At 45.8% G+C, this 269,549-nt stretch overlaps 1 protein-coding gene and 1 long non-coding RNA gene across 10 annotated transcripts; one reads left to right on the forward strand and one right to left on the reverse strand.

Annotated features, from left to right (window-relative positions):
• Positions 1-3,997: 3,997 nt before the first annotated feature.
• On the reverse strand, positions 3,998-242,629 carry LOC139245640 (zinc finger protein 462-like). 9 transcript variants are annotated; one of them, XM_070871221.1, is made up of 14 exons: positions 241,952-242,629; positions 236,487-236,715; positions 220,467-222,759; positions 213,856-214,061; positions 207,970-208,021; positions 167,498-167,755; positions 148,772-148,908; positions 148,482-148,643; positions 146,026-146,137; positions 137,514-137,632; positions 82,345-82,489; positions 78,797-78,893; positions 4,291-4,357; positions 3,998-4,187 (listed from the first exon to the last, which is right to left on the reverse strand). In XM_070871221.1, the coding sequence occupies exons 6-11, from the start codon at positions 167,751-167,753 to the stop codon at positions 82,373-82,375; spliced, it is 903 nt and encodes a 300-aa protein (XP_070727322.1). In that variant the 5' UTR covers positions 167,754-167,755; positions 207,970-208,021; positions 213,856-214,061; positions 220,467-222,759; positions 236,487-236,715; positions 241,952-242,629; the 3' UTR covers positions 3,998-4,187; positions 4,291-4,357; positions 78,797-78,893; positions 82,345-82,372. The 9 variants fall into 8 exon arrangements, with proteins under 9 accessions (XP_070727322.1, XP_070727320.1, XP_070727318.1 ...); XM_070871225.1 differs by lacking the exons at positions 3,998-4,187; positions 4,291-4,357; positions 78,797-78,893 and adding exons at positions 87,215-87,272; positions 89,802-89,901; positions 94,767-94,955 and having other exon boundaries at positions 82,405-82,489; XM_070871222.1 differs by lacking the exons at positions 3,998-4,187; positions 4,291-4,357 and adding an exon at positions 60,465-60,561 and having other exon boundaries at positions 242,495-242,629.
• On the forward strand, positions 47,271-47,546 carry LOC139245637 (uncharacterized). Its single transcript, XR_011590032.1, has 2 exons — positions 47,271-47,339; positions 47,462-47,546. It is a non-coding gene; the product is annotated as an uncharacterized lncRNA (long non-coding RNA).
• Positions 242,630-269,549: the final 26,920 nt, after the last annotated feature.

Genomic DNA, 269,549 nt, shown 5'->3' on the forward strand with positions numbered 1-269,549 from the left:
GAATACACTTCCTCCTCGGGTATCTTGGGTTGCATATCCGGGCCAAAACTAGACTGGTCATCATCATCAATGTGATGAGCAGCAGTACGCTTGCTCAGTTGTGGGCACATTTGCTGAAGATGTCCCACTTTTGAACAGTCTTTACAGATGTACTGTTTAAACCAACACTGATGAGGCCGATGATAGCCCCCACAATGCCAACAGGGTGAAATCGGATTCGTACCAGTTGACAGACTTTGAGCAGCTACAGGTTTCACATAAGCAGTCGAGTAGGCCCTGCCATAAGCAGCTCTGCCAGATGACGACACAATCTTGTTTACAGTACTTGCCGTGGAACTCTGACTCTTCGATGATATCTGCCTTAAATTATCATCAGTCACCATGCATGCCTGGGCATTCGCGATGGCCTTGCTCAAATCCAGCGTATCTGCAGCCAATAATTTCTGAAGGATCACATCATGGTTGATGCCTATCATGAAAAAATCTCGCAGCATGTCTTCCAATGCGTTTCCAAACTTACACGGCTCAACCAGACGTGTTAGGTCGGCGATGAATCCCGACACATCCTGGCCCTCAGCACGAACATGTGTGTAGAAGTGATAGCGTAAGATGATCCCCTCTTTTGAGATGTTCACGCACCAAAGTGCACATATCCCCATACTCTTTGTCCTTTGGACGTGCAGGTGAGAGAAGATTCTTTAAGAGGCCATAAATTTTTGGACCACAAACGGTGAGCTGTACTGCGCCTAACTGCATCACCAGCTTCCTCCATTTTGTTGGCCACGAAATACTGATCCAGGCGGTCAATAAAATCCACCCAATCCTTGCCATCCACGAATCTCTCCAGAATTCCAATGGTGCCCATTGTGCATGCGAAGGTTCTTAAGTTACCTCGTCACCAAATGTAATGTATATAATGACTCGCAAGACTTGTTACTGTAAACTCATTCAGGTGCAAACCTGGTTCAACTTTATTCGTGCCCGAAGTGCCCACATGACATGGTGCTCACTCTTATATACCAGGACCCGCACACACACGTGTACAGCCCGAGGACCTCTGACAGTGGTGCCCCCCCCCCGCCCTGGTGTCTAGTGACCCCAAGCATCAATACATACCAAAAAGAATTAATAAAACTCCTTTCAAACAAAAGTCATACAATGACCAACCTTCTTGGCAAAGGCAGAAATCTTTTGCTACAAGCCCCTACTATAGCAGAACTCTGTGATCACTGCGCCTGCTTTTCTGAAGCAGGACTTTGTTGCTGATATTCCTCCCGGAAAAAATCTAGAGCCAAAATTACCCTCTGCCCCAAATGGGGTGTACATTCCGATTTAATTGATAATTTACCGCTGCATTTGATGGGGCAGTGATTAAGAGTGATTTTGCCCTCTTTTTGTGTTGGGGCAGTGTTTCGGGCAGCAGCGGGGCTGGAAGTAGGTTGGGAGCGGGGTGGAAGGCGAGCAGTGTCATCAGTTAAAGGGCGGGGGGTGGGGGGGCACTGCAAGTTCTGCAACCTCTTTAGTGGCACCACTGGGCCACCAGGGAGGGCTTTGGCAAGGCCAGCGGTCTGGCACCCAAGAGCGAGTGACGGGCTGCATGTTGGCGGCCTGGCCGCACCTGTGGTCGCCATTATCAGGCCGACTTCAGAGTCAGCCGACAATTAAAATTAAATGGCGGCAGTGGCAGAATGCCCTCCCCTTTAAGCGTGTACGCGCTGCCCAGCAACTTCCTGATGGGGAAATCTGTTAGGGGCACTGACTGGTGCCTGCTCTGCTCCCGTAGGGCAATTTCCCTCACAGAGTGATAAGGGGTCACCGCCGGGCGGTAAGGGGTTGCTGACAGGAACACAGGCAGGGCGGTCACCTTCTCCGCCTGAAAAAGTGACGAGGGCAATGTCCCAATTGTCGGCCACTCCCCCTTGACTGAGCAGTAACTCCTTTCCACACCGTTGGCTCTTAAAAAAGGGGCCATCTTGGCCCCCTATTCTCCTATTCTTCATGCTGCACAAACTACACCACCGATGCACCGTGAATGAAAGTTAAGCTCCATGAAACTGAATTAAACTCCCACTTGCCTCATCCACTCTCTCCTCACCTTACATCCTTACCCCTCCCTCTCCTCTTTCCTCTCCCAACTCATCCCCACCCCCTTACCCTCTCCTCTATCTAATTCTTCTCCTCCTTTCTTTCCCATTTCTCTCCTCTTTGCATAACCCTGTAGCAGCTAGCTGCACTGTCGTCACTCTACCTTCCTTTCCTTCTCGTTACCCTCCCCATCCCCTACCATCCCCAGTGTCTATTCTCCTCTCCTCTTATCCTCTTTCCCCTCCCTTCTTCGCTCCCCTCTTGTCAACCCCTTCCTTTCCTCGTCTCCTGACCCACTCCTCTCCTTTTCCCTTCCTTGTCTTCGCCATCATTTCCTCTCACTCTCTCCTCAACCCCATCCAACTTTTTCTTCACTCCCTCCTCTTTTTCTCCCCTCCTCTCTCCATCTCCCTACTGCTCACCTCACCTTCTATGCTCTCCTCTCATTCTTCCCCTCACCTCTTCACTCCCCTTTACCTGACTTGCTTTTTTCCTCCCCGCTCACTCTCCTCCCTCACCTCTGTCTCTCCTTAGTCACCTTCCAACTGCCTCTATTCTCCTCATCTGCCTTCAATATCTTCCCATCCGCTAACTCTGCTTAGTCTGAAGTGGTCTCGACTCCCCATGTGCAACACCACGGGAGATTAATTAGTTACAGAAAAAAATGGATGTGTCCTTTAAATGATGACATTAAAAAAAATGTTTTTTAATTGCTTCTAACAATGTCCAAGTATAGCTCTTTATCTCCTTTGGCCCTGAATTTGAAACTGACCACAACTTTTGGATGTGGTGCACATGCAGAAACCCGACGCTGGGGTCTGTCAATGACAGCTCCACAACTGGCTGTGCCGTGCCCACCTCCACTTGACCCCCACAGAAATCAGTGAAATCGCATAAATCACTGAAACAGACGGAAACTTCGGCTCTACCGCAGTAAGTACACTGTTAAATTAAAAGTTCCATCCAAAGTGATTAGATATAATTGGGGCTTTAACAGCGTAATAATTTTAATTTTGTGCAGTGTGAGATTTGTTCATTTTAAGAAATGATTTAAAAACATTTTTAAGTTTGTGCATCTTTATTTTAGGTTTGCTTTTTCCCCATGTGAGAGCTCCAACCTTTGTTTTGCTCTCTCTAACTATTTAAAAAAGTTGGGGGTCGAAATTGCCCATTTTGCACCGCCCGCCACTGGGGAGCAGCTGTGTAGAGCTGACCAACTCGCTCCAGTAGTGCCCTGGAACCCGCCCCTACAGGAAGTGGAGCGCATCCTTCCTGTGATGGGTGGTAACTGCAATTTTGCGGTCGGAGCAGAACTTCTGTGCCGGGTGAAGGTAGTCCAGCCCCGAGTCGGTTACTGCCCCCAATCGAGGCGCTGGGGAATTTCTCCCCTTTAGAATATTAAGGGCTTACCCACTTCCTTGTTTGCTGTCTGTGAGAATTCTGCCTTTTGATTAGCTGCTTAGACAGCCTGTTGATGTCACAACAATTCACAAAATGGAATCCCTATTAACTTCCGTTGAATTGAATTCAAGGTCAGAAAACTCAAAGCTCTCGACACGGATTGCGAGATCCCTGTGTGGAGTGTCTTCGCTTTGCTGCTGGCTGCAAATTCCGGGCCAATATTCAGCTGTGCATCTGGCAAGCCTGGAAACTTTGTAATATGAATATGAATCGGTGATATGCAGGCAGGAATATCAGGAAATTATACACAAGTTTAAATTACCTCTTGGGTTCTCCTTCACGTATTAAAATACACTGGTTGAATCCACAGCTGGAAATCCGTGTCATATATTAAATGAGTGAAGGCCTACTTACTGATTGCATTTATCCTATTTAGTGTCTCAACTTGTGATCAACACCATGTGAAATTTGTTAGTATGTAGGCCTCCAAGATTCCTACTCATAACCTATTTCCAAATTATGTTTGCATTTAACTAAAAGGCTATCCATGTATTATTCACTTTGCCATAATGATGTTTATTTAAGCAAGTGAAATGCTACATGTGATGTAACTGTATCAGATCAGCAGGCAACAATGATTCATTTGCTTCATCGATGTCATGTCTTGTGGCTGTAAGTTTTAAGAAATCCTGATGATGAAACTGCAATTCAAGAAAACAATTTTTTCATGTTATTAGTTTTTCAGTGTGGCAAGTAATAAATGGTTGTTAAAGCTGAATTCTTAACATACATTACTCATAGTACCTTCTCTTGTTTAATTTGTCCTAGTGTACTGGATGTGATAATAATGGACTCTCAGATTGGTAATAGACTAAAAAATAGAAAAATATATCATTAAGTTTTTGTCATGCAATTAGTATATGTTACCAAATTCTGCACAATTCAAAATAATGCACAGTATGCTTGACTTAGATAAAATATACTAACAGCATTTTTCCAAAAAATGCCACAGTTATTAATGCTATTAGAATTCTATTCTACATTACATGAAATTGTTCAAAGAAAGGTTTCGACACTTGTGCTGCATGATATGGTACAAGTAATTACTAAACCGTCTTTTGGATTAGACGTAAAACTGAGATGTTCCCAGGGATTTTATCTGAGATCTTTCTTATCTGTAATGCTCAAAAATACATTATTGGTTCATACTGGGGGTATTCTTATCGTGAAAGTACCCTACAGGATAAGAAAGAAATTTAGAGCGGATGCTTTAGAAACTGAAAAAAAATATATAGAATTGATGTACTAATGAAACATCAAGTCGATAGTTTAGATTGTGCAGCGCCCCGTTCGAAGCGATAACTTTCACAGGAGTTCAAAAATATCGCCGGGCGCTGTGCAAGTGAAGCCGATGCGAACTTTGGGTTTAATGCTCCGGGAAGGAAGTGGAGCGCTAAATCAAGCGCTACCACTTCCCTTGGAGCGCTAAACCAGGCAAGAGGGGTGGTAGCGGCAGAGCGTTGCACAATGTCCAGTGCAGCGCTGCCGGGATCCGAGGTTCCTTCCCTCCCTCAAAGGGAAGGACCATTGCTGGAGGCTCGACAATAAATCAACACCCCTGCTCATCGAGGGGGAGTTCGACAGAGACAATGGCAAGTTGAACGGCGATTCACACCATTGCAAGAGACAATGCGGCCAGTAATGGGGCCATCAACACCTGTTAATGGCGCATTCAAGTAAAGTCACAGGGGCAGACAGGGACGATCGACTGGCAAGGGAACTTTTGTTTCCAACAGCAGCTCATGTTGGAGGCGTGGAGGCACACACTCAGCCGGAGTTTGCAGAGATGAGCAAAATACCTGCAGAAATTGCAGAAATGAACGCTGGGGGAAATCGCTGGAAGTTGAAGTTCAGCGAGTTCATGTGGAGCACGTATATAGTTCATACACCAGGAAACCACCGATAATGATGAAAGTGCTCCTCAATGGCATCCCAATATCAATGGAGCTAGACACAGGTGCCAGCCAGTCCCTGATGGGTATCAAACAGTTCGAAAAGTTGTGGGCGTCCAAGGCCAGGAGACCAAAATTATTGCCGATTGACGCACAGCTACGGACTTACACAAAGCAGATCATTCCGGTGCTAGGCAGTGCCACGGTAGTCGTGACCCACAAAGATTCGGAGAACAGGTTGCCACTCTGGGTTGTCCCGGGGGACGGTCCCGCACTACTGGGGAGGAGTTGGCTTGCTGTCATGGACTGGAAATGGGGCGATGTCAATGCAATTTCTTCTGTGGAGCTAGTATCATGCTCACAGATCCTGGACAAATTTGACTCATTATTTCAAAATGGCATCGGCACTTTCATGGGGGCCAAGGTAGTGATTCACATAAACGCCGACGCCAGGCCAGTACACCACAAGACCAGAGCGGTGCCGTACGTGATACGGGAAAAGATAGAAGGCGAATTGGACCGCCTGCTGAGGGAAGGCATCATCTCGCCAGTTGAATTCAGTGACTGGGCGAGCCGGATCATGCCGGTGCTCAAGGCGGATGGGTTAGTCAGGATATGTGGTGATTACAAGGCCACCATCAATCGGGTGTCACTCCAAGACCAGTACCCGCTACCGAGAGCGGAGGACCTCTTTGCGATGCTATCTGATGGCAAACTTTTTTCAAAATTGGACCTGACCTCAGCTTACATGACCCAGGAGCTGGTGAGTGATTGAAGAAGCTGACCACCATCACAACACACAAGGGGTTGTTTGAGTACAACAGATGTCCGTTCAGGATTCGCTCGATCGCCGCGATCTTCCAATGAAAGATGGAAAGCCTCCTCAAGTCGATTCCAGGGACGGTGGTTTTTCAGGACAACATCCTCATCACGGGTTACGATATTGAAGAACACCTCCACAACCTGGGGGAGATGCTACGCAGACTGGACCGGGTAGGGCTGCGACTGAAAAAGGCGAAGTGCGTCCTCCTAGCTCCAGAGGTACAATTCCTGGGGATGAGGGTAGCAGCGGACAGAATCAGTCCTTCTGCATCCAAGACGGAAGCGATCCAGAGAGCACGCAGACCCCGTAACACGACGGAGCTGCGTTCGTTCCTGGGGCTCCTGAACTATTTTGGTAACTTTCTTCCCAAATTGAGCACGCTGCTAGAGCTGCTACACGTGCTCCTACGCAAAGGTCGCGCATGGATCTGGCGGGATAGCCAGGAAAGGGCTATTAATAGAGCATGTAATTTGTTATGTTCTAACACTGTTAACACTATACGACCCATGTAAGAAACTTGTGTTAACGTGTGATGCGTCGTCCTATGGTGTCGGGTGGATGTGTATATGCGGTAAAGAAAATGCACCAGTACCTGTTTGGCTGGAAATTTGAGCTGGAGACAGATCACAATCCCTAACGTCCATTTTGGCCGACAACGCCATAAATGCAAACGCATCGGCCTGCATACAGAGGTGGGCACTCACGTTAGCAGCCTACGACTATACAATTCGGCACAGACCGGTCACCGTAAACTGCGCCGATGCACTCAGCAGGCTCCCACTAGCCACCAGTGAGGGGGCGACCGAGCATGGTGCTGAGATGGTCATGGATGTTGAAGCTTTTGGAAGCGAAGGCTCACCTGTGACAGCCCGTCAGATTAAATTCTGGGCAAATAGAAACCCGCTATTGTCTCTAGTCAAGAAATGTATCCTGAATGGGGACTGGGCAGCCACGTACAGGGCATGCCCTGAGGAATTTAAACCATTTCACAGGCGAAGGGATGAACTCTCGATTCAAGCCGATTGTCTACTGTGGGGAAACCGAGTAGTCATGCCCCAGATGGGCAGAGAGGTGTTCATCAGAGAACTCCACAATGAGCACCCGGGCATTGTCACGATGAAGGCAATTGCCAGGTCACATGTTTGGTGGCCAGGGATAGACGCAGATCTGGAACTTTGTGTTCGCAGGTGCAACATGTGTGCTCTGCTGGGCAATGCGCCCAGGGAAGCCCCCCCATAGCCCCTGGCCATGGCCTGCCCAGCCATAGTCACGCATCCATGTGGACTACGCAGGTCCTTTCATGGGAAAATTTTTTTTGGTTGTCGTAGACGCCTACTCCAAATGGATTGAGTGTGACATTTTAAATTCAAGCACATCCTCTGCCACGGTAGAAAGGCTACGGGCAATGTTCGCCACCCACGGTCTACCGGACGTCTTGGTCAGCGACAATAGCCCATGCTTCACAAGCACTGAATTCCAGGACTTCATGGCAGGCAATGGAATTAACCATGTCAGAATGGCACCATTCAAGCCGGCCTCAAACGGCCAGGCGGAACGAGCAGTGCAGATAATCAAACAGTGGAAGCTCAGAATCCAAGGGGGTTCCCTTCAAAGACGCTTATCACGCCTCCAATTGGCCTATAGATCCCGACCACACTCGGTCACAGGGGTTCCACCCGCAGAGCTGCTAATGAAAAGGACGCTCAAAACCCGGTTATCCCTTATACACCCCACCACGAAAGAAATTGTCGAGAGCAGGCGCCAGCCACAATATGACTACCATGACAGGAATGCGAGGGAGCGATGTACTGATGTAAATGTTCCTGGTTTTGTCCTCAACTATGCTGCAGGGCCCAAATGGTTCGCAGGCACTGTGATTGCCAAAGAGGGAAATAGGATTTTGGTCGTTAAACTTACCAATGGAAAATCTGCCACAAACACGTGGATCAAACAAAAAGGAGGTTCAGCAATCCCATTGAAGAAGCAGAGGAAGAACACGACGTTGAGTTCACTCCACCACAGGTGACCGAACACTGGAACCAAAGGGAGGAGAGCCCAATCACTGTAGGCAGTCCGGACTGGCCTGAGGCACCGCAAACAGCAGGCACTCAGGCCAGCACCCAACAACCGGAGCCCCAACTCAGGTGCTCTACAAGAGAGCGTAAACCACCAGAGAGACTCAATCTGTGATCCCAATAAGACTTTGTGGGGGAGGTGATGTCATGTATTCAACCAGCATTGTAACCCATGTATAATCTGACCTAAGTTGTACACTGTAAGAACAATGATCACTAAGTGGGAGACACTCCTAACCTGGACCTTCAGATACAAAAGGGGAAGCTCCACCCACCTTCATCACTTGAGTGCTAAGGAATAAAGGATAGGTCACAGACTGACTTTCTCTCAAGCATGGGCCTCGTGTGCATTTATACTGTATCGTAAGGACCTATCACTCTTCTCCCCGGGTTCTGCCACTGAAGCTGGAAAGTCGCCTTTGGATCCGATTTTCTTCCTCTGGAGTCCTGCCACCGGAGCCTGAAAGGTGCATTCGGGTCGTCCCAGCTGGATTTCCACGCAGTAGTGCTGAGCGTTCTGTGCCTCGGGTGCTGTGCTGGTCTGCTTTCTGGTGCCGGGTCCCCCCTCAAGTGAGGGCTTGCTGTGGCTCCAAATGCGGAGGACGTCGATCGCTGGAGGGGTGAAGTCTTCCCACTTCCAATGGATCTTCTCCATCCACCTTCTTTGGAGTAGCGTTGGTCCATCACCTGCAACAATCCACAGAGGTAACCTGTGCACCGTGCCATCATGGAGTACCTTTACATTCGAACTACAAAAGACTGGGATAAGTTCATCGGTGTAGGTGCGCAGCTTTGCCTGAAACGGGGCCAACTTGGTCGTTCAGCTTGATTGTCCCATAGTCTCTCAAAGGCTTCTTATTCATTACTGACTGGCTCGCCCCCGTGTCCACTTCCATGAAAATTGGAACACCATCTATCTCGACTTCCATCCTCAACGGGGAACACTCGGTGGTGCAGGTAAACATGCTATATACCTCATCGTGGGGCTGAGCTGCCTCTCTGCTTATCGTTTCATAATCCGCGCAGGATTCATGGCCATTTGCAGACTCTTCATCGACAGTGAGTCATATTTTTCTTACACATTTACTGGAAGTGGCCCTTTGTGCAGCAGCCCTTGCATACATAGTCTTTAAAGTGGCACTGGTGAGCCCTGTGATTCCCTCCACAATGCCAGCATGGAGCTACTCGATTAGCCCCCACCAGCGGACTCTGAGTTAAGGGACTGGGAGGCTGAGATGGTTCACGTTCTACAGTCCACACTGTGCACAAAACCTGCCGGGTTTGAGTCCTGAGAGTGAGTCATTTGGCTAGAACCGCAGGTCGAGGTCATGAATGCCTGGCTCACAGAGATGGCCTTCTGCAGTGCGACTGTGGTATCCACCGACAGTAGCTTATGAAGAAGGCCCTCATGGCCGATTCCAATGACAAAAATGCCCCGTAGCGCTTCGTTGAGGTGGTCGCCGAAATCACACGGTGCCGCCAGCCTCCTGAGGTCTGCGACGTATTTCGCGATTTCCTGGCCTTCAGGCCGTTGGTGGGTGTAGAACCGGTGTCCGGCTGTGAGGATGCTCTCCTTGGGCTTGAGTTGCTCATGGATCAGTGTTACGAGCTCCTCATACGTCCTGGTGCCAGCAAGTCCCTGATGAGGCCATAGACGGTGGGCCTACAACTGGTTAGCAGGATAGCTCTGCGCTTATCAACCAGTGTGGCCGGATCGTCTCCTGCCAGGTCGTTTGCTGTGAAGAAATGTTCGAGCCTCTCCACGAAGGCGTCCCAATCATCACCATCGGCGAACTGCTGCAACGTACCAAGGGTAGTCATTTTCGCGTGAAAGTCTGTAATCTTGTCGGCAATTGTTGTGTCTTGGATGGTCTAATAATGACTCCATGAGGCAATGTGCTGCACTTGAACTATCGTGACCTTAGTCCTTTATTTGTTAACTCCAGAGTGAGGATCACACCTGGTGGCCTGCTTCTTATACTAGGCCAGGCACACCTGTACAGGCAACCTACAAGTCTCCCACTGCTGTGCCCTCAGTTGGCACACCTTGTGATAGTACAAACAGTAGGCATGTAGAGTAAATGACAGCCCCCTTGTGCATATGCGCAAAAAAAAGGGACGTTTTTGACATGACCGCTATGGGCACGCATGCCTAGTACAGCTCCCGGTCTACACTTATCCACTTTTAAAGAGCCAGTTGTGTGTGAGAACTTTAATTCTTAGTGGAAAAATCGGAGCTGCAATGCAATATGCAATGTGGCTCGAGAACCAAGAATTCCTTACAGGGTGAAGTGGAGGCACTGATTACTGTAATTGAGGCCAGATGGCACGAGCTGGACAACAGCAGAGGTCACATAAAGAAATTATTAAATTGAAGAGAGTGAAACAAAGGGTCAGAGAGAAACACACGGATTGTTAAAAAAAAGGTCAGGTAACTATTACAGGATATCCTTGTGCATCTTCGAGGAGCATACATGAAAGGTGGCTGTAATACTATCACAGGCAAGCCAAGAAGACCTATGTCTACTTGTATGGAAGATGATGGGTAACAAATAAATGTTGTTCAAGGCACTGGGAGAATTTGCTGCTCTTCTTCAAATAAGAATCTTTTTGTTCGCCTCAGAGAAAAGATCAGATCTCAGTTTAACATCTCATTTGAATGACAGCACCTCCAACAGTACATGAAATGGATGAACTTCAACAATTGTACATCCCTGTCTGGAGTAAAAATAAAACAGGGAAGGTGGCTCAACTGTGGCTAACAAGGGAAATTAGAGATAGTGTTAAATCCAAGGAAGAGGCATACAAATTGGGAAGAAAAAGCAGCAAACCTGAGGACTGGGAGAAATTTAGAATCCAGCAGAGGAGGACAAAGGGTTTAATTAGGAGGGGGAAAATAGAGTATGATAGGAAGCTTGCTGGGAACATAAAAACTGACTGCAAAAGCGTCTATAGATTTGTGAAAAGAAAAAGATTAGTGAAGACAAACGTAGGTCCTTTGCAGTCAGATTCAGGTGAATTTATAATGGGGAACAAAGATATGGCAGACCAGTTGAACAAATACTTTGGTTCTGTCTTCACGAAGGAAGATATAAATAAGCTTCCGGAAATACTAGGGGACCAAGGGTCTAGTGAGAAGGAGGAACTGAAGGAAATCCTTATTAGGCAGGAAATTGTGTTGGGGAAATTGATGGGATTGAAGGCCGATAAATCCCCGGGGCCTGATTGTCTGCATCCCACAGTACTTAAGGAAGTGGCCCTAGAAATATTGGATGCATTGGTTATCAGTTTCCAACAGTCTATCGACTCAGGATCAGTTCCTATGGACTGGAGGGTAGCTAATGTAACATCACTTTTTAAAAAAGGAGAGCGAAAACAGGTAATTATAGATCGGTTAGCCTGACATCAGTAGTGGGGAAAATGTTGGATTCCATTATTAAAGATTAAATAGCAGCGCATTTGGAAAGCAGTGACATGATCGGATCGGTCCAAGTCAGCATGGATTTATGAAAGGGAAATCATGCTTGACAAATCTTTTAGAATTTTTTGAGGATGTAACTAGTAGAGTGGACAAGGGAGAACCAGTGGATGTGGTATATTTGGACTTTGAAAAGGCTTTTGACAAGGTCCCACACAAGAGATTGGTGTGCAAAATCAAAGCACATGGTATTGGGGGTAATGTACTGACGTGGATAGAGAACTGGTTGGCAGTCAGGAAGCAGAGAGTCGGGATTAACAGGTCCTTTTCAGAATGGCAGGCAGTGACTAGTGGGGTGCCGTAGGGCTCAGTGCTGGGAACCCAGCTATTTACAATATGCATCAATGATTTGGATGAAGGAATTGGGTGTAATATCTCCAAGTTTGCAGATGACAGTAAGCTGGGTGGCGGTGTGAGCTGTAAGGAGGATGCTAAGAGGCTGCAGGCTGCATTGCACAGGTTAGGTGAGTGAGCAAATGCATGGTAGATGCAGTATAATATAGATAAATGTGAGGTTATCCACTTTGGGGGCAAAAACACGAAGGCAGAATATTATCTGAATGGCAGCAGATTAGGAAAAGGGGAGGTGCAACAAGACCTGGGTGTCATGGTACATCAGTCATTGAAAGTTGGCATGCAGGTGCAGCAGGCGGTGAAAAAGGCAAATGGCATGTTGACCTTCATAGCTAGGGGATTTGAGTATAAGAGCAGGGAGGTCTTACTGCAGTTTTACAGGGCCCTGGTGAGGCCTCGCCTGAAATATTGTGTTCAGTTTTGGTCTCCTAATCTGAGGAAGGACACTCTTGCTATTGAGGGAGTGCAGCGAAGGTTCACCAGACTGATTCCCGGGATGGCAGGACTGACATATGAGGAGAGACTGGATCGACTGGGCCTGTATTCACTGGAGTTTAAAAGGATGAGAGGGGATCTCATAGACACATATAAAATTCAGGACTGGACAGTTTAGATGCAGGAAGAATGTTCCCGATGTTGGGGAAGTCCAGAACCAGGGGACACAGTCTTAGGATAAGGGGTAAGCCATTTAGGACTGAGATGAGGAGAAACTTCTTCACTCAGAGAGTTGTTAACCTGTGGAATTCTCTACCGCAGAGAGTTGTTGATGCCAGTTCATTGGATATATTCAGGAGGGAGTTAGATATGGCCCTTACGGCTAAAGGGATCAAGGGGTATGGAGAGAAAGCAGGAAAGGGGTACTGAGGTGAATGATTAGCCAGATCTTATTGAATGGTGGTGCAGGCTCGAAGGCTGAATGGACTACTCCTGCACCTATTTTCTATGTTTCTACTCAGCTAAACTGTCAGCATAGATTATGTGCTCAAGACCTGATGTGGCACTTAAATATGTGACATTCTGAATCAGTCGGGAGTGCTATCACTGACTGAAGCGTAACACCTTCTCCTCAGTACTTCTGGTCAGACCTCTGTGTATGTAACAAATGCAGAATTATAAAGAAAGTAAGAACTATTGTGGCATTATTTTTATTCTTGAAATGAAGCACTCCTTAAATGACTACCTGTCCATCCAGCTGTTTGGGGATCCGGGCAGCATTCCTGATCTGGAGCCTCTGATGGGGCCCCATTGTGGAGGTTTGTAGTTCTCATCTTAATGGGCATACTGTATGGCCTCCAAATTTATATGGGGTCCTACTGAGATTGGAAGAATTGGAATTCCCAATGTAGAGTCCCTACCACGCACCCTCATTTGGGGCAGTTGAAGGTTCCGTCGCAGAAAAGGCCTTCCAGAAATTCCCAGCAAAGATCTAGCTACAGAGTTACAGTAGAAATGTACCAGAAGGCTGTGCAAATTTGGGACCAGTTGTCAACTATTAGTAATAAAATGATTTTATTTAAATTAGAATTTACTATACTCTTTTTGAGAGGATATGCATCTGACATTTTTCTGCTGACAGGTAGTGGCCACGGGTTGGATGGTTTATGCTTACAATGTGAAACAGACTATCCACATCATACATCCAAATTAACACAGCAAATAGAAGATATACCAATTTTGGTTAATTAGTTATGCTTATCTTTAATTACATTTTTACATATAGAAACTTTTAAGGCAAAATAAATATGGTTTTGGTGGCAATTATACTTATTTACAAAATGTTACCATCTGACAAAAACATCAGACTATACAGTACCTTCATAGTCTTCATTTGTTGTAAACGGAGAATCCTCTTGTGAAAAATCTTGCTGACATCCAGGACTATGGGGCGTGGAGCATCGTGAGGATCTTTCATCATGTCTACGACTGTGAGAAGTTTTTCTTGATGACCTTGTGCTTTCTGGTCTGTCACAATGTGAGTAAGGGTAAGATTTCTCTTTTTGGTCTGTATCTGAACCGCAGATCATTATAACTGTGTTCTGCAGCTCTTCAGTTGGGCTAACAAAAAGAATGCTTTGGCTGCATAACTCAGAATTTTCATCTTCTTCTTTATGTTTAAATGTTCTTGGTCTCTGACAATCTTGCTTGGAAAATTTAGCCTTTGACTTTCGCAAAGTATTATCTGGTTTTGTTTGATTTGAATACTGACTTTGAAAAGTTTTCCTGCATTCTTTCTTCACAACATGAGTTCTGGAAATATATGATTCATTGAGGGTTTCATAATAAGCACAATGGAGTTCCTCAGCAGAAACGCTCAAGTAATTTCCATCATAAGGATCTTGAGATGCAATAATTATTCTTTCTTGCAAGGCATCACAAAGTTCTGTAGGTGAAGGCTGTGCACAAATTATTTCTGATAGATCAACCTGCACTTGTTCTTCCTCATTCTGGGTTTTAACAATAGCACCTGCAATTATTTTAACATATCCATGTTCTTCATCTTGCTGAATATGATTGTTTGTTTCCTCAGTCAATTGTTCTGAACAGGATACATTATTCCCAAAGTCTCTTGCATTTTTTGATAAGATTTCTTCACAATCTGCATAACGAACAGGACGTGGCATCAAAACAGAACCTATATTTTGTTTCAGATAAATGTTGAACTCCTCTTGCACAGTCATGGGGGATGAAGGCAGGTTTGCTCCTATTATTACTGGACCGAAAGACAGTCCCACAATAGTCACTGGTTTATCTGCCAAATCAGCCAATTTCTGATCTGATGTCCAAGTTGAAGAACTCACGATTTTCATAGATTTTGGCCTATAACTGGGTGATGCTATGGAACAATCTACCTCAAGACAATCGTCACTCCATTTGCTCTTTAAGTTTTGTTTTTTATAAGGGGTATTCAGTTTCAGCAAACTTTTACTTGTGGCTGAAAATTTATCCACTGATTGCATTTGTATAGATTGCTTTGCCACATCTACTTCAACTTTATCTTTAAATTCCAGTTTTGGACTGACAGAAAGTTCTTCCATACTATTTACACTGTTGCTTTCCTTACCATCTTTACCGTTTGTTGTGCTTGCCAATAACTTCTGTTCAGCAGGAAAAACTGTATTAATTTTGCTCAGTTCAGATCTATTCAATCCTGTTGTACTTCCTTCTCCAGTCTCTAACAGTTGCATGCATACTGGTGGAGTAGGAGGTATAAAACTACTCAAAGAGTTCTGAATAATATTGGGAAGACCCTGTCTGTGATTTATGATCCGGTTGTTTGTATTTATTTCCAATGCTTCCTTATATTTCTCACTTAGCAATATTAGCTCTTTAAAGAATCAGTAATATCAACATCGGGACACCGGCTAAAATGGGATAGAACCAGTTTTGGAGGAGATGGAATGAATGCGTCCACTGATCTTCGGATATGCAATGGTATGCCCCACTGGTGCTGAAATCTTTTCATTGTAATGTGCCATTCTAGAATGTCAACTGTTTCATTATACTGGAAGGCTAATTCCATACCGATATGCTCTATTTTAGCTCCACTTGCTTTAATTGCTGGAAGTAAAGGTGCTTTAGGAATCATTTCTATTGACTTGGCAAATGTAGGTGCAATACCCCAAAGATGATTAATCTGTTTGTGCTTTAAATTCATATCCAAGCGATCAATACTATTTTGTTCAGCAAACAGAATATATGGTAATCTTGGTCTCTTAAATCCTTTGCCAGGTGTTATGAGTTTTGGTAATGGTCTCTTCAATACTGGAGGATAAGTTTGTTTGTACAACTGTGTTACCATTTCAGGTAGAAGTTTACTAGATAAACTTTGTTTTATTAAACACATATCTAACCTAATGTTACATTCTGGTTTAAATTTGACAACAGTAGACATCCTCTTTTCTCTCTTTTTCATTTTGACACTTTTCTTAAAACTTCCAAAATCCGAAGTATTTTTCTCTCCTTTGTTCAGAAGAGATGTGCACTGGGAATAAACCATTTTATAATACTTTGTTATGTCTTTGGTTCTGGACCTTACTCTTTTCTTTTTCTTAATTTTAAATTGTTTTATGAAATCCTTTATTGGTGGAGGAAATTCATTTAAAGATGACTCAATAAGCCTGGGGAGGCCCCATATATGATTTACAGTCCTTTTCTTTGTATTCATTTCTAGTGTCTTCTTGTGCTCATCATTTATGAATGCTAACTCAACTGGAGCAATAACTATTTCAAAATCAGGCTGTGGACTTAGCTGGCTTATAATCAGTTTCGGAGCAAGTGGGATAAATGCTTCTGCTGACTTCTGAAAATGTGATGGTAAGCCCCAAGTACGTTGAAGTTTTTTCTGCAAAATATGCCATTCTAGAAACTTCTTGACTTCTTCACAAACATATGTTGTTGGCCCACCTATAGGCTTTATTTGAACTTGACTAGTCTTAATTGGTGGAGGTACAGGTGGTCCTTTGGGAATCATCATTGGTGGTCCTTTGGGAATCATCATTACCAATGTCTTTTCATACAGCGTTTCAAGTCCCCAGAGATATAAAAGTTGTCTGTGTTTCAAGTTCATCTCTGTCCGATCAATATCATCTTGTTCAGTAAAAGGAATATATCGTATTCTTGGTTTTTTAAATCCCCTGCCAGGTGCAATTAACTTTGGTAAAGGTTTCTTTGATATTGGAGGATAAGTATTTTTGTAGAATTCCTTTATCAATTTAGGCAAACAATCCATTTTAATTTCCAGACACTGGTTGGTCAAGCTCACAGCCAGATTATTTTTACACTCTGGTCTGAGGTTAACATTGGCAGACATTTCTTTTACTTTATGTATGTTTACCTCATCTCTTTCACGTTGTGAAAATAATTTTCCTCCTTTGAGTCGGAAGTTTGTACCCTGAGCGAACACTTTATAACTCTTATCTAAATTGTTACTGTTAGACATTGTGTTGTTTTCTTTCAGATTTTTTGATGGTGGTATGAAGCCTTTATTATCTGGAGTAGGAGCCATAAATTGCATTAATGAAAAGTCAATAACTTTGGGAAGACCCCATTTGCGATTTATAAATCTTTTCTTTATATTTCGCTCAAGGGTTTGCCTAAGTTCGTCACTAAGAAATGCCAGTTCAGAAGGAACAACAACTATTGCAAAATCAGACTTGGGATTTAGCTGGGATAGAATCAGTTTTGGAGCAGGTGGAATGAATACTTCTGGTGATCTTTGAAACGGTAAGCCCCAATTGCACTGAGGTTTTTTCTGTGTGATGTGCCATTCTAGTCTGCCTCCAGCTTCATCTTTAATGAAACTTGTTTCCATACTCACAGAGAATATTTGAGCTACATTTCCCTTGATTGTTGGAGGCACAGGTGGTCCTTTAGAAATCATTCTTTCTATTGATTCTTCGTACAGATTTGACATTTTCCAGAGATGGGTCATCAGTTTATGCTTTAAATTCAACTCCAAGTGATCAACGGCATTTTGCTCAATAAATGGTAAATAACGTGGTCTTGGTTTTTTAAATCCTTTACCAAGTACAATAAGCTATGGCAAAGGTTTCTTTGATTTTGAAGGATAGGTGCTTTTGTAGAATTCCTTTACCATTTCAGGTAAGCACCCTGTCTTAATTTCTAGACACAGCTTTGTTAAACAGGTCTCTAGTTTTGTATTTCCATTCTGGTTTGAAGCTAGCAAGAAAAAAATCCTCATCAATTTTCTTTGTTTCTTGCTTCTGCCACCCTTTTCATATTGTAACATGGATAATTTCCCGCTTTTGATTGTTGGGACTGTGTGTTGAGGAACCATTTTATTTTCTTTATTGCCCACATTAGTATTGCTGGAAACATCTGGAGAAGTACTCATAAACTTATTCAAAGATGATTGGATAAGCTTGGGAAGACCCCACTTGCAATTTATAAACTTTTTCTTTGTTTTCATCTCCAATATTTTCTTATGCTCATCACGAAGAAATGCTAGCTCAGTTGGAACAATGACTACTGAAAAAGCAGGCTGTGGTTATAGCTGGGATGGAATTAGTTTTGGAGCAAATGGAATAAATGCATCTTCTGATCTCTGAATATGTAATGGTAAGCCCCAATTGTACTGAAGTTTTTTCTGGGTTATGTGCCATTCTAGCCTGTCTCTTGTATTATTTTTAATGAAAGTTGTTTCCATATCCACAAGCTCTATTTGAGCTCCACCAGCTTTTATTACTGGAGGCACAGGTGGCCCTTTAGGAATCATCATTTCCAATGATTTTTCATAGAGAGTTGGAAATCCCCAGAGATGGGTAATCTCTTTGTGCTTTAAGTTCAACTCCAAACAATCAACTGCTTCTTGTTCAGTAAAACACATATATGATGATCTTTGCTTTTTAAATCCTTTGCCAGGTAAAATAGCCTTTGGTAAAATTATCTTTGGCGCTTGAGCATAGATAGCACTATAGGCATCCATTACCAGTTTAGGTAGATACTCCATTTTAATTTCTAAACATTGCTTTATAAAGCAGAAATCTACAACAGCTCCACATGCAACTCTGAGGTTATCATATACCTCACTATTCTTTTTTGCTTTTATGCTTTTTTGATACTTTAGTGCAGGCAACTTTCCGCTTTTCATCTGGAGAATATTGCTTGCAGAAGGAGGCACTGCTCGTTTTTGTGGCTGTAGTAGGAAATGGTTCATTTGTGGGGCAACAGGTATAAAACTCCTTAGCGATAACTGAATTAACTTTGGAAGACCCCATTTGTTATTTATAATTCTCTTTTTCATATTCAGTTCCAGTATTTTCCAGTGTCCATCACTAAGGAAGGTCAGCTCAACGGGCGCAACAACTATCACAAAACTAAGCTGTGGTTTTAGCTGGGATGGAATTAGTTTTGGAGCAAGTGGAATGAATGTTTCTTGTGATCTTTGAATACATAGTGGAAAGCCCCAGTTGTGCTGAAGTTTCTTCTGTACAATATGCCATTTTAGTCTGTCTTTAGTTTCATTGTCAATGAAAGTTGTTTCCATACCCACAGGCTCTATTCGAGCTCCACTTGCTCTGATCCCTGGAGGCACAGGTGGTTCTTTCGGAATCATTTGTGCTGTTGATTCGTCATATAGGGTTGCAAGTCCCCAGAGATGGGAAATCTGTTTGTGCTTTAAGTTCAGCTCTAAGCGATCAACAGCATCCTGTTCAATAAAAGGTATGTACAACAATCTTGGTTTTTTAAATCCTTTACCAGGTTCAATTGGCTTTGGAAATGGCTTTTTTGGCATTGGACGATAGGCAGCTTTATACATCTCATTCACTATTTGTGGGAAACAACAGATTTTAATTTCAAGACACAGTTTTATCAAACATATATCCAGCCTGTCCTTACATTCTGGCTTGAGTTTAGCAGAAAGACACATCTCTCCGACATTGTTAAGTTTCAGCTTTCTGCTAACTTTTCGATTTTGTTTAGAAGACATTATTTTTTTAGTCTGTAAAAATGTATTCATTGGAGTAACTATTTTTCTTTTTCTCACTTGAATATTACTAGAAGATATCTTGTTTCTTTCCATCACATCAGATTGCAGCACAAGAGAAGCCATAAAATTATTTAAAGAATACTGAACAGCCTTGGGGAGGCCCCATTTGTAATTTATGATTCTCTTCCTTGTATTCAGTTCAAGTCTTTTTCTATGTTCTGAGCTTAGGAAGGTCAGTTCAAGTGAAACAAAAAACAAAACAAAATCAGGCTGTGGTTTTAGCTGTGATGAAATTAGCTTTGGAGCAGGCAGAATAAATGCTTCTTGTGATCTCTGAATAAGTAATGGTAATCCCCAATTATGTTGAAGTTTTTTCTGTGTGATGTGCCTTTCTAGTCTGATTCTAGCTTCATCTTTAATGAAACTTGTTTCCATACTCACAGAGAATACTTGAGCTACATTTCCCTTGATTGTTGGAGGCACAGGTGGTCCTTTAGAAATCATTATTTCCATTGATTCTTCGTACAGATTTGAAATTTTCCAGAGATGGGTCATCTATTTATGCTTTAAATTCAACCCCAAGTGATCAACAGCATTTTGTTCAATGAATGGTAAATAACGTGGTCTTGGTATTTTAAATCCTTTACCAAGTACAATAAGCTTTGGCAAAGGTTTCTTTGATTTTGAAGGATAGGTGCTTTTGTAGAATTCCTTTACCATTTCAGGTAAGCACCCTGTCTTAATTTCTAGACACAACTTTGTTAAACAGATCTCTAGTTTGTATTTCCATTCTGGTTTGAAGCTAGCAAGATAAAAATCCTCATCAATTTTCTTAATTTTCTTGCTTCTGCCACCCTTTTCATATTGTAACATGGATAATTTCCTCCTTTTGATTGTTGGGACTGTGTGTTGAGGAACCATTTTATTTTCTTTATTGCCCACATTAGTATTGCTGGAAACATCTGGAGAAGTACGCATACACTTATTCAAAGATGATTGGATCAGCTCGGGAAGACCCCACATGCAATTTATGATCTTTTTCTTTGTTTTCATCTCCAATATTTTCTTATGCTCATCACGAAGAAATGCTAGCTCAGTTGGAACACTGACTACTGAAAAAGCAGGCTGTGGTTTTAGTTGGGATGGAATTAGTTTTGGAGCAAATGGAATAAATGCTTCTTCTGATCTCTGAATATCTGATGGCAAGCCCCAGGTTTTCTGAAGGTTTTTCTGTATAACATACCTTTCGAGGTTCTCTCTTACTTTATCAATGAAAGTTGTTTCCATACCCACAGGCTCTATTTTAGCTACACTTGACTTCATTGCTGGAGGCACAGGTGGCCCTTTGGGAATCATCATTTCCATTGATTTTTCATAAAGAGTTGGAAGCCCCCAGAGACAGAAAATCATTTTATGCTTTAGGTTCAGCTCCAAGCGCTCAACTGAATCCTGTTCAGTAAAAGCGATATATAATGAACGTGGCTTTTTGCATCCTTCACTAGGTGCGATAATCTTTCCTAATGGCTTCTTTGACTTGGAAGGATAATTTTCTTTATAAAATTCTTTTACCATTTCTGGCAAACAATGCATTTTAATTTCTAGATGCAATTTTCTTAAGCACACATCTAGCTTATCGGTATATTCTTGTTTGAAGTTGGCAAGAACAGCCACTTCTGCTGTTTTGCTTGGCTTTGTGTTTTTGCTACCTTTTTTATGTTGTAAAGACAATTTCTCTCTTTTGTTCATCTGTAAAGGAATTCTAATCTTATTTCTTATATCAATATTGCTGGGCCCCATCTTATTGGTTCTCTTTACTTCTGGCTGCAGCACAAGATATTTCCTTGATAAGAAACTTCATGGCTCTTTCTCTAACGAAGACCGAATAAGTGTTGGGAGACCCCATTTGTGATTTATTATCTTCTTCTTCGTATTGAGTTCCAATAATTTCCTATGCTCTTTACTTGGAAATGCTAGTTCAGTTGGAGCAACAAGTACCCCAAAGCTCAACTGTGGATTTAGTTGGGATGGAATCAGTTTTGGAGCAAGCGGAATAAATGTTTCTGCTGATATTTGAATCTGCAGTGGTAAACCCCAGTTCTGTTGCAGTTTTTTCTGTGTAAGGTGCCATTCTAGTCTGTCCCTAATATCACATTCAATGAATGTTCTTTCCATACCCACGGGCTCTATTTTAGCTCCACTTGCTTTGATTGCTGGAGGCACAGGTGGTCCTATAGCAATCATCATTTCCACAGATTCATCATACAGAGTTTCAAGTCCCCAAAGATGGATAATTCGTCTGTGCTTTAAGTTCAGCTCTAAGTGATCAATGGCATCTTGTTCAACAAATAGTAAGCACCATGGTCTTTGTTTTTTATATCCTTCACTAGCAACAGTAAGTTTTGGTCATGTTTTTCTTGATGCTGCAGGGTAAGCATTTTTTAAATATTCCTGCACAACATCAGGTAAGTAATGTACTTTAATATCGAGAGCTTGCTTTAACAAGCACATATTTAGTTTATCTTTACATTCTGGTTTGAGGTTGGCAAACTCTGGAAATGTACTTATCTTAAAGTTTGCTTTTTTATAAACTTTCTGGTAATGTAGTGAAGGTAACTTTCTTTTTTTGTGTTTCATAATCATTTTGGAAATAAGATCGATGTCAATGTTGGTACATGTTTTGCTATCTTTCATGATTTCTGACTGGAGCAAGCGATCTTGCAGCAATGGAGGTGGAGTCATGAAGTCCCTCAGGGATGACTGAATAAGATTTGGGAGCCCCCATTTCTGATTTATGATATTTTTCTTTGTATTCACTTCCAATCTTTTTCTATGTTCAGCACTTATGAAAGCTAGATCGGCTGATGTAACAACTATAACATAAATACAATGTGGTTTTAGCTGGGAGGGAACCAGTTTTGGAGCAGATGGAATGAATGTATCAATTGATTTCTGAATATGTAATGGTAAACCCCAGTTGTTCTCGAATTTTTTCTTTGTAATGTGCCAATCCCATTTGTCTCTAGCCTCATCTTCAATGAAAGCTGTTTCCATATCCACAGGTTCTATTTGAACTCCACTTGATTTAATTACTGGGGACATATTTGGTCCTTTAGGAATCATCATTTCGGCTGACATTTCACACAGTGTGTCAAGTATCCAGAGATGCATAATCTGTTCGTGCTTTAAGTTCAACTCTAAACGATCAACAGCATTCTGTTCAATAAAAGGTATATACAACAATCTTGGCTTTTTGAATCCTTCACCAGGTGTAATTAGCCTTGGAAGAAGTTTCTTTAATGGTGATGGATAGGTATTTTTGTATAACAATGTTACCAGTTCCGGCAAATGGTGCATTTTAATTTCTAGATTTTGCTTTATTAAACACACTTCTAATTTATTCTTCTGTTCTGGTTTGAGACCAGCAAAGACAGCTACTTTGTTTGATATTTTGCTGTTGCTCCCTCTTCCATATTGTGGCAACAAAAATCTCTTAAAGATGACTGAATAGAGTTAGGAAGACCCCATCTATGATTGATGATCTTTTTCCTTGTATTCAACTCTAATGTTTTATTAATTTCAACATCTACAAATGGCAGCTCACATGGAGTAATGACCACAATGAAATCAGCTTGTGTGTTGAGCTGTGATGGAACCAACTTTGGAGGAACTGGAATGAATGCTTCTACTGACTTCTGATAAAACAATGGTAAACCCCAATTGTGCTGAAGTTTTTTTTGAGTAATATGCCATTCTAATTTACCTCTGGCTTTCTTACCAATGAAAACGGTTTCCATGGGTACAGGCTCTATTTGACCTGTATTTGCTTTGATTGCTGGAAGCACAGGTGGAGCTTTGGAAATCGTTATTTCCATTGATTCTTCATGCAGAGTTTGAAATCCTCAGAGATGGGAAATGTGTTTGTTCATTTCCAAGTAATCAATAGTAGCCTGTTCAAAAAATGGTATATATCCTGGCCTTGTTTTTTTAAAACCTTCACCACGTGCAAAAAGTTTTGATAATGTTTTTTTTGGTGCTGGGGGATATATACTTTGGTAGAATTCTTGTACAATTGCTGGCAAATTATCCAGTTTTATTTCTAGACTTTGTTTTGTTAAACACATATTTAACTGATCTTTATGTTCTGATTTTAGGCGAGCAATCACAGGCAACATTCCTTTTCTGTTTTCTTTCTTGATTTTGATAGCTTCTTCACACTGTGGTGCAGAAAATGTTCCTGCCTTGAATTGTACAAACATGTTTTGTAAACAAACTGTTTTAAACTTACTATTTAGCAATGCCTCATTTTCTGCTGATATTTCTAATTGTGGCTTGATACTTTTTACTGATGGAGCATGAGGCATAAAACTCTCTAATGACAAATAAACAACGTGGGGGGACCCCACCGATGATTTATGATCCGTTTCTTTACATTCAGCTCTAATTTTTTTTTGACTCTCAGCAGCTAGAAATGCAGGCTCAATTGGAACAATATTTGTATCAAAATCAGGCTGTGGGTTGAGCTGTGAGGCAATTAGCTTTGGAGCAAAAGGAATGAATGCCTCTTGTGATCTTTGAATATGTAATGGTAAACTCCAGTTGTGTTGAAGTTTTTTCTCTGTAATGTGCCATTCTAAAATCATCCTGGCTTCATTAGAAATGAAATATGTTTTTACAGCTATAGGCACTATTTTAGCATCAGTTGCCTTGATTGCTGGAGGAACAGGTAGTCCCTTAGAAATCATCATCTCTAATGACTTGTCATAGTCTACTGTGAACATAAATACATTGCAAGAAGGCCTGCATTATAATACTGACAACAGAATGAAATCTTGTGGGTAGTTAGAGAAACAAATAAGCTCTCAGCATAATATGGTAGGGGTAGGGAAAGCACATGACTAATATCAATATGTCGCCAGACACTTTAAAAAGATGTGGTAAATTTTCACATTCACCATGAGCTGTAATCTAATTGAAGAGATTGAACGCACCCAATTTTCATTCCTTTGATTTCACACTGCCCATACTACGAAGATGCTAATTTATTCCAGTATCTTTGTGGATTCCCTCATTTTGGATATGACCTATTTAGTCATATCTGGAAGTTGAACGACATTGAAAGAATGAGGAACATGTTTCGTAGGCAGGTAATTTAATACTGCTTATTGAAGAGTCTTTAGTATTTGAATGGAAGCCTTCTTCACCAGCCACATCCATGTTATTTGGCCTCATTCTATCCCTTTTGGATACATATGTTTGGACAACATTTTTGTTAACATTATTCTTGAATACAGTATGTGTGAGTTTCTTTCTTCTGCAAAATGAGTTGATGAGTATAGGAAGGATTAAAGGATTTATGTGTTATATGGAATTTGTAGCAAAGAGTTTCAATGAGCAGCATTATCATATCGCTGATTTTAAATTGTCTCAATGATTGGGTCACATGAAGAATGTGATGTCCGGAATTTGCAGTGTGTAATAACGGCGAGCTAACTCCTCTCTCTCCCCCCCGCCGCCAACCCCCACCCCTCCTCCCTTCCCCCACCCCATCGCACCCACCCCACCCCTCCTCCCTTCCCCCACCTCACCCACCCCTCCTCCTCCTCCCTACCCCCACCCCTTCTCCCTCTCACCCCTCCTCCTCCTCCTCCCCTCTCCCCCCCCTCCTCCTCCCTCCCACCCCTCCTCCTCCCCTCTCCCACTCCTCCTCCACCTCACCTCTCCCTCCTCCTCCACCCTCTCCTCCTCCCCCACCTCACCCGCTCTCTCCTCCTCCCCCACCTCACCCGCTCTCTCCTCCTCCCCCGCCCTCTCCTCCTCCCCCACCTCACCTCACCCGCTCTCTTCTCCTCTCTCTCCTCCTCCCCCACCTCACCTCTCTCTCCTCCTCCCCACCTCACCTCTCTCTCTCTCTCTCTCTCCTCCTCCTCCCCACCTCTCTCTCTCTCTCTCTCCTCCTCCTCCCCACCTCACCTCTCTCTCTCTCCTCCTCCCCACCTCACCTCTCTCTCCTCCTCCCCCCCCCTCACCTCTCTCTTCTCCTCGTCCCCCACCTCACCTCTCTCTCCTCATCCTCCACCTCACCTCTCTCTCCTCCTCCGCCACACGCGGCTCTCACGCACACATCCCTCCCTCCCTCCCACACACGCATTCACCTTCCTCCCCCCCCCACACTCATGCCCCCCCATGCCCCTTCCCACCCCTTCCCACACTCATTTCCCCCCCTTCCCACACTCATTTCATTTCCCCACCCCCCCACTGAGAATGTGAACAGCAGGATTGCAAATGTAGCAGAGGGTAGAGAATCATGGGAAATAGCTAAAGAAATGTCAAGATGCAGATTATTGCACTGTCGACACAAAAAGGGGTTACTCAGAGTTGTGGTCAAACGCGAGTTATGTGAAAAGCAAAGTCAGGCATGAGTCAGACGAAAAGACTGCTATAACAAGCCATAAAATAGGGAAGTACAATGTAGAGCGAAACTGTAAACAAGGACCCTGGAGCCCGCCCTAATTAGGAGACATTTTGGCCTGCCATTGGATGTATTCTGGGGGAAGTAGAAAGGGATTGGATGGACCAAGTGCTCATCAAATGTGTTCTGTTCTGAAAATGTATAACTGTTGAGCTTTTGCATTGTATAGGGGCTTGTCCTGAGGGAGTTGAACAAGCTCTAATATAGTGTGTTCCTTTATCTTGACAAGTCCCGGCCAAGAATCTCCAATAAAGGTCTTTTACTGAAAAGGCAACAAAGGTGTTCGTGTATCAGTGTATTCGCTGAAGCAGATTGAGGGAAAAAGAATCCGTATTATCATTTGGTGTCAGAAGTGGGATCTCAACAGACGACTGCCGAAAACTTGCGAACTAAGAGCCGAACTAGCCTCAGACGAGACGGGAGGAAAGTGGCCAGTGGAGTGAGTATACTTTAAATAACACTTTGGTTTCCTCTGGTCCAAAAGTCTGAGGACAAGTTTTGCCACTCGCTGGTTCTCAGGTAGTGTCTGAACGAGATCCAGGTCAATCTGGCGAATACCTTTTAAATTTAGGAAATAAGTATCCAAGTCAGGTTCAACATCAACCTTGTGTATATCACTTGGCCCGTCTAGGCGCTGATTGGACTTAAACGAATTGCGCGGCGACGCAAGGGGAATTGTACCGCGCGGTGACACGGAGGATTAAGTAAGGATTATCACGGGGCGACACGAATAGGAAAACTGCGCGGCGACGCGGAGGATAGGGAATTAGGTAAAACTAAGTCGCGGGGCGACGTGGGACTGTGCAAATTTGAAATTGTACTTATGCCAAGTACGGCGTCGATCTTGTATATCACTTGGTCCGCCTAGGCTCTGGATAAGGTAACCTAATCCACCACGGGGTGACGCGGAGGCAATCGGGACTGAATTAGGACATTGATCATTCGCGGGGCGACGCGAGGATGGGTAATCAGTTAGATAAAACTACGGATGCGGGTAGTCCGCTACAGAAGTTATGTTAAGAGTTCCCTGAAAGAGCTGGACAATTTAGACTGTTATCTGGAGCCTTGAACAAATTATTAGATGACCAATGGCCCCTAGGGGGCACCAGAAGCGTAGAGGTGGCCAAAAGGGCCCAAGAATTGATTTGGAAAAAGGGACGAGGGAAGAAGGATAAGGATCTAATAGCCACATGGAGGCATTACTGTCAAAAGCTAAAAGATGCATCACTTCTGTCAAGTTGGCAGGAGAACGCCACTAAATTAGGATTCTCCTTGACAGAAGGAGGACATGTTAAAACTGTAGATGTCTTTAAAAAAAGAGTGCACGCATGAGAAACGTACTAAGAGTTCCACTGGGACCTCTGAGAAAGATATCGACAGACTACGTAGTCAAATGGTTGGCTTTGCGTTGACCGAGGCTGAGGATGAATTTGATGAATGGTCACTGACTCAGCACCCAACGGTGCCTTCCGTAGCCCTTGGCCCCTTACCACGGCCCCCTTCCCGTCAACCTCCACCCTACACTCTAGCGGTAGGAGGTGATGATAACCGTAACCCCACACCAATGAACCGACAAGCCCAGACGGACCCTTCCTCTTCTGATAGCGACTCAAGCCCCCAGTTCACAGGCCATTTAGCCAAGAGGACCAGATCTCACCGGAAGGGCAGATCTACATCTCGAAGGAACAGGCAGTCCCGTGAATCCGCTAGTCAGAATACCAGTCGCGAAAGGCAAAACAGACACTCCCGTCGATCGGGACGCGGAGGTGCTGCGTGGTCAGATGGCTCCGAGCCACCTTCCGATCCAGAAACATCTTCCGAGGTTGACGCTCCCATCCCCAAGCCCCGGCGGCAGTTCCCGGTCCGACCAATGCCAAACCCTGATGCACAACAAGCTGCAAACCACCTCACCATAGATGTCTATGTGCCTTGGAAACCGAACGAAATTATGGCCATTCTGGCCACCATGCCCGATCGAACCTGTCAAGTTTATAGATCACCTCCGAACTACCATTGCCGTCTACAATGCGGAATCGAGAGACTTGTGGTCCCTAGTGCAGCAAACCCTGAGCCCAACTGAGCACGCCCGGTTCCTAACCCATGTGAGGCGAGCTGACCATGGCGCACTGGCAGCTGCACATCCTAATGTCCAGGATCGCCTAAACGCTGTTTTTACTGCTCTCGGCACGACCCTCCAAAAACCCATCAGTATGGCCACCGTATTAGAAACCAAACCCAAACGAGATGAAAACGCTGATGAATTCATGGAAAGGTTCATCGAGTTATACTGAGGCCAATCAGGAGATAATGCCTTCAGGGCGGGAGATAATTCACCTCAATTCTGCGCTATTCTACTTCAGTGCCTACCCCATTCGATTGCTCATGCTATCCGGACCAATAATATGAATTGGGCAGATAACAGTAAGGCCCAGATGGAAAGAGCAGTGAAATATTATTGGCAGGAAAAGAAAGGAGAGGGAGGGTGTGCGCCCCCAACCCGGGTCAAGACCGAATACGTGACTAGAAAGGAAGAGCCTCCTCGAGGGGAAAGACCGAAACCCGACCCAAGGGAATATCAAATGGAGCCACAGTACTGTGTACGGGGCTGGGTGGATAACCAGGGATATGGGTATACCCAACACCCCAACGGTCCCGGCCCCGCAAACTATGGACCACCTTATGGTCCCCGATCGGGTATGGGAGACGGCCAGGGCTGGGGAAGGAGTGGATGATGCTTTAATTGTGGACAAGAAGGACATTGGAGCAGGGAGTGCCCCTCCCATCGGCACGAAAAAGGAAGAGGAGGAAAAGGAGGGGGACAAGGGGGGGCGAGGATGAGGATCTTGTACTAACTTCTCGCAGAACAACCCCTTTGCCCAACTGTCACCTGAATATCAATACTGACCACGCAGCTTGACTGTACGAGGACCTTCCTCGGATGAGGAGCCGATGATATCGCTAAAAATTCAAAATGAGTGGCAACCCTTCTTAATAGATACAGGAGCTTCCATGTCCTCTGTGCAGTCGAAGCTTAAACTCCCTGCCTCTACTGAAACACAGGGATTGTCAGGGTTCCTGGGACATGTCTCAACATTCCCAGTGTCGGAACCAGTTAAAGTAAATTACAAGGAAGAATCTGTGGAACATCGGTTTGTTATTACCACCAATTTGAACTGTAACTTGATGGCTAGGGATCTCCTCTGTAAATTTCAGTTGCATCTGGAATGCGGGAATGATGGGATCGTTGTAAAGCAAGGATCCTTTAAACGGCAGTGCTACACTACCCGGACCCCTCAATGGTGGTCCCTGGATTTGCCCCAAGCGCCCTATCATGTGACCCTAGCCTATGATCCTAGTGGTAAGAATTAGGATCTCCAGAATCTCTACCAGGATCACGTGGGGGAGGAGTGGGAAATCCTCCTAAGAGCCAGAGTGTCTGGACCGGAGGGGAAAGCAGATTTCGTGGAAATGAATAGAAAGTTGTGGCAGCAGCCCCCGACGGTGGCACCCCATGTCACTCGCGAAGTATTACCTCCCCACCACGCTAAAGATTTCGGAATTATGGTGCGCCAAGCTATAGACGAGGCTGACCCTACCAGCCCGGATTTGCAGATTGTGGGACATGGCCGGACGGTCCAATTTCACAGAGACCCCGAGAAGGTCCTGACGGTACTACGCCACCATACCGGTACCAATACACCCGATCACGTGGATCCTTACATATGGGCAGAGGACCCCTCCCAAGTGGGTTATACTCCAATCGATCCCATTGAAATCCTGGTACAGGACAATGTGGACTGGCCCTCCATCCGTCAGTACCCACTGAAACCACAAGCAATACCAAGTATCCACCGATTGATCAAGGGATTAGTAGAACAGGAGATTTTGGTTCAATGTCAGTCCCCGTGTAATACCCCAATACTGGCAGTCCCTAAGCCAGGCAAAACAAATCAGTTCCGTTTGGTCCAAGACCTTCGAGCCATCAATGCTATCATCCAGCCCCTACCCAGCACAGATACTGTCGTTAATCCCAGCCAACGCCAAGATCTTCACAATAATAGACCTCCAACATGCCTTCTTCGCTTTGCCGCTGGCCCAGATGAGTCAGTACCTGTTCGCCTTCACTTACCAGGGACAGCAATATACATGGACTAGACTTCCCCAAGGGTTCATCCACTCCCCGACATTGTTCTCGAGATGCCTGCAGGAACAGTTACAGTCCCTCACGCTGACTAAGGGATCCACTTTAATCCAATATGTGGACGATTTGCTGGTAGCCAGCGCAGATGAACCAAGTAATCAGGAGGATGCGAATCAGTTACTGAATTACTTGTCCTCCCTGGGATACATAGTTTCACCATCAAAGGTCAAGATTGGCCAGTCTCAAGTTAAATTTCTTGGGATCATTTTATCAGGCACCCACCGAGCCCTGGAGGCTAGCCGGGTCGAACTCATCTGCCAGTTTCCAGTTCCTAGCACGGCTAAACAAATGCAGCAGTGGTTGGGGATGATCAATTACTGTAGATCCTGGATCCCTAATGTTGCCCTGATGACTAAGCACCTCACACCGTATACAACCAAGGAAGGCAGCTTTGAAATAGAAGCCGCAGACATCCAAGCCTTTAAGGAACGAAAGACAGCCCTGCTGCAAGCTCTGGCTTTGGGCCGGCCCCTCTATGACCAGCCCTTTCAACTGTATTGTACGATCCTGAAAGATTGTGCTACCGCTGTCTTAACTCAGAAACACGGGGATAAGCATAGGCCTGTTGCCTACTACTCTTCCAAAATAGACCCCGTTACCTTGGGACACCCTGTATGTACTCAAATATTAACTGCCATCTATAACAGTCTTCAATCCGCCGCCAACCTTACCCTCCAGCAGGATATTGTTGTATATACCTCTCACTCCGTCGCTGCCCTCCTGGGTCAGCTGCAGACTCAACATCTTACCATGGCCAGGCAAAGCAGATATGAGATCTACCTACTAAATAATCCTAAGCAGACCTTTCGGCGCTGTGCTGCCATTAATCCAGCCTGTTTTCTTACCGAGCCACCCCAAGATGAGGAAGAACCAAGTCACGAATGTTTATCTTTAATTCAAGAGGCCACCTCGGTTAGGGCGGATTTAGTTGATGTACCAATGGAGGACCCTGACTGTATTATGTACGTTGACGGAAGCTCTTCCATTGACCCAGAAGGCGGACGAATTTCGGGATACGCCATAGTAAAACAGGAGAATCAGGTCCTGGAACCTGCCGCCTTTGAGACCGCCTATTCCGCCCAACAAGCTGAACTATTCGCCCTCACTTGAGCCTGTATCTTAGCTAAAGACCTCAAGGTCAATATCAATACCGACTCTAGGTATGCCTTTGGGGTGGCCCATGATTTTGGACAATTATGGAAAAACAGGTGATTCTTAACCTCAAATGGAAATGAGATATCCCATAGGCAACTAGTATCGGACTTGTTGCAGGCCCTCATGTTCCCCAAACGTATTGCCATTGTCAAGTGTACCGCCCACACTACCGGAAAATCTCCGGTTGACATAGGAAACCGCTGTGCTGACAGAGAAGCCAAACAGGCCTCTCGTGGACAACAAATGGTGGTGCCCAGAATGATGAGTCAAACTAAAAATCCTGCAAAGGATAAGTTAGCTCGGAAAAACCAATGCCAACCATTCAAGATGTCATTAAAGCACAGGAGGACGCTCCTGAAAAAGATAAACTGTTGTGGAAAGATTATGGATGTACTTATGACAATGTTTCTAAACTCTGGACCACTCCCACGGAACAGACTTGCATGTCTGACGAGTTGGCCCTATGGGTTATTGAATGTATGCACTTTGCTACTCATTGTGGAGCAAGGACAAGTGACACACTTTTGGCCACATGGTGGCACCCTAGACTCCAGGCGCTGGCCCAGAACATCAGTAGTCGCTGCCTTGTTTGCCAACAGCATAATCCAGGGAAGGGAGTCCCCTGTGATTGGGGTAAGACGCCCCTACCAGAAGGTCCCTTTGAGACCTTGCAGTTGGACTATATTGAGTTGCAAAGAGTTCAGTGTTACAAATATGTGTTAGTAATAGTAGGTGTGTTTAGCAAATGGATCGAAGCTTACCCTACCCTGGACAATAAGGCTCAAACTGTTGTTAAGGTGTTAATGAGTGAAATTGTTCCTAGATATAGTATCCCAGCTCGACTGAGTTCTGATTAAGGCCCTCACTTTATAGGACAAGTTAACAAAGATTCTGTTCCCAGATGCGCATTAACCAGCAGCTGCATTGTGCATACAGACCCCAAGCTGCGGGACTAGTTGGACGTGCTAATCAAACCCTTAAAACCAAGCTTGCAAAACTGGTAACATCAACTGGGCTCAATTGGCTCAAACTCCTTCCCATCACCCTATTCCAGATCCGAACTACTCCCACCGGTAAGGCTAGACTGACCCCCGCTGAGGTAATTTATGGTAGGCCCCTTATGACCCCATGGAATCAGAATGTCCCCTCTACTGTCCAATTCCACCACATGACTGAGGAAATGACCACCTATGTTCTTTCCCAGACTCAGGCTCTGCGAATAGCCCACAACCAGGTTCGAGATGCTCACCTCGACCTCCCAGTTTTGCCCGAATCGTCCCTCGTGGCACCAGGGAAGTATGTCCTGATTAAGAAATGGATTCGAAAGGGATTATAGCCATGATGGGAGGGGCCTTTTCAGGTGTTACTTACTACCCCCACTGCAGCTAAGGTTGAGGGGAGAAGTGCCTGGGTTCACCTGCACCACTGCAAGCTCATCACCCTCTAATGAACCTATTTTACTGGTTGTCCTAACCCCTGTTTCTGTTCCAGACTTCCTCTTCTCCATAGCTGAATAAGGTCCTTCCTAGGAGCGTCCCGACTAACTGAGCGGGTCCCGAGGAGAACAGTTTGAACCCCTGCCCGTAGTGATAGACAACCAGCTACATCGACGGTGACCTGAGAGGCGAGAAAACCGAACTCTTTGAATCAGTAAAATATTCGGACTATTTATCCTTGTCCATAGAGACGCTACAAGAAACATTTTGTTCTCGAATAATTGTTAACCAAGAGTGATAAGATGAAACTGTGTCTGTGTGCCACAGTCTGTATAGTAGCGTTGGTGTACGTCAAGTGCGGCGCGTGGGAAGCGAGACTGAAGCGAGAGCTCCATGTAAACACCTTTTTGGATATGTCTTATGTTTATGCGCGAAATGGGAACTTTTCTAGTTGCTGGGTGTGCTCACATATCCCTGTACATTCCAAAGGGGAAATTCCTTTGCTCCCCGTTCCACTGACCCTAACTGAGACTGTCAAGTGGCTTCTGAGCCAGACTAGCATGAGAGGAGGGGGGCCAGTGCAAAAATGAAAGATGAAAGGCGGGTTAAGAGAGGGATCACGGAGGGCAGGAGGAGCATCATATCGTTACCGTGTGGACAACCACGGGGACGTTACCGAGTGGGAGAGTGTTGGGTACTCCATTAGTCAAACGTTCCAGGAATGGTACCAACCACCGTATGACCATAAAAAGGAACCCCCATTCTTAGTCCTGACCAATACCTCGGGGATCGGGAGGCCAACCGGGACCATATGTTTAACCCAAAATGACACCAGCAGAAAGGGACATATCATAGGGTACAGCGATTGCCCACACAACCTCAACATCACAACACGTGCATGAGTCACTATCCTTTCTCACCTTCCGAATAGAACAGGTGGAGGTCTGTGGGCCCAGTGTTGGGACTCCAACACAATATATAAAAAGGCAGCGTATAACGGCATGTATTTTGTGTGCGGGCATCGGGCGTATCCCTGTTTACCTAGGCGATGGACAGGGTCCTGCTATTTGGGATATGTGGTGCCATTTGTGCGGCAAACACGTACCCTGGCAGAAGCACATGCCTCCAGCCGACACAGGTGAGCCCTCACCCCCGCCGACAGGTTCTTTGGGGTCATGATGTTTCCAATCGGGATAGGACGCACCATGGATGAAGTACAGAACCTAGAGAGGGTATTGGAACAGATAGCTAACTATACTGCTGAAGCTCTGGAGGACATCACGGCTGAAATGGTAGCGATACGGACCGTAGCATTACAAAACCGAATGGCCCTTGATTACCTGTTAGCTGAGAAAGGGGGAACGTGTGCCCTGATCGGATCTGAATGTTGCACTTACATTCCCGATAGTTCAGAAAACATAACCAATCTCGCTGATCACATAAGAAGGGAGGTGAAGAAGTTATCCACACCAGCAGGAGGATCTAGCTGGTTTGATTGGCTATTAGGTGGATCTTGGAGATCCTATCTAATGCATGGGGCAATTATTCTCATCGTAGTAATAATTACCTGTTGCTTGATTGTTGGTTGCTTTAACCTTTGTTGTAAAGTAATGATGGCAAGGTTAGCAAACCCTCTTGTGGCCATGGGCTCCCGGGTTATGATCTAGCAAACTAAAGACCGACTCGACAAGGAGGATCAGGGAAGAGAGTGCGAACGGCTGAAAGCGATACTCCTGGAATAATCCTAAAGATTATCATGGAATGATAAAAGCGGGGAATGAGAATGTGCGAAAATGTATAGCAATGGAGACAGTGAAGTGAACAAAGGAATCATGGAAGGATAACCAAAAGAATGTTACAACATTGGCACAAATAGCAGACTTGCTCAAGGTCTTGGTTGCTAGTCACGCCAGTAAAATTGTAGCAATAACAAGCAATGGGTGAAAAGCTCTTTGTGCAAAAACAGTTGCTATTACACATAACCACTTGCCCGTACCTAATTAGGCAAGGAAGGCCAGGTGTCGGCTCATGAGTGGACAAAGGGAAGGAGGGATCACAAAAGGATAGGGTGAACTGAATGTCCCTCAATTGTATTACGTACCGAAAGTATATAACTGTTGCGCCCCTACATTGTAACGGGACTTGTCCAAGGGAAGTGAGCGCACTCTGAGGGAGAGCGTTACTTTGTTCTGATAAGTCCCGGCCGGTGAAACAATTAATAAAGTCTGCTTTGTTAGAAGCTGCTACAGTGTTCGCATGTCAGTGTATTCGCTGAAACAGATTGAGGGAAAAAGAAACCGTATCAACACAGGCAGCAGAAAGAGCGTGCGGCAAATCTGTCCCAACCACCCTTCCCTCAACAACTATTTGTCCCACCTGTGACAGAGACTGTGGTTCTCGTATTGGACTGTACAGCCACCTAAGAACTCATGCTAAAAGTGGAAGCAAGTTTTCCTCGATTCCAAGGGACTACCTATGATGATGAGAGAGGGATGGGTGGAGGTGAGTAAGGATGTGAAAGAATAGGGTAAGGAAGCTAGAGTGATGGGGATGTGATGAGTCGCGTACAGCAGGATGAGATTGAGTGCGGCTTTGTTCAAACATTTCATGATCGACTGAGATCATTGAAACATTTGTGGTGCTGCACCCAGGTTCTCCTGATCACATCCCTGCTTGTGCCTCCTCTGCAATGTGCAACCAGGCTGTGTTGATCTCCCGGGAAGGTCTCTTCCACTCATGAGAAGGGAAGAGGATCTCCGTGTGTACTGTGACTCCCTCCATAAGCCAAGTTTTGTAAAATCGCGGCCATTGGGTGCCCTGGTAGTCAACCTTATGAAAAAAAATTTAAAAATATCATCTCAGAATCAACACCAAAGAAAAAAATATACTTGCTTTAAAAGGTGCAAGCACGCTTTAAATATATGTTAGAGCACCAGCTATCCTGCCCTCCCAATCGGCGAGCTGCTCATCAACACTGGAAACCCGTGGGCAGCTTGCCAATTCAAATGAATCTCAACCATGAAAATGGTTAAGTCGTCTCTGGAGACATCAAGCAGGCATCCTGATCACTTCACCCACCCAAAGTCTGCCAAATATGAAAATCATCCCCTGTATTTTCTGTCTTTTCGGTTATCAAATACAGATCTGAAAATGTAACTCCTAGACAGTGAATCATGATTGACAAAATGCTAAATGGTATCATTGTACTTTTAAAATGTATATTTATGAAAAAGAATTGCCTGTATGACAATGTTTTGTTCTTAATATATATTGATAGAGTACAATTAATTTTTGTGCATTGACTTGTATGTGTTATAAATAAACAGAAAACAACGTAATGTAACAGAAGCGTTTGTCAAGTCAGAGTTGGAAGAATCCAAAGGTCTGAATGAAAAAGCAGTAAATGAAAATTCCTTTGAGATACCTTTTTGTGATCATCCCGGTTGTGATTGCTTCAAGAACACATCTATTCATTCATTTGGTTCAATTGCAAATGAAAAATTAAGTTACAAAAAGTCCAGATCAGTTTCCAATAACTCTTCTCAGTATAGTGCTTTAAAAGGTGCGGGAAAAGACTGGCTAGCCTTATCAGACTCTAAGGAAAAATGCTTGAAACAAAATTTGTTCAGAAAGCACACTTCGGTTGGAACAAACACATCTGACCAGTTTTCTTCAGAAGAAATATGGAGAATAACTCCTCGTGTTACATGGACAAGTACTGATGGACAGTGTACTGTTACTAGTAAATCATTGGACAAGCAAATTTCAGGATCATCACGAAGTAACACCGCACTGAAAGAAACTGAATACAGTAGTTATGAGTATGAAAGATATTCTGCATCACCATCGGGATTTAGAAAGGATGAAATAATTATGTCAAAGGTAACACTTGGCGAGAATGCCAAAATGGCAGGCCCACGATTATCAATTCCTGAGTCATCTCTCAGTTACAGTACACAAACCACAAAAAGTTCATACAGTACTGAAACATTGAGAAAAATACCATATGTTAATGTAGTGAAATTGGCGCCTTACTCCACATTAAAAACCCAGGTTTGTAATCCACTTACTCCAGTGTCTACACCCGGTTTTGAAACCATTTCATCCTGCAGTAGCGATGGTTGTTCCTCTTTTGCTCATTATTCAGACACTCAATGGTCATCTGAAACATCTTGGTCTACAAGTACTTGCTTGAATACTTTAACGGGAAACCACATTTCTCTCTATTTGAGACCATTGCTGAAATAGAAACATCAGGTTGTATGTCATCCGCTTGTCCATCATCTCCAACAGGCCAGACCTTGCTTGCCTCAAGAGCGATAATTGACAAAATCAAAAGAGTGCCAGTACAGAATGATTTTATAAACAACAGGTACTGCAATGGTCTTCAAGGAACAGTCTTGCCAGATTCAAACCAGCTTTCTTTGTCTGATATCTACCATTTGGAAGAACATGAAAAGTATGCAATGGTGAACAATACCAATTTTCACGTTTACCCATGCATTTAGAAAGTTGCTTTTATGACAAAAGAAAATGTTGAAAAATTTGAGTTACTTCAGCTCAGAAAAAATCTTCATTTTGTTTTACCACCAGTTACTGAAGAGTTGGAAATTGTTAAAAGGAATCAGGGAATGATTGGAAAAGTTCGGCAAATGGAAAATGTGCTTTATCAAATGATACCTACTGTTGTTCCAAAATTACCTGAGAACCAGGTTAGAACCCTTGAGCTGAATGCTGCTCAGATGGCATTAGAAAGTCTGTGGGGATTGCCACACATTCAAAGGAAGTCACTTTCAATGATGATGCCTCGACTATCACCTTTACCTCAAAATTCATCCATTGAACTTAAAATGAAGGAAATAAAAACATTCAGCCTCACTGAAAATGATGTTTTTGACTTGGAATTCAGTCTGCAAAGGAGGATTGGAATGCAACAGTGGAGACCAATATCAGTCAAGGAAGTTAACTCCGCAGATTCTGCTAATGCGACCATAATGAAGTTGGAAGTCTCAACATTCAATGAAAGGCAGACCACTCGCCTAAAATTAAATTTGGAAAGAAAGATAACTCAAGGCTGCAGAAGTACCCCTCTCATTCAACAATCTGTTGGAATACAGAAATCGCCAGTCTATGCCCTCAAAGAAGATTCAGTTGAAATTAAAACTGAAGAGGTTGAAACACCACTGCTGTATTATGTACACAAAGAGTAGGAGTAAATGGGGACCTTTCAGAATGGCAGGCAGTGACTAGTGGGGTACCGCAAGGTTCTGTGCTGGGGCCCCAGCTGTTTACACTGTACATTAATGATTTAGACGAGGGGATTAAATGTAGTATCTCCAAATTTGCGGTTGACACTAAGTTGGGTGGCAGTGTGAGCTGCGAGAGGATGCAATGAGGCTGCAGAGCGACTTGGATAGGTTAGGTGAGTGGGCAAATGTATGGCAGATGAAGTATAATGTGGATAAATGTGAGGTTATCCACTTTGGTGGTAAAAACAGAGAGACAGACTATTATCTGAATGGTGACAGTTTAGGAAAAGGGGAGGTGCAACGAGACCTGGGTGTCATGGTACATCAGTCATTGAAGGTTGGCATGCAGGTACAGTAGGCGGTTAAGAAAGCAAATGGCATGTTGGCCTTCATAGCGAGGGGATTTGAGTACAGGGGCAGGGAGGTGTTGCTACAGTTGTACAGGGCCTTGGTGAGGCCACACCTGGAATATTGTGTACAGTTTTGGTCTCCTAACCTGAGGAAGGACATTCTTGCTATTGAGGGAGTGCAGCGAAGGTTCACCAGACTGATTCCCGGGATGGCGGGACTGACCTATCAAGAAAGACTGGATCAACTGGGCTTGTATTCACTGGAGTTCAGAAGAATGAGAGGGGACCGCATAGAAACATTTAAAATTCTGACGGGGTTAGACAGGTTAGATGCAGGAAGAATGTTCCCAATGTTGGGGAAGTCCAGAACCAGGGGACACAGTCTAAGGATAAGTGGTAAGCCATTTAGGACCGAGATGAGGAGAAACTTCTTCACCCAGAGAGTGGTGAACCTGTGGAATTCTCTGCCACAGAAAGTTGTTGAGGCCAATTCACTAAATATATTCAAAAAGAAGTTAGATGCAGTCCTTACTACTAGGGGGATCAAGGGGTATGGCGAGAAAGCAGGAATGGGGTACTGAAGTTGCATGTTCAGCCATGAACTCATTGAATGGCGGTGCAGGCTAGAAGGGCCGAATGGCATACTCCTGCACCTATTTTCTATGTCTCTATGTTTCTATTATGATCAGGTAGCTCATCTTGAAATGAAACCAACAACTACTGCAACTGAAGACAAAATAAAATCCATTGAAGTTATTATTAAAAAATTGATACTCCCCAAATTAGTAAATGCAGCATTGAGTATCTGGATTCTCATCTGGACAGAAAAATTCCTCAGCGCAGATCTAACTGTTATGTGAACAAAGAACAGCCACTTGAAGAGATGTCAAGTTACCATCTACTGCAGAGCATTAATAAACCTGATGTACCTCAACAACATCCAACTTCAACACACCAACCATCAGAAACAGAGGTTTAGCATGCGCCATCACTTCCTTCAGTGAATGAATCCTTTTTGAAAAATATTGACATTACATATGGGAATATGACATTTGTAAATAAAGATCAAGTTGAAATTATTCCGTTGAATAAGACTGAAAATATGCAACAGCTGAACTCGAAAGAATTGGAAATGAAAATGGGCACATCTACAAAAGGAAATGATGTCCCTGAGAACATAGCCCCTTAGGACCCCATGGAATCAGAATGTCCCCTCTACCACATGACTGAGGAAATGACCACCTAAGTTCTTGCCCTGACTCAGGCTCTGCGAATAGCCCACAACCAGGCTCGAGATGCTCACCTCGACCTCCCAGTTTTGCCCGAATCGTCCCTCGTGGCACCAGGGAAGTATGTCCTGATTAAGAAATGGATTCGAAAGGGATTAGAGCCACGATGGGAGGGGCCTTTTCAGGTGTTACTTACTACCCCCACTGCAGCTAAGGTTGAGGAGAGAAGTGCCTGGGTTCACCTGCACCACTGCAAGCTCATCACCCTCTAACGAACCTATTTTACTGGTTGTCCTAACCCCCGTTTCTGTTCCAGGCTTCCTCTTCTCCATAGCTGAATAAGGTCCTTCCTAGGAGCGTCCCGACTAACTGAGCGGGTCCCGAGGAGAACAGTTTGAACCCCTGCCCCCAGTGATAGACAACCAGCTACACCGACGGTGACCTGAGAGGCGAGAAAACCGAACTCTTTGAATCAGCAAAATATTCGGACTATTTATCCTTGTCCACAGAGACGCTACAAGAAACATTTTGTTCTCAAATAATTGTTAACCAAGAGTGATAAGATGAAACTGTGTCTGTGTGCCACAGTCTGTATAGTAGCGTTGGTGTACGTCAAGTGCGGCGCGTGGGAAGCGAGACTGAAGCGAGAGCTCCATGTGAACACCTTTTTGGATATGTCTTATGTTTATGCGCGAAATGGGAACTTTTCTAGTTGCTGGATGTGTTCACATATCCCTGTACATTCCAAAGTGGGAATTCCTTTGTGCCCCGTTCCACTGACCCTAACTGAGACTGTCAGGTGGATTCAGAGCCAGACTATCATGAGAGGAGGGGGGGCCAATGCAAATACGAGAGATGAAAGGCGGGTCAAAAGAGGAAGCACGGAGGGCAGGAGGCGTATCATACCGTTACCACGTGAACGACCACGGGGACGTCACCGAGTGGGAGAGTGCTGGAGACCCCATTAGTCAAACATTCCAGGGATGGTACCAATCAACCTACGACCGTGAAAAGGAACCCCCATTCTTAGCCTGACCAATACCTCGGGGGTTGGGAGGCCAACCGGGGCATATGTATAACCCGAATTGACACCAGTAACAAGGGACATATCATAGGGTACAGCAATTGCCCACACAGTCTCAACATCACCACAGGTGCACGAGTCACCATCCTCTCTCACCTTCCGAATAAAACAGGTGGAGGTCTGTGGGCCCAGTCTTGGGACCTGGAAGCAATATATCAGAAAGCAGCTTTTAACGGCACGTATTTCGTGTGCGGTCATAAGGCATATCCCTGGTTGCCGAGGCGATGGACAGGGTCCTGCTATCTGGGATATGTGGTGCCATTTGTGTGGCAAGTACGTACCCTGGCGAAAGCACATGCATCCAGCCGATACAAGCGAGCCCTCACCCCCGCCGACAGGTTCTTTGGGGTCATGATGTTCCCAATCGGGATAAGACGTCTCATGGATGAAGTACAGAACCTAGAGACGATACTGCTAAAGCTCTGGAGGGCATCACGGCCGAAATGGTAGCAATATGGACCGTAGCATTACAAAACCGAATAGCCCTCGATTACCTGTTAGCTGAGAAAGGGGGAACGTGTGCCCTGATCAGATCTGAATGTTGCACTTACATTCCCGATAGTTCAGAAAACATAACCAATCTCGCTGATCACATAAGAATAGAGGTGAAGAAGTTATCCACACCAGCAGGAGGATCTAGCTGGTTTGATTGGCTATTAGGTGGATCTTGGAGATCCTATCTAATGCATGGGGCAATTATTCTCATCGTAGTAATAATTACCTGTTGCTTGATTGTTGGTTGCTTTAACCTTTGTTGTAAAGTAATGATGGCAAGGTTAGCAAACCCTCTTGTGGTCAAGGGCTCCCGGGTTATGATCCAGCGAAATAAAGATCTACTCGACAATAAGATTCAGGAAATAGAGTGTGAACGGATGAATGCGATACTCCTAGAATAATCCTAAGGGTTATCATGGAATGATAAAAGGGGGGAATGACAATGCATACTGAAACTGGATATTGAATGTGTACAGACATTGAAGTTGAGAACGTTGGAAATGTATAGGGACAGTAAAAAGTTAACAAAGGATTCATGGAGGAATAGCCATGGAGATCTCAGACTGGAGACTGCAAGTGTTGCAGTATTGACACAGCTTACAAAATAACTTCAAGGTCTTATTAGATCATACCACTAACATGAAACATTAACAGAAGAATAATGGCTCTGTGTAAAAACAGACCATACTGAAGTCGGCTCATGAGTGGACAAAGGGAAGGAGGGATCAAAGGGGATAGGCTGAACTAGGATGTCACTCTAATTGTATCTTGTAATCTTTTACCGAAAATGTATAACCGTCGTGCCTTTACAATGTAACGTCACTTTGTCCGTAGGAAGTGGGTGCGCTCTATCGAGAGAGCATTCCTTCTGTCTGATTAAGTCCCGGCCGGTGATTAACAATAAAGTCTTCTTTGTTATAAGCAGTAACAGTGTTCGACTCAATGAATTCGCTGAACCAGATTGAGGGAAAAGAATCCACATTTAACAAAGACTGTCTAGCCTTATCAGACTCTAAGGAAAAATGCTTGAAACAAAATTTGTTCAGAAAGCACACTTCGGTTGGAACAAACATATCTGACCAGTTTTCTTCAGAAGAAATATGGAGAATAACTCCTAGTGTTACATGGACAAGTACTGATGAACAGTGTACTGTTACTAGTAAATCATTGGACAAGCAAATTTCAGGATCATCATGAAGTAACACCGCACTGAAAGAAACTGAATACAGTAGCTATGAATATGAAAGATATTCTACATCACCATCGGGATTTAGAAAGGATGAAATAATTATCTCAAAGGTAACACTTGGCGAGAATGCCCACGATTATCAATTCCTGAGTCATCTCTCAGTTACAGTACACAAACCACAAAAAGTTCATACAGTACTGAAACATTGAGAAAAATACCATATGTTAATGTAGTGAAACTGGCGCCTTACTATACATTAAAAACCCAGGTTTGTAATCCACTTACTCCAGTGTCTACACCCGGTTTTGAAACCATTTCATCCTGCAGTAGCGATGGTTGTTCCTCTTTTGCTCATTATTCAGACACTCAATGGTCATCTGAAACATCTTGGTCTACAAGTACTAGCTTGAATACTTTAACGGGAAACACACATTTCTCTCTATTTGAGACCATTGCTGAAATAGAAACATCAGGTTGTATGTCATCCGCTTGTCCATCATCTCCAACAGGCCAGACCTTGCTTGCCTCAAGAGCAATAATTGACAAAATCAAAAGAGTGCCAGTACAGAATGATTTTATAAACAACAGGTACTGCAATGGTCTTCAAGGAACAGTCTTGCCAGATTCAAACCAGCTTCCTTTGTCTGATATCTACCATTTGGAAGAACATGAAAAGTATGCAATGGTGAACAATACCAATTTTCACGTTTACCCATGCATTTAGAAAGTTGCTTTTATGACAAAAGAAAATGTTGAAAAATTTGAGTTACTTCAGCTCAGAAAAAATCTTCATTTTGTTTTACCACCAGTTACTGAAGAGTTGGAAATTGTTAAAAGGAATCAGGGAATGATTGGAAAAGTTCGGCAAATGGAAAATGTGCTTTATCAAATGATGCCTACTGTTGTTCCAAAATTACCTGAGAACCAGGTTAGAACCCTTGAGCTGAATGCTGCTCAGATGGCATTAGAAAGTCTGTGGGGATTGCCACACATTCAAAGGAAGTCACTTTCAATGATGATGCCTCTACTATCACCTTAACCTCAAAATTCATCTATTGAACTTAAAATGAAGGAAATAAAAACATTCAGCCTCACTGAAAATGATGTTTATGACTTGGAATTCAATCTGCAAAGGAGGATTGGAATGCAACAGTGGAGACCAATATCAGTCAAGGAAGTTAACTCCGCAGATTCTGCTAATGCGACCATAATGAAATTGGAAGTCTCAACATTCAATGAAAGGCAGGCCACTCGCCTAAAATTAAATTTGGAAAGAAAGATAAATCAAGGCTGCAGAAGTACCCCTCGTGTTCAACAATCTGTTGGAATACAAAAATCGCCAGTCTATGCCCTCAAAGAAGATTCAGTTGAAATTAAAACTGAAGAGGTTGAAACACCACTGCTGCATGATCAGGTAGCTCACCTTGAAATGAGACCAACAACTACTGCAACTGAAGGCAAAGTAAAATCCTTTGACGTTATTATCAAAGAAATTGATACGCCCCAAATTAGTAAATGCAGCATTGAGTATCTGGATTCTCATCTGGACAGAAAAATTCCTCAGCACAGATCTAACTGTTATGTGAACAAAGAACAGCCACTTCAAGAGATGTCAAGTTACCATCTGCTGCAGAGCATTAATAAACCTGATGTACCCCAACAACATCCAACTTCAACACACCAACCATCAAAAACAGAGGCTGAGCATGCGCCATCACTTCCTTCAGTGAATGAATCCTTTTTGAAAAATATTGACATTACATATGGGAATATGCCATTTGTAAATAAAGATCAAGTTGAAATTATTCCGTTGAATGAGACTGAAAATATGCAACAGCTGAACTCCAAAGAATTGGAAATGAAAATGGACACATCTACAAAAGGAAATGATGTCCCTGAGAACATAGAAAGTAAAGATAGATTTGCTGTACAGGCTAGTGTACCATCCAAAATATATGCCAAGAAACAAATGTATCACACTATATCAAGACAAGGAGCCATGACTGTTTCACCAGTTTCCATTTTTAGCACAAATACAGTTACATTAGCTAATCTACAACCTCTTGGTGAGAAGCAGACTCCAGCATCTAAAAACCACGCAATAGAATCTAAGCAAATTAATTATTTTGATGAGATCAAAACAAGGAGAGCTCAATTTACAACACAACAAAAAATAAATAACAGTCATTCATCAATTATGTTTACTAGACCATGCACCACTGGCATAACCATGCCTATAGAGAAGATTCAGAATATTATTAATGAACCTGAAATATGTATTTCTAAGAAATGGGTTGAAATTCCATCTAATGTTCACGAATCAGTCAGCAGTGTTCACAACCCATACAAAATACCTTCAATTAAGTTTATTCCTCCTAACAGAAGAGGTCCAAGACCAAGGCCACGGTGAGAATGTGTGAAAATGTATAGCAATGGAGACAGTGAAGTGAACAAAGGAATCATGGAAGGATAACCAAAAGAATGTCAGACTGCAAATGTTACAACATTGGCACAAATAGCAGACTTGCTCAAGGTCTTGGTTACTAGTCATGCCAGTAAAATTGTAGCAATAACAAGCAATGGGTGAAAAAGCTCTTTGTGCAAAACAGTTGCTATTACACATAACCAATTACCCGTATCTAATTGGGCAAGGAAGGCCAGATGTCGGCTCATGAGTGGACAAAGGGAAGGAGGGATCACAAAAGGATAGGGTGAACGGAATGTCCCTCAATTGTATTACGTACCGAAAGTGTATAACCGTTGCACCCCTATATTGTAACGGGGCTTGTCCGAGGGAAGTGAGTGCACTCTGAGGGAGAGTGTTCCTTTATTCTGATAAATCCCGGCCGTTGAAACATTTAATAAAGACTGCTTTGTTAAAAGCTGCTAAGGTGTTCGCGTGTCAGTATATTCGCTGAAACAGACTGATGGAAAACGAATCCGTATCAACAACGGTGTATACCATTTATTGAACAGGATGCTGTTGACTGCTTGGAAATGAATTTAAAGCAAAGACTTATTTCCCATCTCTGGGAATGCCCAACTTCCTTTGAAAATTCAATGAGAATGATGTCTCCTCAAGCAACCCTCATAACCAAGGTGAGAGATGCCCAAATAGAGCCAGTCAACGTGGACTCAACTTTCATTGATAACAAAACGAGAAACCGTCTTGAATTGCACATTACACAGAAAAACCTCCAACACAACAGGGATTTATCCTCAAATTTTCAGAGATCAACAGAAATATTCACTTCATCCTCGCCTAAATTGATTCCTTCACAGCTAAATCTAATTGATACAGTTGTTGTCACCACCGAATTGCCATTCATAACTGTAAAACATAAAAACATTATAGAAAGAAATGAAAAGAGTAGAATAATAATCAATAAGTGGGGCCTCCCCAGGCTTGTCCAGCAATCTTTAGCTGATTTCATGGTTGCGGCACGACTGCAGTCAGAAAACATTGATCGAAATTATTCAGTGTCCAATAAAACTAATATGCCATATCCTTTTAAAATCATTCCCCGTCAGAAAGAATTGCCTCAGAATGGAAGAGAAAACATGTTTCCATCACAACCTGAAAGAGGTAGTAGGAAGGGAAAAGCAAACAATTTAAGAGAGGTATCTGTTGTTATCAACTTCAAGCCAGAAGACAAAAATAAATTAATTATGTGCTTAACGAAACAATATGTTGAAATTAACGTAGATTGTTTACCAAATCTCGTAATGGAATCGTATAAACATTCCTATTCTCTAGCATCAAATAAACATTTACCAAAGTCAATTAGAGTTGGGAAAGGATATAAAAAAACCAAGACCATTGTATATACCTTTTATGGAACATGATGCTGTTGATCGTTTGGAGTTAAACTTAAAACAAAAGCTTATTTCAAGTTTGTGGGGATTTCCAACTTCATATGAAAAGTCATTGGAAATTATTCCTAAAGCACCACCAGTACCTCCACCAATCAAGACATGTACAGCTGAAATAGAGCCTATTGGTATAGAAACAGTTTTCCTTGAAGATAATGTCAGGATCAATCTGGAATGACACATTACACAGAAAAAACTTCAGCTTAACTGGGGCATACCAACAGAAATTCAGAGATCAAGAAATGCATTCATTCCACCTGCTCCAACATTGATTTATTCCCAGCTAAATCCACAGCCTTATTTGCATGTATAGTTGTTCTAACTGAACTGGCATTCAGAAGCGATAAACATAAGAAAATGTTGGAGATCAATATGAAGAAGAAAATCATCAATCATAAAAGGGGTCTCCTTTCCAGTGTTGTTCAGAAATCTTAAATTAATTTTATCGATTCTAGTTTAATAAAAGATCCGATTGCACATTCAGACATTCGAAAAGGAAGCAAAACATTGTCCAGTAACACTGATTCTCATAAGGATATATTACAACACACCCAAAAATTGCTATTACGAAAACATAATAGTGTGGAAAACACTGAACTGAACAAGATAGAATCTCAAGATAAACTAGACATATGCATAACAAAACAATGCTTGGAAATTAAAATGGATTATCTCCCTGATATAGTAAAGGAGATGTACAAAGTCACATATCCTTTAGAATCAAAGAAAAGCTTACCAAAATTAATTGCCCTTGGTAGACGTTATAAGAAGTTGCGACCATGTTATATACCTTTTATTGAACAGGATGCAGTAGATCGTTTGGAGCTGAATTTAAAACACAAACAGATTTCCCAATCTGCTGCTGAATTATTAGTTGATTTTCTAGTCTGTCTGAATAAAAATGAAATGTTTGTTTATTTTTAGTGCCATTTTTGTAAAGAGCTGAAGAATCCGAAGATGGCTCAAACCAATTGGAAACATGCAATTCCTGGTAATTTTAGAATGAATGAAAATTTGACAAGCAAGCTTTATAACCAATTTCAGTGATTAAAATGCATTTTTGATGCAATTATTGATTATTCTGACATTTCTCTATTTCACTCTTTGTTTAAGAGTCAACTGACACCGAGCAAGAGGTGGATAAGGACAACCATATGCCCATACAGAAATGGAGACATGGTTTTTATTGCATGAAAAAGTTTTAAATTTCAAAAGATATTCTTGAAAAAAAATTGGCCAAAGTATATGTTATAAATTTCTATTCACATGCTAAAATCAGCCATCCCACTGGAGCCATTTTATAATATTGTTGGTGACTTCAATCAACCAACAATCACTTTCAGGTAGTCCAAGTAATAATGGAGCTTCACAATGCAATCACGAATAACACCGTGAACCATAAGTAACAGTCAAGTTGTGAAAGTAGTGTGTGGGCATCATTAAAATTATTTCCCATATTGCAGATTCTCGAAGGAATACTGTCTTGACAAATGATCATAAAATGAATATTTTGGGTAATTTTCCTGTTGCTGGCAGGAGGCAGCTTTTTGTCCAAATTAGCAATATGCAAATGAGACAGAGCAAGGACTTTGATATTTCATCCTTCCAGAATCCATAATTCAAGATAAAATTAGTGAGTGTTTAGAATCGTATTGACTAATTAAGAAGTCAGCATGGATTTATTAAGTTATTCAGATTTGACAATTTTTTTTAAAAGTAAAGTGGATGAAGTGTACATGGATTTCCAGAGGCTTTTAATAGCGTGTCTCACAAGAGGGTTGTTAGAACAATAAAAACATTTTGCATAGAAGGAAAAGTAGTCATATGGAAAGAAAGTTAGTTGAAACAAGAAACAAAACTTTCAGGTAAATTTGTGTTCCTTGGATTAGAGCAGATTTGTAAGTGGTGTATTCCAGGGGCCAGTGCTGGATCCACTTTCGTTTTTTGTATGGATAGATGATTTCGACTTTGGCATAGAGAGCATAATCTTGAAATTTGTTGATCTAAAAGTAAGGGGGTATGACAAATAACAAGAGTTATATAGATTTCAGAAAGTCACAGGTTAGCAGAATGGCACACAGGTGACAGATGCAACTTAATGTGGTTAAGTGTGAGGTAATATCTTTTGAAAGCAAATACAGGGAATCGGAGTATATATTCTCTGGCCCAGATTTTATGGTCAGTGGTGAACAAATGACACTCGCTGTCCGTTACTCTCACAGCTGCCCACAGACTTTTAGTGGGCTTTTGCGCGGTGACTTATACAGACTTTTAGTGGGCTTCTGCGCGATGACTTATACAGACTTTTAGTGGGCTTTTGCGCGATGACTTATGGTAATTAGAGAACAATTTCAGAGGGGCGCACTCTACATGGGATCTGAAGAGGACAAGCAACAGCATGTGTCTTCAACCAGTCAGATACTTAGCCATGCAGAGTCTAAACCAGGAAGTGTAAGTTAGAATATTTAATTCAATGTCAATTCATGTACAGAAAGCAAAATTAAGACAGGGAAAGAAAGATGGGATTAAGAGAAAGAAAAAGTTTTAAAAAAAACTGGAGTAGAAATTCAGACATCCCTGGGCCCGTACAAAGTTTCTACGAGCCCGGGAAGGCATTGGAAAAGCCGGTTTTTAGCACGCAATGCGCATGTGCTGTAAACCGGCTTTTCCGATCCGTCAAGCTGGAGCGAGGACATTTGTACGTGCAAGATTGCGATATTTACGCATATCTTGTCCAGCAAATGTCCTCACAAATCTTGCGCCTGAAAAAACAGGTGCATAGCCTACTTTTGCTGGAGCAAGTGTTTTAAAACACACAAAAACATATTAAAATAAAGTTATGAAAACAGGTTTTATTGTTTAAAACCCTCCTCACTACGGTATGTTTATTTTAAGGCATAATCAAAAAAACATTTTTAAAAATTGGGAAACTATTTTTTTTATGAGACAATAATTTTAATTTAAATGAATCTTAAATATGTAGTGTACATTTTCTATTTTTTATTAGTATTTTGGGGGGTTTCTCATTCATAATAATAGGAGTTGTAGACTTGCGCGCGCAGGGAGAGGAGGCCCGCGGATCGGGAACTCGAGCGGGCGCAGCAGCTTCAGGTAGGTGCACATTTTTTCTCTAAAATCCTGTCGAATGCCCTCGGGAAGGAGAAAGCAGAATTTCTGCGCCATTAAAATTGTTTTCCAAATCTCTAACAATAATTAAAGGATGCGCATATTTGCAATACAACATGCTCTGATTGGCTCTCCATGATCACATGACCTGATTGTTGATTGGTCCCCTTGGAGGCTAAGACACACCGAGCAGTTTCTCTGGAATGTGTAATTAGAACCACCCCGCCCAAGTTCTCAGTGGCTTTGTAGTGTAATTTGAGCCATTCCGACTGTCATCTCTCGACAAGATAGAGCAGCCCAAGCTCCTGCCCCATCCCAGCCCAAGCTCCTGACCCATCCCAGCCCAAGCTCCTGACCTCATCCTGCCCCCGCCCGCCGCCCCATAGATGGGACATTGGGTGTGGGTTAGATTGTTAATAGGTTGATTGGGTGTGAAGTGAATAGTGACACATGCACCGAGCTTTCTGAGAAAATGGTTGTGGCTGTAAAGGGGTGGGGTTGGAAGAACGTGATGCCTCTTCCCCGAGTCCCCCGGTCTCTCGCCCTCGCCTTGGCCCCCTCGCCCCGCACCCAGTCCTTCGCCCTCCTCTTCTCCCTCCCCTCAGTCTCTCTCTCTCTCTCTTTCCCTTCTCCCTCACCTCAGTCTCTCTCTCTCCTCTCCTTAGCCCCAGTCTCTCTCTCTCTTCGCCCCCCCGTCCCCCAACCCCAGTCTCTCTCTCTCTCTCTCGCTCCTCTCCTCTCCTTAGCCCCAGTCTCTCTCTCTCTTCGCCCCCCCCGTCCCCCAACCCCAGTCTCTCTCTCTCTCCCCTCTCTCTCCCCCAGTCTCTCTCCCCTCTCAGTCTCTCTCTCGCTCTCCCACCTTCTACCACAGAAGGTCGCGAAGATGTTCGTGTTGATAATTGCAGTGATATTCTGGACAAAAGTCCTGGAGATAATCCATAGCTAGACACACGCGGCGCAGCTCCACACGGCACAGCTCCAGTATATGTGCCTGACTTCCAATGTTGGGTTCGAGGAGTCTGCACGTGCGCGGGAGGATGGGGTGGTGTCCAGTGGGCGGTGGCGCATAAGCGTCGGAGGCGGAGTCCAGGGCGCACAGGCACAGTAGGATGCTCAAAAAAAACTAGTGCAAATAATCACTCCGATAATTAAAATCTGAAGAAATTAGTTACCACACCTATAAAAGTTCATTTTCAGTGTCAGAGAGGTTGTCTGGTCATAATCAAGACTTGCATGTCGTTAAATATTTACTTAAACTTGAATGGACTAGCCATAACCTTTCTGGCGAGTTCAGTGTGTATATATTGCCGAAGTACAGCAACTTCATGACATTCCATGTATTTCAATGCTGAATCTCTTGGCGAGATACACCGACAGGGAAGCTTGTGGAGGAGCAGGGCAGCTCTGACAGCAACTTCCTGATTTCCGCATTTTAACTGCAGGTGCAGATGCTGGAAGTTGCTGCCCGATTTACTCCATAGTAATGGTGGCCTCTGATATAACTGATAGCCTCACTGTTAGTTTTACTGAAAAATCTGAGCCAATATAGTTATGAGGACAAACCTAAGATACTTAAAACTATATCTGCTAGAGAAGAGAAAGCTAAGGAGATTTAATGAGTTTTTTAAAATTATGAGTGGATTTAAGAGAGATTTTTAAAATTATTTCTTTGGATGTGGGCATCGCTGACAAGGCCAGCAATTTTTGCCGATCCCTAACTGACCTGAGAAAGTGGTGGTGGGCCGCCTTCTGGGTTGGATATAACTAAGTGGCTTGGTAGGATACTTCAAAGGCCAGTTGATTCAAACACAATGATGTGTCCTATAAAGACCAGACTGTATAAGACGACAGATTTCCTTCCCTGAAGGATATCAGTGAGGCAGTTGGGTTTTGTTGACAATCTGACAAATTCATGGTCACTCTTACTGATAACCACTTTTTATTTCCAGATTTTTAAACTGACTTCAAATAGTCAAATGGCCATGCTGTGAATTAAACTTGCAGTTTATTAAATATTAGTCCAGGCCTCTGGAATATTAGTCTAGTGGCATAACAACTACTCTACTGTAACCCAATAATTAGTGATATTGGAAAGACTTTTCTCTGATTGGTGGGTGACTGACCAGAGCTCATCAGTTTAAATTTGTCACCGAGACTGAGGATAGAGGTTTGGAGAAATCTTTTCATGTGGGAAGTTGCCAGAGCATGGAACGTTTTGCCCTGGTGAATGGCAGAGACTGTTGGGTCTTTTAAGTGAAAATCAGATTATAGAAATTTGAAGTAGAGGATGATGCATTGTTATAGGGGAAAGTAGGACAATGGGTTTGTGGAATTACCTAGCCAAGAACTGGCAGACATGGACCGAATGGCCTTTTGTGGTATAAACTTCTGTCGGTCTGTAGAGGCAGGTCCAGTCCCAGAGCTTGTGTGGCATTTACAAAAATCATCCAAAGGCTGTGTGTACTTTAAATCCTGAGCCAGCTTAGCCTCGAAGGGTTAAGCTAGTATAAATTTTCTATTTTAGGGCCTATGTTTAGAGGAAAAGTATGTTGCACCTTTTATTCTTTTCTTGAGTCTGTAGGTATAGGGAAATACATATTTTCAGTGTGAAACTACATTCCGTTCACATCTCTTAGACAGATGTACCACTTGTTTTTAAACTTGTCTTTTCTTGGTATTGTTTATTCAGTCCACCTTCTGTAAAGAAACACGTATTATATTCTTGTTGCCAGTGTATGGAGTAAGGGTTCCTTTTATGATCCTGGGTCAAACAATCATTTAGCTAGATAGTGGACAGGAAAAGGTACACTCCAGGTTGTAGGGAATGTGAGGTCCACTTACAGAAATGACTGCTAACACTGAGCCCATGAAAATACCTAGCATAAAAATCCAAAAACTGTGACAGTTGTGGCAGCTTTGGTTGGAAAAGCAAATAACACTCATTGGCCAAATATTGATTTAAATGCTTAAAATTTAAGGTGTATTGAACAGTGATAGTCCAAAATATAGACAAGAGGCCCGAATGATTTCGACAAGGAATTTGATCGAGTACCTTCAGATTGATAAGCGTGGTGCTCAATGCGCGGCATGGTCACTGAGGACCGGAGAACATCCCCTTCACTCTCACCTCTCTCTATCACCCCGCCATCACACCAGTGGCCACTCTCTCCCCATTAGACTGCCGCACTGAGCGGCGCTCCGGGGAGAATAACGCCGTCGCTTGTTTCCCCTCCCTCCTCCCTCGTGCCCCGCTCGCCATTGGCCGAAATGCACTGTACTTCACAATTCCCCCGCCTTGCTATTGGCTGCCGCCCTGTCAATCAGTCTGGATGGAGTGCGCCCGCCCGCTCCCTGCTCTCAACGGTTGGGGGAGGGAGCGCGAGGACATGATTAGCATAATTAGCATAACCTGCGCGGGTTAGGAGAGGGGCTGGGCCGCGCTGAGTGACGTGGCTGGCTCCGCCAATAAGAAGCCTGTTGCTAGGGGCGGTGATGTCTTTTGCAAAGATGCCCACCTCACCCACCCAGGCCCAAAAGTCCACAATCCCCACCCCATACTCAAACCTTATTTCTTTCTAAATGTTCATCCTCCATCAGCTCCAACTTGCCCAAAACCCCGCCATCTGCATCTTCTTCCCCCTTGCCCATTACTCCTGGCCTCACTGGCCTACACTGTCTCCCTGGGCACCAACGTTAATATTGATATCCTCCTCTACACATCCCTCCATGTCTTCACCTGGGCATCCCTCGCCTCCCTCTGCCAGCCCCGCCCTCGCACTCTTGCCTGTTGAGGGTTTTGTCCCTCTGGCAGGAGATCGGCAGGATTTCGGGTGGGGTGGAGAGTGCCTATGTTGCGATGCACAATATCGTGGGACGGCATGGACTGCCTAGTCTCCACCCGTCCCTCAATGTCCGTATGAGGATAGAAGGAATAGGAGCAGGAGTCGGCCACTTGGCGTCTCGACCCTGCTCCGACATTCAATAAGATCACGGCCCATCGGAAACCCTCACCACATTTAAAAAGTGCTTGGATGTGCACTTGAAGTGCCGTCACCTGCAGGGCTACGGACCGAGAGCTGGAAAGGGGGATTAGGCTGGAGAGCCCCTTGTTGGCCGGCACAGACATGATGGGCTGAAATGGCCCCCTTCCGTGCTGTAAACTGCTATGATTCTATGATTCTATACAGAAGAAAAAGCAAAAGAGCAAGATTTCATCTAAGTGTGAATATTTCAAATAAAAGAGTGAGACCTTCACTTGAAGTTTCAGCTGCGTTTCAGAAGGGTGGAGAATTAGTTGAGAGTTATTAAGGGCCCCAAGTTTCGGCTTGAGTTGCTCCTGTTTTTTTGGAACAACTGGTTTAGAATGGAGTATCTTAGAAATTTCAATTCTCGGCATTTAGTTTGCTCCAGTTCTAGTCAGTTAGAACAGTTTCACTTTGCAACAGAATTTTTTTTTCAAAAGGGGGCGTGTCCGGCCACTTACGCCTTTTTTGAAAGTTTAGGCAGTGAAAACTTACTCCAAACGAACAGAATGGAGTAAGTGAAGATTTTTGTACGCTCAGAAAAACTTTGCATACACTTTACAGATCAGGCGTAGGTTACAAATTAGGCGTAGGGAACGGGGCGGGGGGGGGTGAAGAGAAGTAATTAAATTCGACAATCATTCAACAGTCATACTTATACAAATAAAGATCCAACCTGAATAAAAATTTATAAACAAAGCAAAGATGAAATATTCCATGTTCCTACCTGTGTGAAACAGCATCAGGCTTCGAGCTGCGGTGCTTCAGGCAGGCCTTACTTCCATCAGTGTCTGGACGGCAGCCGAAGAAACAGCAAGCAGCTTTCGAGCTGCGAAGGGGACGGAGGCCATTCGGCCAGGGGATAGGGTTGGCGTTAAGCCACAGCGGCGGCAGCAGAAGCCTCCGAGCTGTGAAGACTGAGGCCGTTCGGTCAGGGGTCCATGAGACAAATCTTCACTTTTCCTCTAGTCCCTTTAAAAATGGCCGAGTGCCATTGTTTATATGCCACTGCGCGTGCGCGCGCGCTCCAACGCGCACGCGCAGGGTTGCCGGCACGACGTTGCCTTATTTAAATTAGCCCCGCCCCCCACTACTTGTAGAATCGCCGTGAATCTCTTGCTCTGCCCCCCCCCCCCCACTGTTCTGTGCACACCGCGGCAAGCTGCTGAAGACCTGCAGGGAGCCGGAGAATATGCAAGTATTTTTTCGGTGCACTTTCGAGCGCGAAAAACGGGCGTCCAGGTCGGGGCTGCGCCGTTCTCGGCGCGGCCCGAAACTTGGGCCCTTAGAGAGTTAAATTGAAGATAATTGTACTCAGAATATTGGGACAGGGAATATAAATAGGTATTATCACGTTATTTCTGGTAAATAGTTTTTATATAATTGAAATTATTTTGTAAATAGTTTTTACATAGTGAAGTTATTTACTGATATTGTTGGGGCCTATCAAACCGACTGGTATACAGCGTAGAGAGTACAGAGAATGCAGAGTACAGCGATGAGAGTATAGAGTAGAGAGATTATTAAAATTAGTGAAAGTAATTAATCGATAATGATGGGGCCCATGCTTTCCCTGCCTTTAACTGCAATTGCTCACACATTGGTTACTGAAAGGATGTGTAAAGTCCTTACGCAATACCACAAATCCACACGAGGCACATTCTGTGGACAAGGTCACTCCATGACCTGAACCTTTATTCAAGGGACCAGGAAGTGATGACCCTGTGTGGGACCTCCTTTTATTATATACCTGGATGACCAGGTGAGAAGTGTCTCCCACAAGTTCATCCCCTGTGGTCAAGGTGTGCATTTCTTATGTATATACAGTGTTGTTACATAAAGGTTACATACATGACATCACCTCTCCTCAACATCTTATTGGGATGATAGGTTAAGTCTCTTGGGTGGTCTGCACTCTCGCATGGAGCGCTGCAATTGAGGCTCTGGTTGTTGAGCCTTGGTATGCGTGGTTCCGGGCTGACCACCGGGACTGTGCATGCTGCTGAATGTTCTTGTTGCTCGTTCACTGGTGGTGGTGTGAATACCATCTCATGATCTTCCTCAGGTTCCTAAGTGTCCATGCTGAACCTTTTTTTCACTTGGTCCAGATGCTTGCGGCATATCTGCCCATTGTTAAGTTTAACCACTATGACCCTATTCCCCTCTTTGTCTATTACAGTACCCTCGAGCCATTTGGGCCCCAAAGCGTGATTGAGAACAAATACCGGGTCATCAATTTCTATACATCTCCCCCTTGAATTTCGGTCATGGTACTCGTTTTGGGACTGGCGCTTGCCCTCAACAATGTCGGACGGGACTGGATGAATGAGGGACAACCGAGTTTTGAGTGTTCGTTTCATGAGTAGCTCCGCAGGTGGGACCCCCGTGAGCGAGTGCGGTGGAGACCTATAGGCCAGCAGGAGGCGCGATAGGCGGCATTGAAGGGAGGGTCCTTGAATCCGGAGCATGCCTTGCTTTATGATTTGGACCTCACGTTCCGCCTGGCCATTGGAGGCCAGCTTGAACGGTGCTGTCCTGACATGGTTAATGCTAGTACCCGGCATGAACTCCCGGAATTTGTAGCTTGTGAAACATGGGCCATTATCGCTAACAAGGAAGTCTGGCAAGCCGTGGGTCGCAAAGACCGCACGCAGACTCTCCACGATGGTGGATATCGTGCACAAATTCAAAATGATGCGTACTCGAAATGAATCGAGTGCATCAACCACAATGAGAATCATTTTTCTCATGAACGGGCACGCGTAGTCTACGTGAATACGTGACCATGGCCTGGTGGGCCAGGGCCACGGGCTGAGCGGGGCCTCCCTGAGGGCATTACCTAGCTGGGCACATGTCGTGCACCTGCGAATACAGTGTTCTAGGTCTGAATCAATTCCCGGCCACCACACATGTGACCGGGCAATGGCCTTCATCAGCATGATGCCCGGGTGCTCGCTGTGGAGTTCCCTGACGAATGCTTCCCTGCCCCTCTGGGGCATGACTACCCGGTTGCTCCATAATAGGCAGTCGGCTTGGATGGAGAGCTCATCCATCCGTCTGTGAAGCGGCCCAACCTCCTCAGGGCAGGCTCCGTGTGCGGGTGCCCAATCACCGGTCAAGAAACATTTCTTAATCAAGGATAGGAGGGGATCTCTGTTGGTCCAGATTTTGATCTGGCGGGCTGTGATGGGGGAGCCTGCGCTGTCAAAGGCATCGGCAGCCATGACGATCTCAGCGCTTTGCTCCGCTGCCCCCGTGGTGGTGGCCAGTGTAAGCCTGCTGAGCGCGTCAGCGCAATTTTCCGTGCCAGGCTGGTGCAGTCATATGCAGCAAGTGTGAGAACCCATCGCTGTATGCGAGCTGATGCGTTGGCATTGATAACATCCCTGCTGTCAGACAGCAAGGCTAACGGCTTGTGGTCCGTTTCTAATTCGAACCTCCTGTCAAAAAGGTACTGATGCATCTTTCTCACCCCATAGACACATGCGAGTGCTTCCTTCTCAACCATCCCATAACCCCGTTCAGCTTGAGCGCGCGACCTGGAGGCATAAGCTACAGGTTATAGTGGGCCCTCAGTGTTACCCTGCTGCAACACGCATCCAACCCCATAGGACGATGCATCACATGTCAGAACCAATTTCTTATGGGGGTCGTACAGGGTCAACAACTTATTTGAGCAAAGTAGGTTCCGCCTACTTTGAAAGCCCGTTCCTGACAGTCACCCCAAAACCAATCACAACCCTTACGCAGGAGCACGTGTAGCGGCTCCAACAATGTGCTTAAGTTCGGCAGAAAGTTCCCGAAATAGTTCAAGAGTCCCAGAAATGAACGCAACTCCGATGTGTTGCAGGGCCTGCGCGCTCGTTGAATCGCCTCAGTTTTGGATTCGGTAGGCCGAATCCCATCTGCAGCAACCCTTCTGCCCAGAAACTCGACCTCGGGAGCCAAAAACGCAACCTTAGACTTCTTGAGTCGCAGGCCTACCCGATCCAGTCGGCGTAGCACCTCCTCCAGGTTGTGGAGGTGTTCCTCGGTGTCACGACCGGTGATAAGGGTGTCGTCCTGAAATACGATTGTTCCAGGGATGGATTTGAGCAGGCTTTCCATGTTTCTTTCAAAAATCGCGGCCGCTGATCGAATGCCAAACAGACACTTGTAAACAAACAGGCCCTTGTGCGTGGTGATGGTGGTCAGTAGTTTCGATTTGTCGGCCAGTTCTTGGGTCATGTAGGTTAAGGTGAGGTCCAACTTGGTGAACAGTTGGCCGCCAGCCAGCGTGACAAAAATTCCTCGGTTCCCGGGTGCGGGTATTGGTCTTATAGGAACACCCGGTTGATAGTGACCTTGTAGTCGCCACAGATCCTGACTGAGCCATCTGCTTTTAGGGCGGGAACGATGGGGCTTGCCCAGTTGCTGAATTAAACAGGCGAGATGATGCCCTCTCTCAGCAACCGGTCCAACTCGCTCTCAATTTTCTCCCGCATCACATATGGCACAGCTGTGGCTTTGTGGTGCACTGGTCTGGCGTCCGGGGTGATGCGCATCACCACTTTGGTCGCTTTGAATGTCCCGACGCCAGGCTGAAATAGTGACTCAAATTGCTGGAGGACCTGTGAGCATGGACTTCGCTCCACAGATGACATGGCGTGCACATCCCCCCATTTCCAGTTAATTTCAGCTAACCAGCTCCTCCCCAACAGTGCGGGACCATTGCCCGGGACAATCCAGAGCAGCAGGCGGTTCACCGATCCATTGTGTGTGACCGCCAACATTGCACTGCCTAGCTCGAATGATTTCTTTGGTGTACATCCGTAATTGCGTCTCAATGCGTTCTAGTTTGGGTCTGCTGGCTTTGAGTGGCCACAGCTTTTCAAATTGTTGAACACTCATGAGTGACTGGCTGGCCCCGTGTCCAGCTCCATGCGTACCGGGATGCCGTTTAATCGGACTTTCATCATCATAGGTGGCGTTTTGGTATATGAGCTGTGAATGTTTGCCACATGAACCTGCTGAACTTCAGCGTCCATTGATTTATCCCAAGCGTCATCCTACCTTGCAGACCCCTCATCTGGTTCATCCGCCTCGTATATTAGCCTGGTTACAGGCTTTCTGCACATTCTGGCTAAATGGCCACTGAGGTTACAATTTCGGCAGATGAACTGTTGAAACCTGCAAGTCCTGGCAGCATGTCTTCCCCCACACCTCCAGCATGAACTGAGATTCCCATTGTTGTGAACAAAAGAGCTGTTGCCAGGCATTCCTCACTGATTGTTCCTTTGACTGTTCTTGAGCACCCTGTTAGTAGGTGTCAATGGCCCCATCCCAGGCCGCATTGTCCACTGGAGCGGGGGGCGGGGGCGTAAATGTCCATTCAGCCTGCCATTGTCTCTGTTGGAGACTTACTCTTGGGTCTATTGTTGCCTGGGGTGTCTCAAACTGCCCTTGCCTGCCTGCGGGGCTCTGTGTCGCGTTTATGATACTGACTCCCTGATCCATTGGAGGTAGAATTGCGCGCGTATATTATCTTGGTTTCCTCCTTCCCCACCATAAAAGTCTGAGCGATCAACGTCGCCGCTTCCAAGGACAAGTCCTTGGTCTCAATTAGCTTTCTGAAAATCCCAGCATGACCGATGCCCTCAATAAAGAAATCCCTTAGCATCTCCCCACTGCAGGCATTCGTGAACTTACAGGCTGGCCAAGCACCGGAGGTCCGTAACGAAATCCGGTATGCTCTGTCCTTCCCGAGTTGGTGTGTATAGAATCTGTGTCGGGCCATGTGTACGCTGCTCGCCGGTTTGAGGTGCTCACCGATTAGTTTGCTGAGCTCTTCGAAGGTTTTGTCCGCCGGCTTCTCGCGTGCGAGCAGGTCTTTCATGAACGCGTAAGTCTTAGGTCCACAGCTGGTCAGCAGATGAGTCCTTCGCTTGTCGGCCGCTGCGTCTCCCAGCCAGTCCTTTGTGACAAAACTCTGCTGGAGCCTTTCAATGAAATCGTCTCCGTTCTCACCAACACAGTACTGTTCATCTGTGCTGCCGGTGGCCATTCTTGTGGGTCGATGATTCCCGCTTCTCGTCGCCAATGTAAAGTCCTTCCACAATACCACAAATCCACACGAGAAACATTCTGTGGACAAGGTCACTCTATGACCTGAACCTTTATTCACAGGACCAAGAAGTGATGACCCTGCATGGGACCTCCCTTTTTATATACCTGGGTGACCAGGTGAGGAGTGTCTCCCACAAGTTCACTCCCTGTGGGCAAGGTGTGCATTTCTTACGTATATACAGTATTGCAGTGTTGTTACACAAAGGTTACATACATGACGGGATCAATCGAAGAGGTGGCAGAGAAATGCGTAGACTGAGACGAAGACAGAGGAGGAGACCGGACAGCCAACGAAGGTACTTGGAAAAGCAATCTTACCTGAACTTGTCTGAAAATGCTTGTCTTAGGAGGCTGCGATTCCGGAAGGAGGTCATCGATGAGATATTTCAACTCGTCAAGGATGATCTGCAGCCTTGCAGCACCATCAGAACCACACTGTCCGTTGAGGTGAAGGTTACTGCTGCCCTAATCTTTTACGCATCGGGATCTTTTCAGGCTTCAGCTGGCGACATCTGCTATATCAGCACGCTACACACTGCTGCATTCGACAGGTGACTGAAACCTTTCACGCTCGCAGGATGCACTTCATAAGCTTCCCAACAACCAGGGAGGCACAGACCGAGAGGGCTTTGGGTTTCTCGAGAATAGCAGACTTCCCCAAGGTGCAGGGAGCAATAGACTGCACACACATTGCCCTGAAAGCACCCTTAAAGAACACAGAGGTGTTTCATAACAGAAAGGGGTTCCACTCACTAAATGTGCAGCTTGTTGTCGACTACAACCAAACAATTTTAACAGTGAATGCTACATTTCCTGGCAGCACCCATGATGCGCACATCTTACGTGAAAGTGTTATTCCTAACCTGTTTGTTAATCAGCCAGAAGGTCACGGTTGGATGCTGGGGGATAAAGGATATGGCCTTGCCAGTTGGCTGATGACCCCTCTGTGTAATCCTGTCACTGAAGCACAGAAACGGTATAATGAAAGTCACATAGCGATTCGCAACATCATTGAAAAGACAATTGGGGTCCTAAAGCAGCGCTTCAGATGTCTGGATCATTCTGGAGGCAGCCTGCAGTACCACCCTGATCAGGTAGCAGAGTTTATTGTGGTGTGTTGCATGCTGCATAACCTAGCTATAAAGAGAGGACAAATAATGCCAGATTATGCTGCAGGTCCACCTCCAGAAGGAGATGAGACAGAAGAGGCAGCCGGCGAGGATGAAGAGGCGGGAGAGGACGTGGGCGAGGACATAGGGGAGCTTAATCAGCATGGCAATCTAGCACCGGTACCACCACACCTTTCCCGAACACCAGTAGCCACGGCCGCTAAGCTTTTGCGTCAGCAGCTCATTAATGAACACTTTGCATGAACTATTAATTGTGGATATTCAAATGTTCAATTACAGTTAGGGTTAATCAAAAGTTTCATTTGCGTGGGGTTTCCTTGTTGTCTTTCCTGCACTGGCCTATCATCTGAATTAGTTTAAGTAAAGTTTAAAGTACTGGCAAAGTAAAAGTACTGGTAGAATGACAGAATAAACAAACAAACATGCATGAAAAACTGTACGTTTGAAAACTAATGTAACTAAGAGAGAAGGCACAAAAGTTGTTGAATAAATGTTTTTTTATTGACAAAGATAGAATTTTTTTTATTAACTAATGAGGGGAGGGGGAGAGAGAGAGTGAGAGAGAGAAAGAAAAGAGAGATAGAGAAGAGAGAGAGAGAGAGAGAGAGAAAAGAGAGAGAGAAAAAAAAGGAGAGAAAAAAAGAGAGGGAGAGAGAAAAAAGAGAGAGAGAGACATGTATGTAACCAGCATACTACTGTAACTCTTATACAATTGTAACCCTCATGTAACCACTACATACTGTACATACTTACTAGAAATGCACATCTTGACAACAGTGGGTGTACTTGTGGGAGACACTCCTTACCTGGAGATTCAGGTATATAAGGGGAGGTCCCTTGTAGGGCCAGTACTCCTTGGTCCCGGTAATAAAGGTGAAGGTCACAGAGTGACTGTGTCTGCTGTATGTGCCATGTGTGATTATGTTTAAGAGTTAAGGACTCAACACCTGGCGATGGGAATCACTGAACCCAGAGGATGGCCACCGGTAGCTCAGAGGAACGTTACTTTGTGGGTGAAGACTGGGACGATTTTGTGGAGAGACTCCAGCAGACCTTTGTCATGAAGGACTGGCTGGGAGAGGATGTGGCTGACAAGCAGAGGGCGCATCTACTAACAAGCTGTGGGACAAACATGTATGCGCTGATGAAGGACCTGCTCGCACCCCACAAAGTGGCCGACAAGTCTTTTGAAGAGCTCAGCCAGCTGATCAGCGAACACTTAAAACCGGCGAGCAGCATACACATGGCCCGGCACCGGTTCTGCACACACCAATGTCAGGAAGGGCAAAACATCTCGGACTTCGTTGCAGACTTGCGGCGCTTGGCCAGCCTCTAAGTTCTCAGACGCCTGCAGGGGGGAGATGTTAAGAGATTTTTTCATTCAGGGCATTAGCCATACCGGGATCTTCAGGAAGCTCATAGAACTCTAGAAGGGGCAGCATTGATAGCTCAAACTTTCATAGCTGGGGGAGAAGAGACCAAGCTAATTTACGCGAATAGTCCTGGGTCCAACGTGGCAACGGACCAAAGAATTAACGTGATAAATGCGGTTCAAGATCTCGCAGTCAGGCAAAGGCATTTTGAAACTGCAGCAGTCAGATAAAGGCATTTTGTAACTGCCCAAGCTGAAACCGACTGTAAGGTAGGCCCCCGACAGGGACAATGGAGAGGGGAGCGGCAATTCACGCCATTTAGGGGACCATTAACACCCACCATCAGAGTGTTTAGAAACAAACAAGGGAACAATCAGAGAGGAATGCCTGCTAACAGTCCTTTTGTGAACAACAATCTCAGCCAATGCTGGAGATGCGGGGGCAGACATTATGCGAAAAGCTGCAAATTCCAGCAGTTCGTCTGAAGGAATTGTAATGCCAGAGGACATTTGGCTAGGGTTTGCAAACAGCCGGTAGCGAGGCTAATCTATGAAACAGAGGAATCAGGCGAGGGGCTTGCAGTGCAGGACAATGCCTGGGGTAAAGCCATGGATGCTGAAGTTCAGCGGGTTCATGTGGTTGACGTCTACAGCTCATACACCAAAACGCCACCCATGATGATGAAAGTTTTATTGAATGGCATCCCGATGCGCATGGAGCTGGACATGGGAACAAGCCAGTCCCTCATGAGTGCACAACAATTTGAGAAACTCTGGCCACACAGAGCTAGCAGGCCCAAACTGGAACGAATTAATACGCAGCTTCGGACGTACACCCAAAAGATCATTCCAGTGCTAGGCAGTGCAAACGTGGTGGTAACACACAATGGGTCACAGAACCAGCTGCCACTCTGGATTGTTCCGGGAAATGGCCCCGTGCTTTTGGGAAGGAGCTGGCTAGCTGAGATGAACTGGAAATGGGGGGGGATGTGCACACCATTTCATCTGTGGAGCGAAACTCATGCTCACAGGTACTACAAAAATTTGGGTCACCGTTTCAACCCAGTGTCGGAACGTTGAAGGGCACAAAAGTAGCGGTGCCGTACGTGATGCGTGAGAAAATAGAGAGTGAACTGGACAGGCTGCTCAGAGAGGGCATAATTTTGCCCGTTGAATTCAGCGACTGGGCAAGTCCCATTGTTCCTGTCCTTAAAGCGGACGGCTCGGTTAAGATCGGTGGTGACTACAAAGCCACTATCAACCGGGTTTCCCTGCAGGACCAATACCCGTTCCCGAGGGTGGAGGACCTTTTTGCCACTTTGGCAGGTGGCAAGCTGTTCACTAAATTGGTCCTCACTTCGGCCTACATGACTCAGGAACTGGCTGAAGAATCCAAGCTTCTGACCACCATCACGGCGCACAAGGGTTTATTCATCTACAACAGGTGTCCTTTTGGCATCCTTTCGGCGGCTGCCAGCTTTCAGAGAAACATGGAAAGCTTGCTGAAACCCATTCCCGACACAATCGTATTCCAGGATGACATCCTTATAACGGGTCGAGACACCAAGGAACACTTCCACAACCTGAAGGAGGTGCTACACCGACTGGACTGGGTAGGCCTGCAGCTGAAGAAGGCCAAGTGTGTGTTTTTGGCCATTCAGGTCGAGTTTTTGGGCAAAAGGGTTGCCGCAGATGGGATCCGGCCTACAGAATCCAAAACGGAGGCGATCCGTCGTGCGCCCTGGTCCGGTAACACATCGGAGTTGCGCTCACCCCTGGGAATTTTGAACTATTTCGGGAACTTCCTGCCAAACTTAAGCACATTGTTGGAGCCGTTACACGTGCTCCTGCGTAAGGGTTGCGAATGGTTTTGGTGGGACTGTCAAGAACGGGCTTTCAACAGGGCGTGGAGCCTGCTTTGTTCGAACAAACTGTTAATGTTGTATGACCCCTGTAAAAAAAATAGTTTTAACATGCGATGCATCATCATACGGGGTTGGGTGTGTGTTACAGCAGGGTAATGGAGACGGCCAACTCCAACCGGTGGCTTATGCCTCCAGGTCGCTCTCCCAGGCAGAGCATGGGTACGGCATGGTCGAAAAGGAAGCACTCACTTGCGTTTATGGTGTGAAAAAAAATGCACCAATACCTTTTCAGCAGACCGTTCGAGTTAGAAACGGACCATAAGCCATTAACTTCTCTGTTGTCCGACAGCAAGGCGGTCAATGCAAATGCGTCAGCTCGCATACAGCGATGGGCTCTCATGCTGGCTGCGTATGACTACATCATACGGCACTGGCCAGGCACAGAAAACTGCGCTGACATGCTCAGCAGGCTTCCCCTGGCCACCACCGAGGGGGCGGCGGAGCAAAGCGCTGAGATGGTCATTGCCATTGAGACTTTTGACACCGCAGGCTCCCTTATCACAGCCTGCCAGATCAAACTCTGGACCAACAGGGACCCCCTCCTATCCATGATAATAAATGTGTCCTGAAGGGGGATTGGGCGCCCATACACGGGGCATGCCCCGAGGAGGTCAGATCATTTCAGAGACGGATGGATGAGCTCTCCATCCAAGCCGACTGCCTGCTATGGGGCAGCCGAGTGGTCATGCCCCAGAAGGGGAGGGAAGCATTCATCAGGGAACTCCACAGCGAGCACCCTGGCATCGTGTTAATGAAGGCCATTGCCCGGTCACATGTATGGTGGCCGGGGATTGAATCAGACCTGGAACACTGGGTTCGCAGGTGCACGACGTGTGCCCAGCTGGGCAACGCCCCCAGGGAGGACCCGCTCAGCCCGTGGCCCTGGCCCACCAAGCCTTAGTCACGCATTCACGTGGACTATGCGGGCCCGTTCATGGGAACAATGTTCTTGATAATTGTCGATGCATACTCGAAATGGATCGAGTGCATCATATTAAACTCGTGCACGACATCCATCACCGCGGGGAGCCTGCGCACGGTTTTCGCGACCCACAGCTTACCGGACATTCTGGTCAGCGAAAATGGCCCGTGTTTCACCAGCCATGAATTCCAGGAGTTTGTCGGGTAATGGCATCAAACATGTCCAGACGGCACCGTTCAAGTCGGCTTCCAACGGCCAGCCGGAATGTGCGGTCCAAGTCATAAAGCAAGGCATGCTCCCCATCCACGGACCCTCTCTGCAGTACTACCTTTCGCGCCTCCTGCTGGCCTATAGGTCCCGGCCGCACTCGCTCACGGGAGTTCCGCCAGTGGAACTCTTCATGAAACGTACACTCAAAACGTGGCTATCCCTCATCCACCCAACCCTGGCAGACATTGTTGAGTGCAATCGCCAGTCCCAAACCAAGTGCCACGATTGTAACTCAAGGGAGAGGTGTATAGAAATGGATGATCCGGTATTTGTACTTAACCATGCATTGGGACCCAAGTGGCTGGAGGGCACCGTAATTGGTAAAGAGAGAAACAGCGTCATAGTGGTCAGACTCAATAATGGGCAGATGTGCCGCAAACACTTGGACCAAGTAAAGAAAAGGTTCAGCCTAGACACCGATGAACATGAAGAAGAGCATGAGATGTCAACCACACCACTGCCAGTGGATGAGCAACAAGGACAATCACCAGCATGCACAGTCCCTTCGGCCAGCCCAGACAGGCCGGAATCACCTCAGTTGACAGAAACGCATGCCAAAGCTCAGCCACCAGAGCCTCAACTGCGGCTCTCCACGAGAGAGCGTCGACCGCCTGATAGACTTAACCTTTGAGTCAAAAAGACCTGAGGGGGGTGGTGATGTCATGTATGTAACCAGCATACAACTGTAACCCTTATACAATTGTAACCCTCATGTCACCACTGTACACTGCACATACTTACTAGAAATGCACACCTTGACCACAGGGGGTGTACTTGTGGGAGACACTCCTTACCTGGAGATTCAGGTATATAAGGGGAGGTCCCTCGCAGGGCCAGCACTCCTTGGTCCCGGTAATAAAGGTGACGGTCACAGAGTGACTGTGTCTGCAGTATGTGCCATGTGTGAGTATGTTGAAGAGTTAGGGACGAGAGAGAGGGAGAGGGAGCGAGAGCGAGAGCGAGAGCGAGAGCGAGAGCGAGAGCGAGAGCGAGAGCGAGAGCGAGAGCGAGAGCGAGAGAGAGAGAGAGCGAGCGATGGGAGGAGGGGGGAGAGAGAGGGTGGGAGGAGGGGGGGGGAGAGAGGTGGGGGGGGGAGAGAGGTGGGGGGAGGAGGGGGGGGGAGAGAGAGAGGGTGGGAGGGGGGGGAGAGAGAGAGGGTGGGAGGGGGGGAGAGAGAGAGGGTGGGAGGGGGGGAGAGAGAGAGGGTGGGAGGGGGGGGAGAGAGAGAGGGTGGGAGGGGGGGGAGAGAGAGAGGGTGGGAGGGGGGGGAGAGAGAGAGGGTGGGAGGGGGGGGAGAGAGAGAGGGTGGGAGGGGGGGGAGAGAGAGAGGGTGGGAGGGGGGGAGAGAGAGAGAGGGTGGGAGGGGGGGAGAGAGAGAGAGAGGGTGGGAGGGGGGGAGAGAGGGAGAGGGTGGGAGAGAGAGAGGGTGGGAGGGGGGGGAGAGAGAGAGGGTGGGAGGGGGAGAGAGAGAGAGAGGGTGGGAGGGGGGGGGAGAGAGAGAGGGTGGGAGGAGAGAGAGGGTGGGAGGGGGGGGAGAGAGAGAGAGGGTGGGAGGAGGGGGCAGAGAGAGAAAGGGTGGGAGGAGGGGGGAGAGAGAGAGAGAGAGAGAGTAGGAGGAGGGGGAGAGAGAGAGAGAGGGTGGGAGGAGGGGGGAGAGAGAGAGAGGGTGGGAGGAGGGGGGAGAGAGAGAGAGAGGGTGGGAGGAGGGGGGAGAGAGAGAGAGAGAGAGAGAGAGGGTGGGAGGAGGGGGGAGAGAGGGTGGGAGGAGGGGGGAGAGAGAGAGAGAGGGTGGGAGGAGGGAGGAGAGAGAGAGAGAGAGGGTGGGAGGAGGGGGGAGAGAGAGAGGGTGGGAGGAGGGGAGAGAGAGAGAGAGAGAGAGAGAGAGGGTGGGAGGAGGAGGGGGGAGAGAGAGAGAGGGTGGGAGGAGGGGAGAGAGAGAGAGGGAGGGTGGGAGGAGGAGGGTGGAGAGAGAGAGAGGGTGGGAGGAGGGGGGAGAGAGAGAGAGAGAGAGAGGGTGGGAGGAGGGGGGGAGAGAGAGAGAGAGAGAGAGAGAGAGAGAGAGAGAGAGGGAGGAGGGGGAGAGAGAGAGAGAGAGAGAGAGAGAGAGAGAGAGAGGGTGGGAGGAGGGGGGAGAGAGAGAGAGAGGGTGGGAGGAGGGGGGAGAGAGAGAGAGGGTGGGAGGAGGGGGGAAGAGAGAGAGAGGGTGGGAGGAGCAGGGAGAGAGAGGGTGGGGTGGGTTGTGGTGGGGAGGGGAGCCGGCAGAGGAGATTGCAGAGATACGGAGGACCAATGGCCATGGAGGGATTTGTAAACCAGAATGAGAATTTTAAAATCGAGGCATTGCTTAACCGGGACCCAATGTAGGTCAGCGAGCACAGGGGTGATGGGTGAGCGGGACTTGGTGTGAGTTAGGACCCGGGCTGCCGAGCTTTAGATGACCTCAAGCTTACGTAGGGTACATTGTGGGAGACCAGCCCAGGAGTGTGTTGGAGTCGTCAAGTCTAGAGGTAAGAAAGACATAGCTCAGGGTTTCAGCAGCAGGTGAGCTGAAGCAGGGGCGGAGACGGGCAATGTTACAGAGATGGAAATAGGTGGTTTTGGTTATGCTGTGGATATGTGGCCGGAAGCTCATTTCAGGGTTAAATATGACACCTAGATTGCGAACAGTCTAGTTCAGCCTCATACAGATGCTAGGGAGAGGGGTGGAGTCGGTGACTAGGGAACGCAGATTGTGGCGGGGACCAAAGAAAATGGCTTCGGTCTTCCCAATATTTAATTGGAGAAAATTTCTGCTCATCTCGTACTGGATGTCGGACAAGCTGTCTGACAATTTAGAGACCATGGAGGGATCGATAGAAATGTGTTGAGGTATAGAATCATAGAAAGTTACGGCACAGGAGGAGGCCATTTGACCCATTGTGTCTGCCGGCCGAAAAAGATCAATCCAGCCTAATCCCACTTTCCAGCTCTTGGTCTGTAGCCTTGCAGTTTACAGCACTTTAAGTGCATACCCAAGTACATTTTAAATGTGAAGAGTGTTTCTGCCTCTACCACCCTTTCAGGCAGTGAATTCCAGACCCTCACCACCCTCTGGGTGAAAAATGTTCTCCTCAGCTCTTCTCTAATCCTTCTAACAATTACTTTAAATCTATGCCCCTTGGTTATTGACCTCTCTGCTAGGGGAAATAGGTTCATCCTATCTATTCTATCTAGACCCCTCATAATTTTAGACACATCAATCAAGTCTCCCCTCAGCCTCCTCTGTACCAAAGAAAACAGCTTATCCAATCTTCTCTAATAGCTAAAATGCCACTGATTGAGGTGCCTTCAAGTAGAGCCGAGTGTCATAGTACATGTGGAAACTGATGCCGTGTTTTCGGATGATGTCGCCAACCGGCAACATAGAGATGAGAAATAGAAGGGGGCCAAGGATAAATCCTTGGGGGACACCATAGGTAACGATGCGGGAGTGGGAAGAGAAGCAATTGCAGGTGATTTTCTGGCTACGATTACATAGATAAGAATGGAACCAGGCAAGTGCAGTCCCACCCAGCTGGATGATGGTGAAGAGGCGTTGGAGGAGGATGGAGTAGTCAACTGTGTCAAAGGCTGCTGATAGGTCGAGAAGGACAAAGAGGAATAGTTTACCTTTGTCATAATCACAAAGGATTTGTAACTTTGATGAGAGCCGTTTCAATACTGTGGCAGGGGCGGAAACCAGATTGAAGGGAATCAAACATGAAGTTCCAGGAAAGGTGGGCATGGATTTTAGAGACCATAAATATAAGATTGTCACTAATAAATCCAATAGGGAACTCAGGAGAAACTTCTTTATCCAGAGAGTGGTTGGAATGTGGAACTCGTTCCACAAGCCATAGTTGAAAGCCGTGATTGAGTCTGCCTCCACCACCCTTCAGGCAGTGCACTCTAGATCTTAACTACTCGCTGCGTTAAAAAGCTTTTTCTTATGTAGCATTTGGTTCTTTTGCCAGTCACTTTAAATCTGTGTCCTTTGATTTTCGGCCTTTCTGCCATTGGGAACAGTTTCTCTTTATCTACTCTGTCCAGACTCCTCATGATTTTGAACACCTCTATCAAATCTCCTTTCACTCTTTTCTGGTCTAAGGAGAACAACCCCAGCTTCTCCAGATTATCCATGTAACTGAATTCCCTCATCCCTGGAATCATTCTCGTCAAATCTTTTCTGCACCCACTCGAAAGCCTTCACATGCATCCTAAAATGCGGTGCCCAGAATTAGGCCAAACCAGTGTTTTGTACAGATTCATCATAATTTCCACATTTTTGTACTTTATACCTCTTCATGAACCCCAGGATCTCGTAAGCATTTTTAACTGCTTTCTCAACCTGCCCTGCCACCTTCAACGATTTGAGTACCTATACCCCTAGGTCTCTCTGTTCAAGCACCCCTTTTAGGATTGTACTCTTTAGTTTATATTTCCTCCTCATTCTACCAAAATATATTACTTCACATTTTTGTGTTAAATTTAATCTGCCTGTTTATGTCCTCTTGAAATCTATCACTATCCTCCTCACTGTTCACTATGCTTTGAACTTTTGTGTCATCTACAAATTTTGAGATGATGCCCTGTACACCCACATCCAAGTCATTTATATCAAGAAAAGTAGTGCTCGTAGAACCGACCCCTGGGGAACAGCAATGTGTACCTTCCTCCAGTCTGAAAAACAACCGTTCACCACTACTCTCTCTTTCCTGTCACTTTGCCAATTTTGTATTCCTTCCTGCCACTGTTATTTTTATTCCATGGGCTTCAACTTTGCTGGCAAGCCTATTATGTGGCACTTTGTCCTTTTGGAAATCCGTGTGCACCACTCAACCGAATTGCCCTCATCAACCCCCTCTATTACCTCATCAAAAAACTTGATTAAATTGGTTAAACGTGATTTGGCATTAACAAATCCGTGCTGGCTTTCCTTAATTAATCCACGCTTGTCCAAGTGACTGTTAATTTTGTCTCTGATTATTGTTTTAAAAGCTTCCCCACTACCAAGGTTAAACTGACTCGCTTGTAATTGCTGGGTTTGTCTTGACATCTTTTTTGAACAAGGGTGTAACATTTGCAATTCTCCAGTCCTCCAGCACCACCCCCATTTCTAAGGAGGATTGGAAGATTATTCCAACACCTCCGCAATTTCTTCCTTCACGTCCCTCAGTGTCCGAGGATGCATCCCATCTGTTCCTGGTGACTTATCTACTTTAAGTACAGAGAGCCTTTCTAATACCATTTTATAAATTTTTATCCCATCCAGTATCTCCTCTACCTCCTCCTCCATTATGTCTATAGTAGCATCTTCTTCCTTGATGAAGACAGATACTCATTTTGCACCTCAGCCATACCTCTGCCCCCATGCAAAGGTCTCCTTTTTGGTCCCTAATTGACCCCACCCCCCATCTTACTGACCGTTTACTATTTATATGCCTACAGAAGACTTTTGGATGACCTTTTATGTTGGCTGCCATTCTATTCTCATACCCTCTCTTCACCCCCTTACTTTCTTTTTCACTTCTCTGAACTTTCGATATTTAGAATCTTTGAATCCAAGTCCTGGGGTGATGCTGGTGGCACTGATCGTATCAGCCATCTCTGTCCAGGTCTTTCACCTCAAGTGACTCTGAACACATCATAATTATAAAATCATTGAATTTTACAACACGGAAGGGTACTGACCGTTAGACCCATTGTATCTATGCTGACCAGAGCAAAATTTGGTAGATACTACTTGCAGCACAGAAACAGGTCATTCAGGCCAACAGGTCTTTAAAGAGGGAATAGTTCAGGTACATTCCCATTAGGGGGAAAGATAGAGCAACTAAAGTCAGAGTTCCCTGGATGATGAAAGAGATAGACAATAAGATGAAGTAGAAAAAGAGCACGTATGACAGTTGTCAGGTCGAGAATACATCTAAGAATCAGGCTAAATCCTTATATCTTTGAGAAGCTGGGGCTGTTTTCCTTAGGCCAGAAAATAGTGAAAGGAGATTTGATGGAGGTGTTCAAAATCATGAGGAGTCTGGACAGAGTAGATAGAGTAGCTTGGGAGGAGTGAAGTGTTTGATGCTACATCCTCAGAGATCGTCCTCCAAGATCCACTGTTCTTCTGCAGAAGCCTCTTACTATTAAGAAGGAAGAGAAAAGGGAGAAGAGTTACAGCTCAACTGTAATGAGATGGATCTCTGTGGAGGTCAAGGAGTGTTCCATATAAGATATGTCAAACAAGCAAAACAAACAGCAGTTCAAGAAGGCGGCTAACTACCACCTTCTCTGGGGCATCTAGGGATGGGACATAGATGTTGGCCTTGCAACAGTGCCCATTATCCAAGAATGAATCTAAAATACAACTCTATTACAAATCTATAGAATTGAAAACTTTATTGTATTGGTTTCAGAAGTAAATTAAAGTATTGGTGCAAATTAAGTACTGCAGGTCTGAAATTCTATGGCCATGGAAACACAAAAGGTGGGCAAGCAGGGATGGAATTTGGAGCGGAACTTAGTTACACCAAGTCCCTGCCCCTTTTTCCATCCATGAGAAATTGTTGCAATAGTGTAGGTCGCTTTATTATCATGCCATGCAAATGTGACATCATATGACACATTTCCACTATTGCTGTCTGAGCAACTCTGGGCACAAGGGATGCCTGAAACACTACTACTGTTCACTGCACACTTTAAATTGGATGCTTTGGCTAATGTGGATTGTTTTTCACCGATAGAAACTAGTCTACTCTGAACATAAATACATTGTAAGAAGGCCTGCATTGTAATACTGACGACAGAATGAAATCTTGTGGGTAGTCAGAGAAACAAATAAGCTCTCAGCATAATATGGTCGGGGTAGGGAAAGCACATGACTAATATCAATATGTCACCAGACACTTTAAAAAGATGTGGTAAATTTTCACATTCACCATGAGTTGTAATCTAGTTGAAGAGATTGAACGCACCCAATTTGATTTCACACTGCCCATACTATGAAGATGCTAATTTATTCCAGTATCTTTGTGGATTTCCTCATTTGGGATATGACCTATTTAGTCATATATGGAAGTTGAACGACATTGAAAGAATGAGGAACATGTTTCGTAGGCAGGTAATTTAATACTGCTTATTGAAGAGTCTTTAGTATTTGAATGGAAGCCTTCTTCACTAGCCACAGCCATGTTATTTGGCCTCATTCTATCCCTTTTGGATACATATGTTTGGACAACATTTTTGTTAACATTATTCTTGAATACAGCATGTGTGAGTTTCTTTTTTCTGCGAAATGAGTTCTTGAGTATAGGAAGGATTAAGGGATTTATGTGTTATATGGAATTTGTAGCAAAGGGTTTCAATGAGCAGCATTATCATATCGCTGATTTTAAATTGTCTCAATGATTGGGTCACATGAAGAATGTGATGTCCGGAATTTGCGGTGTGTAATAACGGCGAGCTAACTCCTCTCTCTCTCTCCCCCCCGCCGCCACCCCCCACCCCCACCCCACTTCACCCACCCCACCCCTCCCCTTCTCCCTTTCCCCACCCCACCCCTCCTCGCAACTCACCCACCGCACCCCTCCTCCCCCACCCCACCTCATCCACCCTACCCCTCCTCCCCCCTCTCCCACCTCACCCACCCCACACCTCCTCACCCACCCCACCCCTCCTCCTCCCCTCTCCCACCTCACCCATCCCACCTCCTCCTCCCCTCTCCCACCTCACCCCACCCCATCTCCTCCCTTCTCCCACCTCACCCCACCCCTTCTCCTCCCCTCTCCCACCTCACCTCCATCTCCTCCTCTTCCACCTCACCTCCATCTCCTCCTCTTCCACCTCACCTCCATCTCCTCCTCTTCCACCTCACCTCCATCTCCTCCTCCTCCTCCACCTCACCTCTCTCTCTCTCCTCCTCCACCTCACCTCTCTCTCCTCCTCCTCCACCTCACCTCTCTCTCCTCCTCCCCCACCTCACCTCTCTCTCCTCCTCCCCCACCGCACACACCTCCCCCACACTTAGCCCCCCCTCCCCCAACACTCATCCCTCCCTCCCCCCACCGTAAACAGATGTGGGGATTGCGGAATGTGCCTGTTCATTGACTGCACGCATCAATAGGGGGCCCGATATCGCGAATGGCTAGGGCTACGTTATGGCAGCCTGCACCTCTTAAAGGGGAGGTGCATTGTAGCTGCAAGAAGTGGTGGAAGTTTTTTTCGAAAGTCATTCTGGACTGTGATACTTTGAGGAATGGCTGAACATTCGAAAGAGCGAACACTAAGGTTTTCGGTCGATTCCCTGGATATCTTGGTGCCAGATATGGAAAGGAGATACAAACTATATCCGCAGGGTAGGGGGTGAGAGAGGGGAAGGAGACCCTCCAGACATGTTCAGGAGGCAGTGGGATCAAATAGCGATGGAGGTCAATGTCGGGAGTGTTGCTCCAAGAACATGGATACAGTGCAGGAAGAAGTTTAAAGGTCTGAATTGAGTTGTCAAGGTGAGTGAGTTCATCTTCAAATGCCGCATCCTACCAACTGCACAATTAGCCTCACCCACTGCTTAATTCTCTACACCCCCATCACCCAACTACAAGCAATCTCCATCAATCAGTATTCAACCCTTTAGTTCTTAACCTCACCCTCACACACTTAGCATTGTAGCAAGCCTTGTACCCACAACTCACAGACACTGGCAGCTATTCAACCATGACAGCCATAGCACCCAAACATATTGGAGGACACTCACTGACACACACCTTTTTTCTTGCAGGAAAGGATCTTCATGCACTGCATCTATGTTCTTGGAACAACACTCCTGACATTGAAGAACTGGGAGGATGTATCTGCATGTTTTAACCCACCTGGAGGAAACAGTGCTGGCCATCGTGGAAGAGGCATCACTGAGCGGGGCTGAAGCAATCTATTATGAGGATATCAGCATATCTAATCCTCCTTCCCCCTCATCTCAAAGTCTTCTGGCTTACAAGCTGCAGATGGTGTAAGCACATAGTTCTTACTTTGTCTTCTCCCCTCACCACAACACAACCTTTGTCCCTTTTTCATTTCAGATACCCAAGAACTGGAGCCTTCTCAGGCTGTGTAGAAAGAGATACACTCACATACGATTAATGAGACAGGTAAAGATCCTCTGGTCCTTCGAGCCTGCCCCACACAACTGTGATACCTTGTATATCACAATATATATACTTCATTCGATCTTACATTCGCAGCCATCAGCTCAGACACCGATACCGTGCGCCTTTTAGAGGCTAAGATTGAGGAGGGATCTGCATGTGGCGAGACGCTAGACACAATTATGCAGGAGCAAGGGCTGGGGCGGGTGGAGGGGAGGGGAGGGGAGGGGGGGAAAGTATAGCACAGGTGGGGGGCAAGGTCACACACTCGATCTGCTACAGAAGTTCAAGCCATCCACGACTCCGAGGGACTGCCTATGATGATGACAGAAGAAGTCAGATGAGGACATCAATCAGATGGTTGTACATAACCAAATGCTAAATGCACTGCCTGCGCTAAATGTCAAAAAGCATGGAGCAGTCCTGCATCAACCTGGCACAGGGCTTTGCACAGAGCTTGGAGCCTATCTTTTCAAACATGAAATAGGTGGTTATCTCCATCAGCACACCTTTGCAACCAACGATGCCACAGCTTCCATTGTGGCACATATAGCTTGCATCAAAGGTCGGAGTGCTCCAATGGAAGCTCAGACTACTGCTCTACAAACTCAGACTGCTGGCATCATGGCTCTGGATACCACTGTTCAAAGGGGCTTCCAGGGCACCACAGCAGTCCATCAATCAGTAGCATTGCTGAGGCGCCGCCCGGGAGAGTGGCAGTGGCTCCATGGAGCAGGAACCTGCTGCCCTCTCTCAGGATGACAGTATTTCTGCTCTCACCCCTGCCACTCCACCAGTGCCCTTGATGTAGCCTGTCAGCAAGTAAGCTCAGACTGCTGCAGCCCTGGGTGAGATGATGCAGTTCGAAGCTGAGTCTTCTCGGCCCAGAGCTGCTTGAGGTCGCCCTCCAAGGCCATCTGCAGTCTCTTCAATTGGAGGTCAGCAGCCTTCCACCACCCATGTTGCAGCCACTGGGGAAGCAGCTTGTAGGAGCACTAGGAGAGGCAGAGACAGGCACAAAGAGAATGCACAAGGGTGATTAGTTTATTTTTGTATGTATTGTGTCATGTATAAATTTATAAAACTGAATTGGAATGTGCATTTTTTGGTGGTTTTGCTTTGTGTGGTGTTGGAAAGAGAACAATTTGATGGTCAGTGATAGAGGAAAGGATAGGGCGAATAGGCTGGCTGAGATTACTGGTATCGCTCATTAATTAATTGATCGCGTAGAGCCCAGACAGAAAGGGGCGGTCTATGTTATATTCTTCCTTCCTCTTCCTGTTCCTCCACTTTCTGTTGCACTTCCTCCTCCTCTTCAGCTTCTAGTCTGATAGGTGGTGCGAAAGGCTGTTCTCATAATGGTGAGGTTGTGCAGCGTACTATCACAAATCTTGATACCGCTCAGGTGAGTACTGCAGGGCTTCTCCAGAGCCATCCAGGCAGCGGAAGCATTGCTTGAAGATGCCGATTGTGTGCTCCATAATGTTCCTTGTGGTTGCGTGTCTTTTATTGTAGGCCTGCTGTGCAGGTGGCATAGCGGACTGCTGCAGAATGAAGGAATTGTGACTACTGCCAGGATTTCAGGCATTACCTGAATGGTCACACACTAGCTGCACATTGAGGGACTGGAATCCCTTTCGGTTCATGTCAATGGCCAAGTTGACATTAAGCGCATGCAAGGCAATGTGCATCCAGTCAATGGCACCCTGCGCCATGGGGAACCTTGCAAGCTGAGCAAACCCTCGTGTTCGTCTCTGGCCAGAGGGAATGAGATGAAGCTGTCTTTCTGTGTATAGAGAGCCTCAGTCACCTCCATTATGCAGCTGTGCACTGCAAACTGCGGGATGTTACTTCTATCTCCAGCAGCAGCTTGAAAGGAGCCAGACACATAAAAGTGAAGAGCCGCAGTTACCTTGACAACGTAGTCCTTGCCCTACTTTGAAGGCTGCAGAAGTTGACAATTTTTTACCCTGTGCCTTCAGATAATGCGCTCCTTGTGTGTTACATGAGTGAAATTTTTAAATGTCATCATGAAGTAGTGAGTAGATTAGGAAAAAAAAGGTGGTTAAGGATAGATCCTCAGGTGACTCCAGAGGAGACTAAGCATAGGTTATATGGCTTAGAGTGACATTAGAGAGTGCCTTTACTCACTAACATTGAGGAAAGCTAAATTTTGTACAATATTGTATGTAAATTGAGAACATAAATAGTGCGGGAGACCGAGATAGTGGACCTGGAAGGAGTCAGCAGCAGAGGCGACAGCAGAAGATAAAGAGCGGAGGAGGCCGAGACAAAGGACTGAGAAGGAGTTAGCAGCACCGGAAGCAGCAATACAAATACGGAAAATTCCAAAAGCACAGCAAAATCAAGGAGTGACATCACAGATCAGCAGTTAGGTGACTAGTGCATGAGTAGTAGCACATCTCTCTAACTTAATTAGACAAACTAATTAATATAACTATAAATAATCATTCGAATACTTTAACTAAGAGAGCGAGACAAGCGGCTGGAGATAAAGGTAAGCCCGACTTTTAAGATTCTTGGGGGGAACCAGGGCGCGGTAACAACCGGGAGGCGAGACATTTGCGCTCGGCACGGAAGTCCCGCCCTGCTCACTAAACCCGGGTTACCGCCCCCAAAAGGAAGTGGAGCGCAAAATAACAGACTCCACTTCCTTTCTGGAGCGATAGTGGGGCGGATGGGTCGTGAGCGGGGCACAGCGCTACGCACTGCAGGAGGTCCTACCTGGACCACCAATGAGTGGGGGTGCCATGCCGATTGCGGCACGGACCCCGTATTCAAAGCACCAACTGATCAGCGCTCGGCAAAACTGGCAGAATTTTTTTTTAAATGGCTCACACCTCCCCTTTAAGTTAACGCGAGTGGCTGGCCATCCTGTACACAACCCCTGATGCGGTCGCTGGCATCGCCTAGCGCAGCTTCAGGGATCGATAGCTAATTTAAGGTCCGGGATGTTACGCACTGATGTTGTCGTCATCGCAGGTGCAGTGGAGTGGGACGCTATGAGGTACTCCCGCGGAATTTAGCGGGTGTCGTTAGCGGTGCCGCGCCCGGGCGAAAAGTAGTTTGCGCCCCTGGGGCGCTAACGGGAGGCGCAAACGAATTTCTAGGCCTTAGTCTTAAGTTTATTTCTGCAAGTTAGTTAACTTCGAATAAATAGAGGCATGGCAGGGTACCTCAGTCCTGTGGAATGCACATCCTGTGCCATGTGGGAACTCCAGGACGCTTAACCACGTGTGCAGGAAGTGTCGTCTGCTGGAGAGCAGTAGTTGGCATCACTGCAGTGCATCCTGAGTGAGGCTGAGAGCTACGTGAATAGCATGTTTCAGGAGATGGTAACCCCACAGCGCAAGAATGTGCAGGCAGAGAGGGAATGGATGACCGGCGGACAGAAAAGGGGGACTAGGCAGGAGTCCCCCTCATGCATCCCACTCTCTAACCAATAGTGAGGGCGATGGTTCCTCTGCACAGTACAGCCAGAGCCAAGTCCATAGCACCACCGGTAGCTCAGCTGTACGGCGGGTGATGGGTGAGGATGAAGATCGGGAAAGCAACAGTGATAGGGGATTCGATAGTTAGGGGAACAGACAGGCATTTCTGCAGCTGCAGATGAGAGGCAACATAAACTGAAGGGTACAAGCCTAAAGGGGGTGCATGAACAGAGAAACCGAGGGGTATAGGTGCACAAATCATTGAAGGTGGCAGGGCAGGCTAAGAAAGCAGATAAAAAAGCATATGGGATCCTGGGTTTCATAAATAGAGGCATAGAATACAAAAGCAAGGAGGTCATGAAGAACCTTTATAAAACACTAGTCCAGCCTCAACTGGAGTATTGTGTTTAATTCTGGGCACAGCACTTTAGACAGGATGTGAAGGCCTTAGAGAGGGTGCAGAAAAGATTTACGAGAATGCTTCCAGGGATGAGGAACTTCAGTTACGTGGATAGACTAGAGAAGCTGGGGTTGTTCTCCTTAGAGCAGAGACGGTTGAGAGGAGATTTGATAGAGGTGTTCAAAATCATGATGGGTCTAGAGAGAGTAGAGGGAAACTGTTCCCATTGGCAGAAAGGTCGAGAACCAAAGGACACAGATTTAAGGAGATTGGCAAAAGAACCAAAAGCGACATGAGGAAAAAAATGTTTACATAGCGAGTGTTCAAGTTCTGGAATGCACTGCCTGAAAGGGTGCTGAAGGCAGATTCAATCGTCGTTCTCAAAAGGGAATTGGATAAGTACCTGAAGGAAAAGAATTGCAGGGCTACAGGGAAAGGACAGGGGAATGGAACTAGCTGAAGTGCTCTTGCAGTGAGCCGGCATGGGCTCAATGGGCCGAATGGCCTCCCACTTTGCTGTAACCATTCTATGATCCTACATGTACATTGATAAACTTTCAGAGGAATCTTACCTTTTTAATGTCCAATTGATGCAGTCGTGCAACATACAGAGGAAGATGGGTTGGATAAGACTCTTTCAATTCTTCATAGAATGCATTCATGTCCAACCTGCAGAAAAAGAAAATGCTTCTGATATGGATTTACTGAAGACAAATTTCGAAGATTATTCCATGCAATCTTATTGCAGTAACAAGACTACATAAATTAATAGACTTCTAGAAACTATCAGTGCAGTTCATTGAAGAATTACAATCTTCACACAATAGCTTCGTTAGACATGCACTGGAAGTGGCACTGAGTAGATATAGAATGATTCTCTACAAGGAAGGAAAACAGATTGTGACATCAAGTTATTCACAGACATTTCCTCATGATCAAGGAATTGATGGAGACTATGATACACCTGAGGGGGAAGGGCTGTCATGGAGTTAACATGCATGATTTAAAGGAGGAAAAAGTCCTTTGTGCTTGTTGCCTCAACATTGAAAATAGACCTGAATTCTCTACTTTGTTTAAGCAGTCATAATTGTATTGTGCAGTTCTGATTATTAATATAATAAAACACAAATTAAAAGCAACTGAACTCAAGACAAATACTCTTAATGGAACAGTTTTAAAAGATGTCTCATGGCACTTGAAACTATGGACACTGATGATATTTGACTAGTGTGAGCAAGTCATTTGAGAATCAGATGCATCTCTTTTGGGTTGGAAGCAGTAGTGTTAAATCTAGCCACGTTAAACAATTCAATGGATGGTTAACATTACAACCAGGGAATATGAAGAGGGCATCCCACCACATTATATCGGTCTTGACATGTACAAACATGCACAACTAGGCCATGAATGTGCCTCCTGCAAATCATGAGTTGACAACATACACAACTACTGTATATAAATAAGAAAACCAGTGTGCTATTTTCTTCTGCAAAAAATGTGTTTATACATTAACTATTATAGGTTTTACCCATTTTACGGTTGTACTTTGTAATCTATTTATTTCTAATAATTGGCCTCTTGTATTAAAATTATATCCATCTATTTAAACCTTTTTTTTCAATTTTAGCATCATCATTTTTCTGCCAGTAGATGTTAACCTTTTGGCAGGTATTATAAAATACTGAGTGTAAAATATGTTGACATTTTTCTTCATCTTGACTGTTATATCCAATATTAGTTACCAGGAAAATCAAACAGGAGAACCTCAAAGGATTTCTAGTTTCAGACTCCGAGATCTAATCATGTAAACACGTGAGTTACAGGGTCAGCAGTTCCATTGGAAATGTTTATTTCACAAGGAGTGCAGGCAAGCTGGCTATAAAAGTGTTTTATAAGAGAACATTAAACTGGATGTACTGTTTCCTGAATGAGTGCCACATTATCTACCTTTTAAAGCCATTAACATAAATATAAAAAAATATAACAGGACTCTCCACAGCAATTTAGCAAAATTCAGTCAATGAGGACAGTCCTTTACATTTTTCCTAACGTCCCATGGGTTTCCCCATCTTGCTTTACCATCAGATATCATAGGTCTAAATATGAAGATAATTAATTGGAACCAGCATAAAAACATAGAAAATAGGTGCAGGTAGACCATTCGGCCCTTCGAACCTGCACCACCATTCAATATGATCATGCAACTTCAGTACCCGGTTCCTGCTTTCTCTCCATACCCCTTCATCCCTTTAGCCACATCTAACTCCCTTTTGAATATATCTAACAAACTTGCCTCAACAACTTTCTATGGGAGAGAATTTCACAGATTCACAATTCTCTGAGTGAAGAAGTTTCTCCTCATCTCGGTCTGAAATGGCTTACCCCTTATCCTTAGACTGTGACCCCTGGTTCTGAACTTCCCCAACATCGGGAACACTCTTCCTGCATCTAACCTGTCCAATCCCTTCAGAATTTTATATGTTTCTATGAGATCCCCTCTCATTCTTCTAAATTCCAGTGAATATAAGTCGAGTCGATCCAGCCTTTCTTCATATGTCAGTCCTGCCATCCCGGGAATCAGTCTGGTGAACTTTCGCTGTACTCCCTCAATAGCAAGAACGTCCTTCCGCAGATTAGGAGACTGAAACTGTACACAATATTCAAGGTGTGGCCTCACCAAGCCCTGTACAACTGCAGTAAGGCCTCCCTGCTCTGAAACTCAAATCCTCTCGCGATGAAGGCCAACATGCCATTTGCCTTCTTCACCACCTGATGTACCTGCATGCCAACCTTCAATGATTGATGTACCATGACACCCAGGGGTCTTGTTGCACCTCCCCTTTTCCTAATTTGTCAGCATTCAGATAATATTCTGCCTTCCTGTTTGTGGATAACCTCACATTTATCTACATTATACTGCATCTGCCATTCATTTGCCCACTCATCTAACCTTTCCAAGTCACCCTGCAGTCTCTTAGCATCCTCCTCACAGCTCACACTGCCACCCAGCATAGTGTCATCTGCAAACTTGGAGATATTACATTCAATTCCTTCATCTAAATCATTAATGTATATTGTAAATAGCTGGGGTCCCAGCACTGAACCTTACGGTACCCCACTCGTCACTGCCTGCCATTCTGAAAAGGTCCCGTTTATTCCAACAGCATAAAAAAGATAAGCAAGCCAAGGAAATATACAAGCATTTGGATAAACACATAGTATATATGATGTTCCAGTGAAAGAAAGAAAATTGATGAGCAATGAAAACAAGCATTGGCTGATATCTCCCATAACTTTAAAAGCAGATTACTAGTTACTAGATTGGCAGATCTTCCTGCAGGGAAAGACACTTTACAAAATGAAATGCCTTTCAGAATATACTGGTGCAGGGTTGGGCAACACGATAGTTGGGCAGGATTTCAACTGTGCCTTCATGTGGAGACACAGAATAAAGCCCAGACATTTTCTCCACAAATAGGAAGAGTAAATCGGAGGGAAAAATCAAAACTAGGCCACTTATGTGCATCTACTGCTAGAATCCCACTGGCAAAGGCCCGAGAGAGGGTTGACAACTTTCCTACTACTCATCCAATTGAAGATGGTGTGAGGCACAGAAACCCAGGGAGGCAGAGAGAGGTGAGAAAAGGAGAAATATATTCATGGGTCCATATTAAATATGTAGATGAGCTGTTCAATAAAAAGGTTAAAAATAATAAAATGTTTTTAAAAGATGTATGGAAATTAGGAAAGGAACAAATTTAGAAATATATGTGAAAGTAAAATCAACTAAGGTCCAGGATATAAAGAATAAATTGGAAAATCAAATTACAACGGACATTAGGGAAACAGATATATTTTGGAACAATATTCATAAATCATACAAATTGTTAAAAACATGCATTTCATAATTTCAAAACACCTGAAATGATTTAAGAGACTAATATTATTTCTTCAAAACAGCTTTCACCATGAAAAATGACTTATTTTAATGGCTTGAATTTTAAATGGAGTATAAATGTTAAGAATAGTGAATGCTCTCTTGGCATTAAAATTTATGGAGGTTTAATCTCTCAGTCGGCTTCACTGGCCTACCCACATCTTGGAATGAACAAATACATACTTGGCCATTCACTGTATCTTCAGGTCTCTTACAGCATCAGCAAATTCATCTTCACATCCTTCTCTTTATCCACATCTTTCTCTTTGTTTCCATTCTTTTGCTTATTTGGAGATGGTATAAGATGATATTGCACAGATACCATATCCTGTTATAAAACAAGAGAGAAAAAAAATAACAAAAATCTGGATTATATTATTCCATTGATGTGAAGAAACAGAAAGGAATGTTCATCCTCAGTATTCACACTTCTTATGGCTTAATAACATTTACAAGCCTAGCACTGTATTTTTAAAACCGGATTTAAAAAAAAAATTTCAATATTTTTATTTAATCCAATCACACAGCTTGCAGTAATTTAAATGTGATGCCTGAGTGTTTTTGCTTCCAAAGTTATGAAGTGGATACTACTTTTTAAAATGAAACCAAAGTCATTAAATAAGATACTATAAAGAAAAAAACTAGAAGCTAAAAGACAGGATTAGAGAAAGAAAAATCCTAATTGAAGGAGCCATATCCTTCCCTGTTTGCCTTTTAGTTTACTCCAATTTAGTTTATGGAATCTCTTTGCCCGATTATGCCTCAAATTTAAAATTCTCATCATTGTGTTTAAATCTCTCTGTGACCTTGCTCTTTCTTATTTCCTTCAGCTCTACAACACTCCCAAAACTCTCCTTTCCTGAGATTCCGGACTTATGCATTCTTCTGACTGCGGCTTTTGGTGCATTCTCCTCCCTTCGCCCCACCACAGGTGGTTGTTTGTTCATCAACTTAAGTCCCACTCTCTGGAATTCCCTTCTTAAACCTCTCCATCTCCCCTCTCTTTCCTTGAGCCTATCCCTAAAACTTACCCCATTTGACCATGCTTTTGGACATCTCTCCTAACACCTACTTCTCTGGCTCGGGATCTGTGAAGCTCTGTGGGATGTTTTTCCACGTTAAAGACACTATATAACTGCAACTTATTGTCCTTGATTAGGTTTGCATGGTTGGGGCTCCAATTATTATCTCCACTGCCCTTCTCCACCACCTGTCTTTGCTTCTCGCTCTTTTCTCTATTTTCCCTCTCTGCTGTGCCTTCCAAACCATGGCATTGCACACGGAGAGTCAGTACCAAAAGGTAGTTTTAAGGTCAAATTAGTTTATAGTCAATAATTGGAGATGGGGGGATTGAGTAGAGGAGCTGGAAGAGGAATGGAGGAAAGAGGGAGGGGAGGAGACGAGGAAGCAGGAGGAAGAACATTTACATTACAACAGTGACTTTGTGTCAAAATTACTTCATTAGCTGTGAAGCACTTTGGGATGTCCCAACATGAAAGGCAGTACTTAAATTTCTTTTAGTATGAATTTGTAAAGGTTAGGTCATACCTGACGAACCTGATTTAATTTCTTTGAAGAGGTGACTAAAGTGGTGGATGGGTGAATGTCTATGGCACTATTCCAAAGAACTGCAGGGGAATTACCCCCGATGTCCTGGCCCAATATTTATCCCCCAATCAACATCACTAAAACAGATTATCTGATCATTATCACATTGCTGTTTGTGGGAGCTTGCTGTGCGCAAGTTGGCTGCCGCACTTCCTACATTACAACAGTGACTACACTTCAAATAGTACTTCACTGACTGTAAAGCACTTTGAAAGGTCTGGTGGTTGTGAAAGGCACTATATAAATACAAGTCTTTCATTTTTTATTTTTACATTAGATTAGCTGACATATCAGCCATGATCTCATTGAATCATTATCAGTGTGGCGGGGTGTGGGGGGGGCGGTGTTGAATGTGTGTTAGGAACTCTCTTCAGTGGAGGAGAAGCTCAAAAATCTGCTCAGCATGGAGGGTGATAATCAATGTTCTCGTTAAGCTGCATTGGAAGTTCTGTGCAGGCCAGTTGCAGGCTTCAAAATGGGAAAAAACGCACAATCGCTGTATTTTGAATGGGCCGCGCACCCAAAAAAAATTAAAGTGAACATTGGTGGTAATGGGTTATTTTAGGAGGAGCAAATTAACTTCCAGCAGGAGAGGGCTTCTCATCAAGATTGGGGGTGGAGGGTGGGCAGGGGAAAAGAGATCGGCCATTAAATCATTGAAATAGGGTGAGTTTTGCAGTCGGAATGTAATAATTCATTCATTCATTCATTCTGTGAAGACCAATCAGCGAAGAAGTGAAATTACAGAAATAAATCCATGCTATTATGTGATTCTCATTGGGGCCTTTTAAATGTGGGGCTAGTATTGACAGCTATGTGCTTCCGTTTTCCACATTGGTGCCACTATATTTCAAATTGTGAGAGAAAAATGGCGACCAACTATCCTGTCTAAACAAATTTATAAATAGTAACTGACCATATTAAACAGCTTGTCAAGTGCTTTGATAAGCAGGCTGGTATGGTTAGCTATCACACTTCCACTTTCAACTAATGCTCATAATATGTGCCAGTTCTTAATACCTTGAGAGGGTAGAGACATCACTTCAATCTATCAAGTGACATTATGGGGGTATCTTAGTTAATGGGTCACATAGTGTGACACTCACAATACTACTACCATTTTGAACATATAACAAATAATCTTTACGATCTCGATAGGTCTTCGATTTATCAGATTTTAATTACATAGTTAGTTATTGTGCCCATGTGGTTACTGTTCCTCAGCAGTAATCCTATTTTGTTACCCATAGCACTTCTACATAATTCCTACTAGGTTTTATATCAGTGCAACTCTTGTGCAAAATGTTAAAAAATAAAGTTTAAAAATGAAGAGGCAGCGAAGACCAGTAGAAAGAGCACTAATTGTAATTGTGTTATAAATGATGTCCCAAATTCTGTTCAATTAAATAAATACTCTTGTTCAGGCAGTTGATTTTGGTCACTATTGGCCATGACGCAGTCATATATCATTTACATAACTGTAGCCAAGTTGCACTTTATACTTGAACTTTAGAGTGATCAAATAATAATGCATGAGCACAGCATGAAACGTAGAATGATTTAGGAAACATGGGCTAGATTTTGGGTCTTCTGCCACCCCTGTTAACGCCCCAGAGGGGTGGCAGTAAGCATTTCCAGGCGGGCGGCCAGCTTACAGCACCCTGCCAGGACATTCCGCGCCAGTTTGGAGGGGGCGTGGAGCATTACCGCCCGGAAGTGGCGAGCTGGTGTGCAACGCCTCTGGTTGCGGCACCAGCTCGATTTTTTTGCTACCGTACGACTCGTGGCGCTCCATGGCGCGTTCTGCTCGGAACGCCTGTGGCGGCTGCAGTCAGGTAAGTAACATCAATTTCAAGTAAGTGAAATTGTTTTTTTTTGCGATTTATATTGTGATAGCTTGGAGTATGTATTAAGAATGTATTTTGTGGTTTTTTTCCAGGCCCCGCCCCCCAGCCATCTCTTCGTGCGCTCTGAGGCTGACTGTTTAGCTTGGGATTTTCACTTGTTCAGCCGGCCTAGTGCCCTAAAAGAGGTGTGCAACGCCTCCCTTAGCGCTCTGCTCCAAACTCCGGGCCCAGCTGATGAATTTTGCTGACTGAGGTGCAAACTTTACTGCCCTGCCGCCATTACCGCTCCGAAAATCCAGCCCCATGTATATTAAACTTAAGTAGCCACTGCATTTTTGAAAGCTGTTGGGACAAATCTGCAAATTAGTATCCAACACCAAAAATACACGATGTTAGAAAATAAAGTGGCAAATCCTAGAAATTACATCTATTCAGATTAACAGAAATAAATCTAACACAGGAATAGATTTCCACATAAATCTAGCATAGAAAATCTAAAACCTTACAAAATATTGAACAAAATACACAATATAAATGTTTACATTTATCTGGATCCATGTGCACTAAAGTTACTGCGTAGTATCTGTACAGCACTCTACAAAACTGTATTTCCGCTGTGGATTTTTCTCAATTTTGCAAAAATTCTGCTTGAGGATGATCACTGTCCTGTCCTTTCAGCCTCATCCTATTATCTTTTTCGTCCCTTTTCTCTCCCCCACCACGCCCCCCCGCCTTCCTCCTCCCCCTTTCTCTCTCCCCTCCCCCATCTCCCTTTGAAAAGTTCAGATTACGTGTTTTGGCTCAGTTTTAAACATCCTGGTCATATCGCTTCTCCTCTAAAGTAGTAGTTTTGCTTTGGACTTTTTCTTGCTCTCAGATCAGCCTCTATAACACAAGTCTCTATCTGTTGTTCACTGAACCTCTTTGGGCTGGAGAATATATGGAATAAAACCAGTACTTGGAACAATAAGTACTGATTTTATTTCACTCAACATTAAAGTTAACAGTGTTACATTCAACTCGTTTGCATAGAATCACAAAACTGAAATATACACACTAGCTCCATGACTTGCAAGTGAAAATTCATTTTGGGGACTGAGATTTGTTGGTTGGTTATGAAGCTGAAGGGTTCCCAAAAATTCCCATGAGTCCCTCTCCCTGAAAATTAAAGAAAAGCTCCTCTTGGACTGTTAAAAATGAGCTTTGGATTTGAGTTAAGATCTAAGTTTTAAAAGGAAAAAGGCAAAAGGGGGTCAACCTCATAGAACCACCCCCACCCCCACCCCCACCCCCTCACCAGTGTTTGGATTTTTTGAAAAGAGAATTCAAAATGGACCTAAATTACAGAAGCCTGAGATCCCCTAAACATCTTTGGGAAGGAGCATATCAATTTTAAGATTCTACAACATTTTGGCTGCGAAAAAGAGTTACCGAATACAGGAGGTGGGGCTAACCTCTGTGAAGCAAATTCATGTATTAAGGATCCCAGACTGTCTGGGGGAACTATGCAGCACCAATTCAGCCCTGAAGAGATAATTAAATTACCAGCCATTATCTAAACTACAGAACTCATCCAAAATATGCAAGAAGCCAATTACCCAATCAACCACGATGGAAATCATGGGTCCAACTCGATGGCCAGGAAACTGGGCAATCCTAAAACAATGCAAAACCAATGATAGCACATTATCACACCCTAATCGAGTTACAGCTGACTAGCCCACCAAAAACACTGACAAAGGAGACATTTGAAAATCAATGGATAGAACAGTTTAAACAAAGCCCAAGAACTGATTTGGCGTGAAGATAGGGAAGCCTGTTTTAGTATAATTGAAGGCCTGTTCTGGCAGTTAGGGGTGCTTCTAGAGACACCACTAAGGTAGCAGTCTCGTTGCATAAGTTTAACACCAGCCTCGAAAAGTGGGACCCCAAAACATCGGCGAAAGGAATCTCTAAAACCCAGAAGGACAGCACCACGACAGCAAATAGGCTTTCAAAACGACTTTCGGAAAGTTTCGGACTATCGCGACCAATCAAACGGTCAACCGGAACCAACCCAACAAAACCGAAGAAAAACCGAAGATTTTTCCACTCTACAAGCTGGTCCTACGCTAGCAAGGGGTAAAACATTACCTAACAGAACTTTTAAGACCACCCTGACCAAGGAAAAGTGAATACTCACCCCACAGGTCCAATACGCACCTCACCGCATCAGCAGGCTCAGCCCAACTGAAGAAGTAACGCAAGTTGAAGTCTCCAACGAGGTCTAGGGTAAAGACTACAGAACCCGGACAACTAAGGCGAACCCCAGAGTTTGGAACAGGACCAGGACAACTAAGGCGAACCCCGGAGTTGGAACTGTCAAAAGGGAATTGGTGAGCATGGTCCCTGAAAGCTCAGAGTTCGAACATAGCTAGATAGTGGGTCTGGGAGGTTGGGTTTTTCTTACTGTTCCTACCTCTGTTGATGTTCTTTGTGTGTTTTCCCCTTCCAAGTTTAGTGCATAAGTATTTTGGGAGGCGGGAGGACTGTGTTCTTTTAATATGCTATATGTGTTATGTGTTCTTCCCAAATATCGAACATTAGAGTTGTCATTTCTCCCTATTTGTACCTGATTACTGTGATTATTAAAAACGTGCCCTTTTACTCTGTTTGAACACAATAAAACCAGTTTTGCATCCTACCCAACTGACTCTGCCTCAGTTTCTCACAACCCCCAAATCAGTCCTCAGTCTAGAATCCAGGGTGTGGGGTGCCTCGAAAACACCAAGGAGTCAGAGAAACCTGACCAAAACACTACCCCCTACAAAGCTGGGACAAAGAAAGGATAGAGGCAACTCACATTCCTTAATGGAGAACATTAAAATGATTCATCTTTATAATAGTGCTAACAAACTGAAACCTACGATAAATAGAATAAGTCAAATTATGTAATAAGATGCTTTCCTCATGAGCACAATACAGAATTTGGCTAAAGTATAGATACATTGCTTTTACTTGATCAAAAAATGAATTGCTACTATTATATGCGAAGAAGAAATGAGTGCCAATTCGCAGCATGTCCATTGCTCCTGCCAGCAAGATTGGTAAGCACTGCATAGTTAGTCTGTGTCAGCTGTCAACTTCATCATCACCTGACCACAACTCCAGCTACTGGACATGCCACAGACTCCAGATGGGATTTTTACCTTTTTTTATATATGAGATGTTATATTTTAATTGAACAGAGTACCACAGTCAACCAGCTGTAGAGGTGAGTGCCAAGGTAATATATGCTCGCCACCAATGATTTTGTTGACATCTCCACGGAGGCAAGTAGTTTGTTTCCGCCAGCCAATATAGTTGAATGGTATTATGGCACTGTAGGTACAGTGAATTGAGTAGCAGCACTTGTAAAAAAAAGACTGTTGCCTCATCTACCCAAATGTATTCTGACATAATCTTGCTGTTATAGGTAGCGTTTTGGCTTTTGTTAGTAAGTGTGCCAGTTCCATAGCTGTTTACACCTTTCATCGTGTATAACTTTAATACTGCAATTCCAAGAATGTTACAAATTAAGAAATGACTCTGGGTCTACATATTTCTGGAATTATGTTTTAGAATTTTGAATTAAAATTTTGCAGGAATTTGTTACTGATATGCGCTGGAAGAAATGCATGTTGTTGATACTGTGGTGTGGATTAAGCAATGGATAACTTCGTATATGTAAACTTCTCACATAATAACTACTCAGAAATTGTAAGTGCACGTGCACATTTCACATATTCTAGTTTGTGCAAAATTTGGTTTGAGACTTTTCCAGTCTAGCCAGATCTTCCCTGAAAGGGGATGGTCCCAGGTTGGACTCCAATTTACAGTTCTAACCTTAGCACTGCCTGTGGTTACTGCTCCTATTTGAAAATGGCTTCTCTAGGGAATTTTACTGCTATCAATTTTACTGGCATCATTTTGCTTAATTGGAACCCTCCCTGTAAACTATTTGTGATAAAAGTGATCAGGCCCAAGTTCACAACGGTGAATTCCCAGATGGTAATTTCAGATTGCAGGCTGCCAATGGAAGGTGCTGAGCAAAGATGTGCTTTGAAGTGGGGCAGGGGGGGGGGGGGGGGAAAGAGAAGAGGGAGAAAGGAGGGGGAAAAAAAATACAAAATCAAGCCAAAAACAAAAAAAGCAGCATGTCACTACCTGCACTTCCTAGCAGTAGTTACAGAGCAGCATAGAAGAGGCTTGGGAGCAGGTCACTTTCCCACCATCTCAGCTAGGCAATATTACATGCATGGGCAACCTAAAAGAGGGGTAAAAATAACTTTTAAAACAGGGATAGAAATGAATATAAATAAAATTACTCAGTACTGCTTTGCCATCCAAGTTTGAACATAAAGAGGAAGAAGAGAGGAGATAACCAGGTGTATCTCATGCAACTAGTAATTTGTTTGTCATCTATTGGTAACAAATTTAAGATTTTTTTAATAAAGTAAATGCATTCTAGGTATATAGAAATTACCACAAGGAAACAGGATGTTCGGCCCAACTAGTTTGTGGTGATATTCGACACATGAGCAGCAGTCCTAATCCCATGTACCTTTATCCCTTTATTCCTCTTTCGTTCAACCACTTATCTATCCTATTCTTAAATGTTGACATGTTCTCTGCTTCTATCACCAACTCTGGTGGTACATCCACAGCCTCATAATCCTCTGTGTAAAAACGTTTCACCTGCTCTCTGTGCCAAATCTTTTACATTTAATCTTGTATCTCTGTCCCATCCTTCTAGACCCCTTGATCACTGGAAACAGTTTGCTTCTATCCATTCTGTTCCATCTGTTCATAATTTTAAACATCTCTTATCAAATCACGTCATAATCTCTCTGTTTTCACAAAAACAATCTCAGTTTATTCAAGTCTTTATATTTCCCGTATCAGGCATCACCCTGGTGATTGTGTGCTTTACTCTCTATTGTCTCAACATCCTTCCTATGTCGCAGAGCCGAAACTGTACTCAGCACTCCAACTGTGGTATTACTACGGTTTTACATCAAAACTTTTTTCCCTATACCTCTTGCCATAAAACCCCTGTAATCCATTGTTTTTTAAAGCCTTATCCACATATGGTGATGTTTTTTGAACACCTTGTAAACCTGAATCCTCAAATAATTTTGCTAGTTCACATTACCCAGATTTCCCCATTTAAAGCACAATAATTTAAAAAAAATATACCAGTCACAGTTATGAACATGGAATTCCATCTGTCATGCTATTGCTCATTCCACCAAATACTCCAAATTGCTGACTTATCCAGGATCATCGAGGAATGCAGATTAACCCTAGGCTTCTCTTCTCCACGACAAACCGTCTTCTTAACCTCGCAACAACATGCATTTATATAGCACCTTTAATGTAGTAAAACCGTCCCAAGGTGCTTCACGGGCAAGTTATCACATAAAATTTGACACCAAGCCACATAAGGAGATATTAGGTCAGGTGACCAAAGGCTTGGTCAGAAACATTTAAGGAGCATCCTGAAGGAGGAGAGAGGTGTAAAGAGGCAGAGGGACTTAGGAAGCAAATTCGAGAAGTCAGGGCCGAGACAGCTGTCAATGGTGGAGTGATGAAAAGCGGGGGATATACAAGATGTCAAAATTGGAGGAACACGGAGATCTCGAAAAGTTGACATCATCCCTTTCCTTGACCCATCTGTCCTTGCAAACTACCGCCCCATCTCCAAGCTCCCTTTCCTCTCCAGTCTTTTGAATGCGTTGTCGCCTCCCAAATCTGTGCCCAACTTTCCCGCAATTCCATGTTTGAACCTCCTATCAGGTTTCCGCCCCTGCCACAGCACTTATATACTATCACTCCTCATCCTTGCCACCGCACTGAAACAATCCTATCAAAGTCACAAATTACATCCTATGTGACTGTGATGATGGTAAATCATCACTCCTCATCCTTCTCGTCCTGTCTGCAGACTTTGACACAGTTGACAACACTATCCTCCTCTAATGCCTCTCCTCCATTGCCCAGCTGGGTGGGACTGCCTTTATCTGGTTCCATTCCTATCCTGTCCATCAGAAAATCACCTGCAATGGCTTCACTTCACGTTCTCTCATGGTTACCTTGAGTTCATAGAATCATACAGCACAGAAGGAACCCATCATGCCTGTGCTTTTGTATTCTATGCATTGATTAATAAAACAAAGGATCCTATATGCTTTTTAAAAAAACGTCTTCTCAACTTGTCCTGCCACCTTCAAAGATTTGTGTATGTGCACCTTATTCTTCCGAACAAAATCCATGACTTCATACTTCGGTGTTAAATTTCATCTTCCATGTGTCTGCCCATTTCATCAATCTGTCTGCATCCTCCTGAAGTCTCCTCATTGTTTACTACATTTCTGAATTGTGTGACATCTGCAAACTTTGAAATGATGCCCAGGTCAGGTCATTAATATAAGAATATAAGAAATAGGAGCAAGTGTTGGCCATTCGGTTCTCAAACCTGCTCCACCATTCAGTAAGATCATGGCTGATCATCTACCTCAATTTCACCTTTCTGCACTATCCCCATATTCCTTGGTTCCCTTAGTATCGAAAACTCTATTGATTTATGTCTTGAATATACTCAACAACTGAGCATCCACAGCCATCTGGGATAGAGAATTCCAAAGATTCACAACCCTTTGAGTCAAGAAATATCAAAAAGAGCAGTGGTCCTAATACTGACCCCTGGGAAACATCGCTGTACACTTCCCTCTAGTCTGAAAAACAATCATCCATTTACCACTACTCTCTGCATTCTGTCCTTTAGTCAATTTTGTACCAATGCCACCACTGTTCCTTTTAAACCCATGGGCTGTAATTTTGTTTACCAGTCTATTATGTGCAGCTTTGTCAAACGCCTTTTGAAAGTCCTTAGACACATCAACCACATTACCTTAATCAATATGCTCCTCTTTATCTATGTTTATCATTCAATATTGCTACTACTTCCTTCTTTACTGCTACATTGGCAGCATCTGCCACTTAGCCCCCTCCTATATCTCATCTTTTTCCTGCCCCTTGTTGACATCATCCATAAACACAGTATCAGATTCTACATGTATGCTGAAAACAGCGAGCTCTACTTCACCATCACCTCTCTCGACCCTCCCACTGCCTTGGATTTCTTGCGCTGCTTGTCCAACATCCAGTATTGAGTGAGCAGAAATTTCTTCCAATGAAATATTAGGAAGACTGAAGCCATTGTCTTCAGTCCCCATCACAACTTCATTCCCTAGCCACGACTCCATTGCCTGGCCATTGTCTGAGGCTGAAACACAGCTCGGCAGACACGATGGCATCCACCTGTGCCATAAACATCAATGCGTCTGTGCACACAGAGGCCGAACTCCAAGCCATCATCAACATCTTCACCGAGGCGTACGAGAGCATGGGCCTTACACTAAACATCCGTAAGACAAAGGCCCTCCGCCAACCTGACCTCGCCTCACAGCACTGCCTCCCAGTCATCAAAATCCACGGCGCGGCCTGGGACAATGTGGACCATTTTCCATACCTCAGGAGTCTACTATCAGCAAGGGCAGACATCGACGACGAGGTCCAACACCGTCTCCAGTGAGCCAGCTCAACCTTCGGTCGCCTGAGAAAGAGAGTGTTTGAGGACCAGGACCTCAAATCTGGCACCAAGCTTATGGTCTACAGGGCAGTAGTGATATCCGCCCTTCAAATGGCTCAGAGATGTGGACCATATATAATAGACACCTCAAAGCGCTGGAGAAGTACCACCAGCGCTGCCTCCGCAAGATCCTGCAAATCCACTGGGAGGATAGAAGCACCGTCAATGTTGTCGATCAGGCCAACATCCCCAGCATCGAAGCACTGAACACACTTGACCAGCTCCATTGGGCGGGTCACATTGTCCGCATGCCCGACACGAGACTCCCAAAATAAGCGCTCTACTCGGAACTCCTACACGGCAAGCGAGCCCCAGGTAGGCAGAGGAAACATTTCAAAGACCCCTTCAAAGCCACCTTGATAAAGTGCAACACCCCCACCGTCACCAGGGAATTCCTGGCCCAAGACCACCCTAAGTGGAGGAAGAGCATCCGGGAGGGTGCTGAGCACCTCGAGTCCCGTCGCCGAAAGCATACAGAAAACAAACGCAGACAGTGGAAGGAGTTTATGGAAAACCAGACTACCCACCCACCCTTTTGTTCAACCACTGTCTGCCCCACCTGTGACAGAGACTGTAATTCCGTATTGGACTGTCAAGACACCTGAGAAGTCACTTTTAGAGTGCAAGCAAGTCTTCATCATAGGCAGTTCCTCGAAATTGAGGATGGAACATCTATGATTCTATGAACCCGACTGTTCACAATCGTGGGGTCTTATTTGACCTAACCTGAGCTTCTGACCCGACATCCTCTCCATCACCGAGACTGTCTATTTGCAGTCCATAATGTCACCAGTCTCCACCCCGCCATAGATCTGCTGCTGCTGAAATCCTCAATCATGCTTTTGCTATCTCTGGACTCTAACTATTCCAATGCACCCCTGGCTGGTCTCCCACCTTGCATCCTCCGTAAATCCAAAAATTGGTTGCCTGCATTCTATCCTCTTGCACTCCCCGATTTTCATTCCTCAACCATTGACAGCGGTACCTTCAGCTGCCGAAATCCAAAGCTCTGGAATTACCTTCCTAAAATCTCCACCTTTCTTTCCTCCTTTAAGATGTTCCTTAAAACCTACATCTTTGATGAAGCTTTTAGTGATCTTTCCTAATAGCTCTTTACGTGGCTCAGTGTCAAGTTTTCTTTGATAATGTTCCTGTAAAGTGCCTTGGGACAAAGGCGCTATGTAAATACATGTTGTTGTTTTTAATATCCCCGACAGCTTCCTTTGGTCCTCAGAATCATTTACTATGCCTCCTATTTTAGAATTGTCATACGAATATACAAAAGTATCAGACAGAAAAAAAACAACTGTCTATCCTGCCATTCCCTACCCACCCTGGAGCCATGTAATTTCCTGGGAAATTAAATACCTGGACGAATTAAGGAAAAAAAATCTGGAAAATTCCTCTCCTACTTTTTAGGTGATCAAAACTAGCCCAGGAGACCACATTGATCCAGACTTGTATTACAGGGTACCTACCTCTTGTGGTTTAACTGAGATCTTCACTTTTTTATTCTATTCCTTTATTGATTTGGTTTGTCAAGACACCATTTAACCCTGTTCTGCTTTTATATGTTCAAATAGGACTGCATAGACCATTCTCATCCATTTCGATCTTCTCAAAGGTCAGATATCATACCCCACCAGACACTGGTTGGAGCTGTGATCCTAGACAAAAAAAGTGAATAATAGTGCTGTAGATTAACATCTGGACTCAGGCTTAGACATGATTAGGCTGTACTTGTATCTACCTTGTTACTAGTTATCACAGCAGCACTGGATTGGACAGACATCGGTACTTTTTACATTTTTTTTTAACATTTTTGTTTATTATTTATAAAAATATTGGCGATGGGGAAAAAAGGCCGTTTGACTGGTGGACATAAAAGATCCCATGGCACGACTTCAAGAAGAGCATGGAGTTCTCCTAGTGTCTTGGCCATTCTTCCTCTTTCAAAAGACCAGGAGGAACAGATTATCTGAACATTCATTCATTTGCTGATTGTGGGACTCGTTGTGTGAAAATTGTCTGCCACAGTTGCATGAGTAACAACAGTGACTGCACTTCAAAAGTAATTCACTGCTTCTAAAGGACTTGGTTGTCCCAAGGATGTGAAAGGCACTATACAAATGTTCTTTCTTTCGTTTTCATACAGATTAACTGTGTAATGTGATAATACAGAGATTACACCTTAAATAATGCTCATAGCTCAATAGAAACGCCCTCATAAGAACCTAAGAATTAGGAACAGGAGTAGGCCATCTAGCCCCTCGAGCCTGCTCCGCCACTCAACAAGATCATGGCTGATCTGGCCATGGACTCAGCTCCGGCCATGGACTCAGCTCCACTTACCCGCCCGCTCCCCATAACCCTTAATTACCTTATTGGTTAAAAATCTATCTATCTGTGATTTGAACACATTCAATGAGCTAGCCTCAACTGCTTCCCTGGGCAGAGAATTCCACAGATTCACAACCCTCTGGGAGAAGAAATTCCTTCTCAACTCGGTTTTAAATTGGCTCCCCCGTATTTTGAGGCTGTGCCCCCTCGTTCTAGTCTCCCCGACCAGTGGAAACAACCTCTCTGCCTCTATCTTGTCTATCCCTTTCATTATTTTAAATGTTTCTATAAGATCACCCCTCATCCTTCTGAACTCCAAGGAGTAAAGACCCAGTCTACTCAATCTATCATCATCTCCGGAATCAGCCTAGTGAATCGTCTCTGTACCCGCTCCATAGCTAGTATATCCTTCCTTAAGTAAGGTGACCAAAACTGCACGCAGTACTCCAGGTGCGGCCTCACCAATACCCTGTACAGTTGCAGCAGGACCTCCCTGCTTTTGTACTCAATCCCTCTCGCAATGAAGGCCAACATTCCATTCGCCTTCCTGATTACCTGCTGTACCTGCAAACTAACTTTTTTTTGGGATTCATGCACAAGGAGTCCAGGCAGCGGGCGGTCGAGGGGGCCGTTCAACCTGACTGCCTGCCTCTCTTCCGCTCTTACATCCGGTCCAGGGTGTCCTTGGAGATGGAGCACGCGGTGTCCACCGGTACGCTCGCGGCCTTCCGCGAGAGGTGGGCACCGGAGGGACTGGAGTGCATCATCACGCCCGGCAACCAAATTTTAATTTGATTTTACGTTTTAAAGTTTAATTTGTTTTAATTGCCGGTGCTTTTAGTGTCCCCCTCCCCTTTTATAGGGGGCACTGGAAAAAAAAAATGTGATTTTAGTGCCCAAAAAAAACCACAAAAAAAAAACACAAAAAAGAAAAAAAGGGCCTTGTAAATGTCTGGTGTGTCATCCAGGTCGGGTGGCACGGATTAATGTTTTATGTTTTTCAGATAAACTCCAAAAAGAGTTTCATGCACAAGGACCAATTATGGAGCAGTGGGGGCGTGGCCTATTCAGTTGGAGCTCTGCTGCTGAGAGAGAAGGAGCTACCTGCTTTACTCCTGCCGAGGAAGGCCCGGAGTGAGCCCTGAGACCAGCCCAGGAAGAGGAGGAAAGGGCTGGTTTGCTACCCATTCAACATCCGGAGGGAGAGGAGGAGCGCAGAAACATTTATTATTTACCACAACTACAGAGAGTTGGAGAGAGGGGGAGAAAACAACAACCTGTGTGGAAGGAGGGAGATTCTACAACATTCTACAGGTGGGTGTTGGTGCATTTCCCCGAAAGACATTGTTGTATCGGTGGGGGGAAGAAAGAAGACTTTGAGGGCCGGAACATCGCGGGGGGTGTGTGTGTGTGGAAGTGTGTGGGGGCCTTGCTTACAACTAGGCCCCACACACCATTGAAACACCCCTCCCCCATTGCCTAGCCTGGGATAGCTGGAGCTACCAGGCTGATAACTATTGATTACCCTGGTTAACATCGTTGGGAGTGTGTGCCTGTGTGGCTCCAGCTGCCCCAGGTGAAGACATCTTCTCCCCCCACCCGAAGACCACCCCAAAGACTGTGTTTTTGTTTTTGTTTTTGCCATCTGGGGAGTGCACCCACCCATTGCTGTGAGGGGAGACCTGCCCTCGCAGCCTCCCTCTTTCCCACACGCCCTCGCAGCCTCCCTCTTTCCCACACCCCCTCGCTCTATCTCTCTCTCTCTGTCTCTCCCCTCTCTCTCTGAGAGCCCTTCCTCCTAATTTTTTAATTAAAAAAAAACAACTAAAACAACTGAGCAGAGGGAGCAAGGCCCCTCCCCAATTGCCAACTAGGGGAGAGGTGTGCCTCATTAAGAGCTCCTCTGCTCATACATTGAAACGAGGGCAATTAAGGCCATTAAGGCCTGTGACTTTGGGATGGGTGTAGCCCTTAAAGGGACCCCGTGATGGCGACCCCATCCACGCCGGTGGCAGGGCCAGCAAGGACATATGCGCAGGTGGTGACCACATCCACGGCACCTCCTGCGCCACCTGCTGCCCTGCCACCTTTCAGACTTATCACCAAGAAACACGGGGTCAAGAGCTACACTCACCCCACAATGAGCATCGAGGAGTGCGTGCGGGCGATGGCTGGGGTAGTCGGCCCCTCGGCCATTGTCGCAGCCTCAAAGATGTCTGGGAAGGCTGTGTTCTTCCTGGGGTCGGAGTGGGCGGTGTCCCTGGCCCTTGAAAAGGGGCTCACGGTGGGCGGGACGTTTCTGCCGGTGGACCCTCTCGAGGCCACCGCGCAGAGGGTCATCATTTCAAATGTCCCGCCCTTTGTTCCCGCTGAGCTCCTCCTCCCTCACCTACACCAACTGGGGGAGGTAAGGACGGGGATCAACCCCATACCGCTCGGCCTCAGGGAGAACAGCCTGCGCCACGTGTTCTCCTTCCGCCGCCAGCTTTTTGTCCGGCTGGCGCGGGAGGAGACGACGGAAGGTCATTTTAATGTGGTGCACGAGGGGACTGCCTACCGCGTCTTCTAGACGTCGGACGGCGTGCGGTGCCATGCGTGAAGGGAGGTGGGGCACGTCTGCAAGAACTGGTTGTGGAGGTGTTCTTCAGTCTCGTAACCCGTGATGAGGATGTTGTCCTGAAAAACCACCGTCCCTGGAATCGACTTGAGGAGGCTTTCCATATTTCGTTGGAAGTTCACGGCGGCCGAGCGAATCCCGAATGGACATCTGTTGTACTCAAACAACCCCTTGTGTGTCGTGATGGTAGTCAGCTTCTTTGACTCACTCGCCAGCTCCTGGGTCATGTAAGCTGAGGTCAGGTCCAATTTTGAAAAAAGTTTGCCACCGGATAGCGTCGCAAAGAGGTCCTCCGCTCTCGGTAGCGGGTACTGGTCCTGGAGTGACACCCGATTGATGGTGGCCTTGTAATCATCACATATCCTGACCGACCCATCCGCCTTGAGCACCGGCACAATCGGGCTCGCCCAGTCACTGAATTCGACTGGCGAGATGATGCCTTCCCTCAGCAGGTGTTCCAATTCACCTTCTATCTTTTCCTGCATCATGTACGGCACCGCTCTGGCCTTATGGTGTACTGGCCTGGCGTCCGGGTTTATGTGAATCATTACCTTGGCCCCCATGAAAGTGCCAATGCCGGGTTGAAATAATGAGTCAAATTTGTCCAGGACCTGTGAGCATTATACTCGCTCTACAGAGGAAATTGCATTGACATCGCCCCATTTCCAGTCCATGACAGCAAGCCAACTCCTCCCCAGTAATGCGGGACCGTCCCCCGGGACAACCCAGAGTGGCAACCTGTTCTCCGAATCGTTGTGGGTCACGACTACCGTGGCACTGCCTAGCACTGGAATGATCTTCTTTTATATGTCCGTAGCTGTGCATCAATCGGCGATAATTTTGGCCTCCTGGCCTTGGACGGCCACAACTTTTCGAACTGTTTGATACCCATCAGGGACTGGCTGGCCCCTGTGTCTAGCTCCATTGATATTGGGATGCCACTGAGGAGCACTTTCATCATTATCGGTGGCGTCCTGGTGTATGAACTATATACGTGCTCCACATGAACTCGCTGAACTTCAGCTTCCAGCGATTTCCCCCAGCGTTCATTTCTGCAATTCTGCAGATATTTTGCTCATCTCTGCAAACTCCGGCTGAGTGTGTGCCTCCACGCCTCCAACATGAGCTGCTGTTGGAAACAAAAGGTCCCTTTGCCAATCGATCGTCCCTGACTGCCCCTGTGATTGTCCTTGAGTGCGCCATTACTGTCCCTTGCAATGGCGTGAATCGCCGTTCAACTTGCCATTGTCTCTGTCGAACTCCCTCTCTGGGTTCGACTGCATGTTGGGGCATGCCCGACTGCCCTTGTCTGCCTGGAGAACTGTGTGCTGCTTTAACAATGTTGAATCTCTGTCCCAACCATTCCTTAACACAGTACCTCTCGTCTGATCTGCTAGTGGCCATGCTCACGTGGTTTAAATCCCAGTTTCTCGTCGCCATTGATATGTCCTTACTACACAGTATAAATGCGCACGAGGCCCATGCTTGAGAGAAGGTCAGTCTGTGACTTGTCCTTTATTCCTTGGCACCCAAGTGATGGAAGTGGATGGAGCTTCCCCTTTTATATCTGAAGGTCCAGGTTAGGAGTGTCTCCCACAAGTTCACCACGTAGTGGTCATTGTTCACAGTGTACAACTTGGGTCAGATTATATATGGGTTACAATGCTGGTTGAATACATGACATCGGGCTATGTTTTAGCCTCTCTCCTCCGCCCCCAGCAATGGTATTCTTACCTCTGTATGGAATGTTGTGGGTCTGGGCCCCATTCCAGAGAGACTTGAGCGAGTGGTCCTGGTGGTGGAGGGGCAGGGTGCTACACTGTCGTTTCTCAGATCAGCCATGATCTTATTAAATGGTGGAGCAGGCTCGAAGGGTCAAATGGCCAAATCCTGCTCCTATTTCTTGTGTTCTCTTGTGGGCGTTAGGCCGGAACCCTGTTCATCCTCTCAAGTGGATGAGGAGGGTCCCGTGGCACGGTTCAAGGAAGAGCGTCACAAGTTCTCCTGCTGCCCTGGCCAATATTTTATTTAAAATTTCTTCTTGCCAACTTTGCCTAATCTCACTCACTATACGTTTCTGCAATTCTCAATCCGTTGCCTGGATGTTGAACAGGAAGAGTGTAGGTGGACTGTTCTGTTGATGCATTTTGATTAAAAAAAAACGCCAAGTAATTATATTCTAAATGGAAATAGATTTGGTGCTGTGGGAGAGCAGAGGGAATTATGGGCACAGATTCATGGGACATTAAAGGCTTTAGGTTCATAAGGCTGTGAAAAAAGCTAATGGAATTCTGGGTTTTATCACGAGGTGTAGAATATAAAAGCCAAGAGGTAATGATGAGCATATATAAAGCCTTTGTAAGACCCTCAGTTTGGGCACGGTATGCTATATTAGGTTCCACGCTACAGGAAGGATATTAAGGCTTTTTAATTGGCTACAATGTAGATTCACTAGGTACTGCCTGGTGTGAAGAAATACAATGAAAGGCTTGAAATATTGGGTCTCTGTTCGATAGGACAATGCAAATACAGATGTTTAAAATGATGAAATGATGGGCCTGCGGAGATTGAAGCAAACTTGTTCCAGAGGTTGAGAGAGTCAAGCACGAGGGGCCATAGATACACGATTGAATGTAAGAGATGTAGCACAGAGGACTGGAGAAAGGTCTTCACACATGTGCACAACTTGCATTTACACACTGTCTTTGCCACAGTAAAACGTTCCAAGGTGCTACACGGTATCGCAATCAGTCAGAAATTGACACTAAACCACGTAAAGAGATATTCGGACACATGATCAAAAGCTTGGTCAGAGGCAGGTTTAAGGAGCGTCTTAAAGGAGGACTGAGAGGTAAGAAGGCTGAGAGATTAAAGGGATTGCAGAGCTTGGGGTCTCAGCAGCTGAAGGCACAGCCACCAATGGTGGCACGATTAAAATCGGGGAGGTGCAAGAGGCCAGAACTGGGTGAGTGCAGATATCTCAGAGGGTTGTAGGGCTGGAGGAGGTTACAGAGCTAGGGAGGGGTGAGGCCAGGGAGGGAATTAGAAGACAAGAATTAGAATTTTAAAATCGAGGTGATGCCGGACCGGGACTCAGTGCGAGTTATAATATCAGTAGAAGAGTTTTGGATGGGCCCCAAGTTTATGTAGGGTGAAAGATGGGAGGCTAACCAGGAGAGCGTTGGAATAGACAAGTGAAGAGGTAACAAAGGCATGGATGAGGGTTCCAGCATCATCTGAGCTGAGGCAAGTGCGGAGACAGGTGATGTTATGGAGGTGTAAATAATTGGTCTTGGTGATGGATATGTGGTTGAAGCTCATCTCCGGGTCAAATATGACACCAAGGGTGTGAACAGTCTGGTTTAGCATGAGACAGTGGTCAGGGATTGTGATGGAGTCAGTGTCTAGGGAATGGAGTTTGTGGCGGGGACAAAAGACATTAGCGCCTAAGAATCCCTCTAGCCCAATGTCGGGCGGGCGCTAAACTTAGCGACAGAAAACGTTTAGCGCCGGGCACAGCAAAATTCAGTTTTTGCGCCCTGAGAGGGGAGTGGAGCACTAAGGGAAGTGTTCCACACTTCTCTTAGGGCGCTAGGCCGGGTGCACTGAATATCCCATGCGAAAAAAACAGCTTCATAGCGACCTAAGAGAGACGTCCCTGCAAAAAAAATAATTAGAACAAAAAACATTCTCCATACATTACTCATCCGAAATAAAGATAAATCACAAAAAAACTAAAATATCAATCTTACCTCATGCAGTCATTCCTTCCCTAGTAGTATAGAAACATAGAAAATAGGTGCAGGAGTAGGCCATTCGGCCCTTCGAGCCTGCACCACCATTCAATATGATCATGGCTGATCATGCAACTTCTGTACCCCATTCCTGCTTTCTCTCCATACCCCTTGATCCCTTTAGTCATAAGGGCCACATCCAACTCCCTTTTGAATATATCTAATGAATGGCCTCAACAACTTTCTGTGGTAGAGAATTCCACAGGTTCACAATTCTCTGAGTGAAGAAGTTTCTCCTCATCTCGGTCCTAAATAGCTTACCCCTTATCCTTAGACTGTGGACTTCCCCAACATCGGGAACATTCTTTCTGCATCTAACCTGTCCAATCCCTTCAGAATTTTATATGTTTCTATGAGATCCCCTCTCGTTCTTCTAAATTCCAGTGAATATAAGCCTAGTCAATCCAGTCTCTCCTCATATGACAGTCCTGCCATCCCGGGAATCAGTCTAGTGAACCTTTGCTGCACTCTCTCAATAGCAAGAATGTCCTTCCTCAGATTAGGAGACCAAAACTGAACACAATATTCAAGGTGTGGCCTCACCAAGGCCCTGTACAACTGCAGTAGGACCTCCCTGCTCCTATACTCAAATCCTCTCGCTATGAAGGCCAACATGCCATATCGCCGGGGGGCAGCATGTAGATGAGAAATAAGAGGGGGCCAAGGATAGATCCTTGAGGGACACCAGAGGTAATGGTGCAGAAGCAGAAAGAGAAGCCATTACTACGACTGGATAGTTAGGAATGGAACCAAGTGAGGGCAGTCCCACCCTCTCAGAGGGTTGTAAATCTGTGGAATTCTCTGCCCCAGGGAACTGTGGAGGCTGGGTCATTGAATATATTTAAGGCGGAGATAAAAACATTTTGAGCGATAAGTGAATAAAGGGTTATGGGGAGCTGCAGGGAAGTGGAGCTGAGTCCATGACCAGATCAGCCATGATCATATCAAATGGCGGAGCTGGCTCGAGGGGCCAGGTGGCCTACTCCTGCTCCTATTTCTTATGCTCTTATGTTCACCCAGCATGACGGCAGAGAAGGAGTGTTGAAGGAGGATGGGTTGGTCAACCACGTCAAAGGCTGCAGGCAGGTCAAGAAGAATGGAGAGGGATAGATTACCATGGTTAGAGATGGAGGAGTTAGTTTGCAAGGATGAAGGGGTCAAGGGTGGATCTTTTGAGGAGAGAGGTGATGACAGAAAATTTGAAGAGGAGAAGGAACTGTTAACAATATCGCTAACATGGGGCCAGTAAGGGAAGTTGGGTGGTCAGCGGTTTGGTGTGAATAGGTCGAGGGAGCAGGAGGTGGGCCTCATGGACAGGATGAGCTTGGAGAGGGCATGACGGGAGATCGGAAACTGGAGAAAGTTGGGAGATCAGGGCCACGGCAGGGGGGAACCTTAGGGGAAGTTTGGCCCGGTGGGCTAGGGGAAGGGAGGGAAGCGGCATAGGCAGCTGAACGGATGGTCTCAATCTCGGAGACAAAGTCTTCCCTGAGCTCCTTGCACATTGTTGGAGGTAAGGGTGGAGGAGGCAGGGAAGAGGGGTTTAAGAAAATGGTTTGTAATGGGGAAGTGAAGCCGAGGGTTATCTTTGCATTCCAGGATAATCCAGGAATAGTAAGTAGTTAGGGCCGAGTAGCGCTTTATGTGGTCCAGCCAGATCTGGTGATGAATGGCTAAACCAGTCCACCATAAACCATCGAGTTTGCGTCCCTTGAACTTAAGGGAGCAGAGATGTGTGCCATACCAGGAGGAACGATCAAGGTGGGAGACAATAATAGTTATTATTGGGGACAGGGGTATCAAAGGTGGTGGTGAGAGTATGATTGAACAGATCAGGAGCTGCAGAAATTTCACAGTGAATGGAGGGCCAAAGGCTGGAGAGTTGGGAATTTGAAAGGGCAATTGCCTTCTTCACCGCCTGCTGTACCTGCATGCCAACTTTCAATGACTGATGTACCATGACACCCAGGTCTCATTGCACCTCCCCTTTTCCTAATCTGTCACCATTCAGATAATATTCTGTCTTTGCGTTTTTGCCACCAAAGTGGATAACCTCACATTTATCCACATTATACTGCATCTGCCATGCATTTGCCCACTCACCTAACCTGTCCAAGTCACCCTGCAGCCTCTTAGCATCCTCCTCACAGCTCACACTGCCATCCAGCTTAGTGTCATCTGTAAACTTGGAGATATTACATTAAATTCCTTTGTCTAAATCATTAGTGTATATTGTAAATAGCTGGAGTCCCAGCACTGAACCTTGCGGTACCCCACTAGTCACTGCCTGCCATTCTGAAAAGGACCCGTTTATTCCTATACTTTACTTCCTGTCTGCCAACCAATTCTCTATCCACATCAATACATTACCCTCAATACCATGTGCTTTAATTTTGCGTACTAATCTCTTGTGTGGGACCTTGTCAAAAGCCTTTTGAAAGTCCAAATATACCACATCCACTGGTTCTCCCTTGTCCACTCTACTAGTTACATCCTCACAAAATTCTAGAAGATTTATCAAGCATGATTTCCCTTTCATAAATCCATGCTGACTTGGACCGATTCTGTCACTGCTTTCCAAATGTGCTGCTATTACATCTTTAATAATTGATTCCAACATTTTCCCCACCACCGATGTCCGGCTAACCGGTCTATAATTCCCTGTTTTCTCTCTCCTTTTTTAAAAAGTGGGGTTACATTAGCTACCATCCAATCCATAGGAACTGATCCAGAGTCTGACCACCAATGCATCCACTATTTCTAGGGCCACTTCCTTAAATACTCTGGGATGCAGACTATCAGGCCCTAGGGATTTATCAGCCTTCAATCCCATCAATTTCCGTAACACAATTTACTGACAAATAAGGATTTCCTTCAGTTCCTCCATCTCGCTAAACCCTCCATCCCCTATTATTTTCGGGAGGTTATTCGTGTCTTCCTTAGTGAAGACAGAACCAAAGTATTTGTTCAATTGGTCTGCAATTTCCTTGTTCCCCATTATGAATTCACCTGATTCTGACTGCAAGGGACCTACATTAGTCTTCACTAATCTTTTACTCTTTACATATCTATAGAAGCTTTTGCAGTCAGTTTTTATGTTCCCTGCAAGCTTACTCTTGTACTCTATTTCCCTCCTTCTAATTAAACCCTTAGTCTTCCTCTGCTGGATTCTAAATTTCTCCCAGTCCTCAGGTTTGCCGCTTTTTCTGGCCAATTTATATGCCTCTTCCTTGAGACAATAGATGGGAGTCCAAAGTTAAAGTCAGAGGTCCCGTGGTGGAAAAAGATCAACGTAGTTGTGGTGGAGTTAGCTTAGAACATCGACAAAGATTCGGGGAGAGGTGTGGAGGGAGTCAAGAAGCTATTTGAGGGGTGGAGTACCAGAGGGCGCACTGCTGGAGGTATTTCCATTAGGATGAACATCCAGAAGGTGTGCAGAAACGATTACAGGGCAGGAAAACGGCGGCAAAGTTGGAAACCACCTCAAGATACAGAAGCAGCAGAGAAAGCTGATGGCCGAGAAGAATGAATTTCTGGGCCACACTGTAGCAAAATAAAGATGAAAACCCAGTAAGACCAATAGGACAGTCATAAACCCAGCAGCGAACAGCAGCTGTGGGGGATCGGCTGTAGCTAGACAACATTACCTTGAAACTTAAGCAACTGAATCGCAGCTTAGAGACAGCTGCTGAGTCTTACAGTGTAGTCCAGTGGAGAAGGATAGGCTTGGCGTCCAGAGAATCTAGGAATTTGGAAGCCAAATTTGAGCAAAGATCCAGGGATCACGGAGTAAAACAAAGAGTAGCCAAGGTTGGGGGATGGGCCGTGGGCCCAGGTAACTTTAAACTATCAGCTTGAACTTGTAGTTAGGGCTAGAATGCACCCACTGTTAGAGCCAGGGGGACTTAAACAGTGGAATAGAGGAGATTGGGGGAGAAAAGGCAAAGGGTGGCCAAGGCTAGAGTTACACAGCAAAGGAGCTCCCTATGGAGCTGCCAGCCCAGGAGCCATCTTGAATCCTCAACCTCACAGAGCTGTGATGGTGTGGAATTCACTTCCGTGGTTAGTGGGCGAGGCCAAAACTATGTAGATTTTCAAGATTAGATTGGATAGGTGATAGATTGGTTTGTTTGTGTTTTGCAACTTGTATGTATTTCCATCTGTTGATCTCATCATCATTAACAGTCCCTCGAATCGAGGATGACTTGCTTTAATGAAGAACCTAATATTCCAGATCCCAAACTACATCCTGAAGGATGCCTGTGCGTGGATTTTTTTAATGTGGGGTGACCGTTGCACACCAGCCACCACACGGGCTTGACAGAGCTAGGTCTTGGTCCAGTGGCAAGGATTAACCAAGACAACTGGAGACCAGCTCTGCTGCACGGACCTAGTGCGCACACATATTCGCAGTGTGGGCTGGTCCGTGCTGCCCCTGGGCCCTGAACTCGCGCCTCTCCTGGGCCCCGATCACGTCCCCCTATATTCTCTCGCCGCTCCTTCCTCCCGACCTCGCCGCTCCTATACCTGCCTACACTCCAATCAGTGACCCAGATCTTGGTGACATCCCTCTTCACTGCTGTTGCTCTCCTGCTCCAGCACGTGCTGCTCCCTGGAGTGGTATGCTGCCATGCTGCTCCATCGCTCCCCGGCCTGCTCCGATGGTGCTCACAGGCCGGGGGTCGATCTATGGTGCACAGAAAGCATGAGTAATTGGGAGAGTAGTCACATTTACCACCTACAGATCTTGGATCATAGATGTCAGCCTCAGCTCACTCTTGTCTTTAAGTCACAAAGTTGTGGGTTCATGTCTCACTGTAAGAATTAAGCCCATAATCCAGGCTGACACTCTAGTTAAATCCTGAGGAAGTGCCACAGTGCAGAGCTGCTGAGAGGTTAAACTGGGAATGAGGGGGTTGACTTATGAGGAAAGGTTGAGGAGATTGGGCCTCTACTCATTGGAATTCAAAAGAATGAGAGGTGATCGTATCGAAATGTATAAGATTATGAGGGGGCTTGACAAGGTGGATGCAGAGAGGATATTTCCACTGATAGGGGAGACTAGAACTAGGGGGCATAATCTTGGAATAAGGGGCCGCCCATTTAAAACTGAGATGAGGAGGAATTTCTTCTCTCAGAGGGTTGGAAATCTGTGGAATTCACTGCCTCAGAGAGCTGTGGAAGCTGGGACATTGAATAAATTTAAGACAGAGATAGACAGTTTCTTAACCGATAAGGGATTAAGGGGTTATGGGGAGCGGGCAGGGAAGTGGAGTTGAGTCCATGGTCGGATCAGCCATGATCGTATTAAATGGCGGAGCAGACTCGAGGGGCCGTATGGCCTACTCCTGCTCCTATTTCTTATGTTCTAGGCCCTGTCTTCTCCCTCAGATGGACAGGCAAGGTCCCATTTGAGCTGGTGCTATGTGTGCCTACAAAACAACAGTGAATACACTTCAAAACCAATTAACTGGCTGTGAAGTGCTGAGGGTGTGAAAAGTGCTGTATAAATTTACGGATTTGTTTCCTTCTATTCTTTAATTCACAGATGGACAGAAACCAACTCTGAATGAAGACACAGCATATCCGATCTTGTGTGCAGTCCCACATCCGTGTCAGGATCTGGCCAGCAGTTCTTGTGCCTAGACAATCCAGAGAGGTTTGAGTATTATGAGCAGGTCCTCTGTACTGAGGGACTGACCGGCGGGCGTTCATATTGGGAGGTGAAGATCACAGAATATGCCACGTGGTGGGGAATTGGAGTTAGCTACAGGAGCATAGTCCGCAAAGGCCAGGGCAAAGAACGTGAATTGGGAATGAACAATCAGTCTTTGTGTCTCTACTCAGTTGAGGATGAACTTTCTGCTCTCTACAAGGCCAAAGTGACCTATCTAACCACTGGACACCCCACCAGAGTGGGAGTGTACATGGATTTTGAGGCTGGAACGGTCTCGTTTTACAGTGTGTCCGACAGGAAATTCACCCTGCTACACACCTTACTGCAGCAAGCATTCATCGAGCCCCTCTACCCAGCTCTGGGGGTTGATGTCGAAACATCACTGTCTTTGTCTTTTTAAAAGACGAGCGAATCTCCTGTGTCAAAATACTGCGGATGCTGGAAATCGGAAGTAAAAACAGAACTTGCCAGAAACACTCAGCAGGTCAACGGGGCAAGGAGTAATTATAGAGGAGAGTATAGCTTGTAAACCAGGCAAGGATAATTGTAGAGGGTCTGGGGATAAATTCGGGGCATTTGCACCTCCCGTTAGCGCTAATGGGGCATAAGCGACTTTTCTCCTGTTAACGTCTCCCGCAAAATTCCGCAGGAGATTAGTGGTGGCGATAACTGGTCGTGCCCTGTTCTGTTGCGTCGGCGATGACGACATCATCATCGTGTGCAGTGCCCCATTTTCACTCCGCAGCAAAAATTCGGTAGCGCCCCCTGAAACTGCGACGGGCGATACCAACAGCAGCTTCAGGGGTCGCATATGGCGCTCCGGGGGGGGGGGGGGGGCTGAAAATTAAAGGGGAGGGGGGGATTTGTAAAAAGAAATGTCCAACTTAATGGCCTCGTTGATGGATCGCGGGGTCCGTGCTGCGATCTTGCAGCCCGGCACTCCGCTTGTGTGTGGGCTGCAGCCATGGCATCCCGCTCCCTGATGGTCCAGGTAGGGACCTATTTCCCCTCCCCCCCCGCAGAGTCGGCAGAGCTTGGCCCTCCCCTTTAATGAAGTGCTTCTGACACAAAGTGAATTTGGATTTTTCCTGCCCACGCTCCAAACGGCGACCTGGGTCCTGATGACATTACCCATTCGCCCACCTCGAAGCGGTCGCACACTTGTGTCAGCTCGCGCTGGAATCTGCAGTGGCTGCTCCGGCTCTTTTTGAAGCCCCGACCTGCGGAGATGTTCTCTCGCAGGTCAGGGTAGCCCACAATGTCCTACGGCTCGGTGCTCCAGCTCTTTTTGAAGCCCTGACCTGCGGAGATGTTCGGGGTAGCCCATGATAGCATTAAGCAAATACCTGGATTACACTATTGTATAAGTAGATATTGGACTGTCTGAGTCATCTTTGGCATGTAAGGGATGTGGGATTGCCTTAAAAAAGAAACTGATCCCACTGAACCTGAGATGGTATCTAAGGCAAGACCCTAAGAGATATTAACCTCAAGGGTCAGTTTCCAAATGTATGCTGATGACACCTGTCACTTGGGAGCGAAAGTCCATATTTCTGAAATGCTTCGCTTTTGGTGCAGTCTGGAGATGACACATGCTGGCTGGGTTAAATATTGAAGCAGCTTTCTGACTGAAGTTTGGATCAAAGCAGGATGTCTCACAAAAACAGGATGCTAGACGACATGCAGCCATTCAAATGTGTCAATCTGATCACCTGTGTGTTTACAGTTATTCATGGCAAGGGTTGATTGCGGCAATGAGACCCGATTTCAGGACAATGGGTAGCTGGTCATTTAGTCTACATCATCTCTATGTTAATTTAGTCTACATCATCTGTATGGTAACTATTTGTAGGTACCATTGATACTCTACATGGAATCGAAAACTTGATTTTGTATAAACTCCTGCTGATCACCTGGCTTGTGTACTGTAATTCATGAAGCAGTTAGACGTGATTTCAGGACAATGGTCATTTAGTCTACATTGTCTGTATGTTAATACTATGATTTTGTATAAGAGTGATTGATACTATGATTTTGTATAAGAGTGAGGAGAGACATCAGTTTGTCGGCACTCGAGATTGGAAGGTGTTTGTCTCACAAGTAGAGAGCGTATGCTGTCTTTATGAAGTGAATCTCTCAGTAACTTTCATACTGGTTTTGTGTAGTATGAATGTTTAAAATAAACGACCTAATCCTGCTATTTCTACAACGGAGTGTGTGTGTAATTCCGACATTTAAAGCAACTAAGCAAAAAGAGTAAGACAGCTGCCCAACAACACCCAGCGTTACCTATCCAGCATTAACCTCGATTCCATGACTACTTCAGTGTCTGACATCAAGTTGTCGATGATGGTTGGTAAAACACACCTCTTATTCAGCTTCTGCCAAAAACTCTGTACCTTGCCCTTGAGTTGCCATCCCTCTCTGCATCAGATTTAACCAGAAGGTACTCAACCAAGCTGGATTCAGAACTGGCTGGCAGGATGTAGACAATAAGTAGTTATAGATGGATTTGCATCTGTTTGGACACCTATCACCAGTGGTGTCCCACAGGGATTGGTGTTGGGACTGTTGCTCTTTATTATATTTATTAATGATCTGGATTGTTGGGGGCCACACTCTGCAAATTTGCAGATGATACCAAGCACTGTGCAAGTGTTAGAACTGTAGATGATGCTCGTCTGCTTCTGGCAGATCTTAATGTGTTGGGAGATTGGGCTCAAGACTGGAAAATGATGTATAACTTACATAAGTGTAGTGTTATGCATGTGGGCAGGGCAAATGCTCAACATTCATACACCCTTCAGGCGAGAGTTGGATTTGATTCTGGCTGGGTCGGAGATCACCTCTTATAGAAATTAGGATCTCCTGGACTAGTTTCGATCACCTAGATGAGTCGGAGAGGAAATTCCCAGATCTTTTTTCCCAAATTGGCCTGTTTTTTTGGTCTCTGCCAGGAGATCACATGGTTTCAGGTAGGGTGGAGTGTATCGCAAACCTCAGGAGTCTATTATCAGCAAGGGCAGACATTGACGACGAGGTTCAACACCGCCTCGAGTGCGCCAGCGCAGCCTTCAGCTGCCTGAGGAAAAGTGTTCGAAGATCAGGCCCTCAAATCTGCCACCAAGCTCATGGTCTACCGGTAGTGATACTCGCCCTCCTGTATGGCTCAGAGACGTGAACCATGTACAGTAGACACCTCAAATCGCTGGAGAAATACCACCAACGATGTCTCCTCAAGATCCTGCAAATCCTCTGGGAGGACAGAAGCACCAACGTTAGTGTCCTCCATCAGGCCAACATCCCCAGCATCGAAGCACTGACCACACTCGACCAGCTCTGTTGGGCGGGCCACATTTTTCACATGCCTGACATAAGACTCCCAAAGCAAACGCTCTACTCAGAACTCCTACACGGCAAGCCAAGGTGGGCAGAGGAAACATTTCAAGGACACCCTCAAAGCCTCCTTGATAACATACAACATCCCCACCGACACCTGGGAGTCCCTGACCAAAGACCGCCCTAAGTGGAGGAAATGCATCCGGGAGAGCGAGTCGCATTGCCGAGAGCATGCAGAAAACAAGCGCAGGCAGCGGAAGTGCGTGCGGCAAACCAGTCCCACCCACCCTTTCAACGACTGTCTGACCCATCTGTGACAGAGACTGTAATTCCCATGTTGGACTGTTCAGTCATCCCGTATTGGACTGTTCAGAACACCAGTGGCAGATCGAGGCCATAAAAGGAGTGGAGGTGCGGTGGCCTGGGAGCATCGTGGAGACCATTTCAGGGAGTAGCGCCAGCTGGTGCAGGAGGGCCACGGCAGCGAAGAATGACGTCAGCAAGGTCCAGGTCGGTGATTGGAACGTGGGCAGACACAGCGAGAGACTGTGGAGGGATGTGATCGGGGCCCAGGAGAGGCATGAGTTCGGTGCCAGGAGCAGCACGGGCCAGCCCACAGTGCGATGTGTGTGTGCACTAGGTCCGTGTAGCAGAGCAAGTCTCCAGTCGTCTTGGATAACCCTTGCTACTGGACCAAAACCTAGCTCTGTCAAGCCCTTGTGGTGGCTAGTGTGTAACACACACCACACGTTAAAAAATCCACGCACAGGCATCTTCCACCCTTCAGAATGTAGTTCGGGATCTGGAATATTAGGACCTTCATTGAAACACCTGTGAACTCATCCCTTTTTGGTGTGGAAGCAAGTCATCCTCGTTTCGAGGGACTACCTATGATGATGATCGCAATTGTGTGGGACAGGCTCGATGGACCAGATGGTCTTCACCTGTTTGTATGTTTGTAAGTATTTCTATGCAAGTCTAAGGACAGATCTAGCAGCCCTAAAATGGGCATCCCTGAGACATTGGGATTTCAGCAGCAGAAATATATGCCACCAGAATCTAACTTCATGGTTTGACAAACTCCTAACTCCTTGATTATCATCAAGCAAGGAGACCAACCCTGGGTCAATGGCAGTTGTTGAAGGGCAATCATAGGCAGTCCCTCAGATTCGAGGAAGATTTGCTTCCACTCTTAAAATGAGTCCTTAGGTGGCTGAACAGTCCAATACGAGAACCACAGTCTCTGTCACAGGTGGGACAGATAGTCGTTGAGGGAAGGGGTGGGTGGGACAGATTTGGCGCAGGCTCTTTCCGCTTCCTGCGCTTGATTTCTGCATGCTCTCGACGATGAGACTCGAGGTGCTCAGCGCCCTCCTGGATGCACTTCCTCCACTTAGGGTGGTTTTTGGCCAGGGACTCCCAGGTGTCAGTGGGGATGTTGCATTTTATCAGGGAGGATTTGAGGGTGTACTTGTAACTTTTCCTCTGCCCACCTTTGGCTCGTTTGCCGTGAAGGAGTTCCGAGTAGAGCACTTGTGTTGGGAGTCCCGTGTCTGGCATGCAGACAATGTGGCCTGGTCGAGGATGCTAATGTTGGTGCGTCTGTCCTCCCAGGGGATTTGTAGGCTCTTGCAGAGACATCATTGGTGATATTTCTCCAGCAACTTGAGGTGTCTACTGTACGTGGTCCATGTCTCTGAGCCATACAGGAGGGGGGTATTACTACAGCCCTGTAGACCATGAGCTTGGTGGCAGATTTGAGGGCCTGGTCTTCAAACACTCTTTCCCTCAGGCGGCTGAAGGCTGCACTGGTGGCGGTGTTGAATCTCGTCGTCAATATCTGCTTCTGTTGATAAGAGGCTCCCGAGGTATGAGAAATGGTCCACGTTGTCCAAGGCCGCACCGTGGATCTTGATGACTGGGGGGCAGTGCTGGCAGCGAGGACAGGCTGGTGGAGGACCTTTGTGTTGTGTATCTGTAAAGCATGCACTCCCATGTTCTGCCACCAGGGAGCTCATCCCCTGAAGTCCCAAGGGGTCCCAGCATCCATTGGGAGCACTGTATATAAGCCTGCCCCTAAGGCCTGTTCCTGACTTTGGAATGCCTCATTAAAGACTGAGGTCACTGTTACTTTAACCTCCCTGTGTGCAGCATCATCTGTGTTAGGAACACAATAACTGGCGACTAGAATACGAATCAACGCAAAGATGCAGCAAACTGTGGGCATCCTGGAGAAGTTCTTGGAGGGTGAGGACAGGGAAGCTGATGTTGAACGGCTAGACAAGTACTTTATAGCCAACGAGCTGAACGGAGAAGGAAGCGCTGCAAAAAGGAGAGCGGTCCTCCTCATAGTCAGCGGGGCACTTATCTACAGCCTCATGAAGAATCTTCTGGCTCCGGTGAAACGTATGAGGAGCTGTGTACACTGGTTCAGGAACATCTTAACCCGAGGGAGAGCATGCTGATGGCGAGGTATCGGTTCCACACGTGCCAGCGATCTGAAGGTCAGGAAGTAGTGAGCTACGTCGCCGAGCTAAGGCGACTTGCAGGACAATGTGAATTTGATGGCTACCTGGAGCAAATGCTCAGACTTTTTTGTACTGGGCATTGGCCACGAGACCACCCTGTGAAAACTTTTGACTGTAGAGACACCGACCCTCAGTAAGGCCATTGCGATAGCACAGGCGTTTATGTCCACCAGTGATAACACCAAACAAATCTCTCAGCACACAAGTGCTAGCAATGTTCATAAATTAACTGGAACTGTGTTTGCGAGCAGAAATGTACAGTGCAGAAACCATGAGTCTGCAACTGCCAGCAGGCCTCAGGTGACCCAGATGACTCAGAGTCCCCAACAAAGGATGAATGCAAAGCAATTCACACCTTGTTGGCGTTGTGGAGGCTTCCATTCAGCCTATTCATGCCGCTTCAAAAGGTATGTTTGCAACAATGGGGCACTTCTAACGAGCTTGCAAACGAGCTACAAGCTCTGCAAAACCTGCTAACCACCACGTGGCAGAGGAAGATCGGTCCATGGTGGATCAAAGCAATTTCGAGCCGAGAGAGAGGAGGCAGATGCTGAAGTACATGGGGTGCACACATTTTCGACGAAATGTCCACCTATAATGCTAAACGTAAAATTGAATGGCTTACCCGTAGCCATGGAACTGAACACTATCGCTAGCCAATCCATCATGAGTAAAAAGATGTTTGAGAGGCTGTGGTGCAACAAGGCAGTCAGACCAGCCCTGAGCCCCATCCACACGAAACTGAGAAAGTACACCAAAGAGCTTATCACTGTCCTGGGCAGCGCCATGGTCAAGGTCACCCACGAGGGCACGGTGCATGAACTACCACTCTGGATTGTCCCGGGCGATGGCCCCACACTGCTTGGAAGGAACTGGCTGGGCAAAATCTGCTGGAACTGGGATGACATCCGAGCGCTATCACATGTCGATGAGGCCTCATGTTCCCCAGGTTCTTAACAAATTTCCTTCCCTTTTTGAGCCAGGCATTGGAAACTTTTCAAAGGCGAAGGTGCGGATCCACTTGGTAGCAGAGGCACGACCCATTCACCACAAGGCGCGAGTGGTACCTCACATGATGAGGGAGAGAGTGGAAATTGAGCTGGACAGGCTGCCACGCGAGGGCATCATCTCCCCAGTGGAATTCAGCGAGTGGGCCAGCCCGATTTTTCCAGTACTCAAAAGTGATGGCACGATCAGGATTTGCGGCGATTATAAAGTAACTGTTATTCGTTTTTCACGACAGGACCAATACCCGCTACCTAAGGCAGACGACCATTTGCGACACTGGCAGGAGGCAAGACGTTCACCAAGCTTGACCTGACTTCGGCCTACATGACACAGGAGCTGGAGGGATCTTCGAAGGGCCTCACCTGCATCAACACTCACAAGGGACTGTTCATCTACAATAGATGCTCGTTTGGAATTCGGTCGGCTGCAGCAATCTTCCAGAGAAACACGGAGCGCCTACTCAAGTCGGTACCACACACGGTGGTTTTCAGGACGACGTATTGGTCACGGGTCGGGACACCACCGAGCACCGACAAAACCTGGAGGAGGTCCTCCAGCGACTGGATCGCGTAGGGCTGCAGCTGAAGAGGTCGAAATGCGTCTTCATGGCAACAGAAGTGTAGTTTTTGGGGAGAAAGATTGCGGCGGACAGCATTCGGCCCACAGACACCAAGACAGAGGCTATCAGGAATGCGCCCAGGCCACAGAACGTCACGGAGCTGCGGTCGTTCCTGGGACTCAACTATTTTGGTAACTTCCTACCGGGGTTAAGTAACCTCTTAGAGCCCCTACATGTGTTATTGCGCAAAGGTGAGAACTGGGTATGGGGAAGAAAAAAAACAAGTAATTGCTTTTGAGAAAACCAGAAACATTTTATGCTCCAACAAGCTGGTTGTATTGGAAAACCCGTGTAAAAGTCTTGTGCTAGCATGTGATGCATCGTTGTACGGAGTCAGGTGTGTATTACAACAAGCTAACGTTGCGGGGATGTTGCAACCTATCGCCTATGCCTCCCGGAGCTTGTCTAAGGCCGAGAGGGCCTAAAGCATGATTGAGAAAGAGGCATTAGTGTCTGTGTTCGGGGTAAAGAAAATGCATCAGTATCATTTTGGACTCAAATTTGAGCTGGAAACCGATCACAAGCCCCTCACATCCCTGTTCGCTGAAAACAAGGGGATAAATACTAATGCCTCAGCCCGCATACAAAGGTGGGCACTCGCGCTATCAGCGTATAACTAGACATCCACCACAGGCCAGGCACCGAGACCTGTGCAGATGCTCTCAGTCGGCTATCATTGCCCACCGCGGGGGTGGAAATGGCACAGCCTGCAAACTTGTTGATGGTCATGGAAGCGTTTGAAAATGATAAATCACCTGTCATGGCCTGCCAGATTAGGACTTGGACCAGTTAAGATCCTCTGCTGTGCCTCGTAAAAAACTGTACTGCATGGGAGCTGGGCCAGAATCCCCATTGAAATGCAAGAGCCAATCAAGCCGTTCCAGCGGTGAAAGGACTGCCTGTTGTGGGGTAACCGCGCAGTGCTACCAAAAAAGGGCAGGGGGACGTTCATCTCGGATCGCCACAGCACACACCCGGGTATAGTAATGATGAAAGCGATAGCCAGATCCCACGTGTGGTGGCCCGGTATCGACTCTGACTTAGAGTCCTGTGTACGGCAATGCTGCGTATGTGCTCAGTTGAGCAACGCGCCCAGAGAGACACCACTAAGTTTGTGGTCCTGGCCCTCCAGACCATGGTCGAGGATCCATGTCGACTTTGCAGGCCCGTTTCTCGGTAAAATGTTCCTGGTGGTGGTGGATGCTTTTTCAAAATGGATTGAATGTGAAATAATGTCGGGAAGCACCGCCACCACCACCATTGAAAGACTGAGGGCCATGTTTGCCAACCACGGCCTGCCTGACATACTGGTCAGTGACAATGGGCCATGTTTCACCAGTGCCGAATTTAAAGAATTCATGACCCGCAACGGGATCAAACATGTCACCTCGGCCCCGTTTAAATCAGCCTCCAATGGGCAGGCAGAGCGGGCAGTACAAACCATCAAACAGAGCCTGAAACGAGTCACAGAAGGCTCACTCCGAACCTGCCTGTCCCGAGTACTGCTCAGCTACCGTACGAGACCCCACTCGCTCACAGGAGTGCCCCCGGCTGAGCTACTCATGAAAAGGACATTTAATACCAGACTCTCTCGCTGGTTCACCCCAACCTGCATGATCAGGTAGAGAGCAGGCGGCAGCAACAAAATGTAAACGATGGTCGCGCCACTCTGTCATGGGAAATTGATCTGAATCACCCTGTGTATGTGCTAAACTATGGGCATGGTCCCAAGTGGATCGTGGGCACGGTGATAGCTAAAAAAGGAAATAGGATGTTTGTAGTCAAACTAGACAATGGACAAATTTGCAGAAAGCACCTGGACCAAACGAGGCTGCAGTTCACAGACTGCCCTGAACAACCCACAGCAGACACCACCTTTTTCGAGCCCACAACACACACCCAAAGGATCAACGACACCACGCCGGACCAGGAAATCGAACCCATCAAGCCCAACAGCCCAGCAAGGCTGGGCTCACCTAGCAGCCCTGCAGGGCCAACAAGACGCCAGCCCAGCGAGGGCACAACCAACACACCAGAACAGACATTTGTACCGAGGCGGTCCACCAGGGAAAGAAAGGCTCCCGAACGCCTCACATTGTAAATAGTTTTCACTTTGACTTTGGTGGGTGAGTGATGTGTATTTGTAAAGCGTGCACTCCCATGTCCCGCCACCAGGGAGCTCATCCCTTGAAGTCCCAAGGGATCCCAGCATCCCTTGGGAGCACTGTATATAAGCCGGCCCCTAAGGCTTGTTCCTGACTCTGGAGTGTCTTATTAAAGACTGAGGTCACTGTTACTTTAACCTCACTGTGTGCAGTCTCATCTGTGTTAGGAACAGAATACTTTATCTTACGGATGTTTAGCGTAAGGCCTATGCTTTCGTACACCTCAGTAAGTACATCGACTATGTCCTGGAGGTCATCCTCTGAATATGCACAGATGCAGGCGTCATCTGCATACTGTAGCTCGACGACAGAGGTTGGGGTGGTCTTGGACCTGGCGTGGAGACGACGAAGGTTGAACAGGTTCCCACTGGTTCTGTAGTTCAGTTCCACTCCGGCGGGGAGGTTATTGACTGTGAGGTGGAGCATGGCAGCAAGGAAGATTGAGAAGAGGGTTGGGACAATGACACAACCCTGTTTGACCGCAGTCCGGATGTGGATTGGGTCTGTAATGGATCTGTTGGTAAGGATCACGGCCTGCATGTCGTCGTGGAGCAGGCGGAAGATGGTGACGAACTTTTGCGGCCATCCGAAACGGAGGAGGATGCTTCATAGACCCTCGCAGTTGACAGTGTCAAAGGCCTTTGTAAGGTCGAAGGAGGCTATGTATCAGGCTGCTCTCTGCATTTTTCCTGTAACTGTCGCGCTGCAAAAATCATGCCCGTTGTGCCCCGTAGGGGACGAAATCCGCACTGCGACTCCGGGAGGAGCTCCTCAGCCACAGGGAGAATACGGTTGAGGAGGTTGAAGGGCATGCCAGGAGCAACACCAGCATACCTTGGATTGAGGCATGAATCTAATCAGTTGCTGCATGGCGTTACCTACATGTTAAACACTAAAAGCAGCAGCCTATGGACAGAAGTATGTGGGACCACAACCAAGGGACCAGAACAAAGAGCTCTTTACCTTCCCACACCCAGTTTAGAATGGTGATGGAAAACTAGGCAACGAACAGAGGAGTAGGTACCATGAACATTCCCATCCTCAAAGCATGGTGGAGCCCAGCAAGTACAAGTGATATGGCTGATGTGTTGGTAAGCATCTTTTGTCAAATGTATGCTACTACTCAGCGTCCTCTGTTGATCCTCACCATCATAGATACCAGTGTCCAGCCAATTTGTTTCATTTAATGTGATAGCAAGAAATGACTGAGTGCACTTGTCACAGCAAAGGCTGCCACTTTCTCCAAAGATTGAAGCACCCCCATCATGCGACTGTTTAGCTCCTAATCAGACCCTGGAGCACGCCATTGAGCACTGCCCTCAGAGGGAATTCACAGGTAGCCTACAAGATATCCACGCTGTTACACCGGAAGCTTTGGCCTACATATCCAACTTGGATATTGACGTTTGATTTATTTTGCTACTGCCATATGAAAGAAGAAGAAGGAGACAGCAAAGGCTAGGGGCCCTGACAACATCCTGGCTGAAGACCTATGCTCCAGAGCTAGCTGCTCCACTAGCCAAGCTGTTCCAGTACAGCTATGACACTGGATTCTATCTGACAATGTGGAAGATTGTCCAGGTACGACCAATTCACAAAAAACAGGATAAATTCAACCCAGCCAATTACTGCTTAATCAGCCTCCTCCCAATCATCAGTGAAGTGATTAAAGGCGGGTGGACGAGGCAAGTAAAAGAACAAAATTACCTTTGTTGTTGCCGTTTTCTTTGCGGGTTCCTTCCGCAATCGATCAGCCTGGCATTCTGCTCGAGTGCCGGGCTGATCGCGCGGGATCGCCACGGCCTTGGTGGTCCAGGTAGGTCTGTTGTAAAATGCACAGCCTGCAGCGATGGCCTTTCCCGTTAAGGGAGGAAAGGGCGCTCTGTATGCGGCAGCGCTGCACGGCCCAGTGTGCTGCTCTGCTGAGGCCTGCGTCCTTTAAGCGCTCCATTTCCTATCTGGACGCTAAAGCCAATTTTTTGAAAACTGGGAGCTCTTTGTTCTGGTCCCACATAAAACTGCGCCTGGTGCTAAGTTTCCCGGCTTTCAAAAGTTACCGCCCCCAAATGGGGCAATAATGAATTTCTCCTCCATAGAATCATAGCATGGTTACAACACAGCAGGAGGCCATTCGGCCCGTCGAGCCTGTGCCGGCTCTCTGCAAGAGCACTTCAGCTAGTCCCACTCCCCCGCCCTTTCCCCATAGCCCTGCAAATTTTTATCCAATAGGATAACATACAATAGGAATGAATTACATATATGACAACACAGATAGAAATGTATTACATATTGTAACAGACAGCACAAAAAAGATTGTTATTTACCATTAAAAAGATTTTACAAGATAACTTTTGTAAACTGCACTCAGAGGCGATGATAAATTAATGAAAAAGCTTGAAAAGAAATACCTTCTCAAATACTTTATTGTATAAAATATCACGATTTGTTTTACTTTTACCACTTTTCCTGTCAATGTTAACATATTAGCAGATCTCCTGTGGCATTGCTTTGTTATACCAAGTAATGGGCAATGTATTATTCTGCTACTAAGGTGTCGCTAAATGTAATCGAGCATGTCCACAGGATGTAATTGCCAGAAAAAGGCACAGTCTAAGATCAATTAAAGGTTAATTATTACTACGAACCATGATTTTTATTGATTTAATATTTTAAAAAATTAATACATGGGACATCAAAATCTACGTGTGTGACAGACATGACTTTATTTATATTAGTGTGTCTCCAGCAGAATTGTTATTTGATAAGTCAGAGGATCTCGGGCGACTCTCTCTTAACTCTTATTTTAATGGCTATCTGTCCAATGTTATTTTTGCTGTAGTCTCTTTGCCTTTTTCTTCTTTCCTTTCACGTTGGAAGTGGTGTTGAATGGCATGGAAAGGAGCTGTCAGGACCAGAAATCCTTATTTTCTACTGGTGGGTTTGAGGACAATGCAGCCTATAGTCCTTTGCAGCTATTTACCATCACCACATAATGCCCCTATAATATTTTTAAGGACCTTAACCTACACGAAAGGTCAGCGACCTGAAACGCTAACTCTGTTTCTCTCTCCACAGATGCTGCCTGACCTGCTGAGTATTTCCAGCATGTTTTTTTTATTTAAGATTTCCTGTATCTGCAGTATTTTGCTTTTGACCTGGAATGCATTTTGTTTTAAATCATATTATGATATTGCAATTAAGGTTAAATTCAGTTCACAAAGGGTTAACTCTCCAGTAGTACATTTTTTGACTTGGAATTTAGAATGTTAATTAGAATAGTTTCTGGATGGAACCTCAGATGCAACAGCCATCGGAATATGTACTTTTACACGGTATGTTAATTTTGTCCTCAAACTCACCAGTAGAAAATAAGGATTTCTGTTCCTGACAGCTTCTTTCTACGCCATTCAACACCACTTCCAACGTGAAAAGAAAGAAAAAGGCAAAGAGACTACAGCAAAAATAAAGTTTATTTGGTCTGGTCTTAAATATTTCTCACCCTTATGACAGAATAGTTTTCATCCAAGCACCTGGCCCAAGGCAGCTTAGCTGAACAGACGAAGGTGCCACAAGTGGGTAGCAATGTGGTGGGCCAAACTTTGGTGCACAGGTAAGGGAGGGGTCAGAGGGCAGTACAGATACAGCGAAGAAAATCCAGAAACTTTGGGATGGAGGCCGCTCCAGACTCTGGGTGTTTCTGGATTTCGGAATGTTTTTGCCTGGGCTGAGGTAGGTGGAGGGGGGGTGGTCGATCGGCTGAGGTAAGGGGGGCACGCAAATCGGGCCGAGACCGGGGTGGGAGGTCGGGCTGGGGCCGGAGGAGTTCGGGCTGGGACTAGGGGAGGTTGGGCCAAGGCCGAGTGCGAATTTCGGAACATTTTCCGGACCACCACGCCACGGATCAGCCCAGTGTCTGGATTTTGGAACATTCTGAATTTCAGAACTCTGGATTTTCGACGCTGTACCTGTATTTGTTTCTCTATCTCTGAGGAGAATCCGTACGATTTGGTTAGAGAGGCTCCACTACAAAGTATGAATGTAATTAACATACAAGACAGGACATAATGAGCAAGCTTAGGAACAGCAAGCTTGAAAGTGGGTTTTGACTCTTGGTGGCAGAGTTGCATATTTTATATTATTATGGTATGAGGTGTGGTAGGAAATTGATGAATCTTGCTGTGAAAAAGTATTCTACTTATTCATGAAGTTCAGGTAATATAAACCAGTTTGTTGCATTAAAATCATTTTTGTCTCACTAGAGTGCTTTTCACTCCCCTTCCATAAACACAAGAAAATGCACATGGTGGGACGTGCATCATCACAGTATCCAGCACATACAGGGTTCAATGCTGTGATCCCTTGGTCACACTATTGTTTTAACTAGATACTGAACACTAAAGGTACCCTCCAGATCTGCTTACAGAACACAAGAGCAGGAGGAGGCCACTTGACCCCTTGCGCCTGCTCCACCATTTAATATCATGGCTGATCTGATCATGGACTCAGCTACACTGCCCTGCCTGCTCCCCATAATCCTTCACTCCCTTATCGTTCAAAAATCTGTCTAACTCCACCTTAAATATATTCAATGCCCCAGTCTCCACAGCTCTCTGGGGTAGAGAATTCCACAGATTTACGACCCTCAGAAGAAATTCCTCCTCGTCTCAGTTCTAAATGGGCGACCCCTTATTCTTAAACTATGCCCCCTAGGTCTAGATTCCCCCACGAGTGGAAACATCTTCTCTGCATCTACCTTGTCGAACCCCCTCAGTATCTTATATGTTTCAATAAGATCACCGCTCATTCGTCTAAACTGCAATGAGTATAGGCCCAACCTTTCTTCATAAGTCAATCTCTTCATCTCAAGAATCAACCTAATCAATCTCAGAACTGCCTCCAATGAAAGTATATCCTTCCTTAAATAAGGAGACCAAAACTGTGCGCAGTATTCTAGGTGTAGTCTCACCAATATCCTGTACAGTTGTAGCATGATTCCCTGCTTTAATACTCCATCCCCCTTGCAATAAAGACCAACATCCATTTGCCTTCCTGATTACTTGCTATACCTGCATACTAACTTTTTGTGTTTCACGCACAAGGTACTGCAGCATTTTGTAATCTCTCTCCATTTAAATAATAATTTCCTTTTTATTTTTCCTGCCAAAGTGTATAACCTCACACTTTCCCAGTGACCAGTGATGTTGAAATTAACAGAATATCTAGTGCGGATCCATGACTATCCCTCCTATAACATTTCTTACACCTTCAACTTTGCAAATCCCTCGCACTTTCCTACCAGCCATTGTTGCCATTGCTTCCTGTACCCCATTGAAGGAGCCAATGAACCATTGGGTTTTTCTTTACTGTTGTCTTCTGTATGTCTTATTCCTCCAACAACCCTATCAAATATTCTATTCAAATTCTTGTACTTTGTTTCGCGAGGATGGATTGGCAGATGCCACATCATGTTCACTCCCCTAATGCCGCTCAGCCTCCTCATTTGTTCTACTGAACCCCTGGTTGACCTTATCTATTCTCCTTCCCCTAGTATTCCATCATCCTGCACACTCTTATCTGCTGTCTGTAACTTTGTATATCCCTTTTCCTATGCAGATCACATTATCTGCATCACTTGCGCCATAACAGGAGCCGACGACTGCTGGACGGACCACCACCTAATCCGATCTGTCATCACCATTAACGTAGCCCAAAAAACAGCGATGGCAACAGAAACAATGTCGCAGGAAAATCAACGCTGGAGCACTATTCAACCAGCGCCTCACTGCCAACCTGGCGACTCCCAGTGACCCAGAGATGCAGAATGTCCACAGCACTGGGTCTGCCCTCAAGACCTCCATAATTAGCATTTGTGAAAGGACGCTTGGTCACTCGACCAGGAAACACCAAGACTGGTTCGACGAGAGCGACCAAGAGATCCAGGAGCTAATAAGCCGCAAGCACAAGGCATTCTTGGACTGGAAACAACAGCACAACTCGAGAGCAGGAAAACAGCTCTACAGACGTCTGAAGGCCGAGGTCCAACAAAAAGCTTGCGACCTAAAGAACGGATGGTGGTTGGAGAAAGCGCAGGAGATCCAGCAACTAGCCGACAACCAGGACATGCGTGGATTCTTCAGCGCAGTCAAGACCACCTACGGCCCAAGCACCCAAGGCCCTACCCAACTGCTGGCCAAGAACGGAGAGGTACTGATCAAGGTCAGAGAGGCCATCAGCGCTCGCTGGAAGGAGAACTTCGAAGACATCCTCAACTGAGACTCTTGTCTTTGACAAGAGTGTCCTCAACTCCATCCTGCAGCATGCTACCCGCCACCATTTCAGCACAGCCCGGCATGAGGTAGAAAAGGCCATCAGACAACTGAAAAACAAGGCCTCAGGAGCAGATGGAATCCCGGTCATAGCACTAAAACATGGCTGAGAAACACTTTTGGCATGAATGCACAATCTCATTTCTCTTGTCTGGAAAGAGAGCATGCCAAGGGACCTCAGAGATGCGGTAATCGTGACCATCGTCAAGAAAGCTGACAAGTCCGATTGTGGTAACTGCAGAGGATTTTCCCTGCTGTCTGCCACAGGGAAAGTCATCGCAAGAATCCACCTCAATTGCCTTCTCCCAGTGGCAGAAGAACACCTCCCAGAATCGCAATGCATATTCCGCCCACTAAGGAGCACAACGGACATGATCTTCACCACACGGCAAATCCAAAAGAAATGCCTTCTTTGACCTCACAAAGGCCTCCGACACTGTCAACCATGAAGGATTATGGAGCGTCCTCCTCAAATTTGGATGCCTCCAAAAGTTTGTCACCATCCTTCGTCTGCTTCACGATGACATGCAAGCCATGATCCTGACCAACAGATCCACCCCAGATCCAATTCATGTTCAGACTGGAGTCAAGCAAGGCTGTGTCATTGCAACAATGCTCTTCTCGATCTTCCTTGCTGCAATGCTCCATCTCACCCTCAGTAGGCTCCCTGCTGGAGTGGAGCTAATCTACAGAAAAAACGGGCAACTGTTCAACCTCCGCCACCTCCAGGCCAGATCCAAGGTCGTCCTATCCTCTGTCATTGAATTACAATACGCAGACGACTCCTGTATCTGCGCACACTCGGAGACTGAACTCCAAGCCATCGTCAACACCTTCATCGAAGTGTACGAGAGCATGGGTCTTACACTAAACAGTCGTAAGACAAAGGTGCTCTACCAACCTGCTCCCGCCACGCAGTACTGCTGCCCGATTATCAAAATCCACAACGAGGTCTTGGACAACATGGACCATTTTCCATCCCTTAGGAGCCTACTGTCAACAAGGGCTGACGTCGATGACGAAGTCCAACACCGCCGACAGTGTGCCAATGCAGCCTTTGGTCGCCTGAGGAAGAGAGTGTTTGAAGACCATGACCTTAAACCCAGCACCAAGCTCATGGTCTACAGGGCAGTAGTGATTCCCATCCTCCTATATGCCTCAGAGACATGGACTATGTACAGCAGGCATCTCAAAACATTGCAGAAGTACCACTAATGCTGCCTCCGCAAGATCCTGCAAATCCATTGGCAGGATAGGCGCAACGTCAGTGTTCTCGCTCAGGTCAACATCCCCAGCATCGAAGCACTGACCACACTCGATCAGCTCCGCTGGGCAGGCCACGTCGTCGCATGCCCGATACGAGACTCCCAAAACAAGCGCTCGATCGGAGCTCCAACACGGCAAGCGAGCCCCAGGTGGGCAGAGGAAACGTTTCAAGGACACCCTCAAAGCCTCCTTGAAAAAATGTAACATCCCCACCGATACCTGGGAATCCCTGACCCAAGACCGCACAAAGTAGAGGAAAAACATCCGGGAAGGCACCGAACACAGAGTCTGTACGCCGAGAGCAAGCCAAAACCAAACGTAAACATCGGAAGGAGCACACAGCATCCCAAGCACCCCACCCACCCATTCCTTCAACTACCGTCTGCCCTACCTGTGACAGAGACTGTCAGTCCCGCATAGTGCAGCTCACATAACTCATTTTTAAGCTTGGAAGCAAGTCATCCTCAATTCCGAGGAACTGCCGAAGAGAGAGACAGCAGTGTGCTGGGAAAGTATGGAGCTCCTTTACCACCCTCATGCCTATTCTGTCTCACCCAAACATGTCCTCCCTTACAATCATACCATCAGCAAGTCAGAGAAAGAATGCGGCAGAAGCAGAACCGGGAAGCACTGCCATTAAGCAGGCAGAACGGAGAAAGATGAAGTTGCCAGGGACATGGTAGAGCAAGCAGAGAGCGGGCCTGTGTTCATAAAATATTTTTAAATAAAATCTAATGAAGGCAAACTGCAAGGCAACTCAGAATGTAGAGATATAAAAAAAAGTTAGTTCCTGGGATGTAGGCATTGCTGACCTTGCCAGCATTTATTGCACATCCCTAATTGCCCTTGAGAAGCTGGTGGTGAGCTACCTTCTAGAACCGCTGCAGTCCGTGTAGTGAAGGTCCTCCCACAGTGCTGTTGAGGGAATTCCAGGATTTTGACCCAGCAACGATGAAGAAACAACAATATATTTCCAAGTCAGGATGGTGTGCGACTTGGAGGGAAACGTGGAGGTGGTGGTGCTCCCATGTGCCTGCTGCCCTTCGAGGTAGTAGAGGTCGCGGATTTGGGAGGTGCTGCCGAAGAAGTCTTGGCGAGTTGCTGCAGTGCATCTTGTAGATGGTACAGACTGCAGCCACGGTTCGTCAGTGATGAAGGGAGTGAATGTTTAATGATATGTCCTTACTATACAGTATAAATGCACACGAGGCCCATACTTGAGAGGGGGTCACTCTGTGACCAGTTACCTTTATTACCAAGACCTCAAGTGATGAAGGTGGATGGAGCTTCCCCTTTTATACCTGAAAGTCTAGGTTGGGAGTGTTTCCCACAAGTTCACCCCCTTGTGGTCAATGTTCTCAAGGTGTACAACTTAGGTCAGCTTATACATGGATTACAATGATAATTCAATACATGACATCACCTCCCCGCCCCGCCCCCCCCCCCCCCCCAAAGTCTTATTGGGATCACAGGTTAAGTCTCTCTGGTGGTTTACGCTAGAGCGCCTGAGTTGGGGCTCCGGTTGTTGGGCGCTGGCCTGAGTGTCTGCTGTTTGCGATGCCTCAGGCCTGTCCGGACTGCCGACAGTGACTGGGCTCTCCTCCATTTGGTTCCGGTGTTCGGTCAACTGTGGTGGAGTAAACTCTACGTAGTGTTCTTCCTCTGCTTCTTCTATGGGGTTGCTGAACCTCCTTTTAGTCTGATCCATGTGTTTGCGGCAGATTTGTCCATTGGTGAGTTTAACTACCAAAACCCTATTCCCCTCTTTGGCAATCACAGTGCCTGCAAGCCATTTGGGCCCTGCAGCGTAATTAAGGACAAAAACAGGGTCACTGACATCAATACATCGCGCCCTCGCATTCCTGTCATGGTAGTCACATTGTGACTGACGCCTGCTCTCAACATTTTCTTTCATAGTAGGGTGTATAAGGGATAACCTGGTTTTGAACGTCCTTTTCATTAGCAGCTCTGCGGGTAGAATCCCTGTGAGCATGTGGTCGGGATCTATTGGCCAACAGGAGGCGTGATAAGCGGCTTTGTTGGGAGCCCCCTTGGATTCTGAGCATACCCTGTTTGATTATCTGCACTGCTCATTCCGCCTGGCCGTTTGAGGCCGGCTTGAACGGTGCCGTTCTGACATGGTTGATTCCATTGCCTGCCATGAAGTCTTGGAATTCAGTGCTTGTGAAGCACGGGCCATTGTCACTGACCAAGACATCCAGTAGACCATGGGCGGCGAACATTGCCCGTAGACTTTCTATCATGGCAGAGGATGTGCTTGAATTTAAAATGGCACACTCAATCCATTTGGAGTCGGCGTCTACTACAACCAAAAACATTTTTCCCATGAAAGGACCTGCGTAGTCCACATGGATGCGTGACAATGGTTTGGCGGGCCAGGACCAGGGGCTAAGGGGGGCTTCCCTGGGTGCGTTGCCCAGCTGAGCACACGTGTTGCACCTGCAAACACAAAGTTCCAGGTCTGCATCTATCCCTGGCCACCAAACATGTGACCTGGCAATTGCCTTCATCATGACAATGCACGGGTGCTCATTGTGAAGTTCTCTGATGAACACCTCTCTGCCCATCTGGGGCATGACTACTCGGTTTCCCCACAGTTGGCAATCGGCCTGAATCGAGAGTTCATCCTTGCGCCTATGAAACAGTTTAAACTCCTCAGGGCATGCCCCGTACATGGCTGCCCAGTCCCCATTCAGGACACATTTATTAACTAAAGACAGTAGCGGGTCTTTATTTGTCCAGACTTTAATCTGACGGGCTGTCACAGATGAGCCTTCGCTTTCGAAAGCTTCAACAGCCATGACCATCTCAGCACCATGCTCAGTTGCCCAGTGGTGGCTAGTGGGAGCCTGCTGAGAGCATCGGCGCAGTTTTCAGTGCCAGGTGTGTGCCGAATTGTGTAGTCATTGGCGGCTAACGTAAGTGCCCACCTCTGTATGCGGGCCAATGCATTCGCATTTATGGCCTTGTTGTCAGCCAAAAGGGACATTAGGGGTTTGTGATCTGTCTCCAGCTCAAATTTCCTGCTAAACAGGTACTGGTGCATTTTTTTTTCTGCATATACACATGCTAGCGCTTCCTTTTTTACCATCCCGTAGCCCCTTTCTGCCTGGGACGGACTTCTGGAGGCATAAGCTTCCGGCTGTAACTGACCATTGGCATTCACATGCTGTAACACACACCCGAACCCATAGGACGATGCATCGCAAGTTAGAACAAGTTTCTTACACGGGTCATAGAACGTTAACAGTTTGTTGGAACATAACAAGTTGCGTGCGCTATCAACAGCCCTTTCCTGGCTGTCCCCCCAAAGCCAATCGCGACCTTTGCGTAGGAGCACGTGTAGCGGCTCTAAAAGCGTGCTCAATTTGGGAAGAAAGTTACCAAAATAGTTCAGGAGCCCCAGGAACAAACGCAGCTCCGTGGTGTTATGGGGTCTGGATGCTCTCTGGATCGCTTCTGTTTTGGACGCAGTGGGTCTGATCCCGTCTGCTGCTACCATCCTCCCTAGGAATTCTACCTCTGGAGCTAAGAAGACGCACTTCGCCTTTTTCAGTCACAGCCCTACCCGGTCCAGTCTGCGTAGCACCTCCTCCAGGTTGTGGAGCTGTTCTTCAGTATCACGACCCGTGATGAGGATGTCGTTTTGAAAAACCACCCTCCTTGGAATCGACTTGAGGAGGCTTTCCATATTTCGCTGAAAGATCGCGGCGGCCGAACGAATTCCCAAACAGACATCTGTTATACTCAAATAACCCCTTGTGTGTCGTGATGGTGGTCAGCTTCTTCGACTCACTCGCCAGCTCCTGGGTCATGTAAGCTGAGGTCAGGTCCATTTTTGAAAAAAGTTTGCCACCGGATAGCGTCGCAAAGAGGTCCTCCGCTCTTGGTAGCGGGTACTGGTCTTGGAGTGACACCCGATTGATAGTGGCCTTATAATCGCCACATATCCTGACCGACCCATCCGACTTGAGCACCGGCACGATCGGGCTCGCCCAGTCACTGAATTCGACTGGCGAGATGATGCCTTCCCTCAGCAGGCGGTCCAATTCGCCTTCTATCTTTTATCGCATCACGTACGGTACCGCTCTGGCCTTGTGGTGTACTGGCCTGGCGTCCGGGTTTATGTGAATCACTACTTTGGCCCCCATGAAAGTGCCGATGCCGGGTTGAAATAATGAGTCATATTTGTCCACGACCTGTGAGCATGATATTCGCTCCACAGAAGAAATTGCATTGACATCGACATCGTCCCATTTTCAGTTCATGACAGCAAGCCAACTCCTCCCCAGTAGTGTGGGACCGTCCCCCGGAACAATCCAGAGTGGCAACCTGTTCTCCGAATCTTTGTGGGTCACGACTACCGTGGCGCTGCTAGCACCGGAATGATCTCCTTTGTATATGTCCGTAACTGTGCGTCAATCGGCAATAATTTTGGCCTCCTGGCCTTGGACACCCACAACCTTTCGAACTGTTTGATACTCATCAGGGACTGGCTGGCCCTCGTGTCTAGCTCTATTAATACTGGGATGCCATTGAGGAGCACTTTCATCATTATTGGTGGTGTCCTGGCATATGAACTGTATATGTGCTCCACATGAACTCGCTGAACTTCAGCTTCCAGCGATTTCCCCCAGTATTCATTTGGCCTCGTAGGGCTTACATCGGGCCCGACCTCCTCGTACATCAACCTGGCTGCAGGCTTCCTGCACATATACGCCAAGTGACCGCTGACGTTGTAGTTTCTGTAGGTATATTGCTGATACCTGCAAGCTCTGGCTGGGTGTTTGCCTCCACACCTCCAGCATGAGCTGGAGGCCCCGTTGTTGGAAACAAAAGGTCCATTACCAATCGATCGTCTCTGACTGTCTCTGTAACTGTCCTTAAGTGCACCATTAACAGGTGTTGATGGCCCCATTACTGGCCGCATTGTCCATTGCGATGGCATGAATCGCCGTTCAGCTAGCTATTGTCTCTGTTGAATTCCCCCTTTGGGTTGACTACATGCTGGGGCATGTCCGATTGCCCTTGTCTGCCTAGAGAACTGTGTGCCGCATTAACAATGTTGACTCCCAGGTCGTTTGCTGCATTTGAGCCAAGATTTTTGACATACATCATTCTGATCACTTCCTCCCCGGAAATAAATGTCTGGGCTATCAGAGCCGCCGCTTCCAAGGTCAAGTCTTTGGTCTCAATCAGTTTCCTGAAAACCACAGCGTGCCCGATGCCCTCAATAAAAAAGTCTCGCAGTATCTCCGCTCTGCACGCATCTGGGAACTTACATAGGCTCGCCAGTCGTCAGAGATCTGTCACGAAGTCAGGAACGCTTTGCCCTGCTCGCCGCCGGTGCGTGTAAAAATGGTGTCTCGCCATGTGCATGCTGCTCGCCGGTTTAAGGTGTTCCCCGATCAACTTACTGATCTCTTCGAACGTCATCCGCCAGCTTCTCTGGCGCTAGAAGGTCCTTCTTCAGGGAAGTACATTCTGGATCCACAAACCGTCAGGAGATGAGCCCTGCGTTTGTCGGCCAAATCCTGTCCCAACTTAGTGTCAAAACTTTGCTGTAGTCTCTCAATAACGTCATCCCAATCATCACCAACACAGTACCTCTCTTCTGTGCTGCTAGTGGCTATGCTCGCATGGTTTAAATCCCAGTTTCTCAACGCCAATTATATGTCCTTACTATACAGTATAAATGCACATGAGGCCCATACTTGAGAAGGTCACTCTTATGTGACCAGTTACCTTTATTACCAAGACCTCAAGTGATGAAGGTGGGTGGAGCTTCCCCTTTTATACCTGAAAGTCCAGGTTAGGAGTGTCTCCCACAAGTTCACCTCCTTGTGGTCAATGTTCTCAAGGTCAGCTTATACATGCGTTACAATGATAGTTGAATAAATGACATTTAAGGTGACGGATGGCCAAACAAGTGGGCCGCTTCGTCCTGGATGGTGTTGAGCTTCTTGAGTGTTGTTGGAGCTGCAGTCATCCAGGCAAGTGGAGAATATTCCATCACACTCCTGACTTGTGCCTTGACTGGAGCGCGGCAGAGTAGGGAGTAGAAGCCTTTATGAGTGGGCGGGTAGGCAGAGCTGGGGTCAGAAGCACAAAATAGTCAGGAGTTGAGCTGCTTTCAAGCAGCTGAGCAGACAGATTAGAGGGAGTTAGATCGCAAAGCATTTACAAACAGAGCACAAGTAAAAAATGTTTGTAGTTAAGGGTCAGTTTACCAGTGAGTGAACCAAGAGTAGAATGGTCCAGATGGGCGTGGGGGAGGACCTTCTAGCAGCAGAAAAGCCGGAGGAATCAGAACACTAAGGAGACCATCAAGAAACCTTACATGATGGAACGGAGGAGACTGAAGTAGAAACATAGAAAATAGGTGCAGGAGTAGGCCATTCAGCCCTTCTAGCCTGCACCGCCATTCAATGAGTTCATGGCTGAACATGCAACTTCAGTACCCCCTTCCTGCTTTCTCACCATACCCCTTGATCCCCCTAGTAGTAAGGACTTCATCTAACTCCCTTTTGAATATATTTAGTGAATTGGCCTCAACTACTTTCTGTGGTAGAGAATTCTACAGGTTCACCACTCTCTGGGTGAAGAAGTTTCTCCTCATCTCGGTCCTAAATGGCTTACCCCTTATCCTTAGACTGTAAACAGGGGAAGGCTAGGGCTGGTAATCTGAAAGTAGCAGGCTCTGACTTTACAGTGGAACACGAAGTGGACAGGCAGGTAAAGGGGAAAGAGGCAGCATGTGACCCAAAAGGGGATGGGAAACATCGAATGGGGCAAAAAGTTTAAAATGTAAAAATAAACAAGTCAACATTTTACATTGTAAACTTACATTGTAAGTTAATATAGGGCTGGCAGAAAAACAAGGTGGTAACAGACTGAGACCTCAACAACTTTTATTTATATAACTCCTTTAACAAAGCGCCACGCTACTGCCCCGGGAGCACCCCTCAAAAGGAGGTGGAGGAATATAAAATGTACCAGTGCACCAGTTGGAGTTAGATAGCCGAGGGCTAAAATTGTCCCTCTCCTCAAGGCCACCGCAAATCGGCGGCAACACTGCGGAGTGGAGTGGCTGCCGATAGCCCAATTGCCTTTCCGAAGTTTCCCGGGGGTGCGATTCCCCTCCCCCCACCACTCCGCTACTGCCTATCCGTCTTAAGTGCATCATCACCGTGCGCACCGCCGATCTACCCCAACGATGTCATTCCCTTCTAAAAATCTTCAGCCTGCCTGGCTGTGCCAAAACCTGTTTTTTTTACCCCCAGTGGGCCCAGTGAGGCTGTGGTCTTCTGCAACGACGGTGCGGCTTCCCTTAAAGGCTGCCACCATGTTTTTCTTGTCGGCCAACTGCCCCGGGCTCGGCTGGGCCACCAACAGGCAGCCTGGTGCCCCCTCTTGGGTGCCAGGATGCTGGCCCGGCCGCAGTGGGCCGAAGTTTTAAATCGCAGAAGTGAAGGGGAGAGCCGTAGCGACATGATCGCGACGGTCACTCCGCACCGTCCCCAACTTACGCCAGGTGTCTGCCCCTCTCGTGTAGACACCGCCTTTAAGAGCGACTTCCGGATCCAAGTAAAATAAAAAACCAACAAAGAGCGGAATTACGCTCAAGAAACGACCTCAATCTCAGCTGCGGTAAAAACCACTGAAACGGGATGCATGCGTCCCGTTTCGGGCGGGCGGCAATTTCTACCCCTGGTGTTTAGCAGTACTGGGTAAGGAGAGTTGGGGTAAATTACATGGGGGCTTCACTTTGGTAGAACTGGGGGATGCTCCTTGGGCTGCACTGGGGGAGTTTTGCAGCATGAGAGATCTGGTCAAACACTTAACCAGGATGTATGTGTTGTGATGTGGATGGATTACATTTTAAGTTCACCTTTAGGAAGTGACCTGAGCAATCCTAATTTTTAAATCCAAAACCTGAATATGTATACATAAAGCTCCAAGCATTCAAGCAAATGTAATAGCCTCAATAATGGTTAATCAAAAGGGAAGATTTTTACCTTTTCAGACCAGCAGAATGATGTGAATATTGAAATACTGAAACTTAACAAAAATATTTTATTTCAACGCAAAAACAACATCCAGGCCAACAGCCGTTCTAAATGCAGACATTTTAACTTTATCCAACACTGGGATTCTTAGGATTTATGGAACAAGGGAATACTTTTCATCAAAACTAACATGGCCATCCGTAAGAAAATAAATTGCCTTTTTGCCAAACTCCCAGAAATTCTTAAACGGAGCATTTAGCAAGAAACTCATTTAAATCAAAATGCCATTTAAAATCAAGAGATTACAACCAAAAAACACTAACCAAAGCTAAAGGTTATCATCCTTGGACAACATTGGCTCTCAGTTCCTGTAGTGTAGGTTTACCACTCATAACCTTCATTTTTTCACAAATCCATATCTTGATCTTTGGAAGGATGTTCTAATTGGTGTGACAGCACATAGGAAAGAGGCAGATTAGACCTGTAACCTGGAAATACTCAGCAGGTCATGCAGCATCAGTGGAGAGAGAAACAGAATTAACGTTCCAGGTTGATAAAGGTCATTGACCGGAAATGTTAACCGTTTCTCTCTCCACAGATGCTACCTGGCCTGCTGGGCAGACTATTTCCAGCATTTTCTGCGCGTGCACGTAGGGGATGGAAGAGAGAGAGAGAGAGAGAAAACGTGCTGCCGTTTAATATTTTCTAGGTGCACCTTTAGGAAATGCCTTACGGAACCTAGGCTCACTATCATCGTGAGGTTACATTTGAAAAAGAAACAGGCAAAGGTAAGTTATCTACTACACTTGGGTCCAACAATGTCTTAGTTTTTCCAATACAGTGATTGATGGTTTGAAATTGTAATCTATCCTCTTCTGGGACAGTGGAAATAAAGAAGAAAATTGACCCGGGGGGGCGGGGGGGTAGGAGAAGGTGTGCCCTGATCACAGCACCGTCCAGCACAACGATGTGCTTGCATGTTTTCTACATCAATATCATTCTACTATGCTTAAAAAATATCTTTTGGTTGAGAACTTGCTGTGATTGCTGCTGTGTTCTTTAATGCCTTAATAAGCTACATGGGGTAAGAAAATAAAAGCATGCAATCAGATGTGAGATCACCACTACACAAGCACCTTGTATTGTGGGCTTCAGCCAAAATGACATTTTAAACATAGTATTGAGGTGAACTTCAGATCGTCTTCGTCAATTTTGATATGAATTTTTTTTTAAACTGCGAAAACTGGAGCATGTGTATGCAACAATAACTGCAATTATGACTAGCCAATCAGAAGCCAGCCAAATATGCACAAAGAGCCCATATATACAAACATTAAATTTTCACCACGATACAGATCGGGTCATAATAGGAATGTTGTCTTCCCAATTATAAGAAACCACAGGGTTGGAGACACAGCAGCACTGACTGTTGATATCAATTCTACAACTAAGGCAAATTCTAGTCAACAGATGACTGCTTACATTTGGACAAAAACATTCTTTATTAGAAACAGCATATACTCGCCATTGTCTAGATTCCATGCTATCTGTCTAACATAACAAGGATCAGAAAAGGCTGTCTACCTCCGTTAAAAACTCTTAGTATGAAGTTTACTTTTTAGTGCATCATTTCTTATAACTCAATGAGGTCATCCCACATGCACCTCGTTTCTAAACTGGAGAACTTGAGATCCTCAAATCTCTCCTCACAATTTATCTCTATACAATTGGGATCAATCTTGTTGCACCCTCTCCACTGCTTGTACAAATTGTTGTGGCATTCGTGACCAGAATTCACTCAGTGTGATCTGACCAGTGCATTGTGAAAGCCCCAGACTAGCGTTTTGAAACATTGAACAGCAAGTACCATCTTGTAGCTTAAACAAATACCAGCTATCAAGCACAGTGCTGAAAGGCCATTCACTGCTCCCAGAGGTCTGCTTGTAGCCACCTGTATCTGCTGTCTCCCTTTGTCTTTTTTATTTTGAACTACAGTAGTAGCAACTCAGGACAACTATGTGAAGGTTTTGCTAACATGTTGCTGTAATTAGCTCCTTCTGCTTCAGACATAGTCACCTGATTCCCACCATACTTACAAATGACAGTAAAGAATTTAAAGTTCTGTACTCTTCAATCCTGGCACTACATCCCAATATTCTATTTGCATTTAAAAAAAATATATTTTACTACATGGTCCGGATATTGAGAGAGTTGAGTCTATTATCACTCCCATGTTCTTTTCCAAGTCTCTTGACAAGTTGAACCCTGGTTGATTTTATATTCATTGTACACATTTTTGAAGTCAATGTACAATACTTCAAATTCATTGATTTAAAATTAAATGTTCTAACTATACAACAGATCCAAATACCTTTGTGGCATCCTCTGTCTCCACTGCTCTCCCTATTTTAGTGTCAACAGGAAACTTGACAAGTTTTAAATTTGGTTGCAATATTCAAGGGCTCAAGTTTCGGCCTCAGTTACTGCTATTTTTTTTGGAGCAACTAGTTTAGAATGGAGCATTTTAGAAATTGCAATTCTCGGCATTTAAGTTTGCTCCAGTTCTAGTGAGTTAGAATAGTTTCATTTTAGAACAGATTTTTTTTACCAAAAGGGGGAGTGTTCAGCCACTTACGCCTGTTTTGCAAGTTTAGGCAGCGAAAACTTACTCCAAACTAACTTAGAATGGAATGAGTGTAGACTTTTGTACGCTCAAAAAAACCTTGCCTGCACTTATAAATCAGGCGTAGGAACGAGAGATGGGGGGAGGGGGAAGGGGGCTTTACAAACATTAAACACTTCACTCTTACAAATAAAGAGCCATCAATAATAAATGATAAATAAATCAATACATCAACCAATAAATCAAAAAAAAGTAATAATTAATAAATAAATAATTATGTTTCTACTCACCAACTGCAGCACCGGGAGCCCTCCAATAGCGTGCTGGGGCACCCCCCCCCGCCACAGTGTCTCTCTGTCAGTGTGTCTCTGTTTCTGACAGCGAGGGGTGGGAGGAGAGAGGGGGGGAAGGGGGTGAGGAGTGGGGGGAGAGAGGGTGCGAAGAGGAGGTGGGGGACGGGAGGGAGAGAGGGGAGAAGGGGGGACGGGAGAAGAGGAGAGGAGAGGGGGGGGAAGAGGAGAGGAGAGGGGGGGGAAGAGGAGAGGAGAGGGGGGGAAGAGGAGAGGAGAGGGGGGGGAAGAGGAGGTGGGGGACGGGAGGGAGAGAGGGGAGAAGGGGGGACGGGAGAAGAGGAGAGGAGAGGGGGAGGAGAGAGGGGGAGGAGAGAGGGGGAGGAGAGAGGGGGAGGAGAGAGGGGGAGGAGAGAGGGGGAGGAGAGAGGGGGAGGAGAGAGGGGGAGGAGAGAGGGGGAGGAGAGAGGGGGAGGAGAGAGGGGGAGGAGAGAGGGGGAGGAGAGAGGGGGAGGAGAGAGGGGGAGGAGAGAGGGGGAGGAGAGAGGGGGAGGAGAGAGGGGGAGGAGAGAGGGGGAGGAGAGAGGGGGAGGAGAGAGGGGGAGGAGAGAGGGGGAGGAGAGAGGGGGAGGAGAGAGGGGGAGGAGAGAGGGGGAGGAGAGAGGGGGAGGAGAGAGGGGGAGGAGAGAGGGGGAGGAGAGAGGGGGAGGAGAGAGGGGGAGGAGAGAGGGGGAGGAGAGAGGGGGAGGAGAGAGGGGGAGGAGAGAGGGGGAGGAGAGAGGGGGAGGAGAGAGGGGGAGGAGAGAGGGGGAGGAGAGAGGGGGAGGAGAGAGGGGGAGGAGAGAGGGGGAGGGGGAGGAGAGAGGGGGAGGGGGAGGAGAGAGGGAGAGGGGGAGGAGAGAGGGAGAGGGGGAGGAGAGAGGGAGAGGGGGAGGAGAGGGGGAGGAGAGAGGGAGAGGGGGAGAGGGGGAGAGGGGGAGGAGAGAGGGAGAAGGGGAGGAGAGAGGGGGAGGCAGGGGGAAGAGGTTGAACAGGCCCAGACGACGAAGATGCCTGGTCGCGCCAAAGACTTCGGGCGGGGCCCCCCCCCAGAGGACGTAGAAGCTGGGCCGCCGAAGACTACGGACTGGGCCCTCCCCCCTCGGGCCCCTCCCATGCAGCCTTGGGGGCGAGCAGCTACTGCACATGCACGCACACTCTAGCACGCATATGCAGAGGTCCCGGCATTGTTTTCAGCGCTGGGACCTGGCTCCGCCCCTGACCCCTTGTGCTGCGCCATGCTGAACATGAAGACGTCATGAAGAGCTCGAAGTATCACAAGGTAAGTTTTTGCCGCCCTTTTTATTCCAGAAAATCGGCGCACCTTATGGAGGTGTGCCGTTCTTAGAGGGCGGAAACTTGGGCCCCAAGTAACTAATATAGAATTGAAACAATAGGTGTCTGAGCACCAACCCCTGCATCATTCCATTCAACTCTGTTCCGCCTCTCCTCTCCATAACCCAGTGCACTATTCAAATACTCAACAATATATTGGATCAAATTTGAGATCAGATCACTGTACTAGTTGTTATTGGCACTTATTGCACAAAACAGTCGAACTTACAGAGTGTCTCTGAACATGGCCTATCCATTCCGAGGGATCCAGGAACCGTCGGCCACAAAATTCACAGGGAAATCGGATTGCTTTAGTTGAACGGCGACATCTTATACACCTTTGAATCCCTTGAAGGACAAAAAGGTAAATCTATATGGGCCTTAACACAGCATTTTATATATTGCAACTTCACCACGATACATTCCCTTATTTTTGTGACCATTTTGGAAAAATATCACATGGCTAAAGGCTATTCTTTTGAAGTCATTATACCCAAATAGTTTTATTTACAGAGTGAACAAATATATTGTATTGGCCTTCCCAGTAGAAGACACTGGTCCTGAAATTGCGGTCGGAGGCTTTCTGTGGGTAATTGCCTCCGACCTGAAACATTTCTACAAAATTACCTGGTGGTCCATGAGGAGCCTGCGATACCGGTGAGGAGGCCCTTCTCTTCCCGCGCTGCAAAGCGCGCTCCTTTCCTCGCGCTTCCAACGCAAAAGGTGCAGTCACGTGTGACTCTCAACCAATCAGGTACAGTATTCTCAATTAATAGCAATGGGAACCCCGTATCTATGAGTTCTCATTGGATTTTTTTCTCAATTAATAGCAAACACAGTAACACCAAATAGAAAATAAAAAAAACACACCTCACATAATTAAAATTAATTGACATTAAAGTTAAGAGAGAACATTCCCTCCCCGAGTTTTAACAAAGTTTTTTAAATTATGGTTTAAAATTAATTTAACGTAGTGGGTAAGGTTTTTAAAAAGAATAAAGTTTATTTTTAATTTTATTTATGTTTTAAGTGCGTTTTAAGACTCGTATGCCTGTAAAAGTAGGCGCAAGAGTTTTGAGGACATTTGCTGGGTAAGATATTGGTAAATACCGCAATCTCGCTTTTGCAAATGTCCTTGTTCCCGATATGCGGGAGCTTGACAGATTGGAAAAGCCGGTTTTCAGTGCATGTGCGTTGTGCACTGAAAACCAGCTTTTGTGATGCCTTCCCGAGTCTGTGGACACTCCGTACGGACCCAGGGAGGCCGGAATGTGTGAGTCACTAAAAACATCCCAATAATGGAAAATCAGGGGACTATAGGGGGGGAGGAATTTAATACAATCATCATCACTAATGAAGTAGTACTTGGTAAAATAATGGGACTAAAGGCAGACAAGTCCCCTGGACCTGATGGCTTACATCCTGGGGTCTTAAAAGAAGTGGCTGCAGAGATAGTGGATGCATGGGTTGTAATCTACCAAAATTCCTTGGATTCTGGGGCGGTCCTAGCAGATTGGAAAACCGCAAATGCAACGCCCCTATTTAAAAAAGGAGGCAAACAAAAAGCAGGAAACTATAGACAGATTAGCCTAACATCTGTCGTTGGGAAAATGCTGGAGTCCATTATTAAGGAAGCAGTAGCAGGACATTTGGAAAAGCATAATTCAATCAAGCAGAGTTAGCATGAAAGGGAAATCGTGTTTGACAAATTTGCTTGAGGTCTTTGAGGATGTAACGAGCAAGGTGGATAAGGGGGAACCAGTGGATGTGGTGTATTTGGATTTCCAGAAGGCATTCAATAAGGTGCCACATAAAAGGTTACTGCACAAGATAAAAGTTCATGGGGTTGGGGTAATATATTAGCATGGATAGAGGATTGGCTAACTAAGAGAAAACAGAGATTGGTCATTTTCCGGTTGACAAACAGTAACTAGTAGGTTGCTGCATGGATCGGTGCTGGGTCCTCAACTATTTACAATCTATCTTAATGACTTGGATGAAGGGACTGAGTGTAATGCAGCCAAGTTTGCTGTTGATACAAAGGAGGATGGGAAAGCAAATTGTGAGGAGGACACAAAAAATCTGCAAAGGGATATAGACAGGCTGAATGAGTGTGCAAACATTTGGCAAATGGAGTATAATGTGGGAAAATGAGGTTATCCACTTTGGCAGAAAAAAGTAGGAAAGCAAATTATAATCTAAATGGAGAAAAATTGTAAAGTGCTGCAGTACAGAGGGATCTGGGGTCCTTGTGCAAGAAACACAAAACGTTAGTATGCAGGTACAGCAAGTAGTCGGGAAGGGAAATGGACTGTGGCCTTTATTACAAGGGGGATAGAGAGTATAAAAGCAGAGAAGTCCTGCTACAGCTGGACAGGGTATTGGTGAAGCCACACCTAGAGTACTGCGTACAGTTTTAGTCTCCGTATTTAAAGGAAGGATATTCTTGTATTCGAGGCTGTTCAGAGAAGGTTCATTAAGTTGATTCTGGAGACAAGGGTGTTGACTTATGAAGATAGGTTGAGTCTATACTCATTGAAGTTCAGAAGAATGAGGTGTGATCTTATCAAAACATGATAAAGAGGGGGATTGACAAAGTGGATGCAGAGAGGATATTTCCATTCATAGAGGAAACTAAAACTAGGAGACAGCGTCTCAGAATAAGTGGCCACCCATTTATAACTGAGATGAGGAAGAATTTCTTCTCTCAGAGGGTTGTAAATCTATGAAATTCTCTACCCCAGAGAACTGTGGAGGTTGGGTCATTGAATATATTTAAGGCGGAGATAAGACAGATTTGAGAGCGATAAGGGAATAAAAGGTCATGGAGAGCGGGGAGCTGAGTCCATCAGATCAGATCAGCCATGATCTTATTAAATGGTGGACAGGTGGCAAATGTAGTAGTGTTGACTACAATTTTGAAAGCCTGGCTATATGCTTTAGCCCTCCAAATGAAATTAGTTAGTTCGACAAAAAAAGTCCCAGAGCAGAAATAAAAACCGTTGTGTCATTGAGACATGAGGCCAGAGGCAAGTATTGAAAAAAAAATTAACTGGTGCCTCAAACTTGACTTACCACTTGTACAGCACATGAATGAGAAACTTCTTGCAGGCGATATTCCCAATATTATAATGTTGCATCATTATAGTTGCGTTCCCTGATTACCCTTCCTTGCCTAAATAGTCACCCAAGGATAGCATCAGCTAATTTCTAGTCGATCACTATTGCTTTGAACACATAGGGGGGCTGAAATTCAGGCATGCCAGGAACCTGGTGCACCTACCGTCTTTTTTGTGCGATTACCGCCGCAAACAGTCAATTGATTTTCAGCAATTTTTTTTTTTTAAAGTGGCGTCCGGCGGCAATTGGGAGCTTGCACCCACGGTGTGGATGGGTTGATTGTAGCAGAATAATCACAGGGAAATTCAGCCTTCTGATCATGTGCAGCCAACGAGCCAGTGACTCCTGGCCTTCTTAAAGGCCAGGGTTTGCAGCTAGGCCCTGAGGAGGGAAGGAGAAGTGTTGAAGGATGCTGCTGGGCCAAGAAGAGCAAGTAGATTTTCGGACGCAGAGTTGGATACCCTGATGCTGACTGTGGAGGGAAGGCGGCGAGTCCTTTACCCAGACGCGGGGAGACCCACTCGCGAGGTCTTTACAAATGCCTGGAGGGAGATTGCTGTGGAGTTCTCTGGGACCTCCATGCAGTGTGGAAAACTGCTGAAGGACACCATCCGTCTGATGAAAGTGAGTGCTTGTTCCACCAACTGCTGACTTTCCATCTGCGAGCCTCTCCTTCATCCTTCTCTTATGTCCCACCTTCACTGTATACACACACTTGTGCACGCATTTCTGATGCGTCATCACAGTGGTACTCAACAACCATTCTATGTTTTGCAGGCAAAAATTACAACAGGATGGAGCAAAGGAGGACTGGTGGTGGTGAGCCCGACGTCCAAATCTTCGCACCCTTGGAGAGTGTCGAGGAACTCGTCGGGAGACATGCTGCCTTCCCCGTGGCCACCGGTACTGGCGATGCCCATGTGAGTAAGCGAAGGCCCTCCTTTAATGCTCTCTCTCTCTGACTGCTCCAGCGCCTACTGTGCCTTTCCCTCTAAAGTTTGCTAGTTGCAGTCTCCATGCAGCAATCCCCCACCTCCTCCTCTCCCATTTATGCTTGCAGATGAGACCGACCCGGTGGCCTCCGGTACTGGCGATGACAATGTGGACAGCATGTGTAAGTGAAGGCCCTCCTTTAATGATCTCTTTTCCTCAATGCTCCAGTGCCTTGTGTGCCTTTCCTTCCAAAAGTTTGCAAGTTGCAGACTCCATGCGCCAATCCTCTACCTCCCTCTTATGGCAACTGTTCTCCCATTAATGCTTGCAGATGAGAAGTCAAGTGGCAGTACAGGATAGAGAGAACCAGCACCTGTGAGACCAGTGCCAGGCCTGGAGACAACCCCGGAGCCCAGTGGCAGTACAGGAGAGAGAGGCACCACTCGTCAGCCCAGCACCAGAGCTGCAGACAACCCCGGTACCGAGTGTCAGACGAGGACAGAGAGGCACCACCTGTCAGCCCAGTGCCAGGACTCGATGACACCCTTGAGGACATAAGTTCCAGTATGCCTAATGACAGCATAGAAGACATTGAGGGCTCCAACCTTGCTGACATCCTGGAGAGCACTCCATCTTTTGGGGACCTCAGTGATGAAGAAGAGTAAGAGGAGGACACTGCTGGCATCAATGAGTCACTGCTTCCATCCACACGCGCCAGCTCAGATACTCAGTCCGATCTAGTTCAGATAGTACTGGGTGTTGCACTGGGGCATAAAGGGCTGCAGCATGGTGACAGGGCTAGGCAACCTCAGGTGTCATCTCTCTGGGGGGGCAAGCCCACATCAGAGTTCTGCTGAGGAGGACTCAGACGAGCCCATCGATGTTGGGGCTCATGAGAGAAGGGTGGAGGCTATGCATTCCCAGATGTAGGGGGCACTGGCAAGGGTGCCAGAGAGCCTGTCGGAAGTGGTGAGGAGCGTGGAGGAGTCCGTCTCCCGCATAGTTGACAGCTCTGCGCACTCCATGGGGCTCATTATTGCCAGTGTGCAGGCGATGGTGGACTCCCACATTATCCGTGCGGATCTAGCTGTGATGACACAACCTGTAGGTGATGTGGCAGCTGCCATTGCAGCACTGGCATGAGAGAACGAGTGCATCGGTGTTGGTTTGGAGAGGATGGCCGCAGCCCTGGAAATGCAGAATGCTCTTATACACTCTGGGCAACAACAGGCCATGGACGTCAAACGGCTGCTCTCATGCAGTCTCAGCTCGATGCCACCCGACATCTGTGTTGCCTTCATGGCTGGGTCCACCACAGGTCACGGGGGACCTTCTGGTCTTGCACCACAGCACCCAACCTGACTTCCCTCAGATTGGTGGTGGTGGTAGTAATGTGCCGCCCCCGGTGAGTGACTCTGGCTACTCGGGCCAGGATCGCAGCATTCCTGGTCCCAGACGTCACTCCGCCAATGTCAAGCGAGACTGAACCCTCCAAGGAGTGTGTTGACTAGTCTGCAGCCGGTCCTTCCAGGCCCAAAGCTGGTCGAGGGCATCCTAGAAGGACATCTGCAACTTCCACACAGGAAACACAGCAGCCTTCCCAGACCCATGCAGCCACAGGGGAGACACTTAGCCGTAGTATTAGGTTAGGCACGTGTAAGAGGGATATTATAAGGAAATGCACAAGAGTGAGAAATGATGATGGTCTGTGTTTTTTGGACTGTTTTTTGTTCTGTTAGTCTTTTGCACTGATTTGGATGATATGATAAATCTTTATTTTTTGCACCTATGTCTGGGCAGGTGTATCATTTGAGAGTGAGCAATGATGTATGAAGGCACTAATTGGGATGGCATGGAAAATGGAAGCTGAAGAGTCAGGTGGGGATAGAATTATCTGAATTGAGGAACAATCAGACGTCTCTGCACCTCCCTTGCAGGGTTGGGATGGCGACTACATCTTCTGATGGGTGGCGACGGAGGATCCTGGTGCTCCTCCTCAGGTGGTACTGCTGGCTCTACCTCCGGTGGCTGACCCCTCATGAGAGCATTTTCCCAACAACAGATGTTAGGCTAACTGGTCTATAGTTTCCTGCTTTCTGTCTGCCTCCTTTTTAAGGAATTGTGGCTGCTGCCTGGGTACCTGGCATCAACTGCCAGGATCCTACGCTGGTGGTCGCACTCCAGCTGCATATTCAGGAAGTGGAATCCCTTTCTGTTCATGAAGAGTTTGGGATGGTTCAGTGGGACCCACAGGTCAACGTGTGCAGCTGATGGCACCCTGCATTCCTGACAAATCCCTCTTGCTGTTCCACTTGCTTCTCCCTGCTCATTGGGAAGGAGATATGTTGGACTCTTTTCTTATACAGAGCATCGGTCACCTGCCGGATGGAGCGATGGGCGGAGAATTGGGAAACGTTGGATATGTCTGCCGTGGCAGACGAACGAGTCCGTCGTGTAAAAGTTGAGCGATATGGTAACCTTGGTCTCAACGGTGAGAGCTGTCCTCAGACTTGTGCACAGCTGCAGATTTCACCGCAGGACATTGCACAGCTCCGTCACGATGTCGTTTCTAAATCACAACCTTCGCAAATATTACTCATCACTGAGCCCCAGGAAGGAAAACGGTCGTCTGTACACCCTTTGACGGTAGAGCCTCCTTTCCCCAGGTCCGTGCTGGGCCCCTCCGATTGCACCTGGCTGATCGCCTTCTCCCTGTTCCTGGTGATGCTCCAGAGCCTCTGCAGGCTGCTGCTCGCAAGGCGCCTGGCCCAATATATGGTGCGGGGGGCTCAGCGTACCTGACCCTCCTCCTCACACCATTTCCCTCCAGGCCACCCTCTATGTGTGGAGGTCTGTGGCCTTCTGCAGGCCCTTCTCCCTGTTGGGCAGCCATGGCTGCTGCCTCCTTGCCCGCTGCCTCTGTACACATTGCAGACGGCGGTGCCTTCTCCTGCGTGCCGCCCTGCCTCTTGCAATGTGCACAAGGCGTTGCCCTGCCAACAGTGAGCCCATTCTGTCTGGGGCCTCGACCCTCACAAGCAGGCCTGTGTGTAGCAGAAAATGAGGCCCACAGACTATGACTATTCATCGAGTGAAAAAGTGTTGTAAACTCTCAACAGGTTCTCAAAAGCCCGCTGGAGGTTTTCCAAATACCCACAGAAAAATCTGATAAAGTTAGCGCACAAAATACCCGATTGCACCCAACGTCCCTCCTCTGGTGGTCTCAAGGAGACCGGCAAAGTGCACCGACTCAAAAAGCTGGCGGGGGAACCGACAAAAAAAATCAGCCTTTTTTATACTGAAAATAGGTGGCGCAGTCACGGTGCGCACTTTAATGATGTCATTACGGCTGCAGGAACCATACCGCAGCAGGAGTCTGCGCTTTGAGGCAGAAGTGGACACCACCCCAAAAACTCCCGCACTAAATATGGGTTACAGTGGCAATTGACTGGAACGTGGCGGCCACTCAATATAGCCGCATGGCCGCCGCAAAACATCGGTAACGGCCCTTATCCAGACCCTAAATTTCAGCTCCAGGGAGTCAACATCAAGTGTTGCGAGGTTAGAGGGTGAGAATAATTGGACTACAGCACGCAGATTATAGGCACACAGATATAATACAGTTCCTATTTTGAAGTCGTGTATTATTTCCTTGATTTTATATTAAAGAGCAAAACTTATGGCAATTTGGGAAACAGACAAATAGTTGGTTGCAACATAGTAGTATCACTGCAGTACAAGTTAAGGAGCTCGGAGATGCAAGACTGAAGCACAACCCCACTCACTGGTGGGAGAGATTACAGCTTAACGGTAGTTTTCATTATAAATATGGACATAGGAATTTATGATTGAAAAAGTTGATACAAAAGTCTGACAAAAGCATCACAATTGGAAGTTAAGATTCTGAGGACAGGAAGTGTGTGCAGATATAAGATTTCTGTCTGTCAGTTGGGGTAAATATTGCATGCTACAGTCCCCTGATGTGTGCATACTATATGCCACAATGGTTCTTTGAACGTGGATCAAGTGGCTTCGGGGGAGAAATTCCCAGAGGGGGCGGTAACCAACTCAGGGTGGGTCTTCCCTGCACCCGGCATGGAAGTCCTGCCCCGGCCGCGAAATTGCAGTTACCAGCCCTCACAGGAAGTGGAACGCAGTCTACTTCCTGATGGGGTGGGTTCCGGGGCGCGATCGGCAGCACTTCGCGGCTGTTCCACGTAGTGCTGACGCGGCTCAGCACCACTCCCCTTTGGTTAAAGGGGAGGGCCACTGCGCACTCTGCCAGGCCTCTGATGGCCTCCACTGAGCCACCAGGGTGGCTAGGTGCCGAGGCCGCAGCCCGCCACCCAAAACAGTGTGCTGGGCTGCCGATGGTGGCCCGGGTCACGCCAGAGAAGTAAAGAAGGTGCTGGTTCTTGACCCGAGGCTGGCACTGACACTGCTCGCAGGGCGCTGGCCAATGTCCACCGCGAGGTGGAAAGGGGTCGGTGCACGGTGCTAAGGGGTAGCGCCCCCCCCCCCCCCCCCTCCGGGAGAAAACCTTTTTGCGCCCCGTTAGTGCTCCCAGTGGGGCTAACGGGTGTTGCTAAACAGGGCAATTTCAACCCTTTAGTCTCTTAATGCACCAACTAACAAGCCAACTCCACTATAACCCAATAATCTTTCTGTAAAGTATTAGTACTGCTCACTTTTCTTTTCACCGTGGCTTTTGAGTCTCTTCCTTTGGAACTCTTCAATTTCTACGACTAAGTCTGTTTCATTTAGGTTAACCTCGCCAACCAGATCAAAGTTGCACTTCACCTATTTAATAAACACACACATTAACACGTTTATTGTCAAACAACTGATCATATGATAAGTGCACAGTGAAAAAAAGTCCCATAATAATTCAAGCCAATATTAGAATAAATATCCATCAATTTAACTGGTCAGAGTCTGATCAATACTCTGAATGGCATCATAAAGAGCAAGTTTACTCTCAGCAATCTTGAGTTATTAAAAATTAACTTAATCACTAGATTTGTAAACCAATGATTCATTTAAAAGTAGATAAAATAACACTTGTATTTATTTTAAAGTACAAGTATTTTCAATAAAATAGAAACCATTAGCTCAGTTGGCTTTGAAAATAAAGCACAACATGTGGAAAGTCTTGAGGCTATACTGTTTTTATTTTTGAGAACTAATGAATGGAACAGCTTTTATAAAATCAGATTTTAGCCAAAGCAATGATACTTTTGACACAAGTTGATTAAACTGAATGTTAAAATAAATCCTGAGAAAAATACTCATTATCCACAGCATTTCTTGTTCATTACTGCATCATGTTTATTAGCCCTTAAACTCACGAAGACTTCTAGAGCCAACGGTTTATACGTCACCTCATGCATTCCCATGCTTAAAAAAAAAATCAGCTAATACGCTAATTTTAATGTTGTACAAACTTTACTACTGATTTTCCTCAATATTCTCTACAATAAATGTTGTCCTTTTTAAAAAAAATACTGAACTTAACATATGCTTCTGCGTCCTCATGTCCCACCAACCACTCTGGAGAACTATTCCAAGAATAATGGTGGCTCTAACTGGCTAGCAGCCAATTCCACAGCACCTGATTTTCCACTCAATGGATCAATAGTGTTGACTTTCTTGAGTTACTAAAGTGGCCACACACTTGGCACTTTTATTCACAACTGTAACTCCAAGTACCCATGAAAAGCTAGCAGCCCAGAAACTAAATGCATCCGAAGTTATTTCATCATACAGGTTGAGCGTCCGAAATCCGGAGTTCCGAAATTCGGAATGTTCCGGAATCCGGGCCGATCCGTGGAGGGGTTGTCCGAAATCTGGAAAATGTTCCGGAATCCGGACATTTTTTTTTTTTTTTAAAAAGATTCCCACTGCGAGTTGGGCCTAGGGAGGGGTAAAAAGAACCCCCAAAAATTCCAGAAAACAAAACATTTAAATTCACAAAATCCTTACCTACTAAATCGCTTAAAAATAATTTTAAAAATAAATAATTTAACGTACCTTTTTTGCAGGTCTTCAATGCAGGTTTTTCCCAGCCACCAACCTTTGACCCACAGCCGAACCCGGAACCGCCAACCCCCTCCCCGCCCCTCCCCCGCACAAGCGTTTCTGGACTCGGGACGTCAGAAAGACGTTTCGAAATCCAGAAATACTTGAAATCTGGAACGGCCTCAGTCCAGAGGTTTCCGGACACTCAACCTGAACTTATTTTCAGTTCTGACAAAAAGTCATCGACTTGAAATGTTAACTCTATCTCTCTCCACAGATGTTGTCTGAGCTGCTGAGTATTTCCAGCATTTTGTGTTTTGATTTCAGATTTCCAGCATTTGCAATATTTTGCTTTTTTATTTCACCACAAATAGCGAGTGTTTGAATCAAGTTTTCTAATAAAAGGCTCCAAGACAATAGGGAGACTGGAATTCCTAGCAATGTACTACACCATCACAAAGTTGATATTGATGAAGAAGAATCTAATGAAAAATATAACAAGTTCAAAAAATACTGAAAATAATAGAGGGGTTAAATCTTTTTACTTTTTTGTACACTATACAGCAGTAGTTGATCTCAATTGGTGCTGCTCATGGTCAAAAATAAAAATGAAGATTGGATTGTAACTCAACCTCTGGATACAAGTGAGTAAGTATTGTGCTGCAAATAGAGGGGAAACCAGGGATGGCAGTATTCCTTTCAGAACATGGCGCTGCATTGTTCATGCGCTTTCCCCACTATATACAACAGCTTTGTACCAGAATTGCATCTCATTTCTTGTGACGTGGACAGTGATCGCAGGTTTTTATACAAAGAAGTTGTTAAAATAGAATTCAACATATACCCCTCTCAAAGAGCATTGAGTTGGCATCTGGGCACTTCTTGAGGTATGATGGCACAGTGGAGAATATTAAAGTGCATGCTGCCTGGACTAAAAGTGTTATTCTCACGCAAACATAACAAATAGAATTAGCAATGGATATCAAGTTACTGCATGCATGAGAAAACTTTGCTAATACAGGCATAAGTCGCTTGTAAATAGTCAAGTCTTCCTTTTGCATAGGAAAACAGGCACCCATAGCTATCTATGTCCTTTTTCATCTACTCGACATACATTGGAAAGTACCTTGTGTTGTTCCTGCAGGTGAGTCTCCAGCTCTGTCAGTAGTATAGCTTCAAAGAAACAGAGGCGATACTTGTATGGTTTCACTGGGCTGTGGGTGTCCATGTGATGTATTAGGCTATCCTGGCTAAGTGTAATGAATGTACACCAGTCACAACAGAATACCTTCCCAGGATAGAAATGCAGCAGTTCAAGTTGACATTCTTTCATATAAGTCATCTTTCCATCTGAACACCAAAGCATAGGCAAGTGTCAGATGACATTTTCAATACTAGAAGGGAATACACAGTTACCTGAATTACTACAAATGCCCATAGATTTGTTGAGGTCTCTTGGTCCTTCTGTTTCTTGGTTTTATGTTGGCACATCCTGTTCAGAGAGTCAGGGGACTGAAGTAATTCTACAGAAAATGCCGAATCCCATTTTACCTCTAATAAGCAATTTTAAAAGCATTAAAAAAATCAAAATCCAAAAGATGTATTCATGTACTTCATTCACCAGCCCACCCCCGATTCCTGCAAGTCAGAAGCACCACAAGAACAGGCCTTTTTTTGTAGAGCTCATACTACGGTGAGGCTCCAGTGACTGTATTAATGGAAACTTTACCAATCTATCACATGCATGGCATCATCACCACGGCAGAGGAAACGCGACATAAAAGGTCTCTGCCAGGATGCCTTTGACTTGCAGTTAAATTAGGTGGGGAAGAGACATCAAATTATCTACAGATACCTCCTATTATACCATTAATCAAACAAATTATTTTTAAAGTGGGTGTTTAAGAACATCATAAATAATCCAGAAGAGCAATAACCACCCATGAACATAAATAATCCTGTTTGCACTTCTGCCTCAGCAGGTTTGTGCTTTCGATTGTAGATCTATATTGGCGCTGAAATTGTGGTCGGGCGAACGCTTCCGACCGGAGAATTTTTACAAATTTACCTGGTGGTCCCAGAGGAGCGTGAGATTCTGGTGGGGAGGCCTTCTCTTCCCGCGCTGTGAAGCGCCTTCCAGGTTCCCACGCAGAAGGTGCAGTCAGGTGTGACTGCTCAACCAATCAGGTGCAGTATTCCACAGCTTTCTCATTAATAGCCATGAGAACTCCTTATCTACCAGTTCTCATTGCTATTAGAGAAAAAAAAATAAAATAAAAAACACACCTCACATAATTAAAGTTAAAAAGTTAATAAATGTCTTAGGAAAAAAATATATATTTTTCTGATTTTTTTTTTAAAGTTTTGTAATTAGGGTTAAAAATAAATTTACCTTAGTGGGCAGGGTTTTTAAAACAATAAAATGTATTTTTTTTTAAATTGAATTTTATTATGTTTTTGTATGTTTTAAAACTCTTACGCCTACTTTTATCGGGCGCAAGAGTTTTGAGTACATTTGCTGGGCAAGATATAGGTAAATACTGCAATCTTGCCCGTGCAAATGTCCTCGCTCCCGAGATATGGAAGATCTGTTAAGCACCAGCTTGACAGATCAGAAAAGCCGGTTTTCAGCGCATGTGCATAGTGCGCTGAAAACCGGCTTTTGCAATGCCTTCCCAGGTCCGTACACACTCCGTACGGACCTGGGGAGGCCGGGATTTCCAGGCCAATGTGATCAGACTCGAGTAAAGAGCACTAAGATGCAAGGCAGGTCTTTTAAATTTTTGCAATGTGCCTGGAGCACCAACTTTAAAAGGGAATCTTTTAAACCTCTAGCATGAGTCTCATTCTGGTGAATCTGACAAGGCTGCCAACGTGCATCGGAGCCTTAGGAGTGGAACAAATGCGATGGTTTAATTCTATTGGGAACTTCCTAATATTCATAGTGATAAAACAAGGTTGTATTTGTGCATATCTGTAATGCAGATGCAGGGTCAAAATATACTTTAGTTTCAATAAAATGTGTTTCAATAACCTTAGCAGATATCCTAATCTTGATGGCATGTTGATGGTATCTAAAGGTTAAGACATGGCAGGAGAGCTCGGTCACGTGATATGCTCCTCCTGTACCATGTGGGAACTCGGGGACACTTCCGGTGTCCCTGGGCGCTACGTGTGTGGGAAGTGTATCCGCCTCGAGCTCTTGATGGTCCGCGTTGCGGAGTTGGAGCTGAGGGTGGATTCACTCTGGAGCATCCACGATGCTGAGAATGACGTGAGTATCACGTGTAGTGAGTTGGTCTTACCGCAGGAGAAGGGTCCACAGCCAGATAGGGAATGGAAGACCAGCAGGAAGAGCAGTGCAAGGAAGGTAGTGCAGGGGTCCCCTGTGGTCATCCCCCTGCAAAACAGATACACTGCTTTGAGTACTGTTGGGGGGGATGACTCATCAGGGGAGGGCAGCAGCAACCAAGTTCATGGCACCGTGGCTGGCTCTGCTGCACAGGAGGGCAGGAAAAAGATTGGGAGTGCGATAGTGATAGGGGATTCGATGGTGAGGGGAATAGATAGGCGTTTCTGCGGCCGCAACCGAGACTCCAGGATGGTATGTTGCCTCCCTGGTGCAAGGGTCAAGGATGTCTCGGAGCGGGTGCAGGACATTCTAAAATGGGAGGGAGAACAGCCAGTTGTTGTGGTGCACATTGGTACCAACGACATAGGTAAAAAAAGGGATGAGGTCCTACGAAAAGAAGTTAAGGAGCTAGGAGCTAAATTAAAAAGTAGGACCTCAAAAGTAGTAATCTCGGGATTGCTACCAGTGCCATGTGCTAGTCAGAGTAGGAATCGCAGGATAGCTCAGATGAATACGAGGCTTGAGCAGTGGTGCAGCAGGGAGAGATTCAAATTCCTGGGGTATTGGAACCGGTTCTGGGGGAGGTGGGACCAGTACAAACCGGATGGTCTGCACCTGGGCAGGACCGGAACCAATGTCTTAGGGGGAAATGTTTGCTAGTGCTGTTGGGGAGGAGTTAAACTAATATTGCAGGGGGATGGGAACCTATGCAGGGAGACAGAGGGAGACAAAAATGAGGCAAAAGCAAAAGACAGAAAGGAGATGAGGAAAAGTAGAGGGCAGAGAAACCCAAGGCAAAGAACAAAAAGGGCCACTGTACAGCAAAATTCTAAAAGGACAAAGGGTGTTAAAAAAGCAAGCCTGAAGGCTTTGTGTCTTAATGCAAGGAGTATCCGCAATAAGGTGGATGAATTAACTGTGCAAATAGATGTTAACAAATATGATGTGATTGGGATTACGGAGACGTGGCTCCAGGATGATCAGGGCTGGGAACTCAACATCCAAGGGTATTCAACATTCAGGAAAGATAGAATAAAAGGAAAAGGAGGTGGGGTAGCATTGCTGGTTAAAGAGGAGATTAATGCAATAGTTAGGAAAGACATTAGCTTGGATGATGTGGAATCTATATGGGTAGAGCTGCAGAACACCAAAGGGCAAAAAACGTTCGTGGGAGTTGTGTACAGACCTCCAAACAGTAGTAGTGACGTTGGGGAGGGCATCAAACAGGAAATTAGGAGTGCATGCAATAAAGGTGCAGCAGTTATAATGGGTGACTTTAATATGCACATAGATTGGGCTAGCCAAACTGGAAGCAATACGGTGGAGGAGGATTTCCTGGAGTGCATAAGGGATGGTTTTCTAGACCAATATGTCGAGGAACCAACTAGGGGGGAGGCCATCTTAGACTGGGTGTTGTGTAATGAGAGAGGATTAATTAACAATCTCATTGTGCGAGGCCCCTTGGGGAAGAGTGACCATAATATGGTGGAATTCTACATTAGGATGGAGAATGAAACAGTTAATTCAGAGACCATGGTCCAGAACTTAAAGAAGGGTAACTTTAAAGGTATGAGGCGTGAATTGGCTAACATAGATTGGCGAATGATACTTAAGGGGTTGACTATGGATGGGCAATGGCAGACATTTAGAGACCGCATGGATGAATTACAACAATTGTACATTCCTGTCTGGCGTAAAAATAAAAAAGGGAAGGTGGCTCAACCGTGGCTATCAAGGGAAATCATGGATAGTATTAAAGCCAAGGAAGTGGCATACAAATTGGCCAGAAATAGCAGCGAACCTGGGGACTGGGAGAAATTTAGAACTCAGCAGAGGAGGACAAAGGGTTTGATTAGGGCAGGGAAAATGGAGTACGAGAAGAAGCTTGCAGGGAACATTAAGGCGGATTGCAAAAGTTTCTCTAGTTATGTGAAGAGAAAAAGGTTAGTAAAGACAAACGTAGGTCCCCTGCAGTCAGAATCAGGGGAAGTCATAAAGGGGAACAAAGAAATGGCAGACCTATTGAACAAGTACTTTGGTTCAGTATTCACTAAGGAGGACACAAACAACCTTCCGGATATAAAAGGGGTCAGAGGGTCTAGTAAGGAGGAGGAACTGAGGGAAATCTTTATTAGTCGGGAAATTGTGTTGGGGAAATTGATGGGATTGAAGGCCGATAAATCCCCAGGGCCTGATGGACTGCATCCCAGAGTACTTAAGGAGATGGCCTTGGAAATAGCGGATGCATTGACAGTCATTTTCCAACATTCCATTGACTCTGGATCAGTTCCTATCGAGTGGAGGGTAGCCAATGTAACCCCACTTTTTAAAAAAAGGAGGGAGAGAAAGCAGGGAATTATAGACCTCAGTAGTGGGTAAAATGATGGAATCAATTATTAAGGATGTCATAGCAGCGCATTTGGAAAATGGTGACATGATAGGTCCAAGTCAGCATGGATTTGTGAAAGAGAGATCATGCTTGACAAATCTTCTGGAATTTTTTGAGGATGTTTCCAGTAAAGTGGACAAAGGAGAACCAGTTGATGTGGTATATTTGGACTTTCAGAAGGCTTTCGACAAGGTCCCACACAAGAGATTAATGTGCAAAGTTAAAGCACATGGGATTGGGGGTAGTGTGCTGACGTGGATTGAGAACTGGTTGTCAGACAGGAAGCAAAGAGTAGGAGTAAATGGGTACTTTTCAGAATGGCAGGCAGTGACTAGTGGGGTACCGCAAGGTTCTGTGCTGGGGCCCCAGCTGTTTACACTGTACATTAATGATTTAGACGAGGGGATTAAATGTAGTATCTCCAAATTTGCGGATGACACTAAGTTGGGTGGCAGTGTGAGCTGCGAGGAGGATGCTATGAGGCTGCAGAGTGACTTGGATAGGTTAGGTGAGTGGGCAAATGCGTGGCAGATGAAGTATAATGTGGATAAATGTGAGGTTATCCACTTTGGTGGTAAAAACAGAGAGACAGACTATTATCTGAATGATGACAGATTAGGAAAAGGGGAGGTGCAAAGAGACCTGGGTGTCATGGTACATCAGTCATTGAAGGTTGGCATGCAGGTTAGGCAGGCGGTTAAGAAAGCAAATGGCATGTTGGCCTTCATAGCGAGGGGATTTGAGTACAGGGGCAGGGAGGTGTTGCTACAGTTGTACAGGGCCTTGGTGAGGCCACACCTGGAGTATTGTGTACAGTTTTGGTCTCCTAACTTGAGGAAGGACATTCTTGCTATTGAGGGAGTGCAGCGAAGATTCACCAGACTGATTACTGGGATGGTGGGACTGACCTATCAAGAGAGACTGGATCAACTGGGCTTGTATTCACTGGAGTTCAGAAGAGTGAGAGGGGACCTCATAGAAACGTTTAAAATTCTGACGGGTTTGGACAGGTTGGATGCAGGAAGAATGTTCCCAATGTTGGGGAAGTCCAGAACCAGGGGTCACAGTCTAAGGATAAGGGGTAAGCCATTTAGGACCGAGATGAGGAGAAACTTCTTCACCCAGAGAGTGGTGAACCTGTGGAATTCTCTACCACAGAAAGTAGTTGAGGCCAATTCACTAAATATATTCAAAAGGGAGTTCGATGAAGTCCTTACTACTCGGGGGATCAGGGGGTATGGCGTGAAAGCAGGAAGGGGGTACTGAAGTTTCATGTTCAGCCATGAACTCATTAAATGGCGGTGCAGGCTAGAAGGGCTGAATGGCCTGCTCCTGCACCTATTTTCTATGTTTCTATATTGGATGATGAGTTATTTTACAAGGACAATACTGTTCTACCATGTTATGCACACGATTATTCTGCTAAGGTAGAACTGTTCCTTGAAGACCAAAACTTCTAATTAGTGTGCAATTGTAGCTTGGTCAGGAAATTTTGCCGATTGGAATGTGCTCTTCAATTTCAGGTTACAACTCAGAAGCCTAGCCCACATAGGCAGCGTTCTTCTTCTGGTTTACCTTTCCAGAAGGCGTAACCATCCCCTTGTTCCTCGAGCTGGCCTTCCACTGCCTGCCGGGTCTTGTTTAGGGCAACGATGTCTATGTCGGATCGTCTGAGATCCCGGGCATCGATAGTAGTGCGGCGTTCCGGTTTGTTGCTGTTGGGGTTGTCCATGAGGGTCCGGACGTTCCAGGTCTCGAACTTCATTTTAAAGGATGGAAGATGCCTGTGCGCGAGTTCTTTTAACGTGGGGTGGCCATTGCACGTCAGCTACCACACAGGTTTGACAGAACAAGGTCTTCGTTCAATGGCAAGGGGATCCAAGATGATTGGAGATGCATGGGCCACACACACAGACACATTCCTACTGTCCACTCCTTGTGGAATAAACGAATGCCTCATGACCCTTCGGCACACCTTAGCCGGAACCAGTGTGCTACTGTCATCAGTGCATACACCCCAACACTGGAAGCTGCAGACAAGACCAAAGAGGAATTCTACTCCAACCTTGAACAATCCTTGACCCAAGTCCCAACGAGCGATAAGTTGATCCTCCTTGGCGACTTTAACACCAGAGTAGAAAGGACTTAGACCTCTGGGGAGGTGTGATTGGCAGAGAGGGGGGGTAGGGAAATCCACCTCAACAGTACCTTCCTCCTGACGAAATGCTTGGAACATGGTCTTATCATAACCAACATCTTGTTCCGTCAGAGAGACAAGTACAAGGCCTCACAGCAACACCCTCGCTCTAAGCACTGGCATTTGCTAGACGACGTCATTGTCCGAGCGAGGGATCGCAAGGACATGTGCATCACCCGCATCATGATAGGAGCTGACGACTGCCGGACCGACCACCGCCTAATCCGTTCTGTCATTTCCATCAATGTAGCCCCAGAAGTGAAATGCTGCTGCAGGAAAATCAATGCCGGAGCACTCAAAGACCCTGCTAAGAAAGCCCTATTCAGCCAGCGCCTCACAACCAACTCGACGACTTCCAGTGAACTGGAGACGCAGAGTATCCACAGCACCTGGTCTGCCCTCAGAGTTTCAATAATTAGCACCTGTGAAGAGACGCTTGGTCACTCCACCAGGAAACATCAAGATTGGTTCGACGAGAACGACCAGGAGCTAATAAGCTGCAAGCGCAAAGCATTCTTGAACTGGAAACAGCAACACAACTCGAGAGCAAGAAAGCAGCTCCATAGACGTCTGAAGGCAGAGGTCCAACATAAAACTTGCGACCTAAAGAACATATGGTCGGTGGAAAAAACACAGGAGATTCAGCAACTAGGCAACAACCATGACGTGCGTGGATTCTTTAGCGCAGTCAAGACCACCTACGGCCCAAGCACCCAAGGTCCTACCCCACTGAGGGCAAAGAACGCAGAGGTACTCATCAAGGACAGAAAGGCAGTCAGTGCCCACTGGAAGGAGCACTTCGAAGATCTCCTTAACAGAGACTCTGTCTTCGCAGCATGCGACCTGCCACCGTCTCAGCACAACCTTAGCCCAGCATGAGATTGAAAAGGCCATCCGACAATTGAAGAACAACAAGGCCTCAGGAGCAAATGGAATCCCCGTGAAGCACTAAAAGCATGGCGGAGAAGCACTATTGGTGTGAATCCATGAACTCATTTCTCTTATTTGGAAGGAGGAGAGTGTTGTGTATGGAGAAAGAGTCAAAATGTACACTGTGAGCTCAAAGTAAAGTGTGACCGTAGTCTTTTATTGCAGGTCCCCAGAGTGCCTCTCCAACCGGTGAAGCCTCCTTAAGTACCTGTGCTCCCAAGGGATTATGGGATCCTTTTGGACTCCAGGGGATGAGCCCTCTGGTGGTTGTACAGAGTAAATACAAGTTTACATATATAACAACACTTTCTCTCCCCTCCTCCCACCCCAAAGTCAATAGTGTAACTATTTACAATGTGAGTCGATCTGGGGCCCTTCTTGCCCTGGTTGATCCGTCTCGGTGTGAAAGCTGGTGTTGTTGAATCATTTGTTGGGCCCTCGCTGGGCTGCTGTGCAGCTGACCTTGCTGGGTTGCTGTGGATGATGGGTTCTTCTTTGTGGTCAACCGTGGTGCCGGTGACCACTGGTGTGTATGTTGGGGGATCAAAAAAAGGTAGGGTCCAAGGTGGGTTGCTCAGGATAGTCCGTGAATCCGAGTTTGATTTGGTCCAAGTGTTTCCGGTGAATAAGTCCATTTGAAAGTTTGACCTGAAACACCCTGCTCCCCTCTTTGGCCACGACAGTGCCGGGAAGCCACTTGGGACCTTGCCCATAATTCAGTACAAATACAGGATCAGATTTCAATCTCGCGTGACACATTTGCGCGATCATGATATGCACTTTGTTGAAGTCGCCTGCTCTCTACCTGTTCATGCAGATCAGGGTGAACTAACGAGAGCCTTGTATTAAGTGCTCTTTTCATGGGCAGTTCAGCAGGTAGGATCCCAGCAAGTGGTGTCTCGTGCGGTAGCTAAGCAGGACTCGGGATAGGCGAGTCTGCAGTGAGCCTTCAGTTACCCTCTTCAAGCCTTACTGATGGTTTGCACTGCTCTCTCTACCTGACCATTGGAAGCTAGTTTAAACGGAGCAGATGTGACATGTTTGATCCTGTTATGGATCATGAATTCTTTGAATTCAGCACTGGTAAAACATGGCCTGTTGTTACTCACCATGACATTGGGTAAGCCATGTGGAAATGTATTTTTATCCAAGCTGATACCATACGGTATTTGTGTGCCCTTTGCAATATATATATATCAAAATGGAGTCCTGGCCCTTCCAGAACTTTCTGCATTTGAGCAGTCAGCTTGTATAAACAGCTAAACCTGGTTTGAGATGGCTGATGGCCATCAGACAGCTAGGAGACAAGTCATGCTGAGACAAGTACCCCCCCCATGGTGCTTTCCTATTGTCTACACTACAGAAGTTCCATGTCACCCCACCCTTATCTTCTAGCCATTATCTCTTGCAGAGACCTCATCCATTTGATGCAAACAGATAAACTGACCAGGAAATTGAACTTTCCTGACACAATACAAGACAGGTGATAACCCATTACCTATGACTCATGGAGTAATGGCCTGGCTGGCCAACTGATAACCCTGACAAAAGGAAATATCTGGATACCATGTCAGGACCAGGATATAGTAATTAACTCTTTATCTGTATTCACTGACTGAGAGACAGAGCAATACACAGGGAGAGGCCATAACTTGGGTTTTACTGTATAAATATCTTGTTAAACTGAACCATTTCGGAGGTGTTCACTTAGCCCTTGACTGAGTGTAACCTGCCCCTTGCTAGCAAGTAAATTAAAGAAACTTCTACCGGAGCTGTAAGTGTCGGAGTCATTCTTTTCGGAGGTCGAGATTTCGACAGTTATAACTTGGAGGTTCCACCGAGATGCATACCCTCTGTCCTGTGAGTAAAACGGATACAGGCATAGTGCCTCTCCAGTGAAAGGCTTCAGTGGGCAAACAAGGTGAGCCTTTTGCTCACAAGAGGTTTCTTCACTGTTGAATCGCATATGTAATCTGTTGTCCACAGGGGAGGTACTGCAATCTACAAGACTCGGCATTTAAAAGCTAAAGGTATTTTTTATAACCATTTCTTTCTCAGCTCGCCAGCAGAAGAGAACAGGTTCTGGGAAAAAATCTCGAAACAGCCCGGGGAAGGTTTCAGTAGGTAAGGGAGTGCTAGTCGATCAAAAAGGGTTCCAGGTTCTTATGTGATATGATTTTTATTGTTTTTAATTCGGAAGGGGTTCTTATGTGATAAGACTAGAAAAAAAAAGAAAGCGCTAATCGATCAAAGAGTTTGGGTACGGAACCTTAAGTTTTATCAGTTTTTTATTAGGATAAGTTAAGAACTCGGTCTGTAGTGGCGTACAACGCAGACTGAGAATATTGTTTGTTGTCCTTGTTATACTGTTGTGTGCAATATCTTTGTGAGAGATTGCCATTAGAGAAACGGGAAGAGTCACTAGGGAAAGTTGTGATTCGGGAAAAAAAAACACAAGGATTGATTAAGAAAAGAAACAGTAACTGATTGATCAACTACGGTTGGTTCGTGCCAACATATCTCACACACCCAGACTGAGCCCGAATTAAGAGCCTTTTCAGGCCACGTAACGGCCAGGAGAAGTGGGCGTAGAGAACTCGGTTGGCCGAAAGGATTGTGAAATCAGAAACTGTGGAAAATCTTAATCATCCAGAATGGGTGCCGGAGCAAGTTAAAACACCACAAAAGGCACACCAGCCTATGTCATGCTCCAGAATTGTGGTCAGTCTTCAATTGACCGAAGAAACAAAAACCGGTAAAGTGGACTAAGGGTGAAAACAGGCCATTTCCACCCGATGGTTCATTTAATTTAGAGAGAACAACATGTCTAGAGGAGTGTCTTATAAACAGAGATCCAGGTAAAAGAGAAAAAAAAGGAAAGTAATAGAAAAGGCCTGGGTTCCGATTCTTCAAGCCCATGTAAAATTAACGGAGGAAGTAAATCAAATGTAAAATAAAAAGAGAACCTGATAGTGACTTATGGATTCAAAAAAAAAATAAAGCTAGCAAAAAAAAAAGCTTTATTGAATGGAGAGACTTGTGAATGTCTTGTCTTTGAATGAGAGTGCGTGAATGTCTTGTCTTTGAATGAGAGCGCTTCTGTGTTTTTTTCCTTGCGTCTGGAAACCTGTTTGGAAAGGTTGTGGAGCTGCCTGTTTGTTTGAGCTCCACCCACTTTTTCAAACAAAGTGAAGTTTTTTAACCCTTCATAGTGTTGTCCTGTATGTGGGAAGTTTAAGACATTTTAAGTTAGAAGCGCAGGTGTGAATTTATTCGGATGAGAGGTTACGGAGCTAGGAAATGCACAAAGGATGGGTTTGTTGAGACATGGTCCCAGTGGTTAAACGTTGTAATGCCTTTTTTTAAAAAAAAAGCCTTTGTGGGTCTCTCGAGGTGCAGGCTGGGGGAGTACACTCTCATTGTCCTTGGTGTAAAATCTTGGTACAAAAGCTTCTAGCTCAGTAAGAGGATTTTTTTGGATAAAGAGTGGCAGTACAATATTTCAATTGGGATTTTGAGATATTTCAGGTGATCTCCTTGATCAACATTTTGGGTGTATTGGAAAAATCTTGGGTTTGGAAGTCTTTTAATAAGATTAGAAAACAAGTACTTTACATTCTGTGATCTGTGAATCACTATAAGCATAAATGAGAAGTCCGTGTAACACACAGATTCGTCCAGTTCAGAAGCCCACACAAATGGAGGTTTGTCCATGACCTACGAGCTGTGAATGAATCGACTATATTCTCACAATGCTTAAAGAAGGATTTGGAATGAAGTATCCCGGAATGCTTTCCAGAGTCTTAAGCAGCCCCTTACTTCAGCACCAGCCTTGGGATTACCAGATTACACTAAGCTATTCAACTTATTTGTGCATCACAAGTCGGGTTTTGCACAATCTGTTTTGACTCAGTTACATGGGGACAGGCAGCAACCGGTAGCATATTTCAGTATCCAACTAGACCCAGTGGCACACGGACTACCAGGATGTCTTCCTTCATTGGCAGCAGCTTATTATGCTACGCAACAGGCTCAGACAATAACTCTAAATCATCAGACCATTTTGTATATCCCACACGCTGTCGAAATTTTACTGACTAAATGTGCCACCCAACACCTAACCTCCGCAAGAACCACTAAATACGAGGTCGAACTGTTATCAAATCCGAACCTCATCAAAAGATGCACTACCTTAAATCCAGCCACTCTACTCCCCACAGAAGACGACGGCGAACCCCAGTCATGTGAAATGGTAACCGAATTAGTGACTAAACCACGTATCAATCTAACAGATGTACCAATGTGTAACCCTGATCTAGTGTACTATGTTGACGGATCAGCCTTACGAAATGATAGGGGCCAACCTAGAGCGGCTTATGCAATTGTAACTCAGTTTAATGTTGTCGAAACAGCCTCTCTTCCAGACTCCTTTTCAGCCCAACAAGCCGAATTGTTTGCGTTAACTCGAGCCTGTATTCTGGCTGAAGGACACACAGTTAATATCTACACTGACTCCAGCTTTCATTCACAGATAAAGGAAGCCCAAGTCAAGCCAGCGGAAGGGAAGTGTCATAACCTGGAGCCAGGGGAATTCGTTTACATCAAGATTTTTAAAAGAAAAAGCAGTCTACAGCCAAGATTCGAAGGACCATACCAGGTCTTGCTGGCGACCAATACTGCAATCAAGGTAAAGGAAAGACCAACATGGATCCACGCATCCCATTGCAAACGGGCACCCGACCAGGAGGAAGGGAAGAAGGAACCAGAGGAACAGAAAAAGGAAGACTGAATAAGGAACTGTATGGACTATGGGGACTGATGGTGCTGGGCTTGACAGGGATTTACTTTACATTATTGATTGCACCAGGGGTACAGACCCGCCACCGAAGGGAATTGCACGTAAACGTATTTATGGCACTGAGTCATAGGTATGCTCAAGAAAGAAACTTGTCGAGTTGTTGGATATGTTCCCAGGTACCTGTCCACTCCAGGGGGGGTATTCCCCTGAGATCTGTCCCCTTTAACGAATCAGAAATGGTAGAATGGTTGACAGTACAAAATAGGACAAAACTAACTAAGGGGCCAGAAACGAAGGAGCAGACAGAATGGAGGTCGGCAGGGTATAAACTTACAGCCTTCCAGGGATGGTACCAGCCCAATGATGATAATAACCATCAGCCTCCCTTCCTAAGCATTACTCCCAGAATAGGAAATCCTGAAGGTATAATATGCCTAGTGAGTAATGAGACTAAAGGACCAGAAATGGGACGCAGCAAGTGTTCCCAAATGATTAAATGGCAAGCCACAACTAATCCCACCAAGAGTAAGATAGCAACCGTTGGCTGGACAACGGTCCATAACAAAGCCCCAGGTGAAGGGTGGGCAGGAGAGACCACTCGAGTAGGGACAGTGCGAAAGGACCAGGAGCTGATGTCCTATAATTGCACCTACTTTATTTGTGGCCATAAAGCCTACCCATGGTTACCAGCCAACTGGACAGGGTCCTGTTACTTAGGATATGTGGTACCCCTTATCAGATCAGTAAGGACTCTAAGGGAGGCCTATGGAAGTCATAGATTTAAACGGGATTTGACGTGTCTAAATGGAATATTCAAGGTAATGGTGCCACCCTATGGAATAGCATCGACCGAATGGCAGTTACGGGAACTGGCTAACTTAGTGGAGTCAGTAGCCAACCGCAACTTCCCAAGCCTTTGAAGGGATAAATGACGAAATGGTAGCTATTCGAACAGTGGCTCTCCAAAATCGTATGGCCTTAGATTATCTCATAGCTAAGGAGGGAGGAACATGCGCATTAATAGGTGAAGAATGCTGTACGTTTTCCCAGATAAATCAGAAGATATCGTCAGTCTAGCTGAAAACATCAGGAAAAAGGTAATAGAGTATAAACAGACAGTTGGCCAGGACGGTATCACCTTGTGGGGTTGGGCATCGGGATGGTTGGGAGCCCTGGGGAAATCTGTGGTACAGGGTTTGATCATATTCCTGCTGATAGTCTTCGCCCTGTATCTATTATTTGTCATCGTTAAGTGTTGCTGTGCCAGGGTGGGTTAAACTATGATACCTACCGAGACCACGGCTAGAGTTATGGTAGCAACAACTGCTGAGGGCTCTTGTGTGGAAATGGAAATGGAGAGACTGTACAAGATCAGAATGGATTAAGTTGTCCTTGTGAAGGACAAAATGGGGGAATGTAGAAATGTATTTTTGTCTCAGCTGATACCATACGGTATTTGTGTGCCCTTTGCAATATATATATATATATCAAAATGGAGTCCTGGCCCTTCCAGAACTTTCTGCATTTGAGCAGTCAGCTTGCATAAACAGCTAAACCTGGTTTGAGATGGCTGATGGCCATCAGACAGCTAGGAGACAAGTCATGCTGAGACAAGTACCCCCCCCATGGTGCTTTCCTATTGTCTACACTACAGAAGTTCCATGTCACCCCACCCTTATCTTCTAGCCATTATCTCTTGCAGAGACCTCATCTATTTGATGCAAACAGGTAAACTGACCAGGAAATTGAACTTTCCTGACACAATACAGGACAGATGATAGCCCAGGCTTGTCCAGGATTTGATCTGCCGAGCAATTGCTCACTCTCAAATGCTTCCATAACCATAGCTAGATCTGCGGGCTGCACCATTTCCACCCCCATGGTGGGCAATGGCAGCCTAAGAGCACAGCGCAATTTTCTGTGCCTGGCCTGTGGTGGATGGCGCAGTTGTATGCGGACAACTTGAGCGCCCATCTCTGAATACGGGTCGATGTGTTGGTATTTATCCCTTTACTCTCGGAAAACAGGGATACAAGTGGCTTATGGTCAGTTTCCAAATCGAATTTTAGCCCAAACAGGTATTGATGCATTTTCTTTACCTCAGACACACGCTAACGCTTCTTTCTCAATCATGCTGTAGGCTCTCAGCCTTAGGCAGACTCCTCGATGCATAAGCAACCGGTTGCAGTTTCCCAAAATCATTAGCTTGCTGCAATACACACACCCGATGCCATATGATGACGCATCACATGTTAGTACCAAGCGCTTACATGGATCATACAACACAAGCAATTTGTTTGAGCATAACAATTTTCTCGCTTTTACAAAGGCATTTTCTTGGCTTTTGCCCTAAACCCATTCGTCCCCTTTTCAAAGTAAGACATGCAATGGTTCGAACAGTGTGCTGAGACCCGGTAAGAAGTTATCAAAGTAGTTCAGGAGTCCCAGAAACGACCGCAGCTCCGTCACGTTCTGTGGCTTCGGTGCATTCTCGACTGCCTCCGTCTTCGCGTTGGTGGGCCTGATGCCGTCCGCCGCAATCCTCGTTCCCAGGAACTCCACTTCAGGCGCCAGGAAAATGCACTTCGAGCGTTTTAACCTGAGCCCCACGCGGTTGAGTCGACGAAGAACCTCCTCCAGGTTCTGCAGATGCTCGACTGTGTTCCCACCTGTGACCAAGATGTCGTCCTGGAAGACCATGGTGTGCGGGATCGACTTCAGTAAGCTTTCCATGTTTCTCTGGAATATCGCCTATGCCGATCGTATTCCAAACGGGCATCTGTTATAAACAAAAAGACCTTTTGTGCGTGTTGATGCAGATGATTCCGCCAGTTCCTGTGTTCATGTAGGCTGAAGTCAGATCCAGCTCCGTGAACGTCTTTCCTCCCGCCAGTGTTGCAAGGAGGTCATCGGCCTTTGGTAGTGGGTATCGGTCCTGCAGGGAGAAACGATTGTTACTTATTTTGTAATCGCCACAGATTCTGACGGTACCGTCTCCCTCAAGGACAGGCCCACTCGTTGAACTCAATCGGGGAAATGATGCCCTCTCTTTGCAGCCGGTCTAGCTCAATCTCTACCCCTTCTCTCATCATGTACTGTACTGCTCTCGCCTTGTGATGGATGGGTCGCGCCCCCGGAATTAGGTGGATCTGCACTTTTGCTCCTTGGAATTTCCCGATGCCTGGTTCGAACAGCGAAGGAAATTTGTTTAAGACCTGGGCACACGAAGTGTCGTCAGCGGGCGATAGTGCTCGGACGTCGTCCCAGTTCCAGCGTATCTTTCCCAGCCAGCTCTTGCCGAGCAGCGTGGGACCATCGCCCGGTACCACCCAGAGTGGCAGCTTGTGCACCGCTCCATCATAGGAGACCTTTACGGTAACACTGCCGATTACAGGAATTAATTCTTTTGTGCAAGTTCTTAGTTTCGTGTGAACTGGAGTTAAGAGTGGCCTTGAGGCCTTGTTGCACCACAACCTTTCAAAGGTCTTTTTGCCCATGATGGACTGGCTCGCACCTGTGTCCAGCTCCATTGACACCGGGAGTCCATTTAGTTCAACATTCAGCATTATCGGGGGACAATTCGTGGTGAATGTGTGCACCCCATGTAGCTCTGCCTCCTCGATCTGAGGCTCTGGTTTGTCATGATCCTCCGTGGATTTGTCCTCCTCTGCAACATGGTGGTTTGCAGGTTGTAACAGGCTTTGCAGCTCGCCTGCACACTCGGAGGTGTCCCACTGTTCCACAGCCCTTGCAAACGTACTCTTTGAATCGGCATGAATGGAAACGATGATCACCTCTGCAGCGCCAACAAGGTGTTAATGGCCTTGCATTCATCACTCTTGATGGTGGACTCAGACATCTGTGGACATGCAGCTGCAGGCATGTGTAACCTGTCCTGTACGTTGCGATTCGAAAACAACATCACTTTGTTCACAGTACTTGTAGCAGCACTGTGTGCTGAGAGATTTGCTTCGTTTTCTCACTGGTGGCAATGATAGCCTGGGCTATCGCTATGGCCTTACTCAAGGTTGGAGTCTCTGTAGTCAAAAGTTTGCGAAGTATGGTTTCGTGGCCAATGCCAAGTATGAAAAAGTCTGAGCATGTGCTCCAAATTCGCAATGTCCTGCAAGGTGTCTTAGCTTGGTGACATAACTCACCACTTCCTGGCTTTCAGACCTTTTGTAGGTGTAGAACCGGTACCTCGCCATCAGAGCACTTTCCTTCGGATTCAAATGCTCTCAGACCAGTGTGCACAAATCGTCGTATGATTTCTCCGTGGGTTTCGCTGGAGTGAGTAGATTCTTCATGAGGCCATACTTTGGTGCCCCATAGACGGTGAGGAGGATCGCCCTTCGTTTGGCAGCGCTCTCTTCCCCATCTAGCTCGTTGGCCAAGAAGTATTGGTCAAGTCGCTCCACAAAAGTTTCCCAATCATCTTCCTCCGAAAATTTCTCCAGGATGCCCACTGTTCTCTGCATCTTTGGGTTCGCTATCTGTATCTCGTCGCGAGTTGGTGTATGGAGAAAGAGTCAAACAGTACACTGTGAGCTCACAGTAAAATGTGACCGTAGTCTTTTATTTCCAGAGTGCCTCTCCAACCTGTTAAGCCTCCTTAAATACCTGTGCTCCCAAGGGATTGTGGGATCCCTTGGGACTCCAGGGGATAAGCTCTCTGGTGGCTGTACAGAGTAAATAAAAGTTTACATATATAACAGAGCATGCCGGGGATCTCAGACGCTGTAATCGTGACCATCAAGAAAGGTGACAAGTTCGATTACAGTAATTAGAGGAGTTTCCTTGCTGTCTGCCACAGGGAACGTCATCGTAAGAATCCTCCTCAATCGCCTTCTCCCAGTGGCTGAAGAGCCCCTCCCAGAGTCGCAATGCAGATTCCGCCCACTAAAGGAGCACAATGGACATGATCTTCATTGCGTGTCAAATTCAAGAGAAATGGAGGGAGCAGCACTAACCCCTGTACATGGCCTTCTTTAATCTCACCAAGGCCTTCGACACGGTCGATCGTGAGGGATTATGGAGTGTCTTCCTCAAATTCGGCTGCCCTCAAAATTTCATTTCCATCCTTCACCTGCTTCACTATGACATGCAAGCCCTGATCCTGACCAACTGATCCACCACAGATCCAATACACTTGCGGACCGGGGTCAAGCAAGGCTGTGTCATCGCACCAACGCTCTTCTCAATCTAACTTGCTGCAATGCTCCATCTCACCCTCAATAAGCTCCCCGCTGGAATAGAGCTAATCTACAGAACAAACAGGAAATTATTCTACCTCCGTCGTCTCGAGTCGAGATCCAAGGTCGTCCTATCCTCTGTCATTGAATTACAGTATGCAGATGACGCTCGAGTTTGTGCACACTCGGAGGTTGAACAGCGTGGACTATATCCTCAGGAGCCTACGGTCAACAAGGGCAGACGTCGATGACAAAGTCCAACAGCGCCTTCAGTGTGCCAGTGCAGCCTTCGGTCGCCTGAGGAAGGTGGTGTTTGAAGACCAGGACCTCAAACCCGGCACCAAGCTCATGGTCTACAAAGCAGTAGCGATACCCACCCTCCTATATGTCTCAGAGACATGGATTATGTACAGCAGGCACCTCAAAGCGCTGGAGAGGTACCACCAACGCTGCCCCCGCAAGATTCTGCAAATCCATTGGTAGGATAAGCGCACTAATGTCAGTATTCTCACTCAAGCCAACAACCCCAGCATTGAAGCATTGACCACGCTCGATCAGCTCTGATGGACAGGCCACATTGTCCGCATGCTCGATACTAGACTTCCAAAACAAGCGCTCTACTCAGAGCTCCGACACGGCACGCAAGTCCCAGGTGGGCAGAGAAAATGCTTCAAGGAAACCCTCAAAGCCTCCTTGAAAAAGTCAACATCCCCACCGACACCTGGGAATCCCTGGTCCAAGACCGCTCAAAATGGAGAAACATCCGGGAAGGCACCGAACACCTTGAGTCTCTTCGCCAGGAGCACGTGGAAGCTAAGCGCAAACAGCGGAAGGAGCACACGACAACCCAAGCAGCCACCCACCCGTCCCTCCAACCATCGACTACCCCACCTGTGACAGGGACTGTAGATCCCGCATTGGACTCAGTCACCCGAGAACTCATTAGTGTGGAAGCAAGTCATGCTCGACTCTGAGAGACTGCTTAAGTAGAAGACAACTCAGGACCCAGATGCAATAATTAACAATATAAAATTCTTGATAGTAGCTTTTGTTTTAAGAGTCAAATTTATTACCTTATACTGAGTAATGGGCAAGACATGCACTTCAACAATCACTCGCATTTATATAAAGCTTTTAATCAAGTAACGGCTGCCATTATAAAAGATGAAAAAATTCAAACAAATTATCTGGTTAAAGATATCCATCCATGAGGTTTAAACTCTCAACCCAGCAGTCCTTTGCAGAGCTTTAAATATGAAATACTTAATTGGAAGAGGACCTTACTTTTGTGCTCCAGAATGTGATTGATCAGCCTGCTTTTGTGCTTGGTGTAGTAGAGGCACACAGGACAATGCAATACTCCAGATTTCTCCTCAGTTGAAGCTAGGCCAAAATCTTCCTTAATGAGAAGAGTGTTCTCATTTTCACTCCCCGTCATACCACAATTTTCTTCAAAAGGTGTCTTTATCCATCTTCTTTGTAGAACAACTCTGATCACTGACTGTGAGTTCACATTCTCAGCATGCAGAAGTAAGGGCATTTCTGGTAATAAATCAAAGAAGAAAATAAAGAGGAATCTTGCAATGTTCTTCTCAGACAGCAACACAATGTAAGTAAAACTGACTTGTCCTAATTTTTATTTTCTAAACTTTTCAAATATTACATTTTGAAAAATAGCCCAAGCATTTTGCCAGGTAGATGCTGAAGAAATTTTAAAAGATGGGCCAAGTAGAAGTAAATTATAATACTTAAAAATTGAGACAAAAAAGAACTCAGAAATCATAACTAACAAAAAAGCAGAGGAGAAAGAAAAACTACTGGAGCTAGGAAAAGATCACAAGACTGAACCAGATTCTATATCTTGGAAAGATTCCGGCAACTAAAATATCAAAGAGAAAACGCCATCATCGGAAGGCCAAGTATCAGTATGGCCTTGCCATAAAAACATACACTTACAAGCTACCTTGTGTTCAGCAAGAACCAATGCAGTCATGTGCTCTGTTTTTTTTGGAGCAGGCTGCTCTTTTTGGCCTAAATTGAAAAACCAGAGTTTCCCCAATCAATTTGCACCAGTGTAACTCAGTTAGTTACAATTTTTTTTAGGTCAGTTTTTTTTCAGCCAAAGGGGGCGTAACCAGCCACCAGCGCCAATTCTGGTCATTTATGGAAGTTTGGCCAGCTGAGAGTTACTCCAGTTCTCCAGAAAACCCTTGGAGAGTTAAATAAATTGTCACAAATAAGAAAATCGGGGGGGGGGAAGAAAGGGAGAGAGAGAGAGAGAGAGAGAGAGAGAGAGAGAGAGAGAGAGGACACCAAGGACCGAACCGGCAAGCCCTTCGGGCGGGGTTGGAGATAAGTTGCTGTTGTGTGTTTTTCAATTCTTTTAATGTGTTGGGAGCTGGCTGTATGCTTCACTTTGCAGCCTCAACTCGCATTGTGTCCCTGGTTACTGTGGCAGCCCAATTTTTTTGGCGCAGATCAAAGCTCCACTCCCAAAACTAAAGGACAGGTTAGGCCACGCCAAAAAGAAGAAATCCAACGGGGAAAACATCGAACATTTTTTTTTGCCGTACTTGGGGCCCCCATAAAATCGGGCATAACTCTTCAAGTACGCCAAAAAAAGCTTTGGGGAAAATGGAGCCCACAATAAGGAAACATAGGTTAACCAAGGCTGCTAAGACCAGTCTGGTTAATAGGTTCACACTCCCTGCAGCCAAGCTCCCTATTCCATGAAAAAGCTAGTGACCGCAGCTACAGCCTAGTTAATATGTTATTCTATAACTCAACAAGTGGAGCGCGTCAGTCGCACTCTGACCTGACGATTTAGAATAGAGATGTGCAAGGATGTTCTGTTTATTTGGTAGGGGGTAACAGCATATGAACAAATATGGAAAAAGGGCAGATACCAGCTTAGGATATGCATAGAATGTCTGAGGGTTGTAATCAAGTGAGAGAAACCTCATTTGTTCCTAGAAATAGAAGCGAGATTCCCCCTCAGTTGAAGCCAGGCTAAAATCTTCCTTAAAAAGTGTATTCTCTTTTAAAGAGGCTTCTTGGAGACCTAACCGTTATATGCTACGCATTTCCTACCCTTGATGACATCAGCCATTTGTGTGGTGCCACATGTATATGGTCTCCCTTCCATATCTGCATATAAACAATTGAAAAGAGTCTTCAGAGAACAAATGCAACTTATTTGTGCAACCCTAATCTTAGTCTGCATTCCTATGACCCCTATCCTCTCCAAACTACTCATGCTCCCAGTGCCCCAGCATGTTGCTTTCAAGGTTCTGTCCATGACCTTGGCCCACTCTACTGGAGTGTCCTCTTCCTGCTTTATGTCCCCACGGTACGCTTCGCTCTTCTAACCCATATAGGGCTACATCTCTAAATGGTTTATTTTTATTCTCCTGCACCATTTCCAGGATCAATCCTTAGCCCCTTCCTTTTCTTTTCATTCTCAGGATATGGACATCGCTGGCAAGGCCAGCAGTTATTTATTCATTTTTTTAAAAATTCGTAGCCAATCTTTCCAATTCTTTGTCAAATCACAAACGCCAGAGGTCACCTTGCACACATCAAGGATCACTCTGCACCAATGCTCTTAGCCAAAAGGCCGAGAGCCACTGCACCGTTCCTGAAAGTACTGCAATACCAGGTTCGTGCCATGTAGGTGGATGGGTCAGGCCCCCCCACACACCTCCGTGGAGGTGGATGGGTCAAACCACCCCACCCACCTCTTATTTCAGTTATTGCCCAGACCTCGTTAGCCTGATAGTGGGACTATTTCAGAGAGCAGTTAGAGACAACCACATTGGTGTGGGACTGGAGTCACATATAGGTCAGACCGGCAATGATGGAAAGTTTTCTTCCCTGAAGATAATTCGTGAACCAGTTCGATTTTATGACAATTCTCAATATTAGACGAGATAAATATCGAGAGAGAGGAAGTATTAAAGGGCTTATCAGCTTTGAAAGTGGATAAATCCCCAGGCCTGGATGAAATGTATCACAGGCTGTTGAGAAGCAAAAGAAGAAATAACAGAGGCTCTGACAATCATTTTCCAGTCCTCCCTGGCTACAGGTGTGGTGCCAAAGGAATGGAGGACTGCTAATGTTGTACCTTTGTTTAAAAAGGGAGAAAGGGATAGACCGAGTAATTACAGGCCAGTCAGCTTAACCTCAATTGTGGGAAAATTACTGGAAAAAATCCTGAGAAACAGGATAAATCTTCATTTGGAAAGACATGGATTAATCAAGGACAGTCAGCATGGATTTGTTAACAGAAGGTCGTGCGTGACTAACTTGACTCCATTTTTCGAGGAGGTAACCAGGAGGGTCGATGAGAGCAGTGCGTATGATGCAGTGTATATGGATTTTAGCAAAGCTTTTGATAAGGTCCCACATGGCAAACTGGTCACGAAAGTAAAAGTCCATGGGATCTAGGGCAAAGTGGCAAGTTGGATCCAAAATTGGCTCAGAGGCAGGAAGCAAAGGGTAATGGTTGATGGGTGTTTTTGGGAAGGTTTAAAAAGGCAAGGGAATACACATTAAAAAGTACGACACTGAAAAGTGTAGAGGAACAAAGGGACCTAGGAGTGCAGATCTACAGATCCCTGAAGGTAGGTCAAGTAGATAAGATGGTTAAGGCGGCATGTGGAATACTTGCCTTTATTAGTCGAGGCATGGAATATAAGAGCAAGGACGTTATGCTTGAACTGTATAAAACACTGGTTAGGCCGCAGCTGGAGTACTGTGTGCAGCTCTGGTCACCACATTACAGGAAAGATGTGATTGCACTGGAGAGGGTGCAGAGGAGAATTACAAGAATGTTGCCTGGACTGGAGAATTTTGGCTATGAGGAAAGATTGGAGATGCTGGCTCTGTTTTCTTTGGAACAGAGGAGGCTGAGGGGAGACCTGATTGAGGTGTATAAAATTATGAGGGGCCTGGATAGAAAGGACCTGTTTCCCTTGGCAGAGGGGTCAACAACCAGGGGGCATAGATTTATTAATAATAAATTTATATAGCACCTTCAATGTAGTAAAACGTTCCAAAGCACATCACAGCAGTGTTACAAGACAAAACAGATAAATTTGACACCGAACCACAAGTAATGAAGGCAGATGATCAAATGCTTGGTTAAAGAGGTAGGCTTTAAGCAGTGTCGTAGAGGAGGAAAGAGAGGTAGAGAGGTTTAGGGAGGGAGATCCAAACAGCTGAATGCATGGCCATCGATGGTTGAGCAGTTATAATGAGGGATGTTCAAGAGGGTAGAATTTGAGGGGCGCAGACATTTTGTGGGGTTGAGAGGCTGAAAAAGATTACAGAGATAGGGAGGGATTTGTAAACAAGGATGAGAATTTTGAAATCGAGGCATCGTTTAATTGGGAGCCAATGTAGATCAGAAAGCAAAGGGGTGATGGGTGATCGTGACTTGGTGCGACTCAGGACACAGGCTGCTGAGTTTTGGATAACCTCACGTTTACATAGTGTAGCATAGAAACATAGAAAATAGGTGCAGGAGTAGGCCATTCGGCCCTTCGAGCCTGCACCACCATTCAATAAGATCATGGCTGATCATTCACCTCAGTACCCCTTTCCTGCTTTCTCTCCATACCCCTTGATCCATTTAGCCATAAGGCTATATCTAACTCCCTCTTGAATATATCTAATGAACTGGCATCAACAACTCTGCGGTAGACAATGCCACAGGTTCACAATTCTGAGTGAAGAGGTTTCTCCTCATCTCGGTCCTAAATGGTTTACCTCTTATCCTTAGACTGTGACCCCAGGTTCTGGACTTCCCCAACATCGGGAACATTCTTCTTGCATCTAACCTGTCCAGTCCAGTCAGAATTGTGTGTGTTTCTATGAGATTCCTTCTCATTCTTCGAAACTCCAGTGAATAGAGGCCCAGTCGATCCAGTCTCTTCTCATGTCAGTCCTGCCATCCCAGGAATCAGTCTGGTGAACCTTCGCTGCACTCCCTCAATAGCAAGAACGTCCTTCCTCAGATTAGACAACCAAAACTGAACACAATATTCCAGGTGAGGCCTCACCAAGGCCCTGTACAACTGCAGTAAGACCCCCCTGCTCCTATACTCAAATCCCCTAGCTATGAAGGCCAACATACCATTTGTCTTCTTCACCGCCTGCTGAACCTGCATGCCAACTTTCAATAACTGATGTACCATGGCACCCAGGTCTCGTTGCACCTCCCCTTTTCCTAATCTGCCACCATTCAGATAATAATCTGCCTTCATGTTTTTGCCACCAAAGTGGATAACCTCAGTTATCCACATTATACTGCGTCTGCCATGCATTTTCCCACTCACCTAACCTGTCCAAGTCACCCTGCAGCCTCTTAGTATCCTCCTCACAGCTCACACCGCCACCCAGCTTAGTGTCATCTGCAAACTTGGAGATATTACACTCAATTCCTTCATCTAAATCATTGATGTATATTGTAAATAGCTGGGGTCCCAGCACTGAGCCCTGTGGTACCCCACTAGTCACTGTCCGTCATTCTGAAAAGGACCCGTTTATCCCGACACTCTTCTTCCTGTCTGCCAACCAGTTCTCTATCCACGTCAATACATTACCCCCAATACCGTGCGCTTTAATTTTGCACAACAATCTCTTGTGTGAGACCTTGTCAAAAGCTTTTTGAAAGTCCAAATACACCACATCCATTGGTTCTCCCTTGTCCACTCTACTAATTACATCCTCAAAAATCTCTAGATTTGTCGTCAAGCATGATTTCCCTTTCATATATCCGTGCTGACTTGGACCGATCCTGTCTCTGTTTTCCAAATACGCTGCTATTTCATCTTTAATAATTGATTCCAACATTTTCCCCACCACTGTTGTCAGGCTAACCGGTCTATAATTCCCCGTTTTCTCTCTCCCTACTTTTTTAAAAAGTGGTGTGACATTAGCTACCCTCCAGTCCATAGGAACTGATCCAGATTTGATAGACTGTTGGAAAATAATCACCAATGCATCAACTATTTCTAAGGCCACTTCCTTAAGTACTCTGGGATGCAGACTATCAAGCCCTGGGGTTTATTGGCCTTCAATCCCATCAATAGAATGTGGTAGGCTAACCAGGAATGAGTTGGAGTAGTCAGGTCTAGAGGTAATAAAGGTATGAATGAGGGTTTCAACAGCAGATGAGCTGAGGCAGGGATGGAGGCGGGCAATGTTACGGAGATGGAAAAAGGCGGTTTTAGTTATGCCGCAGATATGAAACTCATTTCAGGGTTAAATGTGATACCGAGGTTGCAATTAGTCTTGTTCACTCTCAGATTGATGAAAGGGAGAAGGATGGAGTCAGTGGTTAGGGAAGCAGTTTGTGGCGGGGACCAAAGATAATGGCTTCGGTATTCCCAATATTTAATTGGAGAAAATTTCTGCTCATCCAGTACAGGATGTCGGACAAGCAATCTGACAAGTTAGATACCAAGCAGGGGTCGATAGAAGTGGTGGAGAGGTTAAGCTGGGTGTCATCAGTGTACATGTGGAAATTGACTCCGTGTTTTCGGATATCGCCAAGGCAGCATATCGATGAGAAATAAGAGGGGGCCATGGACAGATCCTTGGGGGACACCAGAGATAACGATGTGAGAGTGGGAAGAGAAGCTATTGCAGAAGATTTTCTGGCTACGATTAGATAGCTAAGAATGGAACCAGGCACGTGCTTTCCCACCTAGATTTAAAGTAATTGGGGGGAAGATTTAGAGGAGATCTGAGGGGAAATTTCTTCACCCAGAGTGGTGGGGGTCTGGAACTCACTGCCTGAAAGGGTGGGAGAGGCAGAAACCCTCACCACATTTAAAAAATACTTGGATGTGCACTTAAATTGCCGTAACCTGCAGGGCTACAGACCAAGGGCTGGAAAGTGGGATTAGACTGGATAACTCTTGGTCAGCCGGCACGGACATGATGGGTCGAAATCGCCTCCTTCCATGCTGTAAATTTCAATGATTCTATGAATTCAACAGCTTTATAGTGACATCTACGGATATCAGTTTAAAAAAAAAACTTAATTCAATTCTCAAACTGCCATGATGGAATTTGAACTTGCGTTCACTGGATTATTAGTTCAGGCGTCTGGATTACTAGTCCTATCTACATGCAGTCCCTCAGCGACATCATCTGCAGGCAAAGAAACAACTTTCACCTTTTACACTGAGGACTCCAGCTCTCCCTCTTCAGCACCGAGCTCTCAACTGCATCCGTGCTGCCAAACAACTTTCTCTAGCTCAGGAAGAGATAAGCCATGACAACAAGACCCCTTGTATAAACTGTGTTCTGTTGAATACTCCATGCCTCTCTTTGACCACTCTCATGTTGACTATTTCCAATCTTGGCATCTTGTTCAATGTTGAGCTAAGTTGTAACCCTCATTTCCCATTCAACATCAAAATAGCTTCATCATCATATGCAGTCCCTCGAAGTTGAGGAAGACTTGCTTCCACTCTAAAAGTGAGTTGTCAGGTGACTGAACAGTCCAATATGGGAATTACAGTCCCGGTCACAGGTGGGACAGACAGTCATTGAAGGAAAGGGAGGATGGGACTGATTTGCCGCACGCTCCTTCCTCTGCCTGCACTTGATTTCTGCATGCTCTCAACGGCGAAACTCTAGGTACTCCATGCCCTCCTGGATGCTCTTCTTCCACTTAAGCCGGTCTTTGGCCAAGGACTCCCAGGTGTCAGTGGGGATGTTACATTTTATCAAGGAGGTTTTGAGGGTGAAACGTTTCCTCTGCCCACCTAGGGCTCACTTGCCATGTCGGAAGTCCCGAGTAGAGCGATTGCTTTGGGGTCTTGTCAGGCATGCGAACAATGCCAACGGAGCTGATCAAGTGCGGTCAGTGCTTCGATGCTGGGAATGTTGGCCTGATCGGGAACACTGACTGTGCGTCTGTCCTCCCAGGGGATTTGCAGGATCTTGGAGAATCGTTGGTGGTATTTTTCCAGTGATTTGAGGTGTCTACATCTTACAAAACAGCTTACATCCACCTTGGCAACATTGTCCACTTTCACCCCTACATCACCGAAATCATTACAGATGCTTTTGTCACCTTCAAACTCTATTACCCAACACTATCCTTGCTGGCCTACCATCACCCACCTTGCATAAACACTAATTTGTCCAAACTCTGCCCCACTCACCGATGTCTTTGCTGACCTACACTGGCTCCTTGTTCCTCAGCTTATTAAATTCAAAATCCTTCTCCATCCATTTCATGCCTTTTCCTCAACCCTAAAATATCTTCAATCTCCCAAACTCTAATTTTCTCCTGAACGCTCAGTTCTTGGCTCCAGCCTTCTGTTCATCCACCCACCACCCCACCCCCCCCCCCCCCCCCCGCCTCCCCCCACCACTCTCTTTGCCCCTCCACTGATGGCAGGGCTTGGTCTTACTTTCTGGAACTCCTTGCCTAAACAGATCTGTTTTCCCCAACTCTTTCTACACCTTTAAAATCTCCTTAAAACAAATTTATTCTGCCAAGCTTTCAGTTGCGTGCCTTAATCATTCACTTCCTGGCTCAATGTCTAGTTTTGTTGTTACTTATTGTATTAAGCATCTTGGAAGATTTTACATTAAAGAAGCTATACAAGTGCACATTTGTTCTTGTTGTAGTAGTAACACAGGATGTCATCACTTCCTCTGCTCTACCAATGGCAACTGCTTTTTCAGCTACTATATTTCTGGCCTCTAATTCTTTACCCAGTTCATCTCGCCTCTTCACCATGGTTTGATACCCCATCCGAGCCTCTCCATTCCATTTCCACACCACCAATTTAGCACTCAGTCTAGAAACACTCCGTGTAGGACCACTCTGTGCAGCCCACTCTGATTATAGCCTATAGATATAGCTAATCTGTTGATCATATTGCTTTTATGAGCCACAGACTACCATTTTGGATTATTGCTTCAAAAGGCACACAGAAGGTACAGAATCAGATGAAATCATACCATATTTCTGGAATTATAGAAGCCTCCCCTTCCCTGAATGTTTCCTTGGTAAAATCTTAATTGTCTGTAAGCACTTTTGTCACTCATCCTGAAACTGTCCTGGGAAGATCTGAGGATTGTCCATTATATGGGGGGGGGGGGCACATTCTTCCACGATATCTATAACACATGCATCTAGTAGAAACTTCAGTCACATGGTGTGAAAGTCAGATATGCCTCCCTCTACCTCTGGAGCCCGCTGTTGTAGTTGAAGATGTTGAGGAAGGGGTCATGAGGGGCAGCAGAATTTTTCATTTTCTGGGTTTTGCTGACCATTTTACCAGGATGCAGTTTGTCCATGGTGAATTCACCCCTATTCTGAGAAAGAAAATTGGTTCTTGGCAGAAGAAAGCCTGATCTGTCCATGTAAGGACATCCACAGACAGCCCACAGGCATTTTTGTGCCTTTGAAAGCCTATTACCAATGCAGAAGTTTTCCAGACTGTTACTCAAAAAAGTCCAAATACACCTCATCCACTGGTTCTCCCTTATCCACTCTACTAGTTACATCCGCAAAAAACGCCAGAAGATTTGTCAAGCATGATTTCCCTTTCATAAATCCATGCTGATTTGGACCAATCCGGTCACTGCTTTCTAAATGCACTGCTATTACATCTTTAATAATTGATTCCAGCATTTTCCCCACCACCGATGTCCGGCTAACCCTAATATACTGTGATAAAGAAAAATAATGAGATGCATCAAATAAAAGCTTTCTTTTTGACATAGCATCTCAGTGGAGAGGATAGAGTCGGAGGCTGGTGCTGCAGAGGTGAAAGAAAGTGATTTTGGTGATGGAACTAATGCAAGGGTAGAAGCAGAGTTGAGGAGTAGCAGCAAGCCAAGGCTTTGCATCACTGTTTAGTCGCGGTGGCAACCGGGAGAGAAATGGAACTAAGGCTAGGACGTGCGCAAGTATTTGCGAGTGCTGAAGAAGATGGCTGACATTTAGCTAAAGTTTGCTGACATTAAAGCTAGAGAAAGCTTTGGCTCATCCAGTCTTAACCATGGTCACTGGAGTAAGGTGCAACAGAGCTGGATGTCATCAACATATAGGTGAAAATTGACCATGTTTTCTGGTAATATGTAAACAAAGAGGAGAGGGCTAAAGATAGATTGTGGGGGTACAACAGAGGTTACAATACAGCACAGTAAGAGAAATTATTTGAGACGTTGCAATTTTTATGGAGCACCAGCTCAGAGTAAAACCAGGGAAGAGCCTTGCCATGGAGGAGAACTGGAGGAGAGGTATTCAAGGAAGGTGAAGCACTAACAGTGTTAAAGGCAGCAAAGGTCAAGATAGTATAGTGAGTTGTATTCACAGTAACATGCCAGTTTTGAAGGGGCAGTAACCTGGATGGCTTTAAATAGTGAGTGCTAGGATCATCATTTTGAGGCAACAATGTGGTCTAGGACTTCAGAAAGAAAAGGAAAAGCAACAAACTGAACCTTACAATAACCTGACTGGTAGATATATCCTCCAGTTCCGTAATGAAATTCTTGTTCCTCCTGGTTGTCAACCCACAAATTACCAGATTTAATCACTTCAATTTCATAAATTGCCATGGCGAGATTTGAACATACAAACTCGAGGCTGCTAACCAGAACCACAACACTACCATACCCAGAATTGGTACTGACTCGATAAAATTCAAATGAACATACCCCAACCAAAAAAAACAGTAAATGACGATTTAAACCTTTTGTGATGTGGGAAGCAGCGAGATCTGCTGCCAACAATAGCATGAAATACAAAGAACTACGGGTGCACGCTACAACAGAAGGAGAGTGAGAACATCACCTGGCCACTCAGAGCATGAATTTCTTAAAGAAAAAGTATCCCAGATCATTTTCCGTTGTAGGATAAAAACAATTACTATCTATCTGTATGTGGCAGCTCAATGAAGGAAGAAGAACATCCATCTGCAGTTATTTCCCCAATTGCATTTTCTATTCTGTAACCAATTTTTTGGGGGGGAAAAAACTTGTTTGCAATTTCCTTCAAATTCAATGTCACATCATCTTGTTCACAAGCCACTTGGGAAATATATCAAGCGCTTTGTACAAAGCCCACATAATCATAGTTTTCATCCACGAATGACAGGGCAACTTCAAAAACAATTCGGCAGGAACAAGATCTTGCATAAATATTTGATCAAAACATCTTGGTTCGAGTCACAATTTTTTACTCCAGTAGGAGGCTAAAGATGAATGGGCTAGACTTTTCACTTGGTGGCTAAGGCCGAAAAAAATGGGCCTTGTTCCAGCGATGCGGGGCTTATCGCCCGTGCTGATCGCCGGCTCAAGGCCCATTTTTTTTCTTTGAGATTTTCCACTCGGCCTTAGCCCAGCGATGTCAAATGGGCAATGTAATTTCTCGGCGATCTCACGATTGCCCAAAGCAAATGGAAGTAAATGAAAAAAAAGCATCCCTAGCAACGCATTACTGCGCATGTGCAGGTTGATGCTCCTTCCCGCGTTTTGAGAGGTCAAGGGTCTTCACACATACTCAGAAGCTGTGTGTGGGTCCAGGAGAGAGAGAGGGAGAGAGGGAGAGAGGGAGAGAGGGAGAGAGGGAGAGAGGGAGAGAGGGAGAGAGGGAGAGAGGGAGAGAGGGAGAGAGGGAGAGAGGGAGAGAGGGAGAGAGGGAGAGAGGGAGAGGAGAAAGGAAGCAGGTATTTTGACAAAGCCTTAAATCATATAAATTTAAAGAATGGAGGGATCTGCAGAAAGGCAAAGGGCCAAGCCCTTCAGCGAGGCGGCCAATGAGGCCCTAGTGAACAGTGTTAGAGCGAGGTGGGAGGATCTGACACGGGGTGGGCATGGGAAACCTCCGTACATATCGGAAGATTTGGGCAGAGATTGCCGACGTGGTCACGTCAGCATCTAATGAAGCCCGGACACGTGCCGCAAAAGATGGAACAGTCTACTGGTGGCTGCAAGAGTAAATTGAAATTTAAATTTGAAACCATCCATATTTATTATTTAATGATGAATGGAAATTCTAATTAGAATCTGCAATGTTATCTCGTAATCTTTAAGCATGACTAAATAACTAAATTAGGATTAAATGATTACATTTATGCACCGCAATATAAAGTTGAATGTTACAGTATAAAATATCTTATTCCTATGCAATGTAGTGCAAACTTGTAATTGACCTTATAAATCTGTCAGTTCTAAATGTTTATTGCCAAATCCATCTGCTTATATCGTGCAATGTTACCTTATCTATTACACAAGAAGATATCCATCAACCAGTGAGAGCAACGCAGGACGGGTGGGGGCTGTGCCATACTGCAGTCGCTCACCGCCTATGAAGAGCTTGCAGTGGCCTTCGTGGGGCCAAAAAGCCGTTCGGTCACAACCCATGGTGTGGCTGAACCCACCCTAGTCACGTGAGTAATGAGAACTGTGCATTATGTAATATGTGAATCAATAGTAAATATTTGTTACGCGGGTAATCCTATGCAATGATACTTTAATTTGATATATAATTGAGTTATACAATTGAGATGTACTATTGATCTTCAAATGAGGTCATGTTAGGCCGGTGAGCGCTTGTGCATATGGGTTAATGGTAATGTTTTGAGTTCTTGAAAAATTGAGATGAATTGATTTGCATTGTTAAACATTGTTTATAACTTCCATTTGTCTTTTAAAGGTCAACAAGTATTACTGGAGTCAACAGACACGTCCATTGAACAATCAGGAAACTCCCAGGAGGAAGAGTCAGAGGAGGAGCCAGTGCAGACTCCTGTGCATGGTGGTGGTGGTGGGTGGGGGGCAGGGAGGATGAGGATGAGGAGATTTTTTTTGTGTGGGAGGGGAGGGGGGGGGGGGGGGGGAGCAACCTGCAGCCATCTCTTTTGAGATAGATGAGGCACTGAGACCAAGCCGTGTGCAGGTGGTGACGCTAAGGAGCCTGACATTGCAGACACCAATCCCACGGCGGTCCGGTCAGCGTGATATGCACTCGCCTGCCACGGAGGACCAGACAGAGAGCTTACTTTCTCTGTGCAGGGAGACGGTCGCGACCTTATCCAGGGGTTCGCGGGTTTCTCAGCTAATTGGAGCCAGTTCTCCACAACCTGGAGCTAGTTCTGCTCGTGCTTTTCCAGCTGGTCTTCTGAGCAGTCAGACTGCTCAGGAGACGTTGGAGGTGATCAGGGAGCAGACAGCCGCAACAAATGCCCTACGGCATGCATTGCTGGCTGGACACAGTGCTGCACAACCCAAGGTGTCGTGTCTACTCACAGCGAGATCCCAAGCACACAAGCGAGTACGGAGGACACAGTTCTTCCTGACTCGGAAGTAGAGCCCGAGGCTTCTGCTTCCGCTCCGTTACCTCCATCACGGCAGGAAGTCTTGCCGTCCCACTCTGCACGACGTCTTGGTGTCGGTCTGCGTCGACCAAACGGGCTGGTGGGGTTTGAATACTGAGTGGGACAGGATCTGGAGGGTAACGTGGCCACAGGTAGGGAGGGTTGAGTGCTTTTCAATAGTTCACTTGTTTCAAAAATGTTCACTTGTTATTATCACTATTATTCTCTTGTTATTGTTACTAAATTGGGCACTTGTATTCAATACTTAAATGTTCATTTGTTATCATTACTTAACTGTTCACTTTCCATTCTTACTGAAATGGTCACTTGTTATCATGACTGAAATGGTCACTTGTTATTACTTCGAAGTTTACTTGGTATTATTACTTAAATGGTCACTTGTCATCAACACTTAAATGATGACTTGTTATTAATACTTAAATGTTTAATTTCTTCTTCTAATGTTTTGGGGATTTTCAGGGAAGTGTGGGTTGGTGCGGGGGATGGGGAGGTTGGAGGGAGGGTGTTGTTCATTAGTTCTTTAAAAAATTGTGTTTCTTAATAAAATAAAAACATTTCTACAACTTTTGTACCTTCTCTCAGTTACTTACAACATACAGTTTTTCCTGCATATTTGTTTGTTTATTCTGTTGCCCCACGGAAATGAAACTTTTGATTAACCGTAGCTGTAATTGAACGTTTGAATATCAACAATAGTAGTTCATGCGAAGCGTTCATTAATGAGCTGCTGACGCAAAAGCTGAGCAGCCGTGTAACTGCCACTGGTCTTCGGGAAAGGTATGGTGGTACCGGTGCCAGATCGCCATGCTGATTAAGTTCCCCAATGTCCTCACCCACGTCCTCTCCCGCCTGTTCCTCCTCTTCATCCTCGCCGGCTGCCTCTCTGTCTCATCTCTTTCTGGAGGTGGACCTGCAGCATAATCTGGCATTATTTGTCCTCTCTTTATAGCTAGGTTATGCAGCACACAACACACCACAATAAACTCTGCTACCTGATCAGGGTGGTACTGCAGGCTGCCTCCGGAATGATCCAGGCATCTGAAGCGCTGCTTTAGGACTCCAATTGTCTTTTCAACGATGTTGCGAGTCGCTTTGTGACTTTCATTATACCGTCTCTGTGCTTCAGTGCCAGGATTACGCAGAGGGATCATGAGCCAACTGGCAAGGCCATATCCTTTATCCCCAGCATCCAACCTTGACGTTCTGGCTGATTGACAAACAGGTCATGGATAGCACTTTCACGTAAGATGTGCGCATCATGGATGCTGTCAGGAAATGTAGCATTTACTGCCATAATTGTTTGATTGTGGTCGACAACAAGCTACACATTTAGGTGAGTGGAATCCCTTTCTGTTACGAAACACCTCTGCGTTCTTTAAGGGTGCTTTCAGGACAATGTGCGTGCAGTCTATTGCTCCCTGCACCTTGGGGAAGTCTGCTATTCTCGAGAAACCCAAATCCCTCTCGGTCTGTGCCTCCCTGGTCATTGGGAAAGCTTATGAAGTCAATCCTGCGAGCGTGAAAGGTTTCAGTCACCTGTCGAATGTAGCCGTATGTAGCGTGCTGAGAGATATGGCAGATGTCGCCAGCTGAAGCCTGAAAAGATCCCAATGCGTAAAAGACTAGGGCAGCAGTAAACTTCACCTCAATGGACAGTGCGGTTCTGATGGTGCTGGAAGGTTGCAGATCATCCTTGACGAGTTGACATATCTCATCGATGACCTCCTTCTGGAATCGCAGCCTCCTAAAACAAGCATTGTCAGACAAGATCAGGTAGGATTGCTTTTCCAAGTACCTTCGTTGGCAATACGGTCTTCTCCTCCTCTGTCTTCATCGCCGTCTACGCATGACTGTGCCACCTCTTCGATTGATCCTTTCAATAACCAGTGTGTGAGCAGTTGCAATTAAAGGCAGGGAAAGCATGGGCCCCATCACTATCGATAATTATTTTCACTAATTTTAATAATCTCTCTACTCTATACTCTCTAATCACTGTAGTCTGCCCTCTCTAAGCTGTATACCAGTCAGTTTGATAGGCCCCAACAATATCGTTACATAACTTCACTATGTAAAAGCTATTTACAAAATAATTCCAATATATGAGATCTATTTAGCATAAATAAGTTGATAATACCCATTTATATTGTCCCAAATTTCTGAGTACAATTTTCTTCGATTTTACTCTCTAAATGACTCACAAATAATTCTCTGCTCTTCCTCCAAAGTTCAAAACGGTGTCCGTAGTGCCCATTTCCTTCCCTCAAGCCCTGAAAAAGCAACTATTTTTCAGCACTCTTTTGGGCCTTGCATTGGCCCAGCAAAGTGCATGCTAGGTGCCGAAACTTGGGATGGGCCTTGTGTGGGCGATCATCTCGCCGATCAAAGTGGAAACTTAGCACCTGTTTTTCCGGCGATATTTTGGGCCTAGTTTCCACTTTTTGCTCAAAATGGCCGATAGAGGTCCATTTTGGGAGATAGGTGGACGATGTGAAGTGGAAAGTCTAGCCCGAAGTTCCAGTCTCGGGCTCCTTTTGAAAAAAAATGATTTTGTCATTTTTAAAAATATATATAATTTTTGTTTAATATGTGAATGCCAATTACATTACCTGCAGTGATTTTGCTGGCTAGAAATACATCTCTTAGCCACGTTTAGAAAATTTGAATAACTTTTACCATTTTACTAGTCCTTTTTCTACCATCTTTCTTCACCCAACAACACTAATTTCTAACAATAATCTATAAATAGTTTATAATTTTAAAAATTCATGCAGATACACTTTTTTCAGAATGCACCACTATGGGGACAACTGATATCTAAAAATCTATCGTCTCAGTAACTGTTCTGGTAACAGACTACTGAAACTCTCAAGGAAACTTACTTCTTCCCACTAAAGAAGCAACACTTTTTGCATTCAAAATACAGATTCTCACGGTGTACTTTACAATAATGACTCTTCACATTCTGGAACTGGCAAGTGGTAAAGTTTCAAAATTCACATGCGTAGTTCTTCACTTTAGCAGGCTTTGGCAAGGATTTCAATGCTTCTATTCCAGAGTCAGAAGACTGAACGACACACTCCTGGCAATCACTGTGTGGAAACTCCAGAAAGACATTTTCTGAAATGACAAAAACTCTCAGAAATCCACTTATCAGCCTAAATCTATAGGAACAGAAATATGGCATTCTGATTAAATGTTGGATCGAGCGGGAAGAGAAGGATGGAACGCAAACTTGCATTTATATTGCACCTTTCACGTCCGCTGAAGATCCCAAGGCTCTTCATAGCCAAAGAAGTACCTTTGAAGTGTAGTCACTGCTGTGTAAGCAAATGTGCCAAATGAGGGCATAGACTATAGGCCCCCTAACAGTAGCTACACTGTTGGACAGAGTATAAATCAAGAAGTAATGGAGGCTTGTAAGAAAGGTATGGCAATAATCATAGGCGATTTTAATGTTGATTGGACAACTCAAATTGGCCAAGGTAGCCTTGAGGAAGAGTTCAGTGTGTATCTGGGGTGGTTTCCTTGAAGAGTACGTTGTGGAATCAACCAGGGAGCAGGCTATCTTAGATCTGGTACTGTGTGATGAGACTGAATTAATAAATGATCTCATAGTAAAGGATCCTCTAGGAAAGAGTGATCATAGCATGGTTGAATTTCATATTCAGCTGGAGGATGAGAAAGTTGGGTCTCAAACAAGTGCCCTGATATTAAATAAAGACGATTACAAATGTATGAAGGCAGAGTTGGCAAAAGAGGACTGGGAAAATAGATTAAAGTGTAAGATGGTTGATAAGCAGTGGCAGACATTTAATTAGATATTTCATAACTCTCAACAAAAATATATTCCAGGTGAGAAGGAAAGACTCTAAGAGAAGGGAGAACCATCCGTGGCTAACTAAGGAAATAAAGGATGGGATCAAATTGAAAATAATGGCATACAATGTTGCCAAGATTAGTAAGAGGCCAGAGGATTGGGAAATTTAAAAAAAACAAAAGGACGACTAAAAAAAGAGAGAAGCTGGATAATGAGAGTAAACTAGCAAGAAATATAAAAACTGATAGCAAGAGCTTCTACAGGTATATAGGGCCCAAATTTCCCCAAGAGTTGCCCCGTTTTTATGGAGTAAGTAGCCTTTTTTGGAGTAACTTAAAAATAGCAAATTTCCCCATTTAAATTGCTCCAATGTAAGTCAGTTAGTTAGGTTTTTTTCTAGTTAAGTTTGTTTTCTCCAAAAGGGGGCGTGACAAGCCACTTACACCTCTTCTGGCCATAGAAGCAAATTTGGCCAGCTGAAAGTTACTCCAAACTAACTTAGACCAGTGTATGTGGCCACTTTTGTGGGCATAGAAAAACCTTCCCTACATTTAAGAAATCAGCGCAGGTATCCAGAGGTGGGGTGGGGGGTAAGTTAGAGGATTCCAAAGCTCTAAAGACCTTCACAACATCAGCACAACTGCTGCACAACATCACCACAAATAAAAGATAAATCAGCGACAGAAAATAGAGCAGTCTTACCTTGCCGACTGCAGAACGCACTGGCTAGCCCTCCCGCTAGGGCGAAGGGCGGCAGGCATGCATGACTGTAGGGGTGAGGAATTTTTACTTTTTACAGTTGTCTCTAAATGTTGCATGGAGGATGATTCAGTTTTGATGCAAAGTATCTTTTATTGTAAATTTTACAGTGCACTTCAACTATACCAACAACAGCAGCCACAACAGGAAACAAAGTCTGCACCCATCCCTCACCCACATCTTGGGGAAAGTGCACTTCCTTATAGGGTCTGTGATGATGTTGGGGGGGTTTGGGGGCCCGGCTTGGGTCTGACCGGTGGCTGGTGCGTGGAGTGAAGTGGGAGTGGCATTTGAGTCTCCGGCCTTTGTGCCCTTATTGCAGAAGCCAGCTCCCTCACGGCATCTGCCATCGTCTGCACACCCTCTGAAATGCCAGCCCTGACTTCCCGTCTTAGTGCAGAGATTTCACCAGACAGTGTCGCGACCTCATCACGCACCCCACTGACGGCCGCCACAAGTGAACTTGTGAGGGCATTGGTCTCCTCACCCAATGAAACAACCTGATTAACCTCTGCTGAGGGCTGCCTCTCAGGAGAGACGGGTCGGCTTCTCCTTCCCCTCGCCATGGGTCTGCCTAGTGGCACCCCTCCAGTGCGAGGCGCAGGCTGGGACGGTAGAGGACTGGGTGTCCCAAGATGCATTTCCCGACTGCCACTCGGACCCGCGACCTCGGAAGGTGTGAACCCATGGAAGGTTGCCGAGGAGCTAATGGAAGATTCTGGCAGCGTGATGTCCTTTGATATGTCCTGATCCATATCGCGGTCAGCATTCTCCTGAGCACACATTTCCATGGACCCCTCCTTGGTCTGGAATGCACGTATCTGGATCCTCAGGATCTTGGAGTGTCATCTTCTTCTGCAAAAGACAACACAACAGTCAAATGGTTAGCAGCACAGAAGGGGGCAGGATGGGTGGCATGAGTAGTCTCACGCGTAGCAGGCCAGTCAGCAGGTTAATTTGAAGGGCCACTATGCATTTTAATGACTCACCCTCACGTGTGGGTCCAGCTTGTGCAGAGCTGATTCCTTTTCTGCCGGTGAGAGTCAGCAAGGCAGTAACCCTCTGTTCCAGGGTTGTCAGTTGGTGCGGATTTGGCAGACCTCCCCGTTCTAGTTCTCTCCCTCTTGTTGTGGACCAATTTTTTCTGCAAAGATGAAAATATTAATTGTCAGACATGGTGCGCTTCTGATGGGTGGGACACATACAGATGCTCACATTTTCCACTGCAATTCAATTTAAAGAAGATAATATTTACACTCACTACTTGACCAACGTCCTGCCATTTCTTGCACTGGCTTCCAGATCGTGTGGTATTGACCCCAGCAGAGAATTCTTCTGCAATGAGGTTCCATCCTTTTCTCATTTCCTTGGGCGAGACCTTTGACAGACCACTCTTGCTGATATCTTGCTCCAGCCATTTCTCCTCAATTACAGTCACTATTTTCTCCAATTCCTCATGGAGAAAATTCTTGGTTCGTCTTGCACGTTCTTGCACCATTCGTCTATTGGACTCAAACGCAGGTAATGTTCAAAGATCACACTTACACCTCTCCAGCACTCTTTTCCACTCCCTCAGCCACACAAAATTCAATATTCAGACCACACCTTCATATATGCTCTATAACCAATTATTCTGAGGGCGCTCGCCCTTTAATTGGCCAATTGTCAAGCTTCCTGTTACACTGCGCATTCACGCAAACTTAACCGCCCATTGCGCATGCGTACACGCTCAGTCATGCGTGCCCTTGCCGGCACTACACAACACACTGGGCTCAAGCCTTGCCCACCTGCCAGCTGCGAAGTTCCGCCCCCCCCCCCCCAACCCCAGATTTTGCTGCGCGACGCCAATGGATCCAGACGATGAGGGAGTGGCCAAATTCACAGGTAGATTTTTGCCGCTTTCCCCCCCCCCTCCCTCCCCCCTCCCCCCTCCCAGGAAGTCGGCTGCTCTAAGCATCTGGGGAAATTTGGGGCCATAAAAAGGAAGGGAGTAGCTAAAGTAAACATTGGCCCCTTAGAGGATGAGACTGGGTAATAAATAATGGGTTACATGGAAATGGTAGAGACTTGGAACAAATATTTTATATCGGTCTTTACGGTAGAAGACAAAAACATCCCAATAATAGATAATCAAGGGGCTCTAGGAAGGGGGAAACTTAAAACAATCACTACCACTAAAAAAAAAGTACTCGGTAAAATAATGGTCCTCTGGACCAGATGGCCTGCATCCTAGGGTTTTAAAAGAAGTGGCTAAAGAGACAGCGATGCATTGGTTGCAATCTACCAAAATTCCCTGGATTCTGAAGATGTCCCAGCAGATTGGAAAAACCGCAAATGTAATACCCCTATTTTAAAAAAGGAGGGACAAAGAAAGCAGGAAACTATAGACCAGCTAGCCTAACATCTGTTGTTGGGAAAATGCTGGAGTTCATCATTAAGGAAGTAGTAGCAGGACATTTGGAAACGCATAATTCAGTCAAGCAGAGTCAGCATGGTTTCATGAAAGGGAAATCATGTTTGACAAATTTGCTGACGTTCTTTGAGGATGTAACGAGTAGGGTGGATAAGGGGGAAATCAGTGGATGTGGTGTATTTGGATTTCCAGAAGGTATTTGATAAGGTGCCACACAAGATAAGAGCTCACGGGGTTGGGGGTAATATATTAGCATGGCTAGAGGATTGGCTAACTAACAGAAAAGAGAGTCGGGATAAATGGGACATTTTCTGGTTGGCAAACGGTAACTAGTAGGGTGCCACAGGGATTGGTGTTGGGGCCTCGACAATTTCCAATCTATATTAATGATTTGGATGAAAGGACAGAGTGTAATATAGCCAAGTTTGCCGATGATACTATTGTGTTCCCAACACAGATGAGACTGCACACAGGGAGGTTAAGGTAACAGTGACATCAGTCTTTATTAAAACACTCCAGAGTGAGGAACAGACTTATATACAGTGTTCCCAAGGGATGCTGGGATCCCTTGGGACTTCAGGGAATGCACTCCCTGGTGGCGGAACATGGGACTGCATGCTTTACAGATACACAACACCACTCCCCACCCCCCCCCCCAAAGTCAAAGTGAAAACTATTTACAAGGTGAGGCGGTCGGGAGTCTTTCTTTCCCTCGTGGACCGCCTAGGTACAAATATCTGTTCTGGTGTGTTGGCTGTGCCCTCGCTGGGCTGGCGTGTTGTTGACCCTGCAGGGCTGCTGGGTGAGCCTGGCCTTGCTGGGCTGTTGGGCGTGATGGGTTCAATTTCCTGGTGCGGGGTGGTGTCGTTGATCCTTTGGGGGTGTGTGTTGTGGGCTCGAAAAAGGTGGTGTCTGCTGTGGGTCATTCAGGGCAGTCTGTGAACCGCAGCCACGTTTGGTCCAGGTGCTTTCTGCAAATTTGTCCATTGTCTAGTTTGACTACAAACACGCTACTCCCTTCTTTAGCAATCACCTTGCCCGCGATCCACTTGGGACCATGTCCATAGTTTATCACATACGCAGGGTTATTCAGATCAATTTCCCGTGACACACTGGCGCGACCATTGTTTACATTTTGTTGCTGCCGCTTGCCCTCTACCTGATCATGCAGGTTGGGGTGAACCAGCGAGAGTCTGGTTTTAAGTGTCCTTTTCACGAGTAGCTCAGCAGGGGGCACCCCTATGAGCGAGTAGGGTCTCGTGCGGTAGCTGAGCAGTACTCGGGACAGGCGGGTTTGGAGTGAGCCTTCTGTGACTCGTTTAAGGCTCGGTTTGATGGGTTGTACTGCCCGCTCTGCTTGCCCATTGGAGGCTGGTTTAAACGGGGCCGAGGTGACATGTTTGATCCCATTGCGGGTCATGAATTCTTTAAATTCGGCACTGGTGAAACATGGCCCGTTGTCACTGACCAATATGTCAGGAAGGCCGTGGGTGGCAAACATGGCCCTCAGGCTTTCAATGGTGGCGGTGGCAGTGCTTCCCAACATTATTTCACATTCAATCCATTTTGAAAAAGCATCCACCACCACCAAGAACATTTTACCGAGAAACGAGCCCGCATAGTCGACATGGAGCCTCGAGCATGGTCTGGAGGGCCAGGACCACAAACTTAGTGGTGCCTCTCTGGGCGCATTGCTCAACTGAGCACACACGCTGCATTGCCATACACAGGACTCTAAATCAGAGTCGATACCGGGCCACCACACGTGGGATCTGGCTATCGCTTTCATCATTACTATATCTGGGTGTGTGCTGTGGAAATCCGAGATGAACGTCTCCCTGCCCTTTTTGGGTAGGGCTACGCGGTTACCCCACAACAAGCAGTCTGCCTGAATGGACAGCTCGTCCTTTTGCCGCTGGAACGGCTTGATTAGCTCTTGCATTTCAATGGGGATGCTGGCCCAGCTCTCATGCAGTACACAGTTTTTTTTACTAGGGACAGCAGAGGATCTTGGCTGGTCCAAGTCCTAATCTGGCTGGCCGTGACAGGTGATTTATAATTTTCAAACGCTTCCATGACCATCAACAAGTTTGCAGGCTGCGCCATTTCCACCCCATGGTGGGCAATGGTAGCCAACAGAGCATTCACACAGTTCTCGGTGCTTGGCCTGTGGCGGATGGTATAGTTATATGTCGATAGCGCGAGTGCCCACCTTTGTATGCGAGGTGAGGCATTAATATTTATCCCCTTGTTTTCAGCGAACAGGGATATGAGGGGCTTGTGATTGGTTTCCAGCTCAAATTTGAGGCCAAACAGGTACTGATGCATTTTCTTTACTCCGAACACACATGCTAATGCCTCTTTCTCAATCATGCTGTAGGCCACCTCAGCCTTAGACAAGCTCCTGGCGGCACAGGCGACAGGTTGCAACTTCCCCGCAACGTTAGCTTGTTGTAATACATGCCCGATTCAGTACAACGACGCATCATATGCTAGCACAAGTCTTTTACATGGGTTATACAATACAAGCAGCTTGTTGGAGCATAAAATGTTTCTGGATTTCTCAAAAGCAATTACTTGTTTTTTTCCCCATACCCAGTTCTCACCTTTATGCAATAACACATGTATGGGCTCTAAGAGGGTGCTTAACCCCGGTAGGAAGTTACCAAAATAGCTGAGGAGTCCCAGGAACGACTGCAGCTCTGTGACGTTGTATGGCCTGGGCGCATTCCTGATAGCCTTTGTCTTGGCGTCCGTCACGATCTTTCTCCCCGAAAACTCCACTTCTGTTGCCATGAAGACACATTTCGACCTCTTCAGCCACAGCCCTACGCAATCCAGTCGCTGGAGGACCTCCTCCAGGTTTTGTAGGTGTTCGACGGTGTCCTGACCCGTGACCAATATGTCGTCCTGAAAAACCACCGTGCGTGGTACCCACTTGAGTAGACTCTCCATGTTTCTCTGGCAGATCGCTGCAGCCGACCGAATTCCAAACGGGCATCTGTTGTAGATGAACAGTCCTTTGTGCGTGTTGATGCAGGTGAGGACCTTCGAAGACTCCTCCAGCTCCTGCGTCATGTAGGCCGAAGTCAGGTCGAGCTTGGTGAACGTCTTGCCTCCTGCCAGCGTCACAAATAGGTCGTCTGCCTTAGATAGCAGGTATTGGTCCTGTAGTGAGAAATGATTAATAGTTACTTTATAAATCGCCGTAAATCCTGACCATGCCATCACTTTTGAGTACTGGAACAATCGGGCTGGCCCACTCGCTGAATTACACTGGGGAGATGATGCCCTCGCGTTGCAGCCTGTCCAGCTCGATTTCCACTCTCTCCCTCATCATGTCCGGTACCGCTCGCGCCTTCTGGTGAATGGGTCGTGCCTCTGGGACCAAGTGGATCCGCACCTTCGTCCCGGAAAAGTTTCCAATGCCTGGCTCAAAAAGGGAAGTAAATTTGTTAAGAACCTGGGTACATGAGGTCTCATCGACATGTGATAGTGCTCGGATGTCATCCCAGTTCCAGCGGATTTTGTCCAGCCAGCTCCTTCTAAGCAGTGAGGCCATCGCCCGGGACAATCCAGAGTGGCAGTTCGTGCACCGTGACCTCGTAGGTGACCTTGACCATGATGCTGCCCAGGACAGTGATGCGCTCTTTGGTGTACGTTCTCAGTTTCGTGTGGATGGGGCTCAGGGCTCGTCCGAGTGCCTTGTTGCACCGCAGTCTCTCAAACATCTTTTTAATCATGATGGATTGGCTAGCGCCAGTGTCCAGTCCCATGGCTACGGGTAAGCCATTCAATTTTACATTTAGCATTATAGGTGGACATTTTGTTGAAAATGTATGCACCCGGTGTACTTCAGTATCTGCCTCCTCTGAGGCTCGAAATTGCTTTGATCCACCATGGACCGATCTTCCTCTGCCACGTGGTGGTTAGCAGATTTTGCAGAGCTTGCAGCTCATCTGCAAGCTCGGTGGAAGTGCCCCATTGTTCCACAGCTCTTGCAAACATACCCTTTGAAGTGGCATGAATAGAAGCCTCCACAACGGCAACAAGGTGTGAATTGCCTTGCATTCATCCTTTGTTGCGGACCTTGAGTCATCTGGGTCACCTGAGGCCTGCTGGCAGTTGCAGACTCGTGGTTTCTGCCCTGTACATTTCTGCTCGCAAACAGTTCCAGTTAATTTATGCACAATGCTAGCGCTGAGAGATGTGTTTGATGTTATCACTGGTGGACATAAACGCCTGTGCTATCGCAATGGCCACTGAGGGTCGGTGTCTCTACAGTCAAAAGTTTTCAATAGGATGGTCTCGTGGCCAATGCCCAGTACAAAAAAGTCTCTGAACATCTGCTCCAGGTAACCATCAAATTCACATTGTCCTGCAAGTCACCTTAGCTTGGCGACGTAGCTCGCCACTTCCTGACCTTCAGATCGCTGGCACTTGTAGAACCGATACCTCGCCATCAGCACGCTCTCCATCGGGTTAAGATGCTCCCGAACCAGTGTACACAACTCCTCATACGACTTATCTGTGGGTCTCACCGGAGCCAGAAGATTCTTCATGAGGCTGTAGGTCGGTGCCCCGCAGACCGTGAGGAGGACCGCTCTCCTTTTTGCAGTGCTTCCTTCTCCGTCCAGCTCGTTAGTTACAAAGTACTGGTCTAGCCATAGGCTTCCCAGTCCTCACCCTCTGAGAACTTCTCCAGGATGCCCACAGTTTGCTGCATCTTTGCGTTGGATTCATATACTCGTCGCCAGTTATTGTGTTCCTAACACAGATGAGACTGCACACAGGGAGGTTAAAGTAACAATGACCTCAGTCTTTATTAAGACACTCCAGAGTGAGGAACAGGCCTTAGGGGCCGGCTTATATACAGTGCTCCGAAGGGATGCTGGGATACCTTCGGACTTCAGGGGATGCGCTCCCTGGTGGCAGAACATGGGAGTGCATGCTTTACAGATACATAATAGATACAAAAATTAGTAGGAAAGCAAGTTGTGAGGAGGGCAGAAAGAATCTGCAAAGGGATACAAACCGGCTAAGTGAGTTGTTTTCTTTGGAACAGAGGAGGCTGAGGGGAGACCTAATTGAGGTGTATAAAATTATGAGGGGCCAAGATAGAGTGGATAGGAAGGACTTATTCCCCTTAGCAGAGGGGTCAATCACCAGAGGGCATAGATTTAAAGTAACTGGTAGGAGGTTTAGAGGGAATTTGAGGAGACTTTATTTCCACTCAGAGGGGGTCTGAAACTCACTGTCTGAAAGGGTGGTAGAGGCAGAAACCCTCATAGCATTTTTTTTTAAGTACTTGGACATGCATTTGAAGTGCAGTAACCTACAAGGCTACGGACTAAAAGCTGGAAAGTGGGATTAACCTGGATAGCTTGTTGTCACCCAGCATGGACACGATGAGCCGAATCGCCTCCTTCTGTGCTGTAGATTTCCACGATTTTATGGACCATGAAAGGATAGAGCAGGGTACTTTCTAACAAGGGGTATTTGGGTACATTACAACTTTGACTACACTTCAAAAGTACTTCACTGAAGCATTTTGGATGGACGGAGGACATGAAAGGCGCTATATGTCCTTTCCTGTGTAGTGCATTGCTCATTCCAGACAACATTTTATGCTTCTATTTTTCATCAACAGCCATTCAGCATAAAATATATTATATAACTATGATAAGTCTAGATAGCTCCATTATATATTCACTTCAGTCATCTTGTGCTGCTTGCCCCATTATTAGTTGAATTTCTTGGCTAGGTATTTGTATTTCATTGCTCACAGAAGAGATTTGGGGCTAGACTTTCCATCGGGATCTATATCACCTAAAAATGGTGATATTTCAGGTGTTAGTGATATTTTTTGGGATCGCCAGAATATCACCCATTTTAAAAACCACTAGTTTCGATTTTTTAATTTGGGCGTTAGCCATAACAATGTGAAATGGGCGTTAGCGATTTATTCCATCGTGCAAGGCCGGCATCCATAGCAACGGCCGTACTGCGCATGCGTGTTTTTTCTTTTAGGTGATTAACTTTTCCTGCGACAATTCGGGAGGTCAGGGGTCTTCTGCACGAGAGAGAGAGAGAGAGAGAGAGAGAGAGAGAGAGAGAGCTGGTTTTGTGGATTGGATATTGAATTGATTTTTGCCGGAAAATAATTATAAATAAATAAGAGAGCACGTAGAGGTGGCGTTGAGTGATGTCGTACGGGTGGAGAAGATGGATGAAGGGAGTGATCTGGGTGAGATGGGAAAGGAGATGGGTGGCAGAAGGCATGCCAAGCGTTTTTCCGAGGAGGCCAATGCTGCCCTCATCCACGAAGTAGAAACTCATTAGGCCCAATTGACCCGGGGTGGTCGTGGGAAACCACCCCCAGGGTTTATAAGCGAATATGGGCGGAGATCGCAGAGGTGGTATCGTTGGCGGCACATGACGTCCGTGAGCCGAATCAATGCCCCAAGCGCTGAAACAACCTTGTTGGTTCCAGAAGAGTAAGTATTAAATTTATTATAATGATGCAATGACTCATTAAGTTAAATGTAGATCTGCTGGATTGTAATTAAGCTGGTAATCTTGATGTCATGCGTTAGTTCCTAACCTCAATCTTATTAAATTTATTCTCAGACCGTAGATAACCATGCATTCAATTGCATACTAAGCTTATTAGCATATAACGTTAATGATGAATATCATAATAATCATCATCATAGGCAGTCCCGAGTCGAGGATAACTTGCTTCCACGCCAAACAGTTCACAGGTGTTTCAATGAAGGACGGAATATTCCAGGTCCCGAACTAAATCTTGGAGGGTGGAAGATGCCTGTGCGTGGATTTTAACGTGTGGTGGCCATTGCACACCAGCCACCATAGGGGCTTGACAGAGTTAGGTCTTAGTCCAGTGGCAAGGATTAATCAAGACAACTGGAGACCAGCTCTGCTGCTCGGACCTAATGTGCACACATATCGCAGTGTGGGCTGACCAGTGCTGCCCCGGGCCCTTGCCTCTATAAGCCCCGAATTCACCCCTCTCCTTGGCCCCGATCACGTCCCTCTGCAATCTATCGCCGCTCCTTCGCCCCGACCTCGCCGCTACTGTAGTACCTGCCCATGCTCCAATCACCGACTTGGAGCTTGGTGGCATCAAATCCAGTAGGTCTCTTTGCTGCTGTTGCTCTCCTGCTCCAGCACGTGCTGCTCCCTGGAGTGGTATGGCGCCATGCTGCTCCTTCCGCTCCCTGGCCTGTTCTGATGGTGCTCGCAGGCCGGGGGTCACGCAGACTGCTGAGCCAGGCTGCCATGCTGCTCCTTCATGGAGCGGAAGGAGCAGCGTGGCGGCCCCCGGCCTGCAAGCACCATCAGAGCAGATGATGAATAGCAAGGGTGATGACTAATTGTGGATTGTCTGTGTTGTGTATTAATAGTACAGGTATCTATTAATATCTGTAATAGTACCTAGGCAAGAGCTTATGCCATGCTCTTGTCACCCTAGCAGAAGCAACTCAAAAAACCGGGCCGAGCAAAAGCAGACTGGAGGGAGGACCGGCAGACCTGTGCCAACTCACCGACTGAGGAACAGGCATTAGCGTTAGTGGGGGTCCACAATTGTTCGGCCACCCATGATGGTGCTGAACCTGTTTTGTGCCACGTGAGTAATATATAAACCATTGGAGATTTAAACTAATTTAATGCCATTTCAGTTCAATATATGATTGATGTAATGTTATACAATGTTATGTAATTAATGATGGGATCGTGAAATATCATTGTAATGCAATACAGATTCTGTACTATCATGATGTTAATTATGTGACGTCTGTCGGTGATATTTATAGCAGTAGTGTTGCACTTCATATATATGCCTACGTAGTGTAAGCATTCTCATGTCACTCTGGCATCACCTTCTCTTCTACTAACCTCATTTATGTTTTCTAGGTCCCCAGGCTTCACAGGCTGTATCTGGAGGCAAGGAGGCAAGCGCCTCTCCTCTGCTCGTATAAGTCCTCTTGTCCACCGAGGACAATGAGGAAGTGGAAGAAGAGCCTGCAGCAGGTTGTTCAAATGTTCCTGCGGCCACGTCCTCGTCCACCGAGGAAGCAGTGGGGCCAAGCTCCTTGCAGCAGGGCACCCGGAGTGGTTCAATGCCTGCGCCGACCCTGCGGATGTTGGTTCAGTGAGGTCGGATTGCTCCCAGACCAGCAGAAGTCAACCTGGACATTGGTCGAGAGATCCTCCAGGCAATGGGCGGGTTAACTGGGCACGTTGCCGCTCTGATCGCGATAGTTTTGGAGGAGATGCCGCGGATGGTTGCGGCAATGCAGAGAATAGCCGATTCCATGGATGCCAGGCTGTGGTCTCGGAATACAGCACTGCACCGCAAGGTGCCGTACCGCCATTGCCAATGGATGCGAGTCAGGACGAAGCAGTTGCTTCTGACTTGGAGGACGTTTCTTTGCAAATGTCCTCTCCAGCCTCAGCTTTGACTGCCACCGTCAGACCCCACACAGCAGCAGCGCTCGAGATGCCCTGCTACAAGGCGGCTTGGTGTGGGTAGAAGGGCGGGTGTAAGTGGGAGGGGTTTCTGACTGGGGTGGAGGGTAAAGGCAAGGCAAGGTTGCAAGTAGGGGAGGGGGGGGTGAAACTGTATTTTTTGTATTATTAATAAATTTGTTGATTGTTGGGTGGGTGTTATATTTAGAATTGTTTTTGAAAGTTTGTTGGTTTTATACTGTTATATATTATGCTGTTGCGAATGTTGTTACTGTTATTTAAAACATTTCCACTGTTGGTGGGGGGGGTTGACTATATATTTGTTTAAAAAATGTCTTAAAAAATGTTGTAATCATTAAATATTTTTTATTTAACTGAACATTGTTGTGCAGTTTCTTCCAACAACAGAAAAGTTAAACATTAATACAAAGTTTGCAAACAATGGCGAGGCCAGGCAAGGATGACATGTAATGTAACACAACTGTAACTGTCACCAATGTAACTTCACGCAAAGCGTTCATTTATGAGCTGCTGACCCAACAGTCTTGTAACTGCGTAACTACCACAGGGCTTTTTCTGCGGTCTAAGGTGAGGTGGGGGCATGGTTTCAACACCAGCCAGGTTGTCCTCTCAGAGGTCCTTGTCCCATCTCCTCGTCCTCCTCCCCTCTCTCCGGAGGTGGACCGGCAGTCCCATCTGGCAATTCTTGTCCCCTCCAGATAGCTAATTTATACAACATGCAGCACACCACAATGAACTTAGTGACCTGCTCAGGGTGGTATTGTAAGTTGCCTCCAGAGTGGTCCAGGCATTTGAAGCGTTGTTTAAGCACTCCAATTGTCTGACGATATTGCGTGTGGCTGTATGGCTTTCGTTGTAGTGCTTCTCGGCTTCCGTCTGGGGCTTTCGCCGGAGGAGGTGGGGGGGGTGGGGGTGGGGGCGGGGGGTGTCATGGGCCAGCTGGTAAGGCCATATCCTTTATCCATCCAACTGTGACCTTATGGCTGACTCTTAAACATGTTAGAGACAGTGCTCTCACGCAAGATGTGCACATCATGGATGCTCCCTGGAAATTTTGCATTAATTGCCATTATAATTTGCTTGTGGTCAACAACTAGTTGCACATTCAGGGAGTGGAATCCCTTTCGGTTCCGAAACACCTCTGCATCCTGAAAAGATGCTCGCAGGCCAATGTGCGTACAGTCTATTGCTCCCTGCACCCCACTAGTTACCGCTACCAACCTGAAAATGACCCATTTATCCCGACTCTGTTTTCTAGTAGCTAGCCAATCCTCTATCCATTCGAATATATTACTTCCAACCCAGTGAACGTTTATCTTGTGCAGTAACCTTTTATGCAGTATCTTATTGAATGCCTTCTGGAAATCCAAATACACCACATCCGCTGGTTCTCCTTCATCGACCCTGCTCGTTACATCCTCAAAGAATTCCAGCAATTTTGTCAAACATGATTTCCCTTGCATAAAACCATGCTGACTGCTTGACTATTAGGACATTTATAAATGTCCTGCTACTGCGTCCTTAATAATTCACTCCAGCATTTTCCCAACGACAGATGTTAGGCTAACTGGTCTATAGTTTCCTGCATTCTGTCTCCCTCCTTTTTGTTAACTAGGGGCATTACATTTGCAGTTTTCCAATGTGCTAGGACCTCTCAGCAGCAAGCAGATAGCAGCTAGCTATCTCATGATTCCCTTGACAATGTAGTTAATAGTTACAGACAATTAATCATTTTACAACCCTTTACTATACGCTTTCACTATTACTTTAATTTGGAACAATTGAGTTTCTCTCAATGTTGCCCAATTTTGGTGATTTTATTTAATAGAAACATAGAAAATAGGTGCAGGAGTAGGCCATTTGGCCCTTCGAGCCTGCACCACCATTCAATAAGATCATGGCTGATCATTCACCTCAGTATCCCCATCCTGCTTTCTCTCCATACCCCTTGATCCGTTTAGCCGCAAGGGCCATATCTAACTCCCTCTTGAATACATCCAATGAACTGGCATCAACAACTCTCTGCGGCAGGGAATTCCACAGGTTAACAACTCTCTGAGTGAAGAAGTTTCTCCTCATCTCAGTCCTAATTGGCCTACCCCTTATCCTTAGACTGTGTCCCCTGGTTCTGGACTTCCCAAACATTGGGAACATTCTTCCTGCATCTAACCTGTCCAGTCCCGTCAGAATTTTATATGTTTCGATGAGATTCCCCTCTCATCCTTCTAAACTCTAGTGAATAAAGGCCCAGTCGATCCAGTCTCTCCTCATATGTCAGTCCAGCCATCCCGGGAATCAGTCTGGTGAACCTTCGCCGCACTCCCTTAATAGCAAGAATGTCCTTCCTCAGATTAGGAGACCAAAACTGAACACAATATTCCAGGTGAGGCCTCACCAAGGCCCTATACAACTGCAGTAAGACCTCCCTTCTCCTATACTCAAAATCGCTAGCTATGAAGGGCAAAATACCATTTGCCTTCCTCACCGCCTGATGGACCTGCATGCCAACTTTCAATGACTGATGTACCATGACACCCAGGTCTCGTTGCAGCTCCCCTTTTCCTAATCTGCCACCATTCAGATAATATTCTGCTTTCGTGTTTTTGCCCCCAAAGTCGATAACCTCACATTTATCCACATTATACTGCATCTGCCATGCATTTGCCCACTCACCTAACCTGTCCAAGTCACCCTGCAGCTGCTTAGCGTCCTCCTCACAGCTCACACCACCACCCAGTTTAGTGTCATCAGCAAACTTGGAGATATTACACTCAATTTCTTCATCCAAATCATTAATGTATATTGTAAATAGCTGGGGTCCCAGGACCGAGCCCTGCGGTACCCCATTAGTCACTGCCTGCCATTCTGAAAAGGACTCATTTATCACGACTCTTTGCTGCCTGTCTGCCAATCAGTTCTCTATCCACGTCAATACATTACCCCCAATAGCACGTGCTTTAGTTTTGCACACTAATCTTTTGTGTGGGATCTTGTCAAAAGCCTTTTGAAAGTCCAAATACACCACATCCACTGGTTCTCCCTTGTTTCACTGTTATTTCATCTTTAATAATTGATTCCAACATTTTCCCCACTACTAATGTCATCCTAACCGGTCTATAATTACCCGTTTTCTCTCTCCCTCCTTTTTTTAAAAACAGTGATGTTACATTAGCTACACTCCAGTCCATAGGAACTGATCCAGAGTCGATAAGACTGTTGGAAAATGAGTACCAATGCATCCATTATTTCTCGAACCACTTCCTTAAGTACCCTGGGGATTTATCGGCCTTCAATCCCATCAATTTCCCGAACACAATTTCCTGCCCAATAAGGATATCCTTCAGCTCCTCCTTCTCACTAGACCTTTGGTCCCCTAGTACTTCCGGACGGTTATTTGTGTCTTCCTTCGTGAAGACAGAACTAAAGTATTTGTTCAACTCGTCTGCCATTTCTTTGTTCCCCATTATAAATTCACTTGAATCTGACTGCAAGGGACCTACGTTTGTCTTCACTAATCTTTTTCTCTTCACATATCTATAGAAGCTTTTGCAGTCAGTTTTTATGTTCCCGGCAAGCTTCCTCTCATACTTTATTTTTCCCCTCCTAATCAACCCCTTTGTCCTCCTCTGCTGAATTCTAAATTTCTCCCAGTCCTCCAGTTTGCTGCTTTTTCTGGCCAATTTATATGCCTCTTCCTTGGATTTAACACTATTCTTAATTTTCCTTGTTAGCCACGGTTGATCCACCTTCCCCATTTTATTTTTACTCCAGACAGGGAGGTACAATTGTTGAAGTTCAACCATGTGATCTTTAAATGTTTGCCATTGCCTATCCACCGTCAACCCTTTAAGTATCATTTGCTAGTCTATTTTAGCCAATTCACGTCTCATACCATCGCAGTTATCTTTCAGGGACTGGGCTCCTGAACTTAAGGAATTAACTGTGTCACTCTCCACCTTAATAAAGAATTCTACCATATTATGGTCACTCTCCCCCAAGGGGCCTCGCACAACAAGATTGCTAATTGGTCCTTTCTCATTACACATCACCCAGTCTAGGATGGCCAGCCCTCTCGTTGGTTACTTGACATATTGGTCTCGAAAACCATTCCTAATACACTCCACGAAATCCTCCTCCACCGTATTGCTACCAGTTTGGTTGCCCAATCTATATGTAGATTAAAGTCGCCCATGATAACTGCTGTACCTTTATTGCACGCATCCCTAATTTCTTGTTTGATGCTGTCCTCAACCTCATTACTACTGTTTGGTGGTCTGTACATAACTCCCACTAGCGTTTTCTGCCCTTTGGTATTCCGCAGCTCCACCCATACAGATTCCACATCATCCAAGCTAATGTCCTTCCTTACTATTGCGTTAATTTCCTCTTTAACCAGCAACGCTACCCCACCTCCTTTTCCTTTGTCTATCCTTCCCGAATGTTGAATAGCCCTGGATGTTGAGTTCCCAGCCTTGGTCACCCTGGAGCCATGTCTCTGTGATGCCAATTATATCATTTTCATTCATTAAAGCCTGTGCAGTTCATTTGTCCACCTTATTATGAATACTCCTCGCATTGAGGCACAGAGCCTTCAGGCTCGTCTTTTTAAACACACTTTGCCCTTTGAAAATTTTGCTGCAATGTGGCCCTTTTTGCTTTGGGTTTCTCTGCCCTCCACTTTTACTTTTCTTCTATCTTTTGCTTCTGCCCCCATTCTACTTCCCTCTGTCTCCCTGCATAGGTTCCCATCCCCCTGCCATATTAGTTTAACCCCTCCCCAACAGCACTAGCAAACACTCCCCCTAGGACATTGGTTCCGGTCCTGCCCAGGTGCAGACCGTCCGATTTGTACTGGTCCCACCTCCCCCAGAACCAGTTCCAATGTCCCAGGAATTTGAATCCCTCCCTTCTGCACCACTGCTCAAGCCACATATTCATCTGAGCTATCCTGCGATTCCTACTCTGACAAGCACGTGGCACTGGTAGCAATCATGTGATTACTACCTTTGAGGTCCTACTTTTTAATTTAACTACTAACTCCCTAAATTCAGCTTGTAGGACCTCATCCGTTTTTTTTTTAACCTATATCGTTGGTACCGATATGCACCACGATAACTGGCTGTTCACCCTCCCCCTTCAAAATGTCCTGCAACCGCTCCAAGGCATCCTTGACCCTTGCACCAGGGAAGCAACATACCATCCTGGAGTCTCAATTGCAGCCGCAGAAACATTTATCTATTCCCCTTACAATAGAATCCCCTACCACTATAGCTCTCCCACTCTTTTTCCTGCCCTCCTGTGCCATAGAGCCACCCACGGTGTCATGGACTTGGCTGCTACTGGCCTGCCCTGATGAGTCATATCATTCCATCCCCACCCCCCAAACAGTACCCAAAAAGTGGTGTATCTGTTTTGAAGGGGGATGATTGCAGGAGACCTCTGCACTACCTTCCTTCCACTGCTCTTCCTGTTGGTCATCCATTCCCTATCTGTCTGTGTAACCTTTACCTGCGGTAATAAGCAAATCATACAACTGAATAGAAAGGTCATGATAGTGCACTGGGAAAAGAGCAAGTTGTTTCACTGAAACAAAATTACAAGAATAATTTAGTGCTATTGAAACAGAAAAATCAAAATATAATCTGCTATTCTTGTACAAAGAACTGCTGCTGCATTTAGTGCTGAAATTTACATACAAATCCAAGTCCCTTTTTCGACTGACTCGGTAAGCACTTCATTTATGGCCAATTTCACAAGTCAGCAGATAGGAAGTGTAAAGTCCTTACACAATACCACAAATCCACATGAGGCATTCTATGGACAAGGTCACTCTGTGACCTACACCTTTATTCACAGGACCAAGAAGTGATGACCCTGCGTGGGACCTCCCTTTATATACCTGGATGACCAGGTGAGGAGTCCCACAAGTTCACCCCTTGTGGTCAAGGTGTACATTTCTCAGGTGTACACAGTATTGCAGTGTTGTTACATGAAGGTTACATACATGACATCACCCCCGCCACCACCCCAACATCTTATTGGGATACAGGTTAAGTCTTTTGGGTGGTCTGCGCTCCCTCTTGGAGCACTGCAGTTGGGGCTCTGGCTGTTGAGCCTTGGCCTGCATGTCTGTCCCCTGTGGTGATTCCGGGCTGACCGCAGGGACTGTGCATGCTGCTGATTGTTCTTGTTGCTCGTTCACCGGCGGTGGTGTGAATACCATCTCATGATCTTCCTCAGGTTCCTCAGAGTCCATGCTGAACCTTTTTTTTTAAAAACTTGGTCGAGATGCTTGCGGCATATCTGCCCATTGTTAAGTTTAACCATGATGACCCTATTCTCCTCTTTGTCTATTACAGTACCTTCAAGCCATTTGGTCACGCATTCACGTAGACTACGCGGGCCCGTTCATGGGGAAAATGTTTCTCATTGTGGTTGATGCGTACTCGAAATGGATCGAGTGCATCATTGTGAATTCGTGCACGACATCCACCACTGTGGAGAGTCTACGTGCGGTCTTTGTAACCCGCGGTTTGCCGGACATCCTGGTTAGTGACAATGGCCCATGTTTCACTAGCTACGACTTCCGGGAGTTCATGTCTGGTAATGGCATCAACGATGTCAGGACAGCACCGTTCAAGCCGGCCCCCAGTGGCCAGGCAGAACATGCGGACCAAATCATAAAACAAGGCATGCTCAGGATTCAAGGTCCCTCCCTTCAATGCCGCCTATCGCGCCTCCTGCTGGCCTATAGGTCCCGGCCGCACTCGTTCACGGGGATCCCGCCCGCGAAGCTCCTTATGAAACGTACACTCAACTTGGCTGTCACTCATTTATCCTGCCTTGGCCGACATTGTTGAAGGCAAGCGCCAGTCCCAAAATGAGTGCCATGACCATAATTCAAGGGGGAGATGTACAGAAATTGGTGACCCCGTATTTGTTCTCAACTCTGGTGGGCCAGGGCCACGGCTGAGCGGGGCCTCACTGGGGGCATTACCCAGCTGGGCACACGTCGTGCACCTGCGAACAGTGTTCCAGGTCTGAATCAATTCCCGGCCACCAAACGTGTGACCGGGCAATGGCCTTCATCAGCACAATGCCTGGGTGCTCGCTGTGGAGTTCCCTGATGAAAGCTTCCCTGCCCCTCTGGGGCATGACTGCCCATCTGCCCCATAGTAGGCAATTGGCTTGCATGGAGAGCTCATCCATCCACCTGTGAAATGGTCTTACCTCCTCAGGGCATGCTTCGTGCGCGAGCGCCCAATCCCCAGTCAGGACACATTTCTTAATCAAAGATAGGAGGGGATCTCTGTTGGTCCAGATTTTGATCTGGCGGGCTGTGATAGGGGAGCCTGCGCTGTCAAAGGCATCAACAGCCATGACCATCTCAGCGCTTTGCTCCGCTGCCCCCTCAGTGGTGGCCAGTGGAAGCCTGCTGAGCGCGTCAGCGCAATTTTCAGTGCCAGGCCGGTGTAGTCATACGCAGCCAGCGTGAGAGCCCATCGCTGTATGCGAGCTGACGCATTGGCATTGACAGCCTTGCTGTCTGACAACAGGGATGTTAACGGCTTGTGGTACATTTCTAATTCGAACCTCCTGCCAAAAAGGTACTGGTGCATCTTTTTCACCCCATAGACACATGCAAGTGCTTCCTTCTCAACCATCCCATATCTACGTTCTGCTTGAGCGCGCGACCTGGAGGCATAAGCCACAGGTTGGATTTGCACTGCTCAGCATTGCACTGCTGCAACACGCACCCAATCCCATAGGACGATGAATCACATGTCAGAACCAATTTCTTACAGGGGTCGTACAGGTTCAACAACTTATTTGAATAGAGTAAGTTACGCTTGAAAGCCCGTTCTTGACAGTCCCCCCAAAACCAATCGCAACCCTTACGCAGGAGCAGGGTAGCGGCTCCAACAATGTGCTTAAGTTCGGCAGAAAGTTCCCAAAATAGTTCGAGTCCCAGAAATGAACGCAACTCCGATATGTTGCCGGGCCTGGGCGCTCGTCGAATCACCTCTGTTTTGGATTCGGTAGGCCGAATCCCGTCTGCAGCAACCCTTCTGCCCAGAAACTCGACTTCGGGAGCCAAAAACACACACTTAGGCTTCTTGAGTCGCAGGCCTACCCAATCCAGTCGGCGTAGCACCTCTTCCAAATTGTGGAGGTGTTTCTCGGTGTTCTGACCAGTGATGAGGATATCGTCCTGGAATACAATTGTTCCAGGAATGGATTTGAGCAGGCTTTCCATGTTTCTTTGAAAGATCGCGGCCGCTGATCAAATGCCAAACGGGCACCTGTTGTAAACAAACAGTCCCTTGTACGTGGTGATTGTGGTCAGTAGTTTGGATTCGGCCAGTTCTTGGGTCATGTAGGCTGAAGTGAGGTCCAACTTGGTGAACAGCTTGCTGCCTGCCGGCGTGGCAAAAAGATCCTCAGTTCTCTGAAGCAGGTATTGGTCTTGTAGTGACACCCGGTTGATAGTGGCCTTGTAGTTGCCACAGATCCTGACCGAGCCATCCACTTTTAGGACGGGAACAATGGGGCTCGCCCAGTCGTTGAATTCAACGGGCGAGATGATGCCCTCTCTCAGCAAACGGTCCAATTTGCTTTCAATTTTCTCCCGCATCACATACGGCATAGCTCTGGCTTTGTGGTGCACTGGTCTGGCATCCGGGCTGATGCGAATCACTACTTTGGTACCTTTGAACGTCCCAACGCCAGGTTGGAATAGCGACTCAAATTGCTGTAGGACCTGCGAGCATGAACTTCGCTCCACAGATGACACTGCGTGCACATCCCCCCCATTTCCAGTTCATCTCAGTTAGCCAGCTCCTCCCCAACAGTGCGAGACCATTGCCCGGGACAATCCAGAGCAGCAGCTAGTTCACTGATCCATTGTGTGTGACAGCCAACATTGCACTGCCTAGCACTGGAATGATTTCTTTGGTGTACGTCCATAATTGAGTCTCAATGCGTTCTAGTTTGGGTCTGCTGGCTTTGAGTGGCCATAGCTTTTCGAATTATTGTCCGCTCATGAGTGACTGGCTAGCCCCCATGTCCAGCTCCATGCGTACCGGGATGCCATTTAATAGGACCTTCATCATCATAGGTGGCGTTTTGATATACGAGCTGTGAATGTTTACCACATGAACCCGCTGAACTTCAGCGTCCATTGATTTGCCCCACGCGTCATCCTGCCTCGCAGACCCCTCTTCTGGTCCATCTGCCTCGTAAATTAGCCTGGTCGCAGGCTTCCTGCACATTCTGGCTAAATGGCCAGTGAGGTTACAATTTCTGCAGGCGAATTGTTGAAACGTGCAAGTCCGAGCAGCTTGTCTGCCCCCACACCTCCAGCATAAACTGAGATTCCCATTGTTGTGAACAAAAGAGCTGTTACCAGGCATTCCTCGCTGATTGTCCCTTTGACTGCTCGAGCACCCCGTTAGTGGGTGTCAATGGCCCCATCCAAGCACGCATTGTCCATTGGGATGGCGTAACTGTCCGTTCAGCCTGCCACTGTCCGTGTTGAAAACCTGTTCTGGTGTCTATTGAACTGCCCTTGCCTGCCTGCTGGGCTCTGAGTCGCGATTATGATATTGCCCCCCCCGATCCATCTCTGTAATCTCTGAATTGACTCAAGCCAGTCTCAATCCCTGTGAGTACCAGCAGAAAAATTTTCAGTAACATTTTTGTTCAAGCACAATGTATGGAATACGAAAATAGTGAATAAGGTAGACGAAGAAATAACTGTTGGGAAAGTGAGAGGAGCTTTCATTTTCTTCCTGTCATGTATGTAACCTTCATGTAACAACACTGCAATACGGTATATACTTGAGAAATGCACACCTTGACCACAGGGGTGAACTTGTGGGAGACATTGGAGTCAGAGTTACGCGCATATATTATCTTGGTTTCCTCCTCCCCCGCCATAAAAGTCTGAGCCGGCAACGCCGCCGCTTCCAAGGTCAAGTCCTTGGTCTCGATTAACTTTCTGAAAATCCCGGCATGACCGATGCCCTCAATAAAGAAATTCCTTAGCATCTTTCCCCTGTAGGCATCTGTGAACTTAGAGGCTAGCCAAGCGCCGGAGGTCCGCAACGCAGTCCGGTTTGCTCTGTCCTTCCCGACGTCGATGGGTATAAAATCTGTGTCGGGCCATGTGTATGCTGCTCGCCGGTTTGAGGTGCTCACTGATTAGCTTGCTGAGCTCTTCAAAAGGTTTTGTCCGCCAGCTTCTCGGGTGCTAGCAGGTCTTTCATGAGCGCATAAGTCTTAGATCCACAGCTGGTCAGTAGATGAGCCCTTCGCTTGTCGGCCATTGCATCTCCCAGCCAGTCCTCTGCTGAAACCTCTCAATGAAATCGTCCCAGTCCTCACCAACACAGTACCGTTCCTGTACTTCCGGTGGCCACTCTCGTGGGTCGTTGATTCCCGTTTCTCGTCGCCACTGTAAAGTCCTTACACAATACTACAAATCCACACGAGGCACATTCTATGGACAAGGTCACTCTGTGACCTGCACCTTTATTCACAGGACCAAGGAGTGATGAACCTGGGTGGGACCTCCCTTTATATACCTGGATGATCAGGTGAGGAGTGTCTCCCACAAGTTCACCCCTGTGGTCAAGGTGTGCATTTCTCAAGTATATACCGTTTTGCAGTGTTGTTACATGAAGGTTACATACATGACAGGAAGAAAATGAAAGCTCCTCTCACTTTCCCAACAGTTATTTCTTCATCTACCTTATTCACTATTTTCGTATTCCATACATTGTGCTTGAACAAAAATGTTACTGAAAATTTTTCTGCTGGTACTCACAAGGATTGAGACTGGCTTGAGTCAATTCAGAGATTACAGAGTTGGTATGGGTATTAACCTGAACCAAATTTATACATGTATTAATTTTCCTTTTTGCAGATTGGACATGCTACAAGAATGACCCACAAGCACAAATAAATTAAACTATTCACCCAGGAGTGACAACATAAAACAGGAAATTATTAAATGGTTGGCCGAGTCCAACAGATCCACTGACACCAGCTGCATGCTAACTGAAACACTGAGGACAATAAGGCAGACATGTGTAACCTTCAGTAAATATAGAAGTTAATATTTATATAGAATAAGAATTATAATTGTATAGAGCAACATCACTAAATACATCAGACAGGTATTCCATCTCCCTATATTTACTGATTAGTTATTCATCAACCTTTACAATAGTTAGCTAAAACACAAGCATGACTTGACCTCAGATGACCTCTCTTACACAGTACAACCACCACCCTGAAAAACAGCCTGATTGGTCCCACCATTTAATGCTTGGTACACATATCCTTCAGTCTTTGGAGCATCTGAAACTGCAGCACGCAGTTTTGGCATAAGAAATCTTCCGTGCAATTTGAGTGAATGAGACCTTAGCTGTCCAATCAATGGGGTAGAGTAAGAACATCTGGGGCATCTATAGCTTTTGCCTTCTGTAACATTTTTATAGAAGAAATGCATTTAGGTATTTAAAAAATTGTACATCAGCTTATACATAATTCTACTTTCTAGTACAACTAATCTGGTAAAAATCATGCTAATTTCTTGACCTCCAACCCCAATAAAACTGAACTTTGCAAGTATTTATGTAGCATATAACTTCACTGTGGCTTTACCCACGAGAAAATAAACTTATCTATTGCCCATCTATAATGTAATTCTTGCAGGTAATTCTGCATAATAATATTCTAGTATTGCAAACAATGTACTTTAGTAACTTTCATCTCCTGAGTAGGAGCAGCTCGGATTGTGTGGCCTTTAAAATAAGCCAAATGTAATGACGGCCAACATTTGCTAACAATCCAAAGCAAGATATCACAATACCTGAGCTAGCAGTCTGGATGCCATTTTTCAAGCTGCGCTTGTTTTTTTTAAACTGAGGTAAAAAGAAAAAGAAAATTAGCTTTTCCAACCACAATTCAAGGTCCTCTTAATTACCATACTTCATTCTCTACTTAAAGTTAACAAGAAATTTCAATCTGAACACTTCAGCTGTTTTCAAGCTGCAAGATTAGCGAATGGACTCAGATGAAGCACAAAACATCCCCCATGTGCAGGAATTGTTTGTAGGCCTTGCATCTATCCTCCGTTTGAACCAGTGTACTTGTGATAAAGGTTTAATTGACTGAAGATATGCATTGAACTGTGTATTATCAGAAAGAGGTATTTAAGATGTAATTTGAAGAGGTTTTAAACATCAATGTGGAAAATATTATAAACAAAACATATTAAAACATTAGCTTCAGCAGGGTAGGATCAGTTTTGACCCTCTCAAATTCTCCGCCCCTAGCATTTCCAATCAGGCATATGGTCAAGTGAGCACATTGGATTTCAGAGCATAAGAAAGCATGCATGATCATAACTTTGGGCCTAACCCTTAAAGTACCATTACAAAGACCTGACAAGCAGATGATGCTGCCGGCCACAGTTTACAAAAGTAGGCGTAAAGAAGCTTTGTAATTTTATTTAATCCTCTGCGTCTCCACAGCACCCTCCCTCCACCCAAAAGAAGACAAGTTTTCAAGGAAATAAAGTAACACTTTGATGAAATCTCTGAGATAAGAGTCCAAAGCATGCAATTTAGTCAAAACACTAAAATGTAGGATGAGGACAAGGAGGAGGAGGAGGAGGAAGTAGCGAAAAGCTAGTGGACATGTACAAAACACATCTAAAGTGCTAATGGAATGTTGGCCTTTATCTCAAGAGGGCAGGAACACAAAGGGGTGGAAGTTATGATACAGCTGTACAGATCTCTAGTGAGACTCCATCTGGAGCACTGCATTCAGTCTGAACACCAAACCTCCAGAAGGATATATTGGTCTTGGAAGGGGGGAGGGAAAGATGGGATGGCTGCCCACCCCCCTGTTCTGCCGCTATAAAACCCCAGCCAGTTAGGTTCAGGGGATCCATTATAAGGCAGGTGGTTATGAGCCTGGTGGATGAACTGGTAATATCTAGTGTGATTGTTAAACCCTTTGCTAATAAACCAACTAGCTATGAACTCTTAAGCAAAGAACCCATGAAGCAAATACATTACAGGGTTGGGATTCAATTATTTTTTAAACTTTAACCTCCCACCCGACCGCAACCCACCCATTTTTTGGTGTTAAAATCCGCCCTCCCCCCCATGATCCCATGAATCAGGTGAAGGGTATGAAAACAGCTCCCTGCCCGTCCAGATTATGCCAGTTTACTAGCTAACAAATATGTGGAAATTCAGGCCAGTGGAAAGTCTCAGTGGGTAAAAACTCAGTATGACAATCTTTGGCCTGGGTTGAATTTGCTGATCTTGACCAGGATTGAAGCAGGGGCAAGCACTATAACTAGTCCCAGTGTCCCGGGTTAGGAAAGGGAGAAAATTAGTGAACCAGGGTTCTCAGTTTTGGCCAATATCCAGTAACTCCTGCTGGTAAGCTTGCATGTGTGGAGATTTCAGTTGAATACAAGAGAAAACTTCAATACAATTCCTCCCTATCCGATCCAAATAGCTTGCCAACACTTATGGTCTTGGCTACCATGTGAATAACCCTGTGGCTGCCATCAACAGTGGAACCAGCTGGAGCCTTCAAAACAGAGGTATGGAGTGGAGAAAATGGAGGGGGAAAACAAAACTTTAAAAAATCATTAGTGCACAAGATAAACTTTTAGGTTGAGCACACTAACCACCCACCATACCCTAGCCAAAGTCACATACTTTCCTCTAGTTGAAAAGGTTAGACTGCTGACTAGTCAATCTCTGCCAAGAACACTCAGTAACCAGCCATTTAAATGTGAGAATATCCTCTTATTTTACATCACTTGAACTTTCTCCAATGATAGCACAGCAGTACAGACACTCTTGGTTTGCATGGAAAACATAGGCTCTAATTGATAGTATGAAACAAGAAGTTAGAATGAGATTAAAAATACATAAGCTAGATCTGCCCTTTTTGTAGAATCTTCACCATAGCTTTATCAATAAAGAGCAAGCTTCCAATTAGTTATCCTTAATATTCCACACAAATAAACCAAACTAAACCACTGCAAACTCAGTTTGATGCCTCAGTTTTTTTGGAAGTGGGTGGGGAACAAGAGGAATAAGAAAAAAAGATTTTCTTCATTTTTCATATAATGTTCCTTCCCCACACATCAGAGGAGTATAGTCTAGTTTGATAGGCACGAGGAAAATCATATGCCCAGTGTTGAGGAGAACAATAACAACTTTGCTTTATGAAATTGAACCAGAGAAACTGCCAATGCTGTTCTAAAATGGAGACAAGAATATTTTCATCCTTTAGGTCTACAGCACCAAACCTGTCCCTTGGGCACACTGTCCAGATCATCTGTGGAAATTGAGAGGTTGAAATTGCCCCTTCATAAAAGACACGTTACCGCCTTTAAGTGACTAGGGGCAGATGGATGGTGCGACCCATTGGGAATTGCCCCCAGGCCGGAGGCGGTGGAAACAGGTTTCCGCCGTGCCGTGTTTCCGCCCACCTGTCTGACCCCTTACCGACCGGCGGCGACTCCTTTTCTGCGCCGCGGGGGAAATTGCCCCGTAGGAGCGCAGCCACTGCTGCTTAGTGCCCCGAAAGCTTTGCGCAGCGGGAAGCTGCCAGTGGCGTTTCCGTCCTTAAAGGGAAAGGCACACCGCCACAGCCGCCCTTGTTTTAATTGTCAGCCGACTCTGCAGTCGGCCCGACAATGGCGGCCACTGGTTCGGCCAGGCCACCAACTTGGTTGCCGGGGTGTTAGCTCACCTGAAGCCCTCCCTGGTGGCCCAGTGGGCACCAAGGAGGCCTCGCAGCATCCCTCCCCTTTAAGTGAAGGGGAGGGACGTTATTATGCGTCAACACGACGCGTTCATTTTTGAACACAAAAGGGCCAAAGTGTCCTCCAATCTCCGCCCCATCGGTGCTGCCAGTAATTCATCATTTAATTTGAATTAAATGGGGCGGAGGGCAATTTCGGCCCCCGAGTTTCTCCAGTTCTAGAAATCAGCTTTGGACCCTGAAACCTTGTATAGGGTAAAGTTCCCTTCATTTTTCTGGGTTCTGCAGAAAAACTAAATCTGTCCTTGTGCTTAGGGTAAACTCCTTTTGGTTCGTTTATCTCAGCTGACCATTGCTGGATGATATTATGTTAATGTCTTGCAGGTGGTCTGGTCTGATCATCTCATGGAATCGCAAATGGGTTCTTGTCAAATTGAGGATGTTTTTCTGATCGTGTCTATGCTCCATGCGTCCGGCGGTAATGCTTCCCTATATGGCTATTGCTAGCTTCCTCCCCACATACCAGTAGGAGGGGAAAATTCATTGTCACTAATGGAAGGCCTGAGGTAGCCTGGATGAATCCCTAGTGGGAGCCTCCGAATATGAACATAGCTTTAAGAATTTTGGGGTGTTTGAGGTTGAATCACATGCTTTGGTATACTCCATCATTTAAGCCAGATCTCTGAGCTAAGGGATCTCTGCCTGAGAGGTGTCCTATGTTATTCGATGGATAGTACCTCCTTGGAGGGATCAAATGTAATCCACTCAACATAGAACTTGATTCTGATCAGTGCCATCATTCTTCTGGTACCAACACTATCATACCATCATAAAAGGTTATTACACAAGATAAAAGTTCACAGGGTTGGGGGGGTAATATATTAGCATGGATAGAGGATTGGCTAACTAACAGAAAAGAGAGAGTCGGGATAAATGGTTCATTCTCTGGTTGGCAACCAGTAACTAGTGAGGTGCCGCAGGGATCAGTGCTGGGACCCCATCTATTTACAATCTATATTAACAACTTGGAAGAAGGGACTGAGTGTAACGTAGCCAAGTTTGCTGACGATACAAAGAAGGGAGGAAAAGCAATGTGTGAGGACACAAAAATTCTGCAAAAGGACACAGACAGGCTAAGTGAGTGGGCAAAAATTTGACAGGTGAGAGTATAATGTTGGAAAGTGTGAGGTCATGCACTTTGGCAGAAAAAAAATCAAAGAGCAAGTTATTATTTAAATGGAGAAAGATTGCAAAGTGCCGCAGTACAGCGGGACCTGGGGGTACTTGTGCATGAAACACAAAAGGATAGTATGTAGGTAGAGCAAGTGATCAGGAAGGCCAATGGTGTCTTGGCATTATTGCAATGGGGATGGAGTATAAAGGCAGGGATGTCTTGCTACAGCTATGCAAGGTATTGGTGAGGCCACACCTGGAATACTGCGTGGAGTTTTGGTTTCCATATTTACGAAACATAGAAACATAGAAAATAGGTGCAGGAGTAGGCCATTCGGCCCTTCTAGCCTGCACCGCCATTCAATGAGTTCATGGCTGAACATGCAACTTCAGTACCCCATTCCTGCTTTCTCACCATACCCCTTGATTCCCCTAGGATATACTTGCTTTGGAGGCAGTTCAGAGAAGGTTCACCAAGTTGATTCCGGGGATGAGGGGGTTGACTTATGGAGGAAAGGTTGAGTAGGGTGGGCCTCTACTCATTGGAATTCAGAAGAATGAGGGGCGATCTTAATGAAATGTATAAGATTATGAGGGGGCTTGACAAGGTGGATGCAGAGAGGATGTTTCCACTGATGGGGAGACTAGAACTAGAGGGCATGATCTTCGAATAAGGGGCTGCCAATTTAAGAGAGAGGTGAGGAGGAATTTCTTCTCAGAGGGTTGTAAATCTGTGGAATCTTTTGCCTCAGAGCTGTGGAAGCTGGGACATTGAATAAACTTGAGACAGAAATAGACAGTTTCTTGAACGATAAGGGGATAAGGGGTTATGGGGAGCAGGCGGGGAAGTGGAGCTGAGTCCATGATCAGCCATGATCTATATTGAATGGCAGAGCAGGCTCGAGGGGCCGTATGGCCTACTCCTGTTCCTATTTCTTATGTTCATATCATCTATCAAGTCCTTAGCACCATGTCAGCATGTTCCCAGCACCACATGTGCGTGCAGTACTTGTCCAATTTGTTCTGGTGTGCCATTCCTGATGGGGGTGTTTCCCGAATCTGAAGCCAATCATGGCATTATATTTAGGTGACAAATATTTTATACAATTGTGAACATCAATAATTGTAAGGGGACTACTGCATTTTGCACAGAACTTAAGACTTTGGCAGAGGTTGATGCAGATTGTTTTTGATGCAGGCAATGTATCGCATGGGTCAGTACAAAAGGGGATACAATACAACCATTGTTTTGGGGTGGAGCACACACTGAATGTAACATTCCAATTGGTCTCTTGCTTTTACCATACAATTTATGGAGTATGTTTTTTTTTGTATTGGCATCCTGAGAAGGACAATACTGAATGGTAGTTGGAGGTTCGAACAACTTAGGCTCCTGAAAAACTGAAAATGAAATGCAAAAACCTGGACAGGCAGGATTGAACTAACACAGTAATGTATCTAAACTACTCCCATGGAGAGGCTGAAGACTCTACCCAAAAATTATAGAGAGAATAGCCAACACGAATTAAAATAATCTTTAGCTGGGGATAAACAAACTGGCAGTGGCAGAGGTCCGGAGGCTTTATGACACAGGATCACATGCGGCATCATCTATCTGCAAAAGTCACATTTTCACAAACGTGATTTATCCAGAGACTATCAAGTTAGGCTATACTCACAGTGTGTGGCGAATGTAGCAAGAACAAAACATCTTCCAAATTAAGAGGAAGCATCGATTACATGTAGACATTACGAACATAAGTTTGAGTAAATAAACCAGTATTACCTGCTCTTGGTAGCAGGGTGGTGACACGTTTTGGGCGGAAAGTGAGTCTTTTCATGATTACGAAGTCCTGCCAGTGCTTTAAAAAGCCGTGCGCAGTGCCTACAACGATACCCTTCCACTGCAGTACTGCGCTTCACTGTACTCTCGGAATATTCTTCCTTCAAGCTCGTGTCTTGCTCTCTGCTGAACACCTCATTTCCTGGGATCTTAAATGGTCGAACAAAAATACCATGCATTAATTTTTGAGCCAACAGCCAAATAGGGATGTTTGCATTCTACTTTTAAAATCATTAAATGTTCCTAATGCTTTCTCACTCTATTATGTTCCATTCTCTTTGTAGCGCTCGATATACATTCGGATGAATTATTCACCTTTAGCTAAAGTTATTCCTCAAATTAAGGATATATTCCTCACACAAATCAGCTAAGGGAACATAATATGCAAGCTGGGGCAGAGTGGGAAAAGTGGGGGGGGGGGGGGAGTGAACACAGGCATGCAATCCTCCCTTATTGCGCACATCTCAAGTAAAAGTAGAGAAGAGCATATAAACTCTCGCTAATGATGAATTAAAAAAAAATCTAAACAGGGATAAACTCCCTTTTCCAGAAATGTGATTTCAGTACGTTAAAGTGCTGTAAGTTTTGTTTACAATATATTCCTTAACAGAAAGGAGAAAGGATATAAAATACATATCTGTATCGAAGTGGAAACCACATCTCCAACATTTACAAAGTGAGTAGTTGAGGCCAGCAAGATCCCAGGTTGGATCACCTGTCTGTACTAAGTATATTGTCTTCTTACAAATAAAATGGAATTTACAGATTATTTGCACATTAAAAACATTTTTTTTTAAAGAATCAACAGCAACCATTGCGTTCTGAATAATATTGCAAAGATTTGAGATGGTTTTTCTTTCTTCAACCAAATACAACTAAGAAATGGAATGAGAAACACTCATTGGGACCATCAACTCTATTCCATCCACAGACATTGTGAAATATAGACCCCATTCAATCTCCTTAGGAAGACAACAAGAACAACTTTCTTTTAAAGAGATTCTTTAACGAAGAAAGACGTCCCAAAACACTTTACACAAGCAGTCTGACAACATAAAGGCAATGAAAGGGTCAACAGGTGTTGGAAAGAAAGACTTGCATTGATATAGCACCTTTCATGACCTCAGGAGATGTCAATGTGCATTGTAGCCAATTAAGTACCTATGAAGTGTAGTCAATGTAGGAATGGGGAGAAATACAACTGGCTGTTATCAGTGTAGATGTAGAAGCTGACCCTATGTTTGCAAATGATGTCGCCAAGGGCCAGCATGTAGATGAGAAAAAGTAAAGAGGCCAAAAAATTCAACACAGAAAAGTATGAGCGGATACATTTTTGTAGGAAGAATGAGGAGAGACAATACAAGCTAAATGGTACAATTATAAAAAGGATGCAAGAACAGAGAGACATGGGGTGTTTGTGCACAAATCTTTGAAGGTGGCAGGGCAGGTTAACAAAGCATATGGGATCCTAAGCTTTATAAATAGAGGCTGAGTACAAAAGCCAGGAAGTTATGCTAAACCGATATGAAACACGAGTTGGGCCCCAGCTGAAGTATGGTGTTCAATTCTGGACACCACACTTTAGGAAGGACTTGAAAGCTTTGGAGAGGGTGCAGAAGAGATTTACTAGAATGGTTCCAGGGATGAGGGATTGCAGTTATGTGGATAGACTGGAGAAGCTGGGATTTTCTCCTTAGATCAGAGAAGGCGAAGGAGATTTGAGAGAGATATTTAAAATCATGAAGGGCTTAGATAGAGTAAATAAAGAGAAGAGAAACGGTCTTCAATGGCTGAAAGGTCGATAACCAGAGGGCACAGATATAAGTGAGTGGCAAAAGAACCAGAGACGACATGAAGAAAAACCTTTTTTTGCAATGAGTGAGTAGGATTTGGAATGCAATGTCTGACAGGGTAGATTAAATAGTAGCCTTCAAAAAGAGAATTGGATAAATACAAGGAGAAAGAATTCAAAAGTTCTCTGGAAGTCTGACCTCTTTCCTCACCATGTTTCAGCACCACACTCCATATCAAACTCTTCACTACTAAGCTTTTTTTTTCAGTTCTCTATTCAGTTGTCCAGTCAATATCGTCTTCTTTCTATTAAATGCAACTTTTCCAATTGTAATTCCTGTTCTCACCTCCTTGACACATCTGCAGGTAATATACTTCCCAGATATTTAAATTGTCTCATCTAACTGTTCCTCACTTATTAAAATGCTCACTCTTTTACCTGCATTCCTAGAAACCTGCATAACTTTGGTCTTGCCAATATATATTTTCATTTCATAATCCATTACTGTGGCATCTAGGCCAACAACAACTATCCCTTCATGCTTTTTGCTACCAATGTATTGTCAATGGCAAATTAGACAGCTTTCACTAGTCTATCTCCAACTTTCACTCTTTCATCTATCGTATTAAGCATTTCTCATGCCATTACATCTACATACATGTTGAACAGAGATAGCAAACAGCATCCATGTTATACTGCTCTTCCAATCACTCCTGATTCTGACTCATCTACTACCTTGAAATTTGCAGTTTGCCCCATATACAAGGCCATAATTAGGTGTCTCTCTCTCCAATCCAAATCAATATTCTTGAATACCTCCATTAGTGTGATCCAGTTCACTATCAAAAGCTTTTCAAAATCTACAAAGCAAATGTTCTTTACTCTTCTCGTACAGAAGTCTCATTATCCTTATTACCTCTCTTGTTCAATATCCTCCGTGAAACCTAAATTGATCTGCCAAGATATCGTTCCACTTTTACTTTTAAACACTCTTGTAATGAGCATAATCTTTGAGACACAAACAGTCAAACTGATGATACGAAACTCGTCACATTTGCTAAAATTTAGCTTTTTTCCCAAAAGACGCATCATGATTATTTTCATGAAATAATCTGCCCATTCCCCTTTCAAGTACACTGCTTTACACAAATCAATCGAGTTGGATTGTTGACACCCCTCCCATGTTTTTGATTAATCTGCCGGAATCTCATTGATGCCTGTGGCCTTTCCATTTTGGAGCTCACTTATTGCAACCTTCACTTTACACTCAAGGACTTCAGGGCCCTTACAATCAATTTCCATCTCCTCTTTCTTCCCTATTTCATGGCCAACTGGATTTTTCCCTTTGACATACAGTTCAACATATTCTTGCCAACTTTTTCTTTCTTCTATTGGGTCAGTTAATTGTTACCCACCTTTATTTTGATTGCTTTCACTCTCCACATCGGTTTAGAAACATACAAATATAGAAATCTACGGCGCAGAAGGCCATTTAGGCCCATTGTGTCCACGCCAGCCGACAAAGAGCCACACGGCCCTCAGTCAACAGCCCTGAAGGTTACAAATAAACCCATGAACAATGAACAATGGCGGAAAAGTAAAGAGCACCCAGCTTAACCATGCCGCCTCACACAACTGCGACACCCCTTGCACTGAAACATTCTACACTCCACCCCAACCGAAGCCATGTGATCTCCTGGGAGAGGCAAAAACCAGATAAAAACCCAGGCCAATTGGGGGGAAAAAAAAAAATTGGGAAAATTTCTCTCCGACCCATCCAGGCGATCGAAACTAGTCCAGATCACTCTGGCCGTGTTCGATTCCCTGCAGTACTTAAATCATCCACTCTTCAGACTTGAACAACAGATCAACTTTACCCCTCCTATCGAACTCTTCCAACTTCTCTAACCTAATCAGTCTCACTTCTTCAATCTCCTGTATTTTTTTTTTGCCCTCGTGTTCACATTTTTTCATTCCCATTCCCTTCCATTGTCCATTTTAACCAGTATTTCATTATGCACACATAATTTCTGAACCCTTTTTCCCTTTATCAGATGCAGTTTGCTCAGGACTTTGCTTTCAGCCTACACCATCATTTAATATATTCTTTTCCTTCACTTTATTACCAGTCTCTTTCCTGAACCTTAACCCACTTTCACCATTCAGCTCTTCCTATTTCTACAAAGGACCATACTTTAGTCTATCCAACTTCAAAATTAGTTTCCATCACAACCAAGCTGTGGTCTGAATCAGCAGATAAAAAATGACTGATGTGCCTTTCTATCTGCTGGTCTTATCTCAAGTGTACATTAACAAGTGACCTTTTCTGTCAACAAAAGATGGATGAACAATTATTTGATTTCAAAATGTGTTTCTGAAAGTTGAAAGTTGCATTAAAAAGGACTTTCTCTCTCTCTTCCACTCTAACTCGTGTTTCTCTCACCCCTTGCCCTCAATTTTAAAAGTTTATTGAACATTAAACAAGTGCTAAAACAGATGTGTAATCAAAACTGTCATTTTCTTAATCACACAGCTTTAAAAAAAACATTTTATGTCAGTAAAGGTTTTAAAAATGTTTCTCGTTTTAAAATCAAGATATTTGAAGAAAATAATACTGGACAAAAAATGTAAAGAAGTGAAAAAATATCACAGCAGTAGAACTGATTGAACGGTACCGATGCATACTGGGAAATAAGGTACACTGCACATGCTCAGACTGCACAATCCAAATTCGCCCGAGTCATAGGTCTGGGCAAAAATACCAAATCCGAACTCAGGCCTTTGGGGTAGACTGCAGCCTTGAATCAAAAGCTTTAAAGAGGGCATAAAAAGACAATTCAATGATTTAATTTAATTATGCAATTGTGAAATAAGTATTTTTTGATTTATTTTGTTCATCCCCTTATCTTGGACATTAGAAATTTCAGTTACTGAGAAAAAAAAATAGATGAAAAAAAGTCACAAAGCATTTTGAAAGATTGATTGGAGGTCAGTGGCCAGACTACATAATCTCAGGCTCATACACGAACCTTCAAATAGCATCCATTCAGTACCACAGCGTGACATCTTTAACACAGAAAATACCTATCAGAACACTATCTATAGCAGTAGCATGTGCAGTTTCAATGAAACACGTGACCATATGTTAAATTTAATATACAATAGATGGCACAAAATGATTTGCCGCTCTCTATGAATACTAAACAAAAATTCAGTGAGGTGAATGGGGCTTTCTCCTTTCTTTTTTCTGAAAGGCATGTAAAGATTTCTAAGAATGGCAGTTATATAGCGCCTTTCACGCCTAACGGATGTCTCAAAGCGCTTTACAGCCAATGAACTACTTTTTGTAGTGTAGTCACTGTTGTAACGTGGGAAACACGGCAGCCAACTTGTGCACAGCAAGCTCCCACAAACAGCAATGTGATAATGACCAAATAATGTGTTTTTGTTATGTTGATAAATATTGGACCATGGATAACTCCCCTGTTCTTCTAAATAGTGCCATGGGATCTTTTACGTCCACCCGAGAGCAGATGGGCCCTCGGTTCAATGTTACATCCGAAAGACGACACCTCTGACATTGCAGCACTCCACTGGAGTGTCAGCCTAGATTTGTGCGCTCGAGAAGGGGGGGGGGGGGGGTGGGGAAAAGAGAAGAGGGGATTCGGGGGGGGGGTCAGGAACTCGGTGGGGTGGGGGCTGGGGAGGGGTAAAGAGGACGGAGAGCACAGTGGAGATGGCGGAAGAACGTGGTCCAGGTCTAGAGGAAGGGTTGAGAGCGAGAACGTGATCCAGATAGCAAGACTGGCCGAAATCCAGAAGTCACGACACTGTCACTATTCACGTCATACCCATTAAACCTGTTAACAATCTGTGACCCACATACAATGCCCCAACTATGGCGCAGCGGGGAGGTGGTCAGGAAGTTGGGTTTGGAGGGGGCACGGGAGTAGGTCAGGAACTTGTGCTTATACGCCACAAAAAGTGCCCATGTTGGAAGCAGTAGCTCAGAAATTTAAAAGCATGAAATATTATAATCTTGAGATTTTTGTGAATTTAACATTTAGAAAGCCAAAACACAACGAATTTAGTCTTTTGGGGCTTACACTTCTCAACAGTACACAGGATGCCCTGTAGCTGATTGCAGTGGTAAGTGAAAAGAACTGAATTCAATGTCGAAAGGATGCACCAAGAGGTCACAGTGATTCAAGTTAATAAGTTCTTAATGAGCAACTGCAACATAAATTTTCCTGACTGCATATCTCATCATAAAATAATTCAAGTTAATTAGCACCTCTGCTTATTTGACGAGGGTTCAGGATCTTGGTATTTGCTGCAGAAAATTTCTATTAAAACAATAGTAGAAGCAAAATAGAACAGTTGTGGATACAAACTAAAATGCAAAGTAACCTAGGAAATTTACTCTGCCCAGTAGAAATTGAAATTACATACACATCCTGGATTATCATCTGATGTTAATGGAGCTCTCATATTATCTGAATAAGTAAATCTTTCACACCAAGTAGCTCTGATCTTACTAACATTTACTATTTAAACAATATTCAAAGGAAATTAGTCAAAAATGGACAAAAAACATTGAAGATAGCTTTGACTTTAGCAAGGCACTAAATGGGAAGACCTGCTAAGCAGAGCTGACTTTATTCAGGTAGGTTGAAAACAAAACAGAATTTAAATTGTTCCCAACCATTTCTAATCTCTACATGTCATATCAAAAATAGAATTAAGAATCAGCCAACCATACCAGGTCTCCTTGTTGCCATTCATCTTCAGCACCAAATACACATTCCTGGACTGTCGCGTTATACTTCATTTCATTCAAAGGATCACCGAATTCACAAATAAGGTCACTGCTGTCAACGTTTTGCTTTTCTGGCATTAGGATGTTGTATCCCAAGCACCGATTGCCACGTCTGCTCGGCGGAAATGTTTTGGACGGCAATCTGGTTACATTTATTGAGTTTATAGCCATGGTGAAAGAATGGTCGCTTTTCCTCTCATAACTGCTTGGGCTATTGTTTCGATTCCTGAAGTGCTCTCTGACTGGCATTGCTTTTACCAAGCCTTCACCCCCTTTACAGCTGATCAATTCCAGTTCATTTCCATCACTAACGGTTAAAGGCTCCTCGATATTAACCACACTCTTTGTACTCATTCTCCAGTCCAACGTAGCATTTGCACGTTCACTGCCATGTTCTCTGAAAGTGTTCATTTCATAAAATTGTGGGTCTAGGTTAGCTACATGCAAGTTATCTTTAAACTCAATAGTGCACCTATTTTGGGAATAAAATCTGGGATGTCGCAATTTATAATGGAACAAAAGTTATTTTTGAGTAATAGCTTTAAATGAACATAACATACATATCTGTTTTTCCATACCAGCCTTCAGATCATCATTACTGGATACTAGAGAAGCAAGTTCATTATGACCGGTCTTCATGCCACGAGAGGTACACTGAGGTTCAATGTCATGGTATACGAGATCGTGATTATTAAGGCCATTCTGAATTAAATGAGTGTACTCACACAAGGCACATTTGAAAACAATATCAGAGTCTTCAATTTGAGCACAAGTAATACTCTGCCTGATGCAATAATGTCTACAAATAACTCGCCTTGATGAGCAGGTAAAATTACAGACCTGGCACTGAAACACCGCCTGTAGCTCACTACTAGAGGTTGAGGTGGATCCTTGTGGTGCTCTGACCTGTAGATTGTTGACAATTTGCCTCTCCGATTCTTTCTGGTTACAATTTTTGCCTACTTTTATAGATCTATGAGCTGTTTGATAATGCTCAAATAAAGAAACCCAGTCTCCACTGTATGAACAGTGTTCGCAGAAACACAACTCAGAAGATCCACCAAAACAGGGCACAGCTGGATCAGCAGACTCTGAATCAAATGAAAACATGGTGTGCATGGACAAAGGCAAATCCATCTCTGATGACATGTTCATCTTACGGCTGTATTTCCAAATCCTGTTGCAGGATATATTTTCTTCAGGGTGTTGTCTGTGGTAGTGCGAAAGGACAAACATAATGTTAGTACTTGAAAAAGGACAGATATCACACTTTTCCAGATTCCTTTTTTGCACTTGATGTAGGACACAGAATTTTGCTTTTGTCTTCTGTTGATTTTGCTAATTTTCCATATAAAGTATTATTTCTGTAAGCCTGTGAATATGTCCTTTTATCGTCATCTGTATCAGATAGCACTACTTCAATTTCAGCTATTGAGTCAAGCAGGCAATCATCATCACACATGGGAAACTCCGCCGCTCTTTCAATCTTCTGCTGGTTTAAAAAGCTATATGCCTCCATCACCCACTCAGCCTGCTGCTCCTCTGTTGTTCTACAATATGGAATGCTGCGCCTGGGCTTTGTACTTCGATCATTTAGTATGGCAACTGCTGGCCTGCATTTGATTGGTGATGCCATACGACTTTTCAGGGTTTTCACTATGGCTTCCAATGCCAGGCATTTACTAGAAGGCAGTGCACCTTTAATGTTCAGACCACCATCATTTGCCTCCTTGTCAAGAGTCATTAAGGTTGAAAACATGAAGGAGCTCCAATAGTCTCTTCAGACATTTCTGAACTTGCATTAACATCTGAATCATTAACCAGAAGACAAGGTACTGAAAATTGTAATTGATCATTAATCTGCTGCACCAACAATGCCTCACAATCGGAGTTAATGTGTTGCTTACTTAAACTATTATTTGATTCTGTAATATTTAATTTACTCGGGCAAAACAATGGTTTCGCAATGGAGGACGCCAATTCAAGTAATTTTCTCCACATCCGAAGCACTGCAGCCCCATTGTGGAGGTTGCCGCTTCTTTGCCAAATTCAAAATCGCTGTGCAGTTCTTTTGCGTGATCTTCAAAGCACTGTTCATTACACATGTAGTATCCACACCACATACAGGACATTTTACCAGTCTCCATTTCTGGTTTTCCATCGACTTGCAGTTCTGTCCCATCTTTGGTTAGTTTATCAGGATTAATCTGTTTGGATGTATTATTCTGTGCTCCATCTGAAGCAACAAGAAAAAAACAAATCTTCAGACAATTCACTTTCCTTAGTTACTTCTAAAATGGTTTCATTAGGTTTTGTATGGCCCAGGTCTTTTATTCCCAGTTCCTCAGCACTGGCACTTTCGAAGTACGAAGCAACATTAATGGTGTCCTTTAGCAGATGAGCCAATTCGGATTTCTGGGTGGAAAACCAGGATTTATTACCTTCATTATCAGGTGCAGTACAACACACATTCATCACCTGCTCGCTGATGAGTTCAGCATCAGTACTTAAGTTGCTCTTTCCAATTGCAATTTGTTTGTTTGAATCCTCCAGTGTTCCTAACTTCCCAATAGTCTCACAAAAGGCATTCATGTTTTCCTTGAGCGTTTTGTATCCATACTGATCGTGGCAGTATTCACCGGTGATCTGCAAATGGTCAAGTGACTGATTACTGTGACTGCCGGGGATCAAATCCTCACTGAAGGCACTCTCGTTCCAAAATGTTAAATCTTGTCTTAGACACAGGGAGAAGTGAAATATTACAATATATTACATAGATTGTACAGCACTGAAACAGGACATTCAGCCCAGCTAGTCTGTGCTGGTGTTTATACGCCACATGAGTAGCCACCTATTCCATCTCCCTCATTTCAGCCTTTCAAAATACCATTCTATTACTTTTGCTCATGCACTCATCTAGTTTCCTTTTGAAAGCATCGAAGCTATTTACCTCAACCACTTCCTGGGGTAGTGAGTTCCACATTCTAACCACCGAGTAAAAAAAAAATCTCCTTGTTTCCCTATTAAGTTTAAGAAATAGGAGCAGTAGGACATTCGGCCCTTTGTGCCTGCTTTGCCATTTAATAAGATCATGGTTAATCTTCGAGCTCAACTCCATCTTCCCGCACTATCCCCATATCCTTTACAATTCAAAAAAAACCTATCGATTTCGGTCTTGAATATACTCAACGACAGCCTCCACAGCTTTCTGGAGTCGAGAATTCCAAAGATTCACAACCCTTTGAGTGAAGAAATTTCTCCTCAACTCAAACCCAAATGGCTGACCCCTTATCCCAAGATTGTGACCCCGAGTTCTAGACTCCCCAGCCATGCAAAACATCCTCCCAGCATTTACCAGGTCAAGTCCTGTAAGGATTTTATATTTTCCAATGACATCACCCCTCATTCTTCTAAATTCTAGGGCATGTAGGCCTAGTCTCCTGAATATCTCCTCATAGGATAATCCCCACATCCTAGAAATCAGTCTGCTGAACCATCATTGCACTCCCTCTAAAAAGGCAAGTATATCCTTCCTTCGGTAAAGAGAAAAAAAAACTGTGCACAGTACTCCAGGTATGGTCTTGCCAAGGCCCTATATAATTGAAGTAAGATTTCTTTACTCTTAAAGTCCAATGTTGTGTAATAAAGGCTAACATACCATGGATTTATTAACTATCTTATATTTATGGCCCTATATAAAAAAAAACAGAAAAAGCTGGAAATACTCAGCAGGGCAGGCAGCATCTGTGGAGAGAGAAAAACAGAGTTAATGATCAGAATCTTACCAGCCCTGTGAGTGAGTTTGGAGGCGGGTCTGCTGTCAAAATGGCCATGATTGACAGTAGGGCAAAAGTCCGCTCTGAACCAGACTCCTTGTGAATTTTCAAAGTGCCGGTTCTGGCTGCGGATTGCAGACCCGGTACTAAACGGCGTGTCAGGCAATTGAGATAGTTTAAAAAGTTGTTTAAAGCTATTTAAGCAGCATTTTACCAGGTCCAAAGGATTTTTCAAAGTTTTTCTCGAGGTTCACATCCCTTGGGTATCATGTCAGGTAAGTATGTTGGGTTCTCAACAACGCTGGATTGGTTTGACTAGTTGACAGCTGCAGAAGTGGTATAAAAGCTACCATTTCACAGTTGTTCAATTTCCAATCTTAAAAGCTGGAGCTTTCAGGATTTGGAATACACTTTTCAGCTTTCTGGAGGTTTAAAGTGTTTGCAGCGAATTCTCTATCCAATGTCACCTCCTTGGAGCAACCTCTCTCATCATTGACAGATCGCTTCTGTCATTTCAACTTCAGCTGCCATATATCCCATCAGCATCGGTACCCTTGAAAAAATTTCATCTTGGCCCTCAGAATCCCACCACAATCAGCCCCAATACCATCACCAGGCACACCAACATCACCAACCTTCTCCACAATCACCTAATGCTGCACAGGACATCAGCATCCGACCACATTGCTGCCCAGGATGGCCAGATTTACTTCTTGATGGTGTCTGCCACATAATGCGCCAGGTTGGCACCAACACCATAAAGCATTCCTACAATGTCCAAGCCATTCCTTTCACATTCATCACCACTGTGGGGGGGGGGGGGCGGTACTGTTATGTCTCACCATTCACTACAACTCACTAAGCCACTTCCAAAGATGCACACAGATCTGTCCAAGAAGGCAAAGTGTTGAAAATAAAGATTTCAATGTTTGACAACACATTAGCAGAAACTTTCAATCAGCATTGGCGATAACACCCAAGTGCCTACCCTTGTGTTGTCAGTGGTTTGATTGGGCAAGGATGAGGGCAAGTGTGAGGGGTGGCTAGTGAGATGGGGATGTTAATATAGATAGAGAGGGATGGGTGGAGGTGCAAGGTAAGTTGGTGTGAGTAAGGATGTGTAGGGTAGGGAAGGCAGAGTGATGGGGATGTAATGAGTGGCACAGCAGGATGAGGTTGAGTGTGGCTTTGCAGTAACTTTGTGATCCACAGAAATCATTGAAAGGTTTGCGCCACTGCAACCAGGTCCACCTGACAACATCTCTGCTTGTGCTCTCCTGTACAACGTGCAACCAGGTTGTGTTGGTGCCCTGGGGAGGTCTCCTCTGCCCATTGGAAGGGAAGAGAAACTCCCTGCATGTTGTGACGCCCTCCTTAAACATCTGGAGTGAGTGATGGGAGAGGCTGGGTGCAGCCGTGCACCTTTGTGCAGTGCTAGTCAGTGTTTGCTGCACCTCAATCCTGCAGAACACTGACAGTACAACTGTCAAAATGTATGTGGGCATGGCTCCTTTAAGGAAACCAGCTGATGACATGTTATCGGATGATGTCATCAGACACGCATCCTTTTAATTGGCTGGGAATCTCGCATGGCGGGCTTAACAAGTCCAATTAGGGGAAAGTCTTGGGGGAAGCTGACAATGAGCCAGGAGCAGGGTCACAGCCCGCCGTGGACATCGTCTGCCTCAGTAGGGAAAAAAAAAATCCAGCCCAACGTTTCAGGTCGATGACCTTTCGTCAAATATTTCAGAGTTCCAGCATCCGCAGTATTTTGCTTTTGTATTTTTATTTATAGCCCCTAGCTTTGGATTCTCCCACAAGTGGAAAGATTCTCGCCACAGCTACCCTCTCCAACCCATTCATAATTTTAAAAAGACCTCCATCAGGTCTCCTCGAAGTCTTCCCTTTTCTAAATAAAAAAAATCCCTAACTTGTTGACTCCTTCCCAATAGCTGTAATCTCAATTCTAGTATCATCCTTGTAAATCATTGTGTAAAAGAGTGTTTGAAGACCAGGCCCTCAAAACTGCCACCAAGCGCTCATGGTCGATAGGGCTGTAGTAATACCCACCCTCCTGCATGGCTCAGAAACATGGACCATGTACAGTAGGACACCTCAAGTCCCTGGAGAAATACCACCAATGATGTCACTGCAAGATCCTACAAATCCCCTGGGAGGACAGATGCACCAACATTAGCATTCAAGACCAGGTCAACATCCGCAGCATCGAAGCACTGACCACACTTGATCAGCTCCGCTGGGCAGGCCATTGTTCGCATGCCAGACACGTGACTTCCAAAGCAAGCGCTCTACTCGGAACTCCTTCACGGTAAACAAGCCAAAGGTGGGCAGAAGAAACGTTACAATGGCACCCTCAAAGCCTCCCTGATAAAGTGCAACATCCCGACTGACACCTGGGAGTCCCTGGCTAAAGGCCACCCTAACTGGAGGAAGTGCATCCGGGAGGGCGGAGCACCGAGTCCCATCGCCGAGAGCATGCAGAAATCAAGTGCAGGCAGTGGAATGAGCATGCGGCAAACCAGTCGCACCAACCCTTGTTATGTCTGCAGATGCTCTAATAATGACTCCACGAGACAATGTGTTGTGCTTGAACTGTAGTGTGACTGTGGTATCCGCAGATAGTAGCTTATGAAGAAGGCCTTCATGACCGATTCCGATGACAAAGATATCCCGCAGCACTTCGGCGAGGTGATCGCCGAAATCGCACGGCGCCACCAGCCTCCTGAGGTCTGCAGCATATTTTGCGATCTTCTGGCCTTCGGTGTGTATAAAACCAGTGTCTGGCTATGAGGATGCTCTCTTTGGGCTTGAGTACGTCTTGGTCGTTGTCTTCGCTGGTGCCAGCAAGTCCCCGACGAGGCCATAAATGGTGGGCCCACAACTGGTTAGCAGGATAGCTCTGCGCTTATTAGCCAGTGTGGCCGGATTGTCGCCTGCCAGGTCGTTTGCTGTGAAGAAATGGTCGAGCCTCCCCACAAAGGCTTCCCAATCATCACCATCGGTGAACTGCTACAACGTACCAAGGTTAGCCATTTTCACGTGAAGGTCCGTAATCTCGTCACCAATTGTTATGTCTACAGATGCTCTAATAATGACTCCACAAGACAATGTGTTGTGCTTGAACTGTAGTGACCTTAGTCCATTTAATGTAACTCCAGAGTGAGGATCACACATGGTGGCCTGCCTTTTATACTAGGCCTGGCACACTTGTACAGGTAACCTACAAGTCTCCCACTGCAGTGCCCTCAGGTGGCACATCTTGTAATAGTACAAGCAGTAACCATGTAGGATACATGACAACCCCTTCCCACAACGACTCTCTGTCCCACCTGTGACAGAGTCTGTGCTTCTCATATTGGACTGTTCAGCCACCTAAGAACTCATTTTAAGAATGGAAGCAAGTCTTCCTAGATTCCGAGGGACTGCCTATGATGTTGTGTAATTAAAAACAATGCTACAGGATTTTAAATTACTAAGCTGTATCATGCAACTATGAGAGATCAGAAATATGTTCTCTTTATTGTGAGAGTTTTATATTTTTTTGTATAATGGCCTTAAAGAAACACAATGCGATTACTGTAGGTCAAAGCAACATTTAACCCAGTCTGGAATGGAGTCATCCTGAAGATTTTGTGAGGACAGATTACTACTCAAAACTAGTAAAGTAAAGTAATTGTTCAGTAAATGGTGAAAAAGACAGACCACTCAGGTGTTACAAAAAGTTAAATCAAATACTGGGAAGGAAACAACTTAAATCAAATTAACACAAAAGCAAAATACTGCGGATGCTGGAAATCTGAAATAAAAGCCCAAAGTTTCGTCCCGCGGCGAAAACGGTGCACCTCCAAGCTGGGCGCCTGTTTTTCGCGCCGAAAACTGCACCTAAAAAAAAGTCCGATATTCTGCCTGCTTGGCGCGGCGTGCTCTTCGCAGCAGGGGGTGGAGCCTAACACTCGCGCCGATTTTCTAAGTAGCAGGGGGCGGGTACAATTTAAATTAGCCTTCGTGGTGCCGGCAACCCTGCGCATGCGCGTTGGAGCGTGCACGCATGCGCAGTCTCACAGAAACATTGGCACTCGGCCATTTTTAAAAGGACTGCAGAAAAAGTGAAGATTTGTTTCTTGAACCCCTGCAAAGGTTTGTAATTTAATTTTTTTTGATATTTCTGTGTGTGAGGGAGTGCTTTTAGCAGCACTGCTGAATAAATCACCTGCTGAAATCAGTGAGTTCAGCTTTTCACTGGTAAACTTGCAGAACCGGTGCTGCATTGGTGCAGGCAAATTAAGGGCTGTGTGTTTGGAGAAATAAGAGTGCCAATTCAACTTTGCAATGGATCAACGTCCACCAAGAACAAAGAATTTCTTGCATGAGGAAGTGGAGATATTAGTCAACGTAATTGAGCAGAGATGGCAGGAGCTAAATACCAGCAACAGAGGTGGAAATAAAACTGCCACCAAAAGAAATGAAGAAACGCTGGAACCAAGTTGCAGAAGATTACTGTGCAGTGGTGCATACCAGAAGATCTGGAAGTCAGTGCAAAAAGAAATGGCACGACCTTGGTCAAGTAGTTAGTTTCCCATTTTTAATTTAATCGACGTGGGTAAGGTCTCCTCCCCATCAACCTACGGGCTATGACGTTCCTGGTGCGGTGAGCTCTAATCAATTCTCTCCTATGCAGTGAATTGATGGCAAACCATTGCATAATACGTGGTGTTGACAATGCAGCACCCATTCTGCAAATTTAAATATAAAACTATCGATGTGGCTGCCTCTCCCTGTCCAAATGGCCTCAGTCCCCCTCACAGCTCGAAGGCTGCTGCTGTATCTTTGGCTGCCGTCGAGCCACTGACGCCACCCCTAAAGCGTGGCCGAATGGCCTCAAGCACCATAAAAAGAGTGCGTGTGTCAGGTGTTGATTCTTCAGCTGCCGGCCAGCCACTGACGCTGCTGATATCTCATGGCCGAATGGCCTCTGGTCCGTCCGGTGTTGCTTCTTCGCGGCCAGCCACGAAGAGAATGAAGGCCTGCCTCAAGCACTGCAGCTCAGCTCGAAGCTTGCTGCCGCTGTCGTCGCCGTCGAGACACTGACGCCACATCCCTGCCTGTCTCCAACATGAAAGGCCTGCCTGAAGCACAGCAGCTCGAAGGCTGATGCTATTTCACACAGGTAGGAACATGGTTTATTTAATCTTTTCTTTGCTTATGAATTTTTATTCAGGTTGGATTTATTTGTATAATATTTGTATAAGTATAACTAAGGATTGATTGTGGAATTTAATGACTTCCCTTCGCCCCCGCCACCTCATTCCCTACGCCTAATTGTAACCTACGCCTGATTTTCTAAAGTGTAGACAAGGTTTTTTTCGAGCATACAAAAATCTTCACTTACTCCATTCTAAGTTAGTTTGGAGTAAGTTTTCACTGACGAAACTTTGAAAACAGGCGTAAGTGGCCGGACACGCCCCCTTTTGGAAAAAAAATTCTGTTCCAAAGTGAAACTGTTCTAACTGACTAGAACTGGAGCAAACTAAATGTCGAGAATTCCGATTTCTAAGATACTCCGTTCTACACCAGTTGCTCCTAAAAATCAGGAGCAAATTATGTGGAAACTTGGGGCCAAACACTCAACAGGTCAGGCAGAATCCGTGGAGAAAGAAACGGAGTTAATGTTTCAGGTTGATGACGTCTCATCAGAACTAGAAGATTCTGGCTGTTGTGTCTCTGCACCTTGTTACAAACTCACACAAGACATGGATAGATCAGACACGGTCATTCTGTGACCTTCACTTTATTCCCAGGATTAAGGGGCCCAAGTTTCCACATGATTCGCGCCTGATTTTTAGGAGCAACTGGTGGAGAACGGACTATTTTAGAAATCGCAATTCTCCACATTTTTTTTTTTGCAGTTCTAGTCAGGTAGAACAGTTCTAGTTTAGAACAGAATTTTTTCTTCAAAAGGGGGCGTGTCCGGCCACTGACGCCTGATTTGAAAGTTTGCACAGTGAAAATGTACTCCAAACTAAAGTAGAATGTCGCCAGTGAAGATTTTTGTAGAACTGAAAAAACCTGTTCTACACATTAAAAATCAGGCGCAGGTTACAAATTAGGCGTCCAGAACGAGGTGGGGGGGGAAGGGAACTCATTAAATTCGACAATAAATCCTTATTTATACTTCTACAAATATTATACAAATAAATCCAACCTGAATAAACATTTATAAGCCAAGAAAAGATTAAATAAACCATCTTCCTACCTGTGTGAAAGTGCTTCAGAGAATTCTGCAGCTGAGAGAGAGAGAGAGGGGGGGGAGGGAGGGAGAGAGAGGGGGGGGGAGGGAGGGAGAGAGGGGGGAGGAGGGAGGGAGAGAGAGGGGGGGGAGGGAGGGAGAGAGAGGGGGGGGGGAGGGAGAGAGAGGGGGGGGGGAGGGAGAGAGAGGGGGGGGAGGGAGAGAGAGGGGGGGGAGGGAGAGAGAGGGGGGGGAGGGAGAGAGAGAGAGGGGGGAGAGGGAGGGAGAGAGAGGGGGGAGAGGGAGGGAGAGAGAGGGGGGGGAGGGGAGGGAGAGAGAGGGGGGGGAGGGGAGGGAGAGAGAGGGGGGGGAGGGGAGGGAGAGAGAGGGGGGGGGGGAGAGAGAGGGGGGGGGGAGAGAGAGAGAGGGGGGGAGGGAGAGGGGGGGGGAGGGAGAGAGAGGGGGGGAGGGAGAGAGAGGGGGGGAGGGAGGGAGGGAGAGCGAGAGGAGGGGGGGAGGGAGGGAGAGCGAGAGGAGGGGGGGAGGGAGGGAAGGGGGGAGGGAGGGGGAGGGAGAGAGAGAGGGGGGGAGAGGAGGGAGAGGGGGGGGAGAGGAGGGAGAGGGGGGGGAGAGGAGGGAGAGGGGGGGAAGAGGAGGGAGAGGGGGGGAAGAGGAGGGAGAGGGGGGGGAGAGGAGGGAGAGGGGGGGGAGAGGAGGGAGAGGGGGGAGAGGAGGGAGAGGAGGGAGAGGGGGGAGAGGGGGGGAGAGGAGGGAGAGGGGGGAGAGGGGGGGAGAGGAGGGGGGGGGGAAGAGGAGGGGGGGGGGGAGAGGAGGGAGGGGAGGGAGAGGGGGGGAGAGGAGGGAGAGGGGAGGGAGAGAGGGAGGGGTCGGGGAACAGGAGCGGGTGTCGGGTCGGGTCGGGGGGGGAGCGGGTGTCGGTCGGGGCGGGGGGGGGGGGGCGCGGGGAGCAAGTGTCGGGCGGGGAGCAGGAGCTGGCCGTGGGAGGAGCCTCATTCACGCAGCCCCAGTGAGGCCATTGGGCCGGGGCTAGGGGCTGCGTGCTTTGGACCCCTCCCACAGTTCAGCGCCTGGAGCTACTGCACTTGCGTGCCGACTGTAGCGCGCATGTGCAGAGGTCCCGGCACTGTTTTCAGCGCCGGGACCTGGCTCCGCCCCCCCCCCCACAGCTCGTGCTGGCTGCGCCGAGTGCCACAGGACCTGTAAGTCGGTGGAGAATACCGAGGATTTTTTTAGTGGTCGTTTTAGGCGCGAAAAACGGGCGCCCAGCTCGGAGGGGCGCCCGTTTTTTTTCTTGTGGAAACTTGGGCCCAAAGAGTGCTGATCCTGGGTGGCCTGGATATCTGGAAGCCCAGGTGAGGAGCTCACTCCCTGTGATCAGGGTGTGCATTACAAGGGTACAGGTACAGTATGCATGAGTTACAGTTACATACTTAGTCATTGCAAGATAGTGAAATACATGACACTGGCAATCAACAGCTTTTAAGCAAATACAGAGCCAGAGAAAAGGGGGAAGGACAGTGAAAGAGTAAAAGTCTGTGATAGGGCAGGAGTGATTAAATGAAAAGAGGAATGATGGTGCAAGGCAAAAGGAGGTGATTATGAGACAAACATGGAAACAAAAGATGGGTCCAGAGGAGGTATGAATTGTTACAGCATGTCCAAGAGAAAATAGGAGCAATCATTAATATTCAAAGTTATTAAATTTATCTTGTTCAATGTTCAGACCGGAAGACTGTAAAGTGCCTAGTAGAAAGATGAAGTGCTGTTCGTCGAGCTAGCACTGAGCTTCATCAGAACAGTAAAAGAAAGACTTAGACTTATATAGCGCCTTTCACAACCACCGGATGTCTCAATTTACAGCCAATTAGCTACTTTTGGAGTGTAGTCACTGTTGTAATGTGGAAAGCACGGCAGCCAATTTGTGTACAGCAAGCTCACACAAATGTGATAATGACCAGATAATCTGTTTGTGTTATGTTGATGGAAGGATAAATATTGGTCAGGACACCGGGGATAACTCCCCTGCTCTTCAGCAAATAGTGCCATGGGATCTTTTACGTCCATCGGAGAGCAGATGGTGCCTCGGTTTAAAGTCTCATCCGAAAGACAGCACCTCCTACAGCGCAGCACTCCCTCAGCATTGCACTAGAGTGTCAGCATAGATTTATGTGCTGAAGTCCCTGGAGTGGGACTTGAACCCACAACCTTCTGACTCAGAGGCAAATGTGCTACCCACTGACCCACAGCTGACACAGTAATAGGAAGCCGACGGTTCTGGGAGGGAGGGGAAGGGGCGAGGGCAGAAGTGTAGGAATGGGATGGACATGGTCAAGAGCCCGGTCAACCACAGTGGAGGGGAATCCAGAACTGATCGGTGGGGGGCGGGGGGGGAGGAGACATTTTAGAAGCACTGGTGTGGATGGTATCATCATCCAGGACGAGGGATTCTTGGGCAGCAGGCATTCTTGGTTTTTAAATTCTAGATTATTGGCAGCTTTATTTGATTTGAGAGTTATTTATGCGATTTCCTTTGTCCGAGTTTGAACTTCAAAAAGGGGACAGGAGATATATCTAGTTTGCAGTCGATCTTTAGCTCTTCTGAGCCCAATGAATACATATGCAGACTCCGAGCAGAGATTAGCTTCACATGCAAGTTATATTACACATATTAGTTTACGTATCATTAAAAGAGTTGTGAAGTGTAACGACTATTATTATTTTTGTATACAGGAAGAAGTTCTGCAATCAAGTGAAAGCCAGTATATTAACCTTCTGTTACGGTTTTAACTTCTACTTTTAATAAACGGGTTTAATAGTAGCCCGAAGTGCAGTCTGATGTCGTTTCTTCTTCTGTTATCCATGTTAGTTCCAGTGAACAAGTTAGAGTAACAAGCTCATTTTTTCAAACCTTGGCCAATGTTACATTACCAGATATGATGTTTCTAAAGTAATAGCCAGCAAGGGTTTGCCTGCAGGAGTAGTCTTTGGCAAAGTCAGATAAATTTCTGGTGAGGCCCTAAAATTTTAAAAGCAATAGCAGCAAAATGCAAAGAATAATATCACCTAATGAACAAAAGCAAGCTATTCAAATATAAAATAAATCATCACTAAAATGCAGTGGGAAGATTGGAAACATGGCTAAATAGTGAGGATGGGTGAGAATATAATATTCATGGGTATGGAGTGTACAAAAATGAAGTATTGTAGCATTATACATCAGAGACATCTGGGAAGTAATCAAGGTTGATCCTGCACGTAAGTGAAAAGGTACAAAAAGAACTACTTTGGATTGATAGCGTTAACGAGAAAAAATTCAAGGGGCATATTTACAACTTCAAAGGTTGCTATAAGGATGAAGACAAGTCGCTCTACAAAAAAAGGAAGCCTTTAAGGGAATAGAAAATACTTTCATTCACCAATATAAACTAGGAAAACAGTGTTTTAGAATCAGAGTCGGTAAACCCAGTGAGTCAAGAAAGCAACAAGAGGCTTGACCTAGCATTTGTAAATTATCCAAACGCAGTGCAGGAAATGGAAGCTGTAGCATTCTTTGGCCGGGGCGGGGGGAGCACGGAGAATGATACTGTTTATTATGATCTGCAAGTCAGAAAACCCCACAGCCAGATGCATATAACTTTAAAGGGACTAAATTCACAGAAACAGGAGAACTACTGCAGCAAACAGACTGGCAGGGTTTGTTCAACAACACTTTAGTAGATAAGTGAATCACTTTAAAACGGTATAACGCTGAACATGCAAGATGAATACATACAAAAAAAAAATCTATATATTCAGACTGAGCAAACATAGTCCAGAATAATTTAAAATTTTCTAACTGACGTGCTTTGTGCTTTTTTTGTCTACATTAAAGATGCTATACAAGGTTTTATTGAGCTGTTTTCCTATTTTTCCACCTCACTATTATTTTTAATGAATATTTTAACAACCCTTGCGAACACAGTAACTTGGGTTTTATTTTTGTAGATTTCAAGTCTGCTTTTTTGACATGAAAAAAGACTATGCAAACATTCAATATGTTTACTATAAAAGTAGTCAGAAAATGGCCATTAAAGTCTGTTCAACTTTAAGATTCCTCAAAAAATTTATATGGACTCAGAATTATAAACGTATGAGTTTTTTGGTTAAAAAAAAAATCAGAAAACTGTGTCTGTAATGTATGTACTTAAGGTCTGCCCACCAACAGGGGGCACTACCGTCGGAGGTCCTAAGCTGAGCCCGGTATATAACCTGAACTTTTCCTTTGTATCTTTACTTCTGGATGCCATTAAAGACTGACCAGGTTTCTGGCTCACAGTATGGAGTTCATTGTATCATTTCACACACCACAGTATCAAATTAATTTAAACCTCAAGACACTAACCAGTGTTTGTTGTAGCAAAAATAATATTTCCAATGTTTTTATTAGAAATCAGAAAGCTACAATCCTACTTTCTTGGTTCATTTTAAACTGATTTCCTTCCTAGCTGTGTCATTGCAGATTTCTCAACACATTCCCTCTGTAATTGGAGGTAGAAAGTCTGGACTGCAGACTACACTGCAGGAGGCATATTTCACCAACATCAATTGAAACAGGAACAGCTTTCCAAACTAATCCAAGTGAGGCAAGATTAAACTGCTAAGTAGCCCAAGTGTTCACACTATTTTTCATTTCTTCTACCTTCATCTTCTAAAACAGTACCTGATGTCGGGATACAGTTTCACAGATGCCAGCAGCTCATTACTGACCAGTGTAAGTGAAGTAGTGTGCATCAGTGTGTATTTCAACTGTGGAGAGCATCAGAATCAAGTTCTTTACACACATGCACTCCTCAACAAAGGTCACCGGGTAACAATCAGCATCACCAACCTGGCCATTTTTTTCTTTCCATCCTAAACACAATGCCAATTGTAATTCCCCCACTAGTGCCCCAACTGAGATTAACGAACTCAGTGGAGACTTATAATTGAACTCAGGACCTTCTTGGATAGTACTGTTTAGTATCACATCATATGGTGTATTTACACACCGAACAATTAGAGTAAACCTTTACACAAATTTGTTGAAAGAATTTCTTGGGAGGATTCTGCTCTTCACCTGTATTAATAAATCATCAAAGGCTCCTCTAATGGCTCAGCTGCATTAGCCAATGAGCAAGTTATCCAGGTAAGAAAAGGTCTCAAGTTCAATCCTTAGTCTATGCTAAGCTAGCTGGATTCAGACAGAATAGCAAGTGGGGCAGCTTTACATCTGGCTTGTGTTCCTGGGTTAGAAAGGCGAAAGTCACCAATATTCATGCTCCTGAACCCATCCAAGAGTCAATAGATAGGATCAGGAGCTTGAAAAATTGCAGTTGTGCAGAGGACAATTTTGTGCTCAGCCATAATATTCCACTTGCAGTCACACAATTTTAAGATTCATGCTGGAGTAATAGCCAAGGTACTGGAGGACAACCAAGACCCATGGAACAAGAATGCCTTCCCCCAATCCATTCAGAATGTAAATTTTTTTTTAAAAAGAGGATGGGTTGCTACTTCACCTGAATGAATGCGGGAAACCCTCCTCTCATTATTGGCTGCTTCAGTCTACTAGAGTGACCACACAACTGCTTCTTACAATGTTCAGACAAAGCTATGAAGTTTAAAGACTGGTCAGTTTTTTCACCCAATTTCCAATCTGTTAGCCAAGTCTTACCTTTTTATTTTAAGTGCAAACTGAGCACTCTATTACCATAGTCAACTACTCAGTGAATCAAATATATCTATTGAGCAGTATCTGTCTCAAGAGAGCTATGGGCTTCACTGCTTGTATACATAGTTACTCTAACTCCACAATGATGCTGTGTATTACTTGTAGTTACTTGCTGAAATAAGAATCTAACCAAAGAACAAATTACCAGAATTGTATGCATTCATACTTACCAGGATTCACAGATGTCTGCACGTCAGGCTGAGTAGACTGTAAGTCAGAGCATGACCAAAGTGGAAAAATCGGATCGGACGATTTCTCCAGAGGAGTGTCAGAAGACTGAAAGTCAGCATGAGTCTCCAGAATGTGAATGTCCAGCTCATCTACACACGTAGTCCATAAGTCACAATAATCACAATGAAACATCTCAACTGCAATTGATCACACCTTTACAAAAACTTTCTGAAAGAGAAAAATAATGTTAGCTTTGTTCAGTTCCTTTCAATAAGTACTTTACCAGAAATGTGGCTACGGGATATCAGAGTAGCAGATGCAAATCCAAACCCTCCAGACTCTAAATTTCCAATCTTAGCCACGCCACCTTGGGGGGGGGGGGGGGGGGGGGGGGGGAGGAGGGAGAAAAATCCAATGCCAAATTATCACTGCGCCATTCCAATGTGCATCCTAGCAATTAGCTAAGTGGCTTTGACATACTGTGGGGACCCCGAGAATGGAATAAACAAGAAAAGAGGGTCCATGCCATTACAGGTGGTTAAATTCAGGGTGGCATTATGGCTCTGGCACTGGCTCTTAGAAGGAATGCAAGGGCATACTGGGGGGCAATTCTCCCTTTTTGTGAGAATGTTATGCTCAAGGTGAGGAATGCTATTTTGAGCACCCAATGCAAGTATTAAAACATCCTAGATCAAGCATGATTGGATGAAGTTTAAAAGCTTCCTGTTCCTGCCCCAACAAAGTGCTTCAGCCCAATCGGAGAAGAGCACTCCTTACCACAGCGTTAGGTCATTTCTCCAATTTCCGCACATCCCATTCTGTGACCTCAGTGAGATTGCCAGTATAGTGGCAAACTATGGACAGTTTTGTGCTATTGGTCTATACCTATAAAAGGAATTGTATTGAGACATCCCAAGCTCATTTCATGAAGACCCTTACAGCCAAGAAACAGTGTCATGCCCTCAGATAGGGCTGGATTCTACATACTATCCTTTCCTTCTCCATGGCCCATGGAAAGCAGCTAGCTTCTGCAGCTGAGAGTAGGAAGTAAGTAAAGGGACTAAGGGTGGGGGGGTGGGGGAAGGGGAGGGGGAATCAAACTTATCTAGAACCATGTATGACTACCGCAACACACTACACTACTGCCATGTCAGAAATGTCTCTCAAAACAATATAGGAGCAGGGAGGTCTTACTGCAGTTGTACAGGGCCTTGGTGAGGCCAAACCGGGAATAATTTGTTCAGTTTTGGTCTCCTAATCTGAGGAAGGACGTTCTTGCTATTGAGGAAGTGCAGTGAAGGTTCACCAGACTGATTCCCGGGATGGCAGAACTGACATATGAGGAGAGACTAGATCGACTGGGCTTGTAATCACTGGAGTTTAGAAGAATGAGAAGGGATCTCATAGAAACATATAAAATTCTGACAGGATTGGACAGGTTAGAGGCAGGAAGAATGTTCCCGATGTTGGGGAAGTCCAGAACCAGGGGTCACAGTCTAAAGATAAGGGGCAAGTCATTTAGGACCGAAATGAGGAGAAACTTCTTCACTCAGAGAATTGAGTCTGTGGAATTCTCTACCACAGAAAGTTGTTGAGGCCAGTTCATTAGATATATTCAAAAGGGAGTTAGATGTGGCCCTTACGGCTAAAGGGATCAAGGGGTATGGAGAGAAAGCAGGAATGGAGTACTGAAGTTGAATGATCAGCCATGATCTTATTGAATGGTGGTGCAGGCTCAAAGGGCCGATTGGCCTACTCCTGCACCTATTTTCTATGTTTCTACAGCTAACATTATCCAACAGAAAGTGCTGATACAGGTGATACAAAAATATGCGCATGAGGGTTAGTAATTCAGAACAAAGTTAGGTTGTACATCAATTTTGATAACTTGGGTAAATGGGTACCATCTGTAGCAGAGGTCATCAAATGTGGAAGTGTAGTGTCTTGCATTTGGGGTTAGGAAACTCCAGGAAGGTCTATACCATGCCGGAATACCGGTTAAAGAGAACAGATCAAGAAAGAAACTCAGCAGCTCCATAACACAGGACTCTGTGCTCTGTTCCCAGGGACAGACATCATCTGCTGCTGGAGAGCCATCAACTCGGTGAAAAACGCACTTTGGTCTTCCCGAAACTTGCTGGTCTTCCAGAGCAAGGAGATGTCCAGGGCCGAGTGTTGCAGACTGGCACAATCCAAGGTCCAGGAGTACGTGCTGAGGTACGTTCTGCACTAAAGATTGGTGCAGTCGCCGCAAAGGCACAATGGGGAAGAGCCACAGCTGAAGGCCTTTCCACTACAGTAAACCCAGGGGATGGAACCAGATCTCCCTCGGGCTGTACTTGATAATCTGCTTGTATACAAAGAGCACCATTTTCTGAAAAACACCTGTGTTGTGCCATGTATAATGAAAGTCTCTGCACTGTTTAGTAACTTGTAAAGAAATGTAAATGTATTCTCATCCATTCCATGTACTGCTTTCATCTGCATAGTGCTACATGTAACGTGATTTAAGGATTGTACTAAACTGTAAATTGAAATGAAATGCACGCTAGTGCATTGTATGGAACTGCTGTCAGCATCCAAACAAATTGTATGGAATTGCTGACCACAAGGTACTGAACTATTTTCCAATGTATTGTGAAAATTTTATATGAATAAAGTATATTTTTGGAAAAAAAAGAAACTCAAAAGGTTAAAGATGCACAAGGGGTGTAAGGAAAGCAAACAGGGTTTGTGTTTGCAAACAAGGGTACCTTTGAGACTGCTGGGTAAACCACAAATGATGGAGCAGGAGATAGGAAGCCACTAAAGGCCACCTTTTCCTGTAATATCCCCCCCACCCCCCACACCTAGAAAATGCAGCCACTGGTCCACACCACACTACCTACCACACCCACTAAAAAGGACATAAAATAAAAAGACAGAGAAAAAACACTTTGGGAGATAGAAGAGAAACAGAAGCATAAGAGACAGATGGATAGCAACAACAGTTTGTATTTATATAGCGACTTTAACATAGTGACACATCCCAAAGCGCTTCACAGGAGCATTAGAAGACAAAAAAAATTGACAGCAACAGGATGGCAACAGACAGGTACGAGAGACCAAAGCCTCCAATTTACCATGTGCAGGAGAAACCCAGCAGCAAATTAAAAATCTTGTACACAATCCATGTTCCAATGAAACCTATGGCATTTTGAATGCAAATTCCAATATAATTGGAAGACTTTCTAATAAATCCTTGTAGCACCACTAGGTGGTGTTCCAATGTTAAAATTCTTGCTAATCAAACTGCTCCCAGTCACACCCGCAGGTATTGCTGTAGTGTCTCTTAACACAGTGCTCAGCTACTGAGGTTATTTCTGAAATACATTTCATTTCTTTCTCCCAGATTGTCAACCCCCTCTCACAGTCTCCAATGATAAAGTTGCTTCTCGCCACACTTGCCTCTCCCTCCCAGGCACTGAGCTTCTCCATTCCTTCTCTCATGGCCTGCCCCACACCCACTACCTTTGTTACCTAGCATCACTTACCATGCCTACCCAGTCTTCAGCCTCTTCCTGGCCACATGCCTCAATACATCCAGCTCTGCTCTTTGGACTCTTCCCAGCCTCCTCTTCAGTCATAGCCCCCACTCCCAGGTATTAAAAAAAACCTACAGCCTCAAGATTCTCCTTTCTTTGGCTCTTCCCAGCCTTGTTCATCAACCTCTTTCCGCTAACCCGTCATTTATTAAAATTCCCACTCTGCTCTTCAGCCTTTTTGCCCCTGCTTTTTCAGCATCAAGCCCCACTCAATTCTCTCACCCTGAGACTCTATGTGCTTAACAATTAACTTTATCCTAAAAGTGATAGTTACACCATAACAGAATACATGACATGCTTATAATACTGCTCTCTTCATCAAACAGCATCCAACTTAGCATAAGCAACATCATGGGAGATCCACTAGTACTATTAAGGATTATATACAACTGGTGTTTCTTCACCACTGCTGACTGATCCATGTGAACCAACCACCAATCTCTGCTCACCATGTGTTCATATAGCATAATGGGCCAATCACAACCTAACAACCGCTTTTAATTATGACCTTGTGCCCATACTTAATAATTATCCTACTCCACTTTTAGTTTTACCTTTAAATTATTTTTAGTGATTTTCACTATTGTTTATGTTCTCCCAAGGTACCACTTTGACTCCTCAGCCTCTTTACTCTGCCTAACCTGAATCCCAGTATTTCCAAGCTGAGCCACACACTCAGCTGTTCTGCTCGCCACAATCCAAATCTTCCCTCGAAGTATAGGCATCAACCTGAATCTTCCCTCCCAAAGGCAAAATGATCCTGGTCTGCTCAGCTCTCCTTTACTCAACCCAATCTTCCCTGACAAAGGCAACATAGTCTTGGCCTGCTCTGCTCAACCCAAATGTCCCCTCCCAAAGGCAACATGGTCTTGGCCTGCTCTGCTCTCCTCTTTACTCAACCCAATCTCCCCTGACAAAGGCAGCATGGTCTTGGCCTGCTCAGATCTCCTCTACTCAACCCAATCTCTCCTGACAAAGGTAACAGATTCTTGGCCTGCTCCGCTCTCCCCTTCACCCCTGACAAAGGTAACATGGTCTTGACCTGCTCTGCTCAACCCAAATGTCCCCTCCCAAAGGCAACATGGTCTTGGCCTGCTCAGCCTTCCTGCTTTCCCAGACCGAACTGACCCATATCTCCTTTCGCCTCTCAGTGCCAAGGCAGAGCCAGGGCTTGGAAAATAAAGAAAGATTATTTAACTAGCAATTTATATGTGGGTTTTTGGGGAAGTACAGAATGAGTCAAAGGAAGGTTAAGAAGGTGAAAACAAAACAAATTTGAAAAGGTTAAAAAACAAAGTAAGACTGCCTACTTCCAATTCTGTAATTTTGTCCGTCTCTGCTCCTGCCTCAGCTCATGTACTAATCCCTGATCCATGTCCATTACTTGACTATTCCAATGCCCTCAAATGCCCTCATGGCCAGCCTTACACCCTGCATTTACTTCAGCTCATCCAAAACCCTGCTTCCCGTATCCTGTCTTGAATTAAATTATCTGCCAATTTCCATTATCCACCAGGGATATAATAGTGGTGCCACGTTACAATCCCCCCAGCTCAAAAACCTTTATGTGTGTATTTCTACATATGCTATGATTTTTATGGGGAAAAATATTCCCAAATGAGCTTAAGTGAAAGTATCCACTTGCATCAGGTATCCCAAGGTCTGTCCAAATTCAAGTATATGTGGGCAATAATCCCTGCTGCAAATGGTCTTCATTATGGTGCAAAGCAATGTTTACACTATTTTGGGAGTAAAGAGCAAATTCCACCATCAGGACTTTGAAAAAAAATACAAGTATCCATTTCAATCGTATTTTGCTTTGCCATCATCCAGTTGTTTCTATCTAACGACTGAGCATTGGTGATATAAGAACAACTTACTCAGAGAAGTGACTGAACTAGTCGGCTAAATAAACAGCGGCTGTATTGACATCATTCAGTGATCTGTGGCAATTCCTCCAAACTCTCTTAACTTTCCAAGTCTCCCAGAAGTTGCTCAATTACCCCCAGTAGAGCCTTTGTATCACCAACATATATCAGCGAGCCATGGAAGGTGTTTATATAAAGTCCAACGACAAAATAGTAGAATGTGTCTGAATGGCAGAGAATGGATCGGTCCTGCATCAATGATGTTGTCCAATATCCTATGCACAAAATTTGAGGGTGTCTGCACTCATGATTCTTCTCGAAAGGAGGGTGGGTGTAGGGGTGAATGGGTGCGAAAGGGCGTCAATATTAAGCAGCTTTTTCACTAATTCAGCAAATGCCAGAGTCCAGCCATGGGCGACCCAACTCGCTCCCGCCATCTGGAAGGCTCAGCCCAACTGACGCCATGACACCGCTGGTTTGAATCCCGGAGGGTGGAGGAGGAGGAGCTTATTGAAAGCCGCCTGTACTCTTGAGTGTTTTCCGTAACATTTTTACCTCAAACCTACAGCCCAAAAGCGTCGGGATTCCGCCCGTGTGTGCTCGGCACATTTTCTGTCAGGCGTTTGGCTGAATTTCCCTTTCGACGGCACACAAGCTGCTCTTGGTCCGCGCCATCGCCAGCCAACACTGACAGGCGCGTCGCCAATCAGAGCTGGCAGAGCTGGGTCTCTGCACCAATCAGAGCTGGCAGAACTGGGTCTCTGCACCAATCAATGCTGGCAGAGCTGGGTCTTAGCACCAATTAGAGCTGGATCTCTCCACCAATCAAAGCTAGCAGAGCTGAGTCTCTGCACCAATCAGAGCTGGCAGAGCTGGGTCTCTGCACCAATCAGTGCTGTGGGCGGGACTCGGTGTGGGTGGAAGGCGGGAAAGCGCGGGGAGGGGGCACCAGGGCTGCCAGTGAGGTAAATAACGGTCACGATGAGGACAAGCACCATTTAAATTAACATTTGCACTCATATCTTTTGAAATTTGACGAGTGCTGTCAAATACACATGAGTAATGACTACTTGGGCCAGGTTAAAGTACCAGAGGATTCATGCAAATTTACCTCCAGATACTTGAAAGTATTTTGTTGAATCCAGTTCTTTTAATCTTCGGCAAAGCAAATCAAACGTCAATACCCAAGTTGGATAGCCAAGCCAAAGCTTCCTGTGTAACAGCGTGGATATCTTGTAGGCTGCCTGTGAATTCCCCCTGAGGGCAGTGCTCAATGATGTGCACCAGGGTCTGATTAGGAGCTAAACAGTCGCATGATGGGGGTGCTTCAATCTTACACCTTTTGAAAAAGGTGGCAGCATCTACCCTGACTGGTTGTGAGGCGGTTGATGGTTGTCCACTGTTTGCAAGGTTTGATCCTGCAGATTGTACTGTGGGGTCCTCTATAATTTTTCATTTAATATTTCTGATAGTTACTCCAAGCTTCAGCCAATGGTCCACCCTATTATGTAAGCTAAGTAGAATCAGTTTTTTGGTGGGTCTGGCAGATTGATCCCTGGGATGAGGGTTGTCCTATGAGGAGAGATTGAATAGGTTGGGCCTATAACTCCTCTGGAGTTTAGAGGAATGAGAGGTGATCTCATTGAAACACGTAAAATTCTGAGAGGATTGACAGGGTAGATGTTGAGAGGCTGTTTACCCTGGCTGGAGAGTCCAGAACCAGGCATCATAGTCTCAGGATAAGTGGTCAGCCATTTCGGACTGAGATGAGGAAAAATGTCTTCATTTTGTGAATCTTTGGACTTCTCTACCCCAGAGAGATGTGGATGCTCAATCGATGAGTATATTCAAGACTGAGATCGCTAGACTTTTGGGCATTAAGGGAATCAAAGGATATGGGGATCGGGCGGGAAAGTGGAGTTGATGTAGAAGTTCAGCCATGATCGGTTCTGCACCAATCAGCTGGTAGAGCTTGGTCTCTGCCCCAATCAGAGCTGGGTCTCTGCACCAATCAGTGGCCATGCGGGGGAGGGGCAGGTTTGATGGGCCGTATGGCCAACTCCTGCTCCTATTTCTTATGTTTCTTATGAATATGGCTAGGAAAGTGGAGGAACAATGGAGTTCCTTCAAGGAGGAGATTCTGAATGCCATGGTCCAATGTGTATCCTGTGAAGCTGCAGCACCAAGCTTAACCTGTCTGGTTGAACAGGACTATGAATCATAGAGATTTACAGCACAGATGAAGGGGTTGTCATATGAAGAAAGGTTAAGTAGGTTGGGCCTATACTCCTTGGAGTTTAGAAGATTGAGAGGTGAGCTTATTGAAACATAAGACTCTGAGGGGCCTTGACAGGGTAGATGCAGAGAGGATGTTTCCCCTCATCGTGGAATCTAGAACTAGGGGGCAAAATTTCAGAATAGGGGGTCGCTCATTTAAAACAGAAATGAGGAGGAATTTCTTTTCTCAGAGGGTCGTGAATCTTTGAAATTCTCTACCCCAAAGAGCTGTGGAGGCTGGTCTTTGAATATAGACAGATCTTTGTATGATAAGGGAGTGAAAGGTTATGGGGAGCGGGCGATGAAGTGGAGTTGAGGCCAGGATCAGAACAGCCATGATCTTATTGAATGGCAGAGCAGGCTCGAGGGGCCAAATGGCCTACTCCTACTCCTATTTCTTATGTTCTTATGTGTCCACGCCGGCCAACAAAGAGCTATCCAGCCTAATCCCACTTTCCAGCTCTTGGTCCGTAGCCTTGTAGGTTATGGCACTTTAAGAACACATCCGAATACTTTTTAAATGTGGTGAGGGTTTCTGCCTCTACCACCCTTTTAGGCAATACCCTTTGGGTGAAAAAAAATCCCCTCTAAACCTCCTACCAATTGCTTTAAATCTATGCCCCCTGGTTTTATGGCCCCCCTGCTAAGGCAAATAGATCCTTCCTATCCACTCTATCTAGCCCCCTCATAATTTTATACACCTCAATAAGTTCACCCCTCAGCCTCCTCTGTTCCAAAGAAAACAAACCCAGCCTATCCAATCCTTTCCTCATAGCCAAAATTCTCCAGTCCAGGCAACCTTTGCTTCTAAATCAGAAAGCTATAGGTTTAAATCCCAACTCCAAAGACGTGAGCACATAATCTAAGATTACATTTCAGTGTAGTATTGAGGGAATGCTGCACAGTCGGAAATGACCTGTTTGACTGAGGCCCTGTCTGTAACTCTCAGGTGGATGTAAAAGATCCCATGGTCCTATTTGATAAAGGCAGGGGAGTTCTTCTGTTGTGTTGGTCAACATTTATCTCTCAACCAACATCACTAAAAATAGATATTGTTTGTGGTTCCTTACTGTGCGCAAATTGACTGTTGCGTTTCTCTATATTATAATAGTGACTAGACTTCAAAAAGTACTTCTTTGGCTGTGATGTGCTTTGGGATGTCTTGAGGATGTAGAAGATGCTATATAAATGCCTAGTTCTTCTTAGTCCCTCTGCCTCTGCACCGGAAGACTTCGCAACCTCGGTGATTTCAACCTCCATCTCAATTCATCATGCCCTCTCTCTCCTCTGAGTTCACTGACCTCCTGTCCTCCCTTAATCTCTCCCTCCATGTAAACTCCCCAACCCATATTCACGGCCTGCCCCTCAACCTTGCTATCTCTCATAGCCTTGCTAATTCCATCGTGTCAATCGCAGATGAGGCCATCTCTGACCACTTCCTCGTATTGCTCTCCACCCACATCCCCCTTCCACCCTTCCCCCAACTCTATCTCCTTCTGTGTCCGCCCCTGGAAAAAACTCTCTCCCTACTCTCTTACAACTGCACTCATCAACTCCCAACTGTCCAGCATTTAGCCCTTCATTCACCATTACATCTCTGCAGCTGCCGATCTGCTTGATCTCACCATCAACACCACCTTTGATGCCCCAGTCCCTGTTAAAACAATTACTCTCTCTCATCCTGGCCGTTCCCCTTAGTACAGCCCTGATCTTCGCTCCCTTAAGTCCAAGGGATGCAGAATTGAACGGATATGGCAGACAACTCGTTTAGCCATTCACCGCCAGATCTGGCTAGACCAGATAAAGCACTTAACGGGTCCTGTTCTCATCTGCCAAAATCGCTCACTATTCCAGAATCATTCTGGAATTTAAAAATAAACCCCAGCTTCTATTCTCCGCTGCTAACTGTCTTTTTAAACCCCTCTCCCCAGTCTCCACCCTCACCTCTGACAATAAGTATGAGGAGCTCATGGACTTTTTGTCTCCAAAAGTGAGACCATCTGTTCGGCCACCTCTGCCTCTTCCTTTCCTTCCCCTAGCTCACCGGGCCAAATTTCCACTAAGGATCCCCCTAACCTAGCCCTGACCTCATATCTTTCTCCAGTTTCTCTCCAATCTCCCCGCATGACCTTTCGAAGCTCATCCTGTCCATGAAACCCACTTCCTGCTCCCTTGACCCTATTCCCACCAAACTGCTGACCAACCAACTTCCTTGTCTGACTCCCATGTTAGCTGACATTGTTAACAGTTTGCACTCCTCAGGTACTGTTCCCCTCTCCCTCAAATCTGCTGTCATCACCCCTCTCAAAAACCAACCCTCGATCCCTCCGTCCTTGCAAACTACCGCCCCATATCCAACCTCCCTTTCCTCTCTAAAATCCTTGAACGTGTTGTCGCCTCCCAAAACCGTGCCCATCTTTCCTGCAATTCCATGTTTGAATCCCTTCAATCCGGTTTCCGTGTCTGCCACACTACCGAAACGGCTCTCATCAAAGTCACAAATGACATCCTTTGTGACTGTGACAAAGACAAACTATCCCTCCTCATCCTTGTTGACTTGTCTGCAGCCTTTGACACAGTTGACTACTCCATCCTCTTCCAACGCCTCTCCACTATCGTCCAGCTGGTTGGAACTACACTTGCCTGGTTCATAGAAACATAGGAAATAGGTGCAGGAGTAGGCCAATCGGCCCTTCGAGCCTGCACCACCATTCAATATGATCATTGCTGATCATGCAACTTCAGTACCCCATTCCTGCTTTCTCTCCATAGCCCTTGATCCCTTTAGCCGTAAGGGCCACATCTAACTCCCTTTTGAATATATCTAACGAACTGGCCTCAGCAACTTTCTGTGGTAGAGAATTCCACAGGTTCACAATTCTCTGAGTGAAGAAGTTTCTCCTCATCTCGATCCTAAATGGCTTACCCCTTATCCTTAGACTGTGACTCCTGGTTCTGGACTTCCCCAACATCGGGAACATTCTTCCTGCATCTAACCTGTCCAATCCCGTCAGAATTTTATGTGTTTCTATGAGATCCCCTCTCATTCTTCTAAACTCCAGTGAATAAAGGCCCAATTGATCCAGCCTCTCTTCATATGTCAGTCCAGCCATCCCGGGAATCAGTCTGGTGAACCTTCGCTGCACTCCCTCAATAGCAAGAATGTCCTTCCTCAGATTAGGAGTCCAAAATTGTGCACAGTATTCAAGATATGGCCTCACCAAGGCCCTGTACAACTGCAGTAAGACCTCCCTGCTCCTATACACAAATCCTCTCACTATGAAGGCCAAGATGCCATTTGCCTTCTTCACCGCCTGCTGTACCTGCATGCCAACTTTCAATGACTGATGTACCATGACACCCAGGTCTCGTTGCACTTCCCCTTTTCCTAATCTGTCACCATTCAGATAATATTCTGCCTTCCTGTTTTTGCCACCAAAGTGGATAACCTCACATTTATCTACATTATACTGCATTTGCTATGCATTTGCCCACTTATCAAACCTGTCCAAGTTACCCTGCAACCTCTTAGCATCCTCCTCACAGCTCACACTGCCACCCAGCTTAGTGTCATCTGCAAACTTGGAGATATTACATTCAATTCCTTCGTCTAAACCATTAATGTATATTGTAAATAGCTGGGGTCCCAGCACTGAACCTTACGGTACCCCACTAGTCACAGCCTGCCATTCTGAAAAGGACCTGTTTATTCCTACTCTTTGCTTCCTGTCTGTCAACCAGTTCTCTATCCACGTCAATGCATTACCCCCAATACCATGTGCTTTAATTTTGCACACTAATCTCATGTGGGACCTTGCCAAAAGTCTTTTGAAAGGCCAAATACGCTACATCCACTGGTTCTCCCTTGATTCCAACATTTCTCCACTACCGATGTCAGGCTAACCGGTCTATAATTCCCTGTTTTCTCTCTCCCTCCTTTTTTAAAAAGTGGAGTTACATTAGCTACCCTCCAATCCATAGGAACTGATCCAGAGTCTAAAGTATGTTGGAAAATGACCACCAATGCATCCACTATTTCTAGGGCCACTTCCATAAGAACTCTGGGATGCAGACTATCAGGCCCCGGGAGATTTATCGGACTTAAATCCCATCAATTTCCCGAACACAATTTCCTGACTAATAAGGATTTCCTTCAGTTCCTCCTTCTCACTAGACCCTCGGTCCCCTAGTATTTCCAGAAGGTTATTTGTGTCTTCCTTAGTGAAGACAGGACCAAAGTATTTGTGGTCTGCCATTTCTTTGCTCCCCATTATAAATCACCTGATTCTGACTGCAAGGGACCTACATTTGTCTTCACTAATCTTTTTCTTTTCACTATCTATAGAAGCTTTTGCAGTCAGTTTTTATGTTCCCTGCAAGCTTCCTCTCATACCCTATTTTCCCCCTCCTAATTAAACCCTTTGTCCTCCTCTGTTAAATTCTAAATTTCTCCCAGTCCTCAGATTTGCTGCTTTTTCTGGACAATTTATATGACTTTTCCTTGGATTTAACACTATCCCTAATTTCCCTTGTTAGCCACGGTTGAGCCACCTTCCCCGTTTTATTTTTACGCCAGACAGGGATGTACAATTGTTAAAGTTCATCCATGTGATCTTTAAATGTCTGCCATTGCCTATCCACCGTCAACCCTTTAAGTATCATTCGCCAGTCTACCCTAGCCAATTTGCATCTCATAACATCAAAGTTACCTTTCTTTAAGTTCAGGACCCTAGTCTCTGAATTAACGGTGTCACTCTCCTTTTTAATGAAGAATTCTACCATATTATGGTCACTCTTCCCCAAAGGGCCTCGCACAACAAGATTGCTAATTAATCCTCAATCATTACACAACATCCAGTCTAGGATGGCCAGCTCTCTAGTTGGTTCTTTGACATATTGGTCTAGAAAACCATCCCTTATACACTCCACGAAATCTTCCTCCACCGTATTGCTACCAATTTGTTTAGCCCTATCTATATGTAGATTAAAGTCACCCATGATAACTGCTGTACCCTTATTGCACGCATCCCTAATTTCATATTTGATGCCATCCCCAACCTCACTACTATTGTTTGGTGGTCCGTACCCAACTCCCACTAGCGTTTTCTGCCCTTTGGTGTTCCGCAGCTCTACCCAAGCAGATTCCACATCATCCAAGCTAATGTCCTTCCTTACGATTGCGTTAATCTCCTCTTTTACCAGCAACGCTATCCCACCTCCTTTTCCTTTTTGTCTATCCTTCCTGAACATTGAATACCCCTGGATGTTGAGTTCCCAGCCTTGGTCACCCTAGAGCCATGTCTCCGTAATCCCAATTACATCATATCCGTTAACTGCTATCAGCGCAGTTAATTCATCCACCTTATTACGAATGTTCCTCGCATTGAGACACAGAGCCTTCAGACTTGTTTTTTTAACACTCTTTGTCCTTTTAGAATTATGTTGTAATGTGGCCCTTTTTGATTTTTGCTTTTGATTTCTCTGCCCTCCACTTTTCTTTATCTCTTTTGTCCCTTTTGCTTCTGTCCCCATTTTACTTCTCTCTGTCTCTTTGCATAGATTCCCATCCCCCTGCCATATTAGGTTCAACCCTCCCCAACAGCACTGGCAAACACTCCCCCTAGGACATCAGTTCCGGTCCTGCCCAGGTGCAGACCGTCCGGTTTGTACTGGTCCCACCTCCCCCAGAACCGGTTCCAATGTCCCAGGATTTTGGAACCCTCCATCTTGCACCATTCCTCAAGCCACGTATTCATCTTAACTATCCATTCTTATCTAATCATAGCCAGTGAATCACCTGCAATGGCTTCTATTCCCAACCCAAATTGTTACCTCTGGTGTTCCCCAAGGACCTATCCTTGGTCCCCTCCTATTTCTCATCTACATGTTGCCCCTTGGTGACATCATCTGAAAACACAGCATCGGTTTCCACATGTACACTGATGGCACCCAGCCCTACCTCACCACCATTTCTCTCGACCCCTCCACGGTCTCTAAATTGTCAGACTGCTTGTCAAACATCCAGTTCTGGATGAGCAGAAATTTTCTCCAATTGAATATTGAGAAGACCGAAGCCATTGTTTTTGCTCCCTGCCATAATCTCTGTTCCCTAGCCACTGACTCCAACCCTGTCCCAACTTCTGTCCGATGCTGAACCAGACTGTTCGCAATCTTGGTGTCACATTTGACCCTGAAATGAGCTTTCAACCACATATCCGCAGCATAACTAAGACCACCTACTTCCACCTCTGTAACATTGCCCGTCTCCACCCTTGCCTCAGCTCATCTGCTGCTGAATCCCTCACCCATGCCTTTGTTACCTCTAGACTTGAGTATTCTAACGCACTCCTGGCCGGCCTCCAACATTCTACCCTGCGTAAACTGGAGGTGATCCAAATCTTGGCTGCCCGTGTCCTAACTCGCACCAAGGCCCGCTCACCCATTACCCCTATGCTTGCTGACCTACTTTGACTTCCGGTTAAGCAACGCCTCCATTTCAAAATTCTCAGCCTTATTTTCAAAACCCTCCCTATCTCTATAATCTCCTCCAACCCCCCCGAGATGTCTGCGCTCCTCAAATTCTGCCCTCCTGAGCATCCCTGATTATAATCGCTCAACCATTGGTGGCCATGCCTTCTGTTACCTCGGACCCAAGCTCTGGAACTGCCTGCCTAATCCTCTCCACCTCTCTTTCTTCTTCAAGACGCTCCTTAAAACATACCTCTTTGACCAAGCTCTGCGCTAATATCTACTTATGTGGCTTGTTGTCAAATTTGTATTGCATAATACTCCTGTGAAGCGCCTTGGGATGTTTCACTACGTTAAAAGCGCTATATAAATACAACTTGTTGTTGTGCTAGTCATATATTAAAATACCACTTGCATTTATATAGTACCTTTCATGTTGAAATGCCTCAAGTGCAATACAGAATGAGTGACTTTTTGAAGTGTGGTAACTGTTGTTCTTATGGAAACCTGGCAGTCAGAGAAGAGACACTCATTCTATTTCTCTCGGCTGGAATCAAATCCAAGTTCCAGAGCTATAACCCAATATTCTATGTCTACAACATATTTTCACATCATAAACACTTCACATTTCAAAGGCACTTAGCAGCGCCCATTTCAGTTCATTCAAGGTCTAGAATTGGATTCTTTGCAAGAATTCATGGAGCCTGTATATTCCTGAGGTGTGATAGATCAGGAGGCAACAGTTCCTGTCTCCATGTTATAAAAAGGGTATCGAGACATTGGAGGAAGTGCAAAAAAGACTTACTAAGAATGATACCAGAATTGAGAGTCTACGCCATTCCGGAAAGATTGAATAGACAGGGGCTCTTTGGAAAATAAAGTACTGAGGGATGACCTGATAGAAGTCTTCAAGATTATGAAAGCAATTGATAGGGTAGACATAGAGAAGATGTATCCACTTGCAGGCGAGACAAGAACTAGGGGCCATAAATATAAGATAGTCACTAATAAATCCAATAGGGAATTCAGGAGAAACTTCTTTACCCAGAGAGTGGGGAGAATGTGGAACTCGCTACTGCAGGGAGTAGTTGAGGTGAATAGCATCGATGCATTCAAGGGGAAGCTAAATAAGCACATGAGGGAGAAAGGAATAGAAGGATATGCTGATAGGGTTAGATGAAGAGGGGTGGGAGGAGGCACGTGGTGAGCATAAACACCGGCATGGAGCTGTTAGAAACGTAGAAAATAGGTGCAGGAGTAGGCCATTCGGCCCTTCTAGCCTGCACCACCATTCAATGAGTTCATGGCTGAACATGCAACTTCAGTACCCCATTCCTGCTTTCTCGCCATACCCCTTGATCCCCCTAGTAGTAAGGACTTCATCTAACTGTTGGGCCGAATGGCCTGTTTCTGTGCTGTAAATACTTTGTAATACTTTGTATTACTTTACCAGTTGCTATAGTATTTTTGAGGTAGCTTGAATATATATAAACAAAGGGAGGCATGAGACTGCCTATTGAAAGCTTAGAACCTTCAACACAGAATTGAGACCAACACACACAGTGTAATAATGAAGGAATGCTTAAACCTAAATGTCTGCCCACTCAGGTGTTCGAAGAAAAACATGGGAGTTCCCCCTGTAAGGGGGTGGGGGAGGGGCGGTGGGGGGGATTGTTGTGGTCTCTATGAGGGGGTCAGGTTCCCTTCTGACCAACTTGAGCGGTTTCGAATCGCTCCCCCTCCCTTGGGTTCTGTACTCTGGATTTATTTGGGAGGTGTGACAAAAGTGCAGAGGACACTGGTTTGATGCAAAGAACTTTGGTTTTATTATAGTCAAGGTAATACAGGCTTATTACTCTAGTAAGAAAATATACAGCCAAACTTACAATCACTCTAACAAATAACAAAACAAGGAAAGGTACAAGGTCAAACTTATAATCACTCTAATAAAGTACCATACACTACACATTCAAAGGGGGTTGCAGTAAAATTATACCTGCCACCTCCCAATACCTAATTCTAGCCAGGTTAGACTCCAGGGCAGGGACTTATGCTTACCAATCCTTTTGATAGTTAATGGTAGATGGTGATGTTCTTCCTTCCTTTAGGACTTCAAAACTTCGAGGCTAGAGAAGTTAGTTTTACAACTGTCACGTTGGTTTCTCTCCTTGTCTTGATGAGGTAGTAGCAACCACCTATCTCCCTCACACTAACCTCGGTTGAAAAACAGGGGCAGTTATACGATTTCAGTGTTCTAATCTTGCCACCCAATCTGTTCACAATCCTTTGTATAATTTTGGCGGGCTTGGTTCTTCTTTGTAATATTTTGTCGGGCTCGTTAAAGTTGATATGTCTTGGGTTTTTTTTAAATTTCAAAATATACTTTATTCATGTAAAAGTTTGTACAGTACATTCAAAAGCAGTTCAGTACATTTAGCTGCAGTCAGCAATCCCATACACTATATTCGGGTGCTGACGGCAGTTCCGTTCGATACATTTCCTTGCTTTTCATTTCAAGTACAATTCGGTACAATACGGGATACATTGTAGTACATTCAACAAATTACATTACATGTGTCACTATACAGTACACGGAATGGGTGACAGTACATTTACACTTTTCCTTTCCAACGTGCATCACGAAACAGACCTTGCATTGTACATGGCACTACATAGGTGTTTACAGATCATGGTGCTCCATGTACACAAAAAAGAAGTTACAAGTACGGCCCGAGGAGGGTTTTGTACTGATTCCTGCCCCCGGGTTTACCGTGGCAGAAGGGCTTTAAACTGTGGCCCTTCCCTACCGTGCCTTTGCGGCGACTGCACCAATTTTAAGTGCATCCCTCAGCACGTAATCCTGGATCTTGGATTGCGCCAGTCTGTAACACGCAGACGTGGACATCTCCTTGCTCTGGAAGACTAGCAAGTTTCGGCAAGACCAAAGAGCGCCTTTGACCGAGTTGATGGCCCTCCAGCAGCAGGTGATGTCTGTCTCGGTGTGTGTCCCTGGGAACAGCCCGTAGAGCACAGAGTCCTGTGTTACAGAGCTACTCGGGATGAACCTCGACAGCAACCACTGCATCTCTTTCCAAACCTGCCTTGCAAAGGCGCATTCCTGAAGGAGATGGGTGACAGTTTCTTCCGCCCCGCAGCCGACTCGGGGGCCCCGTGCCGTGCTGCTGAGATGTCGGCTGTGCATGAACGCTCTGACGGGTAAGGCCCTCCTCACCGCCACCAAGCTACGTCTTGGTGCTTGTGTGACAGCTCTGGCGATGAGACATTCTGCCAAACGAGTTCAACAGTCCACTCAGGGAACCACCCTCTCCTTCTTTCATAGGGTGTCCAGGACGTTATGTGCTGACCGCTGTTTTATGGCCTTGTGGTCAAAGGGTTTTTTTGTGAAAAACTTTTCCACGAAGGACAGGTGGGCAGGCATGGTCCAGCTGGTGGGGGCGTTTCGCGGCAGCGTGGCCAGGCCCATCCTTCGCAACAAAGGGGACAGGTAGAATCTCAGCACGCAGTGACACTTGGTGTTTACGTACCGGTGGTCTGTGCACAGCTTGATGCAGCCGCACACAAAGGTGGCCATCGGGATGAGGGCCACGTTCGGAACATCCTTTCCTCCACTGTCCAGAGATTTGTACATTGTGTCTCTGCGGACACGTTCCATTTTGGACTTCCAGACAAAGTGGAAGACGGCCCGGGTAACTGCCGCGGCATAGGAGTGAGACGTGGGCCAGACTGTGCCACGTGTCGCAACCCCGAGAGCACCTCACTCCTGATGACCAGGTTCTTTCCTGCCATGGAGAGGAAGTGCAGCTTCCACCATCCCAGTTTTTGCTTCACTTTGGCAATACGCTCTTCCCAGTTTTTGGCGCACGCCCCGTCCTCGCCGAACCATATTCCCAACACCTTCAGGCAATCTGCGGACCGGCTGCGGATCTGAGCAAAAACGCCCACGTCGTCCATGTACAGGGAAGTCTTGACCTGAGCGCCTCCGCTGCCTGGGATCATCACCCCTCTAATGCCCGCATCCCTCCTGATGGACTCGGCAAAGGGCTCGATACAAGGGAGACAGGGAATTGTCCCAACTCCAGACGAATATGCAAAACCTGCTCCTGCTGCAGTCGATGGGGGTCGATGTCGCGGAGGAACTCGAAGAGGTGAAGGGCCAGCAAGCCTCGCTCCTCCAAGATCACCTTCCGCTCCAGAGTCCACTCCGTCAAGCAGGATGAGACGTGTCGCGTTTCTTCTTCCAAAAGGTACACAGTGGGAGCTCTGTGATCACCAGCCTAAAGGAAGAAGACGGTTCTGTGACGTCTTCGCAGCCTGACATGCAGAGGATCAGCAAATCCTTCTATGCCGGGCTGTACGACATCAAGCCCACAGACCGCGCGGCCTCCCAGTCTTTCCTGTCATCTCTTTCGGAGGTCTTAGATGACAGCGAGCGGGAGAGTCTGGACCACCCGCTAACTCTGGCCGAGCTGACAAAGGCCGTCCGGTCCTTCGAGACGAATAAAACTCTCGGAAGCGACGGCATACCGGTCGAGTTGTATTGGGCTCTGTGGGACTGGATAGGCCCAGACCTGCTGGAAGTGTATGGGGGTATGCTTCTGGCTGGCAGCATGTCAAAATCGATGAGGAAAGGCATCATCACCCTCATCTAAAAGCAGAAGGGGGAGAGGGAGAAAATCAAAAACTGGCGGCCCATTTCGCTGCTCAATGTGGACTACAAGATCCTGTCAAAGGTCATCGCCAACAGGGTCAAGTCTTCTGTTGAGCTGGTGATTCACCCGAACCAGACCTGCGCTGTCCCAGGCAGGAAGATCTCTGATAGCCTCGCGCTACTCAGGGATACGATCGCCTATGTGCGGGACAGGAGGGAGGATACCTGCTTAATCAGCTTAGACCAGGAGAAAGCCTTTGACAGAATATCGCACACATACCTGATGGACGTGCTCTCCAAAATGGGGTTTGGGGAGGGTATCCGCAATTGGGTCCAACTGCTCTACACAGACATCAGTAGTGCAGTTCAAATCAATGGGTGGGAAACTGAAAGCTTTCCAATCAGATCTGGAGTCAGGCAAGGCTGTTCCCTCTCTTCTGTCTTGTTGAAATGTCTTGGGTAGGTTGATCTTCGAAAAACTGTTTCCTGATGGAAAAATTAGTTTGGTATGTCCTTTTATGTTTAGTCTTTCGCATAGAGGCTGGATTGGGCCTCTTTGTTATGTATATGCTGAAAATGGTTTATCCAGACCCAAGTTGATGGGAAGCTATCTCTGGGTGATACTGTGATGGTAATGTCGCTTGTGGAGGAAGATTTCCAAATACTCATTTTTCCAGACAGGTTACCTCAGTCTTCATACCCAGACCGTTCCAATAATCAAGTGGGCTTCCTTTGTTCCCTAGGTCTGCCCACAGGCTTGAATTTGTCTTGTAAAAGTTCATAACTCTATTAAAGTTCGTAGTTTCTTCCATAAGCACTTTAGAGTTCCAAACTTTTCGGTAGATAGTCCCAAATTAAATTTCCTTTCGAATGAGCCCACACACAAGGGGGAGGGCGGGGAGTTCTGGTGAATTTTGCTCACTGCAGTCCCCCCTGTTGATACTCTACACTCCTTGAGTGTCAATCAAGGTAAGCAAAATTCCTGCTCCCGAGAGTCAACCTTCCCTGCATTTATATGAGCTAAACATTACCCTGCATCCTCCGTTGAAATGCAATGTGATATACAGGCGAATACAGTCATTACAATTCGGTTATAGCATAGAGGGGGTATGATGCCCCTCTTTTACTCGGTTTCCACAGTAAAATGACGGTATACAGTCATACACAACTTCAAGTAAAGTAAAATAAAAACACCTAGTAACACATTCTCAAATCGCATAAAAGGTCCATAGTCAAACACGTTTTAAGTTCAGTAAAACATTTAAGTAACACTCTTGCAACACTCGCGATGTTGCGGTTTACAGCAGGTAAAATCAAACACAAATTAAACATGGTAGTACGGTGTCACTCCTCCCTGTGCAATTCCTAAGTTCGGCCAAGGAGCGTATAGCACCCTTTGGTGCCTGACCTGATAGCCTCTGCGTTTCACTCGGCAAGTGAGACACCATAAGTAAAGTATAATCGCGAGTTGACAAATAACTAAAGTGTGGGAAGCGATTCGGATCCAGACTGGGACTTCTATATTTCTGAGGCGGAATGGTGATCTCAAGAATCTTTTTCCCTATCTCATTCGTTTCTGTTCTAGAGTATAGAAGTGTTTTTGTGAGATAATTATGGCTTTTAGCAGAGCGGTAAGATGTTCGGGTAGAGGGGGAATTGCATAGCCAAAATGTACAACATAATCCTGCAGGTTTGTAATGTTTTCCTTCACAGTGAGGTGGAGAGTGGAGGGTTCAGGAATGGGGACAATGTGTTCCTGGGCCACTTGAACTGATGCCTCAGGTTTGAAGCAAAAACTGCTGTCATTTACTGGACACCAGAAGTGTCCATGTTGGTAGTGGGGCGCACTGGTGGTGACACAATATGTCCCACCCCCTATGTATGCTACCTGTGGAGGGACATGGTCTTGTGTCATTACTTCCATGGTGCAGTTAATAGGCTGTGCACCAGCAGCTTTAAACCCACAATGTGACTTTGAATGGGCACTTAATTACTGGGGACACAATATTACGTATGCACCCCGGCTCCGGCACCTGGAGAGGTCAGTACCCGTTACAGCGTGCTCCCACTTTATGACATCGGGTGGGACCGCTGCGAAACGAATGTGTGCACCTCCCTGAATAACTCCAATGTTCTCCACCCGTATACTGGTGCGGGTCGGGCTGTCCCACCCATGACCGGCATCCTTAATAATCCTTAATAGATTTCCCACAGTTACTGGGACAGGGTAGGCTTCAGAGGCTAGACGGAGCTGGCACGGGCTTAGTGAATTGCTGTACGGGTGGAGGGCTGCGAGGTGCTTGTTCCTGATCCAAGAGGGGACTACACCTTGTTTTAAATCCTCCAGGTTGTTGCGGCCCTCGCCCAACACCCATGCCGCATATAGTACGTACACCTTGTTCTGTGCAGCCTGGTCAGAAGTGTTTCTATCCTCCCGTATAAGTGCATTCACTGTCTGTGCATGTTTTTCCAGCTCAGCCACTATTTCTTTTAAATGGACAGTCATAGCCTGGTCCTCGTGTAGTTCTGATCCTACTACTGTATTCTCCTGTTTTAGTATTTTTCTCAATTAGGTCTTTAAACTGTTTATCTGTGTTTGCAGCTCTATGTCATCGAGGCTATTTATTACAGAGGATGCTGTATTGTAGGTAGTGAAAACATCGTTTATGATTCCCTTTCTAGGTCTCCCTGAGCCCATGATGTCCCTAGCGTTTAGGGTGTATAGGTCTGCTTTGTCTACATTTCCAAAGTCTAACTCATAACATTTCTTGAACATGTCTCTAAGTAGGGCCTGGTATAGCAGCTCTGTTTCCTTTGGACACCATGCAGGCACGTGTACCTCGGTAAGGTTTAATATTACTGAAGCTACTGCATAATGTACCCCCTGATATAACACCTTTTCAGTCGGTACCAATACTAATCCGTTCCCAGGTCCCTTGGTGGTGGTAGGACACCTTTCTATTACTGTGCGTATTGGCGGGGTTGTGGGCAGGGGTTTCTTAATGTGTGTTCTTAGTTCGGTAGCGTTAATTGGGAGTGGGGAGTGTGGGACCGCGCACCCGTGTAGGCTAGAATCCCACCCCATCCCTTCCCCTTCATCTTGCCATTGCCTGGCGAAGGCGATCGATATGCCTGCGGGACAAATATTCTCTGATCCCCACATGCAAACATAAATTCCTTGTTCGGACTCCCACCATCTGTCCCAACGCACTGTCCCTTCTCCCCATGTCCCCATGATGGTGTGGTACGTATCGTTACCGAGTCTTTCCCAGTCCGATTCTTGGTCCCATGCTCCTTGCTGAGTTTTCTGAGCCACCACCATCTTCCCAGGGGAATTTGTCCTTTGCAAGTCAAACATACACGCTTTCCCTCTGTAACACTGATGGGGAGCGATGATCCGTATCCGGAGGCATGGAACTGAGGCCTCCCAGTAGGTAAAACCTTCCTGGCTGGAGTAGCGGTAGAATTAGATCCCAGACACCCTGGCCATCTTCCCTCGTGGGCGTAAACGACGAGTTCTTCCACGTCTCGGGGGCCACCCCCGGCGGTTATGATCGGTGCTCTCCCTCCTGAACACCCGTAAATGAGGGATTCTTCCACGTCTCCTCTGTCGCTGCTGCTCATCCTTATCAGGGCGAGCAGGAATAGGATCCTTCTCATGCTGCTCTATCTCCTGTAGGGGTACATGAAACATTGTCAAGCCCTGAGAAAGTTCTCTGGCTTGACAAAGGTGACCGAGTTCCAAATTTGGGCTCATAGTCTTTAATTGACTGGCTGTCTTATTCAGTTCCTTGTGGACTGACTCCTGCTTTTAACTTTTATCTCACAGCAGTTTTGCTTGTTATCTTACCGGTGCTTCCTTAATAGCTATACTGGTAGATTCTTCTTACTCCCGGGTGTTACCTGGCCTGTGCCTCTTTTAACAGCTGCACAGGTAGATTCTTTTCCTTACCCAGTTAACTAATACGTATACACTTATCATTACACAGATAAATCTTACACTATTCTAAACTTATTCACTAAACATACTTAAATTCATATTGCTAAACATACTTAAATTCACATCACTATATATGTACATCTGCCACCCGTCTCCGGGTGGCCAGGTTAATTTCTGCCTTCTCTTTTTCTTCTTCTCCCGCTGGGTGTCCAGCGAGGTAGGTGATAGATCGGTCTGCACCGTCTAACCCTAAGTACCCTGACCGGACGTGGGTTTGAGTCCCATACTATCTGGGAACGTCCCCTCCAGTGCTGCAGCACACCGCTCCATTGGGGGTGGCTGCCTGGTCGAGGGCTATGGGCTGGGGACTCCCACTTGGTGGTTGGTCCACCGCCATCTCTTCTGAGGGTCCCTTGTTGCCCGAGGCTACTGGCTGGGTGTCCCTGCTCGCGGGCTGGTCTCTGACCTGAGGTGCCCTTTGTGGCTGCTCCCTTTCCCGGGGCTGAACCATTTAATATGGAGCACTGGTGACCACAGTGTCTTTGGCCGTGGTGTGCAGGGAGTCCTTCTTAAGGCTCCGGCTGCTGGAGGTGCGTCCGAGTCCCAAATGATTGGGGGGACAATTCCTCCAGTAACACAGTCCACCGCCCCTCTAGGTACAGTCTGTGGGTCTGCTGAAACTCTTTAAACAGTTGGCCATACACTGATGGAAAATACTGGGGCTGTTGTGAAAGCCCTGAGGGAGACAGTTCCAAGTGTATTGCTGTCCCTTAAAGGTAAAAGCAAACTTGTACTGACCTGCCCTTCTTAAAGGTATGGACCAGAACACGTTGGAAATATCCAGCACCATGAAGGTGGTCGCGGATGTTGGGATACTTCCAATGAGGTCGGCGACAGCAGAAACAGTGGGTGCACAGGCGGGGATGTTACGGTTGAGTACTCGATAGTCCACCATGGCTCTCCAGGAGTTGTCCGGTTTCTTAACCGGTCACAATGGAGAGTTCACATGGGTAGCTATTGGTCTCAATACCCCCTGTTTAACCAACAAACCCAAGGCTGTTTCCACGTCTGCCTCCGCCTCCCTGGGGAAGTTGTACTGTTTCTTTGGTCGGGTCACGGGGTCCCCATCTATGCTAACCTCGACCCCATTTATTCTCCCGCAGTCGTGTTTGTGAATGGCAAAAGCTGCAAGGTTTTTCCACACATACTGTTGATATTCTACAGGGGTGTTACTGACCAGTGATTCAAGGTCGTAACCCTCCTTTGATTTCATGGTGCACACCGTCCCTTTTCCCTGTTTTCCCAGGATAACCATCACCTCACTCTCTCTGTCCCGTGCAGACTGACCCCTAAAGACACTTAAATCCACTAGGATCCCGTGGCCTAGGAGGAAGTCAGCCCCCCAGGATCCCTCTCCCTTCCTGCTCCCACTTTATCAGGACACAAGTCCACTTAGTGTGGAGTGTACCTAAATGAATGGAGAGCGGAACGGAGAATGAGCCAGTCTGTTCAGTGCCTGTGAAACCCACCAAGCTGTAGGGGACCCCGTTAGACAGAGGTGAGGTGGCGGGGTTAGCTACATAGACAAGGGTGCTTGAGGCACCGGTGTCCAGCAGTTAAGTCCTTTTCACCTTTTCCACTTCCATCTGTACGGTCGGTTTTGGTTGCGAGGGGGCAGATGGGATTTCGGTACTGGTGGTGGTGGCTACCTTTCCAGGGCCATCTAACATGGCTCGGAGCGCAGTTAAAAAGGTCTCAAATGAGTGGGGAGGGACTGGCTTATCTGTCACGGTCTTTTGGACAGGGGCTGGATAATTCTTTCCTGCGCTATTCTTCCAAGGATTTTTACAATCCTTTTTCCAGTGCCCACTCTTTCCGCACCCAAAGCAGGTATGTTTTGTATCGGAGGAGTTGCCCCCCTCGAGCCGCCATTCCCTCTTGTCTTGGTTAGGTCGCATTTCGTGAACCCTTCTCTTTTGTGGGTGCTCTCTGTCCCTCTGCCATTTCTGTAAGCTAGGGTCAGTTGCCTAAGCACTCCCTGGTCCGTGGCTTGGGGATCTCTGGGGTCGAACCAGGCCTCAGCCTTGGTTCCTATTCTGGGTAAACTGTTAGCGACTCGGCTTCAGAGCCAGTGTGCTAATTTGTCCGGGTTTAAGTGACCTCTGTCTATGTCCCCACTACAGGCACTTTTGTACACCAGCCACAGTCGGTCTGCGAAAGCCTGTGGGGTTTCTCCTGTGAACTGCACCGTTTTCTCTACTCAAGAGAAGGGACTCCCGTCATTGCAGCCCATAGTTTCTAAAATGTCCTTTTGGACAGCAACAAGTGTTTTCTGTCCTTTTTTGCTCTCAGACTGGGCCCGGGTAGTCTACGTGAATACGTGACCATGGCCTGGTGGGCCAGGGCCACGGGCTGAGTGGGGCCTCCCTGGGGGCATTTCCCAGCTGAGAACACGTTGTGCACCTGCGAACCCAGTGTTCCAGGTCTGAGTCAATTCCCGGCCACCACACATATGACCGGGCAATGACCTTCATTAGCACGATGCTTGGGTGCTCGCTGTGGGGTTCCCTGATGAATGCTTCCCTTCCTTTCTGGGGCATTACTACCCGGCTGCCCCATAGCAGGCAGTCGGCTTGGATGGAGAGCTCCTCCATCCGTCTGTGAAACGGCCTGACCTCCTCGGGACACGCTCCGTGTGCGGGCACCCAATCCCCAGTCAGGACACATTTCTTTATCAGGGATAGGAGGGGATCTCTGTTGGTCCAGATTTTGATCTAGCGGACTATGATGGGGGACCCTGCGGTGTCGAAAGCCTCAATGGCCATGACCATCTCCGCGCTTTGTTCCGATGCCCCCTTGGTGATCGCCAGTGGGAGCCTGCTGAGCGCATCAGCACAATTTTCGGTGCCTGGCCGGTGACGTATGGTGTAGTCATACGCAGCCAGCGTGAGGGCCCACCGCTGTATGCGAGCCGACGCATTGGCATTGACAGCCTTGCTGTTGGACAACAGGGATGTTAACGGTTTGTGGTCCGTTTCTAACTCGAACCTTCTGCCGGTGCATCTTTTTCACCCCGTACACACATGCGAATGCTTCCTTTTCAACTATCCCATATCCCCGTTCTGCCTGGGAGAGTGACCTGGAGGCATAAGCCGCAGGTTGGAGTTGGCCCTCATCATTACTCTGCTGCAACACGCACCCAAACCCACAGGATGATGCATTACACGTTAAAACCAGTTTCTTACAGGGGTTGTACAAGGTCAACAGCTTGTTAGAGCAAAGCAGATTCCGCGCCCGATTGAAAGCCCGTTCTTGACAGTCCCCCCAAAGCCATTCACAACCCTTACGCAGGAGCACGTGCAGTGGCTCCAACAATGTGCTTAAGTTCGGCAGAAAGTTCCCCAAGTAGTTCAATAGTCCCAGAAACGACCACAGCTCCGATGTGTTGCCGGGCCTGGGCGCACGACGGATCACCACCGTTTTGGATTCGGTAGGCCGGATCCCTTCTGCGGCAACCCTCCTGCCCAAAAACTCGACCTCTGGAGCCAAAAATACACACTTGGACTTCTTTAGTCGCAAGCCTACCCGGTCCAGTCGGCGTGCAGGTGTTCCTCGGTTTCTCGACCCTTGATAAGGATGTCATCTTGGAATACGATTGTTCCAGGGATGGATTTAAGCAAGCTTTCCATGTTCCTCTGGAAGATAGCGGCCACTGACCGGATGCCAAACGGACACCTGTTGTAAACAAACAGCCCCTTGTGCGTAGTGATGGTGGTGAGAAGCTTGGATTCTTCAGCCAGTTCCTGAGTCATGTAGGCTGAAGTGAGGTCCAACTTGGTGAACAGCTTGCCATCTGCCAGCGTGGCAAAAAGATCCTCCGCTCTCGGAAGTGGGTATTGGTCCTGTAGTGACACTCAGTTGATGGTGGCCTTGTAGTCGCCACAAATCCTGACCAAGCCATCAGCTTTAAGGACAGGAACAATGGGACTTTCCCAGGTACTGAATTCAACAGGCACAGTTATGCCCTCTCTTAGCAGCCTGTCCAACTCACTCTTAATTCTCTCAAGCATCACATATGGCACGGCTCTGGCTTTGTGGTGCACTGGTCTGGCGTCTGGGGTGATGAGTATCACTACTTTGGTGCCCTTAAAGGTCCCGACACCTGGTTGAAAAAGTGTCTCGAATTTCTGTAGGACCTGTGAGCATGAACTTCGCTCCACAGATGAAATGGCGTGCACATCCCCCCATTTCCAGTTCATCTCGGCTAGCCAGCTCCTCCCCAAGAGCGCGGGGCCATTCCCCGGGACAATCTGGCAGCCGGTTCTCTGATCCATTGTGTGTGACCACCAAGTTTGCACTGCCTAGTACTGGGATGATCTCTCCGGTGTACGTCCGTAGCTGCGTGTCAATGCATTCCAGTTTGGGCCTGTTAGCTTTGAGTGGCCATAGTTTTTCAAATTGTTGGGCACTCATAAGTGACTGGCTGGCTCCTGTGTCCAGCTCCATGCGTACCGGGATGCCATTTAGTAGAACTTTCATCATCATAGGTGGCGTTTTGGTGTACGAGCTGTGGACATCTGCCACATGAACCCGCTGGACTTCAGCGTCCATGGCTTTGCCCCAAGCACCACCTTGCCTTGCCGACCCCTCGTCTGGTTCCTCTGCCTCGTAAACTAGCCTCGCTACGGGCTTTCTGCACATTCTAGCCAGATGTCCACTGAAGTTACAGTTTCTACAGATTGTAAAGAAAAGGTTCATCATGGACACTGAGGAACCTGAGGAAGATCATGAGTTGTCACCCATATCACTGCCAGTGAACGAGCAACAAGGACATTCACCAGCATGCACAGTCCCTGCGGCCAGCCCGGACAGGCCGGAATCATCTCAGGCGACAGAGACGCATGCAAAGGCCCAATCACCAGAGCCCCAACTGCGGCGCTCCACGAGAGAGCGTCGACCGCCTGAAAGACTCAATCTTTGACCCAAAGACGTTGGGGGGAGGTGATGTCATGTTTGTAACCTTCACATAACTGTAACCTTTATGTAACAACACTGTACACTGTATACACCTGAGTAATGTATACCTTGACCACAGGGGGTGAACTTGTGGGAGACACTCCTCACCTGGTCATCCAGGTATGTAAAGGGAGGTCCCACGCAGGGTCAGCACTGCTTGGTCCTGGGAATAAAGGTTCAGGTCACGTAGTGACCTTGTCTGCAATACATGCCTCATGTGATTCTATAGTAAGGTGTAAGGACACTACATTTTTGAAACCTACAGGTTTTCGCAGCATGTCTGCCACAGCATGAGCTGAGATTGTTGTGAACAAAGGAACTGTTAACAGGCTTTCCTCTCTGATTGTCTCTTTGATTATTCCTGAGCACTCTGTTGCTGAGTGTCAATGGTCCCATCCCAGGATGCATTGTCCCTTGTGATGGTATGAATTGCCAATCCCCCTGCCATTGTCTCTGTTGCTGGCCCATCCTAGAGCCTGTTGCTGCCTGGGCGGTGTCGAATTGCCCTTGCCTGTCTGCGGGGTTCTGTGTCTCGTTTACAATGTTAACTCTCTGGTCCACGTTGGAACCAGAGCTGCGCGCGTAAATTATCTTAGTCTCCTCTTCCCCTGCCATGAAGGTCTGAGCTATCAGCGTTGCCCTTTCCAAAGTCAAGTCCTTGGTCTCAATAAGCTTCCTGGAAATCCTGGCATGACCAATGAAGAAATCCCTTAACATCTCCCCCCTGCAGGTGTCTGTGAACTTACAGAGGCTGGCCAAACGCCGAAATTCCGCAACAAAGTCCGATATGCTTTGTCCCTCCCGACGCCGGTGTGTACAGAACCGGTGCCGGGCCATGTGTATACTGCCCGCCGGTTTGAGGTGCTCACCGATCAAAGTGCTGAGCTCTTCAAAGGACTTGTCCGCCGGCTTCTCAGGTGCGAGCAGGTCTTTCATCAGCGCGTTCGTCTTGGATCCACAGCTGGTCAGTAGATGCGCTCTCCATTTGCCAGCTGCTTCCTCTCCCAGCCAGTCCTTCGTGACAAAGCTCTGCCGGAGCCTCTCAACAAAATCGTCCCAGTCCTCACCAACACTGTACCATTCCTCTGTGCTACCGGTGGCCATCCTCGTGGGTCGTTGATTCCCGTTTCTCATCGCCAAATGTAGTGTCCTTACACCTTACTATAGAATCACACGAGGCATGTATTGCAGACAAGGTCACTATGTGACCTGAACCTTTATTCCCAGGACCAAGCAGTGCTGATCCTGCGTAGGACCTCCCTTTATATACCTGGATGACCAGGTGAGGAGCGTCTCCCACAAGTTCACCCCCTGTGGTCAAGGTGTGCATTACTCAGGTGTATACAGTGTACAGTGTTGTTATATAAAGGTTACAGTTATGTGACGGTTACAAACATGACAATGTCCCCACTACAGGCGCTTTTGTACATCGGCCACAGTTGGTCTGCGAAAGTCTGTGGGGTTTCTCCTGTGAGCTGCACCGTTTTCTCTACTCTAGAGAAGGGACTTCCGTCATTGCAGCCCACAGCTTCTAAAATGTCCTTTTGGACGGCAGCAAGTGTTTTCTGTCCTCTTTTGCTCTCAGTAGAGAGGGACTGGTACAGTTTGCTGTCTAGAAATAGGAGAAGCACCTTTGCCATTTCGGCATCGTCGCACCCATTAATATCCCCTGCCTGTTCCACTTCCATAAAGTGATCCGAAGGGTCTCCCTTTGGAGTTAGCTTTCCCAGGTGGCTTATCATAGCCCTAAGCTGATGGGGAGTGTGAGGGACCACAAACTGACTTTCCAGGGGCCATGGACCCCCGTTAAGGGTGGGCGGGCCAAACTTCTGTTGCCGGACCGGGCACATTGGCCCTGGTTCTGGCTCTCCCTGTTCTGGCTTGCCTCCCTCTCCTCCCTGCGGCCAAGCCAAACTGAAACTCGGTGCTACAGGTGGTGGTGGTTTACTATCTCTGTCCGCCCCGCAACTGATTTACCCCTCCTGCTGCTGAACCGGTATAGTCACCGGTGCCACAGGTAGTGGCCAGGTAGTTTCTTCCTTCTCTTGCAGGTTTTCCTGGGGTGTACCCGGGCTTATTAGGCATACCATGCCTTTTGCCTCGGACAGAGCAAGGTTTAAACTTTTAATTTGTTGCTCGTAGGGGCTCCCGATTCAAACCCATTAGTGCTAGCTACTTTATATGCTGCTTGCACATCTTTGAATCTTTCATGGAGCTCTTTTACTTGTAGGGTGAGGCGAGTGCTTTCTTCCCTCAGTGACTTTTCATTACTTTTGGCCTCGGTAACCTGACATTGAAAATAGTGCTGACTGTTTTTAAACCTTTCCATTATTTGGGTCCTTTCCTGTTTTAGCTTACGGAGTTCTCCTGATAATCTTTCTTCTGACATAACCCTTTTCTGGTAGCCCTCTGCACATTCCCATAACTCTGCCTGCAATGTTTCATTCATTCTGTCTAGCAGTTGGACCTGTCGCTGTAGACAGACCAACCAAGTTGCTTTCTCTATTGCTTCTTTGTGATCTTTACTTGCTGTCCACTGGGCTGCAGCGTCAGCGCAATAGACTAAGCACCCATTCTTTAGTTACACTGATCTTCTTATATACATTGGAGGAAATGCTCTCTTCCATTTTGGTTCTTTGCCCCAAACCAGCACTCTCTACATCACACCCCGTGTACCAGAGTCATACCACGGTCACCATTTTGTAAGGGGTGTGGGGGTATTTGTTGTGGTCTCTATGAGGGGGTCAGGTTCCCTTCTGACCAACTTGAGCGGTTTCGAATCGCTCCCCCTCCCTTGGGTTCTGTACTCTGGATTTATTTGGGAGGTGTGACAAAAGTGCAGAGGACACTGGTTTGATGCAAAGAACTTCGGTTTTATTACAGTCAAGGTAATACAGGCTTATTTACTCTAGTAAGAAAATACATGGCCAATCTTACAATCACTCTAACAAATAACAAGACAAGGAAAGGTACAAGGTCAAACTTATAATCACTCTAATAAAGTACAATACACTACACATTCAAAGGGGGTTGCAGTAAAATTCTACCTGCCACCTCCCAATACCTAATTCTAGCCAGGTTAGACTCCAGGGCAGGGACTTATGCTTACCAATCCTTTTGATAGTTAATGGTAGATGGTGATGTTCTTCCTTCCTTCAGGACTTCAAGACTTCGAGGCTGGAGAAGTTAGTTTTACAACTGTCATGTTGGTTTCTCTCCTTGTCTTGATGAGATAGTAGCGACCACCTCTCTCCCCCACACTAACCTCTGTTGAAAAACAGGGGCAGTTATACGATTTCAGTGTTCTAATCTTGCCATCCAATCTGTTCACAATCCATTGTATAATTTTGGCGGGCATGGTTCTTCTTCGTAATATTTTGTCGGGCTCGTTAAAGTTGATATGCCTTGGTGGGTTGATCTTCGAAAAACTGTTTCCTGATGGAAAAATTAGTTTGGTAATTGCAATGTCCTTTTGTGCTTTGTCTTTCACATAGAGGCTGGATTGGGCCTCTTTGTGATGTATATGCTGAAAATGGTTTGTCCAGACCCATGTTGATGGGGAGCTATCTCTGGGTGATACTGTGATGGTAATGTCGCTTGTGGAGGAAAATGTCCAAATACTCATTCTTCCAGACAGGTTACCTCAGTCTTCACACCCAGACAGTTCCAATAATCAAGTTGTTCCCTAGGTCCGCCCACAGGCTTGAATTTATCTTGTAAAAGTTCATAACTCTATTAAAGTTCGTAGTGTCCTCCATAAGCACTTTAGAGTTCCAAACTTTTCAGTAGATAGTCCCAAATTAAATTTCCTTTCGAATGAGCCCAAACATAGGGGGGGTTCTGGTGAATTTTGCTCACTGCACCCCGGTGTCCTGGCCAATATTTATCCCTCAACCAACATCACTAAAACAGATTATCTTGTCATTATCACATTGCTGTTTGTGAGATCCTGCTGTATGCCATTTGGCTGCTGAGTTTTCTACATTTTTTTTTTACTCATTCCTGGGATATGGGTGTTGCTGGTAAGGCCAGCATTTATTGCCCATCCCTAATTGCCCTTGAGAAGGTGATGGTGAGCCGCCTTCTTGAACTGCTGCAGTCCGTGTGATGAAGTTACTCCCAAAGTGTTGTTCGGGAGTGAGTTCCAGGATTTTGACTCAGCGACGGGTGTTCCCATGTGCCTTATTCCCTTGTCCTTCTAGTTGGTATAGGTCGTGGGTTTGGGAGGTGCTGTCGAAGAAGCCTTGATGAGTTGCTGCAGTGCATCTTGTAGATGGTACACACTGAAGCCATGGTGCGCCGGTGGTGGAGGGAGTGAATGTTTAAGGTGGTGGATGGTGTGTCAATCAAGCGGGCCGCTTTGTCCTGGATGCTGTCGAGCTTCTTAAGTGTTGTTGGAGCTGCACTCATCCAAGCAAGTGGAAAGTATTCCATCACACTCCTGGCTTGTGCTTTGTAGATGGTGAAACGACTTCAGGAGTCAGTTGATGAGACAAATGCCGCAGAATACCCAGCCTCTGACCTGCTCTTGTAGCCACAGTATTTATGTGGCTTGTCCAGTTAAGTTTCTGGTCAATGGTGACCCCCAGGATGTTGATGGTTGGGGATTCGGCGGTGGCATTGAATGTGAAGGAGCGCTGGTTAGACTTTCATTGCCTGGCACTAGTGTGCACGAATATTACTTGCCACTTATCAGCCCAGCCTGAATGTTGACCAGGTCTTGCTGCATGCGGGCATGGACTGCTTCATTATCTGAGGAGTTGCGAATGGAACTGAACACTGTGGAATCATCAACGAACATCCTCACTTCTGACCTTATGATGAAGGGAACAATGACTGCACTTCAAAAGTACTTCAATGCTTGTAACGGTTGTAATTGTTTGCAGTGCGTTGGGATGGCCTGAGGTTGTGAAAGGCGCGGTATAAATGCAAGTCTTTTTACTTTTTAAGCAGAGGTCCACGAGCTGCATTTACTCACCTTCTCTGTCAGAAAATGGTGCAGTGGAGGGGAGCAGTTAAAAAAATAATTGAAGTGGGGAAAAATATACTAAGTGGTAAAATACCAAAGTAGAAGAATGTGTCAAGAAGGAAGTGTAAGATTAGACAAATGTTCTGGAGTTTTGCTGGATTTCCTGTGTGGGATGGGGGAGAAGAAACACAGCAGCACTTCCTTTAACAGATTAGGTAGGGTAGCATGCATACCGAAGCAAATGGTGCATTAAATAAACAGGCTTGCTTCA

Source organism: Pristiophorus japonicus, unplaced genomic scaffold (assembly GCF_044704955.1).
Source record: "Pristiophorus japonicus isolate sPriJap1 unplaced genomic scaffold, sPriJap1.hap1 HAP1_SCAFFOLD_226, whole genome shotgun sequence".
Lineage (NCBI taxonomy): Eukaryota > Metazoa > Chordata > Chondrichthyes > Pristiophoridae > Pristiophorus > Pristiophorus japonicus.

What these genes read in the sequence shown, in the direction of transcription:
- LOC139245640 (XM_070871217.1), bottom strand. Translation starts at nt 20,173, where the DNA reads ATGACCCATCTCTGGAAAATTTCAAATCTGTACGAAGAATCAATGGAA.